The 287,407-nt window shown below is 48.3% G+C and overlaps 10 protein-coding genes and 5 pseudogenes across 24 annotated transcripts; all 15 read right to left on the reverse strand.

Annotated features, from left to right (window-relative positions):
* Positions 1-3,793: 3,793 nt before the first annotated feature.
* LOC132216459 (zinc finger protein 154-like) lies at positions 3,794-22,937 on the reverse strand. 2 transcript variants are annotated; one of them, XM_059665677.1, is made up of 3 exons: positions 22,916-22,937; positions 7,431-7,557; positions 3,794-5,799 (listed from the first exon to the last, which is right to left on the reverse strand). In XM_059665677.1, the coding sequence occupies exons 2-3, from the start codon at positions 7,462-7,464 to the stop codon at positions 4,424-4,426; spliced, it is 1,410 nt and encodes a 469-aa protein (XP_059521660.1). In that variant the 5' UTR covers positions 7,465-7,557; positions 22,916-22,937; the 3' UTR covers positions 3,794-4,423. The 2 variants fall into 2 exon arrangements, with proteins under 2 accessions (XP_059521660.1, XP_059521659.1); XM_059665676.1 differs by lacking the exon at positions 22,916-22,937 and adding an exon at positions 8,716-8,965.
* On the reverse strand, positions 16,962-31,625 carry LOC132216456 (zinc finger protein 154-like). The gene is made up of 4 exons (XM_059665666.1): positions 31,502-31,625; positions 23,835-24,192; positions 22,916-23,060; positions 16,962-19,097 (listed from the first exon to the last, which is right to left on the reverse strand). Exons 2-4 carry the CDS (start codon positions 23,865-23,867, stop codon positions 17,629-17,631), a joined length of 1,647 nt encoding a protein of 548 aa, XP_059521649.1. The 5' UTR covers positions 23,868-24,192; positions 31,502-31,625; the 3' UTR covers positions 16,962-17,628.
* On the reverse strand, positions 26,590-125,166 carry LOC132216457 (zinc finger protein 551-like). Of its 8 annotated transcripts, none has more exons than XM_059665674.1 (4): positions 82,190-82,206; positions 80,192-80,315; positions 31,131-31,416; positions 26,928-29,134 (listed from the first exon to the last, which is right to left on the reverse strand). In XM_059665674.1, exons 3-4 carry the CDS (start codon positions 31,201-31,203, stop codon positions 27,732-27,734), a joined length of 1,476 nt encoding a protein of 491 aa, XP_059521657.1. In that variant the 5' UTR covers positions 31,204-31,416; positions 80,192-80,315; positions 82,190-82,206; the 3' UTR covers positions 26,928-27,731. The 8 variants fall into 8 exon arrangements, with proteins under 8 accessions (XP_059521656.1, XP_059521657.1, XP_059521655.1 ...); XM_059665672.1 differs by lacking the exons at positions 26,928-29,134; positions 31,131-31,416; positions 80,192-80,315; positions 82,190-82,206 and adding exons at positions 42,317-47,399; positions 48,999-49,122; positions 49,324-50,631; positions 124,800-125,166; XM_059665669.1 differs by lacking the exons at positions 26,928-29,134; positions 31,131-31,416; positions 80,192-80,315; positions 82,190-82,206 and adding exons at positions 42,317-47,399; positions 48,999-49,122; positions 50,477-50,631; positions 124,800-125,165.
* On the reverse strand, positions 42,317-91,944 carry LOC132216453 (zinc finger protein OZF-like). 3 transcript variants are annotated; one of them, XM_059665658.1, is made up of 5 exons: positions 91,674-91,811; positions 89,193-90,770; positions 88,858-88,981; positions 85,734-87,343; positions 42,317-45,789 (listed from the first exon to the last, which is right to left on the reverse strand). In XM_059665658.1, exons 3-4 carry the CDS (start codon positions 88,976-88,978, stop codon positions 85,857-85,859), a joined length of 1,608 nt encoding a protein of 535 aa, XP_059521641.1. In that variant the 5' UTR covers positions 88,979-88,981; positions 89,193-90,770; positions 91,674-91,811; the 3' UTR covers positions 42,317-45,789; positions 85,734-85,856. The 3 variants fall into 3 exon arrangements, with proteins under 3 accessions (XP_059521641.1, XP_059521639.1, XP_059521640.1); XM_059665656.1 differs by lacking the exons at positions 88,858-88,981; positions 89,193-90,770 and having other exon boundaries at positions 91,674-91,944; XM_059665657.1 differs by lacking the exons at positions 88,858-88,981; positions 89,193-90,770; positions 91,674-91,811 and adding an exon at positions 87,440-87,921.
* On the reverse strand, positions 42,317-177,331 carry LOC132216454 (zinc finger protein 501-like). 5 transcript variants are annotated; one of them, XM_059665663.1, is made up of 5 exons: positions 177,064-177,331; positions 174,224-174,836; positions 134,022-134,145; positions 130,669-132,514; positions 42,317-45,544 (listed from the first exon to the last, which is right to left on the reverse strand). In XM_059665663.1, exons 3-4 carry the CDS (start codon positions 134,140-134,142, stop codon positions 131,028-131,030), a joined length of 1,608 nt encoding a protein of 535 aa, XP_059521646.1. In that variant the 5' UTR covers positions 134,143-134,145; positions 174,224-174,836; positions 177,064-177,331; the 3' UTR covers positions 42,317-45,544; positions 130,669-131,027. The 5 variants fall into 5 exon arrangements, with proteins under 5 accessions (XP_059521646.1, XP_059521645.1, XP_059521643.1 ...); XM_059665662.1 differs by lacking the exons at positions 134,022-134,145; positions 174,224-174,836; positions 177,064-177,331 and adding exons at positions 150,214-150,529; positions 151,787-151,910; positions 152,106-153,943 and having other exon boundaries at positions 130,669-132,198; XM_059665660.1 differs by lacking the exons at positions 42,317-45,544; positions 130,669-132,514; positions 134,022-134,145; positions 174,224-174,836 and adding exons at positions 148,612-150,529; positions 151,787-151,910; positions 154,680-154,756 and having other exon boundaries at positions 177,140-177,331.
* On the reverse strand, positions 112,921-119,632 carry LOC132216439 (zinc finger protein 345-like). Its single transcript, XM_059665620.1, has 3 exons — positions 119,226-119,632; positions 116,954-117,077; positions 112,921-116,031 (listed from the first exon to the last, which is right to left on the reverse strand). Exons 1-3 carry the CDS (start codon positions 119,283-119,285, stop codon positions 113,975-113,977), a joined length of 2,241 nt encoding a protein of 746 aa, XP_059521603.1. The 5' UTR covers positions 119,286-119,632; the 3' UTR covers positions 112,921-113,974.
* On the reverse strand, positions 128,570-199,040 carry LOC132217212 (zinc finger protein 551-like). Its single transcript, XM_059667289.1, is given in 8 exon segments — positions 128,570-130,527; positions 166,883-167,410; positions 167,491-167,558; positions 174,074-174,078; positions 181,861-182,695; positions 195,502-195,515; positions 196,192-197,628; positions 198,905-199,040. Coding segments are annotated over 7 exon segments (2,724 nt in total). The 5' UTR covers positions 199,026-199,040; the 3' UTR covers positions 128,570-130,527; positions 166,883-167,166.
* On the reverse strand, positions 147,468-147,544 carry LOC132217721 (U4 spliceosomal RNA; annotated as a pseudogene).
* Positions 199,041-209,126: 10,086 nt separating the features above from the next.
* LOC132216469 (zinc finger protein 547-like) lies at positions 209,127-211,240 on the reverse strand. Its single transcript, XM_059665684.1, has one exon. It carries the CDS (start codon positions 210,834-210,836, stop codon positions 210,276-210,278), a length of 561 nt encoding a protein of 186 aa, XP_059521667.1. The 5' UTR covers positions 210,837-211,240; the 3' UTR covers positions 209,127-210,275.
* Positions 211,241-222,121: 10,881 nt separating this feature from the next.
* On the reverse strand, positions 222,122-246,223 carry LOC132217213 (zinc finger protein 850-like; annotated as a pseudogene).
* A 6,859-nt stretch (positions 246,224-253,082) lies between these two features.
* On the reverse strand, positions 253,083-253,959 carry LOC132216462 (phosphoethanolamine/phosphocholine phosphatase-like; annotated as a pseudogene).
* A 5,577-nt stretch (positions 253,960-259,536) lies between these two features.
* Positions 259,537-261,152, reverse strand: LOC132217214 (gastrula zinc finger protein XlCGF64.1-like; the record flags this gene model as incomplete). Its single annotated transcript, XM_059667290.1, has 3 exons — positions 261,103-261,152; positions 260,196-260,941; positions 259,537-259,859 (listed from the first exon to the last, which is right to left on the reverse strand). Coding segments are annotated over exons 1-3 (1,119 nt in total), but the record flags the coding sequence as incomplete, so codon positions are not given.
* A 7,313-nt stretch (positions 261,153-268,465) lies between these two features.
* On the reverse strand, positions 268,466-270,901 carry LOC132217218 (phosphoethanolamine/phosphocholine phosphatase-like; annotated as a pseudogene).
* A 3,772-nt stretch (positions 270,902-274,673) lies between these two features.
* Positions 274,674-277,427, reverse strand: LOC132217219 (zinc finger protein OZF-like). The gene is made up of 2 exons (XM_059667301.1): positions 277,398-277,427; positions 274,674-276,203 (listed from the first exon to the last, which is right to left on the reverse strand). The coding sequence occupies exons 1-2, from the start codon at positions 277,425-277,427 to the stop codon at positions 274,716-274,718; spliced, it is 1,518 nt and encodes a 505-aa protein (XP_059523284.1). The 3' UTR covers positions 274,674-274,715.
* Positions 277,428-285,015: 7,588 nt separating this feature from the next.
* On the reverse strand, positions 285,016-285,888 carry LOC132216465 (phosphoethanolamine/phosphocholine phosphatase-like; annotated as a pseudogene).
* Between the last annotated feature and the right edge of the window lie 1,519 nt (positions 285,889-287,407).

Below are 287,407 nucleotides of genomic sequence, written 5' to 3' on the forward strand. Positions count from 1 at the left end.
GGCACATCCCCAGTGGGGGGTGTGCAGGAGGCAGCTGGTCAATGTTTCTCTCTCATCGATGTTTCTGACTCTCTATCCCTCTCCCTTCATCTCTGTAAAAAATCAATAAAATATATATTTTTTTAAAAATAAAAGGGTCAAAATCTTAAAAGACTAGCCCTATGCATTATTAGTAAGTACACCAGAGAACTGGAACCCACATACACTGCTGGTAGGAATACAAGAGGAATAATACATACCCAGGTTGCGAGTTGGATCCCTGACTGGGGCACATGTGGGAGGCAACCAATTGATGTTTCACTCTCACACTGACATTTCTCTCTCCCTTCCGCTCTAAAATCAATTAAACTAAATAAGTGAGTCCTGGACGGTTTGGCTCAGTGGATAGAGCATCGGCCTGCGGACTAAAGGGTCCCGGGTTCAATTCTGGCTCAAGGGCACATGCCTGGGTTATGGGTTCAATCCCCAGTGAGGGGTGTGCAGGAGGCAGCCCATCAATGATTCTCTCATCATTGAGCCAAACTGGTTAGGGCAAGAAATATATTTTTTTAAAAAAATAGGTGAGCAATGAAGGAACAGTCATTATAGATGGCAGCTTGGTGTTTCTTAAATTGTACATTCACTTACACTCTGACTCAGGTAATGCACTTCAAGGTATTAACACACATAAGGGAACATATCAATATGAACTAAGTCCAGTTTCTTCAAATGCCAAAATTGTAAACAATTGAAACATCTACAAGTAGCTGAATAGTGGTACATCACTGTAGCATGCTTCTGAATAATATAAAAATAATCAACTATGCAGATAAGCAACCCTGATGAATCTCAAAATAAATGCGTCATATGAGGGCACCCAAGGAAAAGACTAAACACTTTATGATTTCAATCATATGAAATGCTAGAAAATGCAAACCAATCTATTATAATGAAAAGCAACTCTATGGATGCCTGGAGGCCACAGTGATTAAAAGATACAAGGAAAATATGAGGGCGATGGAAAGGTTTATTATTATATTTGACTAGAGGCCCAGTGCACAGATTTGTGCACCGGTGGGGTCCCTCAGCCTGGCCTGCACACTCTCACAATCTGGAACCCCTCAGTTGTTGTATTGGCGGTTTCGGGTGGATCCCTGCAGGCTGCTGGTAGCGCCGCAGCTGCACTTGCCAGCCATGAGCTCGGCGTCTGGTGCCCAAAGGTCAGCTGAGCAGCGTGGTGCTACTGCTGTGGGAGCACACTGACCACCAGGGGGCAGCTCCTGAGCGTCTGCTGCCTGGTTGGGCGTGATAGCTACCAGCCAGTCATCTGGTCGCTTAGGCTTTCATATAGTTTCATGGGTTTATATGAATGTCAAAACTTAAATATGTTCAGATTATTGCATGTCATTTATACCTTATTAAAACTTTAAATATAGGTTTAAGCCTTACCTGGTTTGATTCAGTGGATACAGCTTCAGTCTGTGCAAACAGAAGGGTGCCAGGTTTGATTTGGCCAAGGTCACAAAATCGGGTTCGGGTTGCGGGCTTGATCCCCAGTTGGGGGCATACAGGAGGCAGCCAATCAATGATTCTATCTCATCATTGATATTTCTAACTCTCCCTCTCCCTTCCTCTCTGATATCAGTAAAAATGTATCCTATATAATAACGGCTAATATGCAAATCACTCAACGGCAGAACGACCGGTCACTATGATGTGCATTGACCACCAGAGGGCAGGCACTCAAGGCAGAAGCTGCCCCCTGATGGTCAGTGTGCTCTCACAGGGGAGCACCACTCAGCCAGAAACCGGGCTCATGGCTGGCGAGCGCAGTGGCGGTGGCAGCTGGACATTCCCTGAGGGGTCCTAGACTGTGAGAGGTTGCACACCAGGCTGAGGGACGCCCCGCCCCGCCCCCCGCCCCAACAGTGCACCAATGTTGTGCAGCACGCCTCTACTTTTAAAATAAATAACAACAGGTTCAAATTAAGTCTGGATTTCTTAGAAAATCAGGTTTGGCAACTGTACTGAGTCTATATTCCCTCACCTAATGAGAGGGACACATGCTTCTGTGGCAGCAAAAACGTGAGCAATGCCCTGACTGGTGTGGCTCAGTGGGTTGGAGAACTGTCCCACACACCAGAAAACTGTGGGTTAGACTCCCAGTCAGGGCACTTACCCAGGTTGCGGGGTTCAGTCTGCAGTTTGGGCACATGTGGGAGGCAACCAATCAATGTGTCACTCTCACATCAATGGCTCTCTCTCCCTCTTTCTCAAATCAATAATAATAAAAAAAAGTGAACAGTGAAGGCTGTTTCCACTTGCATCACAGGAACACTGACTGGACCACAAAGGCCACATGTCTCATCCTTCACAGCCATTGGGACCTTTCTGAAGATGTGCCTTCTGGAAAATAAAATAAACCAATAAATAAAAAGAGCATGCTAACCACTTGTGGCAGTCTCCTCCACTCTCTGAATCCAGTGTTTCTGCAACAATGATCCTTCGACTGGCCCCTGTCATCTTAAAACCAGTGATGGTGCCTACAGAAGTCAGGACTTCAGGGCCCACAGCTCCACTGCAGGACCTGCGGGGACAGACGGTCCCTCACCAGTGCTGAGCATGAGACAAGAGGCCCTGTGAACGAGAACGAGTTCATGTTGCTCTCAGAAGCATGAAGGCTGTCACAAGGACCCCCTTTCTCAGGTTGAACTCAGAACCCCCAAGACATGGCTTCCAAGCTACAATCTAGGCCCACAAAGCTCCGCTGTCTTTCCTAAAGGCTATGAGCAGCAACGCAAACTGGGCCAAACTGAAGACGTATATTCTGCCATCACACTATACCTTGAGGCACACAAGGTTTGGGATCCCAACCAATGCTGTTCACACCTTCATGCTAGCAAACCCAGTTAATTTCAAAGCACCCGAAACAGTGACTAGAACCCCAAGATGAACAGTGGCTTGAACAATAAGACCATAAGACCTTTATTTCATACAAACAAGAGCAATGATAGGTGCAGTTCCCGGGTTGGTGAGTTGGAGGCTGGAAAATGCCTTCACAGGAGTCATGTGAGATCAACAATCCCTGAAAAATGTCCATTTTTTAAAATGCCCAACTGAGTCCTCTAGGTCAAAACTGGGAAAGTCCCATGACCTAACTCAATAGAGAGGAAAAAATAAGGGGAAGAGAAAGTGCTCACAAAACTCATGAATTGCCCCCCAACTGGGGGCTTACATCCCTGAATGTTCTAGAATAGATAAATGTTGCACACTGTAGACTTCCACCAGGAGGTAGAGTTGAAATGGGTTCTGCTCCAGAATTGCCAGTGATGTAAGTCTGGCTATGACCCTGGGCAAGTTAAAAAGTGCAATGAAGCCCTAACTGGTACGGGTAAGTGGATAGAGTGTTGGCCTGCAGACTGAAGGGTCCCAGGTTAAATTCCAGTCAAAGGCATGTACCTTGGTTGCTGGCACATCCCCAGTAGGGGGTGCGCAGGAGGCAGCTGGTCGATGTTTCTCTCTCATCGATGTTTCTAACTCTCTATCCCTCTCTCTTCCTCTCTGTAAAATATCAATAAAATATATATTTTTAAAAAAGTGCAATGCGCCCTAGCTGGTTTGGCTTTGTGGATAGAGCATCGGCCTGTAGACTGAGGTCCTGGGCTCGATTCCGGTCAAGGGCACATGCCCAGGTTGACGGCTTGATTCCCCTTAGGGGCGTGTAGGAGACAGCAGATCTATGATACTCTCTCATCACTGATGTTGGTATCTCTCCCTTTCCCCTCCTTTCTGAACTCAATAAAAATACATTAAAAAAAAAAGTGCAATGCAGTTGCTGCATACATGGAATTCATATAGATGTTCAGATGTATGAGGCTCAACACAGGCAAATGGCAGCTTCATGTTGGGTCTACTCCAGTGCTGGTGCACTGAACAAATAGTATATACCTGCCCAATTAAGGCAGTTCTCCCATTTTAAATCTGTGGTATCCATAAGGTATGTTCTGCACCTGAAAGGCCTTCTCACATTCACTGCACTTATAAGGTCTGCCCCTACTGTGAATTCTCTGGATGTAATGAGGCTAGACTTTGGTAATGATTTCCTACATTTACCACAATCATAAGGCCTTCATCCAATGTGACGTGGTGTTTTCGGACCAGGAGTTAAGGGTAAATATATCCCACATTCTGCCCTAGCCAGTTTAACTCAGTGGATAGACCATCAGCCTGCAGTCTTAAGGCTCTCGGGTTCGATTCTGTTCAAGGGTACATGCCCGGGTTGCAGCCTCAATCCCCAGTAGGAAGCATGTACAAGGCAGCCAATCAATGATTCTCTGTCAGCATTGAGGTTTCTCTCTCCCTCTCTCCCTCTCCGTTCCTCTCTGTAATAAAAAATATATTTTAAAAAAAGTAAGTTTCCCACATTCTAATACTCACAAGTCCGTTATCCAGTGTGAACTCTTCGGTGTTTAATGAGGCTTGAGCTATGGCTAAAAGATTTCCCACACTGGCTACACTCATAAGGCCTTTCTCCTGTGTGAATTCTCTTGTGTTTGATGAGACTAGAATTTTGAGTAAAGGACTTTCCACATTCACTACACTCATAAGGCCTTGAACCAGAGTGAACTCTCTGGTGTTTTAAGAGACTGGAGCTGTAAGTAAAGAATTTCCCACATTCACTGCACTCATAAGGCCTTTCTCCAGTGTGAACTCTCCGATGCTGAAGAAGCGCAGAGCTTTGGCTGAAAGATTTCTCGCATTCGCTGCACTTATATGGCCTTTCCCCACTATGGACTCTGCGGTGTTCAATGAGGCTGGACTTTTGAGTAAAGGATTTTCCACATTCACTGCAGGCATAGGGCCGGGACCCAGAGTGAACTCTCTGGTGTTTTATGAGACTGGAGTGGTAGGTAAAGAACTTTCCACATTCACTGCACTCATAAGGCCTCTCCCCTGTGTGAACACTCCGGTGTTGAAGGAGTGCAGAGCTTTCGCTAAAGGACTTCCCACATTCACTGCACTCATAAGGCCTTTCTCCAGTGTGGATTCTTCGATGTTTAATGAGGTTGGACTTGTTGCTAAATAATTTTCCACATAACTCACACTTGTGAGGCCGTGCTCCAGTGTGAACTCTCCGGTGTTGAATGAGGCTAGAGCTTTGCCTAAAGGACTTCCCACATTCCCCGCACTCATAAGGCTTTTCCCCAGTGTGAACTCTCCAATGGTCATTCAGACTATAGCTTTTGCTGTAAGATTTTCCACATTCACTGCACTTGTAGCCTCTTTCGTTAGAGAGGACTCTCTGGTGCTGAACAAGCTTGCGTTTGCAATTAAAATCTTTAGTGTATTCTGAGTCAGACAGAGTTCTTTCCTTATGAGAGGCTGTTCCGCACTCAGTTCCCTGGTTTGACTTCTCCCTGGTGTGTGCGGCCTGATGCTGGAGGAATCTTGAGCTGGCCAGGAAGTCCCTCACAACGGCCTCACAGGAATCGGGCTGCCCTGACACACAGAATCTGCAGTCCTTTCCAAAGGAGGCTCTATCCATGCAGTCTCCGAAGCACATCTCTCCCGTGGGCTGCTTCTGATGCTCGAGTTCCGCGCTAACATCCAACTGTTTCTCACAGGCCCCCGTCTTGTACAGGGTCTGCCCACGGTGCCCAGTGAAGTGCAAAATGTCTCTCACGTCCACACCACACAGCTCACAAGGATGGGCCTCCGGGGGAGACACACCTGCCTTGCAGGTCCTGACCTGGGACCCTCCTTGTGAAGAACTGCTGAGCTCAGATGGGGCCTCCTCATTCTGGGCTCCATGCCAACAACCTGGAAACGAACAGTGCTGGTTAAGTGCATGTTGACTCTGGTGGGAAGGGGCAGTCAACACACGTGTCAGACAAACCCAGGAACAAGTCCTTGGCATTGTGTGCAGGACTAGGGAATTGGTTCAGGTTGAGGATGGGCTGCTCCGCAGTACTGGGCTATGAAGAGCACAGACGGGGAGAGGCCTCACGTGGTGAAGGACACAACCATGGAGTGTACACAGAGAGCACACACAGGTCCACAATTCACTTCAACAACGACTTCCCAAGAGAACTTTGCTACTGGCGACACACGAAAGCTGTGCAGACAGGTGTGTTAAAGTGCAAGAAAATACAACTGTAACAGGGCAGCTAGTATTCAGGGACTTTTAGAAATATGCACACACCTCAGGACACAATGCATAGAGGCCCAACGAGTCAGAGATGGAGTAGAGAGGAAACCAGGTGAGACACACAGTGTAGAGATGTGAGGCTGGAGGTGAGAGTAGAAGTGACAAGTGATAGAGCTGAGAAATCGGCAAAGAGTCCAAAAAGGGGAAGGACAGACAGAAGCGAAGTGTGGCCCCAGGCATGGGATCAAAACACTAGTTCAGCCCTAACCGGTTTGGCTCAGTGGATAGAGCTTTGGCCTGCAGACTGAAAGGTCCCAGGTTCAATTCTGGTGAACGGAATGTACCTTGGTTGTGGGCACATCTCCAGTGGGGGGTGTGCAGGAGGCAGCTGATTGATGTTTCTCTCTCATTGATGTTTCTGACTATCACCCTCTCTTCCTCTCTGTAAAAAAATCAATAAAATATTTATATATATAAAAAAAAACCACACTAGTTCAACACAGTAGGCGTCTGGTATGAGTTGAACACAGCACTGGCATCACACCCCCCTCCAGGTGCGATTCCTAACATTTTGCTGAGCCTAGATTCATATACATCCTGTGAACCACCTCTTTCTAACCCAACCCAACTCCCTCAGTGAGCACAGGCATGGCAACGTATACAGGTACTGAGGGAGGGACAGCACCATGAGTACCCAGCACTAGCCCAGAACAACTCAGCACATCACAGCCAACGGAAAAGAAAACCAACTACACAGAGAACTTCGAAGGAGGGCCTTGCAAGAACAGCCACAGTCCATGGGAGGAGGAACCATGTCAGTCATGGGGATCCCTGGCCCAGGCAGGCCTGAGACAATGTCAGCTGGAAGGAGGCAGCAGAACCTAGGTACACACGGGCCTGGGAGCTGAACAAAGTCATGGGGTCAGGGAGAAGCAAGTCAGGTGTAGCCAGTGGGTTCACTGGAAGACGCCTGCCCTGATTGCTTCCCTGCAGGTCTGGGGCTCCTGAAGGAAGGAGAGGACCATGCACAAACCTCAAACCAACTAAGCACAGCACCCATGCAGGGGTGTAAGCACAGCACTCATGCAGGGGTGTAAGCACAGCACCCATGCAGGGGTGTAAGCACAGCACCCATGCAGGGGTGTAAGCACAGCACCCATCCAGCGATCTAAGCACAGCACCCATCCAGGGTCCTGGGGAAGAAAGCCGTGCCTGGGTCCTGGTGTGAGGACAGACCGGCTCCGGGGGAAAGGGAAGGGCAGACACTACTGCCCAGGGTTCGGGGGGAGTTTGAAAGCCTTACCCAGGGAGGCCATCAGGGCCAAGTTCTCCAGCATCACATCGTGGTACAGGCGTCTCTGAGCCTCATGAAGGAGCTCCCACTCCTCCGAGGAGAAGTACACGGCCACGTCCTCAAAGGTCACCCAGGCCTGTATGAGAAGAAACAAATCATCTCTTCTGTCAAAGAACAGTTGAGAAGGCCGCCATGTTGGACTGTGTGGCTTGGCAGCTGCCATGTTGGCTGCATGACTTACAGCTCCCCTGGGGGCCCCCACCTTGAAACAGCAGAGCCCCACCCCTCCCTTTGTATTAGCCAATCGTGAAAGACTGTGCGCCTGAGCTCCAATCAAGAGTAAGGGACAGGTCACGGGTGTCAGAGGTTAGAAATCTGAGCAGACCACCTGCTGGGTGTACACCTGCATCCAGACCACGTGTCCCCACCCTTCTCCGTGGAGGTAAAAGTCTGCCTGCCGCCTGGCTCCCGGGTGTGATTTGTGTTCCACCTGGACCCCTGACTTGGGTATCGCCTTTTTCTAACACCCGGTGGCAGGACGGGGGCAGCTGAAACCAGAAAAAGCTCCTGTACTGAGAACCCACAATCCCCCCCCCCCCATGCACCCTGTGCCTGTCCTCCTCCCAATCGCCCAACTCAAAGGACCATCCACCTCCTGGTGCCATTGTGGCCTCAGGGGCTCAGGGAGGACAATGTCCCGCTTGTGTTCTTGGTCCCCAGGAAGAGAGACAGAAGCTTCCCGAACACTCAGCTCAGCTCTGCCCGAGGCCCGCGAGCAGCTCCCGGCACAGCCTCCCCGCGGGTGTTTCTGGGCTGAAGGCAATGCAGGCGCCTGCATGCGGCCCTGGCGTGGGAGGAGGGTCCTGTGCCTGGGGTTCCTCCAGGCTCCCGGGGACCCCAGTTTGGGGACCTGCTCTCCAAGTCCGAAAGAGGGCGCTCCAGAGAAGGTGAGGGTGGGGGTCGGGGACAGTGAGGGTCGGGGTCACGCCCCCCCCTTCCATGTGGTCGCACCAGCACTTCCGCAGCCGTGGGACCGGGGAGGGAGATGGCCCCGGATACACAGGGCCTCCCTGGACGCGGCTGGCGCCGAGGGCCGGGACGCGCGCCGCCTGACCGCCCGCAGTCGGGGCAGCTGGTCTTCCGGGCGCCCCTCCCCTCCCCTCCCCGTCACACCGGGGGTCACCGCCGAGCGCCTCGCGGTCCTGGCGCGGGGCCGGGGCTGCAGGAGGACGGGCGCCCGCCCCCGGGCTGCGGGGCTGGGTCGGGAGGCGGGGAGGCCGAGGGACGGGCTCACCTCAGCCGGGCGCCTGGGCGCGGCCGCCGCCATTGGGCTCATCGGGCGGCGGCGGCGGGCGAGGGGGCGGTTCCCTCCCGCCCTGAAGCGGGTCCCTCGCGGGGTCGCCGAGCGTCACACCCGCGTTTGTGCGGCGCGGAGAACGACTCCCGGAAATTTAGACCCGGCACCGCGGTCCTGACTGAGCGGGGCTCCGGAAAGTCCTACAAACCAGTCCCAGAGAATCTAACGCGGCCGCCAAGGCAGTAGCCGGAAGTACCGCCCTCCCGTAATGCGTCAACCGCGGGAGCCCCTCACCCCTACCTTCTTATTGGATAGCGATGCTGCCGCTCCACTCTACGCATTCTGGGAAATGTAGTCCCTTCCCATAGCGCGGGAAAGGCAGGGGGAAAAGGGCTTATTGTGCAAAAGCACTCAAGCTCAGCTGGGAGGTGGGTGGGAAGTGGAATTGGTGGGCTTTGCCTCCTCTTTATTTTTATTTTAAATATATTTTTACTGAAAAAAAATAAAAAAATAAATATATTTTTACTGATTTCAGAGCGGAAGGGAGAGGGAGCGAGAGAGAGAAACATCAATGATGAGAGAGAATCATTGATCAGCTGCCTCCTGTACCCCCCCACTGGGGATCCAGCCGCAGCGCCCGCAGGTGCCCTATTGAAATCAAACCGGGATGTCCAGGTTCATAGTTTGATACTCAACCACTGAACCACACGGGCCAAGCTTTCCTAAACTTTTTTAAAAATATTTTTTACTGACTTTTTACAGAGAGGAAGGGAGACGGGCAGAGAGTCAGAAACATGGGATGAGAGGGAAACATCGATCAGCTGCCTCCTGCACGCCCCCCACTGGGGATGTGCCCACAACCAAGGTACATGACCTTGACTGGAATCGAACCCGGGACCCTTCAGTCCACAGGCCGACGCTCTATCCACTGAGCCACACCGGTCAAGGCCCCTTGTCTTTGTTTTTATTGTTGATTTTCCTCCTCCTCCTCCTCCTCCTCCTCCTCCTCCTCCTCTTTCTTCTTCAAGGGCCCCTTCCTGGTCCTGCTTCCATGAGCGGCCGTGACGAGGTGGAAATGGGAGGGCAACCAGGCAGCGTGGGGAGGGGTTACCTTCACAACATCCCATTTATACACAGAACGAACCAGACAAGCACAGAGTCCCTATTGTGGTTAGAAGTTGGCAGCTTGGGAAAGGGGCGCTTGCGGGCGGGGCGGGACAGGTTGCAAGTCGGTGTGTCAATAAAAACAATACAGCCCCTCTCCGAACCTGGGGTGCCTGGGGTGGGGGACTTGGTCTGTTTCCACCCAAGAGGAATCCGAGATCAGACGCGGGTTGGGGGTCCAGAACTGTCAGGCATGGAGGGAGGAGGAAGGCCCAGGGGTGGGGGCCTGTTTGGCAGCTGGGTGAAGGGACTGCCCTCGTCCTGCTGGGATCCCCCCAGCCCTCAGTCTGTTAGGAGGGGGGCAGCCTGCCACTCCAACAGGCAGGTGTGGGGCTGCCAGATGCTCCAGGCAGGGGCGGGAGGGGCTCACAAAGACTCTACCTCCAGGGAGAGGCCAGCTCAGCCCCCGCTTCCCTGCCAGAGGGCAGGTCCTCGACCTCCTGGGAGAAGTTTGCTTGTCATTCATGCTCGATCCCCATAAGCCTCTTCTTCCTGGCAGCCTGAGGGCTGGCATGGGTCACCTTGCTCATAAGGGGTGCAGACTTGGAGCCCAGAAGATAAGCCCCAGGTCCCCGTGCTCTCCTCAGTTTTCTAGGCTGCCTCACACAGGGCCCAGCGGTAGCATCTTGACGAAGGTGGCGGAGGGGTCGTCTCCTGTCTGGCCCACAGCACCCACCAGGACCTCCTCGCCCTCCACCAGGGTGAGGGTTGTTGGAGACCGGGTGTCAGCTGACAGGGTCCTTGCACCTGAAGGGCTAGCAAGGATGGGACCCTTACCCACACAGCTTCCCCAGACTTGTTTGGATGGCGGTTATCAGTAGAACAAGAGCAACCTTTGTAGAATGAGAATAGCCTTTCATAGCTTACCAAGGTGTCTGTAACTATTTACTGAGATTTGCTGTACCGAAAATTTGTCCTTCCACTCTGTCTCTCCCTTAGAGATTAAGAGGAACAAAGAATAGATTCCTCTTGACAGATCTCCTATTCAGTGTCTTGTGTATAAAAGGCATCGCGTGGTTAATAAACTTGCTGCAGTTCCTCGATTGAGCTGTAGTCCTCCCGATCCCGCTCTCCTGTTTTTCTTTCTTTTCTCAATTCCCACCTCCCTACCTCAGCCCGCTCAACCTGTCAGGCTGGCCCTGACAGATGGTCTTCTCGACTTCGCCTCTGCGGGTGTGGAGGTCTGACGCACCTTCATGTCCCTCAACACTGTAATGACTCCATCACAGATGGCCACACCAGAGGCCATGCTTCCGAAAGGCGGAAATAACACCAAGAGCCTGGAAAGATGAGAGATGAGAGCCGCTGCAGCTGCTGCCAGGACGACTCTCTCCTCACCTTGTAAGGGTCCCCACCTGACCTGCAACCAGGGCAGCACCGAGCAGCAGCAGCTCGTCCCAGGCTGAGCCCCTGAACCTGCGCTCGAGGCTCCCTTTCCTCTGATTGTCCAGAGAGCTAACCGCAGCCCCCCTTGGCTCCCTCGTTTCCCACAGTGTTCCTAGAGCCCTGGGAGCCCTGCTCTGCTGCTGCTTGCTCTATCCTGATCCCTTCCTTTTATCACTATCCCCAGCTTCAATAAACGTTCCCTCAAAATCTCCTGAATTCACGTTGGGAAATCTTTTCCGCAGGAAGTCAAGAATCAAACACTACAGGCCAACCTGAGGCCGACCCGCTCCAGGCTGCCACCTGTCCCCGAACACAGTTATGCCTGGGGAGCCCTCTATAAACACCGGCCAAGGCATGGTGTTCCTTATAAAAACGGAAAGAAAGTGAGAGGGCCCACACTCACATGGATGCTGTTGAGTCAATTCAATCTTAACACTATTCTTTTCCTTTAAATGTTTTTATTGACTTTTAGAGAGATGGGGAGAGTGAGAAACATCCCTGACGAGAGAACCATTGATCATCTGCCTCCTTTACGCCCCCTACTGGGATCTAGTCCCCAACCTGGGCAGGTGCCCTGACCAGGAATTGCCCTCAGGACCCTTCAGTCAGCAGGCTGACACTCCATACACGGAGCCAAACCAGCCAGGGCAAGGGAGCTGTCTTCAATGAGAAACTGTTGTTGCCGGAAGGAGAGTACATGAGCCCATTTTACATGTTTGTAGGAGCCTGGCCCGCATGGCTCAGTGGTTGAGCGTCCACCTATGAACCAAGAGGTCTCGGTTGGATTCCCGGTCAGGGCACAGGCCTGCGTTTAAGGCTCCATCTCCAGTGGGAGGCATATAGGAGGCAGCCAATCAATGAATGATTCTCTCATCATTGATGTTTCTCCCCCTCCCCTCTCTCTGGCTGTCTACCGCTCCCTCTCTGAAGTTTGTAGGAGACTCCCTTATGACCGAACCTGACCAGAGTGTCCCTGAGATGGTGCTCACCTTCGCATCCCCCTTAGTGAGAAGGTGCAATGCCCCCGCAGGCAAGGAGTGTGTGTGGAGATGGTCCCTCGCTCCTGCCCAGGGGGTATAGGCCTGGTGTTAGAGCTGGAGCCAGAGGGCAAGGATGCCACCAGACACTCCTCACAGGCTGAGTTTATCCGATCACAGGCTTGAATCTCATCTCGGAACCTGGGCCTATAAAAGGCAGGAGCCTTGGGAAGCACATCAGAGGCACCAGCGCTGACAGCCAAGCCCCACAGCAGCTCAGCGTTGGGCCAGCATCACCCAGCGTGAACGTCTGTGTCCGTGAGGAGGTGAGTTTCGGGAAGGGAAGGCAACGTTTGTGTGTGTGTGTGTGTGTGTGTGTGTGTGTGTGCGCGCGCGCGCACACACACAGGCATGTGCATGTGGGCTGGGCTGTGAGGACAGGGTCGCCAGGGACACAGAGAGGGGGTTTCTCAGGCACTGGAAGGTCTGGGCTGGCTGTGGCTCTAGCTGGGCAGGAGCTGGCTGGACTGCAGGAGGCCTCACCTGGGCAAGTCTGTGTGTGTGGCTGTTGTCCTGTTCATTGTATGTTTCTAGGAACTCATTTTCATGGCACCTTGGGAAAGTGTTGGTCCCTAGCATTCGGGTTGAGGATTGGGGTGAGGGTAGAAGCTGACACATAAAGAGTGACCGTCAGCCCTGACCGGTTTGGCTCAGTGGAGAGAGATTCAGGACACAGCTGTGTGCCAGGACTGGAGAGGAACCCTAGGAGCTAAGGTCAGTCCTGGTTCAGCCAGAACTCTTCAGAGTTCAAACAAAATGAAGAAAGTGACTGTGACTTTGCAGCTCAGAGATACTGCGTCCCATAAGGACATGGAACTACATTCTGCCAACAACCCAAACGAGCAGGAATCTGATCTCCCCAGAGGCTCTGGAAAGGAACACAACCCACCATCATTCAAGAACGAGGAGTCCCAGGGACAGGGAGAGCTGGGCGGGGTGGGGCGGGGCTGCCTACGGAGGCTCTGGTTGGAGGTAAAGGAAGGCAGAGCTCTGATATATGGCTTAAGGGGTCGGGTGACAAGTAGATGGATGCCCAGGCACAGAGACAGGAAAGAGCTCTGGTCTGCCTGGCTTATCCTACCCCTCACCACTCCCAACTCTGGGCTTTCTGGCCTTCAGGTAACAGGTTCTGCTGCCGTCGACCCCTGCATCCCCAACAGCCTGTTTTGGGGTCCCCACTGCCTGGGGAATCCTCCTTATCCAGTGTCCCTGGCAGCGGTGTCGACCCCCTGGCCCTGCCATGTGCTCCAGATGTACCTACTGTGTCCTGGCAGCCAGCTCTCTCCACAGCCCAACATCCTCTCACTGTCCTTCCACATCTTCCCGTGTCTCCAAGGCTGCAAACTGCACCATTCCTGCACAGACGCTCACAGCGCCTCTGGCCCCAGCGACCCACCTAGCACCTCCTGTTGCCTGGTCTCCAGCTCAAAGTGGTGTCTAGACCCTCTGCCCTAGTCCCTGACACCTCAAAGTTTAGCTCTTCTCTGCCTCGCAGCCCTGCCGCAAAGTCACTTCTCGCCCCAACATCGAACCCGGGTCTGGAGTGAGAGAACGTGGTCCAAATGGAGCGGGACATGTGAATGTTATCTAGGTGGGTGTTTTGTGGGCAATCCTGGGGTGTGTACTACCAATGTGAAGAAGAGGGCTACTTAGCATTTAAGGGTTGTAGTTTTTCCAGCAAAGGTTCACCTAGTTCATTCAGAGTAAGCTCTAGGGGAAGTATTTTACTGGATACTATATATATATAATATATAAATATATAAAAACCAATGAACAGTTACTATTATGCCCACTGTGGCCAGCAAACCGCCTGATCAGGGGGTGGTGCTGGGGTTGGCCCATCAACCTCCTGCGGCCCCTCCCCCCACTGGCCCACCCCTGTTGGGACTATCCCATTCCGATCAAAGGTGGGCAGGCTGGCCAAATGCACCCCCTCCAGCCTTCCTCCTGGCCAGCTCCGCCTCTTCCACCCACCTCACCATGATAGGCCTGCAACCCCTCCCCCCAGATGGCCCCACCCCTGATTGCCACCCCACCCCAATCAGGGGCAGGGCCAGCTGGCCAACCACCCATGGCCCGTACCCCAGGCTGCTGGCTCCCAATCAGCACCCGCACCTCCACGCATTCAGGGGCAGGACCGGCTGGCCCACTGCCCACACTTCCTCCCCATGGCCGACCTGCCTCCCACAGGCCTCTATACCCCAATCAGGGGTGGGGCCCTCCAGCCAATCACCTGTGGCCCCTTCTCCCAGCCGGCCCAGCCCCGATCGGCCCCCAATTGGGGCTCGGTCAGCCAGAACGCACCCATGCACGAATTCGTGCACTGGGCCTCTAGTTAAAAAATATTCTTATTGATTTTGGAGAGGGAGATAGAAACCTCAATGATGAGAGAAAATTATTTATCGGCTGCCTTCTACACACCCCCTACTGGAGTTCAAGCCTACAACCTGGGCATGTGCCCTCCTGACCAGGAATAAACTGTGACCTCTGGTTCATAGGTCAACTCTCACCCACTGAGCCACACCAGCTAGGCATTTTACTGGGAACTTTGAATGGTCCCCGAGGAAAAAGTAGAGGCCCCCCCTGGGCAGACGCCAAGGCCTTTCCGTCCGCAGAAAAGACTGCTCTCAGCCTGTGAACTTCACGGTCTGGCGATCAGTGTTGTTTCTTTCTCTCTGGCAGAGATCCTAAAAACTATTTCCTCTAGGTAGTGGGGCTTGCTTATACTTCAACTTGCGGAGCTGATTTAACTTGTTCTGTACCCACACTGAAAATAATTAAAAGCAAGCATCCAGCACAGCTGGCATGGTCAGTGGTTGAGCATTGACCTTTGAACCAGGAGACTGAAATTTGCATTCCTGGTCGGGGCATATGCCTTCGTTGCTGGCTCCATTCCCAGTAGGGGCCATGCAGGAGGCTGATCAACGATTCTCAACATTGATGTTTCTCTCCTTCTCCCTTCCTCTCTGAAAGAAAACCAACAGAAAACATATTTGAAAAATCTACACTAATAAAAGAGAAAAATGGTAATTGGCGTAAGACGATACCATTTCATTGGCTAATCAGGGCTATATGCAAATTAACTGCCAACTATGATTGGCAGTTAACTGCCAACTAAGATTGGCAGTTAACTGCCAACAAGATGGCGGTTAATTTGCATATGTAGGCACAATGCAGGGAGGCGAAAGGGAAAGCAGGAAGAAGCCCCCTGCCACTGACAGTGATCGGAAACCCAGGGGGGAGCTAAGAGCTGGGGGGCAGGGCAAAGGCGGCCCCATGATCTGAGAATCAGGCGCCTTTGCTGCCCGGGCCAGTGATAGCAGGAAGTAGGGATGGAGCCAGTGATGGGAGCTGGGCACGGTTGAAGCTGGCAGTCCCGGGAGCTAGGGGTCCCTTGCCTGGGCCTAAAGCGAAGCCCACGATCGCGGGGCCGCTGCAGCTGCGGGTCCCCGCTGCCCGAGCCAGACGCCTCAGCCAGAGGCATTAGGCCTGGGCACGGGCGAAGCCTGTAACCGCGGGGAGCTGGGGGTCCCTGCACAGGACTGACACCTCTGCCGGAGGCCTCAGGCCTGGTCAAGGGGCCGATCCGGTGATTGGTGATCGGAGGGTGATGAGGGTCAACTCCTCTGGCCGAGGCATCAGGCCTGGGCGGGGGGCTGAGCCGGGGATTGGGGGGATATGAAGGTCCCCTTGCCCAGGCATGATTCCTGGGTCAGAGGCCTCAGGCCTGGGCGGGGGCCAGAGCCAGTGATCGGGGGGAGATGGGGGTCCCCTGTCCAAGCCTGACACTTCTGGCGGAGGCGCCAGGCCTGGGCAAGGGGCTGATCAGGTGATCAGAGGGTGATGGGGGTCTATGCCTCTGGCTGAGGCATCAGGCCTGGGCAAGGGGCAGAGCCAGCAATCGGAGGGGTCTGGGGGTCCCCTGCCCAGGCCTGAATCCTGGGCCAGAGGCATCAGGCCTGGGCTGGGGGCAGAACCAGTGATGGGGGGAAATGAGGGTCCCCTGTCCAGGCCTGACGCCTCTGTCAGAGGCGTCAGGCCTGGGCAAGGGGCAGATCCTGCGATTGGAGGGTGATGGGGGTCAACGCCTGAGGGCTGCCAGTATGTGAGAGGGGGCAGGCTGGGCTGAGGGACACTCCCCCTCCCCGACACCCAGTGCACAAATTTCGTGCACCGGGTCCCTAGTAAAATAAATAAATAAATAAAAATAGAGCATGCGAACCACTTGTGGCAGTCTCCTCCACTCTCTCTGAATCCAGTGTTTCTGCAACAATGATCCTTCTACTGGCCCCCTGTCATCTTAAAACCAGTGATGGTATTTACAGAAGTCAGGACCTCAGGGCCCACAGCTCCACTGCAGGACCTGCAGGGACAGACGGTCCCTCACCAGTGCTGAGCATGAGACAAAAGGCCCAGTGAACGAGAGCAAGTTCATGTTGCTCTCAGAAGCATGAAGGCTGTCACAAGGACCCCCTTCTCAGGTTGAACTCAGAACCCCCAAGTCATGGCTTCGAAGCTACAATCTAGGACCACAAAGCTCCGCTGTCTTTCCTAAAGGTTGCGAGCAGCAACGCAAACTGGGCCAAACTGAAGACGTATATTCTGCCATCACACTATGCCCTCTGAGGCACACAAAGTTTAGGATCCCAACCAATGCTGTTCACCTCTTCATACTAGCAAACAGGTCAACTTCAAAGGACCCCAAACAGTGACTAGAACCTCAATATTAACAGTAGCTTGAGCAATAAGACCTGGAGGTGCCTGGAGTTGAACATAAAATGATTTTCCACATGCAATATTCACAAGGCCTTTATGCAGTGTGAAATCTTTATTTTTTTTTTAAATTGATTCCAGAGAGGAACAGAGAGAAACATCAATGATGAGAATTATTTATTGGCTGCCTCCTGCAACCCCCTAGTAGGGATCAAGCCTGCAACCCAGACATGTGCCCCTGACCAGAATTAACCTGGGACGCTTCAGTCCACTGGCCGAAGCTCTATCCACTGAGCCAAACCAGCTAGGGCAAATCTTTGATGTTTAATGAGGTTCAAACTATGCCTAAAAGATATCCCACATTCGCCGAAACCGGTTTGGCTCAGTGGATAGAGCGTTGGCCTGCGGACTGAAGGGTCCCAGGTTCGATTCCGGTCAAGGGCATGTACCTGGGTTGTGGGCACATCCCCAGTGGGAGATGTGCAGGAGGCAGCTGATCGATGTTTCTCTCTCATCGATGTTTCTAACTCTCTATCTCTCTCCCTTCCTCTCTGTAAAAAATCAATAAAATATATTAAAAAAAAAAAAAGATATCCCACATTCACCACACTCATAAGGCCTTTCTCTGGTGTGAACTCTGGTGTTTAAAGAGACTAGAGCTGTAAGTAAAGCATTTTCCACATTCACTGCACTCATAAGGCATTTCTCCCGTGTGAATTCTCTGATGCTGAAAAAGTGCAGAGCTTTGGCTAAAAGATTTCCCACATTGGCTACACTCATAAGGCCTTTCTCCTGTGTGAATTCTTATGTGTTTGATGAGACTAGAATTTTGAGTAAAGGACTTTCCACATTCACTACACTCATAAGGCCTTGAACCAGAGTGAACTCTCTGGTGTTTTAAGAGACTGGAGCTGTAAGTAAAGAATTTCCCACATTCTCTGCACTCATAAGGCCTTTCTCCAGTGTGAACTCTCCGATGCTGAAGAAGCGCAGAGCTTTGGCTGAAAGATTTCTCGCATTCGCTGCACTTATATGGCCTTTCCCCACTATGGACTCTGCGGTGTTCAATGAGGCTGGACTTTTGAGTAAAGGATTTTCCACATTCACTGCAGGCATAGGGCCGGGACCCAGAGTGAACTCTCTGGTGTTTTATGAGACTGGAGTGGTAGGTAAAGAACTTTCCACATTCACTGCACTCATGAGGCCTCTCCCCTGTGTGAACACTCCGGTGTTGAAGGAGTGCAGAGCTTTCACTAAAGGACTTCCCACATTCACTACACCCATAAGGCCTTTCTCCAGTGTGGATTCTTCGATGTTTAATGAGGTTGGACTTGTTGCTACATAATTTTCCACATAACTCACACTTGTGAGGCCGCGCTCCAGTGTGAACTCTCTGGTGTTGAATGAGTCTAGAGCTTTGCCTAAAGGACTTCCCACATTCCCCGCACTCATAAGGCTTTTCCCCAGTGTGAACTCTCCAATGGTCATTCAGACTATAGCTTTTGCTGTAAGATTTTCCACATTCATTGCTCACGTGGCATATTTCTTGGGTGAGGACTCTCTGGTCTTGAACAAGCTTGCGTTTGCAATTAAAATCTTTAGTGTATTCTGGGTCAGACAGAGTTCTTTCCTTATGAGAGGCTGTTCCGCACTCAGTTCCCTGGTTTGACTTCTCCCTGGTGTGTGCGGCCTGATGCTGGAGGAATCTTGAGCTGGCCAGGAAGTCCCTCACAACCGCCTCACAGGAATCAGGCTGCCCTGACACACAGAATCTGCAGTCCTTTCCAAAGGAGGCTCTATCCACGCGGCCTCCGAAGCACATCTCTCCCGTGTGCTGCTTCTGATGCTCAAGTTCCGCGCTAACATCCAACTGTTTCTCACAGGCCCCCGTCTTGTACAGGGTCTGCCCATGGTGCCCAGTGAAGTGCAAAATGTCTCTCACGTCCACACCACACAGCTCACAGGGATGGGCCTCCGGGGGAGACACACCTGCCTTGCAGGTCCTGACCTGGGACCCTCCTTGTGAAGAACTGCTGAGCTCAGACGGGGCCTCCTCATTCTGGGCTCCATGCCAACAACCTGGAAACGAAAAGTGCCGGTTAAGTGCATGTTGACTCTGGTGGGAAGGGGCAGTCCACACACGTGTCAGACAAACCCAGGAACAAGTCCTTGGCATTGTGTGCAGGACCAGGGAATTGGTTCAGGTTGAGGATGGGCTGCTCCGCAGTACTGGGCTATGAAGAGCACAGACGGGGAGAGGCCTCACGTGGTGACGGACACAACCATGCAGTGTACACAGAGAGCACACACAGGTCCACAATTCACTTCAACAACGACTTCCCAAGAGAACTTCATTACTGGCGACACACGAAAGCTGTGCAGACTGGTGTGTTAAGGTGCAAGAAAATACAACTGTAACAGGGCAGCTAGTATTCAGGGACTTTTAGAAATATGCACACACCTCAGGACACAATGCATAGGGGCCCAACGAGTCAGAGATGGAGTAGAGAGGAAACCAGGTGAGACACACAGTGCAGAGATGTGAGGCTGGAGGTGAGAGTAGAAGTGACAAGTGATAGAGCTGAGAAATCGGCAAAGAGTCCAGAAAGGGGAAGGACAGACAGAAGTGAAGTGTTGCCCTAGGATTAGGAGCAAAACAGTAATCCATCCCCAACCAGTTTGGCTCAGTGGATAGAGCCTTGGCCTGTAGACTGAAAGGTCCCAGGTTTGATTCTGGTGAAGGGACTGTACCTTGGTTGCGGACACATCCCCAGTGGGGGGTTTGCAGGAGGTAGCTGATCGGTGTTTCTCTCTCATCGATGTTTCTAACTCTCTATCTCTCTCCCTTCCTCTCTGTAAAAAATCAATAAAAAATATATATTTTTTGCCCTGACCGGTTTGGCTCAGTGGATGGAGTGTCGGCCTGCGGACTCAAGGGTCCCAGGTTCGATTCCGGTCAAGGGCATGTACCTTAGTTGCGGGCACATCCCCAGTGGGGAGCGTGCAGGAGGCAGCTGATCGATGTTTCTCTCTCATCGATGTTTCTAACTCTCTCTCCCTCTCCCTTCCTCTCTGTATAAAAAGTCAATAAAATATTAAAAAATATATATTTATATATATATATTTAAAACACGCAGTAATCCAACAGAATAGGCCTCTGGTATGAGTTGAACACAGCACTCACATCACACCCTTCTCCAGATGCCATTCTCAACATTTTGCTGAGCCGGGATTCATGTACATCCTGTGAACCACCTCTTTCTAACCCAACCCAACTCCCTCAGTGAGCACAGGCATGGCAACGTATACAGGTACTGAGGGAGGGACAGCACCATGAGTACCCAGCCAGCCCAGAACAACTCAGCACATCACAGCCAACGGGAAAGAAAAGAAAACCAAATACTACACAGAGAACTTCGAAGGAGGGTCCATGTGAGGAGGAACCATGTCAGTCATGGGGATCCCTGTCCCAGGCAGGCCTGAGGCAATGTCAACTGGAAGGAGGAAGCAGCACCTAGATACACACAGGCCTGGGGTCTGAACTGAAGCATAGTCATCTCTATTTTGTAAAACTGCTGTTTGAAATTCTCTGCTATTTAACTCTGATATTTTTATTTATTTACTTTTTTTTCTTTCTTTTTTTTTTGCGGCTACCCACCTCCCCCAACCCCAGCCTTCCCTGGGGATTATTTATTTACTTTTTAAAATATATTTTATTGATTTTTACAGAGAGAAAGGGAGAGAGAGAGAGAGAGAGAGTTAGAAACATCGATCAGCTGCCTCCAGCACACCTCCTACTGGGGATGTGCCTCCAACCCAGGTACATGCCCCTGACCGGAATCAAACCTGGGACCCTTCAGTCCGCAGGCCGACGCTCTATCCACCGAGCCAAACCGGTCAGGGCAACTCTGCTATTTTTAGATGGTCCCTTGTTCTGTGAATTAACTCTGCTTTTTACTTCTGTAAACACACGCTTCACGCTTGCTTGAATAACAGAGAGAGAAGCTTAGCTGTCTGACCTTGCAGGCTAGTCATCTAAGGTAAGGGGCTGATACTCCCATGCTCTCTCTCATACCAGGTGTCCTTTAGTTACCTATACTCAAGGCTACTGAACTGTGTTGTACTCAAGGTTACAGGCTGTGAGATACCTGCGAAGCACACTTAGGGATCTTTTTAAAACTTGAAAAAGGGACCGGAAGTCCCATATTTAGGAGAACAAAAACATCAGAAAATATAAAGGAAACACTTCCTCCTTATTTCAGAGCTCAGACTTTGGAAGGAACATTCCTCTGAGCACGCTATTGTAATAAAAGACTCCAAACTAATGCGGCTTCCAGGCGTCTTATATTCAGCTCACTGATGTGCGACCAGAACAAAGTCACTGGGTCAAAAGTCAAGGAGAAGCAAGTCCGGCGTATCCGGAAGGCTTCTGACCCTGATTCCTTCCCTCCAAGTCTGCGGCTCTTCCAGGAAGGAGAGGGCAATGCACAGACCTCAACCCAACTAAGCACAGGACCCATCCAGGGTGTAAGCACAGCACCCATCCAGGGGTGTAAGCACAGCACCCATCCAGGGATGTAAGCACAGCACCCATCCAGGGATGTAAGCACAGCACCCATCCAGGGTGTAAGCACAGCACCCATCCAGGGTGTAAGCACAGCACCCATCCAGGGGTGTAAGCACAGCACCCATCCAGGGGTGTAAGCACAGCACCCATCCAGGGGTGTAAGCACAGCACCCATCCAGGGGTGTAAGCACAGCACCCATCCAGGGGTGTAAGCACAGCACCCACCCAGGGGTGTAAGCACAGCACCCACCCAGGGGTGTAAGCACAGCACCCACCCAGGGTGTAAGCACAGCACCCATCCAGGGGTGTAAGCACAGCACGCATCCAGGGTGTAAGCACAGCACCCATCCAGGGGTGTAAGCAGAGCACCCATACAGGGGTGTAAGCACAGCACCCATCCTGGGGTGTAAGCACAGCACCCATGCAGGGTGTAAGCACAGCACCCATCCAGGGATGTAAGCACAGCACCCATCCTGGGGTGTAAGCACAGCACCCATCCAGGGATGTAAGCACAGCACCCATCCTGGGGTGTAAGCACAGCACCCATCCAAGGATGTAAGCACAGCACCCATCCAGGGGTGTAAGCACAGCACCCATCCAGGGGTGTAAGCACAGCACCCATCCAGGGGTGTAAGCACAGCACCCATCCAGGGATGTAAGCACAGCACCCATCCTGGGGTGTAAGCACAGCACCCATCCAGGGGTGTAAGCACAGCACCCATCCAGGGATGTAAGCACAGCACCCATCCTGGGGTGTAAGCACAGCACCCATCCAGGGTGTAAGCACAGCACCCATCCTGGGGTGTAAGCACAGCACCCATCCAGGGATGTAAGCACAGCACCCATCCAGGGGTGTAAGCACAGCACCCATCCAGGTCTAAGCACAGCACCCATCCAGGGGTGTAAGCACAGCACCCACCCAGTGTGTAAGCACAGCACCCATCCACGGGTGTAAGCACAGCACCCATCCAGGGTGTAAGCACAGCACCCATTCAGGGGTGTAAGCATAGCACACATCCAGGGTGTAAGCACAGCATCCATCCAGGGTGTAAGCAGAGCACCCATCCAGGGGTGTAAGCACAGCACCCATCCACGGGTGTAAGCACAGCACCCATCCAGGGGTGTAAGCACAGCACCCATCCAGGGTGTAAGCACAGCACCCATCCAGGGTGTAAGCACAGCACCCATCCATGGGTGTAAGCACAGCACCCATCCAGGGACCTGGGGAAGAAAGCCGGGCCTCGGTCCTGGTGTGAGGACAGACCTGCTTCAGGGGAAAGGGAACGGCAGACACTCCTGCCAGGGGCACAGGGGAGCTGGAAAGCCTTACCCAGGGAGGCCATCAGGGCCAAGTTCTCCAGCATCACATCGTGGTACAGGCGCCTCTGAGCCTCATCAAGGAGCTCCCACTCCTCCGAGGAGAAGTACACTGCCACGTCCTCAAAGGTCACCCTTCCCTGGCGGGACGGGGGCAGCTGAAACCAGAAAAAACTCCTCTATTGAGAACCCACTGTCCCCCCTACACCCCGCAGAGCCCCCCACATGCACCCTGTGCCGTCCTCCTCCCAATCGCCCCAACTCAAAGGACCATCCAGGTCCTGGTGCCATTGTGGCCTCAGGGGCTCAGGCAGGGCAGGCTCCCGCCTGTGCCCTTTGTTCCCCGGAAGAGACCGAAGTTTCCCAAACACTCAGCTCAGCTCTGCCCGAGGCCCGCGAGCAGCACCCAGCACAGCCTCCCCGCGGGTGTTTATGGGCTGAAGGCAATGCCAGCGCCTGCATGTGGCCGTTGCGTGGGAGGAGGGGGGTCCTGTGCCTGGGGTTCCTCCAGGCTCCCGGACACCCCAGTTTGGGGACCTGCTCTCCGAGTCCGAAAGAAGACGCTCCAGAGACGGTGAGGGTGGAGGATCGGGGACAGTGAGGGTCGGGGTCACGCCCCCCCTCCCCCCCGCCTTCCCTGTGGTCGCACCAGCACTTCCGCAGCCGCGGGACCGGGGAGGGGGCTGGCCCCGGAGACAGGAGGCCTCCCTGGACGCGGCGTGCCCGGAGGTCCGGGACGCGCGCCGCCTGACCGCCCGCAGTCGGGGCAGCTGGTCTTCCGGGCGCCCCTCCCCTCCCCTCCCAGTCACACCGGGGGTCACCCCCGAGCGCCTCGCGGTCCCGGCGCGGGGCCGGGGCTGCAGGTGGACTGGCGCCCGCCCCCGGGCTGCGGGGCTGGGTCGGGAGGCGGGGAGGCCGGGGGACGCGCTCACCTCAGCCAGGCGCCTGGGCGCGGCCGCCGCCATCGGGCGGAGCGGGCGGCGGCGGCGGGCGAGGGGGCGGTTCCCTCCCGCCCTGAAGCGGGTGCCTCGCGGGGTCGCCGAGCCTCACACCCGCCTCTGTGGGGCGCGGAGAACGACTCCCGCCCCTTTAGTACCCGGCACCTGGGTCCGGACTGAGCGACTTGGAACCTCTGACAGACAAAACCCACAGCAACTAACAGGGGAGTCGCACGAAGTACCGCCCTCTCGTAGTGCGTCACACACGGTAGCCTCCTCCTAAGTTCTCATTGGTTCGCGGCGCTGCCGATCCACTCGAGGCATTCTGGGAAATGTAGTTCCTTCCCCACAGCTGCAGGCAAAGCAGGGGAAAAGGGCTTTCTGTGCAAAAGGACTCAGGCTCAGTGGCTAGGGGCGCGGGAAGTGGACTATCCAGGTGGGCTTTGCCTCCTCTTTGTTTTTTTTTTTATTATAGAGAGGTTTTTGTTTCTTTAAAAAATATATTTTATTGATTTTTTACAGAGAGGGAGATAGAATCAGAAACATTGGATGAGAGAAACATTGATCCGCTGCCTCCTGCACACCTCCTACTGGGGATGTGCCCACAACCAAGGTACATGCCCTTGACTGGAATCGAACCTGGGACCCTGATTCCGCAGGCAGATGCTTTATCCACTGAGCCAAACCGGTCAGGGTGCCTCCACTTTAAAGGGATCGCTGTCATTTTCTTGGAAGTGCTCTCTGCAGCTGATCACCCAAGGTTTGTTGACACGTTATTTCAGGCTTTGAAGGTGAGCATGCTCCCAGGGGGTATTTCCGATTCTCACAAAGGCTACAGACCCAAATAAAAATATGGCATAGAGAATCATTCAGACACAAATATGTGCACTGGTAGCCGAAGCCAGCACACAGGGTCTTATTGCAAGTCAAATGCATGCACTCCCTCCCCATTATCATGCCAGCTTCTCAGTCGATGTAAGCGTGGTCAGGACAACAGAGAACACACTCCAGATTTGCTCCTCACGATCTCAAACATTATTTCTTCTATTGCATATCCTGCCCCATCATGGTCACCACTGACCAGATTTTTTTGAAAATCTGTGCAAGTTTACCATCATTGTCTCCTTGTAAATTGCTGTATCTGTCCTTTTCCTCTGGAGAACTATGCTTGTGGTGAGTATACGAACGTACCTTATAAATACTCTTTAATCATAAACTAGAGGCCCGGTGCATGAAATTCGTGCATGGGGCGGGAGGGTTCCCTGGGCCCAGCCTGCACCCTCTCTAATCTGGGACCCCTCGGGGGATGTCCGACTGCCAGTTTAGGCCCAATCCTGGGTCTAAACCAGCAGTCAAAACAACTCACAATTTGGGACCACTGGCTCCTAACTGCTCACCTGTCTGCCTGATCACCCCTAACTGCCCCCCCTGCTGGCCTGGTCACCCCTAACTGCCCCCCCTCTTCCCCCCCGATGGCCTGGTTGCCCCACACAGTCTGCTGCTCAGTCATTTGGTCACCCCTCACTAACCCCCCCTGCTGGCCTGGTCACCCCACATAGCCTGTTCGGTTGTCTGTTCAGTTGCAATGGTCACTTAGGCTTTTATATATACATATAGATAAGCAAAGAGTTTTAAACCATTGGACTCTGTATTTGCATTTAGTACTGTAAATGTCCCTCAGGCATTGATTTTTTTTTTTTCTGGTCAATGATTTTGCTGAAGGAACCACACACCAGCCCTTCACTGACCACCCCAGGCTTCTCCTCCTCCCTGAGCTCCTGTCACCTGCCCTCGCTATCCTGGCCCCGTCGTTGTGGGCTGCCCTCCACTAGAACACCAGTTCCCACGGGCAGGGGACTCTGTACCTCCAGACTCTGGAACAGTCCAGCCCAACAGTGTCCACACCCTTGGTCTTTACAGGTCTCAGCTGTGCCCGCCCTTGGCTGTGGCCCCCCCATCCAGCCTGGTTCAAGTTCTCATCACTAGTGCCTCCCCTCAGCCCTCCCACTCACGGACCTGCCCCATGTGCTGACAGATAACGCCCTCACCAGCCCTGTCCAAGGCCCCCACCCTTGTTGCCCACTCCACCACACACCCTAGCAGCACACTAATACCCCAAGTCCAGGGTCCCTCACCTCACTACAGGGGGAGGGGTCTACCTGCACAGGCCCAATTTAGGGAGAGAGACGACAACAATGTACCCCCTCAGTGTGATATCATATTGAGTCCAAGACTCTCCTCCTGGAAGCACTTGTACTGCACAATGTTCTTGGCATTGCAAATACGCAACACCATTTCCTGGAGAATCCAAGCTACCTCCAGGACTGCCTGGGAGGTGATGGTGCTGAGGGGGGATTTGTTTTTAATAAAATCAAAGTGAAAAAACAGAGACTCAACACCAGTGGGCCTCATGTGTGTATGTGGGCTGGTCGAAGGCAGGACTTTCCAAAGGTGAACTGATCTGAGGGCTCAAAGCACTGGGGGGCTCCTCCCGGATACAGAAGTTGCAGCGGGCCAGGGGCCTGGGGATGGGGAACGGCAGGCTGGAGAGACCTCTGCATGGAGACAGCCCTGGTCAGCTCCTCCCAGGGGCCTGCGTCGGGATCCTTGCTGCCATACCTTTGAGAAAGACACAGTGTTCCCCAGCTGCAGGGGGAACACGCCAGGCAAAGGCGGGAGAGAGTGAGGAAAGGTGGTTGTGCAGGCAGAGGCCGCATCTCCGTGAACTAGAGTGAATGGTCTTAAAAAAAAAAAAAATTGTTCATATACGTTTTTATTGGTTTCAGAGAAGGAAGAGGGAGAGAGAAACATCAACGATGAGAGAGAATCACCTATCGGCTGCCTTCTGCACGCCCCCACTGGGGACTGAGCCCACGACCCGGGCATGTGCCCTTGACCGCAATCGAAACCGGGACCCTCCAGTCCACAGGCTCTATCCACTGAGCCAAACCAGCCAGAGCTCTTTTAATTGTTAAGGGAGAGTGTAAGGGAGGGGGCAGAAAAATAGAGAGGGGGGGGGGGGAGAGAGAAAGAAAGAAACACAATGACTGGATGTCTCCTAAACTAGTCACAATTGGGAGCCAAGGATCAAACCTGCAAAACAGAACCACAGAGTCACGCGGTCTTTATTTCCAGGCCTTGGGCAGTAATGCAAACTAAGTCAGTATTAGACAAACAGTGATTTTCCGCCATTCTGCTGGTTTTCCGCCCTGCCGAAGCACAGACAGTTTGGGATCCCCACCGTATCTGTTAACTCTACATGCCGACAGGTCACCACCGTGCTTGCAAATCACCCCAGGCAGTGAAAAGAACCCACAAAACTAAAGGTGCAAAAGCAAAAACACTGTGACCATAACATCACAAACCAGAGCCGTGTTCAGCAAGCGGTGTGCAGGTGGGTGAATTAAAAGCTGAAACGATTCGTGACAGCAAAAGGTGAGACCCACCATGTCCCTGAGAGAAGTGGCTCTTCTTAGCTGAGGACGGGGGCTCTGGATGAACCCTGGGTTGGGTCCATTCCCTCGTCAGAGAGTAAGGAATGAAGATCCTGCCAAGAACTTGGAGCAATCATAATTTCCTCAAGCAGAAATGAGGACCCAGAACACCTTTCCCCTGAGCACCAGGGGTGGCGACCGATGCACACTGTCCGGGTGAGCCGGGGGGCAGAGGCGGTCATTTCAGCCACGACTACTCGCAGTGACATCCATCAGGTATGAGATCTTGGCACATTGGCAAGTGCAATGCAGCTCCTTCAGGCCTCACTTGTACCTCAAATTTGTGAGGAATCGAGAAGAGTGTATGTTCCAATGAAAGGAGTTTATACCCAGGCTAATGGGTCTGAGTCTCCTTCGGTGTTGTAGTGTGAGAAAGATTAAAACATCCCCTGTACATTTAAGGCTTTTCTCCAGTGTGGGCTCTTAGATGTCTATCCAGGCTAGGCTTCCATCGAAAACATTCCCCACACTCGCTGCACTCGTACGGCTTTTCTCCAGTGTGAATCCTGAGGTGGCCCATGAGCTTGGATCTCCGGCTGAAGGACTTCCTACAGTTGCCGCACTGGTATGGCTTTTCCCCGGAGTGGATTCTCTGGTGCTCCGTCAGAGTGGAGATAAGCATGAAGGACTTCCCACACTCACTACACTTATATGGCTTTTCTCCGGTGTGAGCTCTCTTGTGGTAATAGAGGTGACTATTGCTCCTGAAAGATTTCCCACATTCATGGCACTCATAAGGCTTCTCCCCAGTGTGAATTCGGTGGTGCTGAATGAGCGTACACTTTTGACTGAAGGACTTCCCACAACAGCTGCACACGAAAGGCTTCTCACCGGTGTGCGTTCTCTTGTGTAGACTGAGGTAAGAGCTTTGACTGAAGGACTTTCCGCAAACAGTACACTTATACGGCTTCTCTCCCGTATGAATTCGGTAGTGCTGGATGAGGGTAAACTTTTGTCGAAAGGCCATCCCACAATCACTACATTCAAAAGGTTTCTCCCCAGTGTGAATTCTGTGGTGCTGAATGAGGGCACACTTTTGACTGAAGGCCTTCCCACAATCACTGCACACGAAAGGCTTCTCCCCAGTGTGAATCCTCTTGCGTTGACTGCGGTCAGAGCTCTGACTGAAGGCCTTCCCACAATCACTGTCCTCATATGGGCTTTCCTCAGCGTAAATGCTTTTATGTCGATTGAGGTTCAAGATACGGCTAAAAATTTTCTCACGTTTGTTACACCCATACGTATTTTCTCCTGAAAAGACAGCCTGATGCTGAACAACCTTCTGGTCGTGGCTGGCAGATTTTTCACATTTATCCCAATAGTGATAACTTTCTCCACTGAGAAATTCCAGCGAAATCTCACTGCCACCGAGCGGCTCCTCAGTGTCAAGAGGGGCCTGGTGCCGGAGAAGCTCTGAGATGGCTAGGAAGTCTTCCCCGACCTCCCTACTAGTTGAAGGCACCTCTGATAAGTAGAAGCTGCACCTGGTCACAGACAAGGCCCTGTCCACAGCTCCTTTCCACGGCTTCTCTCCACTGGCTTCCCTCTGCTGCTGGTGAGGGTTTGCATTAAAAGAGAAGTATCTTCCACATGCATCAATGAAGAGGGCTTTCTGCTCAAAGTCTGCTGCCTGTGACTCAGTCACGTGCAGAATGTCTTTTAAGACAGACAAACACCGCTTACATGCATGGGTCCTCTGGGTTGCTGGCTCTGTCTCAGAAGCCCTGACCTGTGACTCGCCTTGTTCAGATACGCTCTGCTCAGAACAGGCCTCCTCCTCATCCGTTTTATGCCAACAACCTGCAAAGAGAGAAATGCTGTGGAACTGGATGTTGACTGTGGTGACGGGGGAAGTGCCTTTGCTCAAGTGTTTTGCACATAATCCATGGGTTCCATGCACCTGGCTGAAAATAAGAGAGGTGCGGGAAGGGTTAAGAAGAGGCCGCTGTGAAGTCTGAGCCTTTGAAGATACAATACAGGGAAGGCCTCCCCAGAAATATGACCCATACATGGCAAGGACCACGTGGAAGAGAAGCCTGACCTCCAGCTCAGCCTTCTGCTAACAGCGCTCAGCAGGCTTGTCTGCCGGTGAAGGGGGTAAGCTGTGCATGGGGTGGGTAAGGTCGTATTCCAAGCAAAATTCAATAAACCAGTACCTGGTGTCAAACACTGCCTGAGCATGAACGTGCACCTCATAACACATGTGTTGGTCAGTCTTACAGAATACCAGGGGCACTGGTTAATAATGCGGATTTTTTTCAATAGATGGAGTTACATATCTGTTGATATATGTGTGGTTTGATATGTATGCTATTTTGTTGTATTGGCAACAAGCTTCAAAACTTGGTATGTCTAATTTTCTGAAGGTGTTACTATCATAGATATTTTTACGCTTAACAATGTCGGATTGCGCCCTAACAGTTTGGCTCAGTGGATAGAGCGTTGGCCTACAGACTGAACGGTCTCAAGTTCCATTTCTAGTCAAGGGCATGTACCTTGGTTGTGGGCACATCCCCAGTAGGGGGTGTGCAGGAGGCAGCTGATCATTGTTTCTAACTCTCTATCCCGCTCCCTTACTCTCTGTAAAAAAATCAATAAAATATATATTTTTTAAAAAAGAAGAAAAAATGTTGAATTGCATGCCAAAAAAAGAGCATCTGCAGGAAGTTTTAATTCATTACTTTATTCTGAAGGAAAGTCCTGCTGAAAGTTATCGTATACTTCGGGAAGCTTACAGTGAACATGCTCCATCTCAAAATCCTTGTGAACGCTGGTTTAAATGCTTTAAAAGTGATGATTTCGATGTGAAAGACAAAAAACATCCAGGTCCATTTGAACCACGTTTTGATCATAAAGTAACCAGAATGGGCCAGAAGACACGGCAAAGTAATTTTGCTTCATGATAACGCACCATCACACTCTTCAAACCAGTTAAAGACACGTTAAAAGATCTTGCCTGGGAAGATTAACCCATGTGCCGTATTCACCAGAACTTGCTCCTTCACATCACCACTTGTTCCAATCGATGGCACATGCACTTCCTGAGCAGCACTTCAAAATGTACAAAGAAAAAAAAACACAAAACTAAAAAAAAAAGTACAAAGAACTGGAAAATTGGGTCTCTGAATGGTTTGCCTGCAAACAAGAAAAGTTCTATTGGGACGATATCAACAAATTACCTGAAAGATGGGGAAATGTGTAGCTAGCGATGGGCATTACTCTGAATAAAGCACTTTTGATGTTTCTCTTGAAATTATCCTGTTTTCTTTGATTACGAAATCCGCTATTATTAACCAGTACCCCTGGTAATGCAGAGGCAGCAGTGCAGAGGAACAGGTGACACAAAAAGTCCAAAAGGTGAAGATAGACAAAAGCCAGGAAGTCGCAGATTAAACGACAAGTCCGCAAAGTGTCAGGTAGGAAAAGGAAAGGAAGAAATGAGACATGGCCAGTGGCACTTGCATCTAAACACTGCTGGACACCAGGATGTCCCTGGTATGATCTGAACTCAGCCCATGTGGCATACCTTCCCCCAGTGACCACTAAGCAAGGCCCGGCCTCCTGAGATCATGTTACATGTTCACCCCGTGAAAAAACAGGGTTCTCCCTGCACCTTCTACTGCACAAGAACGTCAAACCTAAATATTCTGAGTATTAGTGGAGGACAACTGAGGTGAGCAGCCAGCACTGGCCCTGACCAACACAGCTTGCATGGTATTCAGGGAACAGATATTACAAACAATTGAAGGAGGGTTTTACAAGAACCGCCCATGGATCATGTAAGCAGAGACCATACCCTGGCACAGGCCGTCACAAAGAGCCTTTAGCTGAGGAAGGGGCAGAAGTGGAAGCCATTGGGTGGACACCATCACGGCACCGTGAAGAGGTAGTGCGAGGTGGCACCCAGGAAGCTCTCTGCAAGACTCCTGACTCCCGGGCACTTCCTGCACTTTTGGAAGCAACTTGTGTTATGGATGTTCGTGGGGTCCATTGGACGGGCTCTCCACACAGCTCACCACTGGCAGCCACAGCACATTTAACAAGAACGTGGGGGAATTAGCAGAGCCCCTCCTGTGGTCTGGCTGTGGGAGGGAGAAAGCTACATCTGGAGAATAAAGAGAAAAGTGGGCATCAACTCAGGACCCTGGGACAATGTGAAGGTCTTACCTACAGATGAGACCAGTGCAAACACTTCCAGCATCACATCGCAGTACAGCAGTCTCTGAGGCTCATCAAGGAGCCCCCACTCCTCCTGGGAGAAGGCAACGGCCACGCCCTCAAAGTCCATATCCTGTCACAATGGAGAGTTCATTCCATGATCAGCTTCTCTCCCAAGATTCCAAGTCTGTCATCGTCCCCACCCACCACACCCACTGCTCCCTCTGCTCCCCACACCAGAGAAGATACAGGCCTTTGGCCATCCAAGTCCTCTCTCCTTATATTCCTCGTGACACTGAGTCTTCCCACAGCAATAGGGCAGATGGGCATATAGATGACAGCTGTGCTCTGGGACTCGCAGGGAGGCCACACTGCCCCTCGTCAGGAACAGTGATTCCATCAGCGTAGTTTAGGGAGAGATGTTGGCCACAGGGAGAGTGTGAGTGATTTGACAATGGCCTTGTCAGGCAATACTCTTGGAGTCCCCCAGGCTGTACCTCAAAGACAGCAGAATCATGGCATCACCCCGCAGCCTTTCAACCCGAATTCCAGTTTGCTGAGGCCATCGCTGTGCCCTGCCTGCTGCACATGATTCTTTGAACCACACGCCTGCCACACAGCTTCACTCTCAGAGGCTAACTTCAAAGGTAACACCCATATGGGGTGACAGGGATGGTTTATTTCCTAATCTTCTTCTTTTCCAAAATTGTAACTCATCACCTCTGTAATGTATTTCCCTCTCACCTTCTCCCTTCCCCGTGCCAGCAGAGACATTCAAGCCCAGGTGACACTGTTGTACGCTAGCTCATTCCTGTGTCATCCCTCAACAGCGACAGGCATGTCTGCACATACATGACATCTGAGCTCTGGAACTGGCACACAGCACCACAGCACCCCTCTTTTCAGGAAATTAACCTAAAACCCCCCTTATTGTATGATCCAGACACCACCAGAAATAGACTCACCCTTACGTCATTATCAGGACCCTGCGGTCATGAATTGACACTCCCTCTCCACCTGCACATGACTCCCTCTACCCCACCTCTCTCACACCTGCACTCCCACAGCCTCCACAGGCATCTCCTTGGCCTCGTACTCATTACTCAGCAGCTGTGGTCCAGAGAATGCTTGCCAAATTCAAACAGGATCAAGCCCTGCCCAGACCCTGGGAGTCCTCACTCATAGAGGCAGCCTGGAGTACTGCTCTGAAGGCCTCTGTCTATGACCATTTTTTCCTTCAACCCCAATTGTTGAGAACCACATCAGATCTCAGATTCCCAAGCCCACCTCCCCTGGTGCTGCACTTGATGTCCCTTCAGGAGTCACAGCCAACATCTCTCCCCTTACCCGTCACTCAAGTCCCAGCCCTGATGGTCCTCTGCACCAAGCCCAGTGAGTCTCACAGATGACCACTCAAGCCTCTAAGCTAATCCACCAGTCTGACTGCAACAGCCCAGGCCACACCAAGGGTCACAGCAAAAATCCCAGTGAGTGTTTAGAGAAGTAACTATGTACCAGCCCTAGCCTCATCCTGTGTGAATTACTCCTTGGTCTCCAATTCATCTCACGCCCACTCATCCTTTAAAGCCCTTGGCAACTGGGAAACCATTCTCTCCCCCAACACCCTACCTGACCACTCTGTCCCTTTGCTGTGCTGTGACACCCACCTCCCACATACACGGGCCCGGCAGGAAACCAGTCCTCAGGCCCACACTGTCCCTGTGAGCTACCACTACCATTACCATCCTGACCATGGATCCCATATTAAAGTGATCTACGGTCCTGGCTGATGTGGCTGCGTCGGTTGAGCATCAGTCCAGGCGCTGAGAGGTGGCAGGTTCCAGTCCTGGTCAGTCACAGGCCTGGGTCGTGGGCTGGACCCACAGAACGGGTTGTGCACCAGCAACAGATCCTTGTTTCCTGCTCATCACTGTTTGTCTGCCTCCCTCTTCCTTCCTTTCTATATTTAAAATCAATTAAAAATATACGTGTATATAAATGAAAATAGACGAAATATATATATATATATATGTATGTGTGTGTGTGTGTGTATGTATATATATACACACATATACATACACATACACATACACATACACACACACAATACCTGCCCGTTCCTGACCCAGCTCACTCCTCACTCTGAGCCTTCGCACACTCTGCTCCCTGTGTCTGGGAGGAACCCCCACCTCTCATTCCACTCGTTGCCAAAACCAGGGTCCACGTCACAAAGCCCCAGCCGTGGCCTCAGGGCTCTGGGCTGAGTGTCCCCGGGGCCCAGGGCGGGAAGAGGGGCCGGGAGCCCCAGGACCCCACGACCTCAGAGGCCACCGGAGAGTGAGGCCCTGACAGGAGCCCCCCAGCCCCGTCCCCCCGCGGCTCTGCCCCCGCAGGAACCGGTGGGAACTCAAGGGCTGAGGGCCGGGCACCCACCCCAGGACCCAGGGGCTCCGGCTGCTCAGGGCCCTGGCCCCGCCCCGGGCGGGAGAGGCCCGCCTCCCTCGGGGCTCACGGTCCCCCTTTATTCACAGCCACCCCGGCCCCGGCGCCCTGAGCAGGAAGTGAACCTCCTCCCGGACCCGCCGCTCGGCCTCTCTGTCGCCTTTAGACACAAACCAGGCCTGGGTGCCCCCTCCCGGCTCAGCCCCCCACGGCCTCCCCCGGCGGCCCCGCAGCCCGTCGCCCTCCTCCCCTCACACCCCGGGGCCCCACGGGGACTCACTGCGCTGGACGCTGCGCCCTGGGCGGCGGGACCCGAGCGGCGCCGGCCCCGAGGCTGGAGGGTCCGATGGGGTGAGGCCGAGCGGACTCTGTCGGCGGAGAGGAATCGGGGAGCCTCGGACGCCCCGAAATCGAATGTGGCGGCTCAAGAGGCTCAGACACACCCTCTCCCGCGGGGCGCTGCCTCCCTTGTCCCCTCCTCGTCCCGATGGGCGCGCTGAAACCCCGGAGCCGGCGAACAGCTTGAAGAAGTCAAAATGTCCGCCAGGAAGAAGACTCCGGAAGTCCCGCCCTAACCGGATCCGTTCCACAAAAATGCCTTGTGTTGACGCATTGCTTTCTGGGTAATGTAGTTTTCCTAATCGCCCAGCAGAGGGCTGGCTTTCCAGCCCAGGAACTTGGGGAACAAGATGATGAGGAGCTGCCAGGGGCGCTGGGGGAGGAGATGGGAGCAGAGGCCGGGTTCACGGGGACAGACTGACAGGCCTCCCAGGGGAGGGGGGAAGAGGACAGGAATAGATCCCCCAAAGAACATATACACAGGGGAAATGGGAAACATCTGTAATAGTATTAACAATAAAAAATACATATTTAGGGGGGCGGGGGGACAATGGGGGGATAAGGACACAGACGTAATACCTTAATCAATGAAGAAATTTAAAATAATAATAATAATTTAAAAACCATATTTTAAAAAATTATTTCAATAGAAGGTAGCCCAATTGGTGTGTCTCAGTGGTTGAGCGTCAACCTATGATCCAGGAGGTCACAGTTGTATTCTTGGTCATGGCACATATGTGGGTTGCGGGTTCAATTCCCAGTGTGGGCAGGGACTTGCAGGAGGCAGCTAATCAATGACTCTCTCTCATTATTGATGTTTCTATCTCTATCTCTCTCCATTCCTCTCTCTAAAATCAATATATATATATATAGATGTGTGTGTGTGTGTGTGTGTGTGTGTGTGTGTGTGTGTGTGTGTGTATATATAAGCGTAAGCGGCAGTTATGACCAGTTGACCAAATGACTGGTAGCCTGGTTGCTATGTTGCACACTAACCATCAGGGAGCAGCTCCTACATTTATCATCTGCCCCCTGGTGGTCAGTATGCTTCCACAGCCAACCTCACAAGGTCACTATCCCAGGACTGGGTGAGATGGCCCTGATCAGCCCTGATCTCCGGTCAGGCAGACAGACCCCACCCATGCACAAATTCGTGCACTGGGCCCCTCTAGTATATACATGTAATACATATAAGTCCTGGCTGGTTTGGCTCCGTTTGGATAGAGCATCGGCCAACAGTCAGAAGGGTTCTGGGTTCGATTCTGGTTGGAGGCACATGCCTGAGTTGCAGTCTTAATCTCCAGTAGGAGGCATGCAGGAGGCGGCCAATCAGTGATTCTCTCTCATCAGTGATGTTTCTCTCTTTCTTCCTTACTCTCTGAAATCAATAAGTAGCACTTTCAGAAACCGCTATGTCCCAGGGCTGCCACATACCGTCGTTGGCCAAACTCAAAGGAGTGAATTTTGGAAAAAGGAGTTTGGACAGATGTCATTGGCAGCAAACTGACACCCACTTCTGAGTGGGACCATGTTTCAATCCCTGGCCAATTCGGTTCCCCACTGTGGTGGGGGTGAAGCCTCACGTTGACTGTGTTGATTGGGATGGTACCGGACTGCAAACAACCAGCATCCCTGTGCTTTTACATGAACATCAGTCGCTACCCTGTCTCCAAGACTCTGTATCTTTTGCGGTGCCCAGGTGAGGTCCCCAGCAGGTGGGGCTGATGGTTAACATGCTGCCAGTAACATCAATGGTGACCCTGCGCTTTCCTTTTGTTCTGTGCATGAACATGTGCTAAATGCGGTCCCTCCATAGTTCTCTCCATTCCTATTGCAGAGAGCCTTAGGCCTAACTCTCCCTCCTGTCCCTGGTGTTGGACCAGGAGTCCCACAGGATTGCCCAGTGCCTCATTACTGGGAGCACTTAAGATCCTAGGAGTCTTCCCCCTCAGTTTTCTCCCATATGCACTCCTCCACTCATTCCTTGCTCAGGATGCAGGATCCTACAGCTCCTCCCTGAAGGACCAGAGTCCTACCCAAACATGCCTCCCTCCACATTCTCTAGCCCCAGTCTGTCCTCAGGGTCATCCCCAAGTTCCCACCTTCTCACAGCCTGGGGAACTGACCCTTCACTTCACCCATCCATGGGGCCTGAGGTGGACCCCCAGGGGGCAGCAGAAGCTGGAAGAGCCGGGGCAGAAAGGGGGTCATCCAGGGGCTGTAAAGAACATATTTTCCTCTCCATCACCCCTCAGTACATTGCCTATGCATTTGCTTGTAGCTGGGGTGCACAGACACACACATTCACAGGGAAATGTACAGACACACAAACACTGGGAAACATAGACACCACAAGCACAGAATCACACGGGCACAGAACCCTCACAGCCGATGGTGGGCACTCAGGTGCAGAGCTTATGCCCAGGCTTACAGAGACGCATATTGTAGACATGGGCAACACCTTGAGGGGAACACACACACACACACACACACACACACACACACACACACACAATAGGTACTCCCATGCACACACCAGAACAGACAGACAGACAGGGACACAGAACAGACACACACACACACACACACACACACACACACACACACACACACACAGGAACATCCAAAGAGGCAGCAAACTCACACATACAACCAATTCACAAACATGCAAAACAAACACTCCTGAAAATTCTGGGTCGTGCTAATAGAATGTGTTGAAGGAAACATTAAGAACTAAGGGGCTCCCCTGGCCAGGTGGCTCAGAGAAGAGTGTGGGTTTGATTCCTGGTAAGAGCACTTACGTATGTTGCTGATTCCATGGACTGGCCAGGGGGTAGCTTCAGCTTTAGTTAAATCGTAGTGGGAAATGACAAAAAAAGGCAAAAAGAGACCCAAACCATGGCAGTGGGGGCTCAGGAGCGTGTGGGGGCTGGAGGCAGGACTTTCCAAAGGTGAACTCATTTGGGGCCCAAAGCATTAGGGGGCATCTCCCAGAGAAAGTAGATTCAGATACAGTGGGCCAGGTGCCTGGGGATGGGGAGAGCAGGGTGGAAAGGCCTCTGGATGAAGACAGCAGAGCCCTGATCAGCTCCTCTCAGGCGGACACAGAACCCCAATCCCTCCCAGGGACCTGCCTTGAGCTCCTCTCTGCCAGCTCCTGGGCAGGTCACAGCGTGCCCAGCTGCAGGGGGAACATCCTGGGCAAAGGCAGGAGAGTGAGGAAAGGTGGGCTGTGTAGCATAGTAGATGGTACTTTTGTTTGTTTTATAGTCCTCATGTGTGGCTATTTTTCCATTGATATTTAGTCAGAGTGGAAGGGTGGGGCTGCGGGGGAGGGGGGGTGGAAGACAGAGAGAGAGACAGAGACAGAGAGAGAGAGAGAGAGAGAGAGAGAGAGAGAGAGAGAGAGAGAGAGAGAGAGAAACATCAATGTGAGAGTGACACATTGACTGGATACCTTCTGCATGTGCCCCAATAGGACCTGAGGATTGAACCGTCAACCCAGATACATGCTGTTGACTGACAATCTAATTTGCCACCCTTCAGATATGGGAGGTGAAACTCTTACTACTTTTTTTAAAATTTTTTTATTGATTAAGTTATTACATATGTGTCCTTATCCCCCTGTTACCTCTGACCCTCCTGTTGTCTGTGTCCATTGGTTAGGCCTATATGCTTGCATATAAGTCCTTTGGTTGGTCTCTCCCAGCCTCCCCCACATTCCCTCTGAGGTTTGATGGTCTGATCAATGCTTCTCTGTCTCTGGATTTGTTTTTCTTCATCAGTTTATGTTATTATATTCCACAAATGAGTGAGATCATGTGATATTTATCTTTCTCCGACTGGCTTATTTCACTTAGCATAATGCTCTCCAGTTCCATCCATGCTGTTGCAAACAGTAAGAACACCTTTTTTTTTTTTTTTTTTTTTTTTTTTTTACCACAGCGTAGTATTCCATTGTGTAGGTGTACCACCACCGTTTTCTAATCCGCTCATCTGCTGATGGGCACTTAGGCTGTTTCCAAATCTTAGCTATGGTGAATTGTGTTGCTGTGAACATAGGGGTGCATATATCCTTTCTAATTGGTGTTTCTAGTTTCTTGGGATACATTCCTAGAAGTGGGATCACTGGGTCAAATGGGAGTTCCATTTTTAGTTTTTGGAGGAAACGCCATACTATTTTCCCCAGTGGCTACACCAGTCTGCATTCCCACCAGCAGTGCAGGAAGGTTCTTTTTTCTCCACATCCTCGCCAGCACTTGTCGTTTGTTGATTTTTTGATGACAGCCATTCTGACAGGTGTGAGATGGTGAAACACTTACTATTGAGGCACACTGGCCAAACCAGGGTGCATGTTCACCCATTAAAGAAAGTTCAGGGCCATTTTCTCTCCCTAGATTGATAGGCATCTACCATCTCCTTTAGTTTCTTCTCAAGACACTTCCAACCCAGCGGAGGACCACGTGGCTCAGCAGCCAGCATCACCACCTGCTAGGAAGACAGGGAATCAGCCTCTTCAGAGACAGCTCCTCTCCCTCCCAGGCAGGTCAATGGCTGGAGATCCTCATTACCTTGGACTAGCTTGCACCTGCCTGGGTCACAAGTTTTCTTGGAGCGCATGCTCACTCCCAGGTCACGCCACCCCAGGAACTCCTGTAGCAGAGCTTGCTCCATCTCCCACTAACCATGGCCCCAAAAAACAGAGCAGCCACAGCCTGGACTGGGACAAGAGAGGACCTCAGAGCCACACACGTGGCCCAGCACCAACTCCCCGTGGTAACTGCCCTGAGTTTTCCTGCCCACACCTAGCTGCCCAGCTGCCACCGCTGCTCCCAGCCCTGACTCCTGAGAGGAATCTGAGCTCCTCAACCCCCTCAAGGTGCAATAGCCCAGGCTCAACCCCTGGCTGGAAGGTGCAGAGACCACAAGGGGCACATCCCGGCCCAGAGCTTCTCCCGGCTGCTTTGGTTTTAGTCCCAGGAAGCACACTGATGTCATCATCCCCTGTGGGTTCTGGCGAAGCTCAGCCCGGGCCCCCACCTGCTACACTGACAGCCCTGGCATCACCCATCCTGCTGTCTGTGTCATTGCCTGCCCTGCCCCCATGAGAACCCTGGCTGCTGGTCTCCACGGTGCCCTGGGTGGTTCTGGTGTTCACAAGTGTGTGGGCTGACTGGGCGGTTAAAGCATATACACTGAGTGGCCAGGTTATTAAGACCAGCCAGATTATTATGACCACCCCATCAATACAATGAAGTGGATTAGTTATGCAAATAACAATAATAAAACCTTGAGGGTATTTGCTTAGGAAGTTTTCAATATTCACTCTTTTTGGAAGTGTCAATGAAGTACTGATGGGGTGGTCATAATAATCTGGCCACTCAGTGTATATTGTTTGTGAGAGAGATAAAAATAGGGATCTAGAGAGAAATAACCATTTTTCGTTCCATTACTTTCATACCTTCTTTGGCTGATGCTTGGAATTGTCCTGACCAGGGATGGAACTTGCAGCCTTCACATTATTGAGATGATTCTCTGACCCACTGAGCTATTTGGTGACAGCTGGACATATGTGCCTGTTTAGGTAAAATAACCCAACAATGTACCTGAGAATAGATGCAAAAACCATCATGATGACATTCTGGTGGGAGGCCAGAATGGGATTCATGGGTTTCATAGTCTTTTTTTTTTTTTTTTTAAATACACTTTACTGATTTTTTTTACAGAGGAAGGGAGAGGAATAGAGTTAGAAACAGCTGCCTCCTGTACAACCCCTACTGGGGATGTGCCCGCAACCAAGGTACATGCCCTTGACTGGAATTGAACCTGGGACCCTTTAGTCCACAGGCCAATGCTCTATTCACTGAGCCAAACTGGTTAGGGCCATAAGTCTTTTTACATGGATGCATTTCATAGGCCACTTCAAAGGCAGACTGTATTTTTCTTCGGTTATTTTAAAGGCCATGATTGAAGCATTGATAAGTGCAGGAGGAACTTGGTTTCAGTGATGCAGGAATACATGGAAACAGCAAAAGCATATGTTTAAATATATATACACTGAGTGGCCAGATTATTATGACCACCCCATCAGTACTTCATTGACACTTCCAAAAATACTGAATATTGAAAACTTCCTCAGCAAATACTCTCAAGGTTTTATTATTATTTGCATAACTAATTCACTTCATTGTACTGATGGAGTGGTCATAATAATCTGGCTGGTTTTAATAATCTGGCCACTGTGTGTGTGTGTGTGTGTGTGTCTCTGTGTATCTACACTAATAAAAGACAAAGATGCTAATTGACTGTCTTTTGCTACACCCAAGCCACGCCCACCAACCAATCAGAGCGGCTATATGCAAATTAACCCAACCAAGATGGTGGCCAGCAGCCAGGGAGCTGGAGCAAGCAGGAGGCTTGGTTGACCAGGTGATGGAGGAAGCCAAGCTTCCCACCTGCCCTGCGCTGGCTGTGGCCTCTGCTCATGGCAACAAAGTTTCAATTAGGGAAGACAAATCAATCCCAGATACCTGCTTCCAGCCAGCCTCAACTGGGATCTTGGGTGGCTTGGGGCCATGGCCAGCCTGCAAACAGCCACCAGCCCCTCATCCAGAATGGCCACGCCCTCATGGGGTGAGGGTCCCCACTGGGGGGCTTGGCCAGCCTGCAAACAGCCATCAGCCACTCACCCAGGCTGGCCTGGCACCCCAGCAGGACCCCCCCTCCCTGAAGGGGGTGTGGCCAGTCTGAAAACGGCCTTCAGTCCCTCACCTAGGCTGGCCAGGCACCCCAGCAGGACCCCGACCCTGATCCGGGACATCCTTCAGGGCAAACCAGCTGGCCCCCACCTGTGCACCAGGCCTCTATCCTATATAATAAAAGGGTAATATCAAATTGACTGTAACAGCAGAAGACTGGGAATGACTGGTAAATATGACACACACAATGACCACCAGGAGGCAGATGCTCAATGCAGGAGATGCCCCCTGGTGGTCAGTGCGCTCCCAGCTCAGCCACAAGCCAGGCTGACTTCTGGCTGCCAGTACAGCGGTAAGCCTCTCCCGCCTCCTCAGCAGTGCTAAGGATGTTCAACTGCACCTTAGGCCTGCTCCCCACTGGCAAGTGGACATCCCCTGAGGGCTCCCGAGCTGCCAGAGGGATGTCTGACTGCCAACTTAGTCCCAATCCCCCGGGGAACGGGCCTAAGCTAGCAGGTAGTCATCCCTCGAGGGTTCCCAGACTGCGAGAGGGCACAGGCCGGGCTGAGAGATGCTCCGGAGTGCACAAATTTTTGTGCACCATGTCTCTAGTATATGTGTGTGTGTGTGTGTGTGTGTGTGTGTGTGTGTGTGTGTGTGTATATATATATATATATATATATATATATATATATATATATATATAAAATATTGTGGATGAAAGGGGCCACATGCTGACCTGACAAGCTCAGGGGAGGCCTGCATGGCAGTTTTGCAGACTTGGAGACCTAAAGTAACCACAAAGGATGGTTTGAAATTAAACCTTAACTAAAAGCAGTTATTGTGGGCAGTTACGTCCTAAGCCGGTATCTTCACTGGTAAGGTCAACCTTTACTGTAACTGAGCCTATCTGTCTTTTTGCATCTATGATAACATATCCTTGGGATGTCTGGGTAACTTGTGACTTCCCTTCTTATGGAGCCCCTGGGGCACAGCCAGGTGTGCTGGGCCCAGGACAGATGCCACAGATTACTTGTTAATTGTTCCTGCACCCACCTAAGTATGTGTCCATCATTTTACTTTTTAGCCTATCACAGAGGTTTCCCCGCTTTGCTTAATCCCACCTCCTTAAATCTGTCACCAATGAATTTCATGTATAAATACGGATGTAACCCTGCCATTCTCTGGAGCACCATCTCAATTCGTTGAGGTTCTGCTTTCCGGCATATGTTGACAGTTTGGCTCAAATAAACTCACAAAAATCCTTTACAGGTTTCAATGGTTTTTTTACGTTAAAAAATAAAATAAATAAATATATTCAATTAGACAAAAACTTTAAAAATGGTTTAAAACGTGAGGATCCCAATAATTTTACTGTGTTATTAGGAAAGTGTTGGAGCACATTTGTTGCTACTGTATCAGTGTATGGGAAATACAATACCATGATATGCTATTGAAAGATCTTATCACATCCATGTTCAATGCCATGTGGGCAGTTTAAAACCATGATGAGAGTATTTACACCAGAGAAATGACAAATGCTACAACCCTAAATTTCGCTTAATGTATTATTGAATGCTTAGACTTAAATCAGAATGGCTCCAAATGTTAACAATGAAAATTAAACATACAAGTATATGATATAAGTTGGCTGAATTTGTACATAGCATAATAATTGAGAAAAACAATTTTGTTTTCAGTATTCCAAACCTATGGTTTCATGTGGCAAAGAAGTCAGTTGAGTCACTGAGGAATGAGGGAAATTTAAGCATATGTCTTAGATGCTGCACAGTCCACCTTCAGTTAAAATAATACATTTATTTAAACAATTTGAAAAAGGCCCCAAGCTGACATTGTAACATAGCAGATGGAGACAGTGCAAATAAATGTATGAAAAAATATTCACTATAAAAAATTTTTAGGTAGATGGAATTAAGATGAAAGCGAGTTAACATTATATGCATTTCCGGGGTTACTATTTGAAAAGGTTAACCATTGTATGTCGTTGCACGTTAGCAGAAAAACTGGAATTTTTATATACCGTGGATGAGTGGGGAGGCAAAGGGAATGACCATTTCGGGTCACAGTCCCACATATCTTAAATGTAAAACATTCATATACACAAAGTTTGGTAAGTAAAACATATGTCTATATAGAGAACTGAACACAAATATTCCCAAAGATTTATAATACCCCAGAGCTGGAAATAACAAAAAACATAGACAGATCAACACAAAAGGTGGTTATTCACAGAACCCAGTACTACTCAGAAAAAAAAGAAAATCAACGCCTTACATAAGCATTTGTGTTGAATCTCAAATAGATTGCATAGCATGGAAGAAACCAGTATCTGTTAAAGAGTACACATCAAATAGTGCCAATAAAATTTTGAACAGTATAAACTCTGCTACTGTGAAGAAAGGAAAAATCCATGACCACTTGGAGAGCCAAGAAAGACAGAAGAGAGAGTATAACAGGGCAGTAGGAAAATATAGGATGTGGCAAAAGCAGGTTTAGAGTTGCCAGTATGGAAAATGATACAATCTGTACTAATAAAAGGGTAATGTGCTAATTAGACCAAACATCTTCCGGACGTCCTTCCAGACCAGTGATGGCGAACCTATGCCACGCGTGTCAGAGGTGACATGCAAACTCATTTTTTTGGTTGATTTTTCTTTGTTAAATGGCATTTAAATATATAAAATAAATATCACAAATATAAATCTTTGTTTTACTATGGTTGCAAATATCAAAAAATTTCTATATGTGACATGGCACCAGAGCTAAGTTAGGGTTTTTCAAAATGCTGACACGCTGAGCTCAAAAGGTTCGCCATCACTGTTCTAGACAAAGCCACGGTGGCATGGCAGAGGCAGAGGCAGTCGGTCAGTGGTGATCAGGCTGGCAGGGGAGAGCAGTTAGGAGGAACAAGCAGGCAGGCAGAATAGTTAGGGCAGGCAGGCAGGTGAACGGTTAGGAGCCAGCAGTCCTGGATTGCGAGAGGGATATCCAACTATTCCTGCATGATTGGGCCTAACCTGGCAGTTGGGCATCCCTCAAGGGGTCCCAAATTACAAACGGTGCAGGCCAGACTAAGGGGTTACCCCCACCCCCCACAGAGGAGGAATTTCTTGCACCAGACCTTTAGTAATTAATAATAATAATACAGGAATAAACTCTGCCCTGGCCAGTGTCCTCAGCTGCTTGGGTGTCATCCCATTCACTGAAAAGTCTCTGGTTTGATTCCAGGTCAGTGCAAATCCCCAAATGGATCCCCAGTAGGGGACATGTAGGAGGCTGCAGATCAGTCTTTCACTCCCTTCCCCTCAGTTCATCTCTCTCCCCTCCAAAAAAGAATAAAAGTATTTTCTAAAATATTTTTTAAAAAGAATAATCTGTGTTTTCTGAATTTACAACTGTGAGCCTATTATTGCCCCACCCTGTGTATGAGTTACAGGTGAGTTTATGTCACATGTGACAGTTTCACAGCTTTATCTCTAGGTCAGGGCTCACCAAACAGCACACATGAGAAAGGTGCACTTTGTTGCATGTCAGTTCTCATTTCCTGGGAGGATGAGCATTGCCTCAGTGGCAGCAAATGTCAAAAAGTGAAGACTATTGCCATTGGAATCAATAGGAATGCTGACTGGTTACAAAAGACACATCCTGGGACTGATTACAGCATTATCCTTCCTCTAGCTTTGAGGTCTTGCCAGTTGAGCAACAACCTTGAGGTCAACACCCTAGAGGGACCAGAGGAATCCAAAAAAAACCCCAGTAGATTATTTTGCTGCCAGTGACTTCCACTACAGGAAATAGTGATGCAGGTCCTCAGAAAGTAATCAAAGATCATACAAGACGCAGGCCCTGGAATAATGTGGACTTATGTCCAGAAGAGGCACTTTTCATCTAGTTTAACCGCAGTGTCTGCTATGACTACGAAAACAGTGTTTATGTCCCAATACTAATTCCACCTCAGAGTTTTACAACAAATGACACCAGCCTATGAAATCTCATACATTGTGACACATGGCCTCTTTGGGGCATGTGGAGAGGAGTTCCCCTAAACACTGCTGACACTTGTGTAATACATACTGTGAACAGAGAATATACTTCATATCGTTCACAGAAGCATAATAAAGGCCGTCTGTTCAGGGTGACCACTGACCTCTACAAGAGGCATCAGAAACAGATTAGAACCACAAAGTCATGCATAGTCTCTCTCAAGGCCTTGCTCAGCAATACAAACTCAGTCAATATTAGACAAAGAGTGATTTTCTGCCATCAAACTGTGCCTTCCAAAGCACAGAAAGTTTGGGACCTACTGTATATGTTCACTTGTCCATGCTGACACATCACAACTTTACTTTCAATTATCCCAGGGAGAGAACAGAACCAACAAAATTAAAGAAAAAACACCTTTACATAACGATGATAAACCAGAGCAGAGGACAGTAAGAAGTTTGCAGATTGATGAATTGGAACTTGAAACACTTCCTCACAGCACAATGTGAGTCCCACAATGTCCCTGAAAGAGGAAGCACTTAGCTGAGGAGGGTGCTCTGGACAAAACCTGGGTCAGGTCAATTCTCTGGTCAGAAATAAAGGAATGAGATCCACCCAGGAGCTTCGAATATTCATAATTTTCTCAAGCACAACCCCAGAGTATGCATGGGGTTGTCACGGATGCACTCTTCAGGTGAGCCAGGTGGGAGAGGTGAAATAGCTCCCACACAAACACGTGCAGTGACATCAATCAGGTTGTAGGCCTGAGTAGGTTAGCAAGTGGGATGCAGTTTCTGAAAGCGTCACTTATACCTGAAACTTAGGCATCTAGCAGAGTGTATGTTCTGATAACGGGGTTTGCATTCAGGTAAATGGGGATAAAAGCTTCTCCTCTGGTGTTATTCTGAGAGAGAAAGTAAAACATTCCCTGCACATTTAAAGCTTTTCTCCAGCGTGTACTTTCAAGTGTTGAACGAGGACATATTTGAAGCGAAAAGATTCCCCACATTCACTGCACTCATGAGGTTTTTCTGCAGTGTGAACTCTGAGGTGCTGAATGAGGTTAGATCTTTGCCGGAAGCACTTCCCACAATCACTACATTGATGGGGCTTTTCTCCGGTGTGAACTCTCTTGTGGATAAGGAGATGAGTATTTTCCTTAAAACATTTACCACATTCACTACACTTATATGGTTTTTGTCCAGTGTGAACTTTGTTGTGTTTACTGAGGGAATACCTGTGACGGAAGGACTTTCCACAATCACTGCACTTATGAGGTTTTTCTCCGGTGTGAATTTTGTGGTGGTTAAAGAGGTTAGAGTATTGACTGAAGGACTTCCCACAATCACTACATTGATAGGGCTTTTCCCTAGTGTGAACTCTCTGGTGGATCAAGAGGACATAACTGCGGCTAAATGATTTTCCACATTCACTACATTTGTAAGGCTTTTCTCCAGTGTGAATTCTCTTGTGGGCAGAGAGGTCATAACTGCACCTAAATGATTTTCCACATTCACTACATTTGTAAGGCTTTTCTCCAGTGTGAACTCTGTGGTGTTTAGTGAGGTGAGACCTTTCATTGAAGGACTTCCCACATTCACTGCACTCATATGGTTTTTCTCCAGTGTGAAGTCTGCGGTGTTTTTTGAGGGAAGACCTGTCATTGTACAGCTTCCCACATTCACTGCACTCATATGGTTTTTCTCCAGTGTGAACTCGGCGGTGTTTAGTGAGGGAAGACCTGTGATTGAAAAGCTTCCGACAGTCAGTGCACTCATAAGACTTTTCTTCAGTGTGAACTCCCCTATGTCTATTGAGGTTAAAGATACATGTAAAAACGTTCCCACATGTATTACACTCATATTTCTCTTCCCCAGAGCAGATGCCTTGATGTTGAACAAGGTTCTGGTCGTGGCTGGCTGCTTTTTCACAATCATCCCACTGGTGATGCCTTTTTCTTTTGAGAAATTCCTGTGAAATCTCACTACGACTGTGTGGCTCTTCAGTGTTGAGAGGGGCCTGGTGCAGGAGAAGCTCTGAGATGCCTGGGAAGTCTTCCCCAACCTCCTTATTGGTTGAAGGCAGCCCTGATAAGTAGAAGCTACACCTGGTCACAAATGAGGCCCCGTCCACAGCTCCTTTCCAGGGCTTCTCTCCACTGGCTTCCCTCTGTGGTCGGTGAGGGTTTGCACTGAAACAGAAGTCTCTCACACATGCGTCACTGAAGAAGGCTTTCTGCTCAAAGTCTGACGCTTGTGACTCACTCAGGTGCAGAATATCTTTGAACACAGAGAAACACCTCCCACAGTGCAGGGTTCTCTGGGTTGCTGGAGCTGTCTTAGAAGCACTAACCTTTGACTCCCCTTGTACAGATATACACTGCTCAGAACAGGCCTCCGCATCACCTGTTTTATGCCAACAACCTGCAAAGAGAGAAATGGTGATGAAATGAATGTGGACTGTGGTGACAGGATAAGTCTCATTACAAACGTGTGTCACACATAACAATTACATTGGTTACATGCAATTGTCTGACAGTAAAATATCTGAAGGAAATATTGATAAGATGCTGCTGAATGAGAACAACAAGGGAAGATCTGGGCCACTGAAGATAACCATACAACGAAGATCTCAAACAAAATATGAAATGAACATGGCAAGCACCACATAGAACAGAAGTGGGACTGTCCGCTCATGCATCTGCGAACAGTGTTCAACAGGACTTGTCTGCTGGTAACATGGGCAAGCTGTGCAGAAGGTCGGCTACATTTTATTCCAAGTAAAATTCAAGAAACGAAAAGCTTGTGTCGGGGTCTAGTGAGCACGTCTGTGCACCTCATAACACATGCGCAGGTCAATATGTGAGAATACCTCAGATAGAGCAGTTCAGAGGAACAGGTGCTGGAAAAAGTGCAAAAAGGTGAAGGAAGCCAGAGACCAGGAAGTCACAGATTAAAAGATAAGTCAGGGAAGTGTCAAGCTCAGGAATGAAAAGGTAGAAACATGAGCTGCTGGCAGTGGCACCTCATCCTAAACTCTGTTGGACAAGAGCAGGTTCCTGGTATGATGTAAACACCACCCTTATGTCATGCCTCCCTCCAGTTCCAATCAAGAGGGTCAGGCAGCCCTGACCAGTTGGGCTCAGTGAATAGATCATCAGCCTGCAGCCCGAAGGGTAACAGGTTGATTCCAGTCAAGGGTATATACCCTGGTTGCAGGCACATCCCCAGTTAGGGGGGTGTGCAGGAGGGAGCTGATCGTTGTTTCTCTCTCCTTGATGTTTCTAACTCTATATCCCTCTCCCTACCTCTCTGTAAAAAAATCAATTCTATATCTATATCTATATCTATATCTATACACACACACACACACACACACACACACACACACATATAAAGTGGGCAAGGCAACCCTTTAGATCATCCTGCATGTTCACCCTGTAAAAAAACAACACAGAATGCTCCTTGAAACTTCTACTGTACAAGCACAGAAAACACAAATATTCTGAGTTTTATTGAAAGACAACAGAGGTGAGTAGGCAGCACTAAACCCAGAGCAAGACAGCCTGAAATAGTATTCAGGGAACAGAATATGACAAACAGTGGAAGGAGGTCTTTCAAGAACCAGCCATGGTTTATATAAGTGTAGACCATAACCTGGCACCGACAGTCACAAAGAGCCATTAGCTGAAGGAATGGTGCAGAATGGAAGCCATGGATGTGGACACAGACACCCTCCCAGAAAGAGAAAGTGCAAGTTGGGCCCATTGACCTATTTGCAACAATCCTGACCCCCAGACACGGCCTGTCCTATCTGAGGCTGTGGGTGTGAGGGACATTCATGGAGTCCTTTGCTCTGGGCTCTCCACACACTCAGCACTCTCAGCCACAGCACATTTGACAGGATAATGGGATAAAATGGAAGAGCCTGTGGTCTGGCTGTGGGAGAGAGAAACCTACATTTGGAGAATAAAAGAGTAGAAGACATCACCTCAGGACACTGGGACAATGTGAAGCTCTTACCTGCAGATGACACAAGAGCAAACACTTCCAGCATCACGTCGCAGTACAGCAGTCTCTGAGCCTCATCAAGGAGCCCCCACTCCTCCTGGGAGAAGGCAATGGCGACGTCCTCAAAGTCCATATCCTGTCGTGATGGGGACAGTTCAGTCCATGATCAGCTTCTCTCCTAGGCTTTTGCTTTAGTCATACTTCCCATTCCCCATATCCACTCCCACATCACAGAAAACAGCAGGCCTTGCATCCATCAGAGTCACTCTCTCCTCATGTTCCTACTGATACTGTGTCTTCCCACAGCAATGGAGCAGGATGCCCACATTGATTATACCTGACCTCAGGGCCTCACATTTAGGGTCAACACAATGGGTGTCACCAACACAGGGCACAGATAAATGTTGGCCATAAGGAGAGATGTGAGTGATTTGACACTGGTCCTGTGGGGCAATATCCTTGTTGTTCAACAGATTCTCCCTCCAAGACCCCGAAGAACATGGCATCGCTTGTCACCCTTTCCATTCCAGTCCTAGTGTACTGAGGTCAATACTTGGCGCTACCTGTTCCACATAATTCTTCCTATCCCACTTCTCTCCTACAGCTTCATTCCCAGAGTCACTACTTCCAAGACAACACATATATGTCATGAAGAGGAGGGGATATTTTCTAATCACCCTCATTTCAACATTCTAACTCACCCCCTCTGTATGTGTTTATCTCTTACCCTTCTCCACTCCCCAAGTCAGTAGAGATTTTCAAGCCCAGGTGACACTGATGTCTGCTATCCCATTCCCATTGATCACTGTATCAGCCCAACAACAACAGGCAGGTGTGCACCTATATGACACCTAAATTCTGGACCTGGCATGTAGCGCCACAACATCCATCTTTTCTGGAATTACCCTAAAATTAACCACGTTGTATCATCCAGTTATCACCAGAAATGGGCTCAACCTTCATCCCCTTTATGTCAATATCAGGAATCTATGGCCATAAATTCACATTCCCTCTCCAAGAGCACATCACTCCTCCCACACCTCTCTCACACCTACACTCCCATAGCCCCAGCTCCCATAGACATCTCCTTAGTCTTGGTCATTACTCAGTATGTGTGTTCCAGAGATTGCAAGGCAAGTTCTAAAAATATGAAGTACTAACCTGACCCTCATTGCCCACACCCAAGACCCAGCCTTCAGTTCTGCCATGAAGGCATCGCTCCCAACTTGTTTTTTCCTTCCACCTCACCTATAAAGAACCACATCAGATCTCAGTTACCCAGAGCCCACCTCAACTGCTGCTGCATTTGATGTCCCTGCTACACTCACAGCCTATGGCCCTCTAACCCACGCCCAGTGTGTCTCACAAATGCCCACTCATGCCCATAAACAAATCAACCAAACTAGATGCAACAAGCCAGGCCACACAAGGGGTCACAAGAAATCCGGGTGAGTGTGTAAGAAGTAAATATGCACCAGCCACAGTCTAGCCTTTTTTGAATTACTCTTCCACCTCCAAAAAAAATAGGTGACCTTCAACTCCTCCCTGGTCCAGATGGTTATTTTTTTAAGTAGGCGTCATCGTGAACCACTCCTCAGAGTTCCAGATGGTCATGAACTGGTCTCTGAAATATATCATTTTTAACCTAAGAGGAAAAAATAAAATATTTTATATTCCCCATGAACATTACTTTTCCCACTATGAATTTCTCCATCTCAGTGATGGTGCTTTCATACCTTCAGCTGCTAAATCCAAACCTTTACATCATCTGATTCTTATCTCTCTACAATCCTCAAAATTAGGAAATCCAGGTGGCCACAGCTATAACCCTGATCAATATACAACTGTTTCTTCCACACCACAACCACCACTGTGCTCCCGGTACCCTCACACTCACCAGCACTGTCACAGCAGCCTCTGTCCTGGGCCTCCTACCTCCGCCCTCACACCCATCCTGTGCATCAGGCTGCAGCCACAGGGAGTCTAATGAGACCTGGGACAGCTCCCCTGCTCTACTGCTCCCCTGACCCCAATGACCCCATCACCAGCAGAACAGAAACCCACGTGGTCACAAAGCCCCTCTGCACTTGGTTTCTGTCCCACTGGTTCCAGTTCCTATTTTCACAAAATGGACCCCTGCTCGTCCCTGAATCAGCTGAGTCTTCGCTCCCAGCCTTTGCACATTCTGGAGCCCGTGCACGGAAGGGCCTGTCACTCAGAATTCCACTGGCTGCCAAGACCAGCTGCCACTCATCTGACCCTTGACCTGGACTGAGGACTCTGGGCTGAGGGTCCCCGGGGCCGGGGCGGGAAGAGGGGCCGACGGCCCCACGGGCACCACGACCTCAGAGGCCACCAGAGAGTGAGGCCCTGACAGGAGCCCCCCAGCCCCGTCCCCCCGCGGCTCTGCCCCCGCAGGAACCGGTGGGAACTCAAGGGCTGAGGGCCGGGCACCCACCCCAGGACCCAGGGGCTCCGGCTGCTCAGGGCCCTGGCCCAGCCCCGGGCGGGAGATGCCCGCCTCCCTCGGGGCTCACGGTCCCCCTTTATTCACAGCCACCCCGGCCCCGGCGCCCTGAGCAGGAAGTGAACCTCCTCCCGGACCCGCCGCTCGGCCTCTCTGTCGCCTTTAGACACAAACCAGGCCTGGGTGCCCCCTCCCGACTCAGCCCCCCACGGCCTCCCCCGGCGACCCCGCAGCCCGTCGCCCTCCCTCCCCTCACACCCCGGGGCCCCACGGGGACTCACTGCGCTGGACGCTGCGCCCTGGGCGGCGGGACCCGCGCGGCGCCGGCCCCGAGGCTGGAGGGTCCGATGGGGTGAGGCCGAGCGGACACTGTCGGCGGAGAGGAGTCGGGGAGCCTCGGACGCCCCAAAATCGAAGGTGGCGGCGCCACAGGCTCAGACACACCCTGCCCCGCGGGGCGGTGCCTCCCCGTCCCCTCCTCCTCCCGATGAACCCGCTGAAACACGGAGCGGATGAACAGCTTGAAAAAGTCAAAATGTCCGCCAGGAAGAAGACACCGGAAGTCCCGCCCTAACCGTAGGCACTGGCACCAAAACGACCTGCGTGTTCGCATTGCTTTCTGGGTAATGTAGTTTTCTCAACCGCCCAGCAGAGGGCTGGCTTTCCAGCCCAGGGACTTGGGGACCAAGGTGATGTGGCGCTGCCAGGGGCGCTGGGGGAGGAGAGGGGAGCAGAGGCCGGGTTCACGGGGACACACTGACAGGCCCGCCCCCCGCCCCCCGGGGAGGGAGGGGGAGGAGAATTCCTGATCTGGGCTCTCTAGGGGAGACTCCACAAAATAAAATGAATGTGTTGGACCTGAAAGGAATGGACCACATTTCTGTAACTAAGCCGATGGGAACAAGATACTTTTCAGAAATGTGGATCGGCAATAATAGAAACAAGTGGTCCATTTTCATTTGTCATCATATAGGAGCTGTGTGTTGAACAAAAGCTCACCCCAACAGCCATTTATTTCCAGGGGCCACATCATTGCAGCGACTGTGGAACCCAGAGGCCCAGACTCAGCTCTCACACCCGGTACAGGCTCTCAGCCCCACCCCTTCCTTGTTAAGGAATCGGGCTCAGCCAAGTCCCACCCCTGTCAGCAGGTGCACTCCTCCCTCCAGGGGGGCCTGTACCGTCAGTCACTCTCCCACCACGTGTACAACACATGGGGGCAGCTTTAGGTTTATGTGGTGTTCTTCTCTGATTTTCCCTGACTGGGTTGGTGCTGCTGCCAATCCAGTGACCTGCTGATGGCAAAGAGTCGCTTGCTTAGCTCAGCGGCTTGAGTGGGCTCCAGTTAAAGCCCTCCAGACAGACAGTCTTGCCTGGGCAGTGCTGATGCCCAGGTTGTGGGCTCCATCCCCAGAGGTGGCCTGTGGGAGGCAGCCACTCCATGATTCTCTCTCATTGATGTTTCTCTCTCTCCCTCTCCTTCCACCCTGAGTGGCCAGACTATTATGACCAGCCAGATTATTATGACCATCCCATTAGTACTTCATTGACACTTCCAAAAATACTGAATATTGAAAACTTCCTAAGCAAATACTGTCAAGGTTTTATTGTTATAAATATTACTTCTGTGAAAAATAACCTGGTTTTATTTCTCCCCCAAAATAACAAATTGCAAGAAAAAAACCCCCAAAACAGAAAAAGAACTTCGAATTTTAAGATATATTACCCAAATTGTGTGGCTCTCATCTGGATACCAATTCAAACTTAAATCAGTACCTCAAATGAATGTTCTTTATTATCTTCTACTCTGTAGTCCAAAAGTACACTCAGAGACATGATGCTACACTCAAACTTGCCACTTTTTGCAGCCCAATCTGGATGTACAATAATGGCTGGTTCATCAGGGAAAATATATCTTCTTTCCCGACGCTGGCATTCCATTTCCTCTTGATGTTTTCTTTCTTCTTCCTCTTTATCATCTTCAGATTTCCTATCATCCTCCTCTTCATCTTCTTTTTCAGATTTCTCTAATTCCTTTTGTTCTTCTTTTTGCCCTTCGACTTTACGTTGCTTTTTCAATCGGGCTATTAAGTGGGATTTTAACCCTTTGGAGCAAAGGGTTCGACTTTCTAATTCTTTTCAAAGATCATTTACCTTCATTGTCTTTGGGTCAAGTTTAGACCAATGGGTAGGAGTAGAAATTTCTTTAGCTTCACCATCATCAAGGTTTTATTATTGCTAGAGGCCCAGTGCACAAAAATTTGTGCACTCAAGTGGGTTTCGCTCAGCCTGGACTGTGCCCTCTCACAGTCTGGGACCCTTCAAGGGATAACCACCTGCTGGCTTAGGCCCCCTCCCCAGCGGATTGGGCCTAAGCTGGCAATCAGACATCCCTGTTTTCAGGCTGGCCAAGACTCCCAGCGGGGACCCTCACCACATCAGGGTGTGCTAGCCTGGGTGAGGGGCTAATGGCTGTTTGAAGGTTGGCCACAGCCTCTTCAGGGTGGGGGTCCCCGCTGGGGTGTCTGGCCAGCATGGGTGTGGGGCTAACCGCTGTTTGCAGGCTGGCCACAGCCCCTTAAGGATGGGGGGTCCCCACTGGGGTGCCTGGCCAGTTGGATATCCCTCCCACAATCCAGGACCGCTGGCTCCTAAATGCTCACCTGTCTGCCTGCCTGATCGCCCCTACTGGCGCCCCTGCCAGCCTGATCTCCCCAAACCGCCTCTGGCTGCTGGCCTGGTCACCCCTAATGCCCCTCACCTGCAAGCATGGTTGCCCCCAACAGCTCCCTTCTGCCAGCCTGGTTGCCCCTAGCTGCCCCCACCAGCTTGATCTCCCCTTATTGCCCAACCTGCAGGCCTAGTTATCCCCAACTACCCCCCACCAGCCTGGCTGCCCCCAACTGTCCCTCCTGCCAGCCTGGTCACCCCTCACTGTCCCCTTCTGCTGGCCTGGTCTCCCTCATTTGCTCCCCTCCTGCTACCCTGGTCACCCCCAACTGCCCCTCTGACAGCTTGGCCACCCTTCATGGCCTCCCCTGTCAGCCTGCTCACCCCTAAGTGACCACCTCTGCCGACCTGGTCACCACTCACTGCCCCCGCCCTCCCGCTGGCCTGGTCACCCCACACAGCCTTCTGTTCAGTCGTTTGGTCATAACTCACTAACCCCCCTGCTGGCCTTGTAACCCTACTCAGCCTGTTCAGTCGTCTGTTCGGTTGTGATAGCCCTTTGCTCTTTATATATAGATTATTTGCATAACTAATTCACTTCATTGTACTGATGGGGTGATCATAATAATCTCCCACTCAGTATATACATGTGTGTGTTAGAAAAATAGGCCTGACAACTTGTTCCTTTTCTCTAAGGATGGATGTAAGTGGGTGACTGTTGCAAAAAGGGTCTCTGCTGGTGTTCAGGATGTGAGTTGAGCTGTGATTTGGGAGTCCCTATGGCCTTTCCAAGACATGTTAAACCTGCTCAGGGGCCACAGATCTGCCCAGGATCCTATCACTTGCTTTACAGCCCTGTGCTGTGTGTCACTTTGCTCAGACTCCACTCAGAGTCCTCGGGTGTCTTCATCACGTCCTAGGCCACTGGGTCAGCCTGTCTTTTAGTGGCTGTAGGTCTCCCAGCTGGGCCCTGTGTTGGAGTCACTTCAGTGCAGCTGTGCTCTAGGAAGTGAGCAGGTGCATGGGGGCCCTTCATCCTGGGGAATGAGGTTAGATGCATGGGGATGGGGCCTGCCCAGAGGGTGCCCCGGGGTGTATTCCCCCCGCCCCCCGCTTCCTGCACTAGGACCCCGGACACCTCCCAGAATTGCCTCGAGGAGCTGCTGGGGGACAACATGGCCCTTGAGGCTTCACAGGTCCAGAGGATGAACCAGCCCGCCCACCTGAGCTGGGAGTTGGAGCAGCTGTCAGATGGGTCCTCACACGGGGCACCACCTGTTGGGGGTGACCAGAAGACCCTGAGTGACGGGCGACTGATTACTCTGATACATCTTTCTGTGAAAGAGAGGGCTAAGGGACACACTGGCTATTGCAACAAACAGCCGCATTAGCACACCTCCTTGGGCTTTTATTGCAACAACAGCTTGCACTAAAATTAACTATTAGATACTATCAGTAGGGTAAGCATCCTTGAGAAGACACATGGTTCTGCAGTGTCCTTTAAGAAAGGACGTGTAGGCCTAAACCGGTTTGGCTCAGTGGATAGAGCGTCAGCCTGCGGACTGAAAGGTCCCAGGTTCGATTCCGGTCAAGGGCATGTACTGGGTTGCAGGCACATCCCCAGTAGGAGATGTGCAGGAGGCAGCTGATCGATGTTTCTCTCTCATCGATGTTTCTAACTCTCTATCCCTCACTTCCTCTCTGTAAAAAATCAATAAAATATATTTAAAAAAAATATATATATATATAAAGAAAGGATGTGTAAGACTAAGCATACAGGTTCTAGTAAACACCCAGGAGCTTGCACGTACACAGACTTGCTTCCCAACAAAACAAGTGGCAGATATAAGAGGCTGGATTGCAACCCAGTATTGTGCCTTGGATTGCCAGTGGGTAAAAGGGCCTAGCTGTGGGCTAGATCCCCAGAGCAGGGTGTGAACAAGGCTGCTGGCCGAGGTTGCACCCTCATGTCGATGTTTCTCTCCCACTCTGTGTAAAAATCAGTAAACTATTATTTAAAAACTAGAGGCCCATTGCAGGAAGAGATCCGTGCAATATGCCTTCCTTCCCCTAACTGCCGGCACCGGTTTTCCTCCGGCACCTGGGACCCAGGCCTTTGCTCCGGCTGCAGCGGAGAAGTGAAGCCTCTTCAGCCTCAGTCTTTGATCGAACCTGCGCATGCAAATTAACCACCATCTTTGTTGGGTTAATTTGCATAGTCACTCTGATTGGCTGGTGGGCATAGCAGAGTGACAACAATTTGCATGTTGCTATTTTATTAGTGTAGATAAATATTAAATATAAATTGATTGATTGTACATTAATGCATTATTGCAGCAGTGAGTGAGAGTTTCATATTCTCTGCATCCTAGAGAATATTTAGTGGTGGGTTCCCGAGTTAAAAAGGCTCAGCTTCCAGTTCTGCTTCCTCCACCTGCTGGCCAGCGGCCTATTTTAAACCTCAGTTTTCTTATCTGCAAAATGGGGGCAATGGAGCTGCCTTACAGGACTGCTATGCACCCCTCGTGAGAGGAGACAGTGAAGTTCTATGCCAGCCTGGCCCACAGGGTGCCAGCATAGGACGGCTGTCCTGGCGCCCTGGTCTATTAGAGACATTCATTGTTCTGGCTCTGGTAGTTATGGTGAGCGTAGCACACAAGAGAGAACCACTGTTCTTTTCCCCATAAACGGCTGTGTCATCATGAGAGCCTGAAGGGCACTGGCCTTGAGAGCACAGAGGTTGGTCATCTGCTCCCTGCTGCCCTGGGGGGTCCCTCACCCTTACTTCCCAGGCGTGCAGCGCCTTGGCCAGAGGTACTGAGAGTCAGGAGGTGGCGGGGTGAGGGCAGGTCAGCAAGAACAGATCAGATGCCACAGAACTCTGTTGTATATATTTCACCCCAATTTTCTTCAAATATATGTATTTATTGATTCAGAGAGGAAGAGGGAGGGACAGAGAAGCACCAGGGATGAGAGTCATTCCTCAGCTGCCTCCTGCACGACCCCTATTAGGGATGGAGCCAGCAACCCAGGCCTGTGCCCTGACCTGGAATTGCACCGTGAGCTCCTGATTCATAGGTCAACACCCAATTACTGTGCCTCGCTCATCAGGGTCACCCCAATTTTTAAAAGTGTTACTTTTAAGGCGAAAGCTCCATAGTTGCTGTTTGAATGAGCACAGGTTGTGACTTCGTGGAGTTTTAGGCGGTTAGTGTCCTTTGCAGCCTTGTCAGAACACAGCCTTTGCCATGTTTTCGTGTGTTGAGAGCATGCGTGTTGGTGTGCAGTGAGCGTTGAGCTGCAGTTGGGGCCACGATGGTGCATTTGCTCCCCTGCTGAGCTCCCTGATTCTCGGGGTCTTCAGTCTGTTCTGGCTTCAGGGTCTGTGCCGATTCCTTGCTGGGCGATGAGGAGGTCCCCTGTGATGTGTAGCCATGAAAGCCCGCGTCCTCTCTAGTTCCTTCCAGCCCAGGAATGGGGGTGGGGGGAAGGGAAGCAGGTGGGGTGCAGCCCTAGCAGCAGTGCAGTGTGAGGAGGCTCCCCGGGCTGACAATGTGGCCCTGGAGGGACAGGTGAGGGAGCGCCTGGCCCCTCACACATTCCTTTACGTACAGTCACGCCCCTGCTGGGGCAGGAAGGGGCTGGGAACTCCCGATTTTCTCGAGTCTGTGCTCCCCTTTCTGTTCTGCATTCCCGCTGTTTGGAACCAACAGAGGAAATTTGCCTTTTTCTGTGTCTTCCTTAGGTTTTCATCTTGTTTGGACTTCTTCAAGCCATTTATCTCTCCTGTCTCATTATTTCTTCCGTTCCATCGTGAAATCGCACAATGAACTCTCCACCTGAAGGACCTGGCCCGGGGCTGGCAGTACTGGGCACATGGGCCCAGAGCCTCTCTACCCGCAGACATGCTGGTCAATGACCGAGCCTGCCAGCCCCCCCCCCCCCCCCCCCCCGGAGCTGAGCCCCCACTCTGAAGGCTGGCACAGACCACACATCACTCTGCTTCTGTGAGTCTCTGAAATCCTTGAATAGACAGTCAGGTTAGAATTAGTAAGAAGCGGTTCCACTGTCTTGAAGTTTTGCATTGGCACCTCCACGGAAACCTTTCTTCTTAAGCTCTGGGGGCTCCCCTAACGGACCCAGCGGAGCCAGCAGAGGGGCCACAACGGCCTGAGGAACCCTCAGGTGCTCACAGCAAGAGCACCCTGGGAAAAAGGTAGGGCACCCTCCTGCCCAGCCTCAGCCCCTCAGACCTAGGGCTCAGGGGGAGGGCCATCTCCAGAGAGGGGAAGTGCAGCTTCTGGAATCTGAGCTCTGACTCCATTTTGCTCTTCAGCCTCCATCCGAATCCTGGCGTTGGAGGAAGAAAACCATATCCTCCAGGGCAGAGTCCAGGAGCTCGGGGCGCCTCCCTGGCCCTGCAGAAGAGCAGCGTCAAGTGCACGGAGCTGCAGGAGGAGAACTGGCAGCTCTGGAAGGAGGTAATGCTGGGTGGTGTCCCGAACACATGGGTGAGCCGGGGGCCACGTGACCCGTGGGGTGACAGGTATGGGGTTTGCTTTAAAGCCAAGTTCACTGTGTGACCTGACTGTGGGCTGGGTCTTTGGCTCCGCAGGCGGAAGAGTTGGGGATGCAACTCCAGAAGGAAAAGGCCAGTAGCCAGCACTTGGAGACCCTCAATGAAGAGCTGGAGGGAGACCTTGAGCAATGGTTCAACATCATACACACCCTGAGGGCACACAGGGCTACGCAGGTAGGCCCTCCAGAGTGCAAGCCCCCTGGCGCCCTGCCTGCCAGAGGGAGCATCCAGGGCCACAGCCGTGTCCTGGTCATTGATCAGTGATTCCTGGGTGACCAGTTCGCTCGCTTAACTGCAGCTCAGACCAGCCATTCTCAGGCAGGGCAGGGAGATGGGGCAGGTATGGCCTCCCAGGGACACTGGCTACTTGTTGACTGACAGGAGTGGGGGGAGGAGAAGAGCCAGGCGGACAGGATGAGGTCAGTGCTGGCCACTGGAGGGCTCCCTAGGGCTCCTGTCCCCCCATTACCTGTGGCCCCTCGTGTTTCTCTTGGACTCCCTGCTTCACAGGGACTGGAAGGGACCCTGGAGACACATTGGGGAGAGGGAAGGTGGGCGTCTATGGCTGGAGGAGACCCCGCCTTTCCCTGCCTCCCTCAGCTCTGCAGAGAAGCCACTCACAGAGGCTGTGCAGGCTCCTGTGACCCTGTGCCTAGCCCTAGTGGGTGGGTTCCCACCTCAGGCAGCAGCACCAGCTCCAACAGGAGGCGGCTCTGCAGGAGCTGAGGAGGCTCCTGAGCACCAAGCAGGAGCCCTGCAGCAGGAGCAGGAGGCCAAGGCCCTGGCCGCACAGGAGAACGAGAGGCTGCGGCAGGAGGTACACAGGTAACCGCCTCCGCCCCCGCAGGGCAGCTGATGAGCGGGAGAGTTTACCTTGTTAAATCCTCAGAACCTGCTGCATGTGTTGCAGTGCAGGCGCCTCTCAGCTCAGACTGGCTGCGTGTTCAGTGCTCAGTGGCCACACGTGGCAGCGGCTGCCTGATTGGAAAGTGCACTTGGCCATCCCCGTGTCGTGGGCCGTGTTGGCCCGTCCGACGGTGTGATCACACGAAATGGCATCTCTGTGACGTGGTCTTTTCTTCTTTTGGGAGCAGATCCCAGCCGTGGAGTCACAGGGGCGTGTGGTGTGGGAGACATTGCTGATCTGGGTGTTAGTGCTCACGTGCATGAGGCAGACTTGGAGGAAGAGAAACGTCACTTCAGGAGCCAGGTCAAGATGTGGGCCGAGCAGAAGCGGAGCCTTCTAGGAGACAGAGCGGAGAACCAGGCTCAGTGCATGTAAGGGGCGGGGCTCACCCACGCCTGTCCACAAGGGCTCCTGGAGTCCAGCTACACGCCCAGGCCTCCAGTCTGGTCATAGAGCCCGCTGGGGCTCAGCTGTTCCAAGGGCAAGGGACAGACCATCTTCCCAGCACCTCCTCCTGTTTCCTGGAATGGGTCTAACTTTATGCAAGGGGGGGTGTTTGGCTTTTGTTGGGTTTTCAAAGAAATTGCCCTTTGCCAGACAATTCTCCATCTGCTTTTAGAATTAAGTTCAATTTAAAAATATGACAGGGGCACCAAGGGAAGTAATGCAGCTCCCAGGCTGAGCACTTTCTGTGCCTGGTTTCCCCTTGATGGGCTGGAGGAGGTTTGTGGGTGCACCGTGGTTGTCCTCCCTCTGCCCACAGGACACGGACCTGGCTGTGGTGTAGGCCCTGTGAGGCCCGCAGAGCCAGTGACCCGATGGCCAGGAACCAGGAGGCATGAAGGGCTGTGAGCAGAGCTGTGTGCACACCACATAGGTGTGCAGAGCTCCTTGGAGGAGGAGAAGGCAGCAGGTGGTGGGAGTTGGAATTGTGCTGCTGACCTGGATGGGGACAAGGATGTCCAGTGGGGCAGGAGGTGGGGGAGCGTGGTGTGGTCTGTGTGCAGGGAAGTGCAGACGGTGTGACAGAAGGGAAGGCTGGGGCAGGCGGCGCTCAGATGTGGAAGGCATCCATGCCTCACTAATGATTGGGATTCACTGGGAGTGAGTGTTTAAGAGATGCTGGCCAGCAAGTCTGAGGGAGCTGCCAGAGATGAGGCAGGAGGAAGAGGCTGGGAGCTGGAAACCTAGTGGTATGGACGTCAAGTAATCCGAGATGCATCTGGTGGGTCCAGGGTGGTCTTCCCCCCTCGGTGCTGTGCTGCTGGAGTGTCCTAGCTTGTGGTCAGGAATGGCTGGCCATGAGGGACAGAGACATGGTCACAGTGACCACAGGGGCACGGATCCAGCCCCCAAGGTCATGGTGATGTTTCACTGTTCTCCGACGTTGTGTACAAAGGGCACACCACCTACCAAGGATGGTTTACATGGAAAACCACACTCTAGTTTTAGAGTAGAAAAAACTGTGGCCGGAAATGGGCTCTCTATAATGCAGCTGGTAAAAATGACCAACAGAGGTCAGGCAGTGCTAACTAGAAGAGCAGGGCCTGGAACCCAGGAGGATGATCTGCTGATGGTTCTGCATTAGACAGTGTCTGCAGGAGGCCAGGGAGTTGGCACGCTTCCTGAGTCTGCTCTGAGCGGAGTCTTCCGCAGCCCGGGGAAGGTTGCAGGGCCTGCCCTCCGTGAGTTTGTGTGCCTAGGGGAGGAGGGTCGGTCAGAGTCAGACAGGAAAGCGCTTTAGCATAAGGCCCAGCAGCAGGGCTGTGGGAAGAGGAGAACACAGACTAGAAGAACAGATGCCGAGCCACAGATGCTGGGAGCAGAGCAAGGTCAGTGGTCAGGGGCCCAGCGGTCTGTGAGCCATAACTGTTCACCGGCCGCTCACGTCATGGTGACTCTCAGAAGAGCCCTCGAATTAGGAGGGACCTCATCAGCTTCATGGCCGAAGGAGCCTGAGCAGCTGCCCCAATCCAGCAGAATCATTTTCAAGCAAGAAAACCAGGGTCTGACCTGTCAAGGCCCAGGAATTTCTGAGCTGAGGTTCAGATGGTTCAAGGATTGCTCTCCTGAGATGATGTACAGCCTGACCCTCGATGCTTCAGCAGATGTTGACATTTGGGGTTCCAAGACCCACGTCACGTGCTTCCATCTCCATATTCCCAGCTCCATGTTCATGACGGTCATGAGGACCGTGATGTCTGAGTCCCAGAAAAATGCCGGCATTTACCCGCCAGGTCGCAGCCTGGGCCAGTGAGTCAATTTACGTGTTTTATTTTAAAAACAAGACTGTATTTTTCTTTCACCTGTTTATAGCGACAAGTCCAATGCCTTACATACAATAAAAGAAGAAGAGGAGTTCACAATTACAGATCCACAGAAATCCCAGGATCCTGTTCCCAAGAAGGGAGTTGATTCAAGCAGCAGTAACTTAAACACAGAACAGGAAGCTTGCATCTTCACGAGTGGGGAGAGCTGTAGCATCTAGAGCAGTGAGCAGTTTGTGGGGCCTGCATCTTCTACGCGATGGCAGGTCCCTCCCAGCACTGAGCCAATTCAGAGTTTCTTTCTGTCCTGCCCTCAGGGTTATCCTGTGAGGGATGGTGAATTCCAGCTGGCCATGAGCCTGTGTAAGGGGACAGAGAGTCTCTGGTTTAGAGCCACTAAAGCAGGAGTATCAGGTTTTGTCTCAAGTTTTCAGGACCTAGAAAACCATGTGTGTTTGGGAAGGAAGCCTGAGCCAGACACCTGGACCAGCACGCATGGTCTTCAGTCACAGGAACCTTGGTCTTCCCAACATTCTTCTGGAGTCACTGGACCCCACAGTGGTTCACAAACACATTCCCTTCTCCAGAGATCAGCAGCCCCGGTGGTGGGTCGTCTGGGACCCCGCCTTCCGGCCTCTGTCCTGCAGGGCTTCCCCTAGGCTGGGGCCTGAGCCCCAGGTGCTGGGCCTTCACATTGTCCTGTCCAAGCCCAGCCCTGAGGTCAAATCCCCGTGAGTCCTGCAAGGCCTCCCTGTCGAAATCACAGAAGCACAGAATGTCTGACCCCCACCTGTCCCTTCTGTTGACAGGGACATTGAGGCATCGATGAGGAAAGGAAGCAAGTTGAGTAAGCACAGTGCGACTGCCCAGGAGAGCCAGGATTAGAACCCAGATGAGGTCCTTCTTGTGACATTGGAAAGCCTCCATTTCCGGTTAGCTGCAATTTATTACTCTTTACATTCACTGTTTTCATTTACTTATTTTTACGTTCTTTAAAGTTCACACGAGGATATTTTTGTGACATATAGAATTCTCCTCACGTGCTAAGTAAAGCACTGGCACAAGGTGCCACTACATTCATTAAATGGAGTCAGGGCATAAATGACTCACTGAGTCCTGATTCTGGTTTTCCCTGTGCAATGTTTCCATCACTCCTGAGCTAGAGAGGACTCACATTTTCCAAGTACATTTAGGAAATCTGGTTTCATTTGTTGTCGTGTGGGTTTTTTTCCTTCCTCTCTGGGGTCATCCAGGAATAACAATTTAGCAATCGGGTGCAAAGAGAGTCACTTTTGGAGAAGGAAGAGGAAGGACAAGTCTCCTGTAGGCTGTAGAGCTCTGTCTAAACGTCTAGGATTCTGGACTTCTGCTGACATGCCACCCTCTCCTAACTGGCCTCTCAGTTTTTTCGACCCTACGGATCTCCGAACCTTTCCATTTATTAGTATCTTCACTGTGTACCCTCCTTCATTTCTGAAATTAAAAAAAAAAAGCAAGCACAAAAAAAACAGTACGTTAGAAACCCCACAAATAACAAAATACTCCCGTACCTAAAGGCCAGATGACACAGAGTGGATGCCTCCTGCTGACCCCAAGCTGAAGTAGCCAATGTGGGTTCTTATTTTAGAAGAGATGAGTGGTCACAGCCTTTGGGCCGTACTCCAGCACAGCACAGTTTTACAGGAGCCTCAGGACACACACACAGGTCCTTGGGCCAAAATGTCTGTGCTCAGCAAGTCCCCAGGCTGACTGCTACCCCCTCTCGAGAACCTGCAGCTTGAAGGTCATGCCCGTGTGCAGTGCAGAGCTCCTCAGCAGTCACTGTGCTTTATCACATTTGCGGCCTCCATTGGAAGATTTTTTCTTAAGAGCTATTTTTGAGAGGCTAAATCACAAACTGCTACCCTTTATTCCAAGTTCATTGTCAGAGCAGGAAATCTTTGGCTTTTACAGGTAAGTCCCCTTTCGGATATGTTTTATGTTTTGAAGTATTTATTGCTCCACCCAAGCATTTTGAACAACTCGATCGAGGTTGCCGAGCCAGGATTCAGCCCAGAGTGACAATAGGGCTGTGCTAAGGGCGTGCGACATCTTGGATGCTGCAGTGAGAGCAGCAGTGGACAGACAGAACGTCAGCTCACAGTCACTGACAGAGCTGGGAGTGCTGGTCCAGAGGCCTTGAGCTACTGCCTTTTTTTGTCTCCAGTCATCCTTGTACCATCTCTCTGACGTTGCCCTGCTTATATCACCTCTGTGATTACTTACATCTTTCCCCTCAAATCGACTCACCATTTCCACTTGCCTTTATTTTAAAAGGAAAGGTTATTATCGGTCCTGTCAATGGCAAAGCAGTGTGAGAATATAAAAAGGTCGCCATAAAAGTAAATGCGTGACCGTCACACTGTCCCATTCGGTGGATGTGGCACTGACTCGATCTCATGCACCTGCTCTGATTCCTGAGCTGCCAAGTGCTGGGCTGCCCTTCGCCTTCTCCCGAGTGAGCTGCTGGGAAGTCGACTTCTCTCTGCCTTTGCTGCTGTCTGCACATCTCCTCCTCTCTGCTCCACATGCTGACTTCATACAGTGGATGCTTGTCTGGTCCATTGCACCAGGCTTAAAGCCAAATTTCCCCTTCATTTCAAGTGGTAATAGGAGGGTGCTTCAAACTTCACTATGAGTGCAGAGAGTGAATAGATGGGGGACAAGGGGGCAGCTCCCAGGAGAGTGCAGAAGGGGTAGGAATCCCAACAGTGGGCGTGTCTCTGGGCACAGAGTCCTCAGGCGGCCTGGAGCCAGACTCTGGGCAAAATAGCCTTGTCCTAATGCTGCTAGAACTCCAACTGCATGCATATTTCACGTGTATTTGGAGAGCCCATCCCCTGACTTACTATGACTGAGTTGAAGGTCTTTTAGGGTTTTTTCCCTACTTCTTTTTTCTTCAATTACCTTTGACAAGAGTATACGTTCATGGTAGAAAATTCAGAGATTGGAGAAAAGCACAAAATACAAGGTAAAACTGATTTTGCGGTCAAAATCACCATGCAGAGATGAGGATTTTCTCCCAGCTGCTCAGGACTCAGCTTCTGAACCATGGATAGAGCAGAGCTGGCCACCCAGGGCCTCCAGCTCAGGTCTGCAGCCAGGGGCTCCCATTCAGACCACAGCCCATGAGGAACGCGGCCCCACTTTTAACCCATGGCTCCGTGTTCCCTGCTGCCTCTGCTTCTAGGCCTTGGTGTGATCGTCCCACCTTGGCATGGGATGTTGCAGCCCCATTTGTCACTGTCCTTCTCTGCCCCAGGCCCTGGGGACCTAATACCAAAGAGAGGGGCCCCACACTAGGCAGCCTTGACTGCACAGGTGCCTCCACTGGCCCAGCCACCAAGCCCCAGCCATCCTGACCAAGGGCGCTGTGTGTTGGGGTGATGCTAGGCTGTGAACAGGCCGAGTAGGAGTGGAAATTTTGGTCTTGGCATTGTGGCCTGCACAGGGGACATCTGGGGGAGTCGGGTGGGGGAAGGGAGGGCCTCTGAGGACACTCCTGCCCTCACGCCTGCCTTTCAGTTCTTCCTCTCTTCTCTGGAGGACACACCCCCAGTTGCCGGGATGACGTGCTAAGTGACCTCTTCGGAAAGACCACCATCTCCCGATAATCAGAGGCCAGCCAGGCCGACCTGCCAGGAGAGAAGGGGCAGGATGCCTGCCAGCTTGGTGCACCCTCAGGATGACTGTCCATACCTCAGAGGGGAAGCTGTCTGTAACACTCTTGACTCCAGACACTTTCTGCACTTTGGGAAACAATGGGTGTTAGGGATGCTCGAGGAGTTCATTGCTCACGACTCTCCACACAGCTCAGCACTGGCAGCCGCAGCACAGCGGACAAGAAAGGGGGTGAACCAGCAGAGTCCATGGACTGGCTGTGGGAGAGAGAAAGTTACACTGGAGAATACAGGAAGTGAGGACATCACTTTAGGACATGAAGCCAGATGTGAAAGTCTTACCTACAGATGCTACAAGTGCAAACACTTCTAGCATCACATCACAGAAGACTCTGAGCCTCATCAAGGAGCCCCCCTCCTGATAGCAGGCAATCATCACGTCCTCAAAGTTCATATCCTGTCATAACGGGGACACTTAAGTTCTTGATCAGCTTCTCTCCTAAAATTTTATTTGCGTCATACTCCCCACCCACCACATCCAGTGGGTTCCTCTACTCCCCACATCAGAAAAGACACGAGAATTTGGTCTCATCAAAGTCACTTTCTTCTTTCAGTTCACCCTTTCGCCCCACCCCAGAGTGCAAAGGCCACCACTTTGCAGTACCTGCTCCACATAATTCTTTGAAACACACTTCTCTTACACGGCTTCATTCTCAGAGGCATGACTTCAGAGATAACACAAACCTGCTGTTGTGAGGCTGAGAACCGGTTGTTTCCTAATCACCTTATTTTTCAAAATTATATTTCACCACCTCCATAATCTATTTCTGTCTTACCCTTCTCCCTTTCCCATGCAAGTGGAGATTTGCAAGCCTGAGTCACACTGATGTATGCTACCTCGTTCCTATGGATCACTCTCACAGCCCTAAACAATAGGCAGGTGGGTAGATAAATGACCTGGCATGTAGCACCATCTATGCTCTGTACCTGGAATGCAGCACCACCTTACACAAGAATAAACTCAAAATAGAGAAAAGACTTAAACCTAAGACAGGAAACCATAAAAATCTTAGACTCTTAGAAGAATCCATAGGCAGCAAAAACTCAGACAATTTTCGCAGCAATATGTTTACGGATACATCTCCCAGGACAATGGAAACTAAGGAGAAAATAAACAAATGGGACTACATCAAAATAAAAAGCTTCTGTACAGCAAACGAAACCATCAACAAAACAACAAGAGAGCCCACTGCATGGGAGAACATATTTGCCAATGTTACCTCCAATAAGGATTTAATCTCCAAAATATAGGGAACTCATACAACTTAACAAAAGGAAGAGAATCCCAGCAAGAACACAGAGTGGTGCCTGGTACGCGGTGCCTTGTTGTGTTGTATTTTGTGCCTTTAAATGAACGCAGCAGATCCAAACAGCAGCCTCCTGAGCACCACACCCTCTGTCTGAGGAACAGCAGCTGTACGTGAAACCTCCCCCTACCAGCCAGAAGAGCTACCACAGCTGTGAACAGCACCCACCAGAAGAGCTGCTGCCAACTGAGAAGCAGCTGCTACCGCAACCGCCCGAAGAGCAACCACAGCCCAAAGAGTCACTGCCACCCAGGGAGCAGCCACTGAATGACTCAACATCTAGATATGTCAGTGAGATCAAACATGGGTAGACAAAGAAACCCCCAAAGGAAAGAAAAAGAGGACTCGCCAGAAAAGCAGCTAAGTGATACAGAGGCATGCAACATGACCAAAAAAGAATTCAGAATAAGGGTCCTAGAGTTCATAAACTGGACGGAGGAAAAAATCAATAACATATGCAAGAAGCTAGAAGAAACAGTTGGAAAAAATCAACAACTTAAGACCCAAGAAGAAATGAAGAGTGATATAGCTGCAATAAAAAACACCATTGAAAGTATCAACAGTAGACTAGGAGAAGCAGAGGACCGAATTAGTGAATTAGAAGACAAGGAAGCAAAACACACCCAAACTGTACTTCAGTTGGAGAAAAAAATTGAAAGACAGGAGGAGAGCCTAAGGGAGCTTTGGGACAACATGAAACGAAACAACATACGAATGATAGGGCTGCCAGAACAACAGAAAGAGGAACAAGGATTAGAAAACCTACTCGAAGAAATAATATCAGAAAACTTCCCTGAGGTGGGGTAGAAAAAACTCACACAAGCCCAGAGAGTCCCAAACAAGGTGAACCCAAAAAGACCCACACCAAGACACATCATAATTACCATGGCAAATGTTCAGGACAAACAGAGAATCTTACAAGCTGCAAGAGAGACGGAAAGTTACATACAAGGGATCTCCCATTAGATTATCAAATGATTTCTCAACAGAAACACATAAGGCCAGAAAAGAATGGACGGAAATTTACAAAGTGATGCAAAGCAAAGGACTGAATCCAAGAACACTCTATCCAGCAAGGCTATCATTCAAAATTAAAGGGGAAATAAGAAACTTCACAGACAAAAAAAGACTAAGGGAGTTTATTACTTCCAAGCCAGCAATGCAAGAAATGTTAAAGGGACTGGTGTAAAAAGAAGAAATAAAAAGCTCAGAAAGAAAACAGCCACACAAAAAAAGAAATGGCTACAAACAAGTACCTTTCAATAATAACTTTAAACGTAAATGGACTAAATGCTCCAAACAAAATACATCGAGTGGCTGAATGGATAAAAAAACATGACCCATACATCTGCTGTCTACAAGAGGCCCACCTCATTAGAAGGGACTCACACAGACTGAAAGTGAAGGGATGGAAAAATATCTTTCAGGCAAATGGAAAGGAAAAGAAAGCTGGGGTAGCAATACTTATATCGGACAAAATAGACCTCAAAGTGAAGGCCATAACAAGAGATAAGGAAGGCCACTTCATAATACTAAAGGGATCAATACAGCAAGAAGATATAACTCTGGTAAACATATATGCACCCAATGCAGGAGCACCCAAATTCATAAAAAAACTCCTGGAAAATATCAAAGGAGAGATCGACAATAATACAATCACAGTAGGGGACTTAAATACACCACTGACATCACTGGATAACTCAGCAAAGATACAGCAATCCTAAATGACTCAATAGATCAGATGGACTTAATAGACATCTTCAGAACACTTCACCCCAAAGCCAGGGAATATACATTCTACTCAAATGCTCATAAGACATATTCAAAAATAGACCATATATTGGGACACAAACAAAGTATCCCCAAATTCAAGAAGATTGAAATCATAAAAAGCATCTTCGCAGACCACGATGGCATAATATTAGAAATAAACTACAATAAAAACAACCCAAAATACTCAAACACCTGGAAGCTGAATAGCATGCTATTAAATATTGATTGGGTTACCAATGAAATCAAAGAAGAAATTCAAAACATCCTGGAAACTAATGACAACGAAAACACAACAATCCAAAACCTATGGGACACAATGAAAGCAGTCCTGAGAGGGAAGTTTATAGCTCTACAGGCCTATCTCAAAAAACAAGAAAAAATGGTAGTAAATCATCTAACTCTACAACTCAAAGAATTAGAAAGACAGCAACAAGAAAACCCCAGAGTGAGCAGAAGGAAGGAGATAATAAAGATTAGAGCAGAAATAAATGACATAGAGACCAAAAAAACAATACAGAAAATCAATGAAACCAAGAGCTGGTTCTTTGAAAGGATAAACAAGATTGACAAACCTCTAGCCAGACTCACCAAGAAGCAAAGAGAGAGGACCCAAATAAACAAAATCAGAAACGATAGAGGCGAAATAACAACAGACCCCACAGAAATACAAATGATTGTTAAAAAATACTATGGACATCTCTACTCCAACAAACTAGACAACCTGGAGGAAATGGACAAATTCCTAGAAAAATACAACATTCCAAAACTCAATCAGGAAGAATCTAAAAATCTCAACAGGCCAATAACTATGGAATAAATTGAAGCAGTCATCAAAAAGCTTCCATCAAACAAAAGCCCAGGACCGGACGGCTTCACAGGGGAGTTTTACCAAACATTCAAGGAAGAACTAAAACCTATCCTCCTCAGACTACTACAAAAAATTCAAGAGGAAGGAACACTTCCAAGCTCATTCTATGAAGCCAGCATCACCCTAATACCAAAACCAGGTAAAGACAACACAATGAAAGAGAATTACAGGCCAATATCCCTCATGAACATAGATGCCAAAATCCTCAACAAAAGCTTAGCAAATCGGATCCAGCAGTACATCAGAAAGATCATACACCATGACCAAGTAGGATTTATCCCAGGGATGCATGGATGGTACAATATCCGCAAATCAATAAATGTGATACATCACATAAACAAATTGAAAGAAAAAACCACATGGTCATATCAATTGATGCAGAAAAAGCATTTGACAAAATTCAACACCCATTTTTGATAAAAACTCTCAGTAAGGTGGGAGTAGAAGTATCATACCTCAACATAATTAAAGCCATATATGACAGGCCCACAGCCAGCATCATACTCAATGGACAAAAACTAACACCATTTCCCCTAAGAACAGGAACAAGACAGGGATGCCCCCTCTCACCACTCCTGTTCAACATAGTACTGGAAGTGTTAGCCATCGCAATTAGGCAAGAAGAAGAAATAAAAGGCATCCAAATTGGAAAAGAGGAAGTAAAACTGTCCTTATTTGCAGATGACATGATATTATACATACAAAACCCTAGAGACTCCATCAAAAAGCTACTAGACTTAATACATGAATTTGGCAATGTAGCAGGATACAAAATTAACCCCAAGAAACCTGAGGCATTTCTATACACCAATAGTGAACTTTCAGACAGAGAGATTATAAAAACAATCCCGTTTACCATTGCACCAAAAAAATTAAGCTACCTAGGAATAAACTTAACTAAAGAGGTAAAAGACCTCTACTCAGAAAACTACAGGACGTTGAAAAAACATATAGAGGAAGACATAAACAGATGGAAGAACATACCGTGTTCATGGATTGGTAGAATCAACATCATCAAAATGTCCATACTACCCAAAGCAATCTATAAATTCAACGCACTTCCCATTAAAATACCAACGGCATACTTCATAGATCTAGAACGAACTCTCCAAAAATTCATCTGGAATAAAAAAAGACCCTGAATAGCTGCAGCAATCCTGAAAAAGAACAAAGTAGGTGGGATCTCAATACCAGATATCAAGTTGTATTACAAAGCCACTGTTCTCAAAACTGCCTGGTACTGGCACAAGAATAGGCATATAGATCAAGGAATAGAATAGAGAGCCCAGAAATCAGCCCAAACCAATATGCTCAATTAATATTTGACAAAGGAGGCAAGAACATACAATGGAGCCAAGATAGTCTCTTCAATAAATGGTGTTGGGAAAATTGGACGGATATATGCAAGAAAATGAAACTAGACCACCAACTTACACCATACACAAAAATAAACTCAAAGTGGATAAAGGACTTAAATGTACGACAGGAAACCATAAAAATTCTAGAAGAATCCAAAGGCAACAAAATCTCAGACATATGCCGAAGCAATTTCTTCACTGATACAGCTCCTAGGGCACTTGAAACTAAAGAGAAAATGAACAAATGGGACTACATCAAAATAAAAAGCTTCTGCACAGCAAAAGAAACCATCAACAAAACAACGAGAAAACCCACTGTGTGGGAAAACATATTTGCCAATGTCATATCTGATAAGGGCCTAATCTCCAAAATTTATAGGGAACTCATACAACTTAACAAAAGGAAGATGAACAATCCAATCAAAAAATGGGCAAAGGACCTAATTAGACACCTTTCAAAAGAGGACATTCAGAAAGCCAAGAGACATATGAAAACATGCTCAAAGTCACTAATCATCCCAGAGATGCAAATCAAAACAACAATGAGGTACCATCTCACACCTGTCAGACTGGCTATCATCAACAAATCAACAAACGACAAGTGCTGGAGAGGATGTGGAGAAAAAGGAACACTTGTGCACTGCTGGTGGGAATGCAGACTGGTGCAGCCACTATGGAAGACAGTATGGAGTTTCCTCAAAAAACTGAAAATGGAACTCCCATTTGACCCTGTGATCCCACTTCTAGGAATATATCCCAATAAACCAGAAACACCAATCAGAAAGGATATATGCACCCCTATGTTCATAGCAGCACAATTCACCATAGCTAAGATCTGGAAACAGCCTAAGTGCCCATCAGTAGATGAATGGATTAGAAAACTGTGGTACATCTACCCAATGCAATACTATGCTGCTCTAAAAAGGAAGGAACTCTTACCATTTGCAACAGCATGGATGGAACTGGAGAGCATTATGCTAAGTGAAATAAGCCAGTCAATGAAGGAAAAATACCACATGATCTCACTCATTCGTGGATAATAGAGACCATTATAAACTTTTGAACAATAATAGATACAGAGGCAGAGCTGCCTCAAACAGATTGTCAAACTGCAGCGGGAAGGCTGGGGAGGGTTGCGGGGCAGGAGGTAGGGGGTAAGAGATCAACCAAAGGACTTGTATGCATGCATATAAGCATAACCAATGGACATAGGACACTGGGGGATAGGGGAGGCTAGAGGACTGTCTAGGGCGGGGGGGGGCAGGGGGAATGGACACATATGTAATATCCTTTGTAATACTTTAGGCAATAAAAAATAAATAAAAGAAAAAAAAATAAATCCAAAAGCCGATGTCCCCGCCCAAAGGCTGTCATAGCAGCCTGAACAGATAAGACACGGCCCTTTACAGAAAAAAAAAACAACAAAAACCAAACAAACAAACAAACAAAAAAGGAAGATACACAATGGAGTAAAAAATGGGCAAAGGACCTAAATAAGATACTTTTTGAAAGAGGACATACAGAAGAGGCCAAGAGACATGAAAAAATGCTCAAAGTCACTAATCATCCAAGAGATGCAAATCAAAATGACAAGGAGGGATCATTTCATACCTGTCAGAATGGCTATCATCAACAAATCAACAAAAAACAAGTGCTGGCGAGGATGTGGAGAAAAAGGAACCCTCATGCACTGCTGGTGGGAATCCAGACTTGCACAGCCACGGGGGGAAAACAGTATGGAGTTTCCTCAAAGAATTTAAAATGGAAATTGCATTAAACCCAGTAGTCCCACTTCTAGGAATACATTCCAAAAAATCAGAAACATCAACGAGAAAGAATACAGTAGGTCCTTGGGTTACGTCTGAGATCTGTTCCTATGGTGTGATGTAATGAGACTTTCGCCATAAGTCAAAACCCACCTACATAAGCACCTACGTAACTCACATGCAGCTCATACACAGCAGTAATGAAGTGAAACAGTAAAAAAAAAAAATATTAAAAGAAATAATTCCTGACCTTTACTTGTGGTAAATAAATAATAAAAAACATAAAGCACATATGTACATATGTCGAGATGACGGAAATTTTTGTTTTATAAATAAACGGGAGATGGTGACGTAACCATGAAACGACCTATGTCAGACTCGACGTAACCTGAGGACTGTCTGTATACGCACCCCTATGTTCACAGCAGCACAATTTAAAATAGCTAAGATTTGGGCCCTGAGTGGTCTGGCTCAGTGGAGAGAGTGTCAGCCTGTGGATTGAAGGTTCCCAGGTTCGAATCCGGTCAAAGGCATGTACCTTGGTTGCGGGCGCATCCCCAGTGGGGGGTGTGCGGGGGGCAGCTGAATCGATGTTTCTTACTCTCTATCCCTCTCCCTTCCTCTCTGTAAAAAAACAATAAAATATCTTTAAAAATAAAACCAGCTAGGGCCCATGATTCCCTATACTGAGGTCATCTACAGCCCTGGCTGATGGGTCTCAATTGCTTGAGCATCAAGCAACTGAGAGGTTGCAGGCCTTGGTCCAGGTCAGGTCTCATGCCTGCAACCGATTGATCATCATTTCTCCCTCATGGATGTTTCTCTCTCTCTCTGTTTATATCTAAAATCAATAAAAGAGTATATTTTTAAAAGGACGCCTGCCCATTCCTGAACCACCTCACTCCTCACTCTGAGCCTTCACACATTCTGGTCCCTGTGTCTGGGAGGAACCCCCACCTCTCATTCCACTCGTTGCCAAAACCAGGGTCCACGTCATAAAGCCCCAGCCGTGGCCTCAGGACTCTGGGCTGAGTGTCCCCGGGGCCCAGGGCGGGAAGTGGGGCCGACGGCCCAGGACCCCACGACCTCAGAGGCCACCAGAGAGTGAGGCCCTGACAGGAGCCCCCCAGCCCCGTCCCCCAGCGGCTCTGCCCCCGCAGGAACCGGTGGGAACTCAAGGGCTGAGGGCCGGGCACCCACCGCAGGACCCAGGGGTTCCGGCTGCTCAGGGCCCTGGCCCCGCCCCGGGCGGGTGATGCCCGCCTCCCTCGGGGCTCACGGTCCCCCTTTATTCACAACCACCCCGGCCCCGGCGCCCTGAGCAGGAAGTGAACCTCCTCCCGGACCCGCCGCTCGGCCTCTCTGTCGCCTTTAGACACAAACCAGGCCTGGGTGCCCCCTCCCGGCTCTGCCCCCCACGGCCTCCCCCGGCGGCCCCGCAGCCCGTCGCCCTCCCACCCCTCACACCCCGGGTCCCCACGGGGACTCACTGCGCTGGACGCTACGCCCTGGGCTGCGAGACCCGCGCGGCGCCGGCCCCGAGGCTGGAGGGTCCGATGGGGTGAGGCCGAAGGGACTCTGCCGGCGGAGAGGAGTCGGGGAGGCTCGGGGACCCGAGTCTCGGGTGTTGGGGCTCAACCAGCCTCAGGCCCGCCCTGCGCAGCGGGGACCCTGCCTCCCCCGCCTCCTCCTTTGCGCCACCAACGCTCAGGAGCGCGCTGAGACCGGCAGGTCCGTTACCGGAAGCCACAACGTCTGCCCGGAAGACGATATCGGAAGACCCGCCCTAACGGAAACTGCAGGAACCCAAACGCGCCTACCTCAGCGGAAGCGGACGCAGTGCTTTCTGGGTGATGTAGTTTTCCCTCGCAGCCCTGGCTGTGACCTTGGGGAGTGAAGGTGACTTGGCGCTGCCAGTGGCGCTGGGGGGGAAGGAGTTGAGACCAGAGGCCGGGTTCACGGGGACAGACCGACAGGCCCCCCCAGGGGAGGGGGGATCGGGAGAGACCCCCAAAGAACATATGCACAGGGGAATGGGAGACATCTCAACACCATGGACTATAAAAATACACATTACATTTTATTAAAAATATACAATAGGGCTCAGCTGGGGCCTTCTCCCTGGGCCTGTCCTTCCTCCTCCTGCAGCTCAGGAGACCTGCCGCCCTCCACCTGCCCCTGCCGTTTGGACTGGGAGGCTGCTGCGTCTTCCGGGGTGAAGGCACCTGGCTTTCGCCACGCAGGGCACCTGCGCCCCCCACCTCCTCTTCCTTCCTTCCCTGTTGCTCGCCCACCTGCTGCTGGTCCGGGCACTTGCAGGAGGGTAGCTGGCGCCCCCTAGTGTCCTCACCCACATGACTCAGAATTCAGGGCTGAGTGTTTCTCCAAGGTCCCAGGTCCCAAGGTAAGAAGGGGCTGCACAGCCCCAGGACCCCAGGACCTCAGAGGCCACAGAGAGTGAGGCCCTGAAATCAGCCCCACAGCCCAGTCCCCTCAGCGGCTCTGCACCACCAGGAACCTTTGGGAACTAAAGGGCTGTTGAGGGCCTGGCACCCACCCCAGGACCCAGGGGCTCAGGCTGCTCAGGTCCCTGGCCCAGCCCCGGGTCCGGGTGTTGCCCACCTGCCTCGGGGCTCAGTCCAGTGCGCACCTGCCAGTGACCTCATCACCTACAGGGTCCTCCTTACCGCCCTCCTGCTGTCCTCTCCCTTCTAGACTGTTCTTCCTCTGAGCAGTTTTGGGCAAATGTCAGAACCCTGCCTCACACAATGTCCATCTACTAATCACAGCAAACGATGACCCCAGCTTCCTGTTAATGAAAGTAAAACTCCCCATGCACAACTTCACCTCTTGATGTCGCCTTCAGACACAAAAACAGGCCTGGGTTTTGCTGAACAATCCTGGCTCAGCCGCACCACCATGTCCTCACAGTGGCATTGTGTGTGACCCACAGCCCCTTTCGCCCACCAAAGGGCACATCACCCACGGACTGTTCTTCACACTGTGACCTGGGCTGCAGAACCAGACACGCGCCAGCACCGTCGGATGGAGGGTAAATGGGATGAGGCTGAGTTGAACCCTTTGAGGAGAGAGGAGTCTGGGAGGCACAGAGGCCTTCATCCCACCAGTGGGGGCTCCACAAGCCTGACACACCCTTCACAGCCGGGCTGCTGCCCATGAAGCCCCTTTCTGGTTGTACCCCAGTCCTGGACCCTCTGCCTCTATAAACACAATAAAAGGTCAAAATAACCACCACGTGGAAGATAACGCAAGTCCCGCCCAAACCAATAAGCACTGGGACCATGTGCCCCTGGGTTTTCATTGGCTAAACCCAGCCATCATTAGGCACATTGCCCTTTGGGGAATGTAATTTTCCAGGACCTTCACATGGCATGATGATACCAGGCACTGACCTTTGTAAATACTGTTGCTGCCGGCGGTGGCTGGGGGGGAACTGTGGCATTGGGAAATGAAAAAGTGAGGATTTCGGGTCTTGACTCAGGAATCTGGAGAGTATTGTCTGCAACTGTTCTCATGTTTAGAAATATTTCAGATTAAATGAAGCTCAGAATGCTCCTCAGGGTGAAATGCGTTCTATTATTCCTGAAGGCTACAGACCTAAATGGAGATATATATATATATATATATATATATATATATATATATTTAAATTGACTTTTAGAGAGGAAATGAGATGGAAACACTGATTGCCTGCCTCCTGCACCCCCGGCCCCCCCATGGCATCTAGCCAAGAAACTGGCTTCTGCCCTCAACAGGATACGAACAGGCAACCTTTCTGTGCATGAGATGACACTCACACAACAGCCCCACTCCAGTTGTCAGAGCTTTTATTTCTAACGTACAAATTTCACATTTTTACTAGAAACAGCCGGCTATGAGACAACATACACAATCCTATCCTATTCATTTAACAACAAAATTTGAGAAGATACAAAGACCAACAAGTCAACATTTCGTACAATATCTGCATATCTGCAGTCAGCACACATTGTGAAGCTATGGAGCTAAGTTACTCAATGTTACTACACCTGTCAGGCCCTGTATTCAATGCTTCACAAGAATTATATCATTTAATCCTCTCCACAACCTGACACGGCTTACCCATCTGTTTCCTGGAGAGGAAACCAGGCTCAGAGACTCCAGGTGAACTGCCTGATTATAGAGAAAATAAAAGGCAGGGCTGGAAGACAAACAGACAGGTATCTAATAACAGGGTTCTGTTGTGGCCCCTGAGCATAGAACTTTGGCTGAAGGAGTTCCCACAATCACCACCCTCAGATGGCATTTCTCCAGTGTGAACCCTCTGATGATGTGGGAGAGCAGCAGTTTGCCTGTATGATTTCCCAGCTCATTAGGCTTCTCTCCAAAGTGATCTCTGCGGTGTCGGATGAGGTTACAGCGTTTCCTGAATGACTTCCCACAATCAGGACACTGATAATGGCTTTAGTCCAGTGTGAATTCTCTTATGGTTAAAGTGATGGTGACTGGAGCAAAGTGATTCCCCACATTCACTACACTCATATGGCTTTGCACCAGTGTGCACTCTCCGGTGACTGTTGAGGTCACCCTTATGACTGAATGACTTCCCACAATCACCACACACTAGGGCTTTTCACCAGTGTGCACTCTCTGGTGACTGTTGAGGCCACCCTTTTGACTGAATGACTTCCCGCAATCACCACACACATAGGGATTTTAACCAGTGTGAGTTCTCCTGTGAATGTTGAGGTTATCCTTTTGACTGAATGACTTCCCACAATCAGCACACACATAGGGCTTTCCACCAGTGTGCACTCTCTGATGACTGTTGAGGCTACTCTTGTCACTGAATGACTTCCCACAATCACCACACACAAAGGGCATTCCACCAGTGTGAGTTCTCCTGTGACTGTTGAGGTTACACTTTTGACTGAATGACTTCCCACAATCAACACACACATAGGGCTTTTCACCAGTGTGCACTCTCTGGTGAATGTTGAGGCCACCCTTTTGACTGAATGACTTCCCACAATCACCACACACATAGGGCTTTTCACCAGTGTGCACTCTCTGGTGACTGTTGAGGCTACACTTTTCATTGAATGACTTCCCACAATCACCACATACATAGGACTTTTCAGCAGTGTGAGTTCTCCTATGATTGTTGAGATGACGCTTATAACTGAATGACTTCCCACAATCACCACACACATAGGGCTTTTCACCAGTGTGCACTCTCTGGTGACTGTTAAGGTTACACCTTTGGCTGAATGACTTCCCACAATCACCACACACATAGGGCTTTTCACAAGTGTGAATTCTTTGGTGACCGATGAGGCTACCCTTTTGTCTGAATGACTTCCCACAATCACCACACACATAGGGCTTTTCACCAGTGTGAATTCTCTGGTGATTGTTGAGTGCACACTTATACCTGAATGACTTCCCACAATCACCACACACATAGGGCATTTCACCAGTGTGAGTTCTCTGGTGAACGTTGAGGCCACACTTATGCCCGAATGATTTCCCACAATCACCACACAAATAGGGCTTTTCACCAGTGTGAACTCTCTTGTGTTGATTGAGGTTAAACCATCGCCTGAAGAACTTCCCACAATCAGTGCACTCATAGGGCTTTTCTCCAGTGTGAACACTTGTACGTTGATTGAGGTTAAATGTACGTGTGGAAACTTTCCCACTTTTGTTACCCTCATTATTGACTTCAGAGCAGATACGCTCATGTTGATCGACTTTCTCGCTGTTGCTATCAGTTTTTTTATGTCCACACCAATTGTGATGACTTTTTCCACCAACAAACTCCTGTGAAATCTCACTTTCACTGTGTAGCTCCCCAGTGTTGAGAGGGGCCTGCTGCTGGAGAAGCGCTGAGATGCCTGGGGAGACTTTCCCAACCTTTGTATTGGTTGAAGGCACCCAAGATTGGAAGCTACCCCTGGTCACAAACGAGGCCCTGTCCACAGTTTCTTTCCAGAGCTTCTCTCCACTGGGTTCCCCTTGCTGCTGGTGAGGGTTTGCACCGAAACAGAAGTCTCTCACACATGCGTCACTGAAGGCTTTCTGCTCAATGTCTGCTGCTTGTGACTCAGTCAGGTGCAGAAAAGCTTTGAACACAGAGAAACACCGCTTACACAGATGGGTCCTCTGGGTTGCTGGCTCTGTCTTAGAAGCCCTGACCTGTGACTCTCCTTGTTCAGATACGCTCTGCTCAGAACAGGCCTCCTCATCTGGTTCATGCCAACAACCTGCAAAGACAGGAATGCTGAGGTACTGAGTGTTGACTGGCATGAGAGGGGAAATCAAATTGCTAAAGTGTTTTGCACATAATCCATGGGTTCTGTGCAATGGTCTGAAAATAAGAGAGGTGCAGGAAGGATTAATGAGAGGCTGCTGTGAAGGTGTCATCCACCGAATATCACAACAAAGGGAAGTCCTCACCAGAAATATGACACAACACATGGCAAGCAGCTCATGGAAGAGAAACCAGATCTCCAGCTCAGTCTTCTGCTAACAGCACTCAGCAGGACTTGTTTGATGGTGACAGGGGCAAGCTGTGCAGGAGGTTGATTAGGTCTTATTCCAAGTAAATTCAATAAAGGGGTAGCTGCCGTCGAGGACTATTTAAGCACATACGTGCACCTCATAAGACATGTGCAGATTAATGTAGGAGATACTGGAGAGGCGAGCAGCTAGTACTGGCCCGGAGCATCACAGCTTGAACAGTGTTCAGGGAAGAGAATATTGGGAACAGTTGAAGGAGGGTCTTACAAGAATTGCTCATGATTCATGTCAGTAAAGACCATAATGTGGCACTGGCCGTCACAAAGTACCCTTAGCTAGAGGAAGGAGGGAGAAGCGGAAGCCATGCAGGTGGATCCAGTCACCCTCCCAGGAAGAGAAACTAAAAGCTGGGACCCAGTAAGCTCACTGCAAGGCTCCTGACTCCCAGACACTTGCTGCACCTTTCGAGGCAGTGGGTGTTAGCGAGGTTCCTAGAGACCTTATCTCAGGGGTCTCCCCAGAGCTCACCCCTGGCAGCCAAAACAGGAGAGTGGGAGAAATTAGCAGAGCCATTGTCTGGCTATGAGAGAGACAAAGCTACCTCTGGGTAGTATGTCTCAGCACTGCAGCTGATGCAATGGTATGAGCACACTCCACCATGACACGCTTCTTCAGCACACGAGGAAGTAGCAACGCCCGCCTGAATGAACTCCAAGAGCCACGTGCACAGTACCCCAGCATTTCAACTATTGGTCGTCTGTAGCAACGTGTCTCCCTCTAATTGGTCCCCTCATGCTATATATACCCCTGTAGGTCCACAATAAAATGGATCTGCGTCACTGAACCTGGTCTCCGGAGTCATGCATGCAGCCGCCCTAGTGTGTTGGGGCTCCGTCGTCCTCACCCCTGAGGGACCCCCTGCTTCAAAAGAAAGCTACCTTTGGAGAATAAAGGAAGAGAGGACATCACCTCAGCACACCAGGAGTGATTTGAAGGACTTACCTACAGATGAAACAAGTGCAAACACTTCCAGCATCACATCGCAGTACAGAAGTCTCTGAGCCTCATCAAGGAGCCCCCACTCCTCCTCAGAGAAGGCAACGGCCACGTCCTCAAAGTCCATATCCTGTCGTGATGGGGACAGTTCAGTCCATGATAAGGTTTTCTCCAAGGCTTTTATAGTCATCATGCCCCCCCGCCCCCCAACTATTTGCTCCCTCAACTCCACACACGAGGGACAGCAAGCCTTGGTCCCATGCAAGTCGCTGTCTTCTTATATTCCTACGGGTGCTGTGCCTTCCCACAGCAATAAAGGCAGTTGAGCAGAGGGAAGATACCTGAGCTCTGGGCCTCACATGTAGGCCACACTGTCCCTTGCCAATAAAGTGGGTGTCAAGAACATAGGACAGGGAGAGATGTGAGTGATTTCATGCTGCTCTTGTCAGGCAGTTTCCTTGTAGTCCCCCAGATGGTTCCTCAAAGACACCGAATACATGACATCACACTTCCCCCTTACACCCTCATTCCAGGGTGCTGAGGCCATCAGTTCTCACTACCTGTTGCACATAGTTCTTTAAAAATACTTCTCTCACACAGCTTACTTCCCAGGCATACAAATTCGAAGGTAACACAGATTTGCCTTGATGAGTATGAGTGGTTTCCTAATCACCTCCATTTCCAAAATTATTCACCATCTCCAAAACCTATTTCTCTCTCACCCTTCTGCTTTACCCATGCCAGAGGAGAGTTTCAAGCCCAGGTAACATGGCTGTATTGGTATGCTTCTCATTCCTATGGATCAGTGTGTCAGCCCTCAACAACAAAAGGCAGCTGCGTAGGTAAATGTCATCTAATTTCTGAACCAGGCATGTAGCAAAACAACACCCCTCTTTTCAGGCAATTACCCTAAAATTACCCATATTATATCACCAAGATGCCAGCAGACATGGGTTCACTCTTCATTTATTCTTTTCTTTACATATATTTTATTGATTTTTTACAGAGAGGAAGGGAGAGGGATAGAGAGTTAGAAACACTGATGAGAGAGAAACATCAATCAGCTGCCTCCTGCACATCTCTCACTGGGCATGCACCCGCAACCCAGGTACATGCCCCCGACCAGAATTGAACCTGGGACCCCTGAGTCTGCAGGCCGACGCTCTGTCCACTGAGCCAAACCGGTTTCGGCGACCATTTATTCTAAGGTCAATGTCAGGGCCGTGTGGCCATGAATTCACAATTCACACTCCCTCACCAGGGGCACATGACTCTTTCTGCCACACCTTGTTCACACTTGCACTCCTACAGCTCCAACCCCATAGGCATCTCCTTGGCCTCTTACTCATTACTCAGCAGCTGTGGTCCAGAGAATGCTTGCCAAATTCAAACAGGATCAAGTCCTGCCGAGACGCTGAGAGTCCTCACTCATAGAGGCAGTCTTGAGACCTTCTACGAAGGCCTCTCTCCATGACTCTATTTTCCTTCAACCTCAATTATTGAGAAACACAATCAGATCTCAGATTCCCAGAGCCCACCTCGCCTGGTGCTGCACTTGATGTCCCTTCAGCAGTCACAGCCAACATCTCTCCACTTACCCCTCACTCAACTCCAAGCCCCGATGGCTCTCTGCTCCAAGCCCAGTGAGTCTCACAGATGACCATTCAAGCCTCTAAGCTAATCCACAAGTCTGACTGCAACAGCCCAGGCCACACCAAGGGTCACAGCAAAAATCCCGGTGAGTGTTTAGAGAAGTAACTATGTACCGGCCTTAGTCTCATCCTGTGTGAATTACTCTTCAGCCTCCAATTCATCTCATGTCCACTCATCTTTTAAAGGCCTTGACCACTGCAAAGCCATTATCTCTCCTCAACACTTTACATGACCACTCTGTCCCTTCGTTGTGTTATGACACCCACCTCCCACATACACGGGCCCCAGCAGGAAACCAGTCCTCAGGCCCACACTGTCCCTGTGAGCTACCACTACCATTACCATCCTGACCATGATTCTCTGTATTAATGTGATCTATGGTCCTGGCTGGTTGTGTCAGTTGCTTGGGCATCAACCCACCACTGAGAGGTCACAGTTTCCAGCCCTGGGTCAGACACATGCTGGGGTTGAGTCCTGGATGCCCAATATGGGTTGTATATAAGCAAGCGAGCATTCTTTCTTGCTCATTGATGTTCGCTGTCTCTCTCCCCGCTTTCCTTTCTAAGCCAAATCAGTAAAAATACATACATATATATACACATACACACACATCCTCACCCCAGGGTATTTCTCCATTGATTGTAGAGAACGTGGGAGCCGGAATACAGAGTAAACATGGACGTGAGGGAAAGAGCAGATAGGTTGCCTCCTGCAGGACACCCCAGCAGGGCAGAAGCAGGGGAGGAGCCAGCACCCGTGGTTTGTGCCCTTGGCTGCAATCAAACCCGGGACAGGAGACAGTCAGGCTGATGCTCCCACATCTCACTGCACCGGTTCCTAAAACCAGGGTCCACATCCTGAAGCCCTTGTCCTGGCCTTAGGATTCTGGGCCGATTGTCTGTTCAAAGTCCCCGGTTCCGGGCCAGGAAGAGGGGCCGGAAGCCCCAGGACCCCACGACCTCAGAGGCCACCAGAGTGTGAGGCCCTGACATCAGCCCCACAGCCCTGTCCCCTCAGCGGCTCTGCCCCCGCAGGAACCGGAGGGAAACAAAGGGCTGAGGGCCGGACACCCACCCCAGGACCCAGGGGCTCAGGCCCGAGGTCACGTGACGCGAAGATGCCCCTCCCTCAGGGCTGGTCCTCAGGGCGCCCCCTGCTGGGCTGCTGTGCTCACAGCCCCTCCTCCGCCCTCACCGCTGTCCTCTCTCCTGGAGGCGGCTCATCCTCGGGGCGGTTGTGGGGACGTTCAGACCCGCATCTCAGGCCTCACCCTCCGCTGCTCACAACCACCCCGGCCCCGGCGCCCTGAGCAGGAAGTGAACCTCCTCCCGGACCCGCCGCTCGGCCTCTCCGTCGCCTTTAGACACAAACCAAGGCCGGGGTGCCCCCTCCCGGCTCAGCCCCCCACGGCCTCCCCCGGCGGCCCCGCAGCCCGTCGCCCTCCCTCCCCTCACACCCCGGGGCCCCACGAGGACTCACTGCGCTGGACGCTGCGCCCTGGGCGGCGGGACCCGCGCGGCGCCTGCCCCGAGGCTGGAGGGTCCGATGGGGTGACGCCGAAGGGACTCTGTCGGGGGAGAGGAGTCGGGGAGGCTCGGGGATCCCCGTCCCGGGTGTTGGGGGTCAATCGGCTTCAGAGTATCCTGCCCAGCGGGGACGCTGCCTCCACCGCCTCCTCCTACTCGCCACCAGAGCGAGGAAGCTTGTTAGTCTGTGAACCCACGTGAGTCGTCAAAATGGCTGACGGAAGCAGGACGCAGGAAGTTCCTCCCAAACCGGACGTGCAGCACCAAAACGCTCCTAAAAGCCTGAGGCATCTGTGCAATGCTTTCTGGGTAATGTAGTTTTAGCAACGACCCAGAGGAAGGCTCATCCCAGCCAACGACCTTGGTGAGTATTGGTGTTGAGGCCCCACACTGGGAGCTGGAGGACAAGATGGGCCTGGAGGTCGGCTTAACTGGTGACACTGACAGATCTCTGAGGGGAGGGAGGAGGCCTGGAATAGATCCATCAAAGAATATACATATTCAGGGGGAAATGGGAGACATCTGTAACACTATCAACAATAAAAAATATATATTTAAAAATATTTTTAAATACTATAGCCCAACTGGCGGGGCTCAGTGTTGGAGCATCGACCTATGAACCAGAGAGTCATGTTTCTATTCCTGGTCGGGGCACAGACATGGGTTGCAGGATCAATTCCCAGGGAGGGGAGGTCCAGGAAGCAGCCTACCAGTGATTCTTTCTCATCATTGATGTTTCTCTCTCTTTTTCTTCCTTCCTCTCTGAAATCAATTGAAAATATTTTTTGAATGTATGACTGACACAAATGGTACTTAAATCAAACTTTAAAATAGGTTTAAAATTTAAGGATCCCAATAATTTTACTGTGTTACTATGAAAGTTCTGGAGCATACTTGTTGCTACTGGATCCGTTTGTTGGAAATACAATACAATGATGTGCTACTGAAGTATCTTCTCATTTCGATGTTCAATGCTATCATTTTGGCAGTTTAAAACTGACCATGAAGAGAGTATTTATGCCAGGGAAATTGATAGATACTGCAAAGCTAGATTTCATTTAATGTATAATACATACTTAGACTTAAATAAGAGTGGTTCCGAATGCTGTCAATGCACATTAAATGTATAAGTATATAAGTGGGCTTCAGTTGTACATAGCATTAAAAATGAGTAAAACAGCCGAAACCGGTTTGGCTCAGTGGATAGAGCGTCGGCCTGCGGACTGAAAGGTCCCAGGTTCGATTCCGGTCAAGGGCATGTACCTGGGTTGCGGGCACATCCCCAGTGGGGGATGTGCAGGAGGCGGCTGGTCGATGTTTCTCTCTCATCGATGTTTCTGACTTTCTATCTCTCTTCCTTCCTCTCTGTAAAAAATCAATAAAATATATTAAAAAAAGAAAAAGAAAATATTTAAAAAAAAAACACTGAGTAAAACAATTTTCCTTCCAGGATTCAAAACCAATGCTTCCATATGGCAGGGGAGTCACTTGAGTGACTGGGGAATGAGGGAAATTTGAGCAGATGTCTTAGATGCTGCACGGTTCTCCTTCAGTTAAAATAATAAATTTATTTAAACAACTTTAAAAAGATTCTCAGCAGGCATTTTAACAAATGAGATAAAGACAGTGCAAATAAATGTATGAAAAAAGGTTCACCATAAACAATTCTTAGGTAGATGGAATTAAAATGAGAGCTAGTTAACGTTATGTGCATTTCCATGGTTACTATTGGAAAAGGTTAACCATTGTATGTCCTTGCAGAGTAGCAGAAAAATTGGAATTTTTATATACTGTGGGTTAGGGGGAAGGCACAGGGAATGACCATATTGGCTCACAGATTCACATATCTTAAATATAAAACATTCACCTACACAACAGTTTGAAAGTAGGACATATGTCTATATAAGAACTGAATGCAAATATTCCCAGAAGATTTATTTATAATACCCCCAAACCTGGAAATTACAAAACATATATACATATCAATAGATATAGTGATTATTCAACGAACACAGTACTAATCAGAAATAAGTAAATTATCTTTTCACATAAGCATTTGTGTTGAAAGTTACTATGTACGTGGAAACGAGTATTTGTTACAGAGTACACACCAAGTAGTGCCTATAAAAGTATGAACAATATGAACTATTCTATTGTAAAGAAAAGAAAATCCATGAATGCATAGAAGGCCGAGAAAGGCAGAAAGAGAGATTATAACAGGGTATTAGGAAAATATAGGGTGTGGCACAAAGTAGGTTCAGGTGAGCCAAGTGTTAGGGTGAAATAGCTTCCACACAGTGACATCAATCAGGTTGTAGGCCTGAGTAGGTTAGCCAGTTGGATGCGTTTTCTGAAAGCGTCACTTATACCTGAAACTTAGGAGGCATCTAGCAGAGAGTATGTTCTGATAAAGGGGTTTGCATTCAGGTAAATGGGGGTAAAAGCATCTCCTCTGGTGTTATTCTGAGAAAAGTAAAACATTCCCTGCACATTTAAAGCTTTTCTCCAGCGTGTACTTTCAAGTGTTGAACGAGGACATATTTGAAGCGAAAAGATTCCCCACATTCACTGCACTCATGAGGTTTTTCAGCAGTGTGAACTCTGAGGTGTTGAATGAGGTTAGATCTTCGCAGGAAGCACTTCCCACAAACACTACATTCATGCGGCTTTTCTCCAGTGTGAACTCTTTTGTGGATAAGGAGGGAAGAATTTTCCTTAAAACATTTACCACATTCACTACACTTATATGGTTTTTGTCCAGTGTGAACTTTGTTGTGTTTAGTGAGTGAATACCCGTGACGGAAGGACTTCCCACATTCACTGCACTCATAAGGTTTTTCTCCAGTGTGAATTCTGTTGTGTTTAAACAGGTTAGAGTAGTGACTGAAGGACATCCCACAATCACTACATTCAAATGGCTTTTCTCCAGTGTGAACTCTCTGGTGGGTCAAGAGGACATAGCTGCGGCTAAATGATTTTCCACATTCATTACATTTGTAAGGCTTTTCTCCAGTGTGAACTCTCTTATGGACAGAGAGTTCATAACTGCACCTAAATGTTTTTCCACATTCACTACATTTGTAAGGTTTTTCTGCAGTGTGAACTCTGTGGTGTTTAGTGAGGTGAAACCTTCGACTGAAGGACTTCCCACATTCACTGCATTCATGCGGTTTTTCTCCAGTGTGAACTCTCTGGTGATTTTTGATGGATGTCCTGTCATTGAAAAGCTTGCCACAGTCACTGCACTCATACGGTTTTTCTCCCGTGTGAACTCTGTGGTGTCTTGTGAGGGAAGACCTGTGACTGAACAGCTTCCCACACGCAGTGCACTCATAGGACTTTTCTCCAGTGTGAATTCTCCTATGTCTATTGAGGTTAAAGATACATGTAAAAAGTTTCCCACATGCATTACACTCATATTTCTCTTCCCCAGAGCAGACGTCCTGATGTTGAACAAGGTTGTGGTTGTGGCTGGCTGCTTTTTCACAATCATCCCATTGGTGATTCCTTTTTCTTTTGAGAAATTCTTCTGAAATCTCACTGCCACTGTGTGGCTCCTCAGTGTCGAGAGGGGTCTGGTGCTGGAGAAGCTCTGAGATGGCTGGGGAGTCTTCCCCACCCTCCCTACTGGATGAAGGCAGCCCTGATAAGTAGAAGCTGCACCTGGTCACAGATGAGGCCCGTTTCACAGCTTCTTTCCAGGGCTTCTCTCCACCTGCTTCCCTCTGTCGCAGGTGAGGGTTCGCACTGAAACAGAAGTCTCTCACACGTGTGTCACTGAAGAAGGCTTTCTGCTCAAAGTGTGCCGCTTGTGACTCAGTCAGGTGCAGAATGTCTTTTAACACAGAGAAACACCTTCCACACCGATGGCTCTTCTGGGTTCCTGGAGCTGACTTAGAAACACTAACCTGTGACTCCACTTGTACAGATACACTCTGCTCAGAACAGGCCTCCGCATCATCCGTTTTATGCCAACAACCTGAAAACAGAAAAATGGTGATGAAATGAATGTCCACTGTGGTGCCAGGGAGAAGTCTCATTGCAAAAGTGTGTCGCACATTAACATGTTGGTTACATGCAATTGTCTGACAGCAAAATATCCGAAGGAAATGTTGATAAGATGCTGCTGTCAAGATCTGGGCCACTGAGGATAACCATACAAGGAAGATCTCAAACAAAATATGAAACAAACATGGCAAGCACCACATGGAACAGAAGCTGGATAGTCTGCTCATGCTTCTGCTAACAGTGTTCAACAGAGCTTGTCTGCTGGCGACATGGGCAAGCTGTACATCTTATTCCAAGTAAAATTCAAGATATGAAAAGTGGGGTCTAGTGAAGCACGTCTGTGCATCTCATAACACATGTGCAGGTCAATATTTGAGAATACCTCAGATAAAGCAGTTCAGAGGAACAGGTGCTGGGAAAAGGGCAAAAAGGTGAAGGTAGCCAGAAACCAGGAAGTCACAGATTAAAAGATAAGTCAGCGAAGTGTCAAGCATGGGAGTGAAAAGGTAGAAATATGAGCTGCTGGCAGTGGCACCTCAACCTAAACTCTGTTGGACAAGAGCAGGTTCCTGGTATGATCTAAGCACCACCCTTATGTCATACGTCCCGCCAGTTGCAACTCACAAGGGCCAGGCAACCGTTTAGATCATGGTGCATGTTCCCCCTGGGGGGAAAAAAAACAAAACAGGGTTCTCCTTGCATCTTCTACTGTACAAGCTCATAAAACAGAAATATTCTGAGTTCTATAGAAAGACAGCCCTAGCCGGTTTGGCTCAATGGATAGAGCCTCGGCATGCGGACTGAAAGGTCCCAAGTTCGATTCCAACCAAGGGCTCATGCCCCTCTGTTAGGGAGCGTGCAGGAGGCAGCCAGTCAATGATTCTCTCTCATCATTGATATTTCTATCTCTCTGTCCCTCTCCCTTCCTCTCTGAAATCAATAAAATATATTTAAAAAATGGAAAGAAAAAAAAGAAAGAATGAAAATAGAGGTGAGTAGGCAAGGCAGCACTGGGCCAGAGCAAGACAGCCTGCAATGGTATTCAGGAAACAGAATATAACAAACAATGGAAGGAGGTCTTTCAAGAACCAGCCATGGTTCCTGCAAGTGAAGACCATAACCTGGCACCAACAGTCACAAAGAGCCTTGACCTGAAGGAATCGTGCAGAAGTGGAAGCCATGGATGTGGACACAGACACCCTCCCAGAAAGAGAAAGTGCAAGTTGGGCCCATTGACGTATTTGCAACAATCCTGACCCCCAGACACGGCCTGTCCTATCTGAGGCTGTGGGTGTGAGGGACATTCATGGAGTCCTTTGCTCTGGGCTCTCCACACACTCAGCACTCTCAGCCACAGCGCATTTGACAGGATAATGGGATAAAATGGAAGAGCCCGTGGTCTGGCTGTGGGAGAGAGAAACCTACATTTGGAGAATAAAGGAGAAGACATCACCTCAGGACACTGTGACCATGTGAAGCTCTTACCTGCAGATGACACAAGAGCAAACACTTCCAGCATCACATTGCAGTACAGCAGTCTCTGAGCCTCATCAAGGAGCCCCCACTCCTCCTGAGAGAAGGCAATGGCCACGTCCTCAAAGTCCATATCCTGTCGTGATGGGGACAGTTCAGTCCATGATCAGCTTCTCTCCTAGGCTTTACTTCCATCATACCTCCCACTCTCCATACCCATCTGCTCCCTCTCCCATCATCTCAGAGAACAGCAGGCCTTGCATCCATTAGAGTCACTCTCTCCTCATGTTCCTACTGATACTGGGTCTTCCCACAGCAATAGAGCAGGATGCCCAGATTGATGACACCTGACCTCAGGGCCTCACATTTAGGGTCAACACAATGGGTGTCACCAACACAGGGGACAGATAAATGTTGGCCATAAAGAGTAATGTGAGTGATCTGACACTGGTCCTGTGGGGCGATATACTTGTTGTCCAACAAATTCTCCTTCCCAAACCCCAATAAACAAACATCACTGGTCACCATTTCGATTACAATCTTGGTTGCTGAGACCAACACTTTGCGCTACCTGTTCCACATAATTCTTCCTATCCCACTTTTCTCATACACCTTTATTCCCAGAGTCACCACTTCAAAGACAACACATACAGGCCAGGAAGAGGACGGGTTGTTTTCTCATTACCTTTTTTCAAAATTCTAACTCACCTTCTTGAAACCAGTAGACATATTTAAGCCCAGGTGACACTGATGTGTGCTATCCCATTCCTATTGATCACTGTATCAGCCCAACAACACCAGGCAGGTGTGCACCTATATGACTCCTAAATTCTGGACCTGGCATGTAGCGGCACAACACCCGTCTTTTCAGGAGTTACCCTAAAATTCCCCAGTTAACAGCAGAAATGGACTCAACCTTCATTCCCCCTATGTCAATATCAAGGATCTGTGGCCATGAATTCACACTCCCTCTCCAACAGCACATCACTCCTTCTGCCACACCTCTCTCACACCTGCACTCCCGTAGCCCCAGCTCCCATAGACATCTCCCTGGTCTTAGTCATTACTCAGCATGTGTGTTCCAGAGACTGCATGGCAAGTTCAAACAGTATCATGTAATAACCTCACTCTCATTGCCCACACCCAAGACCCTGCCTTCAGTTCTGCTATGAAGGCCTCCTTCCCAACTTCTTTTTTCCTTCCACCTCACCGATTGAGAACCACATCAGATCTCAGTTACCCAGGGCCCACCTCTACTGCTGCTGTACATGATGTCCCTTCTCCACTCACAGCCTATGGTCCTCTACCTCATGCTCAGTGAGTCTCACAGATGTCCCCCCCTGTCCATAAGCAAATCAACCAAACTGGATGCAACACACAAGGCCACACAAAGGGTCACAAGAAATCTGGGTGAGTGTTTAAGAAAGAAATATTAACTAGCCACAGTCTAACCTTTGAATTACTCTTCTACCTCCAATAAAAATAGGTGACCTTCAATTCCTCCCTGGTGCAGATGGTTATTTTTTTAAGTAGTCTTCATCTTGAACTACTCCTCAGAGTTCCAGATGGTCATGAACTAGTCCCTGAAATATCTCATATCTTAATAGGCAAAAATAAAAGATTTTGTATTCCTCATGAACATAACTTTTCCCACTATGAATTTCTCCATCTCAGTTGATGCTTTCATTCCTTCAGTTGCTAAATCCAAACCTTTACATCATCTCTGATTCTTACCTCTCTCCCCAATCCTCAAAATTAGGAAATGCAGGTGGCCACAGCTAAAACCCTGATCCATAATGCAACTGCTTCTTCCACACCCACAGCCACCACTGTGCTCCCGGTACCCTCACACTCACCAGCGCTATCACAGCAGCTTCGGTCCTGGGCTGCCTACCTCCGTCCTCACACCCATCCTGTGCATCAGGCTGCAGCCACAGGGAGTCTAATGAGACCTGGGCCAGGTCACCTGCTCTACTGCTCCCCTGACCCCAATGACCCCATCACCAGCAGAACAGAAACCCACGTGGTCACAAAGCCCCTCTGCACTTGGTTCCTGTCCCACTGGTTCCACTTCCTATTTTCACAAAATGGACCCCTGCTCGTCCCTGAATCAGCTGAGTCTTCGCTCCCAGCCTTTGCACATTCTGGAGCCCGTGCACGGAAGGACCTGTCACCCAGAATTCCACTGGCTGCCAAGACCAGCTGCCACTCATCTGACCCTTGACCTGGGCTGAGGACTCTGGGCTTGGTGTCACTACAAGGTCCCCAGGTCCAAGGTCCCCTGAGAAGAGGGGCCGACAGCCCCAGGACCTCAGAGGCCAAGATGGTTTGAGGCCCTGACATCAGCCCCAAAGCCCCGTCCCCCCGCGGCTCTGCCCCCGCAGGAACCGGTGGGAACTCAAGGGCTGAGGGCCGGGCACCCACCCCAGGACCCAGGGGCTCTGTCCGTGGTCACGTGACGCGGAGCTGCCCCTCCTCAGGGCTGGTCCTCAGGGCGCCCCCTGCTGGGCTGCTGTGCTCACAGCCCCTCCTCCGCCCTCACCGCTGTCCTCTCTCCTGGAGGCGGCTCCTCCTCGGGGCGGTTGTGCGGACGTTCAGACCCGCATCTCAGGCCTCACCCTCCGCTGCTCACAACCACCCCCGGCCCCGGCGCCCGGAGCAGGAAGTGAACCTCCTCCCGGACCCGCCGCTCGGCCTCTCTGTCGCCTTTAGACACAAACCAGGCCTGGGTGCCCCCCTCCCGGCTCTGCCCCCCACGGCCTCCCCCGGCGGCCCCGCAGCCCGTCGCCCTCCCTCCCCTCACACCCCGGGGCCCCACGGGGACTCACTGCGCTGGACGCTGCGCCCTGGGCGGCGGGACCCGAGCGGCGCCGGCCCCGAGGCTGGAGGGTCCGATGGGGTGAGGCCGAGCGGACTCTGTCCGCGGAGAGGAGTCGGGGAGCCTCGGACGCCCCAAAATCGAAGGTGGCGGCGCCACAAGCTCAGACACACCCTGCCCCGCGGGGCGCTGCCTCCCCGTCCCCTCCTCCTACCGATGGGCGCGCTGAATAAAGGAGCGGGCGAACAGCTTGAAAAAATCAAAATGTCCGCCATGAAGAAGACTCCGGAAGTCCCGCCCTAACCGTAAGCACTGGCACCAAAACGACCTGCGTGTTCGCATTGCTTTCTGGGTAATGTAGTTTTCTCAACCGCCCAGCAGAGGGCTGGCTTTCCAGGCCAGGAACTTGGGGAACAAGGTGATGTGGCGCTGCCAGGGGCGCTGGGGGAGGAGAGGGGAGCAGAGGCCGGGTTCACGGGGACAGACTGACAGGCCCGCCCCCCCACCCCAGGGGAGGGAGGGGGAGGAGAATTCCTGATCTGGGCTCTCTAGGGGAGACTCCACAAAATAAAATGAATGTGTTGTTACCTGAAAGGAACGGACCACATTTCTGTAACTAGGCTGATGGGAATAAGATACTTTTTAGAAATGTGGATCGGCAATAATAGAAATAAGTGGTTCATTTTCATTTGTCATCATATAGGAGCTGCGTGTTGAACAAAAGCTCTTCCCAACAGCCATTTATTTCCAGGGGCCACATCAGTGCAGCAACTGTGGAACCGAGAGGCCCCGACTCAGCTCTCACACCCGGTACAGGCTCTCAGCCCCACCCCTTCCTTGTTAAGGAATCGGGCTCAGCCAAGTCCCACCCCTGTCAGCAGGTGCACTCCTCCCTCCAGGGGGGCCTGTACCGTCAGTCACTCTCCCACCACGTGTACAACACATGGGGGCAGCTTTAGGTTTATGTTGTGTTCTTCTCTGATTTTCCATGACCTGGTTGGTGCTGCTTCCAATACAGTGACCTGCTGATGGCAAAGAGTCGCTTGTCTAGCTCAGCGGCTTGAGTGGGCTCCAGTTAAAGCCCTCCAGACAGACAGTCTTGCCTGGGCAGTGCTGATGCCCAGGTTGTGGGCTCCATCCCCAGGGGTGGCCTGTGGGAGGCAGCCACTCCATGATTCTCTCTCATTGATGTTTCTCTCTCTCCCTCTCCTTCCACCCTGAGTGGCCAGACTATTATGACCAGCCAGATTATTATGACCATCCCATCAGTACTTCATTGACACTTCCAAAAATAGTGAATACTGAAAACTTCCTAAGCAAATACTGTCAAGGTTTTATTATTATTAGAGGCCCAGTGCACAAAAATTTGTGCACTCAAGTGGGTTTCTCTCAGTCTGGCCTGTGCCCTCTCACAGTCTGGGACCCTTCAGGGGATAACCAACTGCTGGCTTAGGCCCGCCCCTGGGGGGAGTGGGCCTAAGCTGGCAATCAGACATCCCTGTTTTCAGGCTGGTCAAGACTCCCAGCAGGGACCCTCACCACATTAGGGTGTGGCTAGCCTGGGTGAGGGGCTGATGGCTGTTTACAGGCTGGCCACAGCCTCTTCAGGGTGGGGGTCCCCGCTGGGGTGTCTCGCCAGCATGGGTGTGGGGCTAATGGCTGTTTGCCGGCTGGCGCAGCCCCTTAAGGATGGGAGTCCCCACTGGGGTGCCTGGCCAGTTGGATATCCCTCTCACAATCTGGGACCGCTGGCTCCTAAATGCTCACATGTCTGCCTGCCTGATCGCCCCTAGTGGCCCCCCTGCCAGCCTGATCACCCCAAACCACCTCTGGCTGCTGGCCTGGTCACCGCTAACGCCCCTCACCTGCAAGCATGGTCACCCCCAACAGCTCCCTTCTGCCAGCCAGGTTGCCCCTAGCTGCCTCCACCAGCTTGGTAACCCCTTATTGCCCACCCTGCAGGCCTAGTTACCCCCAACTACCCCCCACCGGCCTGGTTGCCCCCAACTGTCCCTCCTGCCAGCCTGGTCACCTCTCACTTCCCCCCTCTGCCAGCCTGGTCGCCTCCAACTGCTCCGCCCACCAGCCTGGTCACCCCTCACTGTCCCCTTCTGCTGGCCTGGTCACCCCCATTTGCTCCCCTCCTGCTAGCCTGGTCACCCCAACTGCCCCTCTGCCAGCTTGGCCACCCTTCACGGCCCCCCCATCAGCCTGCTCACCCCTAACTGACCACCTCTGCTGACCTGGTCACCCCTCACTGCCCCCACCCCTCCCGTCGATGGCCGGGTCGCCCCACACAGCCTTCTGTTCAGTTGGTCATCACTCACTAACCCCCCTGCTGGCCTTGTCACCCCACTCAGCCTGTTCAGTCGTCCGTTTGCTTGTTCGGTTGTGATAGCCCTTGGCTCTTTATATATGTAGATTATTTGCATAACTAATTCACTTCATTGTACTGATGGGGTGGTCATAATAATCTCCCACTCAGTATATAAATGTGTTTGTTAGAAAAATAGGCCTGACAACTTGTTCCTTTTCTCTAAGGATGGATGTAAGTGGGTGACTGTTGCAAAAAGGGTCTCTGCTGGTGTTCAGGATGTGAGTTGAGCTGTGATTTGGGAGTCCCTATGGCCTTTCCAAGACATGTTAAACCTGCTCAGGGGCCACAGATCTGCCCAGCATCCTGTCACTTGCTTTACAGCCCTGTGCTGTGTGTCACTTTGCTCAGACTCCACTCAGAGTCCTTGGGTGTCTTCATCACGTCCTAGGCCACTGGGTCAGCCTGTCTTTTAGTGGCTGTAGGTCTCCCAGCTGGCCCTGTGTTGGAGTCACTTCTGTGCAGCTGTGCTCTAGGAAGTGAGCAGGTGCATGGGGGCCCTTCATCCTGGGGGAATGAGGTTAGATGCATGGGGATGGGGCCTGCCCAGAGGGTGCCCCGGGATGCATCCCCCCCCCCTTCCTGCATTAGGACCCCAGACACCTCCCAGAATTGCCTTGAGGAGCTGCTGGGGGACAACATGGCCCTTGAGGCTTCCCAGGTCCAGAGGATGGACCAGCCCGCCCACCTGAGCTGGGAGCTGGAGCAGCTGTCAGATGGCAGGCAGCAGCCCCTGGCGCCAGGGAGCCATCCTGGCTGTGGCTTCTCCCTCACCCAGGGAGCTTAGCCCTGGGCTCTGAATATCCCAGGTCAGCCCATCCTCAGCCAAGTCAATAGGGTGTTATGCAGGGGCCATTTAGACTGTTCCACTGCTATTCTCCCCACAGAGAATGTGAAGGGTCAGGCAGCCTGGATGTCAGGACATGAACCACAAAGTAAGTGTTGTCAGATTTCTCAGCGCCTGTGTGGACAGTCTCAGGAGCTTCCAGATGACAGCACGCTGACCCCAGAGGCTGCCTTAGATCTGTCCATGGGGGATTGAAAGCTCTGCATGGCAGGAGCCTTTCCCAGTGCTCACTGACCCCCATTATAACAGCAGCCTGGGCTAATTCCCTCCCTTCATGTCATAATCGGGCGGATGGGTGCGGTCTGCTGTCTCCCTGGGCAGGGGTAGGTGACTGTCTGCTTCTCAGGCCTCTCCCTCTCATGTGTGGACCCCTCCTAGCACCCAGATGAGGTGGGAAGTTGGCCAGGGAAAGGTGGGTGGGGTGGCAGGCGGTGCAGCAGGGAGCCTGGGCCCCCAGCAAACAGGAAGCAGGTCCTGTGCTCAGCACCAGCACCCGTGCACCTGAGAGCGCAGGGAAGGGGCGCTTAGAGCTCAGCAGGCCAGGAGGGCCTTGGGCTGGGTGGGGAGGGGCGGCTTTTCCAATTCTCATCCACATCCCTCAGCGTCATGGAGAGGCTGCTGAGAGCAGGTGGCTGTTCCTTCTCTTCAAGGGGTCCCATCAGCTCCAAACTGAAGTCAGTTCATTGAACTGGGAATCTGGGTGAGAAGGTAGTTCTGTGATTGGGTGTCCTGGCTCTCCTGGGGCCAGGGGTGGGCGAAACGGGAATCCCTGCTCAGGGAGTTCAGGGTCATGGGGAGCACACTGCCCCCTGGTGGAGCACAGGAGTGGTGACGGGGGCAGGGACCCTCTCAGACCAAATGCTTGTCAGAGACCAGGGTGGCTGCTGGGGTTGGAGAGGACCCTGAAGGGGACACTGTGTGTAGTGTGTGAGCCCCTGCAGGCCAGTGCCCGGGACTTGTCGGTGTTGCCACGCCTGCTGCTTAGCTGGCAGCCCAGGAAGAAAGTGTGGAAGAACTTTTGCGTGGATGGTGGTGGGTTCCTGAGTTACAAAGGCTCGGCTTTCCAGTCCTGGCTCCTCCACCTGCTGGCCAGGCGGCCTCTTTAAACCTCAGTTTTCTTATCTGCAAAATGGGGGCAATGGAGCTGCCTCAAAGGATTGCTATGCGCCCGTCGTGAGAGGAGACAGTGAAGTTCTATGCCGGCCTGGCCCACAGGGTGCCAGCATAGGACGGCTGTCCTGGCGCCCTGGTCTATTAGAGACATTCATTGTTCTGGCTCTGGTAGTTATGGTGAGCGTAGCACACAAGAGAGAACCACTGTTCTTTTCCCCATAAACGGCTGTGTCATCATGAGAGCCTGAAGGGCACTGGCCTTGAGAGCACAGAGGCTGGTCATCAGCTCCCTGCTGCCCTGGGGGGTCCCTCACCCTTACTTCCCAGGCGTGCAGCGCCTTGGCCAGAGGTACTGAGAGTCAGGAGGTGGCGGGGTGAGGGCAGGTCAGCAAGAACAGAGCAGATGCCACAGAACTGTGTTGTATATATTTCACCCCAATTTTCTTCAAATATATGTATTTATTGATTCAGAGAGGAAGAGGGAGGGACAGAGAAGCACCAGGGATGAGAGTCATTTCTCGGCTGCCTCCTGCACGACCCCTATTAGGGATGGAGCCAGCAACCCAGGCCTGTGCCCTGACCTGGAATTGCACCGTGAGCTCCTGATTCATAGGTCAACACCCAATTACTGTGCCTCGCTCATCAGGGTCACCCCAATTTTTAAAAGTGTTATTTTTAAGGCGAAGGCTCCATAGTTGCTGTTTGAATGAGCACAGGTTGTGACTTCGTGGAGTTTTAGGCGGTTAGTGTCCTTTGCAGCCTCGTCAGGACACAGCCTTTGCCATGTTTTCGTGTGTTGAGAGCATGCGTGTTGGTGTGCGGTGAGCGTTGAGCTGGAGTTGGGGCCACGATGGTGCGTTTGCTCCCCTGCTGAGCTCCCTGCTAATCGGGGTCTTCAGTCTGTTCCGGCTTCAGGGTCTGTGCCGCATCCTTGCTGGGTGATGAGAAGGTCCCCTGTGATTTGTCGCCATGAAAGCCCGCTTCCCCTCTAGTTCCTTCCTGCCCCAGGAATGGGGGTGGGGGGATGGGAAGCAGGTGGGGTGCAGCCCTAGCAGCAGTGCAGTGTGAGGAGGCTCCCCGGGCTGACAATGTGGCCCTGGAGGGACAGGTGAGGGAGTGCCTGGCCCCTCACACATTCCTTTACCTACAGTCACGCCCCTGCTGGGGCAGGAAGGGGTTGGGAACCCCCGTTCTTCTCGAGTCTGTGCTCCCCTTTCTGTTCTGCATTCCAGCTGATTAGAACCAACAGAGGAAATCTGCCCTTTTCTGTGTCTTCCTTAGGTTTTCATCTTGTTTGGACTTCTTCAAGCCATTTATCTCTCCTGTCTCATTATTTCTTCCGTGCCATCGTGAAATCGCACAAGGAACTCTCCAGGAAGGACCTGGCCCGGGACTGGCAGTACTGGGCCCACGCACCCAGAGCCTCTCCACCCGCACACATGATGGTCAATGACCGAGCCTGCCACCCCACCAGCTGAGCCCTCACTCTGAGGGCTGGCACAGACCACACATCACTCTGCCATCTCTGTGGGTCTCTGAAATCCTTGAATAGACAGTCAGGTTAGAATTAGTAAGAAGCGGTTCCACTGTCTTGAAGTTTTGCATTGGCACCTCCACGGAAACCTTTCTTCTTAAGCTCTGGGGGCTCCCCTAACGCACCCAGCTGAGCCAGCGGAGGGGCCACAACGGCCTGAGGAACCCTCAGGTGCTGACAGCAACAGCACCCTGGGAAAAAGGGAGGGCACCCAGCTGCCCAGCCTCAGCTGCTGAGACCTAGGGCTCGGGGGAGGGCCGTCTCAAGGCCGGGGGCAGAGGGGGGAAGCGGACCTTCTGGAATCTGAGCTCTGACTCCACTTTGCTCTTCAGCCTCCATCCGAATCCTGGCATTGCCGGAAGAAAACAAGATCCCCTAGGACACAGTCCAGGAGCTCGGGGCGCCTCCCTGGCCCTGCAGGAGAGCAGCGTCAAGTGCACGGAGCTGCAGGAGGAGAACTGGCAGCTCTGGAAGCAGGTAACGCTGGGTGGTGTCCGGGACACATGGGCAAACCGGGGGCCAGGTGACCCGTGGGGTGACAGGTGTGGGTGTGGGGTTTGCTTTAAAGCCAAGTTCACTGTGTGACCTGACTGTGGGCTGGGTCTTTGGCTCCGCAGGCGGAAGAGTTGGGGATGCAACTCCAGAAGGAAAAGGCCAGCAGCCAGCACTTGGAGACCCTCAATGAAGAGCTGGAGGGAGACCTTGAGCAATGGTTCAACATCATACACACCCTGAGGGCGCACAGGGCCGCGCAGGTAGGCCCTCCAGAGCACAAGCCCCCTGGCGTCCTGCCTGCCAGAGGGAGCGTCCAGGGCCACAGCCGTGTCCTGGTCATTGATCAGTGATTCCTGGGTGACCAGTTCGCTCGCTTAACTGCAGATCAGACCAGCCATTCTCAGGCAGGGCAGGGAGATGGGGCAGGTATGGCCTCCCAGGGACACTGGCTACTTGTTGACTGACAGGACTGGGGGGAGGAGAAGAACCAGGCGGTCAGGCTGAGGTGAGTGCTGACCACTGGTGGGATGACTGGTGGGCTCCCTAGGGCTCCTGTCCCCCCTTACCTGTGGCCCCTCGTGTTTCTCTTGGACCCTCTGCTTCACAGGGACTGGAAGGGACCCTGGAGACACATTGGGGAGAGGGAAGGTGGGCGTCTATGGCTGGAGGAGACCCCGCCTTTCCCTGCCTCCCTCAGCTCTGCAGAGAAGCCACTCACAGAGGCTGTGCAGGCTCCTGTGACCCTGTGCCTAGCCCTAGCGGGTGGGTTTCCCTCTTCAGGCAGCAGGACCAGCTCCAACAGGAGGCGGCTCTGCAGGAGCTGAGGAGGCTCCTGAGCACCAAGCAGGAGCCCTGCAGCAGGAGCCGGAGGCCAAGGCCCTGGCCGCACAGGAGAACGAGAGGCTGCGGCAGGAGGTACACAGGTAACCGCCTCCGCCCCCGCAGGGCAGCTGATGAGCGGGAGAGTTTACCTTGTTAAATCCTCAGAACCTGCTGCATGTGTTGCAGTGCAGGCGCGCCTCAGCTCAGACTGGCTGCGTGTTCAGTGCTCAGTGGCCACACGTGGCAGCGGCTGCCTGATTGGAAAGTGCACTTGGCCATCCCCGTGTCGTGGGCCGTGTTGGCCCGTCCGACGGGTGTGATCACACGAAATGGCATCTCTGTGACGTGGTCTTTTCTTCTTTTGGGAGCAGATCCCAGCCGTGGAGTCACAGGGGCGTGTGGTGTGGGAGACGTTGCTGATCTGGGTGTTAGTGCTCACGTGCATGAGGCAGACTTGGAGGAAGAGAAACGTCACTTCAGGAGCCAGGTCAAGATGTGGGCCGAGCAGAAGCGGAGCCTTCTAGGAGACAGAGCGGAGAACCAGGCTCAGTGCATGTAAGGGGCGGGGCTCACCCACGCCTGTCCACAAGGGCTCCTGGCGTCCAGCTCCACGCCCAGGCCTCAACAGTCTGGGCAGAGCGTCCCTGGGGGTTGTGGGTGCGCTGTGGTTGTCCTCCCTCTGCCAACAGGACACACACCTGGCTGTGGTGTAGGCCTGTGAGGCCCGCAGAACCGGTGACCCGATGGCCAGGATCCAGGAGGCGTGATGGGCTGTGAGCAGAGCTGTGTGCACATCACATAGGTGTTGAGGAGCTTCATGGAGGCGGAGAAGGCAGCAGGTGGTGGGAGTTGGAATTGTGCTGCTGACCTGGATGGGGACAAGGCTGTCCAGTGGGGCAGGAGGTGGGGGAGCGTGGTGTGGTCTGTGTGCAGGGAAGTGCAGACGGTGTGACAGAAGGGAAGGCTGGAGCAGGCAGTGCTCAGATGTGGAAGGCATCTGTGCCCCACTAATGATTGGGATTCACTGGGAGTGAGTGTTTACGAGATGCTGGCCAGCAAGTCTGAGGGAGCTGCCAGAGATGAGGCAGGAGGAAGAGGCTGGGTGCTGGACACCTTGTGGTTTGGACGTCAAGTAATCCGAGATGCATCTGGTGGGTCCAAGGTGGTCTTCCCCCCTTGGTGCTGTGCTGCTGGAGTGTCCTAGCTTGTGGTCAGGAATGGCTGGCCATGAGGGACAGAGACATGGTCACAGTGACCACAGGGGCATTGATCCAGCCCCCAAGGTCATGGTGCTGCTTCACTGTTCTCCGACGTTGTGTACAAAGGGCACACCACCTACCAAGGATGGTTTACATGGAAAACCACACTATCGTTTTAGAGTATAAATGACTGTGGCCTGAAATGGGCTCTCTATAATGCAGCTGGTAAAAATGACCAAGAGGGCAGGCAGGTGCTAACTAGAAGAGCAGGGCCCGGTACCCAGGAGAATGATCTGATGATGGTTCTGCATTACACCGTGTCTACAGGAGGCCAGGGAGTTGGCAGGCTTCCTGGGTCTGCTACAAGCGGAATCTTCTGCAGCCTGGGGAAGGTTGCAGGGCCTGCCCTCCGTGAGTTTGTGTGCCTAGGGGTGGGGGCTCGGTCCGAGCCAGACAGGAAAGCGCTTTAGCATAAGGCCCAGCAGCAGGGCTGTGGGAAGAGGAGAACACAGACTAGAAGAACAGATGCTGAGCCACAGATGCTGGGAGCAGAGCAAGGTCAGTGGTCAGGGGCCCAGCGGTCTGTGAGCCATCACTGTTCACGGGCTGCTCACTTCATGGTGACTTTCAGAAGAGCCCTCGAATTAGGAGGGACCTCATCAGCTTCATGGCCGAAGGAGCCTGAGCAGCTGCCCTAATCCAGCAGAATCATTTTCAAGTAAGTAAACCAGGGTTGGACCTGTCAAGGCCCAGTCATTTCTGAGCTGAGGTTCAGATGATTGAAAGTTTGCTCTCCTGAGATGATGTACAGCCTGACCCTTGATGCGTCAGCAGATGTTGACGACTTTTAGGGTTCCCAGACCCACATCACGTGCTTCCATCTCCATATTCCCAGCTCCATGTTCATGACGGTCATGAGGACCGTGATGTCTGAGTCCCAGAAAAATGCCGGCATTTACCCGCCAGGTTGCAGCCTGGGCCAGTGAGTCAATTTACGTGTTTTATTTTAAAAACAAGACTGTATTTTTTTCTTTCACCTATTTATAGCGACAAGTCCAATGCCTTACATACAATAAAGGAAGAAGAGGAGTTCACAATTACAGATCCACAGAAATCCCAGGATCCTGTTCCCAAGAATTGAGTTGATTCAAGCAGCAGTAACTTACACACAGAACAGGAAGCTTGCATCTTCACGAGTGGGGAGAGCTGTAGCATCTAGAGCAGTGAGCAGTTTGTGGGGCCTGCATCTTCTACGCGATGCCAGGTCCCTCCCAGCACTGAGCCAATTCAGAGTTTCCTTCTGTGCTGCCCTCAGGAGTCTCCTGTGCGGGATGGTGAATGCCAGCTGGCCATGAGCCTGTTTAAGGGGACAGAGAGTCTGTGGTTTAGAGCCACTAAAGCAGGAGTATCGGGTTTTGTCTCAAGTTTTCAGGACCTAGAAAACCATGTGTGTTTGGGAAGGAAGCCTGAGCCAGACACCTGGACCAGCACGCATGGTCTTCAGTCACAGGAACCTTGGTCTTCCCAACATTCTTCTGGAGTCACTGGACCCCCCAGTGGTTCACAAACACATTCCCTTCTCCAGAGATCAGCAGCCCCGGTGGTGGGTCGTCTGGGACCCCGCCTTCCGGCCTCTGTCCTGCAGAGCTTCCCCTAGGCTGGGGCCTGAGCCCCAGGTGCTGGGCCTTCACATTGTCCTGTCCAAGCCCAGCCCTGAGGTCAAATCCCCGTGAGTCCTGCAAGGCCTCCCTGTCGAAATCACAGAAGCACAGAATTTCTGACCCCCCACCTGTCCCTTCTGTTGACAGGGACATTGAGGCATCGATGAGGAAAGGAAGCAAGTTGAGTAAGCACAGCGCGACTGCCCAGGAGAGCCAGGATTAGAACCCAGATGAGGTCCTTCTTGTGACATTGGAAAGCCTCCATTTCCGGTTAGCTGCAATTTATTACTCTTTACATCCACTGTTTTCATTTACTTATTTTTACTTTCTTTAAAGTTCACACGAGGATATTTTTGTGATATATAGAATTCTCCTCACGTGCTAAGTAAAGCACTGGCACAAGGTGCCACTACATTCATTAAATGGAGTCAGGGCATAAATGACTCACTGAGTCCCGATTCTGGTTTCCCCTGTGCAATGTTTCCATCACTCCTGAGCTAGAGAGGACTCACATTTTCCAAGTACATTTAGGAACTGTGGTTTCATTTGTTGTCGTGTGGGTTTTTTTCCTTCCTCTCTGGGGTCATCCAGGAATAACAATTTAGCAATCGGGTGCAAAGAGAGTCACTTTTGGAGAAGGAAGAGGAAGGACAAGTCTCCTGTAGGCTGTAGAGTTCTGTCTAAACGTCTAAGATTCTGGACTTCTGCTGACATGCCACCCTCTCCTAACTGGCCTCTCAGTTTTTTCGACACTACGGATCTCCGAACCTTTCCATTTATTAGTATCTTCACTGTATACCCTCCTTCATTTCTGAAATTAAAAAAAACACAAGCACAAAAAAAATAGTACGTTAGAAACCCCACAAATAACAAAATACTCCCGTACCTAAAGGCCAGATGACACAGAGTGGATGCCTCCTGCTGACCCCAAGCTGAAGTAGCCAATGTGGGTTCTTATTTTGGAAGAGATGAGTGGTCACAGCCTTTGGGGCGTACTCCAGCACAGCACAGTTTTACAGGAGCCTCGGGACACACACACAGGTCCTTGGGCCAAAATGTCCGTGCTCAGCAAGTCCCCAGGCTGATTGCTATCCCCTCTCAAGAACCTGCAGCTTGAAGGTCATGCCCGTGTGCAGTGCAGAGCTCCTCAGCAGTCACTGTGCTTTATCACATTTGAGGCCTCCATTGGAAGATTTTTTCTTAAGAGCTATTTTTGAGCTGCTAAATCACAAACTGCTGCTTGTTATTCCAAGTTCATTGTCGGAGCAGGAAATCTATGGCTTTTACAGGTAAGTCCCTTTTTTGATATGTTTTATGTTTTGAAGTATTAATTGCTCCACCCAAGCATTTTGAACAACTCGATCGAGGTTGCCGAGCCAGGATTCAGCCCAGAGTGACATTAGGGCTGTGCTAAGGGTGTACGACATCTTGGATGCTGCAGTGAGAGCAGCAGTGGACAGACAGAACATCAGCTCACAGTCACTGACAGAGCTGGGAGTGCTGGTCCAGAGGCCTTGAGCTACTGCCTTGTTTTGTCTCCAGTCATCCTTGTACCATCTCTCTGACGTTGCCCTGCTTATATCACCTCTGTGATTACTTACATCTTTCCCCTCAAATCGACTCACCATTTCCACTTGCCTTTATTTTAAAAGGAAAGGTTATTATCGGTCCTGTCAATGGCAAAGCAGTGTGAGAATATAAAAAGGTCCCCATAAAAGTAAATGCGTGACGGTCACACTGTCCCATTCGGTGGATGCGGCACTGACTCGATCTCATGCACCTGCTCTGATTCCTGAGCTGCCAAGTGCTGGGCTGCCCTTCGCCTTCTCCCGAGTGAGCTGCTGGGAAGTCGACTTCTCTCTGCCTTTGCTGCTGTCTGCACATCTCCTCCTCTCTGCTCCACATGCTGACTTCATACAGTGGATGCTTGTCTGGTCCATTGCACCAGTCTTAAAGCCAAATTTCCCCTTCATTTCAAGTGGTAATAGGTAGGTGTTTCAAACTTCACAGTGAGTGCAGACACTGAGTGCTGGGGGGCAAGGGGGCAGGTCCTAGGAGAGTGTGGAAGGGCAGGAATCCAAACAGTGGGCGTGTCTCTGGGCACAGAGTCCTCAGGCGGCCTGGAGCTAGACTCTGGGCAAAACAGCCTTGTCCTAACGCTCCTAGAACTCCAACCGCATGCATATTTCACGTGTATTTGGAGAGCCCATCCCCTGACTTACTATGAGTGAGTTGAAGGTCTTTTAGGGGTTTTTCCCTAATTCTTTTTTCTTCAATTACCTTTGACAAGAGTATACGTTCATGGTAGAAAATTCAGAGATTGGAGAAAAGCACAAAATACAAGGTAAAACTGATTTTGCGGTCAAAATCACCATGCAGAGTTGAGGATTTTCTCCCAGCTGCTCAGGACTCAGCTTCTGAGCCATGGGTAGAGAAAGGGCTGGCCTCCAAGGGCCTCAGCTCAGGTCTGCAGCCAGGGGCTCCCATTCAGACCACAGCCCGTGAGGAACCAGGCCCCACTTTTGACCCATGGCTCCGTGTTCCCTGCTGCCTCTGCTTCTAGGCCTTGGTGTGATCGTCCCACCTTGGCATGGGATGTTGCAGCCCCATATGTCACTGTCCTTCTCTGCCCCAGGCCCTGGGGACCTAATACCAAAGAGATGGGCCACCCACAGAGGCAGCCTTGACCGCACAGGTGCCTCCACTGACCCAGCCACCAAGCCCCAGCCATCCTGACCAAGAGCGCTGTGTGTTGGGGTGATGCTACGCTGTGAACAGGCCGAGTAGGAGTGGAAATTTTGGTCCTGGACATGTGGCCTGCACAGGGGACATCTGGGGGAGTCGGTTAGGGGAAGGGAGGGCCTCTGAGGACACTCCTGCCCTCACCCCTGCCTTTCACCTCTTCCTCTCTTCTCTGGAGGACACACCCCCAGTTGCCGGGATGACGTGCTAAGTGACCTCTTCGGAAAGATCACCATCTCCCGATAATCAGAGGCCAGCCAGGCCTACCTGCCAGGAGAGAAGGGGCAGGATGCCTGCCAGCTTGGTGCGCCCTCAGGATGACTGTCCATACCTCTGAGGGGAAGGTGTCCGTAAAACTCGTAACTCCAGACACTTTCTGCACTTTGGGAAACAATGGGTGTTAGGGATGCTCAAGGAGTTCATTGCTCACGACTCTCCACACAGCTCAGCACTGGCAGCCGCAGCACAGCGGACAAGAAAGGGGGTGAACCAGCAGAGTCCATGGACTGGCTGTGGGAGAGAGAAAGTTACACTGGAGAATACAGGAAGTGAGGACATCACTTTAGGACATGAAGCCAGATGTGAAAGTCTTACCTACAGATGCTACAAGTGCAAACACTTCTAGCATCACATCACAGAAGACTCTGAGCCTCATCAAGGAGCCCCCCTCCTGATAGCAGGCAATCATCACGTCCTCAAAGTTCATATCCTGTCATAACGGGGACACTTCAGTTCTTGATCAGCTTCTCTCCTAAAATTTTGTGTCATACTCCCCACCCTCCACATCCAGTGGCTCCCTCTACTCCCCACATCAGAAAAGACACAAGGATTTGGTCTCATCAAAAGCACTTTCTTCTTTCATTTCACCCTTTAGCCCCACCCCAGAGTGCAAAAAACACCACTTTGCAGTACCTGCTCCACATAATTCTTTGAAACACACGTCTCTTACACGGCTTCATTCTCAGAGGCATGACTTCAGAGATAACACAAATCTGCTGTTGTGAGGCTGAGAACCGGTTGTTTCCTAATCACCTTCTTTTCCAAAATTATATTTCACCACCTCCATAATCTATTTCTGTCTTACCCTTCTCCCTTTCCCATGCAAGTGGAGATTTGCAAGCCTGAGTCACACTGATGTATGCTACCTCGTTCCTATGGATCACTCTGACAGCCCTAAACAACAGGCAGGTGGGTAGATAAATGGCATCTATGCTGTGAACCTGGCATGTAGCACCATCTATGCTCTGTACTTGGAATGTAGCACCACCTTACACCAGAATAAACTCAAAATGGATAAGAGACTTAAACCTAAGACAGGAAACCATAAAAATCTCAGAATCTTAGAAGAATCCATAGGCAGCAAAAACTCAGACAATTTTCGTAGCAATATGTTTACGGATACATCTCCCAGGACAATGGAAACTAAGGAGAAAATAAACAAATGGGACTACATCAAAATAAAAAGCTTCTGTACAGCAAACGAAACCATCAACAAAACAACAAGAGAGCCCACTGCATGGGAGAACATATTTGCCAATGTTACCTCCAATAAGGATTTAATCTCCAAAATATAGGGAACTCATACAACTTAACAAAAGGAAGATACACAATGGGGTCAAAAATGGGCAAAGCACCTAAACAGATACTTTTTGAAAGAGGACATACAGAAGAGGCCAAAAGACATATGAAAAAATGCTCAAAGTCACCAATCATCCAAGAGATGCAAATCAAAATGACAAGGAGGGATCATTTCATACCTGTCAAAATGGCTATCATCAACAAATCAACAAAAAACAAGTGCTGGCGAGGATGTGGAGAAAAAGGAACCCTCATGCACTGCTGGTGGGAATCAAGACTTACACAGCCACGGGGGGGGGGGGGGGAAACAGTATGGAGTTTCCTCAAAGAATTTAAAATGGAAATTGCATTAAACCCTGTAATCCCACTTCTAGGAATATATTCCAAAAAATCAGAAACATCAATGAGAAAGAATACAGTAGGTCCTTGGGTTACGTCTGAGATTTGTCCTATGGTGTGATGTAACGAGACTTTCGCCATAAGTCAAAACCCACCTACATAAGCACCTATGTCACTCACATGCAGCTCATACACAGCAGTAATGAAGTGAAACAGTAAAAAAAAAAAAAAAAAATTAAAAGAAAGATAATTCCTGACCTTTACTTGTGGTAAATAAATAATAAAAAACATAAAGCACATATGTACATATTTAGAAATGAGGGAAATTTTTGTTTTATAAATAAATGGTAGATGGTGACGTAACCATGAAATGACGTATGTCAGACTCGATGTAACCCGAGGACTGTCTGTATATGCACCCCTATGTTCACAGCAGCACAATGTAGAATAGCTAAGATTTGGAAACAGCCTAAGTGCCCATCAGCAGATGAGTGGATTAAAAAACTGTGGTACATCTACACAATGGAACACTACGCTGCCATAAAAAAGAACTCTTACCATTTGCCACTGCACGGATGGACCTAAACTAAATAAGCCAATCAGAGAAAGATAAATATTACATGATCTCACTCATTTGTAGAACATAAGGAACAACAAACAAATGGAACAAAAATAAATCCAGAGACATGGAAGCATTGAACTGTCAACCTCAGACGTAAGACAAGGGAGGAGGAGGAGGGGTAGGTAAGCTGTAAACCAAAGTACTTGTATAGAGGCATATAAGCATAACGAATGAGAACAGACAGTAGGGGGTTGAGGCCTGTGCTGGAGGGTGAGAGTCGGCAGGAGAGGTCAATATGGAAAAAGGAGACATATATACTCTCCACAATAAAGAATTTTTATAAACACACAAAAGACCACAATCAGACCTCAAATATCCAGAGCCCACTTCCACTGCTGCTGCACTTGATGTCCTCTCAGCAGTCACAGCAAACATCTCTCCACGTACCCGTCACTCATGTCCCAGCACCGATGGCCCTCTGCACCAAGCTAAGTGAGTCTCACACATGACCACTCAAGCCCCTAAGCTAACCCACAAGATTGACTGCAACACCCCAGACCACACCAAGAGTCACAGGAAAACCCTGGTAAGAGTATAGGTACATACCAACTCTCATCTCCTCTTGTTGGAATTACTCGTCAGCCTCCAATTCATCTCACGTCCACTCATTTTTAAAGGCCTTAGTCACTGAGAAACCATTCTCTCCCCAACACTCTACATGACCACTCTGTCCCTATGCTGTGCTGTGACACCCACCTCCCACAAACAGGGGCCCCGGCAGGAAAGCCAGTCCTTAGGCCCACACTGTACCATCTGAGCAACTATTACCATTATCATCCTGAGCATGATTCCCTATATATTGTAGTTTTTTTGATTTCAGAGAGGAAGAGACAGGGAGAGAGACACATAGAATCATCAATGATGAGAGAGAAACATTGATTGGCTGCCTCCTGCACAGCCCCTACAGGGGATCGATTCCACAACCTGGGCATGTGCCCTTAACTTGAATCAAACCTGGCATCTTTCAGTCCACAGGCCTAGCTCTATCCACTGAGCAAAACCAGCTAGGGCCCCTAACCAGTTTGGTTCAGTGGATAGAGCGTTGGCCTGCCGACTGATGTGTCCCAGGTTCGATTCTGGCCAGAGGCATGTACCTTGAATGCGGGCGCATCCCTGGTGAGAGGTGTGCGGGGGGCAGCTGAATTCATTTTTCTCTCTCGTCGATGTCTTTTTGTTTGTTTGTTTGTTTTTAAAAAATATATTTTATTGATTTTTTACAGAGAGGAAGGGAGAGAGATAGTTAGAAACATCGATGAGAGAAAAACATCCATCAGCTGCCTAGTGCACATCCCCCACTGGGGAAGTGCCCGCAACCCAGGTATACATGCCCTTGACGGGAATCGAACCCGGGACCCTTCAGTCTGCAAGCCGACGCTCTATCCACTGAGCCAAACCGGTTTCGACATGGATGTTTCTTACTCTCTATCCCTCTCCCTTCCTCTCTGTAAAAAAACAATAAAATATATTTAAAAATAAGACCAGCTAGGGATTAGGATTCCCTATACTGAGGTCATCTACAGCCCTGGCTGATGGGTCTCAGTTGCTTGAGCATCAACTCATGATGCACTGAGAGGTTGCAGGCCTCGGTCCGGGTCAGATCACATGCCTGCACCCGATTGATCATCATTTCTCCCTCATGGATGTTTCTCTCTCCCTCTCGCTGTCTATGTCTAAAATCAATAAAAGTGTATATTTTTAAAAGGACACCTGCCCATTCCTGAACCACCTCTGTCTTCACTCTGAGCCTTCGCACATTCTGGTCCCTGTGTCGGGGAGGAACCCCCACCTCTCATTCCACTCGTTGCCAAAACCAGGGTCCACGTCACAAAGCCCCAGCCGTGGCCTCAGGACTCTGGGCTGAGGGTCCCCGGGGCCGGGGCGGGAAGAGGGGCCGACGGCCCAGGACCCCACGACCTCAGAGGCCACCAGAGAGTGAGGCCCTGACAGGAGCCCCCCAGCCCCGTCCCCCGGCGGCTCTGCCCCCGCAGGAACCCGTGGGAACTCAAGGGCTGAGGGCCGGGCACCCACCCCAGGACCCAGGGGCTCCGGCTGCTCAGGGCCCTGGCCCAGCCCCGGGCGGGAGAGGCCCGCCTCCCTCGGGGCTCAAGGTCCCCCTTTGTTCACAACCACCCCGGCCCCGGCGCCCTGAGCAGGAAGTGAACCTCCTCCCGGACCCGCCGCTCGGCCTCTCTGTCGCCTTTAGACACAAACCAGGCCTGGGTGCCCCCTCCCGGCTCAGCCCCCCACGGCCTCCCCCGGCGGCCCCGCAGCCCGTCGCCCTCCTCCCCTCACACCCCGGGGCCCCACGGGGACTCACTGCGCTGGACGCTGCGCCCTCGGCGGCGGGACCCGAGCGGCGCCGGCCCCGAGGCTGGAGGGTCAGATGGGGTGAGGCCGAGAGGCCTCTGTCGGCGGAGAGGAGTCGGGGAGCCTCGGGGACCCGAGTCTCTGGTGTTGGGGCTCAACCAGCCTCAGGCCCGCCCTCCGCAGCGGGGACCCTGCCTGCCCTGCCTCCTCCTTTGCGCCACCAAACGCTCAGGTGCGCAGTGAGCTCCGCAGGTCCGTTACCGGAAGTTACAACGTCTGCGCAGAGGACGATACCGGAAGTCCCGCCCTAACCGAAAGTGCAGGAACCAAAACGCGACTACCTCAGGGTACGCGGGAGCAGTGCTTTCTGGGTGATGTAGTTTTCTCCTGCAGCCCTGGCTGTGACCTTGGGGAGTGAAGGTGACTTGGCGCTGCAGGTGGCGCTGGGGGTTGAGGAGATGAGACCAGAGGCTGGGTTCACAGGGACAGACCGACAGGCCCCCCCCCAGGGGACGGGGGATCGGGAGAGACCCCCAAAGAACATATGCACAGGGGAATGGGAGACATCTCAACACCATCGACAATAAAAATACACATTACATTTTATTAAAAACTAGGGGCCCGGTGCACGAAATTCGTGCACTGGGTGTATGTTTGTGTGTGTGGGGGGGAGTGTCCCTCAGCCCAGCCTGCCCCCTCTCACATACTGGGAGCCCTCAGGCGTTGACCCCCATCACCCTCCAATCACAGGATCGGCCCCTTGCCCAGGCCTGACACCTCTGACAGAGGCGTCAGGCCTGGGCAGGGGACCCTCATTTACCCCCCATCACTGGTTCTGCCCCCAGCCCAGGCCTGATGCCTCTGGCCCAGGCGTCAGGCCTGGGCAGGGGACACCCAGACCCCTCCGATTGCTGGCTCTGCCCCTTGCCCAGGCCTGATGCCTCGGCCAGAGGCGTAGACCCCCATCACCCTCCGATCGCCTGATCGACCCCTTGCCCAGGCCTGACGCCTCCGCCAGAGGTGTCAGGCTTGGACAGGGGACCCCCACCTCCCCCCGATCACTGGCTCTGGCCCCCGCCCAGGCCTGAGGCCTCTGGCCCAGGAATCATGCCTGGGCAGGGGACCCCCATCTCCCTCTGATCACTTGCTCAACCCCCCGCCCAAGCCTGACGACTCTGACCCAGGCTTCAGGCCTGGGCAGGGGGCCATCATATCCCCCCAATCCCCGGCTCAGCCCCCCGCCCAGGCCTGATGCCTTGGCCAGAGGAGTTGACCCTCATCACCCTCCGATCACCAATCACCGGATCGGCCCCTTGACTAGGCCTGAGGCCTCCGGCAGAGGTGTCAGGCCTGGGAAGGGACTCCCAGCTCCCCGTGGTTGCAGGCTCCGCCCCTGCCCAGGCCTAACGCCTCTGGCCTAGGCGTCCAGCCCGGGCAGCGGGGACCCGCAGCTGCAGCGGCCCCGCGATTGTGGGCTTCGCTTTAGGCCCAGGCAAGGGACCCCTAACTCCCGGGACTGCCAGCTTCAACCGTGCCCAGCTCCCATGCTGGCTCCACCCCTACTTCCTGCTATCACTGGCCAGGGTGGCAAAGGCGCCTGATTCTCTGATCATGGCTGCGGGGCAGGGCAAAGATGGCCCCAGGGCCGCCTTTGCCCTGCCCCCCAGCTCGTAGCTCCCCCCTGGGATTCCGATCACTGTCAGTGGCAGGGGGCTTCTTCCTGCTTTCCCTTTCGCCTCCCTGCATTGTGCCTACATATGCAAATTAACCGCCATCTTGTTGGCAGTTAACTGCCAATCATAGTTGGCAGTTAATTTGCATATAGCCCTGATTAGCCAATGAAAAGGGTATCGTCGTACGCCAATTACCACTTTTCTCTTTTATTAGTGTAGATATATAATACAGCTAAGCTGGGGCCTTCTCTCTAGGCCTGTCCTTCCTACTCCTGCAGCTCAGGAGACCTGCCGCCCTCCACCTGCCCCTGCCCTTCGGACTGGGAGACTGCTGTGTCTTGCGGGGTGAAGGCACCTGGCTTTCACAACGCAGGGCACCTGCGGCCCCCACCTCCTCTTCCTTCCTTCCCTGTTGCTCGCCCACCTGTTCCTGGTCCTCGGCACTTGCAGGAGGGGAGCTGGAGCCCCCTAGTGTCCTCACCCACATGACTCAGGATTCAGGGCTGAGTGTTTCTCCAAGGTCCCAGGTCCCAAGGTAAGAAGGGGCTGCACAGCCCCAGGACCGCAGGACCACAGAGGCTACAGAGAGTGAGGCCCTGAAATCAGCTCCACAGCCCAGTCCCCTCAGTGGCTCTGCACCACCAGGAACCTTTGGGAACTAAAGGGCTGTTGAGGGCCTGGCACCCACCCCAGGACCCAGAGGCTCAGGCTGCTCAGGGCCCTAGCCCAGCCCCTGGGCCGGGTGTTGCCCACCTTCCTCGGGGCCCAGTCCAGTGCGCACCTGCCAGTGAACTCAACACCTACACGGTCCTCCTTACCACCCTCCTGCTGTCCTTTCCCTTCTAGACTGTTCTTCCTCTGGGCAGTTTTGGGCAAATGTCAGAACCCTGCCTCACACAATGTCCATCTACTGATCACAGGAAACGATGACCCCCGCTTCCTGAGAATGAAAGTAAAGCTTCTCTTCGCCTCTTGATGTCGCCTTTAGACACAAAAACAGGCTTGGGTTTTGCTGAACAATCCTGGCTCAGCCGCACCACCATGTCCTCACAGTGGCGTTGTGTGTGGCCCACAGCCCCTTTCGCCCACCAAAGGGCACATCACCCACGGACTGTTCTTGACACTGTGACCTGGGCTGCAGAACCAGACACGCGCCAGCACCGTCGGATGGAGGGTAAATGGGATGAGGCTGAGTTGAACCCTTTGAGGAGAGAGGAGTCTGGGAGGCACAGAGGCCTTAATCCCACCAGTGGGGGCTCCACAAGGCTGACACACCCTGCACAGCCGGGCCGCTGCCCATGAAGCCCCTTCCTGGTTGTACCCCAGTCCTGAACCCTCTGCCTCTATAAACACAATAAAATGTCAAAATGACCACCACGTGGAAGATAACGCAAGTCCCGCTCAAACCAATAAGCACTGGGACCATGTGCCCCTGGGTTTTCATTGGCTAAACCCAGCCATCATTAGGCACATTGCCCTTTGGGGAATGTAATTTTCCAGGACCTTCTCATGGCATGATGATACCAGGCACTGACTTTTGTAAATACTGTTGCTGCCGGCGATGGCTGGGGGGGAACTGTGGCATTGGGAAATGAAAAAGTGAGGATTTCGGGTCTTGACTGAGGAATCTGGAGAGTATTGTCTGCAACTGTTCTCATGTTTAGAAATATTTCAGATTAAATGAAGCTCAGAATGCTCCTCAGGGTGAAATGCGTTCTTTCTATTATTCCTGAAGGCTACAATCCTAAATGGAGATATATATATATATATATATATAATATATATATTTAAAGTGACTTTTAGAGAGAAAATGGATGGAAACACTGATTGCCTGCCTCCTGCGCCCCCGGCCTCCCCATGGCATCTAGCTAAGAAACTGGCTTCTGAACTCAACAGGATACGAACAGGCAACCTTTCTGTGCATGAGATGACACTCACACAACAGCCCCACTCCAGCTGTCAGAGCTTTTATTTCTAACGTACAAATTTCACATTTTTACAAGAAACAGCAGGCTATGAGACAACATACACAATCCTATCGTATTCATTTAACAACAAAATTTGAGAAGATACAAAGACCAACAAGTCAACATTTCGTACAATGTCTGCATATCTGCAGTCAGCACACATTGTGAAGCTATGGAGCTAAGTCACTCAATGTTCACTACACCCGTCAGGCCCTGGATTCAATGCTTCACAAGAATTATATCATTTAATCCTCTCCGCAACCCGACATGGCTTAACCATCTATTTCCTGAGGAGGAAACCAGGCTCAGAGACTCCAGGTGAACTGCCTGATTGTAGAGAAAATAAAAGGCAGGGCTGGAAGACAAACACACAGGTATCTAATAACAGGGTTCTGTTGTGGCCCGTGAGCATAGAACTTTGGCTGAAGGAGTTCCCACAATCACCACCCTCAGATGGCGTTTCTCCAGTGTGAACCCTCTGATGATGTGGGAGAGCAGCGGTTTGCCTGTATGATTTCCCAGCTCATTAGGCTTCTCTCCAAAGTGATCTCTGCGGTGTCGGATGAGGTTACAGCGTTTCCTGAATGACTTACCACAATCAGTACATTAATACGGCTTTAGTCCAGTGTGAATTCTCTTATGGTTAAGGAGATGGTGACTGGAGCAAAATGATTTCCCACATTCACCACACACACAGGGCTTTTCACCAGTGTGCACTCTCTGGTGACTGTTGAGGCCACCCTTTGGACTGAATGACTTCCCACAATCACCACACACATAGGGCTTTTAAACAGTGCGAGTTCTCCTGTGACTGCTGAGGTTACACTTTTGATTGAATGACTTCCCACAATCACCACACACATAGGGCTTTTCACCAGTGTGCACTCTCTGGTGAGTGTTGAGGCTACACTTTTCACTGAATGACTTCCTACAATCACCACACACATAGGGCTTTTCACCAGTGTGCACTCTCTGGTGAGTGTTGAGGCTACACTTTTCACCGAGTGACTTCCCCCAATCAAAACACACATATGGCTTTTATCCAGTGTGAATTCTCCTGTGACTTTTGAGGTTACACTTTTGGCTGAATGACTTCCCACAATCACCACACACATAGGGCTTTTCACCAGTGTGAGTTCTCTGGTGACAGTTGAGGCTATACTTTTCACTGAATGCCTTCCCACAATCACCACACACATAGGGCTTTTCACCAGTGTGAGTTCTCCGGTGAATTTTGAGGTGACACTTTTCCCTGAATGACTTTCCACAATCACCACATACATAGGGCTTTTCCCCAGTGTGCACTCTCTGGTGACTGTTGAGGGTATACTTAATACTGAATGACTTCCCACAATCACCACACACATAGGGCTTTTCACCAGTGTGCACTCTCTGGTGACTGTTGAGGCCACCCTTTTGACTGAATGACTTCCCACAATCACCACACACATAGGGCTTTTCACCAGTGTGCACTCCTTGGTGACTGTTGAGGCCACCCTTATGACTGAATGTCTCCCCACAATCACCGCACACATAGGGCTTTTCACCGGTGTGCACTCTCTGGTGACTGTTGAGGCCACCCTTTTGACTGAATGACTTCCCACAATCACCACACACATAGGGCTTTTCACCAGTGTGCACTCTCTGGTGACTGTTGAGGTCACCCTTTTGACTGAATGACTTCCCACAATCACCACACACATAGGGCTTTTCACCAGTGTGCACTCTCTGGTGACTGTTAAGGCTACTCTTGTCACTGAATGACTTCCCACAATCACCACACACATAGGGCTTTTCGCCAGTGTGCACTCTCTGGTGACTGTTAAGGTTACTCTTTTTGCTGAATGACTTCCCACAATCACCACACACATAGGGCTTTTCACAAGTGTGCACTCTCTGGTGACTGTTGAGGCTATACTTTTCACTGAATGACTTCCCACAATCACCACACACATAGGGCTTTTCACCAGTGTGAGTTCTCCAGTGATTGTTGAGACCACGCTTATAACTGAATGACTTCCCACAATCACCACACACATAGGGCTTTTCACCAGTGTGCACTCTCTGGTGACTGTCAAGGTTACTCTTTTTGCTGAATGACTTCCCACAATCACCACACACATAGGGCTTTTCACAAGTGTGAGTTCTTTGGTGACTGATGAGGCTACCCTTTTGCCTGAATGACTTCCCACAATCCGCACACACATAGGGCTTTTCACCAGTGTGAATTCTCTGGTGATTGTTGAATGCACACTTATACCTGAATGACTTCCCACAATCACCACACTCATAGGGCTTTTCACCAGTGTGAGTTCTCTGATGAACACTGAGGCCACACTTATGCCTGAATGACTTCCCACAATCACCACACACATAGGGCTTTTCACCATTGTGAACTCTCTTGTGTTGATTGAGGTTAAACCATCGCCTGAAGAACTTCCCACAATCAGTGCACTCACAGGGCTTTTCTCCAGTGTGAACACTTGTACGTTGATTGAGGTTAAATGTACGTGTAGAAACTTTCCCACTTTTGTTACCCTCATTATTGACTTCTTCAGAGCAGATACGCTCATGTTGATCGACTTTCCCGCTGTTGCTATCAGTTTTTTTATGTCCACACCAATTGTGATGACTTTTTCGACCAACAAACTCCTGTGAAATCTCACTTTCACTGTGTAGCTCCCCAGTGTTGAGAGGGGCCTGCTGCTGGAGAAGCGCTGAGATGCCTGGGGAGACTTTCCCAACCTTTGCATTGGTTGAAGGCACCCAAGATTGGAAGCTGCACCTGGTCACGAACGAGGCCCTGTCCACAGTTTCTTTCCAGAGCTTCTCTCCACTGGCTTCCCCTTGCTGCTGGTGAGGGTTTGCACCGAAACAGAAGTCTCTCACACATGCGTCACTGAAGGCTTTCTGCTCAATGTCTGCTGCTTGTGACTCAGTCAGGTGCAGAAAAGCTTTGAACACAGAGAAACACCGCTTACACAGACGGATCCTCTGGGTTGCTAGCTCTGTCTTAGAAGCCCTGACCTGTGACTCTCCTTGTACAGGTACTCTCTGCTCAGAACAGGCCTCCTCATCTGGTTCATGCCAACAACCTGCAAAGACAGAAATGCTGAGGTACTGAGTGTTGACTGGCATGCCAGGGGGAAATCCAATTGCTAAAGTGTTTTGCACATAATCCATGGGTTCTGTGCAATGGTCTGAAAATTGGAGAGGTGCAGGAAGGATTAAAAAGAGGCTGCTGTGAAGGTCTCATCCACCGAACATCACAAACCAGGGAAGGCCTCACCAGAAATATGACACAACACATGGCAAGCAGCTCATGGGAGAGAAGCCAGATCTCCAGCTCAGTCTTCTGCTAACAGCGCTCAGCAGGACTTGTTTGATGGTGACAGGGGCAAGCTGTGCAGGAGGTTGATTAGGTCTTATTCCAAGTAAAATTCAAAAAAGGAGTAGCTGCTGTCGAGGACTACTTAAGCACGTATGTGCATCTCATAAAACATGTGCAGATTAATGTGGGAGATCTGGAGAGGCGAGCAGCCAGCACTGGCCCAGAGCATCATAGCTTGAACAGTGTTCAGAGAAGAGAATATTGCGGGCAGTTGAAGGAGGGTCTCACAAGAATTGCTCATGGTTCATGACAGTAAAGATCATAACATAGCACTGGCTGTCACAAAGTACCCTTTGCTAGAGGAAGGAGGGAGAAGCGGAAGCCATGCAGGTGGAGCCAGTCACCCTCCCAGGAAGAGAAACTAAAAGCTGGGACCCAGGAAGCTCACTGCAAGGCTCCTGACTCCCAGACACTTGCTGCACTTTTTGAGGCAGTGTGTGTTAGAGAGGTTCCTAGAGACCCTATCTCAGGGGTCTCCCCAGAGCTCACCCCTGGCAGCCAAAACAGGAGAGTGGGGGAAATCAGAAGAGCCATTGTCTGGCTATGAGAGAGAGAAAGCTACCTTTGGAGAATAAAGCAAGAGAGGACATCACCTCAGCACACCAGCTGTGATTTCAAGGACTTACCTACAGATGAAACAAGTGCAAACACTTCCAGCATCACATCGCAGTACAGAAGTCTCTGAGCCTCATCAAGGAGCCCCCACTCCTCCTCAGAGAAGGCAACGGCCACGTCCTCAAAGTCCATATCCTGTCGTGATGGGGACAGTTCAGTCCATGATAAGGTTTTCTCCAAAGCTTTTATAGTCATCATGCCCCCCCGCCCCCCAACTATTTGCCCCCTCAACTCCACACATGAGGGACAGCAAGCCTTGGTCCCATGCAAGTCGCTCTCTTCTTATATTCCTACGGGTGCTGTGCCTTCCCACAGCAATAAAGGCAGTTGAGCAGAGAGAAGATACCTGAGCTCTGAGCCTCACATGTAGGCCACACTGTCCCTTGCCAATAAAGTGGGTGTCAAGAACATAGGACAGGGAGAGATGTGAGTGATTTCATGCTGCTCTTGTCAGGCAGTCTCCTTGTAGTCCCCCAGATGGTTCCTCAAAGACACCAAATACATGGCATCACACCTCCCCCTTATACCCTCATTCCAGGGTGCTGAGGCCATCAGTTCTCACTACCTGCTGCACATAGTTCTTTGAAAACACTTCTCTCACACAGCTACGTTCCCAGGCATACAAATACGAAGGTAACACAGATTTGCCTTGATGAGCATGAGTGGTTTCCTAACCACCTTCATTTCCAAAATTATTCACCATCTCTATAACCTATTTCTCTCTCACCCTTCTGCTTTACCCATGCCAGAGGAGAGTTTCAAGCCCAGGTAACATGGCTGTATTGGTATGATTCTCATTCCTATGGATCGGTGTGTCAGCCCTCAACAACAAAAGGCAGCTGGGTAGGTAAATGTCATCTAATTTCTGAACCTGGCATGTAGCAACACAACACCCCTCTTTTCAGCCAATTACTCTAAAATTCCCCATATTATATAACCCAGACACCAGCAGACATGGGCTCACCCTTCATTTATCTAAGGTCAATGTCAGGGCCCTGTGGCCATGAATTCACAACTCACACTCCCTCACCAAGGGCACACGACTCTTTGTTTCTTTCTTTTTTAAAAAAAATATATTTTATTGATTTTTTACAGAGAGGAAGGGAGAGGGATAGAGAATTAGAAACACTGATGGGAGAGAAACATCGATCAGCTGCCTCCTGCACACCTCCTACTGGGGATGTGCCCGCAATCAAGGTACATCCTCTTGTCTGGAATCGAACCTGGGACCCTTCAGTCTGCAGGCCAACGCTCTATCCACTGAGCCAAACTGGTTAGGGCCACATGATTCTGTCTGCCACACCTTGTTCACACTTGCACTCCTACAGCTCCAACCCCATAGGCATCTCCTTGGCCTCTTACTCATTACTCAGCAGCTGTGGTCCAGAGAATGCTTGCCAAATTCAAACAGGATCAAGTCCTGCCCAGACGCTGAGAGTCCTCACTCATAGAGGCAGTCTTGAGACCTTCTACGAAGTCCTCTCTCCATGACTCTATTTTCCTTCAACCTCAATTATTGAGAAACACAATCAGATCTAAGATTCGCAGAGCCCACCTCGCCTGGTGCTGCACTTGATGTCCCTTCAGGAGTCACAGCCAACATCTCTCCACTTACCACTCACTCAACTCCAAGCCCCGATGGCTCTCTGGCCCAAGCCCAGTGAGTCTCACAGATGACCACTCAAGCCTCTAAGCTAATCCACAAGTCTGACTGCAACAGCCCAGGCCACACCAAGGGTCACAGCAAAAATCCCAGTGAGTGTTTAGAGAAGTAACTATGTACCGGCCTTAGTCTCATCCTGTGTGAATTACTCTTCAGCCTCCAATTCATCTCATGTCCACTCATCTTTTAAAGGCCTTGACCACTGCAAAGCCATTATCTCTCCTCAACAATCTACATGACCACTCTGTCCCTTTGTTGTGTTATGACACCCACCTCCCACATACACGGGCCCCGGCAGGAAACCCGTCCACAGAGTCACACTGTCCCTGTGAGCTACAACTACCATTACCATCCTGACCATGATTCCCTGTGTTAATGTGATCTACAGTCCTGGCTGGTTGTGTCAGTTGCTTGGGCATCAACCCACCACTGAGAGGTCACAGGTCCCAGCCCTGGTCAGTCACATCCTGGGGTTGAGGCCTGGATGCCCAATATGGGTTGTACATAAGCACAGGAGCCCTCCATCTTGCTCATTGATGTTCTGTCTCCCCCCCCCCCCTTTCCTTTCTAAGCCAAATCAGTAAAAGTACATACGTGTACATATACACACACATCCTCACCCCAGGGTATTTCTCCATTGATTGTAGGGAGTGTGGGAGCCGGAATACCGAGGAAAACATGGACGTGAGGGAAAGAGCAGATAGGTTGCCTCCTGCCGGACCCCCAGCAGGGCAGAAGCAGGGGAGGAGTCCGCACCCGTGGTTTGTGCCCTTGGCTGCAATCAAACCCGGGACAGGAGACAGTCAGGCTGACGCTCCCACATGTCACTGCACCGGTTCCTAAAACCAGGGTCCACATCCTGAAGCCCTTGTCCTGGCCTTAGGATTCTGGACCGATTGTCTGTCCAACCTCCCAGGACCTCACTGTCTCAGAGGCCACCAGAGAGTGAGGCCCTGACAGGAGCCCCCCAGCCCCGTCCCCCAGCGGCTCTGCCCCCGCAGGAACCCGTGGGAACTCAAGGGCTGAGGGCCGGGCACCCACCCCAGGACCCAGGGGCTCCGGCTGCTCAGGGCTCTGGCCCCGCCCCGGGCGGGAGAGGCCCGCCTCCCTCGGGCTCACCGTCCCCCTTTATTCACAACCACCCCGGCCCCGGCGCCCTGAGCAGGAAGTGAACCTCCTCCCGGACCCGCCGCTCGGCCTCTCTGTCGCCTTTAGACACAAACCAGGCCTGGGTGCCCCCTCCCGGCTCAGCCCCCCACGGCCTCCCCCGGCGGCCCCGCAGCCCGTCGCCCTCCCTCCCCTCACACCCCGGGGCCCCACGGGGACTCACTGCGCTGGACGCTGCGCCCTGGGCGGCGGGACCCGAGCGGCGCCGAGGCTGGAGGGTCCGATGGGGTGAGACTGAGGGACTCTGTCGGCGGAGAGGAGTGTTGGAGGCTCGGGGACCCAATCCCGCTGGTTGGGGGTCAACCAGCCTCAGCGATACCCTGCCCGGCGGGGACGCTGCCTCCACTACCTCCACCTACTCGTCACTAGAGCGCTGAAGCTTGAGACTCTCTGAACCCAGGTGAGTTTCCAAAATGGCTGCCGGGAGGAGGACTCCGGATGTCCCGCCCTAACAGGATGTGCAGGCACCAAAAAGCTGCTAACAGCCTGAGGCATGCGCGCAGTGCTTTCTGGGTAATGTAGTTTTCGAAACGACCCAGAGGCGAGCTCGTCCCAGCCAATGACCTTGGTGAGTATTGGTGTTGAGGCCCCACAGGTGGTGCTGGAGGACAAGATGGGACTGGAGGTCGGCTTAACTGGTGATACTGACAGATCTCTGAGGGGAGGGAGGAGGCCTGGAATAGAGCCACGGAAATATACATATACAGGGGGAAATGGGAGACATCTGTAATACTATCGATAATAAAAAAATACAAATATTTTTAAAACAATTTTTAAAATCCTATAGCCCAGCTGGTGTGGTTAAGAAGTGGAGCATCGACCTATGAACCAGAAAGTCATGGTTCAATTCCTGGTCAGGGCACATACATGAATTGTAGGCTCAATTTCCAGGGAGAGGGGAGGTACAGGAAGCAGCCTGTCAGGGATTCTCTCTCATCATTGATGTTTCTATCTCTCTCTTTCTTTTCCTTCCTCTCTGAAATCAATTGAAATATTTTTTGAATGTATGAATTAAATAAATTGTACGTAAATAACAATTTAAAATAGGTTTAAAATTTGAGGATCCGAATAACTTTACTGTGTTATTATAAAAGTTCTGGGACATATTTGTTGCTACTGGATCAGTTTGTTGGAAATAAAATACAATGATGTGCTACTGAAATATCTGATCACGTCCATCTTCAATGATATCATTTTGGCAATTTAAAACTGACCATGAAGAGAGTATTTATGCCAGGGAAATTGATAGATACTGCAAAGCTAGATTTCATTTAATGTACTAAAAAATGCTTAGACTTAAGAGTGGTTCCGAATGCTGTCAATGCACATTAAATGTATAAGTATATAAGTGGGCTTCAGTTGTACATAGCATTAAAACTGAGTAAAATAATTTTCCATCCAGGATTCAAATCCAATGCTTCCATATGGCTGGGGAGTCACTTGAGTGACTGGGGAATGAGGGAAATTTGAGCAGATGTCTTAGATGCTACACGGTCCTCCTTCAGTTAAAATAACAAATTTATTTAAACAACTTTAAAAAGATTCTCAGCAGACATTTTAACAAATGAGATAAAGACAGTGCAAATAAATGTGTGAATAAAGGTTCACTATAAAAAAAACTCTTAGGTAGATGGAATTAAAATGAAAGCGAGTTAACATTATATGCATTTCCAGGGTTACTATTTGAAAAGGTTAACCATTGTATGTCCTTGCAGAGTAGCAGAAAAATTGGAATTTTGATATACTGTGGGTTAGGGGAAAGGCAAAGGGAATGACCAGGTTGGCTCATAGGTTCATACATCTACACTAATAAAAGACAAAACTGGTAATTGGCGTATGACGCTACCCTTTTCATTGGCTAATCAGGGCTATATGCAAATTAAATGCCAACTAAGATTGGCAGTTAACTGCCAACTAAGAATAGCAGTTAACTGCCAACAAGATGGTGGTTAATTTGCATATGTAGACACAATGCAGGGAGGCAAAAGGGAAAGCAGGAAGAAGCCCCCTGCCACTGACAGTGATCGGAAACCCAGGGAGGAGCCATGATCGGAGAATCAGGTGCCTTTTCCACCCTGGCCAGTGATAGCAGGAATTAGGAGTGGAGCCAGCGATGGGAGCTGGGCACGGTCGAAACTGGCAGTCCCAGGAGCTAGGGGTCCCTTGCCTGGGCCTAAAGCGAAGCCCACGATCGCGGGGCCGCTGCAGCTGTGGGTCCCCGCTGCCTGGGCTGGACGCCTCAGGCACAGGCGTCCTGCAGGGGCAGGGGCGGAGCCTGCGCCATCGCGGCACCCCCCGCTGCCACTGCAGGTCCCTGCTGCCTGGGCCGGACGCCTAGGCCAGAGGCGTCAGGCCTGGGCAAGGGGCCGATCCTGCGATTGGAGGGTGATTGGGGTCAACACCTGAGGGCTCCCAGTATGTGAGAGGGGGCAGGCTGGGCTGAGGGACACTACCCCCCCACACACACACCCAGTGCACGAATTTCATGCACCAGGCCTCTAGTCTTAAATATAAAGCATTCACGTACACAGCAATTTGATAAGTAAAACATATGTCTATATAGAGAACTGAATGCAAATGTTTTTAGAATATTTATTTATATTACCCCAAACCTGGAAATAACAAAACACATATAAAGATCAATAGATATAGTGATTATTCACCGAACACAGTGCTACTCAGAAATAAGTAATTTATCTTTTCACATAAGCATTTGTGTTGAATCTCAAATTTCTATGTACATGGAGGAAACGAGTATTTGTTACAGAATACACACCAAGGAGTGCCTATAAAATTATGAACAATATGAACTATTCTCTTGTAAAGAAAAGGAAAACCATGACTCCATTGATGGCCAAGAAAGGCAGAAAGAGAGATTATAACAGGGTTTTAAGGAAATATTGAATGTGGCAAAAAGTAGGTTTCGAGTTGCTGGTATGGAAAATAATACATTAATTAATAATAATAATAATAATAATAATAATAATAATAATACAGGAATAAACTCTGCCCAGACCAGTGTCCTCAGTTGATTGGGTGGGACTCCATTCACTGAAAGCTCTCTGGTTTGATTCCAGGTCAGTGAACATTCCCAAGTGGATCCCCAGTAGGGGGCATGCAGGATGCAGCAGATCTTTGTTTACCTTTCTCTTCATTCTCGTACTCTCACTCCCCCAAAAATATTTTTAAAAAGAATAATCTCTGTGTTTTCTGAACTTTCAACTATGAGCCTATTGTTGCCCCACCCTGTGTATGAGTTACAGGTGAGTTTACGTCACATGTGACAGTTTCACAGCTTTATCTCTAGGTCAGGGCTCACCAAAGAGCACATGTGAGAAAGGTGCACTTTGTTGCATGTCAGTTCTCATTTCCTGGGAGGACGAGCCTGGCCTCAGTGGCAGCAAATGTTGTCAAGTACGGAAGACTATTGCTATTGGAATCAACAGGAATGCTGACTGGTTACAAAAGACACATCCAGGGACTGACTACAGCATTATCCTTCCTCTAGCTGTGAGTTCCTGCCTGTTGAGCAACCACCTTGATGTGAATACCCTAGGGGCAGGGGAATCCACACAACCATGAGATTCTTTTGTCTGCCAGGGACACCAGCCACAGGAAATAGTGATGGAGGTCCTCAGAATGGTCTCAAAGATCATACAAGCCACAGGACCTGAAATAATTTGGATTTATGTCCAGAAGAGGCACTTTTTATCCAGTTTAACTGCAGTGTCTGCCATGAATATCAAAACAGGGTTTATCTCCCTAACTAATTCCCTCTCAGAGTCTTACAACAAATGACACCAGCCTATGAAATCTCATACATTGTGACACATGGCCTCTTTGGAGCACGTGGAGAGTACGTCCCCTGAACATTGCTGACACTTGTGTAATACATACTGTGAACAGAGAATATACTTCAAATCATTCACAGAAGCACAATAAAGGCTGCCTGTTCAGGGCGACCATTGGCTCTACTAAATAAGAGGCACCAGACAGGAAATTACAACCACAAAGTTATGGACACTCTCTCTCAAGGCCTTGGTCAGCAATACAAAATCAGCCAATATTGGACAAAGTGATTTTCTGCCATCAAGCTGCCTTCCAAAGCACAGAAAGTGTGGGACCCACCATATCTGTTCACCTGTCCATGCTGACAGAACACAACCACCACTGTGCTCCCGGTACCCTCACACTCACCAGCACTGTCACAGCAGCCTCCGTCCTGGGCCTCCTACCTCCGCCCTCACACCCATCCTGTGCATCAGGCTGCAGCCACAGGAGTCTAATGAGACCTGGGCCAGGTCACCTGCTCTACTGCTCCCCTGACCCCAATGACCCCATCACCAGCAGAACAGAAACCTCTGCACTTGGTTCCTGTCCCACTGTTTCCAGTTCCTGTTTTCACAAAATGGACCCCTGCTCGAACCTGAATCACCTGAGTCTTCGCTCCCAGCCTTTGCACATTCTGGAGCCCGTGCACGGAAGGACCTGTCACCCCGAATTCCACTGGCTGCCAGGACCAGCTGCCACTCATCTGACCCTTGACCTGGGCTGAGGACTCTGGGCTGAGGGTCCCCGGGGCCAGGGCGGGAAGAGGGGCGACGGTCCCACGGGCACCACGATCCCAGAGGCCACCAGAGAGTGAGGCCCTGACAGGAGCCCCCCAGCCCCGTCCCCCAGCGGCTCTGCCCCCGCAGGAACCGGTGGGAACTCAAGGGCTGAGGGCCGGGCACCCACCCCAGGACCCAGGGCTCCGGCTGCTCAGGGCCCTGGCCCCGCCCCGGGCGGGAGAGGCCCGCCTCCCTCGGGGCTCACGGTCCCCCTTTATTCACAGCCACCCCGGCCCCGGCGCCCTGAGCAGGAAGTGAACCTCCTCCCGGCCCCGCCGCTCGGCCTCTCTGTCGCCTTTAGACACAAACCAGGCCTGGGTGCCCCCCTCCCGGCTCAGCCCCCCACGGCCTCCCCCGGCGGCCCCGCAGCCCGTCGCCCTCCCTCCCCTCACACCCCGGGGCCCCACGAGGACTCACTGCGCTGGACGCTGCGCCCTGGGCGGCGGGACCCGCGCGGCGCCGGCCCCGAGGCTGGAGGGTCCGATGGGGTGAGGCCGAGGGGCCTCTGTCGGCGGAGAGGAGTCGGGGAGCCTCGGACGCCCCAAAATCGAAGGTGGCGGCGCCACAGGATCAGACACACCCTGCCCTGCTGGGCGCTGCCTCCCCGTCACCTCCTCGTCCCGATGGGCGCGCTGAATAAAGGAGCGGGCGAACAGCTTGAAAAAATCAAAATGTCCGCCATGAAGAAGACTCCGGAAGTCCCGCCCTAACCGTAAGCACTGGCACCAAAACGCCCTACGTGGGCGCATTGCTTTCTGGGTAATGTAGTTTTCTCAACCGCCCAGCAGAGGGCTGGCTTTCCAGCCCAGGAACTTGGGAACAAGGTGATGTGGTGCTGCCAGGGGCGCTGGGGGAGGAGATGGGAGCAGAGGCCGGGTTCACGGGGACACACTGACAGGCCCGCCCCCCGCCCCCAGGGGAGGGAGGGGGAGGAGAATTCCTGATCTGGGCTCTCTAGGGGAGACTCCACAAAATAAAATGAATGTGTTGTTACCTGAAAGGAACGGACCACATTTCTGTAACTAGGCCGATGGGAACAAGATACTTTTTAGAAATGTGGATCGGCAATAATAGAATTAAGTGGTTCATTTTCATTTGTCATCATATAGGAGCTGCGTGTTGAACAAAAGCTCGCCCCAACAGCCATTTATTTCCAGGGGCCACATCAGGGCAGCAACTGTGGAACCGAGAGGCCCAGACTCAGCTCTCACACCCGGTACAGGCTCTCAGCCCCACCCCTTCCTTGTTAAGGAATCGGGCTCAGCCAAGTCCCACCCCTGTCAGCAGGTGCACTCCTCCCTCCAGGGGGGCCTGTACCGTCAGTCACTCTGGCACCACGTGTACAACAGATGGGGGCGGCTTTAGGTTTATTATGTGTTCATCTCTGATTTTCCGTGACTGGGTTGGTGCTGCTGCCAATACAGTGACCTCCTGATGGCAAAGAGTCGCTTGCTTAGCTCAGCGGCTTGAGTGGGCACCAGTTAAAGCCCTTCAGACAGACAGTCTTGCCAGGGCAGTGCTGATGCCCTGGTTGTGGGCTCCATCCCCAGGGGTGGCCAGTGGGAGGCAGCCAATCCATGATTCTCTCTCATTGATGTTTCTATCTCTCCCTCTCCCTTCCACCCTGAGATCAATATACACTGTGTGGACACATTACTATGACCACCCCATCAGTACATCATTGACACTTCCAAAAATACTGAATATTGAAAACTTCCTAAGCAAATGCTGTCAACGTTTTATTATTATTATTTTGTGAAAAATCACCTGGTTTTATTTCTCCCTCAATATAACAAATTGCAAGGAAAAACCCCCAAAAACAGAATAAAAAAGGACCTTGAATTTTAAGATATATTACCCAATCAAATTGTGTGGCTCTCATTTGGATACGAATTCAAACTTAAATCAGTACCTCAAATGAATGTTCTTTATTATCTTCTACTCTGTAGTCCAAAAGTACGCTCAGAGACATGATGCTACAATCAAACTTGCCACTTTTTGCAGCCCAATCTGGATGTACAATAATGGCTGGTTCATCAGGCAAAATATATCTTCTTTCCCGACGCTGGCATTCCATTTCCTCTTGACGTTTTCTTTCTTCTTCCTCTTTATCATCTTCAGATTTCCTATCATCCTCCTCTTCATCTTCTTTTTCAGATTTCTCTAATTCCTTTTGTTCTTCTTTTTGCTCTTCTACTTTAAGTTGCTTTGTCAATCAGCTATTAACTGGGATTTTAACCCTTTGGAGCTAAGGGTTCGACTTTCTAATTCTTTTCAAAGATCATTTACCTTCATTGTCTTTGGGTCAAGTTTAGACCAATGGGTAGGAGTAGAAATATCTTTAGCTTGACCATCATCAAGGTTTTATTATTGCTAGAGGCCCAGTGCACAAAAATTTGTGCACTCCAGTGGGTTTACCTCAGACCTCCTGAGAGTCAGGAGGTGGCGGGGTGAGGTCAGGTCAGCAAGAACAGAGCAGATGCCACAGAACTGTACGCTGCAAAATGGTGAAAACGGTGAACTGTGTTGTATATATTTCACCCCAATTTTCTTCAAATATATGTATTTATTGATTCAGAGAGGAAGAGGGACAGAGAGAGAAGCACCAGGGATGAGAGTCATTCCTCAGCTTCCTCCTGCAGGACCCCTATTAGGGATGGAGCCAGCAACCCAGGCCTGTGCCCTGACCTGGAATTGCACCGTGAGTTCCTGATTCATAGGTCAACACCCAATTACTGTGCCTCGCTCATCAGGGTCACCCCAATTTTTTAAAGAGTTATTTTTAAGGCGAAAGCTCCATAGTTGCTGTTTGAATGTGCACAGGTTGTGACTTAGTGGAGTATTAGGCAGTTAGTGTCCTTTGCAGCCTTGTCAGGACATAGCCTTTGGCATGTTTTCGTGTGTTGAGAGCATGTGTGTTGGTGTGTGGATGGGACTGGAGGTCTGCTTAACTGGTGATACTGACAGATCTCTGAGGGGAGGGGAAGGGAGGCCTGCAATAGATCCATCTATTCCAGGGGGAAATGGGAGACATCTCTAACACTATCAACAATAAAAAATATATATTTAAAGATATTTTTAAATACTATAGCCCAACTGGTGGGGCTCAGTGTTGGAGCATCGACCTATGAACCAGAAAGTCATGTTTCTATTCCTGGTCGGGGCACAGACATGGGTTGCAGGATCAATTCCCAGGGAGGGGAGGTCCAGGAAGCAGCCTACCAGTGATTCTTTCTCATCATTGATGTTTCTCTCTCTTTTTCTTCCTTCCTTTCTGAAATCAATTGAAAATATTTTTTGAATGTATGATTTACACAAATGGTACTTAAATCACACTTTAAAATAGGTTTAAAATTTGAGGATCCCAATAATTTTAGTGTGTTACTATGAAAGTCCCTGAGCATATTTGTTGCTAATATATCAGTTTGTTGGAAATACAATACAATGATGTGCTACTGAAATATCTTCTCATTTCAATGTTCAATGCTATCATTTTGGCAGTTTAAAACTCACCATGATGAGAGTATTTCTGCCAGGGAAATTGATAGATACTGCAAAGCTAGATATCATTTAATGTCTAATACATGCTTAGACTTAAATAAGAGTGGTTCCGAATGCTGTCAATGCACATTAAATGTATAAGTATATAAGTGGGCTTCAGATGTACATAGCATTAAAACTGAGTAAAACAATTTTCCTTCCAGGATTCAAAACCAATGCTTCCATATGGCAGGGGAGTCACTTGAGTGACTGGGGAATGAGGGAAATTTGAGCAGATGTCTTAGATGGTGCACGGTCCTCCTTCAGTTAAAATAACAAATTTATTTAAACAACTTTAAAAAGATTCTCAGCAGACATTTTAACAAATGAGATAAAGATAGTGCAAATAAATGTATGAAAAAAGGTTCACCATAAACAATTCTTAGGTAGATGGAATTAAAATGAAAGCTAGTTAACGTTATTTGCATTTCCATGGTTACTATTGGAAAACGTTAACCATTGTATGTCCTTGCAGAGTAGCAGAAAAATTGGAATTTTGATATACTGTGGGTTAGGGGGAAGGCACAGGGAATGATCATATTGGCTCACAGATTCACATATCTTAAATATAAAACATTCACCTACACAACAGTTTGAAAGTAGGACATATGTCTATATAAGAACTGAATGCAAATATTCCCAGAAGATTTATTTATAATACCCCCAAACCTGGAAATAACAAAACACATATAAATATCAATAGATACAATGATTATTCACCGAACACAGTACTACTCAGAAATCAGTAAATTATCTTTTCACATAAGCATTTGTGTTGAAAGTTACTATGTACGTGGAAACGAGTATTTGTTACAGAGTACACACCAAGTAGTGCCTATAAAAGTATGAACAATATGAACTATTCTATTGTAAAGAAAAGAAAATCCATGAATGCATAGAAGGCCGAGAAAGGCAGAAAGAGAGATTATAACAGGGTATTAGGAAAATATAGGGTGTGGCACAAAGTAGGTTTAGAGTTGCTGGTATGGAAAATGATACATTAATTAATATAATAATAATAATAGGAATACAGGAATAAACTCTGCCCCGACCAGTTGAGTGGGTGTGACCCCATTCACTGAAAGGTCTCTGGTTTGATTCCAGGTCAGTGCACATCTCCCAATGGATCCCCAGTAGGGTGCGTGTAGGAGGCAACAGATCTATATTTACCTTTCCCTTCAGTCTCTTACTCTCTCTCCCCCCAAAAAAGAATAAAATTATTTTCTAAAATATTTTTTAAAAGAATAATTTCTGTTTTTCTCCAAACATACAACTATGAGCCTATTGTTGCCCCACCCTGTGTATGAGTTACAGGTGAGTTTATATCACATGTGACAGTTTCACAGCTTTATCTCTAGGTCAGGGCTCACCAAAGAGCACATGTGAGAAAGGTGCACTTTGTTGCATGTCAGTTCTCATTTCCTGGGGGAACAGCCTTGCCTCAGTGGCAGCAAATGTTTTCAAGCAGTGAAGACTATGGCCACTGGAATCAAGAGGAGTGCTGACTGGTTACAAAAGACACATCCTGGGACTGACTACAGCATTATCCTTCCTCAAGCTTTGAGTTCTTGCCTGTTGAGCAACAACCTTCAGGTCAACACCCTAGAGCAGTGGTTCTCAACTGTCCTAATGCCGCGACCCTTTAATACAGTTTAATACATGTTGTGGTGACTCCCAAACATAAAATTATTTTCGTTGCTACTTCATAACTATAATTTTGCTACTGTTATGAATCGTAATGTAAATATCTGATATGCAGGATGTATTTTCATTGTTACAAACAACATAATTAAAGCATAGTGATTAATCACAAAAACAATATGTAATTATATATGTGTTTTCCGATTGTCGTTTGACCCCCAAAGTGGTCCCGACCCATAGGGTAGTGACCCACAGGTTGAGAACTGCTGCCCTAGAGGGACCGGGAGAATCCAAAGAAACTCTGAGGTGTTGAATGAGGTTAGATTATCTTCTCTGCCAGTGACTCCAGCTGCAGGAAATAGTGATGGAGGTCCTCACAAAGTAATCAAACATTATACAAGCCACAGGCCCAGGAATAATGTGGACTTATGTCCAGAAGAGGCACTTTTCATCTACTTTAACTGCAGTGTCTGCTATGACTATGAAAACAGTGTCTATGTCCGAATAATAATTAAACCTCAGAGGCTTACAACAAATGACACCAACCTATGAAATCTCACACATCATGTCGCATGGTCTCTTTGGAGCACGTAGAGAGTTCCCCTAAACATTGCTGACACTTGTGTAATACATACTGTGAACAGAGAATATACTTCATATTGTTCACAGGAGCACAATAAAGGCAGCCTGCTCAGGGCGACCACTGGCTCTACAATGTAAGAGGCACCAGAGAGCAAATTAGAACCACAAAGTCATGCAAACTCTCTCTCAAGGCCTTGGTCGGCAACACAAAATCAGCCATTATTGGAGAAAGAGTGATTTGCTGCCATCAAGCTGTGCCTTCCAACACACACAAAGTTTGGGACCCACCATATCTGTTCACCTGTCCATGCTGACACATCACATCTTTCCTTTCAATCGTCCCAGGGAGAGAATAGAACCAACAAAATTAAAGGAAAAACAGCTTTACATAAACCAGAGCAGAGGGCAGCAAGAGGTTTGCAGGTTGATGAATTAGAACCTGAAACACTTCATCACACACAATGAGAATCACAATGCCCTGAAGGAGGTAGCACTTAGCTGAGGAGGGTGCTCTGGATGAAACCTGGATCAGGTCAATTCTCCGGTCAGAAATAAAGGAAGGAAGGTTCGCACAGGAGCTCGGAATATTCATAATTTTCTCAAGCACAGCCCCAGAGTATGCAGGGGTTGTGACGGATGCACACTCTTCAGGAGAGCCAAGTGTTAGGGTAAAATAGCTTCCACACAGTGACATCAATCAGGTTGTAGGCCTGAGTAGGTTAGCCAGTCGGATGCGTTTTCTGAAAGCGTCACTTATACCTGAAACTTAGGAGGCATCTAGCAGAGAGTATGTTCTGATAAAGGGGTTTGCATTCAGGTAAATGGGGGTAAAAGCATCTCCTCTGGTGTTATTCTGAGAAAAGTAAAACATTCCCTGCACATTTAAAGCTTTTCTCCAGCGTGTACTTTCAAGTGTTGAACGAGGACATATTTGAAGCGAAAAGATTCCCCACATTCACTGCACTCATGAGGTTTTTCAGCAGTGTGAACTCTGAGGTGCTGAATGAGGTTAGATCTTTGCCTGAAGCACTTCCCGCAATCAGTACATTGATGGGGCTTTTCTCCGGTGTGAACTCTCTTGTGGATAAGGAGATGAGTATTTTCCTTAAAACATTTACCACATTCACTACACTTATATGGTTTTTGTCCAGTGTGAACTTTGTTGTGTTTAGTGAGTGAGTACCCGTGACGGAAGGACTTCCCACATTCACTGCACTCATAAGGTTTTTCTCCAGTGTGAATTCTGTTGTGTTTAAAGAGGTTAGAGTATTGACTGAAGGACATCCCACAATCACTACATTCAAATGGCTTTTCTCCAGTGTGAACTCTCTGGTGGGTCAAGAGGACATAGCTGCGGCTAAATGATTTTCCACATTCATTACATTTGTAAGGCTTTTCTCCAGTGTGAACTCTCTTGTGGACAGAGAGGCCATAACTGCACCTAAAGGATTTTCCACATTCACTACATTTGTAAGGTTTTTCTGCAGTGTGAACTCTGTGGTGTTTAGTGAGATGAGACCTTTCATTGAAGGACTTCCCACATTCACTGCACTCATATGGTTTTTCTCCAGTGTGAAGTCTGCGGTGTTTTCTGAGGGAAGACCTGTCATTGTACAGCTTCCCACATTCACTGCACTCATAAGGTTTTTCTCCAGTGTGAACTCTGTGGTGTCTTGTGAGGGAAGAGCTGTGATTGAACAGCTTCCCACAGTCAGTGCACTCATAGGACATTTCTCCAGCGTGAATTCTCCTATGTCTATTGAGGTTAAAGGTACATGTAAAAATTTTCCCACATGTATTACACTCATCTCTCTCTTCCCCAGAGCAGACTTCCTGATGTTGAACAAGGTTGTGGTTGTGGCTGGCTGCTTTTTCACAATCATCCCATTGGTGATTCCTTTTCCTTTTGAGAAATTCTTCTGAAATCTCACTGCCACTGTGTGGCTCCTCAGTATTGAGAGGGGTCTGGTGCTGGAGAAGCTCTGAGATGGCTGGGAAGTCTTCCCCACCCTCCCTACTGGATGAAGGCAGCCCTGATAAGTAGAAGCTGCACCTGGCCACAGATGAGGCCCGTTTCACAGCTTCTTTCCAGGGCTTCTCTCCACCTGCTTCCCTCTGTTGCAGGTGAGGGTTCGCACTGAAACAGAAGTCTCTCACACGTGTGTCACTGAAGAAGGCTTTCTGCTCAAAGTCTGCCGCTTGTGACTCAGTCAGGTGCAGAATGTCTTTTAACACAGAGAAACACCTTCCACACCGATGGCTCTTCTGGGTTCCTGGAGCTGACTTAGAAACACTAACCTGTGACTCCACTTGTACAGATGCACTCTGCTCAGAACAGGCCTCCGCATCATCCGTTTTATGCCAACAACCTGCAAACAGAAAAATGGTGATGAAATGAATGTCCACTGTGGTGCCAGGGAGAAGTCTCATTGCAAAAGTGTGTCGCACATTAACATGTTGGTTACATGCAATTGTCTGACAGCAAAATATCCGAGGGAAATGTTGATAAGATGCTGCTGTCAAGATCTGGGCCACTGAGGATAACCATACAAGGAAGATCTCAAACAAAATATGAAACAAACATGGCAAGCACTACATGGAACAGAAGCTGGATAGTCTGCTCATGCTTCTGCTAACAGTGTTCAACAGAGCTTGTCTGCTGGCGACATGGGCAAGCTGTACATGTTATTCCAAGTAAAATTCAAGATATGAAAAGTGGGGTCTAGTGAAGCACATCTGTGCATCTCATAACACATGTGCAGATCAATATTTGAGAATACCTCAGATAGAGCAATTCAGAGGAAAAGGTGCTGGGAAAAGGGCAAAAAGGTGAAGGTAGCCAGAAACCAGGAAGTCACAGATTAAAAGATAAGTCAGCGAAGTGTCAAGCATGGGAGTGAAAAGGTAGAAATATGAGCTGCTGGCAGTGGCACCTCAACCTAAACTCTGTTGGACAAGAGCAGGATCCTGGTATGATCTAAGCACCACCCTTATCTCATACCTCCCACCAGTTGCAACTCATAAGGGCCAAGCAACCCTTTAGATCATGCTGCATGTTCCCCCTGGGGAAAAAAAAAAAAACAGGGTTCTCCTTGCATCTTCTACTGTACAAGCTCATAAAACACAAATATTCTGAGTTCTATAGAAAGACAGCCCTAGCCGGTTTGGCTCAATGGATAGAGCCTTGGCATGCGGACTGAAAGGTCCCAAGTTCGATTCCAATCAAGGGCTCATGCCCCTCAGTTAGGGAGCGTGCAGGAGGCAGCCAGTCAATGATTCTCTCTCATCATTGATATTTCTATCTCTCTGTCCCTCTCCCTCCCTCTCTGAAATCAATAAAATATATTTAAAAAATGGAAAGAAAAAAAAGAAAGAATGAAAACAGAGGTGAGTAGGCAGCACTGGGCCAGAGCAAGACAGTCTGCAATGGTATTCAGGAAACAGAATATTACAAACAATGGAAGGAGGTCTTCCAAGACCCCGCCATGGTTCATGCAAGTGAAGACCATAACCTGGCACAGTCACTCACAAAGAGCCTTGAGCTGAAGGAATGGTGCGGAAGTGGAAGCCATGGATGTGGACACAGACACCCTCCCAGAAAGAGAAAGTGCAAGCTGGGCCCATTAACCTATTTGCAACAATCCTGACCCCCAGACAACGCCTGTCCTATCTGAGGCTGTGGGTGTGAGGGACGTTCATGGAGTCCTTTGCTCTGGGCTCTCCACACACTCAGCACTCTCAGCCACAGCACATTTGACAGGATAATGGGATAAAATGGAAGAGCCCGTGGTCTGGCTGTGGGAGAGAGAAACCTACATTTGGAGAATAAAGGAGAAGACATCACCTCAGGACACTGTGACCATGTGAAGCTCTTACCTGCAGATGACACAAGAGCAAACACTTCCAGCATCACATCGCAGTACAGCAGTCTCTGAGCCTCATCAAGGAGCCCCCACTCCTCCTGAGAGAAGGCAATGGCCACGTCCTCAAAGTCCATATCCTGTCGTGATGGGGACAGTTCAGTCCATGATCAGCTTCTCTCCTAGGCTTTTACTTTAGTCATACTTCCCATTCCCCATATCCACTCCCACATCACAGAAAACAGCAGGCCTTGCATCCATCAGAGTCACTCTCTCCTCATATTCCTACTGATACTGCGTCTTCCCCCAGCAATAGAGCAGGATGCCCAGATTGATGATACCTGACCTCAGGGCCTCACATTTAGGGTCAACACAATGGGTGTCACCAACACGGGGGACAGATAAATGTTGGCCATAAAGAGTAATGTGAGTGATTTGACATTGGTCCTGTGGGGCGATATACTTGTTGTCCAACAAATTCTCCTTCCAAAACCCTGATAAACAAACATCACTGGTCACCTTTCGATTACAATCTTGGTTGCTGAGACCAACACTTTGCGCTACCTGTTCCACATAATTCTTCCTATCCCACTTTTCTCATACACCTTTATTCCCAGAGTCACCACTTCAAAGACAACACATACAGGCCAGGAAGAGGACGGGTTGTTTTCTCATCACCGTTTTTCAAAATTCTAACTCACCTTCTCGAAACCAGTAGACATATTTAAGCCCAGGTGACACTGATGTGTGCTATCCCATTCCTATTGATCACTGTATCAGCCCAACAACACCAGGCAGGTGTGTACCTATATGACACCTGAATTCTGGACCTGGCATGTAGCGGCACAACACCCGTCTTTTCAGGAGTTACCCTAAAATTCCCCAGTTAACAGCAGAAATGGACTCAACCTTCATTCCCTCTATGGCAATATCGGGGACCTGTGGCCATGAATTCACACTCCCTCTCCAACAGCACATCACTCCTTCTGCCACACCTCTCTCACACCTGCACTCCCGTAGCCCCAGCTCCCATAGACATCTCCCTGGTCTTAGTCATTACTCAGCATGTGTGTTCCAGAGACTGCATGGCAAGTTCAAACAGTATCATGTAATAACCTCACTCTCATTGCCCACACCCAAGACCCTGGCTTCAGTTCTGCTATGAAGGCCTCCTTCCCAACTTCTTTTTTCCTTCAACCTCACCGATTGAGAACCACATCAGATCTCAGTTACCCAGGGCCCACCTCTACGGCTGCTGCACTTGATGTCCCTTCTCCACTCACAGCCTATGGACCTCTACCTCATGCTCAGTGAGTCTCACAGATGTTCCCCCCCCCCCGTCCATAAGCAAATCAACCAAACTGGATGCAACACACAAAGCCACACAAAGGGTCACAAGAAATCTGGGTGAGTGTTTAAGAAAGAAATATAAACTAGCCACAGTCTAACCTTTTGAATTACTCTTCTACGTCCAATAAAAATAGGTGACCTTCAATTCCTCCCTGGTGCAGATGGTTATTTTTTTAAGTAGTCTTCATCTTGAACTACTCTCAGAGTTCCAGATGGTCATGAACTGGTCTCTGAAATATCTCATAACTTAATAGGCAAAAATAAAAGATTTTATATTCCTCATGAACATTCCTTTTCCCACTATGAATTTCTCCATCTCAGTTGATGCTTTCATTCCTTCAGGTGCAAAATCCAAACCTTTACATCATCTCTGATTCTTACCTCTCTCTCCAATCCTCAAAATTAGGAAATGCAGGTGGCCACAGCTACAACCCTGATCCATAATGCAACTGCTTCTTCCACACCCACAACCACCACTGTGCTCCCGGTACCCTCACACTCACCAGCGCTATCACAGCAGCCTCCGTCCTGGGCCTCCTACCACCGCCCTCAAACCCATCCTGTGCATCAGGCTGCAGCCCCAGGAGTCTAATGGGACAGGTCACCTGCTCTACTGCTCCCATGACCCCAATGACCACATCACCAGCAGAACAGAAACCCACGTGGTCACAAAGCCCCTCTGCACGTGGTTCCTGTCCCACTGTTTCCAGTTCCTATTTTCACAAAATGGACCCCTGCTCGGCCCTGAATCAGCTGAGTCTTCGCTCCCAGCCTTTGCACATTCTGGAGCCCGTGCACGGAAGGACCTGTCACTCAGAATTCCACTGGCTCCCAAGACCAGCTGCCACTCATCTGACCCTTGACCTGGACTGAGGACTCTGGGCTTGGTGTCACTACAAGGTCCCCAGGTCCAAGGTCCCCCGAGAAGAGGGGCCGACAGCCCCAGGACCTCAGAGGCCAAGATGGTTTGAGGCCCTGACAGGAGCCCCCCAGCCCCGTCCCCCATCGGCTCTGCCCCCGCAGGAACCGGTGGGAACTCAAGGGCTGAGGGCCGGGCACCCACCCCAGGACCCAGGGGCTCAGGCCCGCGGTCACCTGACGCGGAGATGCCCCTCCTCAGGGCTGGTCCTCAGGGCGCCCCTGCTGGGCTGCTGTGCTCACAGCCCCTCCTCCGCCCTCACCTCTGTCCTCTCGTGGAGGAGGCTCCTCCTCGGGGCGGTTGTGGGGACGTTCAGACCCGCATCTCTGGCCTCACCCTCCGCTGCTCACAGCCACCCCGGCCCCGGCGCCCGGAGCAGGAAGTGAACCTCCTCCCGGACCCGCCGCTCGGCCCCTCTGTCGCCTTTAGACACAAACCAGGCCGGGGTGCCCCCCTCCCGGCTCAGCCCCCCACGGCCTCCCCCGGCGGCCCCGCAGCCCGTCGCCCTCCTCCCCTCACACCCCGGGTCCCCCACGAGAACTCACTGCGCTGGACGCTGCGCCCTGGGCGGCGGGACCCGCGCGGCGCCGGCCCCGAGGCTGGAGGGTCCGATGGGGTGAGGCCGAGGGGCCTCTGTCTGCGGAGAGGAGTCGGGGAGCCTCGGACGCCCCAACACCACGGGGCTCAACAACCCTCTGACCCCCCTGAAAGGCAGGGCCGCTGCCTCCCACGCCTCCTCCTACTCGCCACCAGAGCGTTAGAGCTTGGAAGTCTGCGAACCCGCGGGAGCCTTAAAAATGGCCACGGGGGGAGCACGCCGGAAGTCCCGCCCTAACCGGATGTGCAGGTCACAAAATGCTCCGTACCCGGCTGACTCTGGCGCAGTGCTTTCTGGGTAATGTAGTTTTAGCAACGACCCATAGGAGGCCTCATCCCAGCCAATGACCTTGGTGAGTGAGTATCTGTGTTGAGGCCCCACACTGGGAGCTTGAGGACAATATAAAAAATACACATTTAAAAAAAATATTTTTTGATTGTCAAGGGCGGGGGAAAAAAGGAGACATATGTAATACCCCTTGTAATACTTAAAGCAATAAAACTAAAAAAATATATATTTTTTAAAATACTATAGCCTAGCTGGTGGGACTCAGTGGTTGGGCATCGACCTATGAACCAGGATGTCATGGTTCTATTCCTGGTCAGGGCACATACATGGGCTGCAGTCTCAATTCCCAGGGAGAGGGGAGGTACAGGCAGCAGCCTACCAGTGATTCTCTCTCATCATTGATATTTCTCTCTCTCTCTTCCTCTCCCTTCCTCCCTGAAATCAATTAAAAATATTGTTTGAATGTATGATTTAAATCAATTGTACTTAAATCAAACTTTAGAAAAAGGTTTAAAACTTGAGGCTTCCCAATAATTTTACTGTGTTATTATGAAATTTCTGGAGCATATTTGTTGCAACTGTATCATTTTGTTGGAAATAAATTACAATGATGTGCTACTGAAATATCTTATCATGTGCATATTCAATGCTTTCACTTTGGCAGTTTAACACTGACCATGATGAGAGTATGGGAAATTGACAAATTCTACAAACCTAGACTTCATTTTTTTAAAAATATATTTTATTGATTTTTTACAGAGAGGAAGGGAGAGAGAAAGAGAGTAGGAAACATCGATGAGAGAGAAACATCGATCAGCCGCCTCCTGCACATCACCCACTGGGGATGTGCCCGCAACCCAGGTACATGCCCTTGACCGGAATCGAACCTGGGACCCTTCAGTCCGCAGGCTGACGCTCTATCCACTGAGCCAAACCAGTTTCGGCAACCTAGACTTCATTTAATGTATTAGTAAAGGGTGTCCCAAAATTCACGCAAGAAGTAATTTTGATAGAAAACACAGGTTTATAATTAAAAATTGTAAATTTTTTATTGATTCATAAAGTATGGGGTTATGTAAGGAATAGCACATCAGGTAAATGGATTATCATGTCTAGATAGCGAGCACCATTAACTGTTATTGCCTGAGCAGCTGCATTTTTGAAGAATAGTCCTCTAGCCCCAAATCCGCACCAAACAGTGAGACATTGTGGATGCATTTGTTTCTCAACAATCACTCGTGGATTTTCTGAACCCCAAATGCAACAATTTTGTCGATTAAACAAGCCAGCAAGATGAAAATGAGCCTCGTCGCTGAAGATGCTTTTTTTTTGGAAAAATCACCATCCACTTGTTCTTGTTCCATAATCCATTCAACGAACTCTCTTCGCTGTGTGTGGTCAGCAGGCTTCAGTTCCTGAGTCAGTTGAACTTTGTAAGCATGAAGATGCAGATCTTTCGTGAGAATACGCTGTAGAGAGCTTCTCGAAATGTCCAATTCTTGACCACAATGCCGAATTGATGTCCTTGGACTCTCAACAACACTCTCACGAACTGCTTCGATGTTTTGTGTTGAACGACTTGTTGAAGGACGGCCAGAGTGTTCAAGATCACTAATTGATCCAGTCTCCCTAAATTTTTTAATTAATCTCTTCACAGTTGATGAAGTTAAATCACTATTCCGACCATATTTTGCATGAAAATTGCAAACTGTAGCTGCCAAACCTTCATTATTTTTAAAATATTGCTCAACAATGAAAACATATTGTTTTTTCGTGTAGCGCTCCATTTTTAATAACCCTGAACTGTCAGCTATCACGTTTTTTGTTTTTTGTTTTTGTTTTTGTTTTTACCGTTGGCAACACTTTATGGCACAAATGGCGTAAAATTAAAATCTTGTGTGAATTTTGGGACACCCTTCAGGGGTCCTCAAACTTTTTAAACAGGGGGCCAGTTCACTGTCCCCCAGATCGTTGGAGGGCCGGACTATAGTTTAAAAAAAAACTATGAACAAATTCCTATGCACACTGCACATATCTTATTTTGAAGTAATAAAACAAAACGGGAACAAATACAATATTTGTATTTGCATGTGGCCTGCGGGCCGTAGTTTGAGGACCCCTGCTAGATGCTTAGACTTAAATAAGAGTGGCTCTGAATGTTAGCAATGCCGATTAAATATGTAAGTATATGGTATAATTTGGCTTCAGTTGTACATAGATTTAAAACTGAGTAAAACATATGTAATACCTTAATCAATAAAAAAATTATTTAAAAAACTGAGTAAAACAATTTTTCTTCCAAGAATCAAAACCTATGGCTCCATATGGCAAAGGAGTCACTTGAATCACTGAGGAATGAGGGAAATTCAAGCATTTGTCTTAGATGCCGCACAGTCCTCCTTCAGTTAAAATAACAAATTTATTTAGACAATTTGAAAAGATTCTGCCCTAGCTGGTTTGGCTCAGCGGATAGAGCATCAGACTGTGGACCGAAGGGTCCCAGGTTCGATTCCAGTCAAGGGCACATGCCTGGGTTGTGGGCTCGATCCCCAGTTGGGGATGTGCAGGAGGCAGCCAATCAATAATTCTCTGTCATCATTGATGTTTCTATCTCTCTCTACCTCTCCCTTCCTCTCTGAAATCAATAACAATATTTAAAAAAGATTCTTAGCAGATATTTTAACAAAGCAGATAAAAACAGTGCAATTAAATGTATGAAAAAATGTTCACCATTAAAAATTCTTAGGTAGATGGAATTAAAACAAAAGTGCGTTAACATTATATGCATTTCCAGGGTTAAATTTGAGAGGTTAACCATTGTGTGTTCTTGCAGAGTAGCAGAAAAATTGGAATTATTATATACTATGGGTTAGGGGGAAAGCAAAGGGTATGACCATATTGGCTAACAGGTTCACATACCTTAAATATAAAACATTCACCTACATAACAGTTTAATAGTAAAACATGTCTATATAAGAACTGAATGCAAATATTCCCAAAAGATTTATTTATAATACCCCCAAACCCAGAAGTAACAAAAAAAATAGATCAATAGATAAAGTGGTTATTCACCGAACACAGTACTACTCAGAAATAGGTAAATTATCTTTTCACATGAGCATTTGTGTTGAACTCAAAATGACTGTGTACATGGAGGAAACAAGTATTTGTTACAGAGTACACACCAAGCAGTGCCTCTAAAATTATGAACAACATGAACTATTCTATTGTAAAAAAGGAGAATCCATGAGTGCATGGAGGGCTGAGAAAGGCAGAAAGAGATTACAACAGGGTATTAGGAAAATATAGGGTGTGGCAAAAGTAGGTTTTGAGTTGCTGGTATGGAAAATAATACTTTAATCTACACTAATAAAAGAGAAACATGGTAATTGGCATACGACCGCTACCCTTCCCATTGGCTAATCCCCCTGTCACTCACAGAGTAGGGCCAAGATATGCAAATTAACTGGCAGCCAAGATGGCGGCCGGCAGCCAGGCAGCTGATGCGAACAGGGAGGCTTGCTTGCTTCAGTGACGGAGAACTCCAATGTTCCTGCCTGACTTGCCGGCCTCTCAGCTGCAACTCTAAGCAACTATGTTGCGAATAAAGAAGCTAAACAAAACCCCAGAAACCTGCTTTACTCAGCAGCGGGGCTTCAGCCAGCCGGACCACAACATTGTATCAAATACAGACGGTAAACAAAGGCCAGAAACCTGTTTTCAGCAGCCGAGGCCTCAGAGCTAAAGCTGGCCCAGAATAAAAAAAAGAAGAAGAAAAGGAGCGGTTGGGAGCTTCAGTCCCAGCCTGAAAACAGCCCTCAGCCCCTCACCCAGACTGGCCAGGCACCCCAGTGGGGACCCCCACCCTGAAGGGTGTGTGACCAGCTGCAAACAGCCATCATCCCCTCAGCCAGACTGGCCAGGCACCCCAGTGGGGACCCCCACCCTGAAGGGTGTGTGACCAGCTGCAAACAGCCATCATCCCCTCACCCAGACTGGCCAGGCACCCCAGTGGGGACCCCCACCATGCAGGGTGTGTGACCAGCTGCAAACAGCCATCATCCCCTCACCCAGACTGGCCAGGCACCCCAGTGGGGACCCCCACCCTGAAGGGTGTGTGACCAGCTGCAAACAGCCACCATCCCCTCATCCAGGCTGGCCAGGCACCCCAGTGGAGATCCCCACCCTGATCCAGGACACCCTTCAGGGCAAACCAGCCAGCCCCACCCATGCACCAGGCCTCTATTCTATATAGTAAAAGGGTAATATGTCTCCCAGCACCGGGATCAGCGGAGCCGTGAGGCCTCCCGGCACCGGGATCAGCGTGACAGGGGGCAGCGCCCAAACCCCCTGATCACCCTGCAGCTCTGTGTGTGAGAGGGGGCGGGGCCACAACCTCCCTATCGGCCCTGCTCTGTTCGTGACAGGGGAAGGCGCCCCAACCCCCCGCCCCCCACGGGCCCTGCTCTGTGTGTGACGGGGTAGAGCCATAACCTCTCCATTGGCCCTGCCCTGAGTGTGAGAGTGGCGGCGCCCCAACCACCTGATTGGCCCTGCTCTGTGGGTGATAGAGGACGGTGCCCCAACACCCCCCCCCCACGGGCCCTGCTGTGTGTGTGATGGGGTAGAGTCATAACCTCCCCATCTGCCCTGCCCTGAGTGTGACAGTGGCGGTGCCCCAACCCCCTGGTCGGCCCTGCTCTGTGGGTGATAGAGGGCGGCGCCCCCAACCCCCTGATCCGCCCTGCCCTGAGTGTGACAGGGGGCGGTGCCCCAACTCCCCTATTGGCCCTACTCTGTGAGTGACAGGTGGGGGGGAAGCTCCTCAATCCCCTGATCGGCCCTGCTCTGTGCATGACAGGGGGGAGCTCCCCAACCCCCTGATTGACCCTGCTCTGTGCGTGACAGGGTATGGAGCCCCAACCCCCCTGATGGGCCCTGCTCTGTGCATGACAGGGGGTGGTGCCGCAACCTCCCCATCGACCCTGCCTTGAGTGTGACAGGGGGCAGTGCCCCAACCCCCCAATTGGCCCTACACTGAGCGTGACTGAGGGTGGCATCGCAACCTCCCAATCTGCCCTGCTCTGTGCATGACAGGGGAAGGCGCCCCAACTCCCCAATTGGCCCTGCTGTGAGCCCGACCAGGGGCTGCACCTAGGGATTGGGCCTGCCCTCTGCCACCCGGGAGCAGGCCTAAGCCAGCAGGCAGTTATCTCCCGGGGGGTCCCAGACTGCAAGAGGGCACAGGCCAGTCTGAGGGACACCCCCTTCCCCCGAGTGCACAAATTTTTGTGCACCGGGCCTCTAGTTAATAATAATAATAATAGAAGAAGAAGAAGAAGAAGAAGAAAGAAGAAGAAGAAGAAGAAGAAGGAAGAAGAAGAAGAAGAAGAAGGAAGAAGAAGAAGAAGAAGAAGAAGAAGAAGAAGGAAGAAGAAGAAGAAGAAGAAGAAGAAGAAGAAGAAGAAGAAGAAGAAGAAGAAGAAGAAGAAGAAGAAGGAAGAAGAAGAAGAAGAAGAAGAAGGAAGAAGAAGGAAGAAGAAGAAGAAGAAGAAGGAAGAAGAAGGAAGAAGAAGAAGGAAGAAGAAGGAAGAAGAAGGAAGAAGAAGAAGGAAGAAGGAAGAAGAAGAAGAAAGAAGAAAGAAGAAAGAAGAAAGAAGAAAGAAGAAAGAAGAAAGAAGAAAGAAGAAAGAAGAAAGAAGAAAGAAGAAAGAAGAAAGAAGAAAGAAGAAAGAAGAAGAAGAAGAAGAAGAAGAAACTCTGCCCAGGCCAGTGTCCTCAGTTGATTGGGTGTGACCCCATTCACTGAAAGCTCTCTGGTTTGATTTCAGGTCAGTGAAGATCCCCAAATGGATCCCCAGTAGGGGGCGTGCAGGAGGCAGCAGATCTATGTTTATCTCTCCCAGCCTCTTACTCTCCTTCCCCTCAAAAAAAGAATAAAATTATTTTCTAAAATATGTTTTAAAAGAATAATCTCTGTGTTCTGTGAACTTACAACTGTGAGCCTATTGTTGCCCCACCCTGTGTATGAGTTACAGGTGAGTTTATGTCACATGTGACAGTTTCACAGCTTTATCGCTAGGTCAGGGCTCACCAAATAGCACACGTGAGAAAGGTGCACTTTGTTGCATGTCAGTTCTCATTTGCTGGGGGGAACAGCCTTGCCACTGTTGTCAAGCAGTGAAGACTATGGCCATTGGAATCCATAGGAATGCTGACTGGTTACAAAAGACACATCCTGGGACTGACCATAGGTTTATCCTTCCTCTAGCTTTGAGGTCATGCCTGCTGAGCAACAACCTTGAGGTCAACACCCTAGAGGAGTCAGGGGAATAAAAAAAACAAAAAAACAAAACAGATTATTTTCTCTGCCAGTGATTCCAGCTACAGGAAACAGTGATGGAGGTCCTCACAAAGTAATCAAAGATCATACAAGCCACCGGCCCTGGAATCATGTGGTCCTATGTCCAGAAGAGGCACTTTTCATCTACTTTCACTACAGTGTCTGCTCTATGAAAACAGTGTTCCTGTCCCAATACTAATTCCCCCTCAGAGTCTTACAACAAGTGACACCAGCCTATAAAATCTCATACATCGTGATGCCTGGTCTCTTTGGAACATGTGGCCAGTAGTTCCCCTAAACATTTCTGACACTTGTGTAATACATACTGCGAACAGGTCCCTCGATAGTTCTCATCCACAAGTGCAGCGATCACTGGGCCTAATTCTCCCTCCTGGCCCCTGTGTCCCGGGTGGCCATGCACCCTCAGTTGACTAGGACCCAGGGGTCCAGAAGTGATGCACCGAGTAGACTCAGGCACCTTCCTCCCGTAGGGGTCAGCCTCGCTTTCACATGGGCAAGGGACACCCCTCTCCAGGGACATCCACTTGCTCATTCCTAGTGGGGGGTTAGGAGCCTAGAAGTCTTTCCGCTCAGCTCCCCCCACATACACCCACCCACTCATTCCTTCCCAAGGCACGTGGATGCCCAGCTCCTCCACGAAGCATAGTGTCCTTCACAAACATTCCCCATGCACACTCTCTAACTCCAGTCTGCCATCAGAGTCTACCCTAATTCCTCCCCTTCCCACAGCCTGGGGTTCTATGAACTGACCCTTTTCTTCATCCATCCCTGGCACCTGTGACGGGACCTCCAGGGGGAAACCAGAGGCCTGGAAGAGCAGCAGCAGAAGGGGCTCACCTGGAGTTGCAGAAGCAGCACCTGTGGCCCTCTACATAGCCTCTCTGGAGATTGCCTGTTGTTGGGGTGCACAGACTCAGAAACATACAGAAAACACAAGCACAGAAACACACAGGTACAGAACACCCCCAGCCTCAGCGGGGCGCACACACACACACACACACACACACACACACACACACACACACACTCCCCCATTTGCAGGAAACCCTCTCACCAATCCTGTTCCAGGTCCCAATCTCTCTGATCCCTCCACCTCACATCCCATAGTATATTGTCCCAGAGTCTGCAGTCCATCACCTCACTTGAGGAGCAAGGGTTTTCTCTGCACAGGCCAAACTCGAGGGGGGAGACCACCCGCAATTCATCCCCCCAAGGTGGTATCATGTGGAGACCAAGCCTTCTGGAAAGGCTTGTATTGTTGAAGATTCTCCCCATTTAAAACACAGCACCATTTCCTGGGGAATCCATGTGACCTCCAGGATGGGCTGGGGGTGGAATTTTTTTAAAAAAATATATATTTTATTGATTTTTTATAGAGAGGAAGGGAGAGGGATAAAGTGTTGGAAAGATCCACGAGAGAGAAGCATTGATCAGCCGCCTCCTGCACAGCCCCCTGTCAGGGCCAGCCTGACAGGTTGAACCGGGCTGAGGTAGGGAGGTGGGAATTGAGAAAAGAAAGAAAGACAGGAGAGTGGGATCGGGAGGACTACAGCTCAATTGAGGAACTGCAGCAAGTTTATTAACCACACAATGCCTTTTATACACAAGACACCGAATAGGAGGTCTGTCAAGAGGAATGTATTCTTTGTTCCTCTTAAACTCTAAGGGAGAGACAGAGCGGAAGGACAAATTCTCGGTACAGCACATCTCAGTAAATAGTTACAGACTTCCTGGTAAGCCATGAAAGGCTGCTCTCATTCTACTGATAACCGCCATCCAAACAAGTCTGGGGAAACTGTGTGGGTAAGGGTCCCAGCCTTGCTAGCCCTTCAGGTGCAAGGACCGTGTCAGCTGACACCTGGTCTCCAACACCCCCCACTGGGGATGTGCCCGCAACCAAGGTACATGCCCTTGACCAGAATCGAACCTGGGACTTTTCAGTCCACAGGCCGACGCTCTATCCACTGAGCCAGACTGGTCAGGGCGGGGGTGGAAACTTACCCAGATGTGCATAAACAGAGATGCAAACAAAGCCTGTGGGGCGCAAGGGTGTGGGTGTGTTGGTGGGAGGTAGGACTTCCCAAAGGCGAACAGATTTGGGGGCAGAGCCGTAGGGGCTGCTCCCAAATACTTGCGGGGGGGGGGGGGGGGGAGAATCTGGGCTCCTCAACCACCTGAGTCCAAAACAGCCCAGTCTCAACCCCTGGCCGGAGGGTGAAGCGGCCACAAGGGCCACATCCAGGCCCAGAGCTTTTCCAGGCCCCTTGGGTTTTAGTCTCAGGGAGCACAGGTGTCATCGTCCCCCGAGAGGACTGTGCAGCTCAGGCCCCGTCCCCACCCTCCACACTGACAGCAGGGGCACCTCCCCTCCTGTTCTCTCCCTCACTGTGTGCTCTGCCCTCATGAGAACCCTGCTGGCTGGTTCACCACAGGGTCCCCAGCTGTGTGGGTGGTCACATGTGTGGACACATTTGGTGAAAAACAGACATCAACATATTGATTGGAGAAGGGACACTGGGAAGAGAGGGAAACACCCATTTGTTGTTTCACTAAGTATATATATTCCTGGTTTGATTCTTCTATAGGCCCTGACTGGGAATGGAACAGGCAACCTTGGCATTATTGACATGCTGTGTTAACAAGCTGAGCTACTCGGCCAAGGCAAAATATATCATGGATTTTTTAAAAAATATATTTTTATTGATTTCAGAGAGGAAGAGGGAGAGACTGAAACATCCATGATGAGAGAGGATCATGGACCGGCTGCCTCCTGCACGCCCCATACTGGGTATCGAGCCCAAATCCCAGGCATGTGCCCTTGACCGGAATCGAACCTGGGACTTTTTGGTCCGCAGGCTGAAGCTCTACCCATCGAGCCAAACTGGCTAGGGTTATATTGTGGATTTTAAGTAAAATAACCCATTAATGTACCTGAGAATAGATAGATACAAGAACTACCATGACAGATAGTGATGGAAGGCTAGAATAGGACTCATGGGGTTTCATAAGTGTTTTCTTTATATGGATATAATATGAAATAAGCTATTACAAAGGTAGACCAGGTCCTTGCATCGGTAATTCCATGTGCCAATTAGAAAGCACTGAAGCCGAAACCGGTTTGGCTCAGTGGATAGAGCGTCAGCCTGCGGACTGAGAGGTCCCGGGTTTGATTCCGGTCAAGGGCATGTACCTGGGTTGTGGGCACATCCCCGGTGGGGGATGTGCAAGAGGCAGCTGATCTATGTTTCTCTCCCATCGATGTTTCTAACTCTCTCTCTCCCTTCCTCTCTGTGAAAAATCAATAAACTATATTAAAAAAAAAAGCAGCAATTTAGTAAAATTATTTTTTTTTAAAAAAAGCACTGAAAAGGGGAGGAATTTGGTTTCAGGGATGCAGGCCTGTACAGAAACATCAAAAGTGTAAGTTAAAAATTGTGTTTTAACCCGACCAGTGTTGCTCGGTGGTTGGGCATCAACCTATGAACCAGGAGGTCAGGGTACAATTTCTGGTCATGGAACACGATCAGCTTTTGGGCTCCATCCCAGCAGGAAGTGTGCAGGAGGCAGCTGATCAATGATACTCTCTCATCATTGATGTTTCTCTCTCTCTTTCTTCCTCTTTGATATCAATAAAAATAGATATTGTTGCCTAACCTCCTGGCTCAGTGGTTGAATGTCGACCTATAAACCAGGAGCTCATGGTTCAATTCTTGGTCGGGGCACATTCCCGGGATGTGGGCTTGATAACCCAGTGTGCAGTGTGCCACAAGCAATGGATCAATGATTCTCTCTCTCTCTCCCCCTCTCCTTTCTTCTCTGAAACCAATTTAAAAAAATATATATGTAGTTAAAGTTTTAAATCAATTATACTTATTCCAAACTTTAAAAAACATTTAAAACTTGCCACTTCAGTATAATTTTATCATTTTATATATTTTTTTACCTTTTTTTTTTTTCAATTAGCAATAATCTTGCCTCGGATAAATCTCCTTGGCTATGATACTGCCACTGCACAAAGCTAATTTTACCATTTTATTATCAACTAGAGGCCTAGTGTACGAATTTGTGCACAGGTGGGGGGGGTCTGGCCGCCCGCCTGATTGGGGCTGATCACTCAGCTGGCCAGAAGGAGGGGCTGCAAGTAGTTGGCTGGCCTGCCCTGCCCCGATGGGGGGAAGGGGGCAGTCAAGAGCAGGGCTGGCTGTGGGGAGGGCCAAGGGCAGATGGCCTGCTGGCCAGCCCTAACCCCTGATCAAACTCCTGGTTGAAGAGACAATTTGCGTATTAGCCTTTTATTATATGGGATGTTCTTGAGCACATTCATTGCTACTTTATTAGCATGTTGGAAATAAACTAGAATGATATGCTACTGAAATATTTTCCCATGTCCATGTTCAAGGACATCGTTTTGGCAGTTTGAACATGGTGACAATGAATGTATTTGCACCAGGAAAATTGACAAATACTAGAAACCTATACTTCAATTAATGTACTATTGAATGCTTATACTTAAAAAGGAGTGGTGGAGAAAGTTAACAATGCAGATTAAACTTATTAAATATATGGTACAAGTGGGCTATGAATTGTAAATAAACTAAAAATTGAGAGAGAGAAATTTCTATAATTTAAACCTAATAGTTCCATACAGCAAAGAAGTCTCTCAAGTCATTAAGGAATGAGTGAATTTCAAACATGTGTCTTAGACACTCTCCTCCTATTGGTTAGAATAATAAATTCATTGTAAACATGGGCAAAAGATCTTGGGCAGACATTATAACAAAGGAGATAAAGATAGTGTAAATAAATGTGTGAAGAAATGCTCACCATCAAAAATTCTTAGGAAAGCATTATTAAAACCAAAATGGGTTCACAGTGTACACATTGTGCACCTGCTAGTTGAAAAAATTAACCATCAGATGTGCTGGCAGGCTTACGGAAAAACTGGAATTTTCATTACTGTGGGTGGGTGGGAGGCAAAGGGAATAACCATTCCCACAGTTCTGCATATCTTACAATGTAAAACATTCACCAACACTGCAATAGTTTGATGAGTAAAACATTTACCTGTAGAAAGAACCGAACTCAAATATTCCCAGCAGATTTATTTATAAAACTCCAAATGTCGAACTAACCAAAACCACAGACAGATCAATAGACAAAGTGGTTATCCATAGAACACAATTCTACTCAGCAAAAAGAAAGATTACATATTCACATAAATGTTAGTGTTGAATCTCAAATCACCTGTGTAACATGAAGGAAACCAGTGTTTAAAATTTATAAACCTTATACTGCCTATAAAATTATGAAAAATATGAACTAATCTATTATAAAAGAAGGTACCCTGATGTAGCATTTCTCCAATATGACCTCTGTGGTGTCATACGAGGGTACACCTATGTTTGCAGGACTTCCCACAATCCTGCTGACACTCACATGCCTTTTATAGAGTATGAACTCTCTTGTGGTAAAGGAGGTGACTATTGTACCTAAAAGACTTCCCACATGCACTACACTGATAAGGTTTCTCTCCAGTATGAACTCTCCGGTGCCGTGTCAAGGTAGAACTTTGTCTGAAGGACTTACCACAGTCACTACACACATATGGCTTTTCTCCAGTGTGAACTCTCCGGTGCTCTGTGAGAATAGAGATTCGCCTGAAGGACTTCCCACAATCTCTACACTCATGTGGCTTTTCTCCAGTGTGAACTCTGTGGTGTTTACTAAGAGCAGTGCTTTCAGTGAAGAACTTTCCACATTCACTACACTCATATGGCTTTTCTCCAGTGTGAACTCTCTGATGCTCTCTGAGATGGGAGATTTGCCTGAATGTCTTGCCACAATCACTACACTCATATGGCTTTTCCCCAGTGTGAACTCTGTGGTGTGTATTGAGAGCAGAGCTCACATTGAAGAACTTTCCACAATCACTACACTCATATGGCTTTTCTCCAGTGTGAACTCTCTGATGCACACTGAGAGCCGAGATTTGCTTGAATGACTTCCCACAATCACTGCACTCATATGGCTTTTCTCCAGTGTGAATTCTGTAGTGTTTAGTGAGGATAGACCTTTGTATGAAGGACTTTCCACAAAGAGTACATTCATACGGCTTTTCTCCAGTGTGAACTCTCTGGTGTTGAATGAGAGTACTACTTTCCCTGAAGCATTTCCCGCAATCACTACACTCATAGGGCTTTTCTCCAGTGTGAATTCTGAGGTGTTTAATGAGGTGAGATCTTTTTCGGAAGGCCCTCCCACAAACAGTACACTCATAGGTTTTTTCTCCAGTGTGAACCCTCTGATGCTCAATGACGGCAGAGGTTTGCCTGAATGAATTCCCACTTTCACTACACTCATAGGGCTTTGCTCCAGTGTGCTCTCTCTTATGTTGCGTGAGGTTAAACATTCCTCTAAACACATTCCCACATTCGCTGCACACATAATTCACTTCTTCAGAGCAGTTACCCTGATGCTGAACAACTTCCTGGTTGTGGCTGGCAGCTTTGTCACATTCACCCCAATCATAATGACTATTTCCACTGAGAAATTCCTGTGAAATCTCACTGCCACTGTGTGGCTCTCCAGTGTTGAGAGGGGCCTGGTGCTGGAGAAGGTCTGAGATCGTGGGCAAGTCTTCCCCAACCTCCCTACTGGTTGAAAGCACCCAAGATAAGTAGAAGCTGCACCTGGTCACAAACGAGGCCCTGTCCACAGCTTCTTTCCAGGGCTTCTCTCCACTGGCTTCCCTCTGTGGTCGGTGAGGGTTTGCACCAAAACAGAAGTCTCTCACACATGCGTCCCTGAAGAAGGCTTTCTGCTCAAAGTCTGCTGCTTGCGACTCAGTCAGGTGCAGAATGTCTTTTAACACAAAGACACAGCGCTTACACACATGGGTCCTCTGGGTTGCTGGCTCTGTCTCAGAAGCCCTGCCCTGTGACTCTCCTTGTACAGATTCACTGTGCTCAGAACAGGCCTCCTCATTATCCATTTTATGCCAACAATCTGAAAAGAGAGAAATGCTGAGGAAGTTAATGTTGACTGTGGTGACAGGGAATCTCCCATTACAAAAGTGTGTTACACATAATATGTTGGTTCTATGCAATTGCCTGAAAATAAAAGCTCTGTGACAAGGATTAATAAGAGGCTGCTGAGAAGTTCTGGGCCACCGAAGATCACAAAACACTGAAGACCTGACCAGAAATATGACTCAATTATGACAGGTACCACCTGGAAGAGAAGCAGGATCTCCAGAGCATTCCTTTGCTAACAGCCTTCAGCAGGGCTTATTTGCTGGTAACACAGGCAAGCTGTGCAGTACACTGGTTACATCTTTTCCAAGTAAAATTCAATAAACGAGTAGCTGGTGTGGGAGGACTACTTGAGCAACTATGCACACCTTGTAACAGATGTGGAGGCACATGTTGGAGAATACTGCAGAGGGAGCAGCTCTGAGGATCAGGTGACATAAAAATGCCACAGGGGTGATAGAAGCCAAAAGGCAGGAAGTCACAGAAGAAATGACAAGTCAGCAAAGTGGGAAGCTTAGGAAAGAAAAGATAGAAATAAGGTGTGGCCTGTGGCACCTGCACCTAAATGGTGGGACAGGAGCAGGTTTCTGTGTGACCTGAAAAAAGCCCTCATGTCATACCTAGCTCCCAGTTGCCACTTAGCAGGGCGAGGCTTCCCCCGAGACCATGTTGCATGTTACCCTGTAAACAAACCAGGGTTCTCCATGCACCTTCTACAGTACAAATACATACAACATACATATTCCGACTACTGATGAAAGACAATGGAGGTGAGCAGAAAGCATGGGCCAGAGCAATCAATGTGCAATAGTATTTGGGGAGGACATACTACAAACAACAACTGAAGTAGGGTCTTACAAGAACAGTCTATGGTTCGTGATATGATCATAAGCGGGCACAAGCTGTCTTAAAGAACCTTTAGCTAGGAAAAGGGGCAGAAGCCACGGATGTGGACAGTCACCCTCATGGAGTTGAAGAGCAAAGTGGGACCCATTCAACTGCCTGCATTTTCCTGATTCTCAGACATTAACTGCACTTTTTGAGGCAACGGGTCTCAGGGATGTTTGGTGAGTCCATTGCTCAGGGCTCTCCACACAGGTCACAACTGGCAGCCACAGCACATTGGATGAGAATGTGGGGGCATTAGCAGAGCCCATGGTCTGGCTTTGAGATAGAGAAAAGGAAGAGCGGACATCACCTCAGGACACTAGAACATATGAGAAGGTCTTACCTACAGATGAGACAAGTGCAAACACTTCCAGCATCACATCGCAGTACAGAAGTCTCTGAGCCTCATCAAGGAGCCCCCACTCCTCCTGAGAGAAGGCAATGGCCACGTCCTCAAAGTTCATATCCTGTCATAAGGGGGACAGTTCAGTCCATGGTCAGCTTCACTTCTAGGATTTTATGGTCATACTCCCCACTCTCCACATCCATCCTCTCCCTCTAGTACCTACATCAGAATAATACCAGGCCTTGATCTCACTAAGGAAACCCTCTCCTTATGTGTCTTCCCCAACAATAAAGACCAATGACAAGGGAGATTATACCTCAACCTGGGCCTCATTAGGCCAAAGGCCACAATGTCTCTTGTCCATTACCTCGGGTGTGACCAACAAGGGGAGGGATAAATGTTGGCCAAAAAGGGAGGGTGAGTGATTCGACGCTGGTCGTTAGGCAATATCCTTGCAGTCCCTGAGACTGTCCCTGCACGACACCAAAAACCATAGATTCACACTTCACCCTTTCAATCCAAAACCAGGGTGCGGAGGCCATCACTTTGCACTACCTGCTGCACATAATTCTTGAACCACACTTCTCTCACACTGCTTCTCCTCAGAGGCACAACGTCACACATAACACAAATATGCCATCATGAGGACGGTGGTTTCCTAACCAACATCTTTTCCAAAATCATAGTTCACCTCCTCCGTAACGTATTTCTCTCTCACCCTCTATCTTGTCCACCTAGGGGAGATTTTCAACCCCTGGTGAGTGTTGTACGCTACCTCATTCCTACTGATCACTGTACCAGCCCTCAACAACAGCAGGCAGGTGAGCACATATATGACACCTAAGCTCTGGACCAAACATGTAGCACCAAAACACACCTCTTTTTCAGGAATTAATCTGAAATTGACCATATATTATCCAGACACCACTAGAACTGGACTCAACCCTCCTTCCCTCTTATGTCCATGTCAGGGCCCTGCAGCCATGAATCCACATGCCCACCTAAGTGCACACCACTCTTCCTACCACACCTCTCTCACTCCTGCACTCCCCCACCCTCAGCCACAGCCCCCATAGTCATCTCCTTGGCCTTTTACTTATGACTCAGCATGTGTGGTCCACAGAATGCCTGGCCAATTCAAGCTGGATGAAGTACTACCCCCGCTCTGATAGTCCACACTCAGAGAGGCAGCCTTGAGTCCTGCCTGAAGGCCTGTCTCCATGAGTGTATTTTCCTTCCACCTCAACTACTGAGAACATCATCAGATCCCAGAAATCCAGAGCCCACCTCTACAGGAGCTGCACTCACCAGTCACAGCCTTCGTCACTCAAGTCCCATCGCCCATGGCCCTCTACCACATGCTCAGTGAGTCTCACAGATGGCCGCTCGTGCTTCTAAGTTAATCCTGTCTGCAACCCCCAGGCCAAACCAAGGGTCACAGCAAAATCCTGGTAAGTTTAGAGAAGTAACTATGTACCAGCCCTAGCCTCATCCTGTGTGAATTACTCTCCAGCCTCCAATTCATCTCACGTCCACTCATCTTTTAAAGGCCTTGGCCACTGGGAAACCATTATCCATCCCCATCTCTCTACATGACCACTCTGTCCCTGTGCTGGGTTGTGACACCCAACTCCCCACAAATGGGGGTCCCAGCAGGAAACCCAGTCCTCAGACTCACACTGTCCTTTCTGAACTACTAAGACCGTTATAATCCAGCCCATGATTCCCTATATTAAAGTGAGCTACAGCCCTAACCGGGTTGGCTCAGTGGATGGAGTGTTGGCCTGCGGACTGAAGGGTCCCAGGTTCGATTCCAGTCAAGGGCATGTACCTTGGTTGCGGACTCATCCCCAGGAGGGGGTGTGCAGGAGGCAGCTGATCGATGTTTCTAACTCTCTATCCCTCTCCCTTCCTCTCTGTAAAAAACCAATAAAAATATATTAAAAAAAAAATAAAGTGAGCTACATTCCTGGTTCATGTGACCCATGTGCTGAGAGGTCACAGGTTCCATTCCTGGTCAGGTCACATGCCTGGGTGGTGGGCTAGATCCCCAGTAGGGGTTGAAGGGGGCAACTGATCCTTGTTTCTTGCTCATCAAATTTTCTCTCTCTCAATTCCTTCCTTTCTACGTCTAAAGTCAACTATATATACTAAAAGTATACCTTCTGGTTCCTGAAACAGATCACTCTTCACTCTGAGCCTTTGCACATCCCGGTCCCTGTGCCTGGGAGGACCTCCCTCAATTCATTCCACTGGTTGCCAACAACAGGTCCACTTCATGAAGCCCTAGTCGTGGCCTTAGGATGCTGGGCTGAGCGTCAGTTCAATGCCCCCAGGTCCAAGGCTGGAAGAGGGGCCGACAGCCCCAGGACCCCACGACCTCAGAGAAAATAAAAGCGAGGCCCTGAAATCAGCTCTGCAAACCACCCCCCTCAGCGGCTCTGCGCCCACTGGAACCGGTGGGAACTAAAGGGCTGTTGAGGGCCTGGCACCCACCCCAGGACCCAGGGGCTCAGGCTGCTCTGTACCTTCACCCAGACCCCTGCACCGCCTCAGGGCTCAGTCCAGTGCACCGCCTGCCAGTTACCTTACCTTTCACAGGGTCCCCCTTCCCGCCCCTCACTTCTCTCTGCTTCCTCTGAGCAGTGTTTGGTAAATTTGAGAACCCTGCCTCAGCCAAGGTCCCTCTTTTTCCACAACCACCCCGGCCCCGGCGCCCTGAGCAGGAAGTGAACCTCCTCCCGGACCCGCCGCTCGGCCTCTCTGTCGCCTTTAGACACAAACCAGGCCTGGGTGCCCCCTCCCGGCTCAGCCCCCCACGGCCTCCCCCGGCGGCCCCGCAGCCCGTCGCCCTCCTCCCCTCACACCCCGGGGCCCCACGGGGACTCACTGCGCTGGACGCTGCGCCCTGGGCGGCGGGACCTGTGAGGCGCCCCCACCTGAGGCTGGAGGGTCCGATGGGGTGACCTGGGTGAACTCAGTCGGCGGAGAGGAGTCGGGAGGCTCGGAGGCCCAACAAGCCTCTGATCCCCCCTGAAAGGCAGGGACGCTGCCTCCTGCTCCTCTCCACCAGGTGGGCTGAGCCCTGAGACTCCGTGAACGCACAACGGTCAAAATGACCGCCACGAGGAGGAAGCAGGAAGTCCCGCCTTATCGGGATTAGCGGGCGGCAGAAGTCTTTGTCTCTGACTTGTGCGCAATGCTTTCTGGGTAATGTAGTTCGCTGAAACGTCCAGGGGAGGGCTGGAGGCCAGCCAATGACCTTGGTGAATAAAGGTGGTGTGGTACCATGTGTCCCTGGGGAAGGACAAGATGGGACCAGAGGCCTGGTTATAAGTGGGACAGGCGGACAGATGTCCCAGGGGAGCGGGTGGGGGGACTGGGAGAGATCCCCCAAAGAACATACACAGAGGGGAAATGGGAGACATCTGTGACACCTTCAACAATAAAAAATACATTTAAAAGTATTTTAGAAAGAATATAGCCCAGATGGTGTGGGCGGGGGTTAAGCATCAACCTATAAACCAGGAGGTCCCTGTTCTATTCCTGGTCATGACACACAGGAATGGAAGCATTCCTTCAGCGGCTAAATCCAAACCTTCATGTCATCTCTTACCTCTCCCTCTCATCCTCACAATTAGAAAATCCAGGAGGCCACACCTAAAACACTGATCCCACATCCAACTGCTTATTCCATCTCCAGGGCCACCATCATGGGCCAGACACCATCACACTCACCAAGACTCACAGCCGCTTCCGCCCTAGTCTCCCACCACCTCCCTCTCACCCATACTGTGCATCATGCTGCAGCCACAGGGCGTCTAATGAGACCTGGGTCAGGTCACCTGCCTCCACTGCTCCAATTACCCCCATGATCCCCTCACCTGCAGAAGAGACACCCAAGTTGTCATAATGCTCTTCTAGACCCAACTCCTGTCCCGCTGTTTCCAGTTCCTATTTTATACAAATATACATCTGCTGGTTCCTGAAGCAACTCAGTCGTCACTCCAAGCCCTGGCACATTCTAGAACCTTTGCATGGAGGGGCCATTCAGATCCATTTCCCAAAGCAGGGACCACTCATATAACCCTAGACCTAGACTTCAGATTCTGGGCTTGGTGACTCTTTAAAGTCCCCCAGTCCCAGGGCTAGTGGAGTGGCTGAACAGTGACAGGACGCCACTATCTCAGAGGCCACAAGAGTGCGAGGTCCTGAGATGAGATCCACCAACCAGTCACCCCAAAGCGATTCTGCATCTGCAGGAATCTGTGGAAAGCAAAAGGCCTGTTGAGAGTTTGGCAACCACCGCCAGGATCCACGGGCTCAGGCTGCTCAGGGCCCTTGCCCAGGCCCAGGGCCAGGCGACCTGGAGATGCCTGCATTACCTCGGGGCTGAACTCGCAGTGCACACTCTTGCGAGTTACATTATTTTTCGAAGTACTTCTTCTGGTCCCCAACTGCTATCTTCTCCCTTCTAGTCTGTTCTTCCTCTGAGAGTCTTTGGGAAGTGTTTAGAACCCTACCTCAGATAATGACTTGTGGTGGGCTTTTTTCACAGCCATCAATGGCCCGAGTCCTGAGAGTGATAGTAAAAAATACTCACGCAAACGTTTGCCTCATCTTTTTGCTGCCTTCAGACACAAAAGTGGCTTGGGTTTTCCCCAAAGCTCCCAGCTCAGTCACACCATCATGTCCTTTTATGGTGGAATTGCAGCCCGTCACCGCCCCCCCCCCCCCCCCCCCCCCGTCACTCCCTGGGTCAACCATGAGAGACTCACTGTTCCGATGCTGGGAGCTGGGCTGCAGGACCTGACAGGTCCTGGCACCCGAGGCTGGAGGGTTAAACGGGGGTAAAGCTGAGTTGAGCTCTGTAAGCAGAGAGGAGTCTGGGAGGCAGGGAGGCCCCAATCCTGCCTATTATGGCTCAACAAGCCTCAGGCAGACCACTTCACAGCGGGAGGCTGCCTCTGACGCCTGGTCCCACTGGGGACCTGGCTCTTTGGTGAACACACCAGAGGTTAAAATGACCAGGTCAAGACCATGAGAGTGCCACCCTAAACCATGTACACCTGGACTATGCGCCTGTGTATAACCCAGCCATCATTAGGCGCATAGCCCTTTGGGTAAGGATCCCAGCCACTCCCTGCCCTTTGTAAATATTGGTGGTTGTGAACCCAAGTGGCACTGGGTAATGACAACTTTAGGTTTTGGAGGCTGGTTTCTGGGGAGTGTTGTCTGCAACGGATCTGTTCTTTGCACACATTTCAGATTCCGTGAAGCTCAGAGTGCTCCTTGAGGTGAAAAGTATTATTTAACTTATTCCTGACGACTACAATCCTAAACTTCTTCTAATGTGACTTTCAGAGAGAGAGAGAGAGAGAGGAAATGACAGGGAGAGAGAGAAACACTGATCGACTGCCTCCTGCTTGCCTCCCACCCACCCCTGGACATTCAGCCAGGAAACCAGGCTTGGGCCCTCACCAATAATGAACTGGCAACCTTCCCATGCTCAACCGAGTCCCTCCAGCTCTCAGAGGTTTTATTTTTAACATACAAATATCACATTATTAAGAGAAAAAGCAGGCAATGAGAGAATATACACAATCCTATCCTATTGGTTTTATTTTTTAATAATTAACTTTTATTGATTTCAGAGAGGGAGAGATATAAACATCAATGATGAGAATTATTGATCAGTTGCCTTCTGCACGACCCCTACTGGGGTTCAAGCGTGCAACCCAGGCATGTACCCTTGACTGGAACTGAACCTGGGACCCTCCAGTCCACAGGCCAACACTCAATCTACTGAGCCAGACCAGCTAGGGCCCTATTGGTCTTAAAATTTGAAAGTATACAAAGGACAAAATGTTGACATTTCCTATGTTGTCTGAATGTCTGCAGTCAGCACACATTGTGAAGCTAAGGAGCTAACAGTTACTGAATGTTCACTACAGGTACCAGGCCCTGGTCTCAGTGCTTTATCTGCGTTATTATTTCATTTGATCCTCTCCTCGATCTGAGATGGTTTCACCATCCATTTTATGGAGAGAAAATTCAGGCTCAGAGACTCAACATAAATTGCCAGATTGTAGAGTTAATAAAGGCAGGGCTGGAAGCCAAACCCATGTGTCTAACAACAGAGCTCTGGCTTCTAATGTTAGGCTCTGCTGCCTCCTAGAGCAGAGGTCACCAACCGGTGGTCCGAGGACCAGGTGGTCCATGAGGTCTGAAAGGTTGGCAACCGCTGTCCTAGAGGATAGAATAGGGGCTGTGCTCACAGGCTGGATGTTACTGTGGGTAATGAGCAGCCCCAAAGCTTTGATGGCTTAGAGCAGCGGTTCTCAACCTGTGAGTCACGACCCCTTTGGCGGTTGAACGACCCTTTCACAGGGGTCGCCTAAGACCATCCTGCATATCAGATATTTACATGACGATTCGTAACAGTAGCAACATGACAGTGATGAAGTAGCAACGAAAATAATTTTATGGTTGGGTCACCACATGAGGAACTGTATTTAAAGGGCCAGAGGTTGCGAACCACTGGCTTAGAGTAAAGAAGGGATATTTCTTGTTCATAGCACATGAACACCCTGGTTCTCCTGGGACCGGGATAGAAGAGAGGCCACCATGTAGGTACCTCCTAGGGGTTATCAAAGAAGGACTGAGAGGGTGGCTGGTCTCAGTGCTTCCAGACTCTTCTGTCAGAGGTGACAGGCTTCCCTCCCAGCACATTTCAATGGTCAAATCACATCAAAGCGCTGCAGCCAACTTCATGGGGTCCGCAGGAGAACCGGGCATCCTTGAGGGGCCCCATTAAGGCCACCACAAAGTGACAATATCTTATCAGGGAGGGACTGACCAGGGGCAAGGAGAGGAGTGGGGATGGGTAGGAAATGCCAGTGGAAGTCAGTCAGGATGGGTCGCCTTCTCCTCATCCAGGTGGACTTTGTCCCAGAGCTGCCCAAACCATCACTGGCAGCAAACTCCTGCTTGCCTCCCACACCCCCCTGGGCATTCAGCCAGGAAACCAGGCTTGTGCCCTCACCAATCATCGAACAGGCAACCTTTCTGTGCACGGGATGATGCTCAACCAACGGAAGCTAAGAGTTACTGACTGTGAGTGTGACCCAGGGAAATCCCTGGCTGCCTCAGTCCCCCACTGTGATGGGGGTGAAGACCCACATGTTAGGAGAGTTAACAGGGAAAGGGCAGGACTGCAAGCATCCAGCACCTAACTAATTTTTTTTTTTAATATATTTTATTGATTTTTTACAGAGAGGAAGGGAGAGAGAGATAGAGAGTTAGAAACATCGATGAGAGAGAAACATCGAACAGCTGCCTCCTGCACTCCCCCCACTGGGGATGTGCCCACAATCCAGGTACATGCCCTTGACCGGAATCGAACCCAAGACCCTTCAGTCCGCAGGCGGACGCTCTATCCACTGAGCGAAACCGGTCTCGGCAGCACCTAAGCAATTTTACGTTAACATCGGTCACGACCCTGCCTTCAGGTCTCTGTATCTTTTGCGTTGCCCTGGTGAGTGCTCCATCAGGTGGGGCTGATGGTAAACATGCCTCCATGAACATGGACGGCGATCCTGTGGTTTCCATTCACATTGTGTATGAACCTGTGCTAAATGCAGACCCTCCATCTACGTCCTCCTTGCCACTGGAGAGAGAACTGGGCATAATTCTGCTTCCTGGCCCAGTGTTCCCCGTGGGCCACGCAAGCCCAGATCCTGGAGTGACGCTCTGAGCAGCCCCAGGCACCTTCTTGAATGAGGTGTCAGCCTCGCTCTCACATGGGCAGCGGAGTGACCTGCTCTCCAGGGGCCAGGGGTCCCACAGGATTGCCCAAGCCCTCTCCAGGGGTATCCAGTCCCTCATTCCTAAGGGAGGCTTAGGGGCCTAGGATTCTTCCCCCTCAGCTCTCCTCCATAAGCACCCATCCTCTCATTCCTTTCCAGAGTCCTCCCATTTCCCCACCTTCGCTCAAACTGGGGTTCTGTGAACCGTCCCTTCACTTCACCCATCCCTGGGATGACCCCCCCCCCCCCCATGGGGATCACCTCGGTTTGGAAGAGCTGGGGCAGAAGGGACTCAGCCTGGGGGATGGGGACGAGCAGGCTGACGAGACCTCTGGATGGAGACAGAAGTGCCCTGGGCAGCTCCTCTCAGGCAGACACAGGGCCTTGCCTCGGGCTCCCATCTGTCAACTCCTGGGAAAGACAGAGCGTCCCCAGCTGCAGGGGGAGCATCCCAGGCAGCGGCAGGACGGTGCTAGGAGGGTGGGCTGCGCAGAGGGCGGGTCCATCTCAGCGCAGCAGGGCGGATGGTTCTTTTTGCTGTTGTTGTTCCTCACCCCAGGATATTTCCCCATCCATGGTTTTTGGAGAGACTGTAATGGGTGGGGGAATGAGAGAGGGACGAAGAAACACGGACGTGAGAGAGACAGACTGACTAGTTGCCTCCCCCACATGAGTTGGTGGGTGCCGGGTATTGAACTGGCAACCCAGGTACGTGCCCGTGATCTGGAATCTCATTCACCACCCTTCAGGTGTGTGGGCTGACGCTTACCACTGAGACACACTGGCCAAGACCAGGGTGGATGTTTGCCCACTAAGGAAGGATCTGGGCCGTGTTCTCTCCCTAGATTGATACATATCTACAAACTTCTTTAGTCGCTAAACTTCACCAGACTTGCGATCCCCAACAGGACCACGTGGCTCAGCACCCAGTGACCCCTCCTGCTGGGCAAGAAGAGATTCCGCAGAGGGAGCTCCTCTCGCTCCCGGGCAGGTCAGTGGCTGGAGCACCTCATTACAGTGGACCACCCTGCCCCTGCCTGAGTCACTAGTTTTCTTGGAGCGCATGCTCCAGGACATGACCTATCCGGGAACTCGTGCTGCAGAGCTTGGGCCATGTCCCACTAACCATGGCCCCAAAGAACGGAGCGGCCACAGCCTGGACTGGGACTAGAGAGGGCCTCAGAGCCACACACATGGCCCAGCACCAACTCTCCCTGGCAACTGCCCCGGGCACTTTCCTGCCCACACCCCCCTGCCCAGCTGCCACCGGTGCTCAGCCCTGACCCCTGAGAGGAATCAGAGCTCCTCGACCCCCTGAAGGTGCAATAGTCCAGGCTCAACCCCCGGCTGGAAGGTGCAGAGACCACAGGGGCATGAGCAGGCCCCGCGCCTTTCCTTAGGGAGCCTTTAGTCTCAGGGAGCACAGATGCCATCATCCCCTGTGGGTGATTGTGCAGCTCAGCCCCAGTTCCTCACCCTCCTCACTGACAGCACCAGCACCTCCCCTCCTGTTCTCGCCATCATTGCCTGCTCTGCCCGCATGAGAACCCTGGCTGCTGGTTCACCACAGGCCTCCAGTGGGCACTGGTGTCTACATGTGTGTGGACTGAGTGGGTGAATAAAACAAATATATTGATTTTAAAGAGAGAAAAAAATAGGGAGGGAGAGAGAAACATCAATTTTTTGCTCCACTATTTTTATGTATGATTTGCTTGATTCTTGTATATACCCTGACCAGGTATTGAATCTGCAATCGTGATGTTACTGAGATGATGCTCTGACCAACTGAGCTATCCAGGAATGACCAGATACACCTGGGATTGTAAGTAAAATAATCCTCGAACGTACCTGGGGATAGAGAAATTAAAAAAAAAAAAAGACAAAAAACACGATGAGAGTGAATGAGGGAAAGCTAGAATAAGACTCATGGGTCTCAAGTATTTTGTTCATATAGATATATATATTTTTTAAAATATATTTTATTGATTTTTTACAGAGAGGAAGGGAGAGAGATAGTTAGAAACATCGATGAGAGAGAAACATCGATCAGCTGTCTCCTGCACATCTCCCACTGGGGATGTGCCCACAACCCAGGTACATGCCCTTGACCGGAATCAAACCCGGGACCTTTCAGTCCCCAGGCCGACGCTCTATCCACTGAGCCAAACCGGTTTCGGCCATATAGATATTTTTCATATAAGCTATTATAAAGGTTGTATACGTCCTTGCATCAGCTATTTTATAAGCCAAGAAAGAACTAAAGGGGCAGGAGGAACTTGGTTTCAGGAAGGCATTCATGTATAGAAACATCTAATTGCATGTTCAGAAAATGTACATTTTAGCCCTAGCTGGTTTGGCTCAGTGGATAGAGCATCACTCCAAGGACTCAAGGGTCAGGGGGCTGATTGTAGTCAAGGGCATGTACCTCAGCTGCAGGCTCAATCTGGTTGCCTGTTAGGGTGTGTGCAGGAGGCAACCAATCAATGTATCTCGTCACATCTATATTTCTCTGTGTATCTCTCCCCTTCCCTTCCATTCTCTCTAAAGAAAATCAATGGAAAAATACCTTTGGGTGATGATTAACAACAGAAAAAGTACATTTAAAATGATTTATACTTAAACTAAAAAAACAAAAGTTTAGCCCTAACCGGTTTGGCTCAGTGGATAGAGTGTTGTGTTGGCCTGCGGACTCAAGGGTCCCAGGTTCGATTCTGGTCAGGGGCATGTGCCTTGGTTGCAGGCACATCCCCAGTGGGGAGTGTGCAGGAGGCAGCTGATCGGTGTTTCTCTCATCAATGTTTCTAGCTCTCTGTCCCTCTCCCTTCCTCTCTGTAAAACATCAATAAAATATATTTAAAAAAACAAAAAACCCCCCAAAAACCCAAAAGTTTAAAACTTCCCACTTCCCATTATTTTACTGTTTTATGTCTTGAGCCCTGACTGGTTTGGCTCAGTGGATAGAGCATTGGCCTGCAGACTAAAAGGTCCCAAGCTCAATTCCGGTCAAGGGCATGTACCTTGGTTGCGGGCACATCCCCGGTAGGAGGTGTGCAGGAAGCAGCTGATCGATGTTTCTCTCTCATCGATGTTTCTAACGCTCTATCCCTCTCCCTTCCTCTCTGAAAATCAATAAAATATATATTAAAAAAAAAAATGTTCTTGAGCAAATTTGTTGCTCCTGTATCAGGATGTTGGAAATTGTCTGTATGTTGGAAATGATGCACTGCTGACATGTCTTGGCACGTCCACGTTCATTGCCATCATTTTGGCAGCTTGTACCTCCTGACGATGACCATGTTTACACGGGATATTAAAAATATTACAAGCCTAAAAGACCATTATAAACTGATGAACAAAAATAGATACAGAGGCACAGCAGCATCGAACAGACTGTCAAACTACAGCGGGAAGGCTGGGGAGGGTTGGGGGGCAGGAGGGGTTGGCAAGAGATCAACCGAAGGACTTGTACGCATGCTTATGAGCATAACTGATGGACACAAGACACTGGGGGGGTAGGGGAAGCCGGGGGAATGTCAAGGGGGGAAAAAAGGAGACATATGTAATCCTCTTTGTAATACTTTAAGCAATAAAACGAAATTAAAAAAATATATTACAAGCCTAGACTTCTCTTAATGTTACTGAATGCTTAGACTTAAAAAAGTGAAAAATGTAAACAACTCAGATTAAATGTTTAAGTATATGATACAAGTTGACTTAAATTGAAAAGAGGATGAAAATTGAGAAAAACAATGTTCCTTCCAGTATTCAAATGTTCCATATAGCAAAGAATCATGGAGTCACTGAGGAATAAGTGAAATTCTAACATATGTCCTAGATGCTGCACTGCCCTCTAACTCAGTAATAATAAATTCAGTTTAAAAATTGGCAAAAGAGCCCTTGGCCTGCGGACTGAAAGGTCCCAGGTTCGATTCCGGTCAAGGGCATGTACTTGGTTGTGGGCACATCCCCAGTAGGAGGTGTGCAGGGGGCGGCTGATTCACGTTTCTCTCTTATTGATGTTTCTGACTCTCTGTCCCTCTCCCATCCTCACTGTAAAAAATCAATAAAATATATATATTTTTAAAAATTGGCAAAAGATTCTGAACGGACATTTTAACAAAGGAGATAAACACAGTGTAAAAATGTATGAAAAACTGTTCACCATCAAAAATTCTTAGGTAAATAGAATTAAAACAAAAGCAAGTTAAAACTATACTCATTTTCAAGGTACTCATTAAAAAGATGAACAATTGCATGTGCTGGCAGGGCTGCAGAAAAACTGGATTTTTAAAAATACTGTGGGTTTGTTGGAAGGCAAAAACAATGACCATTTTGGGTCACATTTCCATATATCTTAAAGTGTAAAACATTCAGCCACACAACAACAGTTTGGTAAGTAAAACATATATGTAGAGAGAGAAAACTGAACACAAATATTCACAGATTTATGGTACCCTAAACCTGGAGATAACCAAAATCATACACAGGTCAACAGATAAATTCATTATCCAGAGAACACAATACTACTAACCAGTAAAAAATTAGCTATTTAGCCCTACCCGGTTTGGCTCAGTGGATAGAGCATCGGCCTGTGGACTGAAGAAGGGTCCCAGGTTCGATTCCAGTCAAGGGCACATGCCTGGGTTGCAGGCTCGATTCCCAGTGGGGGTCATGCAGGAGGCAGCCAATCAATGATTCTCTCTCATCGTTGATGTCTCCATCTCTCTCTCCCTCTTCCTTCCTCTCTGAAATCAATAAAAATATATATTTTTAGCCTAAACCGGTTTGGCTCAGTGGATAGAGCGTCGGCCTGTGGACTGAGGGGTCCCATGTTCGATTCCGGTCAAGGGCATGTACCTGGGTTGCGGGCACATCCCCAGTAGGGGATGTGCAGGAGGCAACTGATCGATGTTTCTCTCTCATCGATGTTTCTAACTATCTCTCTCCCTTCCTCTCTGTAAAAGTTCAATAAAATATATTTAAAAAGATATATATATATATATATATTTTTAAAAATTACTTATTTATATGAGCATACGTGTTGAATCTCAAAATAACTATAGCATGAAGAAAATCAGTTTCTCCTTAAAGGACACACCTCATAGTGACTAGAAAAATATAAACTAATGTACTGTAAAGGAAAGAAAATCAATGAGTGCATTGAGGGCTAGGGAAATCAAATTCTAAAAGGGTAGGAGGTAAACATAGGGTGTACCAAAAGTAGGTTTAGATTTGTTGGTATGGGGAAAATATAATCAACACTAATAAAAGAGAAAAATGGTAATTGGCGTACGAGCTACCCTTTTCATTGGCTAATTAGGGCTATATGCAAATTAACTGCCAACTAAGATTGGCAGTTAACTGCCAACAAGATGGCGGTTAATTTGCATATGTAGGCACAATGCAGGGAGGCAAAAGGGAAAGCAGGAAGAAGCCCCCTGCCACTGACAGTGATCGGAAACCCAGGGGGGAGCCATGATCGGAGAATCAGGTGCCTTTTCCACCCTGGCCAGTGATAGCAGGAAGTAGGGGTGGAGCCAGCGATGGGAGCTGGGCACGGTCGAAGCTGGCAGTCCCAGGAGCTAGGGGTCCCTTGCCTGGGCCTAAAGCGAAGCCCACGACCGTGGGGCCGCTGCCACTGCGGGTCCCCGCTGCCCAGGCCGGACGCCTAGGCCAGAGGCGTCAGGCCCCTGGGCAAGGGGTCGATCCTGCGATTGGAGGGTGATGGGGGTCAACGCCTGAGGGCTCCCAGTATGTGAGAGGGGGCAGGCTGGGCTGAGGGACACTCCCCCCGACACACACCCAGTGCACGAATTTCGTGCACCGGGCCCCTAGTAATTAATAAATAATAAAACAAGAATGTACTCTGCCCTGGCAGGAATGGCTCAGTTGATTGGGCACTGTCACCTTCACTGAAAGGTCATTGGTTCCATTCCAGGTCAAGGTACATGCCCATCTCCAGGCCCAGTAGCGTGTAGGGAGGAGTCAAGAAAACAATGCATTTCTCTGTCTCCCTTTCCCTGCCCAATCCCTAAAAAAAAAAAAAAAAAAAAAAAAAATCCAGAAAAGTATTTTTAAAATATTTTTATAAGAGTAAGTACTGCGTTTAGTGTATTCACAACTCTAAGTGAACTTTTGCCTACCCGGTATATTGGTGACAGATAAGTGTATCTCACATGTGACATATCCTCCTATCAGGGCTCACCAAACAGCACACATGAGAAAAGTGCACTTTGCTGCATACTAGTTGCCACTTCCTGGGGGGAATGGCAGCAAATATTGGCAAGCAGGGAAGACTATTGCCATTAGAATCAACAGGAATGCTGACTGGTCACAAAAGACACATCCTGGGACTGATTACAGGCTTATCCTGCCTCTAGCTTTGCTGTCTTGCCTATTGAGCAACAACCTTGAGGTGAACTCCCTAGATGAGCCAGGGGCATTGAAAAAAACTAATAGATTATTTTTTTCTGCCAATGACGTCAGCCACAGGAAGCAGTGATGGAGGTCCTGAGCATATCTGTACACAAAGATCACACAAGCCACAGGCGCTGGATCATTTGTGGATAACGTTCAGAAGAGATGCTTTGCATCGAACTTACGGCAGCCTTTCCCACTATGAACACAGGGTTTCTGTCCTAACTGTGGTTCCATCTAAACATCAGAGTCCAGAACAAATGCACCAGCCTAAGAAATCTCATACATGATGACTCATGGCTCCTTTACAGAATGTGGGGAGGATTTCTCCAAATCATTGCTGAGAATTATGTAATACACTAGAGCCCCAGTGCAAGAAATTCATACATGGGTAGGGTCCCTAGCAGGTGCCGGCTGGGTACTCCCTTCCTTCACCCGGCCGGCCCCACCCCCTGGTCAAACTCCCGGACAACTCCCAGTTGAGGGAACAATTTGCATACAGTACTATGCTTTCATTATATAGGGTACTATGAACAGAGAATATAATTCATATTGTTCACAGAAGGATAGCAAAGGCCTACTCTTCAGAGACCACTGACCTCAATAAAAGAGGCACCAGACTGCAAATTAGCACCACAGAGTCATGCAGTCTCTCTTTCATGCCTTGGTCAGCAATGCAAAATCAGTCACTATTAGACAAAGAGTGATTTTCTGCCATCAAGATGTGCCTTCCAAAGCACAGAAAGTTTAGGACCCACCACATCTGTTCACCTCTCCTTGCTGACAGATCACAATTTTCCTTTCATCCCAGGGAGTAAACAGAACCAAAAAATTTAAGGTACAGATGAAAAAAACAAAAACAAAAAACCTTTACAAAAAGATCATGAACGAGAGCAGAGGACAGCAAGTGGTTTGCAGGTTGATGAACTGGACCCTAAAACACTTCATCACAGAACAATATGAGACCTACAATGTCCCTGAAAGAGGTAGCACTTAGCTGAGGGTGCTCTGGACAAAACCTGCATCAGGTCAATTCTCTGGTCAGAGAGAAAGGAATGAAGACCCAGCAAGAGAGCTTGGAATATTCATAATTTTCTCATAGGGCTTTTCTCTAGTGTGAACTTTGAGGTGTTGAATGAGGTGTAATCTTTGTCAGAAGGCCTTACCACAATGAGTACACACACAGGGGTTTTCACCAGTGTGAACCCTCTGATGTTCAATGAGACTAGAGGTTTTCCTGAATGACTTCCCACATTCACTAGACTCAGACAGCTTTTCTCCAGTGTGAACTCTGTGGTGTTTAATGAGGTGAGATCTTTGTCAGGACTTTCCACAATCACTACATTCATATGGTTTTTCTCCAGTGTGAACTTGCTGGTGTTGAATGAGAGCAGAGCTTTCACAAAAGGCCTTCCCAAAATCAGTATACTCGTAGGGCTTTTCTCGTGTCAACTCTGGTGATGAATGAGGGTACACCTTTGTCTGAATGAATTCCCACATTCACTACACTCGTAAGACTTTTCTCCAATGTGAACTCTGTGATGCTCAGTGAGGTTAGACCTTTGACTGAAGGATTTCTAATAATCAATACACTCATAGAGTTTTTCTCCAGTGTGAACTCTCTTATACTGAATGAGGTTAAATATTCCTCTAAGAACGTTCCCCATTTGCTACACACATAACTCACTTCTTCAGAGCAGACACCCTGACATGAACAACTCTCTCCGTGTGGCTGGCAGCTCTGTCACATTCACCCCAATCATAATGACTGTTTCCACTGAGAAATTCCTGTGGAATCTCACAGTCACCGTGCGGCTCCTCAGTGTCGAGAGGGGCCTGGTGCTGGAGAAGGTCTGAGGCGGCGGGCAAGTCTTTCCCAACCTCCCTGCTGGTTGAAGAAACCCAAGATAAGTAGAAGCTGCACCTGGTCACAAACAAGGCCCTGTTCATGCCTTCTTTCCAGGGCTTCTCTCCACTGGCTTCCCTCTGTTGCTGGTGAGGGTTTGCACTGAAACAGAAGTCTCTCACACATGCGTCACTGAAGACGGCTTTCTGCTCAAAGTCTGCTGCCTGTGACTCATTCAGGTGCAGAATGTCTTTGAACACTGAGAAACACCGCTTACACAGATGGGTCCTCTGGGTTGCTGGAGCTATGTCAGAAGCCCTGACCTGTGACTCTCCTACAGATACAATCTGCTCAGAACAGGCCTCCCCATCATCCTTTTTATGCCAACAACATGAAGACAGAAAAATGATGAGGAAATTAATGTTCACTTTGGTGACAGGAATGTCCCATTACAAGTGTTACAAATAATCCTAGGTGTACCCGTTAATAATGGCAGATTTTGTAATCAAAGAAAACACGGTAATTTCAAGAGAAACATCAAAAGTGCTTTTTTATTCAAAGTAATGTCCACCGCTAGCTACACATTTTCCCCATCTTTCAGGTAATTTGTGGAGACTGTCCCAATAGAACTTTCCTTGTTTTGAGGCAAACCATTCAGAGATCCAATTTTCCACTTCTTCATTATGTTTTGAAATACTGCTCAGAAAGTGTGTGTGTCATCCATTAGAACACGTGGTAATCTGAAGGAGCAAGGTCTGGTGAATATGGCAGGTGGGTTAATCTTCCCAGGCAAGATCTTTTAACGTGTCTTTAACTGGTTTTGAAGTGTGTGATGGTGCGTTATCATGAAGCAAAATTACTTTGCCGTGTCTTCTGGAACATTCTGGTCATTTCACGATCAAAGTGTGGTTCAAATTGATTATTTGTTGTCAGTAGCAATCAGTATTAACAGTTTCATCTGGTTTTGGAAGCTCACAGACACCACACCTTCCTGATCCCACCAAATGCAGAGCATTGCCTTCTTTCTGAAGCCATTTGACCTTGCAGTCGATGTTGATGGTTGACTTGGATCAACCCATGATTTTGTGTTTGGGATTCTCAAAAATAAATCCACTTTTCATCACCAGTCACAATTCGATGCAAAACAGACTTTCTTTCGTGCCGTTGAAGCAACATTTTACTGATGACTTTTCGGTTTTCCATTTGTCTTTCATTCAGTTGATGTTGCACCATTTTCCTTCAAAATCTTTCCCATTGCTTTTAAACAATCAGAAATTGTTTGCTGAGTAACGTTTAATCTTTCTGCAAGTTTTTGTTGAGTTTGACACACATCTACATCCAATAATGCTTGTAATTGTTGGTCTTCAAACTTTTTTGGTTGACCTGGATGTTCTTTGTCTTTCACATCAAAATCATCACTTATAAAGCATTGAAACCAGCGTTCACAAGTATCTTGAGATGGAGCATGTTCACCATAAGCTTCCCAAAGTATACAATAATTTTTCTTCAAAATAAAGTAATGAATTAAAACTTAGCACAAATGCTTTTTTGCCATGAAATACATTTTTTAAGCGTAAAAATATCTATAATGTTAACACCTTGAGAAAATTTGACATATGAAGTTTTGAAGCTTGCTGTCACTACAACAAAATAGCATACATATCAAATCGCATATATACCAACATATGTGTAATTCCATCTATTGAAAAAAATCTGCATTATTAATTGGCACACCTAGTATATTGGATTCATGCAATTGCCTGAAAATAAAAGATCTGCAACAAGGATTAATAAGAGACAGATGACAAGTTCTGGGCCACTGAAGATCACAAAACACTGAAGACCTGACCAGAAATATGTCTCAATTATGACAAGTACCACATGGAAGGGAAGCAGGATCTCCAGCTCATTTTTCTGCTAACAGCCTTCAGCAGGGCTCGTTTGCTGGTGATATAGGCAAGCTGTGCAGTAGCCTGTTTACATCTTTTCCAAGTAAGATTCAATGAATGAGGAGCTGGTGTGGGAGGACTACTTCAGCAACTATGCACACCTCATAACAGATGTGGAGGCACATGTTGGAGAATACTGCAGAGGGAGCAGCTCTGAGGATCAGGTGACATAAAAATGCCACAAGGGTGATAGAAGCCAGAAGGCAGGAAGTCACAGAAGAATTGACAAGTCAGCAAAGTGTCAAATATGGGAAAGAAAAGTTAGAAATGAGGTGTGGCCAGTGGCACCTGCACCTAACTGGTCGGACAGGAGCAGGTTCCTGGTGTGACCTGAAAAAAAGCCCTCATGTCACACCTAGCTCCCAGTTGTCACTTAGCAGGGTGAGGCTTCCCCCGAGACTATGTTGCATTTTACCCTGTGAACAAACCAGGGTTCTCCATGCACCTTCTACTGTACAAATACAAACAACCTAAATATCCGAGTACTGATGAAACATTGGAGGTGAGCAGCCAGTACAGGCCATAGCAACTCAGCGTGCAATAGTATTTAGAGAGGAAATATTACAAACAATTGAAGTAGGGTCTTACAAGAACAGACTGTGGTTCGTGATACGATCATAAGCAGGCACAAGCTGTCATAAAGAACCTGCAGCTAGGAAAGGGGGCAGAAGCAGAAGCCACGGATGTGGACAGTCACCCTCATGGAGTTGAAGAGCAAAGTGGGACCCATTCAGCTGCCTGCATTTTCCTGATTCTCAGACATTAACTGCACTTTTTGAGGCAACGGGTCTTAGGGATGTTTGGTGAGTCCATTGCCCAGGGCTCTCCACACAGGTCACAACTGGCAGCCACAGCACATTGGACGAGAATGTGCGGGCATTAGCAGAGCCCATGGTCTGGCTTTGAGAAAGAGAAAGCTGCATTGGGAGAATAAAGGAAGAGTGGACATCACCTCAGGACACTTGAACATATGAGAAGGTCTTACCTACAGATGATACAAGGGCAAAAACTTCCAGCATCACATCACAATACAGAAGCCTCTGAGCCTCATCAAGGAGCCCCCACTCCTCCTGAGAGAAGGCAATGGCACGTCCTCAAAGTCCATATCCTGTCATAATAGAGACAGTTCAGTCCATCATCAGCTTCTCTCCTAGGATTTTACCTTCATCATATCCCCCACCATCCACATCCGTCCTCTTCCTCTACTGCCTACAATACAGTAGGGACCAGGCCTTGGTGTCACCAAGGAAACCCTCTGCTTATATTCCTACCGATACTGTGTCGTCCCCAACAATAAAGACCAATGACAAGGGAGATTATACCTCAACCTGGGCCTCACTAGGCCAAAGGCCACAATGTTTCTTGTCCATTACCTCGGGTGTGACCAACAAGGGGAGGGATAAATGTTGGCCAAAAAGGGAGGGTGAGTGATTCGACGCTGGTCTTGTTAGGCAATATCCTTGCAGTCCCCCAGACTGTCCCTGCAAGACACCAGAAACCATAGATTCACACTTCACCCTTTCAATCCAAAACCAGGGTGCGGAGGCCATCACTTTGCACTACCTGCTGCACATAATTCTTGAACCACACTTCTCTCACACAGCTTCTTCTCAGAGGCACAACGTCACACATAACACAAATATGCCATCATGAGGACGGTGGTTTCCTAACCAACATCTTTTCCAAAATCATAGTTCACCTCCTCTGTAACGTATTCCTCTCTTACCCTCTATCTTGTCCATCTAGGGGAGACCTGATGTATGCTACCTCATTCCTATTGATCACTGTAACAGCCCTCAAAAACAGGCAGGTGTGCACACACACTGAGTGGCCAGATTATTATGACCATCTGATGTTTGTATGCAAATTAGCTGTACACTCCATCGTATGGGATACGGAAGCAGAAGGCCTGTCGAACGCCTTTGCTGTCTGCAGTTACCAAGATAAAAACCTCTCCAATTCGCACAGGAACACAAGGACTGGACAGTCAAGCATTGGAAAAAAGTCATGTGGTCGAGGAATCACGTTTCCAGTTGCATCATGCAGATGGCAGAGTGAGAATTTGGCGGAAACAGTATGAAAGCATGCACCCCACATGCATGAGCACACCCGTCAAGCTGGTGGGAGCAGTGTTATGGTTTGGAGCAAGTTTTCCTGGCATGATTTGGGCCCTTTAATTCATGTGGAACAACGTCTGAATAGCACAACATACCTAAGTATCATTGCTGATCAAGTTCATCCTATCATGTTGATGGCGTATCCCAATAGAAATGGCTTCTTCCAACAAGACAATGCACCATGCCACGGTGCTCTTATTGTGCAGGAGTGGTTTCAAGAACATGAGGGAGACTTTACCTTGCTGAAGTGGCCCCCACAATCACCAGATCTCAATCCAATGGAGCATTTGTGGGACGAAGTTAAAAGAGCCATCAGGCAGCTGGTTCCACAACCATCAAATTGCACAGAACTGGACAGTGCTATTCATCAGGCATGGTGTCAGATTCCTCACATCACCTTTAAACATCTCGTGGAGTCAATGCCAAGAAGAATCGCCACAGTATTGAGGGCAAAAGGTGGCCTAACGAAGAACTGATGGGGTGGTCATAACAATCTGGCCACTCAGTGTATATGACACCCAAGCTCTGGACCAGGAAAGTAGTACCACAACATACGTCTTTTCTGGAATTATGCTAAAATTCACCATATCATATTATCCAGACACTGCCAGAAATGGACTCAACCTTCCTTCCCTCTTATGTCCACGTCAGGGCCCTGCAGCCATGAATCCACATGCCCTCCTAAGTGCACACCACTCTTCCTACCACACCTCTCTCACTCCTGCACTCCCCATAGTCATCTCCTTGGCCTTTTGCTTATGACTCAGCATGTGTGGTCCAGAGACTGCCTGGCCAATTCAAGACGGATGAAGTACTACCCCCACTCTAATAGTTCACACTCAGAGAGGCAGCCTTGAGTCCTGCGTGAAGGCCTCCCTCCCTGAAAGTTTATCCTTCAACCTCACCTATTGAGAACCACATCAGATCTCTGATATCCAGAACCCACCTCAACCAGTGCTGCACTCACCAGTCACGGACTTCCTCACTCAAGTTCCATCGCCTACTGCCCTCTACCACATACTCCATGATTCTCAGATAACCACTCATGCCTATAAGCAAGTCCACCAGGCTGACTACAACACCCCAGGCCACACCCAGGCTCACAATAAAATCCTGGTGAGTGTTTAAGAAATAAGTATGTATCAGCAACAATCCCAGCTTGTTTGAATTACCTTTACATTCCTAATTTTAAAAAGTTGAACTCCTCCCTGGTCCATACAAGCTTCACTATTTTTAAAGTGGTCATCTTGAAGTACTCCTCAGAACTCCAGACGCTCTGGAACCACTCTAAGAAATATGTCATACCCTAACAGGCCAAAAATAAAAGGTTTTGTATTCCCAATGGACATTAACTCTCCTATGAATTTCTCCATCTCAGTAGATGGTGCTTCCATTCCTTCAGCTGCTAATCCGAACCTTCATATCATCTGTGACTCTTACCTCTCCCTCTCATCCTCAAAATTAGAAAATCCAGGTGGCCACACCTAAAACACCGATCCCAAATCCAACTGCTTATCCCAGCGGTTCTCAACCTGTGGGTTGCGACCCCTTTGGCAGTCGCACGACCCTTCCACAGGGGTCCCCTAAGACCATCCTGCATATCAGATATTTACATTACAATTCATAACAGTGGCAACATTACAGTTATGAAGTAGCAACGAAAATAATTTTATGGTTGGGTCACAACATGAGGAACTGAATTTAAAGGGCTAGAAGGTTGAGAACCACTGGCTTATTCCATCTCCAGGGCCACCATCATAGGCCAGATACCATCACACTCACCAAGACTCACAGCAGCTTCTGTCCTAGTCTCCCACCACCTCCCTCGCACCCATATTGTGCATCGTGCTGCAGCCACAGGGCGTCTAATGAGACCTAGGTCAGGTCACCTGCCTCCACTGCTCCAATTACCCCAATGACCCCCTCACCTGCAGAAGACACACCCAAATTGTCATAATGCTCTCCTAGACCCAACTACTGTCCCATTGTTACCAGTTCCTACTTTTAAAAAATGGACACCTGCTGCTCCCGGAATCAGCTCAGCCTTCACTCCAAGCCCTTGCACATTCTGGAACCCGTGTGGAGGGGCCGTTCACATCCAATTCCACTGGCTGCCAAAATCAGAGACCACTCATCTAACCCTAGACCTGGACTTAGGGTTCTGGGCTTGGTGTCTCAAGATCCTCAGGTCCAAGGTCCCCCGAGAAGAGTGGCTGGACAGCCCCAGGACACCACTATCTCAGGACTCATGGGCTCAGGCCGCTGAGTACTATCGCCCAGCCTCCAGGCCAGGTAACCTGGAGTTAGCTGCGTTCCCTCAAGGCCTCAGTCCTCAGTGCAAATTCTTGCCAGGTTCATTATCTTTTACAGGATTTCTCCTCTCTGTCCCGAACTGCTGTCCTCTCTCCTAGTCTGTTCTTCCTCCGAGCAGCTTTGAGAAACGTTTTTAGAACCTACATCAGACAATGAACTTTTTCTTTTTTCACAGCCATTGATGGCCCCAGTGTCCTGAGAATGACAGTAAAAACCTCAAGCAAAACTTCCCCTCATCTTCTTTGTTGCCTTTAGACACAAAACACGACCAGGTTTCTCAAATCCTCCCACCACCAAGTCCTTACACAATGGCACTGCACCTGTCACACTCTTTCCCCCATCACACCTTCTGTCACCCACAGCGACTCACTGTTCTGGACACAGCTACCTGTGCTGCTGGACCGGACCGGTGCCTGCACCTGAGGCTGGAAGGTAAGTGGGGGTAACACTGAGTTGAGCTCTGTAAGCAGAGGAGTCTGGGAGGCCCCAATCCCGCCTATTGTGGCTCAACAAGCCTCAGACAAACCACTTCACAGTGGGGATGCTGCCTCTGACGCCTGGTCCCACTGGAGACCTGGCTCCAGGAACCCTCTGTCTCTGTGAACAGAGCAAAAAGGTTAAAATGATCACCAGGTTCAGACCCTGAAAGCCCCGCCCTACACCATGCACACCTGGATAATGCACCATCTGTTCTGGGCTTTCATTGGCTAAACCCAGCCACTGTTAGGTGCATGACCCTGAAGGTAACATAATGTTTGAGGCCTCACAGGTGGAATTAGGTTCCCAGTTACTGCCTGACCTTCACAGATATTGGTGGTTGCAAACCCAAGTGGCACTGGGAAATGGTTTTGCAGGCTGGTTAGGTACTGTCTGCAACGGATCTGTTATTTGTACACATATCAGATTCTGTGGCACTCAGAATGCTCCTTGAGGTGCAAAGTATTATTTAAATTATTCCTGAAGACTACAATTCTAAACTTTTTAATGTGACTTTTAGAGAGAGGAAAAGACAAGGAGAGAGAAACAATGATCAGAAGCCTCCTGCTTGCCTCCCACCTACCCCTGGTCATTCAGCCAGGAAACCAGGCTTGTGCAATGTGCTGTGTATGGGGCGATGCTCAACCAACTTTGTCACTCCAGGTGTCAGAGTTTTTATTTTTAACAAACAAATATCACATTATTCAGAGAAAAAGTAGGCTATGAGAGAATATACATAATTCTATCCTATTGGATTTATCTATTTTAAAAAATTAATACTTATTTTTATTAATTTCAGAGAGGAAGGGAGAGGAAGAGAGAGACAGAAACATCAATGATGAGAAGGAATAAATATCAGCTGCCTTCTGCATGCCCCCTACTTGGGATTGAGTGCACAATCCGGCATGTGCCCTTGACTGGACTAGAACCTGGGACCCTTCAGCCCGCAGGCCAACACTCTATCCGCTGACTGACTGCAACACTCCAGGCAACACCAAGGGTCACAACAAAATCGTGGTGTTCTCTTGTTGGAATTACTCTTCAGCCTCCAATATATCTCACCCCCACTCATCTTTAAAGGCCTTGGCCACTGGGAAACCATTCTCTCTCCCCAACACTCTACATGACCACTGTGTCCCTATGCTGTGCTATGACACCCACCTCCCACAAACAGGGGCCCCGGCAGGAAAGCCAGTCCTCAGGCTCACACTGCCCCTGTGAGCTACTATTACCATTACCACCCTGACCATGGGTCCCTATATTAAAGTGATCTACGGTCCTGGCTCATGTGACTCAATTGGTGGTGCATCTTCCCATGCACTGAGAGGTGGCAGGTATCAGTCCCGGCCAGGTCACAGGCCTGGGGTGAAGGCTGGATCTCCATCAGGTGTTGTGCAGGAGGCGACTGATCTTTGTTTCTTGCACACTGATGTTTCTCTATCTTTCTCCTTCTCCCTTCCTTTCTAAAATCAATAAAATTATTTTTTAAAATAAGAGCCCTAATCAGTTTGGCTCAGTGGATAGAGCGTTGGCCTGAAGGGTCCCAGGTTCAATTCCGGTCAAGGGCATGTACCTTGGTTGCGGGCACATCCCCAGTAGGAGGTGTGCAGGAGGCGGCTGATGGATGTTTCTCTCTTATTGATGTTTGTAACTATCCCTCTCCCTTCCTCTCTGTAAAAAAAAAATAAATCAATAAAAAAATATATATATATTTTAAAGAGTGAGAGATATATACCTGCTGATTCCTGAACAAGCTCACTCCTCACTCTGAGCCTTCGCACATTCTGGTCCCTGTGTCTGGGAGGAACCCCCACCTCTCATTCCTCTCGTTGCCAAAACCAGGATCCACGTCACAAAGCCCCAGCCGTGGCCTCAGGACTCTGGGCGGAGTGTCCCCGGGGCCCAGGGCGGGAAGAGGGGCGACGGCCCAGGACCCCACGACCTCAGAGGCCACCAGAGAGTGAGGCCCTGACAGGAGCCCCCCAGCCCCGTCCCCCGGCGGCTCTGCCCCCGCAGGAACCGGTGGGAACTCAAGGGCTGAGGGCCGGGCACCCACCCCAGGACCCAGGGGCTCCGGCTGCTCAGGGCCCTGGCCCCGCCCCGGGCCGGGTGATGCCCGCCTCCCTCGGGGCTCACCGTCCCCCTTTATTCACAACCACCCCGGCCCCGGCGCCCTGAGCAGGAAGTGAAGCTCCCCCCGGACCCGCCGCTCGGCCTCTCTGTCGCCTTTAGACACAAACCAGGCCTGGGTGCCCCCCTCCCGGCTCAGCCCCCCACGGCCTCCCCGGCGGCCCCGCAGCCCGTCGCCCTCCCTCCCCTCACACCCCGGGGCCCCACGGGGACTCACTGCGCTGGACGCTGCGCCCTGGGCGGCGGGACCCGAGCGGCGCCGGCCCCGAGGCTGGAGGGTTCAATGGGGTGACGCTGAGTCCAACTCTCTAAGCCGAGGAGGCACCGGCGCCCCAATCGCAGCTTGTTGGGGTTCAACGAGCCTCAGACACACCCTGCCGAGCGGGGACGCTGCCTCCCACGCCTCCTCCCACTCAAGAACCGGGAGCTGAAGCCCACGAGTCCGTGAACGGAAGACAAAATGTCCGCCAGCCGGAGGACGCCGGAAGTCCCGCCCTAACCGGATGCTCAGGAATCAAAAGGCCCTTTAGCGCCTCAGAAGCGGGCGCATGGCTTTCTGGGTAATGTAGTTTTCGCAGCCGCCCGAAGAAGCTGGCTTTCCAGCCCCTGATCTTGGTGCATAGAGGTGATGTAGCCCCGCGTGTGGCGCTGGGGGAGGACGAGATGGGACCAGAGGATGGAGTTAACGGGGACAGACAGACGGACCTCCCAGGGGAGGGGGGAGAGGACTGGGAGAGACCCCCAACGACTATCTACACAGGGGAAATGGGAGACATCTGTAATACCATCAACAATAAAAAATACACACTTAAAAAAATGTTTTAATACTATAGCTCAACCCTGTCGGGTTTGGCTTAGTGCAGCGGTTCTCAACCTGTGGGTCGCGACCGCTTTGGCGGTGGAACCACCCTTTCACAGGGGTCGCCTAAGACCATCCTGCATATCAGATATTTACATGAGGATGCATAACATTAGCAACATGACAGTGATGAAGTAGCAACGAAAATAATTTTATGGTTGGGTCACAACATGAGGAACTGTATTTAAAGGGCCAGAATGTTGAGGACCACTGGCTTAGTGGATAGAGCGTTGGCCTGTGGGATGAACGGGTTGGGGGGGGCGGGTTCCCAGGTTCGATTCTGGTCATGGGCACGTCCCTGGGTTGTTGGCTCCATCCCCATCAGGGGCCGTGCAGGAGGCAGCCAGTCAATGATTCTCTCTCATTAGTGATGTTTCTATCCCTCTCTCCCTCTCCCTTTCTCTCTGAAATCAATTCAAATATTTTTAATGTTTCCAATCAACTATACTTAAAGTTTTTAAAAATGTTAAAAACTTGCTACTTCCCAATTATTTTACTTTTTTATTATGAGTGTTCTTGAGCATAATTGCTACTACTGTATCAGTATGTTCAAAATAAAATATAATGATTTGCTACTGAAATATCTTAGCAGGCCCCATGTTCAATGCCATCATTTTGGCGGTTTGAAACTGTCAATGATGAGAGTATTTACACAAGGGAAATTAACAAATACTACAAAACTTGACTTCACTTAATGTACTATTGAATGCTTAGACTTAGAAAACAATGGAGATGAATGCAGCAATACAGATTAACTTATAAGTGTATCATATAAGTGGGATTTTAATTTCACTTAGGATTAAGTTTCTGAAAAACAATTTTGTTTGCAGTATTCAAAACATATACACTGAGTGGCCAGATTATTATGATCCGCCCGATTATTATGACCACACCATGAGTACAATGAAGTGAATTAGTTATGCAAATAATCCTAGGTAATAAAAGGCTAATATGCACATTGTCCCCTTGACCGGGAGTTCGACCATGGGGTGGGGCCGGCTGGCCAAATACCCGCAGCCCTTACCCCAGCCTGCCCAGCCTAATCGCCAACCCCATGCCCCTGCATCAGGGTGGTCCGGCTGGACCCCACCCGTGCATGAATTCATGCACTGGGCCTCTAGTAATAATAATAATAAAACCTTGAGAGTATTTGCTTAGGAAGTTTTCAATATTCAGTATTTTAGGAAGTGTCAATGAAGTACTGATGGGGTGGTCATAATAATCTGGCCAGTGATAATAATCTTGCCACTCAGTGTGGTTCAAAATTGCAAAGAAGTCAGTTGAGTCCTTGAATAATGAGTGAAATGAAAACATATGTCTTAGTTGCTACACGAAACTCCTATTGGTTAAAATAATAAATTAAATTTAAAAAACTAGCAACAGATTCTGACCAGAGTTTTTCACAACAAAAGAGATAAAGACAGTGTAAATAATTGCTTGAAAAAACGTTCACCATATAAATTTATTAGGGAAATGGAATTAAAACAAAACAAGTTAACACTATATCATTTCTCAGCCTAAAATTAAAAAGATTAAATATCACATGTGCTAGCCGGGTTGTGGAAAAACTAGATTTTTCATTACTGTGGGTGGTTGGAAAGCCAAAGGGAATGACCATTTAGAACACAGTTCTGCATATACTAACAGGTAAAACATTCGCCTACAATACATCAGTTTGATAAGTAAAACATACCTCTATATAAAGAAGTGAAGGCAATATTCCCAGATTTATTTTTAATATCCCAAACCTGGAAACAACTAAATCCATAGACAGATCTATAATAGGTAAACTGGATATTCACAGAACACAGTATGACTCAGCCATAAAAAATAATTGACTATTCACATAAGCATTCGTGTCGAATCTCAAAATAACTGTGTAGCATGAAGGAAACCAATATTTGTATTCACCTTATAGTGCTTCTGAAATTATGAAAAATATTAACTAATCTTAAAAAAATATTAACTAATCTTGTAAAGGACGGAAAATCAATGACTGCATTTACAGCTGGGGAATGCAGTAAGAGAGATTACAAGAGGGCAGGAGGTAACTACAGGGTGTGGAACAAGTAGATGTAGAGCTGTTGGCATGAAAATTACTACAATAATTTAAAAATAATAAAAAACAAGAATAAACTCTTCCCTGGCCAGTGAGCGTCAGGTGTTTGAGCACCATCCCTTGCCCTAAAAGGTCACTGGTTCCATTCCAGCTCAAGGCACGTGCCTGCCTGGATGCCCTGTAGGTGACGTGCAGGAGGCAGCTGTTTGATGTTTCTTTCTAATATCACCATTTCTCTCTCTCTCTCTCTCTCTCTCTCTCTCTCTCTCTCTCTCTCTCTCTCTTTCTCTACCTTCCCCTCTTTGTGAAAAGTCATTAAAAATATTTTTAAATATGTAAAATACTTATTTAGAAAAATCGAGAGTCAACTCTGTGTTTGCATATTCACATCTGTACCCTGGTTTTGCCCGAACCTGTATATAGATGAGAGATAAGTTTATGTCATAAGTGACCATTTTAGAGCTGGACCCCTATGTCCCCGCTCACCAAAGAGTACACATTAGACAGTGCATTTTGTTGCATGTCAGTTGCAAATATACCTAAATAAAACCTTAAAATGTGCTTCAAAATAAAGGCCTAGATATCCCTGTCTTCTTAGAAAATTAAAACGACAACCCTATATGGGCTCTACCATCTCTCTCCTAATTCCGTGGGAGGACTAGCCTTGCCTCAGTGGCAGCAAATGTTGGCAGCAGTGACAACTACGGCCATCAGAATCAAAGGAATGTTGACTGAGTCACAAATGCCACATCTGGGGACTGACTACAGGATTACCCTTCCTCTAGACTTGAGGTCTTGCCTGTAGAGCAAAACTTGAAGTGAACACCTTAGAGAGGCCAGAAGAGGAAACAGACCCTTTAGATTATTTTCTCTAAAAATTACTTTAGCCACAGGAAACAGTGATGGAGGAACTGAGGACGCCTGTGTACAATGACCACACAAGTCACACGTCCTTAGTCATTTGTGGGTAACGTTCAGAAGAGGCGCGATTCACTTAATTCACTGCACTCTTTCCCACTCACTATGAATACAGGGTTTCTGACCCAACTGTAGTTCAACCTAACCCTCAGAGTCTCAACACAAGCGACACCAGCCTATGAAATGTCATTCATAACGGCACAGGGCACCTTGACAGTATGTAATACACACTGTGAACAGAGAATATGATTCACATTGTTCACAGAAGCACAACAAAGCCCTCCACCCCCATCTTTAGGATGACCTCAGACTGCAATCATACGAGGCACCAGGCTGCAAATGAGAACCACCAAGTCATGCCGGCTTTCTTTCCAGGTCTTGGGCAGCACAGCATTACAAGTGAATACTGGACAACATGATTTTCTGAGTTCACGCCTTGACTTTCGGAGCACAGCAGGTTGGAGATTCCCAGAATGTCTGTTCCTCTGCACATGCGGACAGATCCAAGGGTGCTTTCAAATCAATCCAGGCAATGAATAGGACCAACAAAATGAAAGGTACTAGTACATGAGTAAAAGCACCTGGACAAAAAGATCATAAACCAGAGACGTGTTAGAAAATTCCATGGGTTTGCAGGTTGGTGAATTGGAACCTGAAGCAATTCATCACAGCATAAGGTGAGAGCCACTATGTCTCTGAGAGAGGTAGCTCTTCTTAGCTGAGGATGGGTGCACTGGACGAACCTTCAATCAACTCCATTTCCTAGTCAGAAAGGAATGAAGATCCTGCCACAAGCTTGGAGTAATCACAGTTTGCTCAGGCAGAGGTGAAAACACAGAATTCCTTTTCCCTGACCGTGCAGGGGTTGTGACTGAGGCACCCTGTTCAGGTGAGCCAGGTGGTGGAGGTGAAGTTTCCTCAGCCAGAAATACTCCCAGTGATTTCAATCAGGTAGTAGGCCCAAGCAGCTTAGCAAGTGCCACGCAGTTATTTAAAGCATCACTTCTACTTGAAATTTTATGAGGACTCTAGCGGAGTGCATGTTGTGATAAAAGGGGTTTATGTTCCATTAACTGTGTATCAAGGAGACCCCTTCAGTGTTGTTATTGTAAAAGAGAAAAAAAAGTATTCGGTGCACGTATAAAGCTTTTCTCAATTGTGAACATTCCGGTGTCTACGGAGGTGATATTTTTGACTAAAAGATTTCCCACATTCACTACACTCATGAGGTCTTTCTCCTGTATGAACTCTCTTGTGATTAAAAAGGTTACCATGGCATCTAAAAGATTTCCCACATTCACTGCATTCATAAGGTTTTTCTCCAGTGTGAACTCTCTGGTGTTCGGTGAGGGTACACCTTTGTCTAAAGGACTTCCCACATTCACTGCACTCATAAGGTTTTTCTCCAGTGTGAACTCTCTGGTGCTTAGTAAAGGTACACCTTTCTCTGAAGGACTGCCCACATTCACTACACTCATGAGGCCTTTCTCCTGTGTGAACTCTCTTGTGGTTCAAAAGGGAACTATAGCATCTAAAAGATTTCCCACATTCACTGCATTCATAAGGTTTTTCTCCAGTGTGAATTCTCTGGTGTTCAGTGAGGGCACGCCTTCGTTTGAAGGACTGCCCACATTCACTACACTCATAAGGTTTTTCTCCATTGTGCACTCTTTGGTGTTCGGTGAGGTTACACCTTCGTCTAAAGGACTTCCCACATTCACAGCACTCATAAGGTTTTTCTCCAGTGTGAACTCTCTGGTGCTTCGTAAGGGTACACCTTTCTCTGAAGGACTTCCCACATTCACTACACTCATAAGGTTTTTCTCCGGTGTGAATTCTCCTGTGCTTAAAAAGGTGACTATGGCATCTAAAAGATTTCCCACATTCACGGCACTCATAAGGTTTTTCTCCAGTGTGAACTCTCTGGTGTTCTGGGAGGTTGTACCTATGACTGAAAGTCTTGCCACAATCAGTACACTCATATGGCTTCTCCCCACTGTGAACTCTCTGGTGCTGATTAAGAACAGAGACATACCTGAATGACTTCCCACAATCACTACACACATAGGGCTTTTCTCCAGTGTTAACTTTCCTATGTTGAATGAGTCTAGAGTTTCCTCTAAAAATATTTCCATATTTGTTACATTCATAATTCACTTCTCTGGAGCAGACGCTCTGTTGAACAACTTTCTGGTTGTGGCTGGCAGCATTTCTACATTGACGCCACTGGTTATGACATTTTCCACTGGGAATTTTCTGGGAATTCTCACTGCCACTGTGTGGCTCTTCAGTGTTGAGAGGGGCCGGGTTCTGTAAAAGCTCTGAGATGGCTGGCAAGTCTTCCCCAACCTCCCTCCTGGAAGAAGGCAGACCTGATAAGTAGAAGCTGCAGCTGGTCACAAACGAGTCCCTGTCCACAGCTTCCTTCCAGGGCTTCTCTCCACTGGCTTCCCTCTGATGCTGGCGAGGGACTGCAATGAAACAGAAGTCTCTCACACGTGTGTCATTGCAGAAGGATTTCTGCTCAAGGTATGCTGCCTGTGACTCAGTCAGGTGCAGAATGTCTTTGAACACAGAGAAACACTGCTTACATACATGGGTCCTCTGGGTTGCTGGCTCTGTCTTAGAGGCCCTGACCTGTGATTCTCCTTGTACACATACACTCTGTTCAGTACAGGCCTCCTCATCATCAGTTTTATGACAACAACCTGAAAAAAGAGAAATGAGGAGGAAATGGATGTTGATTTTGGTGATGAGGGAAGTTCCATTTCAAAAATACGTGGCACATCATACATGCGTTCCACGCAATTGTCTGAAATTAAGAGATGTGCTGGCAGGATTTGGAAAAGGCTCCTGTGAAGTTCTGGAACTCTGACTATCACAAAACAAGGAAAGCCTCACCAGAAATAAGAAGACAAAGATGGCAAGCACCACATGGAATTGAACCGGGATCATCAGCTCCTTCTTCTGCTAACAGTGTTCAGCAGGGCTTGTCTGCTTGTGAAATGGGCGAGCTGTGCAGAAGGTTGCTTATGTCTTATTTGTAGTAAAATTAAAGAGCAGCGGTTCTAGGACTACAGAAGCATGTAATTGCACCTCATAACCCATGTACAGGTCCAAGTAGGAGAATACTGCACAGGGTGCAGTGCCCAGAATATGAACAGGTGATGCAAAAAGGTGACAAAGGTGAAGATAGCCAAAAGACATGACGATACAGATGAAATGATCAATCATCAAAATGTCAATAACAGTAAAGAAAATGTAGAAATAAGGTGTGGACAAACACATCTGCACCTAAAGATGGTTGGACACGAGCGGGTTCCTGGTATGATCTGAAAAAAGCCCTCATGTGAAACCTTCCCCCAGTTTCCACTCAGTAGGATCAGGCCTCATCAGAGACAATCTTGCCAGTTCACCCTGAGACAAAATACAGGTTTCTCCATGCACCCTCTACTCTATAAATACATACAACCTAAATATTCAGAGTATTAATGAAATACAAGGGAGGTGAGCAGTCAGCACTAACCCAGAGCAATTCGGAATGCCATAGTATTCAGGGAAGGAAATATTACAAACAACAATTGATGTAGGATGTTACAAGTACAGCTACGGTTCATGTAAGTAAAGATGATAACCTGGCACAGGCAGTCACAGAGCCTTACCTGGATGAATGGTGTAGAAGTGGAAGCCATGAGGACATAGTCACCTTCCCAGGAAGAGAAAGTTCAAAGTGGGTCCCATTAAGCTCATTGCAAGACTCCTGACTGCCAGAAACTAATTGCATTTTCTGAGGCAGTGGGTGTAAGGGATGCTTGGGGAGTCCAGAGCTCAGGACTCCCCACACAGCTCGCCCCTGGCAGCCACAGCCCATTTGAAAGGACAGTGGGCGATATTAGTAGAGGCCATGGTGTGGCTGTGAGAGCTATGCTTGGAGAATAAAGGAAGAGTAGACATCACCTCAGGACATTGGGAGAAACATGAAGGTCTTACCTGCAGATGAGACGAGTGCAAACACTTCCAGCATCACATTGCAGTAGAGAAGTCTCTGAGCCTCATCAAGGATCCCCCACTCCTCCTCAGAGAAGACAACGGCCACGTCCTCAAAGTTCATACTCTGTGATAATGGGGACAGTTCAATCCACGATTAGCTTTTCTCCTAGGATTTCAAGTTCTTAATAATTCCCACCCTCCACATCCGTATCTTCCCTCTACACTTCATCAGACAAGACACCAGGCGTTTGGCCCATCAAAATCACTCCCTCCTTACATTCCTACTGTTACTGTGTCGTCCCGCAACAATAAAGGCGGTTGAGCAGAGAGAAGATACCTGAGCTCTGGGCCTCACATGTAGGCCACACTGCCTCTTGTTAATACAGTGGGTGTCACCAACATAGGGAAGAGAGAAATGTTGGACATAAAGAAAATGTGAATGATTTATCACTTATTTTCTCAGGCAATAATCTTGTTATCGCCCAGATCTCCCTCAGAGACATGAAAAAACGTGGCCTTGTGCTTCACCCATCTGGCTCTGATACCATGGTGTTGAGGCCATCACCTTGCACTACCTGCTCAACATAATTCTTTGAACCACACTTCTCTCACACAGCTTCATTTCCAGGGGCACATCTTCAAAGGCAACACAAATTTGCCCTCGTGAGAACACTGTATTTCCTACTCATCTTCTCCTCCAAATGTCTAATTCACAGCCTGTGTAATGTGTTTCTCTCTCTCTTTCCATTTTCCTTCCCCATTCCACTGCAAACATGCAAGCCCAGCTGTCAGCAATATATGCTATCTCGTTCCCATTGATCAATGTGTCAGCCCTCGACAACCATAGGAGGTGTGCATATATGTGACACCTCAGCTCTGCACCTGGCAGGTCTCACCACAACACCCCTATTTTCAGACAATTACAGTAAAATCCCTCATATCATCTTATATCATATCAGCCAGTAAGCACCAAGAATGGACTCACTCCTCATTCACCCTTATTGCAACATCCAGGGTCCTGTGCCCATGAATTCACACTCCCTCTCCAAGGGAACATCACTCCTTCTCCCACACCTCTCCCACCTGCACTCCCACACCCACAGCCCCCATAGTCATCTCCTTGACTCCCTACTCATTACTCAGCAGGTATTGTTTAGTGACTGCTTGGCAAATACAAACAGGATTAAGTTCTACACCAGTGATGGCGAAGCTATGACACGCAGTCAGAGGTGACTCACAAACTCATTCTTTTGTTTGATTTTTCTGTCTTAAATGGCATTTAAATATATAAAATAAATATCCAAAATATAAATCTTTCTTACTAAGGTTGCAAAGATCAAAATATCTGTATATGTGACACGGCACCAGAGTTAAGTTAGGGTTTTTCAAAATGCTGACACGCCGAGCTCAAAAGGTTCGCGATCACTGCTCTACACCAACTCTGACAGTCCACACTCATTGAAGGAGCCTTGAGTCTTGTTATGAAGACCTCCCCCACCACCCGAATGTGTTTTTCTTCAACCTCACCTATTAAGAACCACATCAAGTCTTAGATATCCAGAGCCCACCTCCACCAGTGCTGCACATGATCTCCCATCCCCAGTCACAGCCCTCACCACTCAACACTCATGGCCGATAGCCCTCTACCCCTGTTGTATCAAAAATCAGCAAGCTGCACAAGACGCCTTAATGAGTCCATTAATTTGGAGTCATCTTTATTGCGTGCAGGTTCCAAGCAGATTACCTCTGTCAAGTTCTGAACACCCAAAGGAGGAATAATTTTCTTTCCATATCTTTCTTAGGCCCTTGTGTCAGTTATTTTTGTAGACGGCTTGTAACCTTGAGTACATATGTAGGAAACACCTGTCATATCTATACAGACACCTGTAACCTTGAGTGTCATATCTATACAGACACCTGGCATCAATATCAGCGTATCAGTTAGATTGTTAGCTTTCAAGGTCAGGCAATTAAGTTTATCTTTTCTACTCAAGCAAAAGACAAAGTTATTCTATAGTCTGAAAATAAAAGTTCTGACCTACAGAGTAAGAGACGGTCTTAGAATATCAGAGTAGTTCCAACAGCAGTTTTTTAAAGGAGGGATTCCTAAGCTTCACCCCATACCCAGTGAGTCTCACAGACGGCCACTCATGTCCTTCACCAGTGGATCTCAACCTTCCTAATGCCACAACCCTTTCATACAGTTCCTCATGTTGTGGTGACCCCCAAGCATAAAATTATTGTGGTTGCTACTTCATAAGTGTAATTTTGCTACTGTTATTAATCATAATGTAAATATCTGATATGAGGGATGTATTTTCATTTGATTTTAATTGGAGGCCCTAGGTCAGTGGTCGGCAAACCATGGCTCTTGAGCCACATGCGGCTCTTTGGCTCCTTGAGTGTGGCTCTTCCACAAAATACCACGTGCGGGCCCACACATACAGTGCGATTGAAACTTCGTGGCCCATTCGCAGAAGTCAGTGTTTGGCCTGGGTGGGTCTATTTTGAAGAAGTACTGTTGATATTTGGCTCTGTTGACTAATGAGTTTGCCGATCATTGCCCTCTGTCGATGGAAACAAGGTGAGAATGGGGCTGGTGCATATTTACTTATTAAACACTCACCCGGAATATTGTGAGCCTTCGAGTATCCTGGGGTGTTGCACTCAGTGTGGCCACACCAAGGCTCACAGAATATTCCTGGTGTGTGTTTACTAAGTAAATATGCACCAGACCCAAACTCACCTTCTTTCCATGGACGTAGGGCCTCGAATTAAAATAAAATGAGGATCTACAACTCCTCTCTGGTCCAGCGGTCTTCACTCCTTTTGAGTCGTCTTCACCTTGAACAACTCCTCCGAGTCCCAGATGCTCTTTAACTGCTCTCTGAAATATCTCATACCCTAACAGGCACAAACAAGTGTTTGTTCATGTTTATCTGCAATGAATATGAACCTTCCCACTATGAATGTCTTCATGCCAGATGATGGTGCTTCCAAATCCCCAGATGCTAAATACAAACCTTCATGAAAATCCAGGTGGCCACACCTAAAATACTAATCCCAGATCCAAGTGTCTTCCATCTCCAGGGCTACCATAAGGGGCCAGTTACCATCCCACTCTCCCAGACGATCTCACCACCTCCCTATCACCCATATTGCTCTCCATGCTGCAGCCTCTGGGCGTCTAATGAGACCTGAGTCAGATCACCTGCCTCCGCTGCTCCAAATCTCCCATTGCCCCATCACCTGCAGAACAGACAACCGTGTTGTCACAAAGCTCCTCTACACCTGACTCCTCTCCCCTTCTTACCTGTTCCCATCAAAGAGAAATGCATTCCTGCAGGTTCCTGAACCAGCTGCCTTCACTCTGAGCCTCGACCACATGTGAAACCTATGTGCGGAAGGACCTCGCACATCTCATTCCACTGTTTGCCAGAAAAACATGGACCACTTCATACAATCTTAGTCATGGACTTAGGATTCTGGACTGAGTATCTGTTGGTCCCAGGGCAGGAGGAGGGCGGACAGCCCCAGGACACCACGACCTCAGAGGCCACGAGAGTGTAAGGTCCTGAAATCAGCTCCACAACCCAGACCCTTAAGTGGCTCTGCAACTGAAGGAACCTGTGGGTACTATAGGTCTGTTGAGGGCCTGGCACCCACCCCAGGACCCGGGGGCTCAGACTGCTCAGGGCCCTGGCCCAGCTCTGGTGCTGAGTGACGCCTGCATTCCTCCAGGGCTGGGTGCTCAGTGCACACTCTCGTCAAGTTCCTTATCTTTCACAGGACTCCTCCATCCCACCCCTAACTCCTCTCCTCCCCCTTTTAAGGTGTGATTCTTATCAGCAGTTTGTGGAAATGTTTAGAACCCTACCTCAGACAACGTCCCTCTGCTGTTCACAACCACCCAGGGCCCCAGCGTCCTGAGGATGAAAGTAAGACTCCTCACACAAAACTTTGTCTCATCTTCTTTGTTGCCTTTATTTTTTTTAAAAAAAATATATTTTATTGATTTTTCACAGAGAGGAAGGGAGAGAGATAGAGAGTTAGAAACATCGATCAGCTGCCTCCTGCACATCTCCCACTGGGGATGTGCCCACAACCAAGGTACATGCCCCTGACCGGAATCGAACGCGGGACCTTTCAGTCCCCAGGCCAACGATCTATCCACTGAGCCAAACCGGTTTCGGCCTTTGTTGCCTTAAAACACAAAACAGGCCTGGGTTTCCTGAGTCCTCACAGGTCAGCCATACCCGAATGGCCTGACTGAGTGGCATTGCAGCCCGTCACCCTCTTTCACGCCATCATATGCTGTGTCACCTACAAGCTACTCACTGTTCTGGGTGCTGAGACGCGAGCTGCAGGGCCTGACAGCGTGGTAGGTGGAGGGTAAGTGGGGTGAGGCTGAGTTGACCTCAGTAAGCGGAGAGGAGTCCGGGAAGCATGGAGACCTCAATCCTGCCTGCTGCAGGTCAACAAACCTCAGACACCCCCTGCACAGCGGGGACGCTGCCTCTGTCGGCTTGTCCTAGTCCTGATGCCTCCCACTGGGAGCTCTAACTAAGGCGATAGAACGAGGAGGTGAAACTGACCACCTGGAGGTTTAATCTGGGAGTCACACCCAAACCAATGAGCGCCAGGCTCAGGGGCCTCTCCTGGGCGTTCATTGGCTAAACGCAGCCATCATTAGGCGCATTGCCCTTTGGGTAAGGAACTTTCCAGGCCGCGCAGGTGGCATTAGGATCGCAGTCACTGCCAGGCCATTGGGAATATTGGTGTTGGGGCGCCCGAATGGCTGCGGGAAAAGACAACCTTCGGTTTTGGTGGCTGGTGGCGGGTTATGGGGAGTGTTGTCTGCAACTGAGCCCTGATTTGGAGATATTATTTCAGAGTCCATGGAGCTCAGAATGCTCCCTTAGGTAAAAATTATGTCAATTATTCCTGAAGACCACAAACCAAGGTGGATATGTAGATAGTTACTTTTAAAAATTTTATTCTTAGAGAAAATGAGAGGGAGAGGGAGAAACACAGGTGAGGTGCCTCCTCCCCTCTCTTACCCACCATCTGGGCATCCAGCCAGGAACCTGTCTTGTGGCCTCAACAGGAATTGCAACCTTCCTGTCCGTGGGAGGACAATCAAACAACGGAACCACTCCAGCCCTCAGAGTTGTTATTTTATTATTTTTGCAACATATTTTATTGATTTTTTTACAGAGAGGAAGGGAGTGTGATTGAGAGTTAGAAACATTGATCACCTGCCTCCTACACACCCCCTACCAGAGATGCGCCAGCAACCAAGGTACATGCCCTTGACCGGATTCAAACCTGGGATCTTTCAGTACGGAGGCTGACACTCTATCCACTGAGCCAATCCGTTTAGGGCCAGTGTTTTTATTTTTAACACAGAAATACCACATTATTAAGATAAAAATACGGCTATGAAAGAATATACATAATCCTATCCTATTCACTTAAAAGCAATATTTGAGAGGACACAGAGGCCAAAAAGTCGACATTCCCTACATTGTCTGCATGTCTGCAGTCACACACATTGGGCAGCTTTCGAGCTAACATTTACTGAATGTTCACTACAGGTGCCAGGCCCTGGATTCAATGCTTTACCTGCATTACTATTATTTCAATCAATCCTCTCCACAACTTGAGATCGTTTTATCATCTATTTTATCAAGTTAAAATTAGACTCACAGCTTCGAGGTAAATTACCTGGTTGTGGAGTTAATAAAGGCAGGGCTTGAAGTCAAACCCATGTGTCTCTAATAACACAGCTCTGGCTAGTCATGTTGAGCTCTGCTGCCTCCTAGAGGGCAGACTAGGAGATGCATTCCCATTCGGACAGGCTAGATGTTATGGGTAACAAACAGCCCCAAAGTTTTAGTGGCTTTTATTAAAGGAGGTATCTTTCTTGTTCATACCCCATGTGCACCCTTGTTCCCCTGAGACCAGGATGAAGGAGAGAACACCCATGTAGGTACTGCTGGGTGTTATCAGAATGGACATAGGGGGTGGCCAGTCTCCATGTGTCCAGACTCTTCTGTTAGAGGTGACAGGCTTCACTCCCAGCACATTTCATTGGTCAGAGCACATCACAGGCTGAAGTCACACTCAGGTGGTCAGGAGGACAACCTGACATACTTACTCGATGGGCCGGATTAACATGACCACATGGTGCCAGCCTCTTTTCGGGGATTGTGCAGGCCAAGGAGAGGAGTGAGGATGGGTAGGAAATGACAGCAGAAGTCCGTCAGGATGGGTCCCTTTCTCCTCATCCTGGTGGACTTTGTCCACAGGTTGCCCTAAACCACTGGTTCCCAACCTTCTGGCCCTTTAAATACAGTTCCTCATGTTGTGGTGACTCCAACCATAAAATTATTTTCGTTGCTACTTCATAACTGTCATGTTGCTACTGTTATGAATCGTCATGTAAATATCTGTTATGCAGGATGGTCTTAGGCGACCCCGGTGAAAGGGTCGTTCGACCGCCAAAGGGGTCACGACCCAGAGGTTGAGAACCGCTGCCCTAAACCATCCTGGCAAGTTCCGAAGCAGTGAAACTCAGAAAAGGAGTTTGGGCAGATGGCATTGGCAGCGAACTCTGAACCCACTTCTGAGTGTGACCCTGGGTAAACCCCTGGCTGCCCCGGGTCCCACACTCGGGTGGAGGTGAAGACTCACAAGTTCAGAGCGTCGACTGGGAAGGGCACAGGCTGCAAGCCTCCAGCATCCACGTGCTTTTACATGAACCTCAATCCCAGCCCTGCCTTCAAAGCTCTGTAGCATTTGCGTTGCCCAGGTGAGAACCCCAGCAGGTGGGGCTGATGGTGAAAATGCTGCCGGTGACATCAATGGTGACCCTGCGGTTTCTGTGCAGGAATCTGTGCTAAATGTGATCCCTCCACAGTTTTCCCCATCCACAGTGAAGAGATCTCTGGGCCCAGTTCTCCCTCCTGGTACCAGTGTCCTGTGTGGCCACCCACTCCCTGGAGATGACTCGAGCCCAGAAGTCCCGGAATGATGCTTCCTGGAGCCTGGACACCTTCTTCCCCTAAGGGGCAGCCTCGCTTTCACATGGGAAAGGGACACCCCTCTCCCGGGACGTCCACTTTCTCATTCCTAGTGTGGGTTAGGAGCCTCCAAATCTTTCCCTCAGATCCCCCCATAAACACTCACCCACTCATTCCTTCCCAAGGCACCAGGATCCCCAGCTCCTCCACGAAGCCTACTGTCCTTTACAAACATTCCCCATGCACACTCTCTACCTCCAGTCTGCCATCAGAGACTTCCCTAATTCCTCACCTTCTCACAGCCTGGGGTTCTATGAACTGACCTTTCACTTCATCCATCCCTGAGGCCTGAGAGGGGACCCCCTGAGGGACAGCAGAGGCTGGGTGAGCAGTGGCAAATGGGGCCCCTTCCTGACCCCTCCAGAGACTGCCTAGGCAGCTGCCTATAACTGGGGTGCACAGACTCAAGGGAAACATACCGACACCACAAGCGCAGAAACACGCAGGTACTGGACACCCCCAGCCACAGCTGGGCACTCAGGCGCAGGGCTTATGGCCAGGCTCACACAGACATACATTGCAGATACAGGGAACACCTTGAGGGGAACACACACACACACACACACACAATGGACACGCGCGCGTACACACCAGAGTCAACATACACAGACATAGAACAGAGACACAACGAAAACACAATACACACATCAGGAACACCCAAGGGGACAGCCAATTCACACATACAACCAACAGTCAACATGCAAAACAAACACTCCCCCAAATGAAGAGTCATACTAACTCACGGTCTTGAAGGAAACATGAAGATTCCAGGTGCTGCCCTGGCCAGGCGGCTCAGTCTCTTGCAGCTTCATTTCATTCGCCCACTTAAATCCAAGGGTTTGTTGGATTCCTGGTGAAAGTGCAGACCAGGTTGTGGGTTTGATCTGCTGCCCGGCATTTATGGAAGGCAACCAGTCCATGTTTCCTCTCACATGGATGTTCCTTTTTTCTCTTTGTGCCCCTCCCTTCCTCTCTCTATCAAAGCAATAAACATATTCTCAGATGAGGATTACAACTTTAAAAAAGAATTAAGGGGCCCTAGCTGGTTTGGCTCAGTGGAAAGAGCATCAGCCTGTGGTCAGAAGGTCCCAGGTTTGATTCTGAACAAGGGCACATGCCCAGGTTGTGGGCTCGATTCCCAGTAGGGGATGTGCAAGAGGCAGCTGATAGATGTCTCTGTCATCATTGATGTTCCTCTCTCTCTCTCTCTCTCTCTCTCTCTTCCTCTCTGAAATCAATAAAAATATTTTTTTAAAAAAATAATTAAGGGGTTGAGCCATAGCCAGATTAGCTCAGTGGATAGAGCGTCGGCCTGGGGACTGAAGGGTCCTGGGTTCCATTCCAAGCAAGGGCACATGCCTGGGTTGCGGGTTTGCTCCCCAGAAGGGGGCGTGCATGAGGCAGGCAATCAATGATTCTCTCTCACCACTGTTGTTTCTATCTCTCTATCCCTCTTTCTTCCTTTCTAAAATGAATAAATAAAATATTTTTCAAAAAGTATGTATAGTTTCACATTGCAAAGAATTCAGTTGAGTAATTGAGGATTGAGTGAAATAAATAAATATATCTTAGATGCTGCACTAAACTATAGCTAAAATAATTTCATTTTATAAATTGGCAAAAGATTCTGACCAGACATTTCAACAAAGGAGACAAAGACAGTGTAAAGAGTTGCTTGAGAAAACGTTCACCATAAAAATTTATTGGGGGAAAAAATTTTTATAAATTTTATTAGGAAAATGAAATTAAAACAAAGCAAGTTAACACTATACTCATTTCTCTGCCTATTATTAAAAAGATTAAACATCACATGTGCTGGCAGGGTTGTGGAAAAACTAGAAATTTCATGACTGTGGGTGGGTGGAAAGCCAAAGGGAATGAGACCATTTTAGAACACAGTTCTGCATATACTAACAGGTAAAACAGTCACCTACACTGCATCAGTTTGATATGTAAAACATACTTCTATGTAAAGAACTGAAGGCAATATTCCCAGCAGACTTATTTTTAATATCCCAAACCTGGAAACAACTAAAACCATAGACAGATCTATAATAGGTAAACTGGATATTCACAGAACACAGTATGACTCAGCCATAAAAAATAATTGACTATTCACATAAGCATGCGTGTCGAATCTCAAAATAACTGTGTAGCATGAAGGAAACCAATATTTGTATATCCCTTATAGTGCTTCTGAAATTATGAAAAATATTAACTAATATTAAAAAAATATTAACTAATCTTGTTAAGCAAGGAAAATCAATGACTGCATTTAGGGCTGGGGAAGGCAGTAAGAGGGATTACAAGAGGGGAGGAGGTAACTACAGGGTGTGGAACAAGTAGATGTAGAGCTGTTGGCATGGAAATTACTAAAATAATTTAAAATAATAAAAAACAAGATTAAACTCTTCCCTGGCCACTGAGCGTCAGGTGTTTGAGCACCATCCCTTGCCCTAAAAGGTCACTGGTTCCATTCCAGCTCAAAACACGTGCCTGCCTGGATGCCCTGTAGGTGACGTGCAGGAGGCAACTGTTTGATGTTTCTTTCTAATATCACCATTTCTCTCTCGCTCTCTCTCTCTCTCTCTCTCTCTCTCTCACTCTTTCTCTACCTTCCCCTCTTCGTGAAAAGTCGTTAAAAATATTTTTAAATATGTAAAATACTTATTTAGAAAAATAGAGAGTCAACTCTGTGTTTTGCATATTCACATCTGTACCCTGGTTTTGCCCGAACCTGTATATAGATGAGAGATAAGTTTATGTCATAAGTGACCATTTTAGAGCTGGACCCCTATGTCCCCGCTCACCAAAGAGTACACATTAGACAGTGCATTTTGTTGCATGTCAGTTGCAAATATACCTAAATAAAACCTTAAAATATGCTTCAAAATAAAGGCCTAGATATCCCTGTCTTCTTAGAAAATTAAAAGGACAACCCTATATGGGCTCTACCATCTCTCTCCTAATTCCCTGGGAGGAACAGCCTTGCCTCAGTGGCAGCAAATGTTGGCAAGCAGTGAAGACTACGGCCATCGGAATCAACAGGAATGCCGACTGCGTCACAAATGCCACATCCGGGGAATGACTACAGGATTACCCTTCCTCTAGACTTGAGGTCTTGCCTGTAGAGCAAACCTTGAAGTGAACACCTTAGAGAGGACAGAAGAGGACACAGACCCTTTAGATTATTTTCTCTAAAAATGACTTTAGCCACAAAAAACAGTGATGGAGGAACTGAGAACGCATGTCCATGATGACCACACAAGTCACACGTCCTTAGTCCTTTGTGGGTAACGTTCAGAAGAGGCGCGATTCACCTAATTCACTGCACTCTTTCCCACTCACTATGAACACAGGGTTTCTGACCCAATTGTAGTTCAACCTAACCCTCAGAGTCTCAACACAAGCGACACCAGCCTATGAAATGTCATACATAACGGCACAGGGCACCTTGACAGTATGTAATACACACTGTGAACAGAGAATATGATTCACATTGTTCACAGAAGCACAACAAATCCCCCTCACCTCCATCTTCAGGATGACTTCATACCGCAATCATAGGAGGCACCAGGCTGCAAATGAGAACCACCAAGTCATGCCAGCTTCCTTTCCAGGTCTAGGGCAGCATTACATTACAAGTGAATACTGGACAATGTGATTTTCTGAGTCCACGCCTTGACTTTCGGAGCACAGCAGGTTGGGGATTCCCACAATGTCTGTTCCCCTGCACATGTGGACAGATCCCAAGTGTGCTTTCAAATCAATCCAGGCAATGAATAGGACCAACAAAATGAAAGGTACTAGTACATGAGTAAAAGCACCTGGACAAAAAGATCATAAACCAGAGACGTGTTGGAAAATTCCATGGGTTTTCAGGTTGGTGAATTGGAACCTGAAGCAATTCATCACAGCATAAGGTGAGAGCCACTATATCTCTGAGAGAGGCAGCTCTTCTTAGCTGAGGATGGGTGCACTGGATGAACCCTCAATCAACTCCATTTCCTATTCAGAAAAGAATGAAGATCCTGCCACAAGCTTGGAGTAATCACAGTTTGTTCAGGCAGAGGTGAGAACACAGAATTCCTTTTTCCTGAACATGCAGGGGTTGTGACTGAGGAACCCTGTTCAGGTGAGCCAGGAGGTGGAGGTGAAATCACCTCAGCCCAGAATACTCCCAGTGATTTCAATCAGGTAGTAGGCCCAAGCAGCTTAGCAAGTGCCATGCAGTTATCTAAAGCATCACTTCCACTTGAAATTTAATGAGGACTCTAGCGGAGTGCATGTTGTGATAAAAGGAGCTTATGTTCTGTTAAATGTGTATCAAAGAGATCCCTTCAGTGTTGTCATTGTCAAAGAGAAAAAGAAAGTATTCGGTGCACATTTAAAGCTTTTCTCCATTGTGAACATTCAGGTGTCTAAGGAGGTGACATTTTCGGCTAAAAGATTTCCCACATTCACTACACTCATGAGGTCTTTCTCCTGTATGAACTCTCTTGTGGGTAAAAAGGGTACTATGGCATCGAAAAGATTTCCCACATTCACTGCATTCATACGGTTTTTCTCCAGTGTGAATTCTCTGGTGTTCAGTGAGGGCATGCCTTTGTCTGAAGGACTGCCCACATTCACTACACTCATACGGTTTTTCTTCAGTGTGAACTCTCTGGTGTTCAGTGAGGGTAAATCTTTGTCTAAAGGACTTCCCACATTCACAGCACTTATAAGGTTTTTCTCCAGTGTGAATTCTCTGGTGTTCAGTGAGGGCATGCCTTTGTCTGAAGGACTGCCCACATTCACTACACTCATAAGGTTTTTCTTCAGTGTGAACTCTCTGGTGTTCAGTGAGGGTAAATCTTTGTCTAAAGGACTTCCCACATTCACAGCACTCATAAGGTTTTTCTCCAGTGTGAACTCTCTGGTGCTTCGTAAGGGTACACCTTTCTCTGAAGGACTTCCCACATTCACTACACTCATAAGGTTTTTCTCCGGTGTGAATTCTCCTGTGCTTAAAAAGGTGACTATGGCATCTAAAAGATTTCCCACATTCACGGCACTCATAAGGTTTTTCTCCAGTGTGAACTCTCTGGTGTTCTGGGAGGTTGTACCTATGACTGAAAGTCTTGCCACAATCAGTACACTCATATGGCTTCTCCCCACTGTGAACTCTCTGGTGCTGATTAAGAACAGAGACATACCTGAATGACTTCCCACAATCACTACACACATAGGGCTTTTCTCCAGTGTTAACTTTCCTATGTTGAATGAGTCTAGAGTTTCCTCTAAAAATATTTCCATATTTGTTACATTCAGAATTCACTTCTCCGGAGCAGACGCTCTGTTGAACAACTTTCTGGTTGTGGCTGGCAGCATTTCTACATTGACGCCACTGGTTATGACATTTTCCACTGGGAATTTTCTGGGAATTCTCACTGCCACTGTGTGGCTCTTCAGTGTTGAGAGGGGCCGGGTTCTGTAAAAGCTCTGAGATGGCTGGCAAGTCTTCCCCAACCTCCCTCCTGGATGAAGGCAGAACTGATAAGTAGAAGCTGCAGCTGGTCACAGGCGAGTCCCTGTCCACAGCTTCCTTCCACGGCTTCTCTCCACTGGCTTCCCTCTGATGCTGGCGAGGGACTGCAATGAAACAGAAGTCTCTCACACGTGTGTCATTGCAGAAGGATTTCTGCTCAAGGTATGCTGCCTGTGACTCAGTCAGGTGCAGAATGTCTTTGAACACAGAGAAACACCGCTTACACACATGGGTCCTCTGGGTTGCTGGCTCTGTCTTAGAGGCCCTGACCTGTGACGCTCCTTCTACAGATACACTTTGATCAGAACAGGCCTCTTCATCATCCGTTTTATGACAACAACCTGAAAACAGAGAAATGAGGAGGAAATGGATGTGGACTACGGTGATGAGGAAAGTTCCATTACAAAAATACGTTACACATCATACATGCGTTCCATGCAATTGTCTTAAAATAACAGATGTGCTGGAAGGATTTATCAAAGGCTCCAGTAAAGTTTGGAACTCTGAATATCATAAAACAAGGAAAGGCTCACCAAGACTATGACACAAAAATGGCGAGCACCACCTAGAATTGAAGCATGATCATCAGCTCCTTCTTCTCCTAACAGTGTTCAGCAGGGCTTGTCTGCTGGTGACATGGGCAAGCTGTGCAGAAGGTTGCTTATGTCTTATTCCTAATAAAATTCAAGAGCAGAGGTTCTAGGACTACTTAAGCATGTATGTGCACCTCATAACACATGTGCAGGTCCATGTAGGAGAATATTGCACAGGGAGCAGTGCCCAGGGACAGGTGATGTAAAAAAGTGACAAAGGTGAAGATACCCAAAAGACATGACGATACAGATGAAATGATCAGTCATCAAAATGTCAATAACGGTAAAGAAAATGTAGAAATAAGGTGTGGACAAATGCATCTGCACCTAAAGATGGTCAAACACAAGCGGGTTCCTGGTGTGATCTGAAAGAAGCCCTCATGTGATACCTTCCCCCAGTTTCCACTCAGTAGGATCAGGCCTCATCAGAGACCATCTTGCCAGTTCACCCTGAGACAAAATACAGGTTTCTCCATGCACCTTCTACTCTATAAATACATACAACCAAAATATTCAGAGTATTAATGAAAGACAAGGGAGGTGAGTAGCCAGCACTCACCCAGAGCAATTCGGAATGCAATAGTATTCAGGGAAGGAAATATTACAAACAACAATTGATGTAGGATGTTACAAGTACAGCTACGGTTCATGTAAGTAGAGATGATAACCTGGCACAGGCAGTCACAGAGAGCCTTACCTGGATGAATGGTGCAGAAGTGGAAGCCATGAGGACATAGTCACCCTCCCAGGAAGAGAAAGTTCAAAGTGGGTCCCTTAAGCTCATTGCAAGACTCCTGACTGCCAGACACTAATTGCATTTTCTGAGGCCATGGGTGTAAGGGATGCTTGGGGAGTCCAGAGCTCAGGACTCCCCACACAGCTCGCCCCTGGCAGCCACAGCCCATTTGAAAGGGCAGTGGGCGATATTAGTAGAGGCCATGGTGTGGCTGTGAGAGCTATGCTTGGAGAATAAAGGAAGAGTAGACATTACCTCAGGACATTGGGACAAATGTGACGGTCTTACCTGCAGATGAGATGAGTGCAAACACTTCCAGCATCACATTGCAGTAGAGAAGTCTCTGAGCCTCATCAAGGAGCCCCCACTCCTCCTCAGAGAAGACAACGGCCACGTCCTCAAAGTTCATATTCTGTCATAATGGGGACAGTTCAATCCACGATTAGCTTTTCTCCTAGGATTTCAAGGTCTTAATAATTCCCACCCTCCACATCCATAATCTCCCTCTACACTTCATCAGACGAGACACCAGGCATTCGGCCCATCAAAGTCACTCTCTCCTTACATTCCTACTGTTACTGTGTCTTCCCGCAACAATAAAGGCAGTTGAGCAGAGAGAAGATACCTGAGCTCTGGGCCTCACATGTAGGCCACACTGCCTCCTGTTAATACAGCGGGTGTCACCAACATAGGGAAGAGAGATTTGTTGGCCATAAAGAAAATGTGAATGATTTATCACTTATTTTCTCAGGCAATACTCTTGTTATCACCCAGATGTGCCTCAGAGACATGAAAAAACGTGACCTTGTGCTTCACCCATCTGGCTCTGATACCATGGTGTTGAGGCCATCACCTTGCACTACCTGCTCAACATAATTCTTTGAACCACACTTCTCTCACACGGCTTCATTTCCAGGGGCACATCTTCAAAGGCAACATAAATTTGCCATGACGAAAACACTGTATTTCCTACTCATCTTCTCCTCCAAATGTCTAATTCACAGCCTGTGTAATGTGTTTCTCTCTCTCTTTCCATTTTCCTTCCCCATTCCACTGCAAACATGCAAGCCCAGCTGTCAGCAATATATGTTATCTCATTCCCATTGATCAATGTGTCAGCCCTCGACAACCATAGGAGGTGTGCATATATGTGACACCTCAGCTCTGCACCTGGCAGGTCTCACCACAACACCCCTATTTTCATACAATTACAGTAAAATCCCTCATATCATCTTATATCAGCCAGTAAGCACCAAAAATGGACTCACTCCTCATTCACCCTTATTGCAACATCCAGTGTCCTGTGGCCATGAATTCACACTCCCTCTCCAAGGGAACATCACTCCTTCTCCCACACCTCTCCCACCTGCACTCCCACACCCACAGCCCCCATAGTCATCTCCTTGACTCCCTACTCATTACTCAGCATGTGTGGTGTAGTGACTGCTTGGCAAATACAAACAGGATTAAGTTCTACACCAGTGATGGCGAACCTATGACACGCAGTCAGAGGTGACTCACAAACTCATTCTTTTGTTTGATTTTTCTGTCTTAAATGGCATTTAAATATATAAAATAAATATCCAAAATATAAATCTTTCTTACTAAGGTTGCAAAGATCAAAATATCTGTATATGTGACACGGCACCAGAGTTAAGTTAGGGTTTTTCAAAATGCTGACACGCCGAGCTCAAAAAGTTCGCGATCACTGCTCTGCACCAACTCTGAGAGTCCACACTCATTGAAGGAGCCTTGAGTCTTGTTATGAAGACCTCCCCCACCACCCGAATGTGTTTTTCTTCAACCTCACCAATTGAGAACCACATCAAGTCTTAGATATCCAGAGCCCACCTCCACCAGTGCTGCACATAATCTCCCATCCCCAGTCACAGCCCTCACCACTCAACACTCATGGCCGATAGCCCTCTACCCCTGTTGTATCAAAAATCAGCAAGCTGGACAAGACGCCTTAATGAGTCCATTAATTTGGAGTCATCTTTATTGCATGCAGGTTCCAAGAAGATTACCTCTGTCAAGTTCTGAACACCCAAAGGAGGAATAATCCTCTTTATATATCTTTCTTAGGCCCTTGTGTCAGTTATTTTTGTAGACAGCTTGTAACCTTGAGTACATATGTAGGAAATACCTGTCATATCTATACAGACACCTGTAACCTTGAGTGTCATATCTATACAGACACCTGGCATCAATATCAGTGTATCAGTTAGATTGTTAGCTTTCAAGGTCAGGCAATTAAGTTTATCTTTTCTACTCAAGCAAAAGACAAAGTTATTCTATAGTCTGAAAATAAAAGTTCTGACCTACAGAGTAAGAGATGGTCTTAGAATATCAGAGTAGTTCCAACAGCAGTTTTTTAAAGGAGGGATTCCTAAGCTTCACCCCATACCCAGTGAGTCTCACAGACGGCCACTCATGCCCTTCACCAGTGGATCTCAACCTTCCTAATGCCACCACCCTTTCATACAGTTCCTCATGTTGTGGTGACCCCCAAGCATAAAATTATTGTGGTTGCTACTTCATAAGTGTAATTTTGCTACTGTTATTAATCATAATGTAAATATCTGATATGAGGGATGTATTTTCATTTGATTTTAATTGGAGGCCCTAGGTCAGTGGTCGGCAAACCATGGCTCTTGAGCCACATGCGGCTCTTTGGCTCCTTGAGTGTGGCTCTTCCACAAAATACCACGTGCGGGCCCACACATACAGTGCGATTGAAACTTCGTGGCCCATTCGCAGAAGTCAGTGTTTGGCCTGGGTGAGTCTATTTTGAAGAAGTACTGTTGATATTTGGCTCTGTTGACTAATGAGTTTGCCGATCATTGCCCTCTGTCGATGGAAACAAGGTGAGAATGGGGCTGGTGCATATTTACTTATTAAACACTCACCCGGAATATTGTGAGCCTTCGAGTATCCTGGGGTGTTGCACTCAGTGTGGCCACACCAAGGCTCACAGAATATTCCTGGTGAGTGTTTAATAAGTAAATATGCACCAGACCCAAACTCACCTTCTTTCCATGGACGTAGGGCCTCGAATTAAAATAAAATGAGGATCTACAACTCCTCTCTGGTCCAGTGGTCTTCACTCCTTTTGAGTAGTCTTCACCTTGAACAACTCCTCCGAGTCCCAGATGCTCTTTAACTGCTCTCTCAAATACCTCATACCCTAACAGGCACAAACAAGTGTTTGTTCGTGTTTATCTGCAATGAATATGAACCTTCCCACTATGAATGTCTTCATGCCAGATGATGGTGCTTCCAAATCCCCAGATGCTAAATACAAACCTTCATCTCATCTCTGACTCTTACCCCACCCCGCCCCTCTTTCAAACTCAAAATTAGAAAATACAGGTGGCCACACCTAAAATACTAATCCCAGATCCAACTGTGTCTTCCATCTCCAGGGCTACCATAAGGGGCCAGTTACCATCCCACTCTCCCAGACGATCTCACCACCTCCCTATCACCCATATTGCTCTCCACACTGCAGCCACAGGGCATCTAATGAGACCTGAGTCAGATCACCTGCCTCCGCTGCTCCAAATCTCCCATTGCCCCATCACCTGCAGAACAGACAACCGTGTGGTCACAATGCTGCTCTAGACCTGACTCATCTCCCATTCTTACATGTTCCCATCAAAGAGCAAAGCATTCCTGCAGGTTCCTGAACCAGCTGTCTTCACTCTGAGCCTCGACCACATGTGAAACCTGTGCCTGGAAGGACCTCCTACATCTCATTCCACTGTTTGCCTGAAAAACATGGACCACTTCATACAACCTTATTCATGGACTTAGAATTCTGGACTGAGTATCTGTAGGTCCCAGGGCAGGAGGAGGGCGGACAGCCCCAGGACACCACGACCTCAGAGGACACGAGAGTGTAAGGTCCTGAAATCACCTCCACAACCCAGACTCTTAAGTGGCTCTGCAACTGAAGGAACCTGTGGGAACTATAGGTCTGGTGAGGGCCTGGCACCCACCCCAGGACCCGGGGGCTCAGACTGCTCAGGGCCCTGGCCCAGCCCTGGTGCTGTGTGATGCCTGCATTCCTCCAGGGCTGGGTGCTCAGTGCACACTCTCGTCAAGTTCCTTATCTTTCAAAGGACTCCTCCATCCCACCCCTAACTCCTCTCCTCCCCCTTTTAAGGTGTGATTCTTATCAGCAGTTTGGGGAAATGTTTAGAACCCTACCTCAGACAAAGTCCTTCTGCTGTTCACAACCACCCATGGCCCCAGCGTCCTGAGGATGAACGTAAAACTCCTCACACAAAACTTTGTCTCATCTTCTTTGTTGCCTTTATTTTTTTAAAAAATATATATTTTATTGATTTTTCACAGAGAGGAAGGGAGAGAGAGAGTTAGAAACATCGATCAGCTGCCTCCTGCACATCTCCCACTGGGGATGTGCCCACAACCAAGGTAGATGCCCCTGACCGGAATCGAACGAGGGACCTTTCAGTCCCCAGGCGGATGATCTATCCACTGAGCCAAACCGGTTTCGGCCTTTGTTGCCTTAAAACACAAAACAGGCCTGGGTTTCCTGAGTCCTCACAGGTCAGCCATACCCGCATGGCATGACTGAGTGGCATTGCAGCCCGTCACCCTCTTTCACCCCATCATATGCTGTGTCACCTACAAGCTACTGACTGTTCTGGGTGCTGGGAAGGCAGCTGCAGGGCCTGACAGCGTGGTTCGTCAGAGGGTAAATGGGGTGAGGCTGAGTTGACCTCAGGAAGCAGAGAGGAGTCTGGGAAGCATGGAGACCTCAAGCCCACCTGCTGCAGGTCTACAAGTCTCAGACACTCCCTGCACAGCGGGGACGCTGCCTCTGATGGCTTGTCCTAGTCCTGATGCCGCCCACTGGGCCCCCTAAGTAGATAGAACAACGAGGTGAAACTGACCACCTGGAGGTTTAATCTGGGAGTCACGCCCAAACCAATGAGCGCCAGGCTCAGGGGCCTCTCCTGGGCTTTCATTGGCTAAAGGCACCCACCATTAGGCGCATTGCCCTTTGGGTGAGATACTTTCCAGGCCGCACAGGTGGCATTAGGATCCCAGTCACTGGCTGGCCATTGAGAATATTGGTGTTGGGGCGCCCAAAAGGCTGTGGGAAATGACAACCTTCGGTTTTGGTGGCTGGTGGCAGGGTTATGGGGAGTGTTGTCTGCAGCGGAGCCCTTATTTGGAGATATTATTTCAGATTCCATGAAGCTCAGAATGCCCCCTGAGGTGAAAATTATGTCAATTATTCCTGTAGACCACAAATCTAAATGGATATGTAGATAGTTACTTTTTTAAATTTCATTTTTAGAGAGAGAGAAAATGATAGGGAGAGAGAGAAACACAGGTCGGGTGCCTCCTCCCCTCCCTTACCCACCGTCTTGGCATCCAGCCAGGAACCTGTCTTGTGTCCTCACCAGGAATTGCAACCTTTGCCTACGTGGGAGGACAATCAAACAACGGAACCACTCCAGCCATTAGAGTTTTTATTTTATTATTTTTTCAACCTATTTTATTTATTTTTTTACAGAGAGGAAGGGAGAGGGATTGAGAGTTAGAAACATTGATGACCTGCCTCCTACACACTCCCTACTGGGGATGTGCCACCAACCAAGGTACATGCCCTTGACCAGAATCAAACCTGGGATCTTTCAGTACACAGGCCGACACTCTATCCACTGAGCCAATCCAGGTAGGGCCAGTGTTTTTATTTTTAACACAGAAATACCACATTATTAAGAGGAAAATACGGCTATGAAAGAAAATACATAATCCTATCCTATTCACTTAAAAGCAATATTTGAGAGGACACAGAGGCCAAAAAGTTGACATTTCCTACGTTGTCTGCATGTCTGCAGTCAGCACACATTGGGCAGCTTTCGAGCTAACATTTACTGAATGTTCACAACAGGTGCCAGGCCCTGGATTCAATGCTTTACCTGCATTATTATTATTTCAATCAATCCTCTCCACAACTTGAGATCGTTTTAGCATCTATTTTATCAGGTTGAAATCCAGACTCACAGATTCGAGGTAAATTGCCTGATTGTAGAGTTAATAAAGGCAGGGCTGGAAGTCAAACCCCTGTGTCTCTAATAACACAGCACTGGCTAGTCATGTTGAGCTCTGCTGCCTCCTAGAGGGCAGACTAGGAGATGCATTCCCATTCGGACAGGTTAGATGTTATGGGTAACAAACAGCCCCAAAGTTTTGGTGGCTCCTAAAAAGAAGGTATCTTTCTTGTTCATACCCCATGTGCACCCTTGTTCTCCTGAGACCAGGATGAAGGAGAGACCACCCATGTAGGTTCCTGCTGGGTTTTATCAGAGATCGACATAGGGGGTGGCCAGTCTCCGTGTTTCCAGACTCTTCTGTTATGGGCCACAGGCTTCACTCCCAGCACATTTCATTGGTCAGAGCACATCACAGGCTGAAGTCACACTCAGGTGGTCAGGAGGAGACCCTGACATACTTACTCGATGGGCCGCATGAACATGACTACGTGCTGCCAGCCTCTTGTCGGGGACTGTGCAGGGCCAAGGAGAGGGGTGGGGATGGGTAGGAAATGACAGTGGGAGTCCTCAAGAAGGGTCCCTGTCTCCTCATCCAGGTGGACTTTGTCCCTTAGTTGCCCTAAACCACTAGTTCTCAACCTTCTGGCCCTTTAAATACAGTTCCTCATGTTGTGACCCAACCATAACATTATTTTTGTTGCTACTTCATAACTGTAATGTTGCTACTGTTATGAATTGTCATGTAAATATCTGATATGCAGGATGGTCTTAGGCGACCCCTGTGAAAGGGTCGTTCGACTGTCAAAGGGTCGCGACCAACAGGTTTTGAACCGCTGCCCTAAACTATCCTGACAAGTTCCAAAGCAGTGAACCTCAAAAAGGAGTTTGGGCAGATGGCATTGGCAGCAAACTCAGAACCACTTCTGAGTGTGACTCTGGGTAAACCCCTGGCTGCCTCCAGTCACAGACTCGGGTGGAGGTGAAGACTCACAAGTTAAGAGGGTTGATTGGGAAGGGCACAGGCTGCAAGCCTCCAGCATCCACGTGCTTTTACATGAACATCAATCCCAACCCTGCCTCCAAGGCCCTGGATCTTTTGCGTTGCCCAGGTGAGGGCTCCATCAGGTGGGGCTGATGGTCAAAATGCTGCAGGTAACATCAGTGGTGACCCTGTGGCTTCTGTGCAGGAACCTGTGCTAAATGCGGTTCCTCCATATTTCCCTCCATCCACAATGAAGAGATCTGTGGCCCTAATTCCCCTCGTGGCCCCAGGGTCCTGGTTGGCCACGCACTCCCAGGAGATGATCAAAGCCCAGAAGCCCCGGAATGATGCTCACACACACACACACACACACACACACACACACACACACACACACGCCAGAGCAGTCATACATACACGGACATAGAACACAGACACAAAGAGAACACAATACACACATCAGGAACACCCAAGGGGACAGCCAATTCACACATACAACCAACAGGCAACATGCAAAACAAACACTCCCCCAAATGCGGAGTCATACTAACTCATGGTCTTGAAGGAAACGGGAAGATTTCAGGTGCTGCCCTGGCCAGGCGACTCAATCTCTTGAAGCTTCATTTCATTCGCCCACTTAAATCAAAGAGCATGTTCAGTTCCTGGTGAGGGCGCAGATCTAGGTTGCAGATTTGATCTGCTGTCCGGCATTTATGGAAGGCAACCAGACCATGTTTCCTCTCACGTGGATATTCCTTTTTTTGTCTGTGCCTTCCCTTCCTCTCTCTCTAAAGCAATATCCTCAGATGAGGATTACAATTTTCAAAAAGAATTAAGGGGCCCTAGCTGGTTTGGCTCACTGGATAGAGCATCAGCTTGTGGACTGAGGGGTCCCAGGTTTGATTGCGGTCAAGGGCACATGCACAGGTTGTGGGCTCAATACCCAGTAGGGGACGTGCAAGAGGCAGCTGAACAATGATTCTCTCTCATCATTGATGTTTTTCTCTCTGTGTCTCTCTGTCCCTCTTCCTTCCTCTCTGAAATCAATAAAAATATATTTAGCCCTAACCAGTTTGTCTCAGTGGATAGAGCGTCGGCCTGCGGACTGAAAGGTCCCAGGTTCATTTCCGGTCAAGGGTATGTACCTTGGTTGTGGGCACATCCCCATGAGGAGGTGTGCAGGAAGTAGTTAATCGATGTTTCTCTCTCATTGATGTATCTTCCTCTCTGTAAAAAGTTAATAAAATATATTTTAAAAGAATATATATATATATATATATATATATATATATATATATAGGCATTAAGGGGTTGAGGCCTAGCTGGTTTGGCTCAGTGGACAGAGTGTTGACCTGGGAACTGAAGGGTCCTGGGTTCAATTCCAAGCAAGGGCACATTCCTGGCTTGTGGGTTTAATCCCAAGTAGGGGGTGTGCAGGAGGTAGCCGGTCAATGATTCTCTCTCATCATTGATATTTCTATCTTTCTATCCATCTCCCTTATTCTCTAAAATCAATAAAAAATATATTTTAAAATATATATATATAGTTTTACATTGCAATGATTTCAGTTGAGTCATTGAGGATTGAGTGAAATGAATAAATATATCTTAGATGCTGCACTAACCTACTAGTTAAAATAATAAGTTCATTTAAAAAATTGGCAAAAGAGCCGAAACCGGTTTGGCTCAGTGGATAGAGCGTCGGCCTGCGGACTGAGGGTCCCAGGTTCGATTCCGGTCAAGGGCATGTACCTGGGTTGCGGGCACATCCCCAGTGGGAGATGTGCAGGAGGCAGCTGATCGATGTTTCTCTCTCATCGATGTTTCTAACTCTCTATCTCTCTCCCTTCCTCTCTGTAAAAAATCAATAAAATATATATTTAAAAAAAATAAAAAAAAAAAAAAAAAAAAAATTGGCAAAAGATTCTGACCAGACATTTCCACAAAGGAGACAAAGACAGTATAAATAAAGCTTGAAAAAACGTTCACCATAAAAATTTATTAGGGAAATGGAATTAAAACAAAGCAAGTTAACATTATACTCATTTCTTGGCTTAATATTAAAAAGATTAAATATCGCATGTGCTGGCAGGTCCGTGGAAAAACTAGAAATTTCATTACTGTGGGTGGGTGGAAAGGCAAAGGGAATGACCATTTTAGAACACAGTTCTGCATATACTAACAGGTAAAACATTCGCCTACACTGCATCAGTTTGATAAGTAAAACATACTTCTATATAAATAACTGAAGGCAATATTCCCAGCAGATTTATTTTTAATATCCCAAACCTGGATAACTAAAACCATTGACAGATCAATAGATCAAGTGGTTATTCGCAGAACACAATAGGACTCAGCAATAAAAAATAATCAACTATCCATATAAGCATTCATGTTGAATCTCAAGATAACTGTGTAGCATGAAGGAAAGCAATATTTGTGTACCCCTTATAGTGCTTATGGAATTATGAAACATATGAACTAATCTTGTAAAGGAAGGAAAATCAATGACTGCATTTAGGGCTGGGGAAGGCAGAGGAGAGATTACAAAAGGGCAGGAGGTAAGTACACGGTGTGGCACAAGAAAGTGTAGAGCTGCTGGCATGGAAATTACTACAATAATTTAAAAATAATAAAAACAAGAATAATTTCCTCCCTGCCAGTGAGGGTCAGGTGTTTGAGCACCATCCCTTGCCCTAAAAGGTCACTAGTTCCATTCCAACTCAAAAGACGTGCCTGCCTGGATGCCATTTAGGTTACGTGTAGGAGGCAGCTGTCTATGTGTCTTTCTAATATCACCATTTCTTTCTCTCTTTCTTTCTCTCTCTCTCTCTCTCTCTCTCTCTCTCTCTCTCTCTCTCTCTCTCTCCCCCTTCCTCTCTTTGCGAATAGTCAATAAAAATGTTTTTAAATATGTAAAATACTTATTTAGAAAAATAGAGAGTCAACTCTGTGTTTTGCATGTTCACATCTGTATGCCTGGTTTTGCCCGAACCTGTATATAGATGAGAGATAAGTTTATGTCATAAGTGACCATTTTAGAGCTGGACCCCTATGTCCCCGCTCACCAAAGAGTACACATTAGACAGTGCATTTTGTTGCATGTCAGTGGCAAATATACCTAAAAAAGTCCTGAAATTGTGCTTCAAAATAAAGGCCTAGATATCCCTGTCTTGTTAGAAAATTAAAATGACAACCCTATATGGGCTCTACCATCTCTCTCCTAATTTCCTGGGAGCACCAGCCTTGCCTCAGTGGCAGCAAATGTTGGCAGCACTGAAGACTACGGCCATCGGAATCACAGCAATGCCGACTGCGTCACAAATGCCACATCCGGGGAATGACTACAGGATTACCTTTCCTCTAGATTTGAGGTCTTGCCTATAGAGCAAACCTTGAAGTGAACACCTTAGAGAGGACAGAAGAGGACACAGACCTTTTGGATTATTTTCTCTAAAAATTACTTTAGCCACAAAAAACAGTGATGGAGGAACTGAGAACGCATGTCCACGATGACCACACAAGTCACATGTCCTTAGTCCTTTGTGGGTAACGTTCAGAAGAGGCGCGATTCACCTAATTCACTGCACTCTTTCCCACTCACTATGAACACAGGGTTTCTGACCCAATTGTAGTTCAACCTAACCCTCAGAGTCTCAATACAAGCGACACCAGCCTATGAAATGTCATTCATAACGGCACAGGGCACCTTGAGAGTATGTAATACACACTGTGAACAGAGAATATGATTCACATTGTTCACAGAAGCACAACAAAGCCCCCCACCCCCATCTTCAGGATGGCCTCAGACCGCAATCATAGGAGGCACCAGGCTGCAAATGAGAACCACCAAGTCATGCCGGCTTTCTTTCCAGGTCTAGGGCAGCATTGCATTACAAGTGAATACTGGACAACGTGATTTTCTGAGTCCACGCCTTGACTTTCGGAGCACAGTAGGTTGGGGATTCCCACAATGTCTGTTCCCCTGCACATGCGGACAGATCCCAAGTGTGCTTTCAAATCAATCCAGGCGATGAATAGGACCAACAAAATGAAAGGTACTAGTACATGAGTAAAAGCACCTGGACAAAAAGATCAGAAACCAGAGACGTGTTAGAAAATTCCATGGGTTTGCAGGTTGGTGAATTGGAACCTGAAGCAATTCATCGCAGCATAAGGTGAGAGCCACTATGTCTCTGAGAGAGGTAGCTCTTCTTAGCTGAGGATGGGTGCGCTGGATGAACCCTCAATCAACTCCATTTCCTATTCAGAAAAGAATGAAGATCCTCCCACAAGCTTGGAGTAATCACAGTTTGCTCAGGCCGAGGTGAGAACACAGAATTCCTTTTCCCTGACCGTGCAGGGGTTGTGACTGAGGCACCCTGTTCAGGTGAGCCAGGTGGTGGAGGTGAAATCGCCTCAGCCTGGAATACTCCCAGTGATTTCAATCGGGTAGTAGGCCCAAGCAGCTTAGCAAGTGCCATGCAGTTATTTAAAGCATCGCTTGTACTTGAAATTTTATGAGGATTCCAACGGAGTAAATGTTGTGATAAAAGGGGTTCATGTTCTGTTAAATGTGTATCAAAAAGACCCTTTCAATGTTGTTATTGTCAATGAGCAAAAGAAAGTATTTGGTGCACATTTAAAGCTTTTCTCCATTGTGAACAATCAGGTGTCTAAGGAGGTGAGATTTTTGGCTAAAAGATTTCCCACATTCAATACACTCATGAGGCCTTTCTCCTGTGTGAACTCTCTTGTGTGCAAAAAGGTTACTATGGCATCTAAAAAATTTCCCACATTCACTGCATTCATAAGGTTTTTCTCCAGTGTGAATTCTCTGGTGTTCAGTGAGGGAATGCCTTCGTCTGAAGGACTGCCCACATTCACTACACTCATAAGGTTTTTCTCCAGTGTGAACTCTCTGGTGCTTAGTAAGGGTATTTCTATGCCTGAAGAACTGCCCACATTCACTACACTCATGAGGCCTTTCTCCTGTGTGAATTCTCCTGTGGGTAAAAAGGGTACTATGGCATCTAAAAGATTTCCCACATTCACTGCACTCATAAGGTTTTTCTCCAGTGTGAACTCTCTGATGTTCAGTGAGGTTGTACCTATGACTGAAAGTCTTGCCACAATCATTACACTCATATGGCTTTTCTCCAGTGTGAACTCTCTGGTGCCGATTAAGAACAGAGATATACATGAATAACTTCCCACAGTCACTACACACATAGGGCTTTTCTCCAATGTGAAGTCTGTGGTGTTGATTGAGGTTAGTCTTATATCTGAAGGCCTTCCCACAATCACTACACTCATATGGCTTTTCTCCAGTGTGAACTTTCCTATGTCGAATGAGGCTAGAGATTCCTCTAAAAATTTTTTTGGATTTGTTACTTGCATAATTCACTGCTCCCTTGCAAACGCTCTGTTGAACAACTTTCTGGTTGTGGCTGGCAGCATTTCCACATTGACCCCACTGGTTATGAACTTTTCCACTGAGACGTTTCTGGGAAATCTCACTGCCACTGTGTGGCTCGTCAGTGTTGACAGGGGCCTGGGGCTGGAGAAGGTCTGAGATGGCTGGCAAGTCTTCCCCAACCTCTCTCCTGGATGAAGGCAGCCCTGATAAATAGAAGCTGCACCTGGCCACAGATGATGCCCGTTTCACAGCTTCTTTCCAGGGTTTCTCTCCACTGGCTTCCCGCTGTTGCTGGCGAGGGTTTGCACTGAAACAGAAGTCTCTCACACGGGTGTCATTGCAGAAGGATTTCTGCTCAAGGTATGCTGCCTGTGACTCAGTCAGGTGCAGAATGTCTTTGAACACAGAGAAACACCGCTTACACACATGGGTCCTCTGGGTTGCTGGCTCTGTCTTAGACGCCCTGACCTGTGACTCTCCTTGTACAGATACACTCTGCTCAGAACAGGCCTCCTCATCATCCGTTTTATGACAACAACCTGAAAACAGAGAAATCGGGAGGAATTGGATATTGACTACGGTGATGAGGGAAGTTCCATTACAAAAATATGTTGCACATCATACATGCGTTCCATGCAATTGTCTGAAAATAACAGATGTGCTGGACGGATTTGGAAAGGGCTCCTGTGAAATTCTGGGACTCTGAATATCACAAAACAGTGAAAGCCTCACCAGAAATATGACACAAAGATGGCAAGCACCACATGGAATCAAAGCAAGATCGTCAGTTCATTCTTCTGCTAACAGTGCTCAGCAGAGCTTGACTGCTGGTGACATGGGAAAGCTGTTCAGAAGGTTGCTTATGTCTTATATCAAGTAAAATTCAGTAGCAGGGATTCAAAGACTACTTAAGCCTGTATGTGCACCTCACAACACACCATGCAGGAGAATACAGCACAGGGAGCAGTGCCCAGGGACAGGTGATGCAAAAAGGTGACAACATGAAGGTAGCCAAAAGCCATGAAGTCACACATGAAATGATCAGTCATCAAAATGTCAATAATAGTAAAGAAAATGTAGAAATAAGGTGGTGACAAACGCACTTGCACCTAAAGATGGTTGGACACAAGCAGGTTCCTGGTGTGATCTGAAAAGCCCTCATGTGACACCTTCCCCCAGTTTCCAATCAGCAGGATCAGGCCTCATCAGAGACCATCTTACCAGTTCACCCTGAGATAGAATACAGGGTTCTCTATGAACCTTCTACTCTATAAATACATACAAATTAAATATTAAGAGTATTAATGAAATATGAGGGAAATGAGCAGCCAGCACTAACCCTGAGAAATTTAGATTCCAATAGTATTCAGGGAAGGAAATATTACAAACAACAATTCAGGTAGGACGTTACAAGTACAGCTACAGTTCATGTAAGTAAACACGATAACCGGGCACAGGCGTCACAAAGAGCCTTACCTGGATGAATGGTGCAGAAGTGGAAGCCATGAGGACGTAGTCACCCTCCCAGGAAGAGAAAGTTCAAAGTGGGTCCCATTAAGCTCATTGCAAGACTCCTGACTCCCAGACACTTTTTGCATTTTCTGAGGCAGTGGGTGTAAGGGATGCTTGGGGAGTCCAGAGCTCAAGACTTCACACACAGCTCGCCCCTGGCAGCCACAGCCCATTTGAAAGGACAGTGGGGGATATTAGTAGAGCCCATGGTCTGGTTGTGAGAGCTACGTTTGGAAAATAAACGAACAGTAGACATCACCTCAGGACATTGGGACAAACGTGAAGGTGTTACCTGCAGATGAGACGAGTGCAAACACTTCCAGCATCACATTGCAGTACAGAAGTCTCTGAGCCTCATCAAGGATCCCCCACTCCTCCTCAGAGAAGACAATGGCCACGTCCTCAAAGTTCATATTCTATAAAAATGGGTACAGTTCAATCCACGATTAGCTTTTCTCCAAGAATTTCAAGTTCTTCATAATTCCCACCCTCCACATCCATTTGCTCCCTCCACACTTCATCAGACAAGACACCAGGTGTTTCGCCCATCAAAATCACTCTCTCCTTACATTCCTACTGTTACTGTGTCTTCCCGCAACAATAAAGGCAGTTGAGCAGAGAGCAGATACCTGAGCTCTGGGCCTCACATGTAGGCCACACTGCCTCTTGTCGATACAGTGGGTGTCACCAACATAGGGAATAGAGAGTTGTTGGCCATAAAGAAAATGTGAACGATTTATCACTTATTTTCTCAGGCAATACTCTTGTTATCACCCAGATCTCCCTCAGAGACATGAAAAAAACATGGCCTCATGCTTCACCCTCCTGGCTCTGATACCTTTGTGTGGTCTGGAGTGTTGCACTCAGTCTGGTCACACCAAAGCTCACAGAATATTCCTGGTGAGTATTTAATAAGGAAATATGCACCAGCCCCAATCTCACCTTCTTTCCATTGACCTAGGGCAGTGATGGCAAACCGTTGACACGCGTGTCAGAGGTGATACGCAAACTCATGTTTTTGGTTGATTTTTCTTTGTTAAATGGCATTTAAATATATAAAATAAATATCAAAAATATAAATCTTTGTTTTACTCTGGTTGCAAATATCAATAAATTTCTATATGTGACATGGCACCAGAGTTAAATTAGGGTTTTTTAAAATGCTGACATACCGTGCTCAAAAGGTTTGCCATCACTAACCTAGGGCCTCAAAATTAAAATAAAATGATGAAAAATAAATAAATAAAATAAAATTATGATCTTCAATTGCCCTCTGGTCCAAGTGGTGTTCACTCCTTTTGAGTCATCTTCAACACCTCCAAGTTCCAGATACTCTTTAACAGCTCTCTGAAATATCTTATACCCTAAGAGGCCAAAATAAGTGTTTGTTCATGTTTATTTGCAATGAACATGAACCTTTGCACTATGAGGGTCTTCATGCCAGATAATGGTGCTTCCATATACCGGGATGCGAAATACAAACTTTCATCTCATCTCTGACTCTTACCTCTCTCTCTCTGTCAACTTCAAAATTAGAAAATCCAGGTAGCCACACATAAAATACCAATCCCGGTTCCAACTGTGTCTTCCATCTCCATGGCCACCATCAGGGGCCAGGTATCATCACATTCTGCCAGATGATCACACCACCTCCCTCTCACCCATATTGCTCTCCATGCTGCAGCCACAGGGCCTCTAATGAGACCTGAGTCAGATCACCTGCCTCCACTGCTCCAAATCTCCCTTTTCCCCCATCACCTGCAAAACAGACAACCATGTCATCACAAAGCTCCTCAAGACCTGACTCCTCTCCCATTCTCACCGGTTCCCATTCAAGAGAAAAGCATTCCTGCAGGTTCCAGAACCAGCTGTCTTCACTCTGAGCCTCTACCACATGGGGAACCTGTCCCTGGAAGGACCTCACACATCTCATTCCACTGTTTGCCAGAAAAACATGGACCCCTTCACAACCTTAGTCATGGACTTAGGATTCTGGGCTGAGTGTCTGCAGGTCCCAGGGCAGGAAGAGAGGCTGCACAGACCCAGGACCCCACTAACTCAGAGGCCACAAGAGTGTGAGGCCCTGAAATCACCTCCACAAACCAGGTCCCCTAAGTGACTCTGCCTTTGCAGGAACCAGAGGGAACTAAAGGTCTGTTGAGGGCCTGGCACCCACTGCCAGGATCCAGGGGCTCATGCCACTCACGGCCCTGACCCAGCTCCTGGGCAGGGTGAGGCCCGCATCCCTCAGGGCTCAGTCCTCTGTGCCCATTCTTGCCAAGTTCTTTATCTTTCAAAGGACTTCTTAATCCGGTCCATCACTACTATCCTCTCCCTCTAATGTGTTCTCATCAGCAGTTTGTGGAAATGTTTAGACCCCTACCTGAGACACGTCCCTCTGCTGTTCACAACCACCCATGGCCCCAGTGTCCTGAGGATGAAAGTAAAACTCTTCACACAAAACGTTGCCTCATCTTCTGGGATTCCCGAGTCCTCACACCTCAGCCACAGCCCCACGGCCTGACTGAGCGGCATTGCAGCCCGTCACCCGCTTTCACCCCATCACATGCTGTGTCACCTACAAGCTACTCACTGTTCTGGGTGCTGGGAGGCGAGCTGCAGGGCCTGAGGGACGCCAGCACCGTAGGATGGAGGGTAAGTGGGGTGAGGCTGAGTTGACCTCAGGAAGCAGAGAGGAGTCCGGGAAGCATGGAGACCACAATCCCGCCTGCTGCAGGTCAACAAGCCTCAGATACCCCCTGCACAGCGGGGACGCTGCCTCTGTCGGCTTGTCCTAGTCCTGATGCTGCCCACTGGGAGCTCTAACTAAGTCGATAGAACGTTGAGGTGAAACTGATCACCAGGAGGTTTAATCTGGGAGTCAGGCCCAAACCAATGAGCGCCAGGCTCAGGCGCCTCCCCTGGGCTTTCATTGGCTAAACGCAGCCATCATTAGGCGCATTGCCCTTTGGGTAAGGAACTTTCCAGGCCGCGCAGGTGGCATTAGGATCGCAGTCACTGCCAGGCCATTGAGAAGATTGGTGTTGGGGCGCCCGAATGGCTGTGGGAAAAGACAACCTGAGGTTTTGGTGGCTGGTGGCGGGTTATGGGGAGTGTTGTCTGCAACGGAGCCCTTATTTGGAGATATTATTTCAGATTCCATGAAGCTGTAAATGCTTTCTGAGGTAAAAATTATGTCAATTATTCCTGTAGACCAAAAATCTAAATGGATATGTAGATAGTTACTTTTAAAAAATTTTATTTTAAGAGAGAAAATGAGAGAGAGAGAGAGAAAGAGAGAGAGAGAGAGAAAGAAACACAGGTGGGGAGCCTCCTCCCCTCTCTTACCCACCGTCTGGTCATCCAACAAGGAACTTGTCTTGTGGCTTCACCAGGAATTGCAACCTTTGTGTACATAGGAGGACACTCAAACAACGGAACCACTCCAGCCCTCAGAGTTCTTTTTTTTATTATTATCATTTTATAAAATATGTTTTATTGATTTTTTACAGAGAGGAAGGGAGATGGGTAGAGAGTTAGAAACATCAATGAGAGAGAAACATCTATCAGCTGCCACCTGCACACCCCCTACTGCGTATGTGCCTGCAACCAAGGTGCATGCCCTTGACCGGAATTGAACTCGGGACCTTTCAGTCTGCAGGCCAATGCTCTATCCACTGAGCCAAACTGGATAGGGCCAGAGTTTTTACTTTTAACACAGAAATAGCACATTATTAAGAGAAAAATAAGGCTATGATAATATATACATAATTCCATCCTATTCGCTTAAAAGCAATATTTGAAAGGACACAGAGGCCAACGAGTCGACATTTCCTACATTGTCTGCATGTCTGCAGTCAGCACACAGTGTGCAGCTATGGAGCTAACAGTTACTGAATGTTCACTACATGTGCCAGGCCCTGGATTCAATGCTTTACCTGCATTATTATTATTTCACTCAATCCTCTCCACGACTTGAGATCATTTCAGGATCTATTTTATCAAGATGAAATCCAGACTCAGAGACTCGAGGTAAGTTGCCTGATTGTAGTGTTAATAAAGGCAGGGTTGGAAGTCAAGCCCATGTGTCTCTAATAACACAGCTCTGGCTTCTAATGTTAGGCTCTGCTCTCTTCTATAGAGTAGAATAGTTGATGCATTCCCATTAGGTCCAGCTAGATCTTATTATGGGTAATAAACATTCCCAAAGTTTTAGTGGCTTTTATTAAAGAAGGCATCTTTCTTGTTCATACCCCATGTGCACCCATGTTCTCCTGAGACCAGGATAAAGGAGAGACCACCCATGTAGGTACTGTTGGGTGTTATCAGAGATGGACATAGCGGGTGGCCAGTTTCCGTGTTTCCAGACTCTTCTGTTAGAGGTGACAGGCTTCACTCCCAGCACATTTCATTGGTCAGAGCACCTCACAGGCTGAAGTCACACTCAGGTGGTCAGGAGGAGACCCTGACATACTTACTCGATGGGCCCCATTATCATGCCCACGTGGTGCCCGTCTCTTGCCGGGGACTGTGCAGGGCCAAGGAGAGGGGTGGGGATGGGTAGGAAATGACAGGGGAAGTCCGTCTGGATGGGTCCCTGTCTCCCCATCCCGGTGGACTTTGTCCACAGGTTGCCTTAATCCACTGGTTCTTAACCTTCTGGCCCTTTAAATACAGTTCCTCATGTTGTGACCCAACCATTACATTATTTTTGTTGCTACTTCATCACTGTAATGTTGCTACTGTTATGAATCATCATGTAAATATCTGATATGCAGGATGGTATTAGGCGACCCCTGTGAAAGGGTCGTTTGACCGCCAAAGAGGTCAGGAGCAACAGGTTGACAACCTCTTCCCTAAACCATCCTGACAAGTTCCAAAGCAGTGAAACTCAGAAAAGAAGTTTGGGCAGATGGCATTGGCAGTGAACTCAGATCCCACTTCTGTGTGTGACCCTGGGTTAACCCCTAGATGCCTCCGGTCACACACTTGGTGCAGGTGAAGACTCACAAGGTAACAATGTCGACTGGGAAGGGCACAGGCTGGAAGCCTCCAGCATCCACGTGCTTTTACCTGAACATCAGTCCCTACCCTGCCTCCAAGGCCCTGGATCTTTTGCGTTGCCCAGGTGAGGGCTCCATCAGGTGGGGCTGATGGTGAAAATGCTGCCAGTAACCTCAGTGGTGACCCTACGGTTTCTGTGCAGGAACCTCTGCTAAATGCGGTCCCTCCACAGTTCCCCCCATCCACAGTGAAGAGATCTCAGGGCCCAACTCTCTCTCCTGGCCCCAGGGTCCTGGTTGGCCACGCACTCCCAGATGTCCAGAGCCCAGATGTCCCGGAATGAGGCTCCATGGAGCCCCGGAGACCTTCCTCCCCTCGTGGTCAGCCTAGCTTTCACATGGGCAAGGGACACCCCTCTCCAGGGACGTCCACTTCCTCATTCCTAGTGGGGGTTTAGGAGACTGGAAGTCTTACCCCTCAGCTCCCCACAAGTGCACCCAGGGACTCATTCCTTCCCAAGGCACCTGGGTCCACAGCTCCTCCACGAAGCATAGTGTCCTTCACAAACATTCCCCATGCACACTTTCTAACTCCAGTCTGCCATCAGAGTCTTCCCTAATTCCTCCCCTTCCCACAGGCTGGGGATCTATAAACTGCTTCCATCTCTGAGGCCTGAGAGGGGACCCCCTGGGGGACAGCAGAGGCTGGAAGAGCAGGGACAGAAGGGGACCAGTCCTGACCCCTCCAGAGACTGCCTAGGCAGCTGCCTGTGTCTGGGGATAACAGACTCACAGGGAAACAATCCGACACCACAAGCACAGAAACACACAGACACTGGGCACCCCCAGCCACAGCTGGGCACTCAGGTGCACGGCTTACGGCCAGGCTCACACAGACACACACTGCAGACACAGGGAACACCTTGAGGGGAACACACACGCACACACACACACACACACACACACACACACACACGGGACACACATTGGCACACACCAGAGCAGACATACACAGACATAGAACACAGACACAAAGAGAACACAATACACCCATCAGGAACACCCCAAGGGACAGCCAATTCACACATACAACCAACAGGCAACATGCAAAACAAACACTACCCAAATGCGGAGTCATACTAACTCACAGTCCTGAAGGAAACATGAAGATTTCAGGTGCTGCCCTGCCCAAGTGGCTCAATCTCTTGCAGGTTCATTTTATTCGCCCTCTTCAATCAAAAGCCATGTTCGGTTCCTGTTGAGGGCTCAGACCAGGTTGTGGGTTTGATCTGCTGCCCAGCATTTATGGAAGCCAACCGGACCATGTTTCCTCTCACATGGATGTTCCTTTTTTTTTTTTTTTTTTTTTGTCTCTGCCCCTCCCTTCCTCTCTCTCTCAAAGCAATAAACACATCCTCAGTTGAGGATTACAATTCTAAAAAAGAATTAAGGGGCCCTAGTTGGTTTGGCTCAGTGGATAGAGCATCAGCATGTGGTCAGAATGGTCCCAGTTTCGATTCTGGACAAGGGCACATGCCCACGTTGTGGGCTCGATTCACAGTAGGAGATGTGCAAGAGGCTGCTGATAGATGTTTCCCTCTCATCATGAATGTTTCTATCCCTCTCTTTCTCTCCCTCTCCCTTCCTCTCTGAAATCAATAAAAATACTTTAAAAAAAAAAAAAGAATTAAAGGGTTGAGCCCTAGCCGGTTTGGATCAGTGGATAGAGCATCGGCCTGAGGACTGAAGGGTCCTGGGTTCGATTCTAAGCAGGGCACATGCCTGGGTTGCGGGTTAGATCCTGAGAAGGGGGCGAGCATGAGGCAGGCAATCAATGATTCTCTCTCATCATTGATGTTTCTGTCTATCCCTCCCCCTTCCTCTCTAAAATCAATGAAAAAATATTTTTTAAAAAATATTTAGAGTTTCACATTGCAAAGAATTCAGTTGAGTCATTGAGGATTGAGTGAAATAAATAAATATATATTAGATGCTGCACTAACCTATACTTAAAATTATAATTTCATTTTAAAATTTGGCAAAAGATTCTGACCAGACATTTCTGCAAAGGAGACAAAGACAGTGTAAAGAATTGCTTGAAAAAACATTCACCATAAAATTTATTGGGGAAAATTTTTTTATAATTTATTGAGGAAATGGAATTAAAACATTGCAAGTAAACACTATAATCATTTCTCGGCCTATTATTAAAAAGATTAAACATCACAAGTCCTGGCAGGGTTGTGGAAAAACTGGAATTTTCATGACGGTGGGTGGGTGGCAAGGCAAAGGGAATGACCATTTTAGACCACAGTTCTGCATTTACTAACAGGTAAAACATTTACCTACACTGCATCAGTTTGATAAGTAAAACATACATTTTATAAAGAACTAAAGTTAATATTCCCAGCAGACTTACTTTTAATATCCCAAACGTGGAAATAACTAAAACCATTGACAGATCAATAGATAAAGTGGTTATTCGCAGAACACAATATGACTCAGCAATAAAAATAATCAACTATTCACATCAGCATTCATGTTGAATCTCAAGATAACTGTGTAGTATGAAGGAAAGCAATATTTGTGTACCCCTTATAGTGCTTCTGAAATTATGAAAAATATGAACTAATCTTGTAAAGGAAGGAAAAATCAATGACTGCATTTAGGGCTGGGGAAGGCAGAGGAGAGATTACAAAAGGGCAGGAGGTAAGTACACGGTGTGGCACAAGAAAGTGCAGAGCTGTTGGCATGGAAATTACTACAATAATTTAAAAATAATAAAAACAAGAATAATTTCCTCCCTGCCAGGGAGCGTCAGGTGTTTGAGTACCATCCCTTGCCCTAAAAGGTCACTGGTTCCATTCCAGCTCAAGGCACGTGCCTGCCTGGATGCCCTGTAGCTGACATGAAGGAGGCAGCTGTCTGATGTGTCTTTCTAATATCACCATTTCTCTCTCTCTCTCTCTCTCTCTCTCTCTCTCTCTCTCTCTCTCTCTCTCTCTCTCTCCTTCCCTCCCTCCCTTCCTCGCTTTGTGAAAAGTCAATAAAATATTTTTAAATATGTAAAATACTTATTTAGAAAAATAGAGAGTCAACTCTGTGCTTTGCATAATCTCATCTGTATGCCTGGTTTGCCTTAACCTGTATATGGTGAGAGATAAGTTTATGTCACATGAGACCATTTCAGAGCTTGATCCCTATGTCCCAGCTCACAAAACAGTACACATTAGACAGTGCATTTTGTTACATGTCAGTTGCAAATATACCTAAAAAAACCCTGAAACTGTGCTTCAAAATAAAGGCCTAGCTATCCCTGTCTTGTAAGAAAATTAAAATGACAACCCTATATGGGCTCTACCATCTCTCTCCTAATTTCCTGGGAGCACCAGCCTTGCCTCAGTGGGAGCAAATACTGGCAAGCAGAGAACACTATGGCCATCAGAATCTCAGGAGTGCTGACTGGGTCACAAATGCCACATCCGGGGAATGACTACAGGATTACCCTTCCTCTAGATCTGAGGTCTGGCCTGTTGAGCAAACCTTGAGGTGAACACCTTAGAGAGGCCAGAAGAGGAAACAGACCCTTTGGATTATTTTCTCTAAAAATGACTTTAGCCACAGGAAACAGTGATGGAGGAACTGAGGACGTCTGTCCACAATGACCACCCAAGTCAAATGTCCTTGGTCATTTGTGGGTAACGTTCAGAAGAGGCGCGATTCACTTAATTCACTGCACTCTTTCCCAATCACTATGAACACAGGGATTCTGGCCCAGTTGTAATTTAACCTAATCGTCAGAGTCTTAACACAAGCGACACCAGCCTATGAAATGTCATTCATAACGGCACAGGGCACCTTGACAGCATGTAATACACACTGTGAACAGAGAATATGATTCACATGGTTCACAGAAGCACAACAAAGCCCCCCACCCCCGTCTTCAGGATGGCCTCAGACCGCAATCACAGGAGGCACCAGGCTGCAAATGAGAACCACAAAGTCATGCCGGCTTTCTTTCCAGGTCTTGGGCAGAACTGCATTACAAGTGAATACGGGACAAAGTGATTTTCTGACTCTATCCTTGCCATCGGAAGCAAAGCATGCTGGGGATTGCCACAATGTCTGTTCTCCTGGACAAGCTGACAGATCCCAAGAGTGCTTTCAAATGAATCCAGGCAATGAATAGGACCAACAAAATGGAAGGTATTAGTACATGAGCAAAAGCACCTGGACAAAAATATCAGAAACCAGAGACGTGTTAGAAAATTCAATGGGTTTGCAGGTTGGTGAACTGGAAACTGAAACAATTCATCACAGCATAAGGTGATGTCGTGAGAGAGGTAGCACTTAGCTGAGGATGGGAGCGCTGGATGAACCCTCAATAACTCCATTTCCTAGTCAGAGGAATGAAGATCCTGCCAAAGTCTAGGAGTAATCACAGTTTGCTCAGGCCGAGGTGTGAACACAGAATTTCTTTTCCCTGACCACGCAGGGGTTGTGACTGATGCACGCTGTTCAGGTGAGCCAGGTGGTGGAGGTGAAATAGCCTCAGCCAGAAATACTCCCACTGATTTCAATCAGGTAGTAGGCCCGAGCAGCTTAGCAAGTGCCATGCAGTTATCTAAAGCATCACTTCTACTTGAAATTTAATGAGGAATCTAGCCGAGTGCATGTTGTGATTAAAGGGGTTTCTGTTCTGTTCAATGGGTATCAAAGGGTCCCCTTCAGCGTTGTTATTGTCAAAGAGAAAAAGCAAGTATTCGGTGCACATTCAAAGCTTTTCTCCATTGTGAACAATCAGGTGTCTAAGGAGGTGAGATTTTTGGCTAAAAGATTTCCCACATTCAATACACTCATGAGGTCTTTCTCCTGTGTGAACTCTCTTGTGTGCAAAAAGGTTACCATGGCTTCTAAAAGATTTCCCACATTCACTGCATTCATAAGGTTTTTCTCCAGTGTGAATTCTCTGGTGCTTAGTAAGGACACACCTTTCCCTGAAGGACTTCCCACATTCACTACACTCATAAGGTTTTTCTCCTGTGTGAATTCTCCTGTGGGTAGAAAGGTGACCATGGCATCTAAAAGATTTCCCACATTCACTGCACTCATAAGGTTTTTCTCCAGTGTGAAGTCTCTGGTGCTTACTACGGGCACACCTTTGTCTAAAGGACTTCCCACATTCACTGCACTCATAAGGTTTTTCTCCAGTGTGAACTCTCTGGTGTTCATTGAGGTTACACCTTCGTCTAAAGGACTTCCCACATTCACTGCACTCATAAGGTTTTTCTCCAGAGTGAACTCTCTGGTGTTGAGTGAGGTTGTACCTATGACTGAAAGTCTTGCCACAATCAGTACACTCATGTGGCTTTTCATCAGTGTGAACTCTCTGGTGCTGATTAAAAACAGAGATATACCTGAATGACTTCCCACACTCACTACACACATAGGGCTTTTCTCCAGTGTGAAGTCTGTGGTGTGGATTGAGGTTAGTCTTATTTCCGAAGGCCTTCCCACTATCACTACACTCATACGACTTTTCTCCACTGTGACCTTTCCTATGTTGAATGAGGCTAGAGATTCCTCTAAAAATTTTTCCAGATTTGTTCCATGCATAATTCACTTGTCCCTTGCAGATGCTCTGTTGAACAACTTTCTGGTTGTGGCTGGCAGCATTTTCACATTGACCCCACTGGTTATGAACTTTTCCACTGAGAAATTTCTGGGAAATCTCACTGCCACTGTGTGGCTCCTCAGTGTCGAGAGGGGCCTGAGGATGGAGAAGCTCTGAGATGGCTGGCAAGTCTTCCCCAACCTCCCTCCTGGATGAAGGCAGCCCTGATAAGTAGAAGCTGCACCTGGTCCCAAACGAGCCCCTGTCCACAGCTTCTTTCCAGGGCTTCTCTCCACTGGCTTCCCTCTTTTGCTGGCGAGGGTTTGCACTGAAACAGAAGCATCTCATACGTGTGTCATTGAAGAAAGCTTTCTGCTCAAGGTATGCTGCCTGTGACTCAGTCAAGTGCAGAATGTCTTTGAACACAGAGAAACACCGCTTACACACATGGGTCCTCTGGGTTGCTGGCTCTGTCTTAGACACCCTGACCTGTGACTCTCCTTCTGCAGATACACTTTGCTCAGAACAGGCCTCCTCATCATCCGTTTTATGACAACAACCTGAAAACAGAGAAATGAGGAGGAAATGGATGTGGACTACGTTGATGAGGGAAGTTCCATTACAAAAATATGTTGCACATCATACATGCGTTCCATGCAATTGCCTTAAAATAACAGATGTGCTGGCCGGATTTGTAAAAGATTCCTGTGAAGTTCTGGAACTCTGAATATCACAAAACAAGGAAAGCCTCACCAGAAATATGACACAAAGATGGCAACCACCACATGGAATCGAAGCATGATCATCACCTCCTTTTTCGTCTAACAGTGTTCAGCAGGGCTTGTCTGCTGGTGACATGTGCAGCTCTGCGGAAAGTTGCTTATGTCTTAATCCAAGTAAAATCAACAGCAGAGGTTCTAGGATCACTTAAGCATGTATATGCACCTCATAACTCATGTGCAGGTCCATGTAAGGGAATACAGCACAGGGAGCAGTGCCCAGGGACAGGTGATGTAAAAAAGTGACAAAGCTGAAGGTAGCCAAAAGACATGACGATACAGATGAACTGATCAATCATCAAAATGTCAATAACGGTAAAGAAAATGTAGAAATAAGGTGTGGACAAACGCATCTGCACCTAAATATGGTTGGACAAAAGCGGGTTCCTGCTGTGATCTGAAAAAAGCCCTCATGTGACACATTCTCCCATTTTCAACTCAGTAGGATCAGGCCTCATCAGAGACCATCTTCCCAGTTCACCCTGAGAGAGAACACAAGTTTCTCCATGAACCTTCTACTCTATCAAAACATACAACCTAAATATTCAGAATATTAATTAAAGACAAGGGAGGTGAGCAGCCAGAACAAAGCCAGTGCAATTCGGAATACAATAGTATTCAGGAAAGGAAATATTACAAACAACAATTGAGGTAGGACATTACAAGTAAAGCTATGGTTCATGTAAGTAAAGACGATAACCTGGCGCAGGCTGTCACAAAGAGCCTTACCTGGATGAATGGTGTAGAAGTGGAAGCCATGAGGACATAGTCACCTTCCCAGGGAGAGAAAGTTAAAGAGGGTCCCATTAAGCTCATTGCAAGACTCCTGACTCCCAGACTCTTCTTACATTTTCTGAGGCAGTGGGTGTAAGGGATGCTCGGTGAGTCCAGAGCTCAGGGCGCCCCACACAGGTCGTCCCGGGCCGCCACAGCCCATTTGAAAGGACAGTTGGGGATATTAGTAGAGCCCATGGTCTGGCTGTGAGAGCTACGTTTGGAGAATAAAGGAAGAGTAGACATCACCTCAGGACACTGGAACAAACGTGAAGGTCTTACCTGCAGATGAGACAAGTGCAAACACTTCCAGCATCACATTGCAGTACAGAAGTCTCTGAGCCTCATCAAGGATCCCCCACTCCTCCTCAGAGAAGACAATGGCCACGTCTTCAAAGTTCATATCCTGTCATAATGGGGACAGTTCAAGCCATGATTAACTTCTCTCTTAGGATTTCAAGTTCTTCATACTTCCCACCCTACACATCCATTTGCTCCCTGTACCCTTCATCAGATAAGACACCAGGCCTTGGGCCCATCAAAATCACTCTCTCCTTATATTCCTACTGATTCTGTGTCTTCCCACAACAATAAAGGCAGTTGAGCAGAGAGCAGATACCTGGCCTCTGGGCCTCACAGGTAGGCCACACTGCCTCTTGTCAGAGTCGGTGTTACCAACATAGCAAAGAGAGATTTGTTGGCCATAAAGAAAATGTGAATGATTTATCAATTATTTTCTCAGGCAATACTTATGTTATCACCCAGATCTCCCTCAGAGACATGAAAAAACATGGCCTCATGCTTCACCCTCCTGGCTCTGATACCTTTGTGTGGCCTGGGGTGTTGCACTCAGTCTGGTCACACCAAGGCTCACAGAATATTCTTGATGAGTATTTAATAAGTAAATATGCACCAGCCCCAATCTCACCTTGTTTCCATTGACCTAGGGCAGTGATGGCAAACCTTTGACACACGTGTCAGAGGTGATACGCAAACTCATGTTTTTGGTTGATTTTTCTTTGTTAAATGGCATTTAAATATATAAAATAAATATCAAAAATATAAATCTTTGTTTTACTCGGGTTGCAAATATCAATAAATTTCTATATGTGACATGGCACCAGAGTTAAATTAGGGTTTTTTTAAAATGCTGACATACCGAGCTCAAAAGGTTCGCCATCACTGACCTAGGGCCTCCAATTAAAATAAAATGATAAAAAAATAAATAAATAAATAAAATAAAATGATGATCTTCAACTGCCCTCTGGTCCAAGTGGTGTTCACTCCTTTTGAGTCATTTTCAACACCTCCAAGTTCCAGATACTCTTTAACAGCTCTCTGAAATATCTTATACCCTAAGAGGCCAAAATAAGTGTTTGTTCATGTTTATTTGCAATGAACGTGAACCTTTGCACTATGAAGGTCTTCAGGCCAGATAATGGTGCTTCCATATATCCAGATGCGAAATACAAACTTTCATCACATCTCTGACTCTTACCTCTCTCTCTCTCTCTCTCAACTTCAAAATTAGAAAATCCAGGTGGCCACACCTAAAATACCAATCCCGGATCCAACTGTGTCTTCCATCTCCATGGCCACCATCAGGGGCCAGGTATCATCACATTCTGCCAGATGATCACACCACCTCCCTCTCACCCATATTGCTCTCCATGCTGCAGCCACAGGGCCTCTAATGGGACCTGAGTCAGATCACCTGCCTCCACTGCTCCAAATCTCCCTTTTCCCCATCACCTGCAGAACAGACAACCGTGTTGTCACAAAGCTCCTCAAGACCTGACTCCTCTCCCATTCTCACCGGTTCCCATTCAAGAGAAAAGCATTCCTGCAGGTTCCAGAACCAGCTGTCTTCACTCTGAGCCTCAACCACATGTGAAACCTGTGCATGGAAGGACCTCCCACATCTCATTCCACTGTTTGCCAGAAAAACATGGACCCCTTCACACAACCTTAGTCATGGACTTAGGATTCTGGGCTGAGTGTCTGCAGGTCCCAGGGCAGGAAGAGAGGCTGCACAGACCCAGGACCCCACTAACTCAGAGGCCACAAGAGTGTGTGGCCCTGAAATCACCTCCACAAACCAGGTCCCCTAAGTGGCTCTGCATTTGCAGGAACCAGAGGGAACTAAAGGTCTGTTGAGGGCCTGGCACCCACTGCCAGGATCCAGGGGCTCATGCCGCTCACCGTCATGACCCAGCCTTCGGGCGGGGTGAGGCCCGCATCCCTCAGGGCTCAGTCCTCTGTGCCCATTCTTGCCAAGTTCCTTATCTTCCAAAGGACTTCTTCATCCAGTCCGTCACTACTATCCTCTCCCTCTAATGTGTTCTCATCAGCAGTTTGTGGAAATGTTTAGACCCCTACCTCAGACAACGTCCCTCTGCTGTTCACAACCACCCATGGCCCCAGCGTCCTGAGGATGAAAGTAAAACTCCTCACAGAAAACGTTGCCTCATCTTCTGGGTTTCCGGAGTCCTCACACCTCAGCCACAGCCCCACGGCCTGACTGAGTGGCATTGCAAGCCCATCACTCTCCTACACCCCGTCACATGCTGTGTCACCTACAAGCTACTCACTGTTCTGGGTGCTGGGACGCGAGCTGCAGGGCCTGAGGGACGCCAGCACCGTAGGATGGATAGTAAATGGGGGTAACGCTGAGTTGACCTCAGTAAGCAGAGAGGAGTCCGGGAAGCATGGAGACCTCAATCCTGCCTGCTGCAGGTCAGCAATCCTCAGACACCCCCTGCACAGCGGGGACGCTGCCTCTGATGGCTTGTCCTAGGCCTGATGCCTCCCACTGGGAGCTCTAACTAAGTCGATAGAACAAAGAGTTGAAACTGATCACCAGGAGGTTTAATCTGGGAGTCAGGCCCAAACCAATGAGCGCCAGGCTCAGGCGCCTCTCCTGGGCTTTCATTGGCTAAACGCAGCCATCATTAGGCGCATTGCCTTTTGGGTAAGGAACTTTCCAGGCCGCGCAGGTGGCATCAGGATCGCAGTCACTGGCTGGCCATTGAGTAAATTGGTGTTGGGGCGCCCGAAAGGCTGTGGGAAATGACAACCTTAGGTTTCGGTGGCTGGTGGCAGGGTTATGGGGAGTGTTGTCTGCAACTGAGCCCTTATTTGCAGATATTATTTCAGACTCCATTACTTCAAGCTCCCTCAGGTGAAAATTATGTCAATTATTCCTGAAGACCACAAATCTAAGTGGATATGTAGATAGTTACTGTTTTTTAAATTTTATTTTAAGAGAGAAAAGGAGAGGGAGAGAGAGAAAAACACAGGTGGGGTGTCTCCTCCCCACACCCTACTGGGTATGTGCCCGCAACCAAGGTGCATGCCCTTGACCAGAATCGAACCCGGGACCTTTCAGTCTGCATGCCAATGCGCTAACCATGAGCAAAACTGGATAGTGCCAGAGTTTTTATTTTTAACACAGAAATAGCACATTATTAAGATGAAAATAAGGCTATGAGAATATATACATAATTCTATCCTATTCGCTAAAAAGCAATATTTGAAAGGACACAGAGGTCAACAAGTCGACATTTCCTACATTGTCTGCATGTCTGCAGTCAGCACACTCGTGCAGCTTCATTTTATTCACCCACTTAAATCAAAGGGCACGTTCGGTTCCTGGTGAGGGCACAGACCTGGTTGTGGGTTTGATCTGCTGTCCAGCATTTATGGAAGGCAACCCGTCCATGTTTCCTCTCACATGGATGTTCCTTTTTTTCCCTCTGTGCCCCTCTCTTCCTTTCTCTCTCAAAGCAATAAACATATTCTCAGATGAGGATTACAATTTTAAAAAAGCATTAAGGGTCCTAGCTGGTTCGGCTCAGTGGAAAGAGCATCAGCGTGTGGACAGAAGGGTCCAGGTTCGATTCTGAACAGGGACACATGCCCAGGTTGGGGCTCAATTCCCAGTAGGGGATGTGCAAGAGGCAGCTGATAGATGTTTCTCTCTGATAGTTTATATTTCTCTCTCTCTCTCTCTCTCTCTCTCTCTCTCTCTCTCTCTCTCTCTCCCTTACTCTCTGAATTCAATAAAAATATTATTTTTTAAAAAGAATTAAGGGTTGAGCCATAGCCAGTTTAGCTGAGTGGATAGAGCTTTGGCCCGGGGACTGAAGGGTCCTGGGTTCGATTCCAAGCAAGGGCACATGCCTGGGTTGCAGGTTCGATCCCCAGAAGTGGGCGTGCATGAGGCAGGCAATCAATGATTCTCTCCCAACATTGCTGTTTCTATCACTCTATCCCTCTTCCTTCCTTTCTAAAATCAATAAATAAAACCTTTTTTAAAAATAATGTTTATAGTTTCACATTGCAAAGAATTCAGGTGAGTCATTGAGGATTGAGTGAAATAAATAAATATATCTTAGATGCTGCACTAACCTATAGTTAAAATAATTTCATTTTAAAAATTGGCAAAAGATTCTGCCAAGACATTTCAACAAAGGAGACAAAGACAGTGTAAATAATTGCTTGAGTAAACGTTCACCATAAAAATTTATTAGGGAAAAAATTTTTATAAATTTTATTAGGAAAATGGAATTAAAACAAAGCAACTTAACACTATACTCATTTCTCGGCCTATTATTAAAAAGATTAAACATCACATGTGCGGGCAGGGTTGTGGAAAAAACTAGAAATTTCATGACTGTGGGTGGGTGGAAAACCAAAGGGAATGACCATTTTAGACCACAGTTCTGCATATACTAACAGGTAAAACACTTGCCTACACTGCATCAGTTTGATATGTAAAACATACTTCTATGTAAAGAACTGAAGGCAATATGCCCAGAAGACTTATTTTTAATATCACAAACCTGGAAATAACTAAAACCATAGACAGATCAATAATAGGTAAACTGGTTATTCAGAGAACACAGTATGACAGGCATAAAAAATAATTTACTATTCACATAAGCATTCGAGTCGAATCTCAAAATAACTGTGTAGCATGAAGGAAAGCAATGTTTGTGTACCCCTTATAGTGCTTCTGAAATTATGAAAAATATTAACTAATCTTAAAAAAATATTAACTAATCTGGTAAAGGATGGAAAATCATTGACTGCATTTAGGGCTGGGGAAGGCAGAAGGAGAGATTACAAAAGGGCAGGAGGTAACTACAGGGTGTGGAACAAGTAGATGTAGAGCTGTTGGCATGAAAATTACTCGAATAATTTAAAAATAATAAAAAACAAGAATAAACTCTTCCCTGGCCAGTGAGCGTCAGGTGTTTGAGCACCATCCCTTGCCCTAAAAGGTCACTGGTTCCATTCCAGCTCAAGGCACGTGCCTGTCGGGATGCCCTGTAGCTGATGTGAAGGAGGCAGCTGTTTGATGTTTACTTATAATATCACTATTTCTCTCTCTCTCTCTCTCTCTCTCTCTCTCTCTCTCTCTCTCTCTCTCTCTCTCTCTCTCTCTCCCTCCCTCCCTCCCTTCCTATCTTTGTGAAAAGTCAATGAAAATATTTTAAAATATGTAAAATACTTTTTTAGAAAAATAGAGAATCAACTCTGTGTTTTGCATATTCACATCTGTATGCCTGGTTTTGCCCGAACCTGTACATGGGTGAGAGATAAGTTTATGTCACATGTGACCGTTTTAGAGCTTGTTCCCTATGTCCAAGCTCACCAAATAGTACAAATATACCTAAATAAAACCTCAAAATGTGCTTCCAAATAAAGGCCCCGATATCCCTGTCTTGTTAGAAAATTAAAATGACAACCCTATATGGGCTCTAGCATCTCTCTCCTAATTTCCAGGGAGCACCAGCCTTGCCTCAGCGGCAGCAAATATTGGCAAGAAGTGAAGACTATGGCCATCAGAATCAACAGGAAGACTGACTGAGTCACAAATGCCACATCCTGGGAATGACTACAAGATTGCCCTTCCTCTAGCTTTGAGGTCTTGCCTGTTGAGCAAACCTTGAGGTGAACACCTTAGAGAGGCCAGAAGAGGAAACAGGCCGTTTAGATTATTTTCTCTAAAAATGACTTTAGCCACAGCAAACAGTGATGGAGGAACTGAGGACACCTGTCCACAATGAACACACTGGTCACACGTCCTCGGTCATTTCTGGGTAACGTTCAGAAGAGGCGGGATTCACTTAATTCACTGCACTCTTTCCCACTCACCATGAATACAGGGATTCTGGCCAAGTTGTAGTTCAACCTAACCCTCAGAGTCTCAACACAAGCGACACCAGCCTATGAAGTGTCATTCATAACGGCACAGGGCACCTTGACAGCATGTAATACACACTGTGAACAGAGAATATGATTCACATGGTTCACAGAAGCACAACAAAGCCCCCCACCCCCATCTTCAGGATGGCCTCAGACCGCAATCATAGGAGGCACCAGGCTGCAAATGTGAACCACAAAGTCATGCCGGCTTTCTTTCCAGGTCTAGGGCAGCACTGCATTACAAGTGAATATGGGACAAAGTGATTTTCTGACTCCACGCTTTGCCTTCAGAAGCAAAGCATGCTGGGGATTCCCACAATATCTGTTCTCCTGGACAAGCTGACAGATCCCAAGTGTGCTTTCAAAACAAGCCAGGCAATGAATTGGACCAACAAAAGGAATTAGGACATGAGCAAAAGCACCTGGACAAAAATATCAGAAACCAGAGATGTGTTAGAAAATTCAATGGGTTTGCAGGTTGGTGAACTGGAAACTGAAACAATTCATCACAGCATAAGGTGATGTCCTGAGAGAGGTAGCACTTAGCTGAGGACGGGTGCACTGGATGAACCCTCAATAACGCCATTTCCTAGTCAGAAAGGAATGAAGATCCTTCCACAAGCTTGGAGTAATCACAGTGTGCTCAGGCCGAGGTGAGAACACAGAATTCCTTTTCCCTGACCACACAGGGGTTGTCACTGAGGCACCCTATTCAGGTGAGCCAGGTGGTGGAGGTGAAATAGCCTCAGCCAGAAATACTCCCAGTGATTTCAATCGGGTAGTAGGCCCGAGTATATTAGCAAGTGCCATGCAGTTATCTAAAGCATCACTTCTACTTGAAATTTAATGAGGAATCTAGCAAAGTGCATGTTGTGATAAAAGGGGTTTATGTTCTGTTAAATGTGTACCAAAGAGTCCCATTCAGTGTTGTTATTGTCAAAGAGAAAAAAAAGTATTTGGTGCACATTTAAAGCTTTTCTCCATTGTGAACAATCAGGTGTCTAAGGAGGTGACATTTTTGGCTAAAAGATTTCCCACATTCAATACACTCATGAGGCCTTTCTCCTGTATGAACTCTCTTGTGGATTAAAAGGGTACTATGGCATCTAAAATATTTCCCACATTCACTGCATTCATAAGGTTTTTCTCCAGTGTGAATTCTCTGGTGTTCAGTGATGGCACGCCTTTGTCTGAAGGACTGCCCACATTCACTACACTCATACGGTTTTTCTTCAGTGTGAACTCTCTGGTGTTCGGTGAGGGTAAACTTTTGTCTAAAGGACTTCCCACATTCACTGCACTCATAAGGTTTTTCACCAGTGTGAATTCTCTGGTGCTTAATAAGGGTAAACCTTTCTCTGAAGGACTTCCCACATTCACTACACTCATAAGGTTTTTCTCCAGTGTGAATTCTCCTGTGCTTAAAAAGGTGACCATGGCATCTAAAAGATTTCCCACATTCACTGCACTCATAAGGTTTTTCTCCAGTGTGAACTCTCTGGTGTTCAGTGAGGATACGCCTTGCTCTAAAGGACTGCCTACATTCACTGCACTCATAAGGTTTTTCTCCAGTGTGAACTCTCTGGTGTACAGTGAGGTTGGACCTATGACTGAAAGTCTTGCCACAATCAGTACACTCATATGGCTTCTCCCCAGTGTGAACTCTCTGGTGCTGATTAAGAACAGAGACATACCTGAATGACTTCCCACAATCACTACACACATAGGGCTTTTCTCCAGTGTTAACTTTCCTATGTCAAATGAGGCTAGAGATTCCTCTAAAAATATTTCCATATTTGTTACATTCAGAATTCACTTCTCCAGAGCAGACGCTCTGTTGAACAACTTTCTGGTTGTGGCTGGCAGCATTTCTACATTGACCCCACTGGTTATGATGTTTTCCACTGGGAATTTTCTGGGAAGTTTCACTGCCACTGTGAGGCATCTCAGTGTGGAGAGGGGCCTGGGGCTGGAGAAGCTCTGAGATGGCTGGCAAGTCTTCACCAACCTCCTTCTTGGATGAAGGCAGCCCTGATAAGTAGAAGCTGCACCTGGTCACAAACGTGGCCCTGTCCACAGCTCCTTCCCACGGCTTCTCTCCACTGGTTTCCCACTGTGGTCGGTGAGGGTTTGCACTGAAACAGAAGTCTCTCACACGGGTGTCACTGAAGAAGGCTTTCTGCTCAAGGTATGCTGCCTGTGACTCAGTCAGGTGCAGAATGTCTTTGAACACAGAGAAACACCGCTTACACACATGGGTCCTCTGGGTTGCTGGCTCTGTCTTAGACGCTCTGACCTGTGACTCTCCTTGTGCAGATACACTCTGCTCAGAACAGGCCTCCTCGTCATCCGTTTTATGCCAACAACCTGAAAACAGAGAAATGAGGAGGAAATGGATGGTGATTATGGTGATGAGGGAAGTTCAATTCAAAAATATGTGGCACATCATACATGCGTTCCACGCAATTGTCTGAAATTAAGAGATGTGTTGGCAGGATTTGGAAAAGGCTCCTGTGAAGTTCTGGAACTCTGACTATCACAAAATAAGTAAAGCCTCAACAGAAATAACAAGACAAAGATGGCAAGCACCACATGGAATCAAATCAGGATCATCAGCTCCTTCTTCTGCTAACAGTGTTCAGCAGGGCTTGTCTGCTTGTGAAATGGGTGAGCTGTGCAGAAGGTTGCTTATGTCTTATTCCTAGTAAAATTCAAGAGCAGCGGTTCTAGGACTACTGAAGCATGTAATTGCACCTCATAACACATGTACAGGTCCAAGTAGGAGAATACCGCACAGGGAGCAGTGCCCAGGGACAGGTGATGCAAAAAAGTGACAAAGGTGAAGATAGCCAAAAGACATGACGATACAGATGAAATGATCAATCATCAAAATGTCCATAACGGTAAAGAAAATGTAGAAATAAGGTGTGGACAAATGCGTCTGCACCGAAAGATGGTTGGACACAACAGGGTTCCTGGTGTGATCTGAGAAAAGCCCTCATGTGATACCTTAATTAGTTTCCATTCACTAGGATCAGGCCTCATCATAGACCATCTTCCCAGTTCACCCTGAGAGAGAACACAAGGTTCTCTATGCACCTTCTACTCTATAAATAAATACAACCTAAATATTCAGAGTATTAATTAAAGACAAGAGAGGTGAGCAGCCAGCACTCACCCAAAGCAATTCGGATAGCAACAGTATTCAGGGAAGGAAATATTACAAACAACAACTGAGGTACGACGTTACAAGTACAGCTACGGTTCATGTAAGTAAAGACGATAACCTGGCACAGGCTGTCACAAAGAGCCTTACCTGGATGAATGGTGCAGAAGTGGAAGCCATGAGGACATAGTCACCTTCCCAGGAAGGGAAAGTTGAAAGAGGGTCCCATTAAGCTCATTGCAAGACTCCTGACTCCCAGACACTTCTTGCATTTTCTGACGCAGTGGGTGTAAGAGATCCTTGGGGAGTCTAGAGCTCAAGACTTCACACACAGCTCGCCCCTGGCAGCCACAGCTCATTTGAAAGGACAGTGAGGGATATTAGTAGAGGCCATGGTCTGGCTGTGAGAGCTACGTTTGGGGAATAAAGGAAGAGTAGATATCACCTCAGGACACTGGAACAAACGTGAAGGTCTTACCTGCAGATGAGACAAGTGCAAACACTTCCAGCATCACATTGCAGTACAGAAGTCTCTGAGCCTCATCAAGGATCCCCCACTCCTCCTCAGAGAAGACAATGGCCACGTCTTCAAAGTTCATATCCTGTCATAATGGGGACAGTTCAAGCCATGATTAACTTCTCTCTTAGGATTTCAAGTTCTTCATACTTCCCACCCTCCACATCCATTTGCTCCCGCTATCCTTCATCAGACAAGAACCAGGCGTTTGGCCCATCAGAATCACTCTCTCCTTACATTCCTACTGTTACTGTGTCTTCCCACAACAATAAAGGCAGTTGAGCAGAGAGCAGATACCTGACTCTGGGCCTCACATGTAGGCCACACTGCCTCTTGTCGATAAAGTGGGTGTCACCAACATAGGGAAGAGAGATTTGTTGGCCATAAAGAAAATGTGAACGATTTATCACTTATTTTCTCAGGCAATACTCTTGTTATCAACCAGATCTCCCTCAGAGACATGAAAAAGCATGGCCTCATGCTTCACCCTCCTGGCTCTGATACCTTTCCGTGGTCTGGAGTGTTGCACTCAGTCTGGTCACACCAAGGTTCACAGAATATCCCTGGTGAGTATTTAATAAGGAAATATGCACCAGCCCCAATCTCACCTTGTTTCCATTGACCTAGGGCAGTGATGGCAAACGGTTGACACACGTGTCAGAGGTGATACGCAAACTCATGTTTTTGGTTGATTTATCTTTGTTAAATGGCATTTAAATATATAAACTAAATATCAAAAATATAAATCTTTGTTTTACTCGGGTTGCAAATATCAATAAATTTCTATATGTGACATGGCACCAGAGTTAAATTAGGGTTTTTTAAAATGCTGACATACCGTGCTCAAAAGCTTCGCCATCACTGACCTAGGGCCTCAAAATTAAAATAAAATGATGAAAAATAAATAAAATAAAATAAAATGATGATTTCCAACTGCCCTCCAGTCCAAGCGGTGTTCACTCCTTTTGAGTCATCTTCAACACCTCCGAGTTCCAGATACTCTTTAACAGCTCTCTGAAATATCTTATACCCTAAGAGGCCAAAAAAGTGTTTGTTCATGTTTATTTCCAATGAACATGAACCTTTGCACTATGAAGGTCTTCATGCCAGATAATGGTGCTTCCATATACCCAGATGCGAAATACAAACTTCCATCTCATCTCTGACTCTTACCTCTCTCTCTCTCTCTCTCTCAACTTCAAAATTAGAAAATCCAGGTAGCCACACCTAAAATACCAATCCCGGTTCCAACTGTGTCTTCCATCTCCATGGCCACCATCAGGGGCCAGGTATCACCACATTCTGCCAGATGATCACACCACCTCCCTCTCACCCATATTGCTCTCCATGCTGCAGCCACAGGGCCTCTAATGGGACCTGAGTCAGATCACCTGCCTCCACTGCTCCAAATCTCCCATTTCCCCATTACCTGCAGAACAGAAAACCATGTCATCACAAAGCTCCTCTAGACCTGACTCGTCTCTCATTCTCACCGGTTCCCATTAAAGAGAAAAGAATTCGTACAGGTTCCAGAACCAGCTGTCTTCACTCTGAGCCTCTACCACATCGGGAACCTGTGCCTGGAAGGGCCTCGCACATCTCATTCCACTGTTTGCCAGAAAAACATGGACCACTTCACACAACCTTAGTCATGGACTTAGGATTCTGGGCTGAGTGTCTGCAGGTCACAGGGATGGAAGAGAGGCTGCACAGACCCAGGACTCCACTAACTCAGAGGCCACAAGAGTGTGAGGCCCTGAAATCACCTCCACAAACCAGTTCCCCTAAGTGGCTCTGCATTTGCAGGAACCAGAGGGAACTAAAGGTCTGTTGAGGGCCTGGCACCCACTGCCAGGATCCAGGGGCTCATGCCGCTCACGGCCCTGGCCCACCTCCAGGGCCGGGAGATGCCTGCATCCCTCAGGGCTCAGTCCTCAGTGCCCATTCTTGCCAAGTTCCTTATCTGTCAAAGGACTTCTTCATCCGGTCCGTCAGTACTATCCTCTCCCTCTAAAGTGTTCTCATCAGTAGTTTGTAGAAATGTTTAGACCCCTACCTGAGACACGTCCCTCTGCTGTTCACAACCACCCATGGCCCCAGCATCCTGAGGATGAAAGTAAAACGCCTCACAGAAAACATTGCCTCATCTTCTTTTTTGCCTTGAGACACCGAACAGGCCTGGGTTTCCCGAGTCCTCACAGCTCAGCCACACGCCAAGGCCTGACTGAGTGGCATTGCAGACCGTCACCCTCTTTCACCCGGTCACATGCTGTGTCTCCTAAAAGCTACTCACTGTTCTGGGTGCAGGAACGCGAACTACAGGGCCTGACAGCCTGGTAGGATGGAGGGTAAATGGGGTGAGGCTGAGTTGACCTCAGTAAGCAGAGAGGAGCCTGGGAAGCATGCAGACCTCAATTCCGCCTGCTGCAAGTCAACAAGCCTCAGACACCCCCTGCACAGCTGGACGCTACCTCTGACGGCTTGTCCTAGTCCTGATGCTGCCCACGGAGCCCTCTAAGTTGATAGAAGGAGGAGGTAAAAATGTCCACCTGGAGGACTAATCTGGGAGTCACGCCCAAACCAATGAGCGCCAGGCTCAGGCGCCTCTCCTGGGATTTCATTGGCTAAACGCAGCCATCATTAGGTGCATTGCTCTTTGGGTAAGGAACTTTCCAGGCCACGCAGGTGACATTAGGATCGTAGTCACTGGCTGGCCATTGAGAATATTGGGGTTGGGGCGCCCGAATGGCTGTGGGCAATGACAGCCTTCGGTTTTGGTGGCTGGTGGTGGGTTATGGGGAGTGTTGTCTGCAACTGAGCCCTTATTTGGAGATATTATTTCAGACTCCAAGAAGCTCAGAATGCTCCCTGAGGTGAAAATTATGTCAATTATTCCTGCAGACCACAAATCTAAATGAATATGTAGATAGTTACTTTTTTTAAATTTTATTTTGAGAGAGAAAATGAGAGGGAGAGAGAAAAACACAGGTGGGGAGCCTCCTCTCCTCCCTTACCCACCTTCTGGGCATCCAGCCAGGAACCTGTCTTGTGGCTTCACCAGAAATGGCAACCTTTGTGTACGTGGGAGGACACTCAAACAACGGAACCACTCCAGGCCTCAGAGTTCTTTTTTTTTTCATTATCATTTTATAAAATGTATTTTATTGATTTTTTACAGAGAGCAAGGAAGATGGATAGAGAGTTAGAAACATCAATGAGAGAGAAACATCCATCAGCTGCCACCTGCACACCCCCTACTGGCGATGTGCCCGCAAGCAAGGTGCATGCCCTTGACCGGAATCGAACTCGGGACCTGTCAGACTGCAGGCCAATGCTCTATCCACTGAGCCAAACAGGATAGGGCCAGAGTTTTTATTTTTAACACAGAAATAGCACATTATTAAGAGAAAAATAAGGCTATGAGAATATATATATCACTCTATCCGATTCGCTTAAAAGCAATATTTGAAAGGACACAGAGGCCAACAGGTCGACATTCCCTACATTGTCTGCATGTCTGCAGTCAGCAGACACTGTGCAGCTATGGAGCTAACAGTTACTGAATGTTCACTACATGTGCCTGGCCCTGGATTCAATGCTTTACCTGCATTACTATTATTTCCCTCAATCCTCTCCACGACTTGAGATCGTTTCAGGATCTATTTTATCAAGATGAAATCAGGACTCAGAGACCCGAGGTAAATTGCCTGATTGTAGAGTTATAAAGGCAGGACTGGAAGTCAAGCCCATGTGTCTCTAATAACACAGCTCTGGCTTCTAATGTTAGGCTCTGCTCCCTTCTAGAGAGTAGAATAGTCGATGCATTCCCATTAGGACCAGCTAGATCTCATTATGGGTAATAAGCAGTCCCAAAATTTTAGTGGCTATTATTAAAGAAGGTATCTTTCTTGTTCATACCCCATGTGCACCCGTGTTATCCTGAGACCAGGATAAAGGAGGGACCACCCATGTAGGTTCCTGCTGGGTGTTATCAGAATGGACTTAGGGGGTGGCCAGTCTCCGTGTGTCCAGACTCTTCTGTTAGAGGTGAAAGCCTTCACTCCCAGCACATTTCATTGGTCAGAGCACATCACAGGCTGAAGTCACACTCAGGTGGTCAGGAGGAGACCCTGACATACTTACTCGATGGGCCCCATTATCATGCCCACGTGGTGCCCGCCTCTTGTGGGGGACTGTGCAGGGCCAAGGAGAGGGGTGGGGATGGGTAGGAAATGACAGGGGAAGTCCGTCTGGATGGGTCCCTGTCTCCCCATCCCGGTGGACTTTGTCCACAGGTTGCCTTAATCCACTGGTTCTCAACCTTCTGGCCCTTTAAATACAGTTCTTCATGTTGTGACCCAACCATTACATTATTTTCGTTGCTACTTCATAACTGTAATGTTGCTACTGTTATGAATCATCATGTAAATATCTGATATGCAGGATGGTATCAGGTGACCCCTGTGAAAGAGTCGTTTGACCGCCAAAGGGGTCGGGACCAACAGGTTGACAACCTCTTCCGTAATCCATCCTGACAAGTTCCAAAGCAGTGAAACTCAGAAAAGGCGTTTGGGCAGATGGCATTGGCAGTGAACTCTGAACCCACTTCTGTGTGTGACCCTGGGTAAACCCCTGGCTGCCTCCGGTCACACACTCGGGTGGAGGTGAAGACTCACAAGTTCAGAGCGTCGACTGGGAAGGGCACAGGCTGGAAGCCTCCAGCATCCACGTGCTTTTACATGAACCTCAATCCCAGCCCTGCCTCCAAGGCCCTGGATCTTTCGCGTTGCCCAGGTGAGGGCTCCATCAGGTGGGGCTGATGGTGAAAATGTTGCCAGTAACCTCAGTGGTGACCCTACGGTTTCTGTGCTAAATGCGGTCCCTCCACAGTTCCCCCCATCCACAGTGAAGAGATCTCAGGGCCCAATTCTCTCTCCTGGCCCCAGAGTCCTGGTTGGCCACGCACTCCCAGATGTCCAGAGCCCAGATGTCCCGGAATGAGGCTCCATGGAGCCCCGGAGACCTTCCTCCCCTAGTGGTCAGCCTCGCTTTCACACGGGCAAGGGACACCCCTCTCCAGGGACGTCCACTTCCTCATTCCTAGTGGGGGTTAGGAGCCTGGAAGTCTTACCCCTCAGCTCCCCACAAGTGCACCCAGGGACTTATTCCTTCCCAAGAGACCTGGGTCCCCAGCTCCTCCACGAAGCCTAGTGTCCTTCACAAACATTCCCCATGCACACTCTCTACCTCCAGTCTGCCATCAGAGTGTTCCCTAATTCCTCCCCTTCCCACAGGCTGGGGTTCTATATTCTTCATCCATCTCTGAGGCCAGAGAGGGGACCCCCTGGGGGACAGCAGAGGCTGGAAGAGCAGGGACAGAAGGGGCCCAGTCCTGACCCCTTCAGAGACTGCCTAGGCAGCTGCCTGTGTCTGGGGTGCAGTCACACAGGGAAAAATACCGACACCACAAGCACAGAAACACACAGACACTGGGCACCCCCAGCCACAGCTGGGCACTCAGGTGCAGGGCTTACGGCCAGGCTCACACAGACACACACTGCAGACACAGGGAACACCTTGAGGGGAACACACACGCACGCACACACACACACACACACGGGACACACGTGCGCACACACCAGAGCAGACATACACAGACATAGAACACAGACACAAAGAGAACACAATACACCCATCAGGAACACCCAAAGGGACAGCCAATTCACACATACAACCATACAACCAACAGGCAACATGCAAAACAAACACTACCCAAATGCGGAGTCATACTAACTCACAGTCCTGAAGGAAACATGAAGATTTCAGGGGCTGCCCTGCCCAAGTGGCTCAGTCTCTTGCAGGTTCATTTTATTCGCCCTCTTCAATCAAAAGGCATGTTCGGTTCCTGTTGAGGGCGCAGACCAGGTTGTGGGTTTGATCTGCTGCCCGGCATTTATGGAAGCCAACCGGACCATGTTTCCTCTCACATGAATGTTCCTTTTTTTTGGTCTCTGCCCCTCCCTTCCTCTCTTTCTCAAAGCAATAAACATATCCTCAGTTGAGGATTACAATTCTAAAAAAGAATAAAGGGGCCCTAGCTGGTTTGGCTCAGTGGATAGAGCATCAGCATGTGGTCAGAAGGGTCCCAGTTTCGATTCTGGACAAGGGCACATGCCCAGGTTGTGGGCTCGATTCCTAGTAGGAGATGTGCAAGAGGCAGCTGATAGATGTTTCCTCTCATCGTGTATGTTTCTATCCCTCTCTTTCTCTCCCTCTCCCTTTCTCTCTGAAATCAATAAAAATACTTTTTTAAAAAAAAGAATTAAAGGGTTGAGCCCTAGACGGTTTGGATCAGTGGATAGAGCATCGGCCTGAGGACTGAAGGGTCCTGGGTTCGATTCTAAGCAGGGCACATGCCTGGGTTGCGGGTTTGATCCTGAGAAGGGTGGGAGCATGAGGCAGGCAATCAATGATTCTCTCTCATCATTGATGTTTCTGTCTATCCCTCCCCCTTCCTCTCTAAAATCAATGAAAAAATATTTTAAAAAAATATTTAGAGTTTCACATTGCAAAGAATTCAGTTGAGTCACTGAGGATTGAGTGAAATAAATAAATATATCTTAGATGCTGCACTAACCTATAGTTAAAATAATTTCATTTTAAAATTTGGCAAAAGATTCTGACCAGACATTTCTGCAAAGGAGACAAAGACAGTGTAAAGAATTGCTTGAAAAAACATTCACCATAAAATTTATTGGGGAAAATTTTTTGTAATTTATTGAGGAAATGGAATTAAAACAATGCAAGTTAACACTATAATCATTTCTCGGCCTATTATTAAAAAGATTAAACATCACAAGTCCTGGCAGGGTTGTGGAAAAACTGGAATTTTCATTACTGTGGGTGGGTAGCAATGCAAAGGGAATGACCATTTTAGACCACAGTTCTGCATTTACTAACAGATAAAACATTTACCTACACTGCATCAGTTTGATAAGTAAAACATACATTTTATAAAGAACTAAAGTTAATATTCCCAGCAGACTTACTTTTAATATCCCAAACGTGGAAATAACTAAAACCATTGACAGATCAATAGATCAAGTGGTAATTCTCAGAACACAATATGACTCAGCAATAAAAATAATCAACTATTCACATCAGCATTCATGTTGAATCTCAAGATAACTGTGTAGCATGAAGGAAAGCAATATTTGTGTACCCCTTATAGTGCTTATGGAATTATTAAAAATATGAACTAATCTTGTAAAGGAAGGAAAAATCAATGACTGCATTTAGGGCTGGGGAAGGCAGAGGAGAGATTACAAAAGGGCAGGAGGTAAATACACGGTGTGGCACAAGAAAGTGTAGAGCTGTTGGCATGGAAATTACTACAATAATTTAAAAATAATAAAAACAAGAATAATTTCCTCCCTGCCAGTGAGCGTCAGGTGTTTGAGCACCATCCCTTGCCCTAACAGGTCACTGGTTCCATTCCAGCTCAAGGCACATGCCTGCCTGGATGCCCTGTAGCTGACATGAAGGAGGCAGCTGTCTGATGTGTCTTTCTAATATCACCATTTCTCTCTCTCTCTCTCTCCCTCTCTCTCTCTCCCTCCCTCCCTCCCTCCCTCCCTTCCTCTCTTTGTGAAAAGTCAATAAAATATTTTTAAATATGTAAAATACTTATTTAGAAAAATAGACAGTCAACTCTGTGCTTTGCATAATCTCATCTGTATGCCTGGTTTGCCTTAACCTGTATATGGTGAGAGATAAGTTTATGTCACATGAGACCATTTCAGAGCTTGATCCCTATGTCCCAGCTCACAAAACAGTACACATTAGACAAGTGCATTTTGTTACATGTCAGTTGCAAATATACCTAAAAAAAACCTGAAATTGTGCTTCAAAATAAAGGCCTAGATATCCCTATCTTGTTAGAAAATTAAAATGACCACCCTATATGGGCTCTACCATCTCTCTCCTAATTTCCTGGGAGCACCAGCCTTGCCTCAGTGGAGCAAATACTGGCAAGCAGAGAAGACTATGGCCATCAGAATCACAGGAATGCTGACTGGGTCACAAATGCCACATCCTGGGACTGACTACAGGATTACCCTTCCTCTAGCTTTGAGGTCTTGGATGTTGAGCAAACCTTGAGGTGAACACCTTAGAGAGGCCAGAAGAGGAGACATACCCTTTGGATTATTTTCTCTAAAAATGACTTTAGCCACAGGAAACAGTGATGGAGGAACTGAGGACGTCTGTCCACAATGACCACCCAAGTCACACGTCCTTGGTCATTTGTGGGTAATGTTCAGAAGAGGCGCGATTCACTTAATTCACTGCACTCTTTCCCACTCACTATGAACACAGGGTTTCTGACCCAATTGTAGTTCAACCTAACCCTCAGAGTCTCAAACAAGCGACACCAGCCTATGAAATGTCATTCATAACGGCACAGGGCACCTTGACAGTATGTAATACACACTGTGAACAGAGAATATGATTCACATTGTTCACAGAAGGACAACAAAGCCCCCCACCCCCATCTTCAGGATGACCTCAGACCGCAATCATAGGAGGCACCAGGCTGAAAATGAGAACCACCAAGTCATGCCAGCTTCCTTTCCAGGTCTTGGGCAGCATTGCATTACAAGTGAATACTGGACAACGTGATTTTCTGAGTCCACGCCTTGACTTTCGGAGCACAGCAGGTTGGGGATTCCCACAATGTCTGTTCCCCTGCACATGCGGACAGATCACAAGTGTGCTTTCAAATCAATCCAGGCGATGAATAGGACCAACAAAATGAAAGGTACTAGTACATGAGTAAAAGCACCTGGACAAAAATATCAGAAACCAGAGATGTGTTAGAAAATTCAATGGGTATGCAGGTTGGTGAACTGGAAACTGAAACAATTCATCACAGCATAAGGTGATGTCGTGAGATAGGTAGCACTTAGCTGAGGATGGGTGCGCTGGATGAACACTCAATAACTCCATTTCCTAGTCAGAGGAATGAAAATCCTGCCAAAGGCTAGGAGTAATCACAGTTTGCTCAGGCCGAGGTGAGAACACAGAATTCCTTTTCCCTGACCACGCAGGGGTGTGACTGAGGCACCCTGTTCAGGTGAGCCAGGTGGTGGAGGTGAAGTCGCCTCAGCCAGAAATACTCTCAGTGATTTCAATCGGGTAGTAGGCCTGAGCAGCTTAGCAAGTGCCATGCAGTTATCTAAAGAATCACTTCTACTTGAAATTTAATGAGGAATCTAGCTGAGTGCATGTTGTGATTAAAGGGGTTTATGTTCTGTTCAATGGGTATCAAAGGGTCCCCTTAAGTGTTGTTATTGTCAATGAGAAAAAGAAAGTATTCGGTGCACATTTAAAGCTTTTCTCCATTGTGACCAATCAGGTGTCTAAGGAGGAGATTTTTGGCTAAAAGATTTCCCACATTCACAACACTCATGAGGCCTTTCTCCTGTATGAACTCTCTTGTGTTTCAAAAGGGTACTATGGCATCGAAAAGATTTCCCACATTCACAGCACTCATAAGGGTTTTCTCCAGTGTGAACTCTCTGGTGCTTAGTAAAGGTATACCTTTCTTTGAAGGACTGCCCACATTCACTGCACTCATAAGGTTTTTCTCCTGTGTGAACTCTCCTGTGGTTCAAAAGATTATTATGGAATCTAAAACATTTCCAGCATTCACTGCACTCATAAGGTTTTTCTCCAGTGTGAATTCTCTGGTGTTCAGTGAGGGCACGCCTTCTTGTGAACGACTGCCCACATTCACCACACAAATACGGTTTTTCTTAGGTGTGAACTCTCTAGTGTTCAGTGATGTTACACCTTTGTCTAAAGGACTTCCCACATTCATTGCACTTATAAGGTTTTTCTTCAGTGTGGACTCTCTGGTGTTCGGTGAGGTGACCCCTTTGTCTAAAGGACTTCCCACATTCACTGCACTCATAAGGTTTTTCTCCAGTGTGAACTCTCTGGTGGTTAGTGAGGGTAGAACTGAATCTAAAGGATTTCCCACATTCACGGCACTCATAAGGTTTTTCTCCAGTGTGAACTCTCTGGTGTACAGTGAGGTTACACCTTCGTCTAAAGGACTTCCCACATTCACGGCACTCATAAGGTTTTTCTCCAGTGTGAGTTCTCCTTTGTTCAGTGAGGGCTTGCCTTCTTGTGAAGGACTGCCCACATTCAGCACACAAATACGTTTTTTCTTCGGTGTGAACTCTCTGGTGTTCAGTGATGTTACACCTTTGTCTAAAGGACTTCCCACATTCATTGCACTTATAAGGTTTTTCTTCAATGTGGACTCTCTGGTGTTCGGTGAGGTGACCCCTTTGTCTAAAGGACTTCCCACATTCACTGCACTCATAAGGTTTTTCTCCAGTGTGAACTCTCTGGTGGTTAGTGAGGGTAGAACTGAATCTAAAGGATTTCCCACATTCACGGCACTCATAAGGTTTTTCTCCAGTGTGAACTCTCTGGTGTACAGTGAGGTTACACCTTCGTCTAAAGGACTTCCCACATTCACGGCACTCATAAGGTTTTTCTCCAGTGTGAGTTCTCCTTTGTTCAGTGAGGGCTTGCCTTCTTGTGAAGGACTGCCCACATTCAGCACACAAATATGTTTTTTCTTCGGTGTGAACTCTCTGGTGTTCAGTGATGTTACACCTTTGTCTAAAGGACTTCCCACATTCATTGCACTTATAAGGTTTTTCTTCAATGTGGACTCTCTGGTGTTCGGTGAGGTGACCCCTTTGTCTAAAGGACTTCCCACATTCACTGCACTCATAAGGTTTTTCTCCAGTGTGAACTCTCTGGTGGTTAGTGAGAGTACAACTGAATCTAAAGGACTGCCCACATTCACGGCACTCATAAGGTTTTTCTCCAGTGTGAATTCTCTGGTGTACAGTGAGGTTGAACCTCTGACTGAAAGTCTTGCCACAATCAGTACACTCATATGGCTTTTCCCCAGTGTGAACTCTCTGGTGCCGATTAAGAACAGAGATATACCTAAAGGACTTCCCACACTCACTACACACATAGGGCTTTTCTCCAGTGTGACGTCTGTGGTGTTGATTCAGGTTAATCTTATTATCGAAGGCCTTCCCACTATCACTACACTCGTACGGCTTTTCTCCACTGTGAACTTTCTTATGTCGAATGAAGCTAGAGATGCCTCTAAAAATTTTTCCAGATTTGTTACATGCATAAATCACTTCTCTCTTGCAGACACTCTGTTGTATAACTTTCTGGTTGTGGCTGGCAGCATTTTCACATTGACCCCACTGTTTGTGACGTTTTCCAGTGAGAAGGTTCTGGGAAATCTCACTGCCACTGTGCAGCTCCTCAGTGTCGAGAGGGGCCTGGGGCTGGAGAAGCTCTGAGGTGGCTCGCAAGTCTTCCCCAACCTCCCGACTGGATAAGGGAGGCTCTGATAAGTAGAAGCTGCACCTGGTCACGAACGAGACCCTGTCCACAGCTTCTTTCCAGTGCTTCTTCTTTTCACTGGCTTCCCTCTGTTGATGGCGAGGGATTGCACTGAAACAGAAGTCTCTCACATGGGTGTCATTGAAGAAGGCTTTCTCCTCAAGGTATGCTGCCTGTGACTCAGTCAGGTGCAGAATGTCTTTGAACACAGAGAAACACCGCTTACACACATGGGTCCTCTGGGTTGCTGGCTCTGTCTTAGACGCCCTGACCTGTGACTCTCCTTGTGCAGATACACTCTGCCCAGAACAGGCCTCCTCATCATCCGTTTTATGACAACAACCTGAAAACAGAGAAATGAGGAGGAAATGGATGTGGACTACGGTGATGAGGAAAGTTCCATTACAAAAATAGGTTACACATCATATATGCGTTCCATGCAATTGCCTTAAAATAACAGATGTGCTGGCAGGATTTATCAAAGGCTCCAGTAAAGTTTGGAACTCTGAATATCATAAAACAAGGAAAGCCTCACCAAGACTATGACACAAAAATGGCAAGCACCACATAGAATTGAAGCATGATCATCAGCTCCTTCTCTCCTAACAGTGTTCAGCAGGGCTTGTCTGCTGGTGACATGGGCAAGCTGTGCAGAAGGTTGCTTATGTCTTATTCCTAATAAAATTCAAGAGCAGAGGTTCTAGGAGTACTTAAGCATGTATGTGCACCTCATAACACATGTGCAGGTCCATGTAGGAGAATATTGCACAGGGAGCAGTGCCCAGGGACAGGTGATGTAAAAAAGTGACAAAGGTAAAGATAGCCAAAAGACATGACGATACAGATGAAATGATCAGTCATCAAAATGTCAATAACGGTAAAGAAAATGTAGAAATAACGTGTGGACAAACGCATCTGCACCTAAAGATGGTCAAACACAAGCGGGTTCCTGGTGTGATCTGAAAGAATCCCTCATGTGATACCTTCCCCAACTTTCCACTCAGTAGGATCAGGCCTCATCAGAGACAATCTTGCCAGTTCACCCTGAGACAAAATACAGGTTTCTCCATGCACCTTCTACTCTATAAATACATACAACCTAAATATTCAGAGTATTAGTGAAAGACAAGGCAGGTAAGCAGTCAGCACTATACCCAGAGCAATTCGGAATGCCATAGTATTCAGAGAAGGAAATATTACAAACAACAATTGATGTAGGATGTTACAAGTACAGCTATGGTTCATGTAAGTAGAGATGATAACCTGGCACAGGCTGTCACAAAGCGCCTTACCTGGATGAATGGTGTAGAAGTGGAAGCCATGAGGACATAGTCACCTTCCCAGGAAGAGAAAGTTCAAAGTGGGTCCCATTAAGCTCATTGCAAGACTCCTGACTGCCAGACACTAATTGCATTTTCTGAGGCAGTGGGTGTAACGAATCTTGGGGAGTCCAGAGCTCAGGACTCCCCACACAGCTCGCCCCTGGCAGCCACAGCACATTTGAAAGGACAGTGGGCGATATTAGTAGAGGCCATGGTGTGGCTGTGAGAGCTATGCTTTGAGAATAAAGGAAGAGTAGACATCACCTCAGGACATTGGGAGAAACATGAAGGTCTTACCTGCAGATGAGACGAGTGCAAACACTTCCAGCATCACATTGCAGTAGAGAAGTCTCTGAGCCTCATCAAGGAGCCCCCACTCCTCCTCAGAGAAGACAACAGCCACGTCCTCAAAGTTCATATTCTGTCAAAATGGGGACAGTTCAATCCACGATTAGCTTTTCTCCTAGGATTTCAAGTTCTTCATAATTCCCACCCTCCACATCCGTAATCTCCCTCTACACTTCATCAGACGAGACACCAGGCATTCGGCCCATCAAAGTCACTCTCTCCTTACATTCCTACTGTTACTGTGTCTTCCCACAACAATAAAGACAGTTGAGCAGAGAGAAGATACCTGAGCTCTGGGCCATCACATGTAGGCCACACTGCCTCTTGTCATTACAGAGGGTGTCACCCACGTAGGGAAGAGAGAGATGTTGGCCATAAAGAAAATGTGAATGATTCATCACTTCAGGCAATACTCTTGTTATCGTCCGTAATCTCCCTCAGAGACATGAAAAAACATGGCATCCTGCTTCACCCATCTGGCTCTGATACCATTGTTTTGAGGCCATCACCTTGCTCTACCTGCTCAACATAATTCTTTGAACCACACTTCTCTCACACAGCTTCATTTCCAGGGGCACATCCTCAAAGGCAACACAAATTTGCCCTCCCGAGAACACTTTATTGCCTCCTCACCTTCTCTTCCAAATGTCTAATTCACAGCCTGTGTAATGTGTTTCTCTCTCTTTCTATTTCCCTTCCCCTTTCCACTGCAAACATGCAAGCCCAGCTGACAACAATATATGCTATCTCCTTCCCATTGATCAATGTGTCAGCCCTCAACAGCCATAGGAGGTATGCATATATGTGACAGCTCAGCTCTGCACCTGTCAGGTCTCACCACAACACCCCTATTTTCAGACAATTACACTAAAATTCCTCATATCATCTCATATCATCTCAGTCAGTAAGCACCAAAAATGGACTCACTCCTCATTCACCCTTATTGCAACATCCAGTGTCCTGTGGCCATGAATTCACACTCCCTCTCCAAGGACACATCACTCCTTCTCCCACACCCCTCTCACACTTGCACTCCCACAACCACAGCCCCCACAGTCATCTCCTTGACTCCCTACTCATTACTCAGCATGTGTGGTTTAGTGACTGCTTGGAAAGTTCAAACAGGATTAAGTTCTACACCAGTGATGGCGAACCTATGACACGCATGTCAGAGGTGACACGCAAACTCATTTTTTTGTTTGATTTTTCTGTCTTAAATGGCATTTAAATATATAAAATAAATATCAAAAATGTAAATCTTTTTTACTAAGGTTGCAAAGATCAAAATATCTGTATATGTGACACGGCACCAGAGTTAAGTTAGGGTTTTTCAAAATGCTGACACGCCGAGCTCAAAAGGTTCGCGATCACTGCTCTACACCAACTCTGAGAGTCCACACTCATTGAAGGAGCCTTGAGTCTTGTTATGAAGACCTCCCCCACCACCCGAATGTGTTTTTCTTCAACCTCACCTATTGAGAACCACATCAAGTCTTAGATATCCAGAGCCGACCTCCACCAGTGCTGCACATGATCTCCCATCCCCAGTCACAGCCCTCACCACTCAACACTCATGGCCGATAGCCCTCTACCCCTGTTGTATCAAAAATCAGCAAGCTGGACAAGACGCCTTAATGAGTCCATTAATTTGGAGTCATCTTTATTGCGTGCAGGTTCCAAGCAGATTACCTCTGTCAAGTTCTGAACACCCAAAAGAGGAATGATTCTCTTTTTATATCTTTCTTAGGCCCTTTTGTCAGTTATTTTTGTAGATGGCTTGTAACCTTGAGTACATATCATATGTAAGAAACACCTGTCATATCTATACAGACACCTGTAACCTTGAGTGTCATATCTATACAGACACCTGGCATCGATATCAGTGTATCAGTTAGATTGTTAGCTTTCAAGGTCAGGCAATTAAGTTTATCTTTTCTACTCAAGCAAAAAACAAAGTTATTCTACAGTCTGAAAATAAAAGTTTTGACCTACAGAATAAGAGACGGTCTTAGAATATCAGAGTAGTTCCAACAGCAGTTTTTTAAAGGAGGGATTCCTAAGCTTCACCCCATACCCAGTGAGTCTCACAGACGGCCACTCATGCCCTTCACCAGTGGATCTCAACCTTCCTAATGCCAGGACCCTTTCATACAGTTCCTCATGTTGTGGTGACCCCCAAGCATAAAATTACTGTGGTTGCTACTTCATACCTGTAATTTTGCTACTGTATTAATCATAATGTAAATATCTGATATGAGGGATGTATTTTCATTTGATTTTAATTGGAGGCCCTAGGTCAGTGGTCGGCAAACCATGGCTCTTGAGCCACATGCGGCTCTTTGGCTCCTTGAGTGTGGCTCTTCCACAAAATACCACGTGCGGGCCCACACATACAGTGCGATTGAAACTTCGTGGCCCATTCGCAGAAGTCAGTGTTTGGCCTGGGTGGGTCTATTTTGAAGAAGTACTGTTGATATTTGGCTCTGTTGACTAATGAGTTTGCCGATCATTGCCCTATGTCAATGGAAACAAGGTGAGATTGGGGCTGGTGCATATTTACTTATTAAACACTCACCCGGAATATTGTGAGCCTTCGAGTATCCTGGGGTGTTGCACTCAGTCTGGCCACACCAAGGCTCAAAGAATATTCCTGGTGAGTGTTTAATAAGTAAATATGCACCAGACCCAAACTCACCTTCTTTCCATGGACCTCGGGCCTCGAATTAAAATAAAATGAGGATCTACAACTCCTCTCTGGTCCAGGCGGTCTTCACTCCTTTTTAGTCGTCTTCATCTTGAACAACTCCTCTGAGTTCCAGATGCTCTTTAACTGCTCTCTGAAATATCTCATACCCTAACAGGCCAAAATAAGTGTTTGTTTGTGTTTATCTGCAATGAATATGAACTTTCCCACTATGAATGTCTTCATGCCAGATGATGGTGCTTCCAAATCCCCAGATGCTAAATACAAACCTTCATCTCATCTCTGACTCTTACCCCACCCTGCCTCTCTTTCAAACTCAAAATTAGAAAATCCAGGTGGCCACACCTAAAATACTAATCCCAGATCCAAGTGTCTTCCATCTCCAGGGCTACCATAAGGGGCCAGTTACCATCCCACTCCCCCAGACGAACTCACCACCTCCCTCTCACCCATATTGCTCTCCATGCTGCAGCCACAGGGCGTCTAATGAGACCTGAGTCAGATCACCTGCCTCCGCTGCTCCAAATCTCCCATTGCCCCCATCCCCTGCAGAACAGACAACCGTGTTGTCACAAAGCTGCTCTAGACCTGACTCCACTCCCATTCTTAACTGTTCCCATCAAAGAGAAATGCATTCCTGCAGGTTCCTGAACCAGCTGTCTTCACTCTGAGCCTCGACCACATGTGAAACCTGTGCCTGGAAGGACCTCCACATCTCATTCCACTGTTTGCCAGAAAAACATGGACCACTTCATCCAACCCGAGTCATGGACTTAGGATTCGGGGATTTGTGTCTGTTTTTATGTCCCCAGGTCCCAGGGCAGGAACAGAGGCTGGACAGCCCCAGGACCCCATGACCTCGAGGCCACAAGAGTGTGACGCCCTGACATCATCCCCACAGCCCAGTCCCCTCAGCGGCTCTGCATCTGCAGGAATCTGTAGGAACTAAAGGTCTGTTGTCGGCCTGGCACCCACCCGAAGACACAGGGGCTCAGGCTGCTCAGGGCCCTGGCCCAGCCCAGGTACTGGGTGATGCCTGAATTTCCCCAGGGTCGGTCCTCAGTGCACACTGTTGCCAAGTTCCTTATCTTTCAAAATACTCCTCCTTCTGGTCCCATATTTCTATCCTCTCCCTTTTAAGGTGTGATTCTTATCAGCAGTTTGGGGAAATGTTTAGAACCCTACCTCAGACAACATCCCTCTGCTGTTCACAACCACCCATGGCCCCAGCGTCCTGAGGATGAAAGTAAAACTCCTCACACAAAACTTTGCCTCATCTTCTTTGTTGCCTTTAAACACAAAACAGACCTGGGATTCCCGAGTCCTCACAGCTCAGCCACACCCCCACGGACTGACTGAGTGGCACTGCAGCCCATCACCCTCTTTCGCCCCAACACATGCTGTGTCACCTACAAGCTACTCACTGTTCTGGGTGCTGGGACGTGAGCTGCAGTGCCTGACAGCGTGGTAGGATTGAGGGTAAATGGGGTGAGGCTGAGTTGAGCTCAGAAAGCAGAGAGGAGCTTGGGAAGCATGGAGACTTCAATCCCGCCTGCTGCAGGTCAACAAGCCTCAGACACCCCCTGCACAGCGGGGACGCTGCCTCTGACTGCCTGTCCTAGTCCTGATGCTGCCCACTGGGCCCTCTAAGTCGATAGAACGAGGAGGTAAAAATGTCCACCTGGAGGATTAATCTGGGAGTCACGCCCAAACCAATGAGCGCCAGGCTCAGGGGCCTCTCCTGGGCTTTCATTGGCTAAACGAAGACATCATTAGGCGCATTGCCCTTTGGGTAAAGAACTTTCCAGGCCGCACAGGTGGCATTAGGATCCCAGTCACTGCCAGGCCATTGGGAATATTGGGGTTGGGGCCCCCGAATGGCTGCGGAAAAGACAACCTTCGGTTTTGGTGGCTGCTGGAAGGGTTATGGGGAGTGTTGTCTGCAACGGAGCCCTGATTTGGAGATATTATTTCAGACTCCATGGAGCTCAGAATGCTCCCTGAGGTGAAAATTATATTAATTATTCCTGAAGACCACAAATCTAAATGGATATGTAGATAGTTACTCTTTTTAAATTTTATTTTAAGAGAGAAAATGAGAGGGAGAGAGAGAAAAACACAGGTGGGGTGCCTCCTCCCCACCCTTACCCACCGTCTGGGCATCCAGCCAGGAACCTGTCTTGTGGCTTCACCAGAAATGGCAACCTTTGTGTACGTGGGAGGACAATCAAACAACGGAACCACTTCAGGCCTCAGAGTTCTTTTTTTTTATTATCATTTTATAAAATGTATTTTATTGATTTTTTACAGAGAGGAAGGAAGATGGATAGAGGGTTCGAAACATCAATGAGAGATAAACATCTATCAGCTGCCACCTGCACACCGCCTACTGGGGATGTGCCCGCAAGCAAGGTGCATGCCCTTGACCGGAAATGAACTCGTACCTTTCAGTCCGCAGGCCATACTCTAGCCACTGAGCCAAACTGGGTAGGGCCAGAGTTTCTATTTTATTTTTTTAAAAAATCTGAACACTAAAGATTTAATTTTTAAAAAAGAACAACAAAGACTAGATTGTCTTTCCGGATCTTCCTTCCTCACTCCTGGTCGGGGCAGCCCCTGCAGGCCGCTGTCTCAGCACACCCTCAGCACCTGCTGCAGATGGAGGCGCACCTCCTGGGCGGTGTCCCAGGGCACCACGGTGGCAGGGAAGGAGCTGGGCTCGGCCTTCTGTGCTTCCTGGATCAGGCGGTGCATGGGGTAGCCGCGGCGCGGGAAGGCCACGTCGCCGCCGGCCAGCAGCCCCAGGGGGCAGAAGTCATTGGCGCCGTCGCCCACGTAGAAGAGGCGCTGGAAGTGCACGCCGTCCTGGGCGCGCTCGCGCAGGTAGTCGCTGAGCACCTTGTGCTTGCACATGTTGCTGGGGCACCGCGCGCAGCTGTGGGAGTGGAAGGGCCGCAGCGCCAGCAGCCCCCGCGCGTCGGGCCCGGACGGGTTGCTGAGGATGCGGCGGAACAGGCCCAGGTGGCCGGCGGCGCGCAGCGCGCTCTCCACGCCGAAGGTGTTGGCATCCGAGATGACGATCACCTCGAAGCAGGCTCCCTGGTTGGCCACAAACTGCAGCAGGTCGCCCATGCCCGGGGACAGGGGGATGGCCTCGTAGACAGCACGCAGGTCCCGCGGCTGCACACCCTGCTCGCCCAGGTACTGGAACACCCTTTGCATGTACTCGTTGTAGCAGCCCTCGCGGTAGGTGGCGCGCAGGCTCTCTGGCAGCCGCTGGCCTGGCGCGGTGCGCAGGATGGAGTCGTCGCTGTCTTGGTCCACGATGGTCTCGTCAAAATCGAAGGTCAGGAGGAAGCGCGGGGTGCCCTGCACAGCCATCCTGCGGTCCTGGGAGCAGGGGGAGGAAGAGCAGTCGGAGGAGGGAGCAAGCGAGAGCAGGCCCTGCAGGCGAAGACCTGGGAGAGGCTGGTTAGCAGGCCTCAGCCAGAGGCGCTAGCACATCCAAGACCCGAGGAGGACCCAAGGCTGGTTAAGCCGGGGAGCACCCAACGCCGCAGCGGCTCCTACCCCGGCTCCTACCCCAGCTCCCTGCCCGCACCCTGAGCACCTCTGAGTTAACAGTGCTGGGATTTATCCTCAGAGCACCAGCAGCCTAGCCAGGTTCTGTAGCCAGGATCTCCAGACAAGTTCTGTGTTTCTTGTCTTGTTACATCTGTTTTTATACCAGTTGATTTTAATCCTGTCAATTCTATTCCAAAGGTTAGGGCGTTTCTTATCTCCATTCCAAGGTTACCCTATTGTTTTATTAAGCTACAAGGAAGTAACTGAAGGAGATTATCACAAGTAAAGATTATGTAGCTTAAGGGTGATTTTTCATATTTAAAGCGATTCATTACCCCCCTGGCACTTAGTTAAGGGGTTTTATTCCCTCCCTAACTCCAGGGAAAAATCCTCACCTGGGGAAACAACCTTTCTCTGGGAGGTGGTCCAGTTTAAAACACATAGTGTTAAGAGGGGGAGCAAACATGCCATATACGCCAGGTCCCTCGAAACATAAGCTGTGCAGATGTTTCTTCCCTGCAGCGACTGTGTCAAGCAGCAAGGGTGGATTGGCTTCTGGCACAGAGGAAATCATTGTTAAGCAAAAACTCTTGAGATCTCATGGAGACCAGTATGAGCAGCATGTAGGCAGTTTTGACGTCAGTGTTCCTTAGAAAAAAGAAGAGACCATACAATAACCCTAAAATGTGTTTCACTTTTAACAAAGAAATGTGGAAGTTAGGTACAAGGCTAGCAATGCCCATGGGGTGACTAACATGAATGAGGAACAGTGCACTTGTTTCCTATTTTGGTGTAACCAGCTAGACATACATGGCAGCTTAGGACACACACCTTTACTATATGAGTTTCATAGTGAAGTAGTTCAGCTATAGGCTCTTTGGGACTTTTGCCCAGGGTCATACTGATTGAATTCAAAGTGTTGGCAGAGACCACCATCTCATGGAAAATTCAGGGTTCATTTCTAAGTTCATGTGTTTTTTGTGTGTATGTGTTTGTTTGACAGAACTGTTTCTTTTTTTAAATGCTTTTATTGATTTCAGAGAGGAAGGGAGAGGGAAAGAGAGTGAGGAACATCAATGATGAGAGAGAATCATTGATTGGCTGTTTCCTGCACTCCTCTTACTGGGGATGGAGCCCACAACGGGCATGTGCCCTGGATCAGGATCAAACCCAGGACCCTTCAGTCCACAAGTTGATGCTCCATCCACTGATCCAAACCAGATAGGGCAGAATTCCATTTCTTTTGGGTGTAGAACCAAGCCCCTGTTTTCCGGTGGTTGTTGGCCAGCAGCTATTCTCAGCCCTTGGAATGTATCCTTCAGGTCCAAGCCATGCTCCCCTCTCACCACATGGAAACTTGCTTCTCCAAATTCAGCAGAGAATCTCCCTTAGGCTGCTATGACGGATGGAGTCTTGTACAACAGGACCACAGGGGTGCGTATCTCATCATTGATAGAGATCCTACCTGTAAGGACAGCAAAAGGGCCTTTCTTTTTCCTTGCTGTAGCCATCCATAATCAATGAGATGCAGCTGGTAATTAAACTGCAAGATTGTTAGCTCCTCTGATTCAAAGCCCTTCTTTTCAAATTGCAAGATAAGATAAGCTACTCTCAACACTATGTTCTTGTGTCCACCTCTTTCCTCATGTTTTTTTTAAATTAAATCTTTATTGTTCAGATTATTACATTTGTTCCTCTTTCTGCCCGCCATAACTCCCCTCCTTCCAGTTCCTGCCCCACCCTCCTCCCTCACTCCCCACCCATTGTCCTCATCCATAGGTGCACGAGTTTTGTCCAGTCTCTTCCCGCATCTCTCACACCCCTCTCCCCACCAAGAATAGTCAGTCCATTCCCTTTCTATGTCCCTCATTCTATTATGATCACCAGATTATTTGTTCACTTGATTCTTAGATTCACTTGTTGATAGATGCATGTTTGTTGTTCATAATTTGTATCTTTACCTTTTTCTTCTTCTTCCTCTTCTTAAAGGATACCTTTCAGCATTTCATATAATCCTGGTTTGGTGGTGATGAACTCCTTTAGCTTTTCCTTATCTGTGAAGCTCTGTATCTGACCTTCCGTTCTGAATGATAGCTTTGCTGGATAAAGTAATCTTGGTTGTAGGTTCTTGGTATTCATCACTTTGAATATTTCTTGCCATTCCCTTCTGGCCTGCAAAGTTTCTGTTGAGAAATCAGCTGACAGTCATATGGGTATTCCCTTGTAGGTAACTGAGTTTCTTTCTCTTGCTGCTTTTAGGATTTTCTCTTTGTCTTTTGCTCTTGGCATTTTAATGATGATGTGTCTTGGTGTGGTCCTCTTTGGATTCCTTTTGTTTGGGGTTCTCTGCGCTTCCTGGACCTGTAAGTCTATTTCTTTCACCAGGTGGGGGAAGTTTTCTGTCATTTTTTCTTCAAATAGGATTTCAATATCTTGCTCTCTCTCATCTTCTGGCACCCCTATAATTCTGATGTTGGTACGCTTGAAGCTGTCCCAGAGGCTCCTTACACTATCTTCGTATTTTCGGATTCTTTTTTCATTTTGATTTTCCGGTTGGGTGTTTTTTGCTTCTTCGCATTTCAAATCTTTGACTTGATTCTTGCGCTCCTCTGCTGACCAGCCATTTCAACAAAGAAGACAAATACAGTGTAAATAATTGCATGAAAAAACGTTCACCATAAATATTTATTGGGGGGAAAAAATTTTTAAAAAATTTGTTAGGAAAATGGAATTAAAACAAAGCAAGTTAACACTACACTCATTTCTCGGCCTATTATTAAAAAGATTAAACATCACATGTGCTGGCAGGTTTGTGGAAAAAGGAGAAATTTCATGACTGTGGGTGGGTGGAAAGCCAAAGGGAATGAGACCATTTTAGAACACAGTTCTGCATATACTAACAGGTAAAACATTCACCTACACTGCATCAGTTTGATAAGTAAAACATACCTCTATATAAAGAACTGAAGGGATTATTCCCAGCAGATTTATTTTTAATATCCCAAACCTGGAAAGAACTAAAACCATAGACAGATCAATAGGTAAACTGGTTATTCACAGAACACAGTATGACTCAGCCATAAAAAATAATTAACTATTCACATAAGCATTCGTGTCGAATCTCAAAATAACTGTGTAGCATGAAGGAAAGCAATATTTGTGTACCCCTTATAGTGCTTCTGAAATTATGAAAAATATTAACTAATCTTAAAAAAATAATAACTAATCTGGTAAAGGAAGGATAATCAATGACTGCATTTAGGGCTGGGGAAGGCAGAAGGAGAGATTACAAAAGGGCAGGAGGTAACTACAGGGTGTGGCACAAGTAGGTGTAGAGCTGTTGGCATGAAAATTACTACAATAATTTAAAAATAATAAAAAACAAGAATAAACTCTTCCCTGGCCAGTGAAGCTCAGATATTTGAGCACCATCCCTTGCCCTAAAAGGTCACTGTTTCCATTCCAGCTCAAGGCACGTGCCTGCCTGGATGCCCTGTAGGTGACGTGCGGGAGGCAGCTGCTTGATGTTTCTTTCTAATATCACCATTTCTCTCTCTCTCCCCCCCCTCTCTCTGTCTCTCTCTCTCTCTCTCTGTCTCTCTCTCTCTCCCTTACTCGCTTTGTGAAAAGTCATTAAAAATATTTTAAAATATGTAAAATACTTATTTAGAAAAATGGAGAGTCAACTCTGTGATTTGCATATTCACATCTGTATGCCTGGTTTTGCCCGAACCTGTACATGGGTGAGAGATAAGTTTATGTCACATGTGACCATTTTAGAGCTTGATCCCTATGTCCAAGCTCACCAAATAGTACAAACATACCTAAATAAAACCTCAAAATGTGCTTCCAAATGAAGGCCCCGATATCTCTGTCTTGTTAGAAAATTAAAATGACAACCCTATATGGGCTCTACCATCTCTCTCCTAATTTCCTGGGAGCACCAGCCTTGCCTCAGTGGCAGCAAATATTGGCAAGAAGTGAAGACTATGGCCATCAGAATCAACAGGAATGCTGACTGGGTCACAAATGCCACATCCTGGGAATGACTACAAGATTGCCCTTCCTCTAGCTTTGAGGTCTGGCCTGTTGAGCAAACCTTGAGGTGAACACCTTAGAGAGGCCAGAAGAGGAAACAGACCCTTTAGATTATTTTCTCTAAAAATGACTTTAGCCACAGCAAACAGTGATGGAAGAACTGAGGACGCCTGTGTACAATGACCACACAAGTCACACGTCCTTGGTCATTTGTGGGTAACGTTCAGAAGAGGCGCGATTCACTTAATTCACTGCACTCTTTCCCACTCACCATGAATACAGGGATTCTGGCCCAGTTGTAGTTTAACCTAACCCTCAGAGTCTCAATACAAGCGACACCAGCCTATGAAATGACATTCATAACGGCGCAGGGCACCTTGACAGTATGTAATACACACTGTAAACAGAGAATAGCATTCACATTGTTCACAGAAGGACAACAAAGCCCCCCACCCCCATCTTCAGGATGACCTCAGACCTCAATCACAGGAGGCATCAGGCTGCAAATGAGAACCACCAAGTCATGCCGCCTTTCTTTCCAGGTCTAGGGCAGCACTGCATTACAAGTGAATACGGGACAAAGTGATTTTCTGACTCCACGCTTTGCCTTCGGGAGCACAGCAGGTTGGGGATTCCCACAATGTCTGTTCCCCTGTACAAGCTGACGGATGCCAAGAGTGCTTTCAAATCAAGCCAGGCAATGAATAGGACCAACAAAATGAAAGGTACTAGTACATGAGTAAAAGCACCTGGATAAAAAGATCAGAAACCAGAGATGTGTTAGAAAATAAAATGGGTTTGCAGGTTGGTGAACTGGAAACTGAAACAATTCATCACAGCATAAGGTGATCTCGTGAGAGAGGTGGCACTTAGCTGAGGATGGGTGCGCTGGATGAACCCTCAATAACTCCATTTCCTAGTCAGAGGAATGAAGATCCTGCCAAACGCTAGGAGTAATCACAGTTTGCTCAGGCCGAGGTGAGAACACAGAATTCCTTTTCCCTGACCACGCAGGGGTTGTGACTGAGGCACCCTGTTCAGGTGAGCCAGGCGGTGGAGGTGAAATAGCCTCAGCCAGAAATACTCCCACTGATCTCAATCGGGTAGTAGGCCCGAGCAGCTTAGCAAGTGCCATGCAGTTATCTAAAGCATCACTTCTACTTGAAATTTAATGAGGAATCTAGCCGAGTGCATGTTGTGATAAAAGGGGTTTATGTTCTGTTCAATGGGTATCAAAGGGTCCCCTTCAGCGTTGTTATTGTCAAAGAGAAAAAGCAAGTATTCGGTGCACATTCAAAGCTTTTCTCCATTGTGAACATTCAGGTGTCTAAGGAGGTGAGATTTTCGACTAAAAGTTTTCCCACATTCACTACACTCATGAGCCCTTTCTCCTGTGTGAATGCTCTTGTGGTTAAAAAGGGTACCATGGCATCTAAAAGATTTCCCACATTCACTGCATTCATAAGGTTTTTCTCCAGTGTGAATTCTCTGATGTTCGGTGAGGGCACGCCTTCGTCTGAAGGACTGCCCACATTCACTGCACTCATAAGGTTTTTCTCCAGTGTGAACTCTCTGGTGTTCAGTAAGGGTAAATCTTTGTCTAAAGGACTTCCCACATTCATAGCACTTAAAAGGTTTTTCTCCAGTGTGAACTTTCTGGTGGTTAGTAAGGTTACACCTTAATATAAAGGATTGCCCACATTCATGGCACTCATAAGGCTTTTCTCCAGTGTGAACTCTCTGGTGTTCAGTGAGGGCACGCCTTTGTCTGAAGGACTTCCCACATTCACCACACACATACGGTTTTTTTTCAGTGTGAACTCTCTTGTGTTCAGTGAGGGTACATCTTTGTCTAAAGGACTTACGACATTCATGGCACTTAAAAGGTTTTTCTCCAGTGTGAACTCTCTGGTGGTTAGTGAGGGTACACCTTAATCTAAAGGACTGCCCACATTCACGGCACTCATAAGGCTTTTCTCCAGTGTGAACTCTCTGGTGTTCAGTGAGGGCACGCCTTCGTCTGAAGGACTGCCCACATTCACCACACACATACGGTTTTTCTTCAGTGTGAACTCTCTGGTGTTCAGTGAGGGTACATCTTTGTCTAAAGGACTTCCCACATTCACTGCACTCATAATGTTTTTCTCCAGTGTGAACTCTCTGGTGCTTAGTAAGGGTACAACTTTGTCTAAAGGACTGCCCACATTCATGGCACTCTTTTGGTTTTTCTCCAGTGTGACCTCTCTGGTGTACAGTGAGGTTGGACCTATGACTGAAAGTCTTGCCACAATCAGTACACTCATATGGCTTTTCCCCAGTGTGAACTCTCTGGTGCCGATTAAGAACAGAGATATACCTAAAGGACTTCCCACACTCACTACACACATAGGGCTTTTCTCCAGTGTGAAGTCTCTGGTGTTGATTCAGGTTAAACTTATATCCGAAGGCCTTCGCACTATCACTACACTCATACGGCTTTTCCCCACTGTGAACTTTCTTATGTCGAATGAACCTAGAGATTCCTCTAAAATTTTTTTCAGATTTGTTACTTGCATAATTCACTTCTCCCTTGCAGACGCTCTGTTGAACAACTTTCTGGTTGTGGCTGGCAGCATTTCCACATTGACCCCACTGTTTGTGACGTTTTCCAGTAAGAAGGTTCTGGGAAATCTCACTGCCACTGTGTGGCTCCTCAGTGTTGAGAGGGGCCTGGGGCTGGAGAAGCTCTGAGGTGGCTGGCAAGTCTTCCCCAACCTCCCGACTGGATAAGGGCAGCTCTGATAAGTAGAAGCTGCACCTGGTCCCAAACGAGGCCCTGTCCACAGCTTCTTTCCAGTGCTTCTTCTTTTTACTGTCTTCCCTCTGTTGATGGCGAGGGATTGCACTGAAACAGAAGTCTCTCACACGGGTGTCATTGAAGAAGGCTTTCTGCTCAAGGTATGCTGCCTGTGACTCAGTCAGGTGCAGAATGTCTTTGAACACAGAGAAACACCGCTTACACACATGGGTCCTCTGGGTTGCTGGCTCTGTCTTAGACGCCCTGACCTGTGACTCTCCTTGTGCAGAAACACTTTGCTCAGAACAGGCCTCTTCATCATCCGTTTTATGACAACAACCTGAAAACAGAGAAATGAGGAGGAAATGGATGTGGACTACGGTGATGAGGAAAGTTCCATTACAAAAATAGGTTACACATCATACATGTGTTCCATGAAATTGTCTGAAAATAACAGATGTGCTGGAAGGATTTATCAAAGGCTCCAGTAAAGTTCTGGAACTCTGAATATCATAAAACAAGGAAAGCCTCACCAAGAATATGACACAAAAATGGCAAGCACCACATAGAATTGAAGCATGATCATCAGCTCCTTCTTCTGCTAACAGTGTTCAGCAGGGCTTGTGTGCTGGTGACATGGGCAATTTGTACAGAAGGTTGCTTATGTCTTATTCCTAATAAAATTCAAGAGCAGAGGTTCTAGGACTACTTAAGCATGTATGTGCACCTCATACCACATGTGCAGGTCCATGTAGGAGAATATAGCACAGGGAGCAGTGCCCAGGGACAGGTGATGTAAAAAGTGACAAGGGTGAAGATAGCCAAAAGACATGATGATACAGATGAAATGATCAGTCATCAAAATGTGAATAATGGTAAAGAAAATGTAGAAATAAGGTGTGGACAAACGCATCTGCACCTAAAGATGGTCAAACACAAGCGGGTTCCTGGTGTGATCTGAACAAAGCCCTCATGTGAAACTTTCCCCCAGTTTCCACTCAGTAGGATCAGGCCTCATCAGAGACCATCTTGCCAGTTCACCCTGAGACAAAATACAGGTTTCTCCATGCACCTTCTACTCTATAAATACATACAACCTAAATATTCAGAGTATTAATGAAATACAAGGGAGGTAAGCAGCCAGCACTAACCCAGAGCAATTCGGAATGCCATAGTATTCAGGGAAGGAAATATTACAAACAACAATTGATGTAGGATGTTACAAGTACAGCTACGGTTCATGTAAGTAGAGATGATAACCTGGCACAGGCTGTCACAAAGCGCCTTACCTGGATGAATGGTATAGAAGTGGAAGACATGAGGACAGAGTCACCTTCCCAGGAAGAGAAAGTTCAAAGTGGGTCCCATTAAGCTCATTGCAAGACTCCTGACTGCCAGAAACTAATTGCATTTTCTGAGGCAGTGGGTGTAACGAATCTTGGGGAGTCCAGAGCTCAGGACTCCCCACACAGCTCGCCCCTGGCAGCCACAGCACATTTGAAAGGACAGTGGGCGATGTTAGTAGAGGCCATGGTGTGGCTGTGAGAGCTATGCTTTGAGAATAAAGGAAGAGTAGACATCACCTCAGGACATTGGGACAAACATGAAGGTCTTACCTGCAGATGAGACGAGTGCAAACACTTCCAGCATCACATTGCAGTAGAGAAGTCTCTGAGCCTCATCAAGGATCCCCCACTCCTCCTCAGAGAAGACAACAGCCACGTCCTCAAAGTTCATATTCTGTCATAATGGGGACAGTTCAATCCACGATTAGCTTTTCTCCTAGGATTTCAAGTTCTTCATACTTCCCACCCTCCACATCCGTAATCTCCCTCTACACTTCATCAGACAAGAACCAGGCGTTTGGCCCATCAAAATCACTCTCTCCTTACATTCCTACTGTTACTGTGTCTTCCCGCAACAATAAAGGCAGTTGAGCAGAGAGTAGATACCTGAGCTCGGGGCCTCACATGTAGGCCACATTGCCTCTTGTCGATACAGTGGGTGTCACCAACATAGGGAAGAGAGAGATGTTGGCCATAAAGAAAATGTGAATGCTTTATCACTTATTTTCTCAGGCAATAATCTTGTTATCACCCAGATCTCCCTCAGAGACATGAAAAAACGTGGCCTTGTGCTTCACCCATCTGGCTCTGATACCATGCAGTTGAGGCCATCACCTTGCACTACCTGCTCAACATAATTCTTTGAACCACACTTCTCTCACACGGCTTCATTTCCAGGGGCACATCTTCAAAGGCAACATAAATTTGCCCTCGTGAGAACACTGTATTTCCTACTCATCTTCTCCTCCAAATGTCTAATTCACAGCCTGTGTAATGTGTTTCTCTCTCTCTCTTTCTATTTCCCTTCCACATTCCACTGCAAACATGCAAGCCCAGCTGACAGCAATATATGCTATCTCGTTCCCATTGATCAATGTGTCAGCCCTCAAAAACCATAGGAGGTGTACATATATGTGACACCTCAGCTCTGCACCTGTCAGGTCTCACCACAACACCCCTATTTTCAGACAATTACAGTAAAATTCCTCATATCATCTTATATCATATCAGCCAGTAAGCACCAAAAATGGACTCATTCCTCATTCACCCTTATTGCAACATCCAGTGTCCTGTGGCCATGAATTCACACTCCCTCTCCAAGGACACATCACTCCTTCTCCCACACCCCTCTCACACTTGCACTCCCACAACCACAGCCCCCATAGTCATCTCCTTGACTCCCTACTCATTACTCAGCATGTGTGGTTTAGTGACTGCTTGGAAAGTTCAAACAGGATTAAGTTCTACACCATTGATGGCGAACCTATGACACGCATATCAGAGGTGACACGCAAACTCATTTTTTTGTTTGATTTTTCTGTCTTAAATGGCATTTAAATATATAAAATAAATATCAAAAATGTAAATCTTTTTTACTAAGGTTGCAAAGATCAAAATATCTGTATATGTGACACGGCACCAGAGTTAAGTTAGGGTTTTTCAAAATGCTGACACGCCGAGCTCAAAAGGTTCCCGATCACTGCTCTACACCAACTCTGACAGTCCACACTCATTGAAGGAGCCTTGAGTCTTGTTATGAAGACCTCCCCCACCACCCAAATGTGTTTTTCTTCAACCTCACCTATTGAGAACCACATCAAGTCTTAGATATCCAGAGCCCACCTCCACCAGTGCTGCACATGATCTCCCATCCCCAGTCATAGCCCTCACCACTCAACACTCATGGCCGATAGCCCTCTACCCCTGTTGTATCGAAAATCAGCAAGCTGGACAAGACGCCTTAATGAGTCCATTAATTTGGAGTCATCTTTATTGCGTGCAGGTTCCAATAAGATTACCTCTGTCAAGTTCTGAACACCCAAAAGAGGAATGATTCTCTTTTTATATCTTTCTTAGGCCCTTTTGTCAGTTATTTTTGTAGACGGCTTGTAACCTTGAGTACATATCATATGTAGGAAACATCTGTCATATCTATACAGACACCTGTAACCTTGAGTGTCATATCTATACAGACACCTGGCATCAATATCAGTGTATCAGTTAGATTGTTAGCTTTCAAGGTCAGGCAATTAAGTTTATCTTTTCTACTCAAGCAAAAAACAAAGTTATTCTACAGTCTGAAAATAAAAGTTTTGACCTACAGAATAAGAGACGGTCTTAGAATATCAGAGTAGTTCCAACAGCAGTTTTTTAAAGGAGGGATTCCTAAGCTTCACCCCATACCCAGTGAGTCTCACAGACGGCCACTCATGTCCTTCACCAGTGGATCTCAACCTTCCTAATTCCAGGACCCTTTCATACAGTTCCTCATGTTGTGGTGACCCCCAAGCATAAAATTACTGTGGTTGCTACTTCATACCTGTAATTTTGCTACTGTATTAATCATAATGTAAATATCTGATATGAGGGATGTATTTTCATTTGATTTTAATTGGAGGCCCTAGGTCAGTGGTCGGCAAACCATGGCTCTTGAGCCACATGCGGCTCTTTGGCTCCTTGAGTGTGGCTCTTCCACAAAATACCACGTGCGGGCCCACACATACAGTGCGATTGAAACTTCATGGCCCATTCGCAGAAGTCAGTTTTTGGCCTGGGTGGGTCTATTTTGAAGAAGTACTGTTGATATTTGGCTCTATTGACTAATGAGTTTGCCGATCATTGCCCTCTGTCGATGGAAACAAGGTGAGAATGGGGCTGGTGCATATTTACTTATTAAACACTCACCCGGGACAGAACTCAGAACACAGAACTAAGGACACAGGGCTTGGAAGACAGGACCAAGAGAGACAGAGCCTAGGCACGGAACCTACGGGAGCGTTCTCTAGAGACGGAGGAGCTTCGCTGGAGAGAGCATGGCAGGGGATCCTGGACAGAGGCTGGCCTCAGAGCCTGGAGATGGGGCCTAGCGAGAGAACATGGCAAAAGATCCTGGACTGAACCTGACTACAGAAATATGGCAAGACAGAACCTGGCTGGAGAACCTAGCAAGACAACATGGACACAGAACCTGGCTGGAGATCCTAAGCAGAACCTCTCTGGAGATCCAGACCAGAACTTGGCTGGAGATCCTGGCTAGAGATCCTGGCTAGGCTGCTGATCAACTGAACGCTGTCTCCGTATCATTTCTTCTTCGCCGACTCCGTCCACACCTTTGGGGACCCCTGGACCTGCTGGGGTTGGACCCCGGCAATATGCGTCTCTTTACCCACAACATTATTTCATTAGATGTTATAACAATTGCATAAGATATGTGTTTTTGTCATGTTTTTCCAATGAGGAAATTGAGTCTCAAAGAAATTAAACAATTTTACAGAAGGTCAGTCTGATAAAAAAAAAAAAAAACTCACCCGGAATATTGTGAGCCTTCGAGTATCCTGGGGTGTTGCACTCAGTGTGGCCACACCAAGGCTCAAAGAATATTCCTGGTGAGTGTTTAATAAGTAAATATGCACCAGACCAAAACTCACCTTCTTTCCATGGACCTACGGCCTCGAATTAAAATAAAATGAGGATCTACAACACCTCTCTGGTCCAGGCGGTCTTCACTCCTTTTGAGTCGTCTTCATCTTGAACAACACCTCTGAGTTCCAGATGCTCTTTAACTGCTCTCTGAAATATCTCATACCCTAACAGGCCAAAATAAGTGTTTGTTTGTGTTTATCTGCAATGAATATGAACCTTCCCACTATGAATGTCTTCATGCCAGATGATGGTGCTTCCAAATCCCCAGATGCTAAATACAAACCTTCATCTCATCTCTGACTCTTACCCCACCCTGCCTCTCTTTCAAACTCAAAATTAGAAAATGCAGGTGGCCACACCTAAAATACTAATCCCAGATCCAAGTGTCTTCCATCTCCAGGGCTACCATAAGGGGCCAGTTACCATCCCACTCCCCCAGACGAACTCACCACCTCCCTGTCTCCCATATTGTTCTCCTTGCTGCAGCCACAGGGCTTCTAATGAGACCTGAGTCAGATCACCTGCCTCCACTGCTCCAAATCTCCCATTGCCCCCATCCCCTGCAGAACAGGCAACCGTGTGGTCACAATGCTCCTCTACACCTGACTCCTCTCCCCTTCTTACCTGTTCCCATCAAAGAGAAATGCATTCCTGCAGGTTCCTGAACCAGCTGTCTTCACTCTGAACCTCTGCCACATGTGAAACCTGTGCCTGGAAGGACCTCCCATTTCTCATTCCACTGTTTGCCAGAAAAACATGGACCACTTCATCCAACCCGAGTCATGGACTTAGGATTCGGGGATTTGTGTCTGTTTTTATGTCCCCAGGTCCCAGGGCAGGAACAGAGGCTGGACAGCCCCAGGACCCCACGACCTCGAGGCCACAAGAGTGTGACGCCCTGACATCAGCCCCACAGCCCAGTCCCCTCAGCGGCCCTGCACCTGCAGGAACCTGTAGGAACTAAAGGTCTGTTGTCGGCCTGGCACCCACCCCAAGACACAGGGGCTCAGGCTGCTCAGGGCCCTGGCCCAGCCCAGGTACTGGGTGATGCCTGAATTTCCCCAGGGTCGGTCCTCAGTGCACACTGTTGCCAAGTTCCTTATCTTTCGAAAGACTCCTCCTTCTGGTCCCATATTTCTATCCTCTCCCTTTTAAGGTGTGATTCTTATCAGCAGTATGGGGAAATGTTTAGAACCCTACCTCAGACAAAGTCCTTCTGCTGTTCACAACCACCCAGGGCCCCAGCGTCCTGAGGATGAAAGTAAAACTCCTCACAGAAAACGGTGCCTCATCTTCTTTGTTGCCTTTAAACACAAAACAGACCTGGGTTTCCAGAGTCCTCACAGCTCAGCCACACCCCCACGGCCTGACTGAGTGGCACTGCAGCCCATCACCCGCTTTCGCCCCATCACATGCTGTGTCCCCTACAAGCTACTCACTCTTCTGGGTGCTAGGATGCCAGCTGCAGGGCCTGACAGCGTGGTAGGATGGAGGGTAAGTGGGGTGAGGCTGAGTTGACCTCAGTAAGCAGAGAGGAGTCCGGGAAGCATGGAGACCTCAATCCCACCTGCTGCAGGTCAACAAGCCTCAGACACCGCCTGCACAGCGGGAACGCTGCCTCTGATGGCTTGTCCTAGTCCTGATGCTGCCCACTGGGCCCTCTAAGTCGATAGAACGAGGAGGTAAAAATGTCCACCTGGAGGATTAATCTGGGAGTCACGCCCAAACCAATGAGCGCCAGGCTCAGGGGCCTCTCCTGGGCTTTCATTGGCTAAACACAGCCATCATTAGGCTCATTGCACTTTGGGTAAGGAACTTTCCAGGCCGCGCAGGTGGCATTAGGATCCCAGTCACTGCCAGGCTATTGAGCATATTGGGGTTGGGGCCCCCGAATGGCTGCGGAAAAAGACAACCTTCGGTTTTGGTGGCTGGTGGCAGGGTTATGGGGAGTGTTGTCTGCAACGGAGCCCTGATTTGGAGATATTACTTCAGTCTCCATGAAGCTCAGAATGCTCCCTAAGGTAAAAATTATGTCAATTATTCCTGAAGACCACAAATCTAAGTGGATATGTCGATAATTCCTTTTTTTAAATTTTACTTTGAGGGAGAAAATGAAAGGGAGAGAGAAAAATACAGATGGGGAGCCTCCTCCACAACCTTACCCACCGTCTGGGCATCCAGCCAGGAACCTGTCTTGTGGCTTCACCAGGAATTGCAACCTTTGTGTACGTGGGAGGACAGTCAAACAATGGAACCACTCCAGGCCTCAGAGGGTTTTTTTATTATGATGATGATTTTATAAAATATATTTCATTGATATTTTACAGAGAGGAAGAGAGATAGAGAGTTGGAAACATCAATGAGAGAGAAACATCTATCAGCTGCCACCTGCACACCGCCTACTGGGGATGTGCCCGCAAGCAAGGTGCATGCCCTTGCCCGGAAATGAACTCGGGACCTTTCAGTCCGCAGGCCATACTCGAGCCACTGAGCCAAACTGGGTAGGGCCAGAGTTTCTATTTTATTTTTTTTTTAATCTGAACACTAAAGATTTAATTTTTAAAAAAGAACAACAAAGACTAGATTGTCTTTCCGGATCTTCCTTCGTCACTCCTGGTCGGGGCACCCCCTGCAGGCCGCTGTCTCAGCACACCCTCAGCACCTGCTGCAGATGGAGGCGCACCTCCTGGGCGGTGTCCCAGGGCACCACGGTGGCAGGGAAGGAGCTGGGCTCGGCCTTCTGTGCTTCCTGGATCAGGCGGTGCATGGGGTAGCCGCGGCGCGGGAAGGCCACGTCGCCGCCGGCCAGCAGCCCCAGGGGGCAGAAGTCATTGGCGCCGTCGCCCACGTAGAAGAGGCGCTGGAAGTGCACGCCGTCCTGGGCGCGCTCGCGCAGGTAGTCGCTGAGCACCTTGTGCTTGCACATGTTGCTGGGGCACCGCGCGCAGCTGTGGGAGTGGAAGGGCCGCAGCGCCAGCAGCCCCCGCGCGTCGGGCCCGGACGGGTTGCTGAGGATGCGGCGGAACAGGCCCAGGTGGCCGGCGGCGCGCAGCGCGCTCTCCACGCCGAAGGTGTTGGCATCGGAGATGACGATCACCTCGAAGCAGGCTCCCTGGTTGGCCACAAACTGCAGCAGGTCGCCCATGCCCGGGGACAGGGGGATGGCCTCGTAGACAGCACGCAGGTCCCGGGGCTGCACACCCTGCTCGCCCAGGTACCTGAAGACCCTTTGCATGTACTCGTTGTAGCAGCCCTCGCGGTAGGTGGCGCGCAGGCTCTCTGGCAGCCGCTGGCCTGGCGCGGTGCGCAGGATGGAGTCGTCGCTGTCTTGGTCCACGATGGTCTCGTCAAAATCGAAGGTCAGGAGGAAGCGCGGGGTGCCCTGCACAGCCATCCTGCCGTCCTGGGAGCAGGGGGAGGAAAAGCAGTCGGAGGAGGGAGCAAGCGAGAGCAGGCCCTGCAGGCGAAGACCTGGGAGAGGCTGGTTAGCAGGCCTCAGCCAGAGGCGCTAGCACAGCCAAGACCTGAGGAAGACCCAAGGCTGGTTAAGCCGGGGGAGCACCCAACGCCACAGCGGCCCCTACCCCAGCTCCCTGCCCGCACCCTGGGCACCTCTGAGTTAACAGTGCTGGGATTTATCCTCAGAGGACCAGCAGCCTAGCCAGGTTCTGTAGCCAGGATCTCCAGGCAAGTTCTGTGTTTCTTGTCTTGTTGCATCTGTATTTATACCAGTTGATTTTAATCCTATCAATTCTATTCCAAAGGTTAGGGCGTTTCTTATCTCCATTCCGAGGTTACCTATTGTTTTATTAAGCTACAAGGAAGTAACTGAAGGAGATTATCACAAGTAAAGATTATGTAGCTTAAGGGTGATTTTTCATATTTAAAGCGATTCATTACCCGCCTGGCACTTAGTTAAGGGGTTTTATTCCCTCCCTAACTCCAGGGAAAAATCCTCACCTGGGGAAACAACCTTTCTCTGGGAGGTGGTCCAGTTTAAAACACATAGTGTTAAGAGGGGGAGCAAACATGCCATATACGCCAGGTCCCTCGAAACATAAGCTGTGCAGATGTTTCTTCCCTGCAGCGACTGTGTCAAGCAGCAAGGGTGGATCGGCTTCTGGCACAGAGGAAATCATTGTTAAGCAAAAACTCTTGAGATCTCATGGAGACCAGTATGAGCAGCATGTAGGCAGTTTTGACGTCAGTGTTCCTTAGAAAAAAGAAGAGACCATACAATAACTCTAAAATGTGTTTCACTTTTAACAAAGAAATGTGGAAGTTAGGTACAAGGCTAGCAATGCCCATGGGGTGACTAACATGAATGAGGAACAGGGCATTTGTTTCCTATTTTGGTGTAACCAGCTGGACATACATGGCAGCTTAGGACACACACCTTTACTATATGAGTTTCATAGTGAAGTAGTTCAGCTATAGGCTCTTTGGGACTTTTGCCCAGGGTCATACTGATTGAATTCAAAGTGTTGGCAGAGACCACCATCTCATGGAAAATTCAGGGTTCATTTCTAAGTTCATGTGTTTTTTGTGTGTATGTGTTTGTTTGACAGAACTGTTTCTTTCTTTAAATGCTTTTGTTGATTTCAGGGAGGAAGGGAGAGGGAAAGAGAATGAGAAACATCAATGATGAGAGAGAATCATTGATTGGCTGTTTCCTGCACTCCTCTTACTGGGGATGGAGCACACAACGGGCATGTGCCCTTGCTCAGGATCAAACCCAGGACCCTTCAGTCCACAAGTTGATGCTCCATCCACTGATCCAAACCAGATAGGGCAGAATTCCATTTCTTTTGGGTGTAGAACCAAGCCCCTGTTTTCCGGTGGTTGTTGGCCAGCAGCTATTCTCAGCCCTTGGAATGTATCCTTCAGGTCCAAGCCATGCTCCCCTCTCACAACATGGAAACTTGCTTCTCCAAATTCAGCAGAGAATCTCCCTTAGGCTGCTATGACGGATGGAGTCTTGTACAGCACAACCACAGGGGTGCGTATCTCATCATTGATAGAGTTCCTACCTGTAAGGACAGCAAAAGGGCCTTTCTTTTTCCTTGCTGTAGCCGTCCATAATCAATGAGATGCAGCTGGTAATTAAACTGCAAGATTGTTAGCTCCTCTGATTCAAAGCCCTTCTTTTCAAATTGCAAGATAAGATAAGCTACTCTCAACACTATGTTCTTGTGTCCACCTCTTTCCTCATGTTTTTTTTAATTAAATCTTTATTGTTCAGATTATTACATTTGTTCCTCTTTCTGCCCGCCATAACTCCCCTCCTTCCAGTTCCTGCCCCACCCTCCTCCCTCACTCCCCACCCATTGTCCTCATCCATAGGTGCACGAGTTTTGTCCAGTCTCTTCCCGCATCTCTCACACCCCTCTCCCCACCAAGAATAGTCAGTCCATTCCCTTTCTATGTCCCTCATTCTATTATGATCACCAGATTATTTGTTCACTTGATTCTTAGATTCACTTGTTGATAGATGCATGTTTGTTGTTCATAATTTGTATCTTTACCTTTTTCTTCTTCTTCCTCTTCTTAAAGGATACCTTTCAGCATTTCATATAATCCTGGTTTGGTGGTGATGAACTCCTTTAGCTTTTCCTTATCTGTGAAGCTCTGTATCTGACCTTCAGTTCTGAATGATAGCTTTGCTGGATAAAGTAATCTTGGTTGTAGGTTCTTGGTATTCATCACTTTGAATATTTCTTGCCATTCCCTTCTGGCCTGCAAAGTTTCTGTTGAGAAATCAGCTGACAGTCATATGGGTATTCCCTTGTAGGTAACTGAGTTTCTTTCTCTTGCTGCTTTTAGGATTTTCTCTTTGTCTTTTGCTCTTGGCATTTTAAAGATGCTGTGTCTTGGTGTGGTCCTCTTTGGATTCCTTTTGTTTGGGGTTCTCTGCGCTTCCTGGACCTGTAAGTCCATTTCTTTCACCAGGTGGGGGAAGTTTTCTGTCATTTTTTCTTCAAATAGGATTTCAATATCTTGCTCTCTCTCATCTTCTGGCACCCCTATAATTCTGATGTTGGTATGCTTGAAGCTGTCCCAGAGGCTCCTTACACTATCTTCGTATTTTCGGATTCTTTTTTCATTTTTGCTTTTCCGGTTGTGTGTTTTTTGCTTCTTCGCATTTCAAATCTTTGACTTGATTCTTGCACTCCTCTGCTGACCAGCCATTTCAACAAAGAAGACAAATACAGTGTAAATAATTGCATGAAAAAACGTTCACCATAAATATTTATTGGGGGGAAAAATTTTTAAAAAATTTGTTAGGAAAATGGAATTAAAACAAAGCAAGTTAACACTACACTCATTTCTCGGCCTATTATTAAAAAGATTAAATATCACATGTGCTGGCAGGTTTGTGGAAAAATGAGAAATTTCATGACTGTGGGTGGGTGGAAAGCCAAAGGGAATGAGACCATTTTAGAACACAGTTCTGCATATACTAACAGGTAAAACATTCACCTACACTGCATCAGTTTGATAAGTAAAACATACCTCTATATAAAGAACTGAAGGGATTATTCCCAGCAGATTTATTTTTAATATCCCAAACCTGGAAAGAACTAAAACCATAGACAGATCAATAGGTAAACTGGTTATTCACAGAACACAGTATGACTCAGCCATAAAAAATAATTAACTATTCACATAAGCATTCGTGTCGAATCTCAAAATAACTGTGTAGCATGAAGGAAAGCAATATTTGTGTACCCCTTATAGTGCTTCTGAAATTATGAAAAAATTAACTAATCTTAAAAAAATAATAACTAATCTGGTAAAGGAAGGATAATCAATGACTGCATTTAGGGCTTGGGAAGGCAGAAGGAGAGATTACAAAAGGGCAGGAGGTAACTACAGGGTGTGGCACAAGTAGGTGTAGAGCTGTTGGCATGAAAATTACTACAATAATTTAAAAATAATAAAAAACAAGAATAAACTCTTTCCTGGCCAGTGAACCTCAGATGTTTGAGCACCAACCCTTGCCCTAAAAGGTCACTGTTTCCATTCCAGCTCAAGGCACGTGCCTGCCTGGATGCCCTGTAGGTGACGTGCAGGAGGCAGCTGCTTGATGTTTCTTTCTAATATCACCATTTCTCTCTCTCTCTCTCTCTCTCTCTCTCTCTCTCTCTCTCTCTCTCCCTCCCTTACTCGCTTTGTGAAAAGTAATTAAAAATATTTTAAAATATGTAAAATACTTATTAAGAAAAATAGAGAGTCAACTCTGTGTTTTGCATATTCACATCTGTATGCCTGGTTTTGCCTGACCTGTATACGGGTGAGAGATAAGTGTATGTCACATGTGACCATTTAAGAGCTTGATCCCTATGTCCAAGCTCACCAAATAGTACAAACATACCTAAATAAAACCTCAAAATGTGGTTCCAAATAAAGGCCCCGATATCCCTGTCTTGTTAGAAAATTAAAATGACAACCCTATATGGGCTCTACCATCTCTCTCCTAATTTCCTGGGAGCACCAGCCTTGCCTCAGCAGCAGCAAATATTGGCAAGCAGTGAAGACTATGGCCATCAGAATCAACAGGAAGGCTGACTGGGTCACAAATGCCACATCCTGGGAATGACTACAAGATTGCCCTTCCTCTAGCTTTGAGGTCTTGCCTGTTGAGCAAACCTTGAGGTGAACACCTTAGAGAGGCCAGAAGAGGAAACAGGCCGTTTAGATTATTTTCTCTAAAAATGACTTTAGCCACAGCAAACAGTAATGGAGGAACTGAGGACGCCTGTGTACAATGACCACCCAAGTCAAATGTCCTTGGTCATTTGTGGGTAACGTTCAGAAGAGGCGCGATTCACTTAATTCACTGCACTCTTTCCCACTCACCATGAATACAGGGATTCTGGCCCAGTTGTAGTTTAACCTAACCCTCAGAGTCTCAACACAAGCGACACCAGCCTATGAAGTGTCATTCATAACGGCACAGGGCACCTTGACAGTATGTAATACACACTGTGAACAGAGAATATGATTCACATTGTTCACAGAAGCACAACAAAGCCCCCCACCCCCATCTTCAGGATGGCCTCAGACCTCAATCACAGGAGGCCCCAGGCTGCAAATGAGAACCACCAAGTCATGCCGCCTTTCTTTCCAGGTCTAGGGCAGCACTGCATTACAAGTGAATACGGGACAAATTGATTTTCTGAAGCCACGCTTTGCCTTCGGGAGCACAGCAGGTTGGGGATTCCCAATATGTCTGTTCCCCTGTACAAGCTGACGGATGCCAAGTGTGCTTTCAAATCAATCCAGGCAATGAATAGGACCAACAAAATGAAAGGTACTAGTACATGAGTAAAAGCACCTGGACAAAAAGATCATAAACCAGAGACGTGTTGGAAAATTCCATGGGTTTGCAGGTTGGTGAATTGGAACCTGAAGCAATTCATCACAGCATAAGGTGAGAGCCACTATGTCTCTGAGAGAGGTAGCTCTTCTTAGCTGAGGATGGGTGCGTGGATGAACCTTCAATAACTCCATTTCCTAGTGAGAGGAATGAAAATCCTGCCAAAGGCTAGGAGTAATCACAGTTTGCTCAGGCCGAGGTGAGAACACAGAATTCCTTTTCCCTGACCACGCAGGGGTTGTGACTGAGGCACCCTGTTCAGGTGAGCCAGGTGGTGGAGGTGAAATCGCCTCAGCCAGAAATACTCCCAGTGATTTCAATCGGGTAGTAGGCCCAAGCAGCTTAGCAGGTGCCATGCAGTTATTTAAAGCATCGCTTCTACTTGAAATTTTATGAGGATTCCAGCGGAGTAAATGTTGTGATAAAAGGGGTTCATGTTCTGTTCAATGGGTATCAAAAAGACCCTTTCAATGTTGTTATTGTCAATGAGCAAAAGAAAGTATTTGGTGCACATTTAAAGCTTTTCTCCATTGTGAACAATCAGGTGTCTAAGGAGGTGAGATTTTTGGCTAAAAGATTTCCCACATTCAATACACTCATGAGGCCTTTCTCCTGTGTGAACTCTCTTGTGTGCAAAAAGGTTACTATGGCATCTAAAAAATTTCCCACATTCACTGCATTCATAAGGTTTTTCTCCAGTGTGAATTCTCTGGTGTTCAGTGAGGGAATGCCTTCGTCTGAAGGACTTCCCACATTCACTACACTCATAAGGTTTTTCTCCAGTGTGAACTCTCTGGTGCTTAGTAAGGGTATTTCTATGTCTGAAGGACTGCGCACATTCAGTACACTCATAAGGTTTTTCTCCAGTGTGAACTCCCTGGTGCTTAGTAAGGGTATTTCTATGTCTGAAGGACTGTCCACATTCACTACACTCATAAGGTTTTTCTCCAGTGTGAATTCTCCTGTGGGCAAATAGGTTACCATGGCATCTAAAAGATTTCCCACATTCACTGCATTCATAAGGTTTTTCTCCAGTGTGAACTCTCTGGTGTTCAGTGAGGTTGGACCTATGACTGAAAGTCTTGCCACAATTAGTACACTCATATGGCTTTTCCCCAGTGTGAACTCTCTGGTGCTGATTAAGAACAGAGATATACCTAAATGACTTCCCACACTCACGACACACATAGGGCTTTTCTCCAGTGTGAATACTCCTATGGGTATACAGGTGACTATGGCACCTGAAAGATTTCCCACATTCACTGCACTCATAAGGTTTTTCTCCTGTGTGAATTCTCCTGTGCTTAAAAAGGTGACCATGGCATTTAAAAGATTTCCCACATTCACTGCACTCATACGGTTTTTCTCCAGTGTGAACTCTCTGATGTTCAGTGAGGTTGGACCTATGACTGAAAGTCTTGCCACAATCATTACACTCATATGGCTTTTCCCCAGTGTGAACTCTATGGTGCTGATTAAGTACAGAGGTATACCTAAATGACTTCCCACACTCACTACACACATAGGGCTTTTCACCAATGTGAAGTCTGTGGTATTGATTGAGGTTAGTCTTATATCCGAAGGCCTTCCCACTATCACTACACTCATATGGCTTTTCTCCACTGTGAACTTTCGTATGTCGAATGAGGTGAGAGATTCCTCTAAAAATTTTTCTGGATTTGTTCCATTCATCGTTCACTTCTCCAGAACAGACGCTCTGTTGAACAACTTTCTGGTTATGGCTGGCTGCATTTTCACATTGATCCCACTGGTTATGACCTTTTCCACTGAGAAATTTCTGGGAAATCTCACTGCCACTGTGTGGCTCCTCAGTGTCGAGAGGGGCCTGGAGCTGGAGAAGCTCTGAGGTGGCTGGCAAGTCTTCCCCAACCTCATTACTGGATGAAGGCAGCCCTGATAAGTAGAAGCTGCAGCTGGTCACAAACGAGGCCCTGTCCACAGCTTCCTTCCAGGGCTTCTCTCCACTGGCTTCCCTCTGTTGCTGACGAGGGATTGCACTGAAACAAAAGTCTCTCACACATGCGTCCCTGAAGATTTTCTGCTCAAGGTACGCTGCTTGTGACTCAGTCAGGTGCAGAATGTCTTTGAACACAGAGAAACACCGCTTACACACATGGGTCCTCTGGGTTGCTGGCTCTGTCTTAGACACCCTGACCTGTGACGCTCCTTCTGCAGATACACTGTGCTCAGAACAGGCCTCCTCATCATCCGTTTTATGACAACAACCTAAAAGCAGAGAAATGAGGAGGAAATGGATGTTGACTACGGTGATAAGGGAAGTTCCATTACAAAAATATGTTACACATCATACATGCGTTCCATGCAATTGTCTGGAAATAACAGATGTGCTGGAAGGATTTATCAAAGGCTCCAGTAAAGTTCTGGAACTCTGAATATCATAAAACAAGGAAAGCCTCACTAAGAATATGACACAAAAATGGCAAGCACCACATAGAATTGAAGCATGATCATCAGCTCCTTCTTCTGCTAACAGTGTTCAGCAGGGCTTGTGTGCTGGTGACATGGGCAAGCTGTGCAGAAGGTTGCTTATGTCTTATTCCTAATAAAATTCAAGAGCAGAGGTTCTAGGAGTACTTAAGCATGTATGTGCACCTCATAACACATGTGCAGGTCCATGTAGGAGAATATAGCACAGGGAGCAGTGCCCAGGGACAGGTGATGTAAAAAGTGACAAAGGTGAAGATAGCCAAAAGACATGACGATACAGATGAAATGATCAATCATCAAAATGTCAATAACGGTAAAGAAAATGTAGAAATAAGGTGTGGACAAATGCATCTGCACCTAAAGATGGTCAAACACAAGTGGGTTCCTGGTGTGATCTGAAAGAATCCCTCATGTGATACTTACCCCCAGTTTCCACTCAGTAGTATCAGGCCTCATCAGAGACCATCTTGCCAGTTCACCCTGACACAAAATACAGGTTTCTCCATGCACCTTCTACTCCATAAATACATACAACCTAAATATTCAGAGTATTAATGAAAGACAAGGGAGGTAGGCAGCCAGCACTAACCCAGAGTAATTCGGAATGCCATAGTATTCAGGAAAGGAAATATTACAAACAACAATTGATGTAGGATGTTACAAGTACAGCTACGGTTCATGTAAGTAGAGATGATAACCTGGCACAGGCTGTCACAAAGCGCCTTACCTGGATGAATGGTGTAGAAGTGGAAGCCATGAGGACATTGTCACCTTCCCAGGAAGAGAAAGTTCAAAGTGGGTCCCATTAAGCTCATTGCAAGACTCCTGACTGCCAGACACTAATTGCATTTTCTGAGGCAGTGGGTGTAACGAATCTTGGGGAGTCCAGAGCTCAGGACTCCCCACACAGCTCGCCCCTGGCAGCCACAGCCCATTTGAAAGGACAGTGGGCGATATTAGTAGAGGCCATGGTGTGGCTGTGAGAGCTGTGCTTGGAGAATAAAGGAAGAGTAGACATTACCTCAGGACATTGGGACAAATGTGACGGTCTTACCTGCAGATGAGACGAGTGCAAACACTTCCAGCATCACATTGCAGTAGAGAAGTCTCTGAGCCTCATCAAGGATCCCCCACTCCTCCTCAGAGAAGACAACGGCCACGTCCTCAAAGTTCATATTCTGTCATAATGGGGACAGTTCAATCCACGATTAGCTTTTCTCCTAGGATTTCAAGGTCTTAATAATTCCCACCCTCCACATCCGTAATCTCCCTCTACACTTCATCAGACGAGACACCAGGCATTCGGCCGATCAAAGTCACTCTCTCCTTACATTCCTACTGTTACTGTGTCTTCCCACAACAATAAAGGCAGTTGAGCAGAGAGAAGATACCTGAGCTCTGGGCCTCACATGTAGGCCACACTGCCTCTTGTTAATACAGCGGTGTCACCAACATAGGGAAGAGAGATTTGTTGGCCATAAAGAAAATGTGAATGATTTATCACTTATTTTCTCAGGCAGTACTCTTGTTATCACCCAGATGTGCCTCAGAGACATGAAAAAACGTGACCTTGTGCTTCACCCATCTGGCTCTGATACCATGGTGTTGAGGCCATCACCTTGCACTACCTGCTCAACATAATTCTTTGAACCACACTTCTCTCACACAGCTTCATTTCCAGGGGCACATCTTCAAAGGCAACATAAATTTGCCATGACGAAAACACTGTATTTCCTACTCATCTTCTCCTCCAAATGTCTAATTCACAGCCTGTGTAATGTGTTTCTCTCTCTCTTTCCATTTTCCTTCCCAATTCCACTGCAAACATGCAAGCCCAGCTGTCAGCAATATATGTTATCTCGTTCCCATTGATCAATGTGTCAGCCCTCGACAACCATAGGAGGTGTGCATATATGTGACAGCTCAGCTCTGCACCTGGCAGGTCTCACCACAACACCCCTATTTTCATACAATTACAGTAAAATCCCTCATATCATCTTATATCAGCCAGTAAGCACCAAAAATGGACTCACTCCTCATTCACCCTTATTGCAACATCCAGTGTCCTGTGGCCATGAATTCACACTCCCTCTCCAAGGGAACATCACTCCTTCTCCCACACCTCTCCCACCTGCACTCCCACACCCACAGCCCCCATAGTCATCTCCTTGACTCCCTACTCATTACTCAGCATGTGTGGTGTAGTGACTGCTTGGCAAATACAAACAGGATTAAGTTCTACACCAGTGATGGCGAACCTATGACACGCAGTCAGAGGTGACTCACAAACTCATTCTTTTGTTTGATTTTTCCGTCTTTTTTTTTTAATTAAATCTTTATTGTTCAGATTATTACATTTGTTCCTTTTTTTCCCCCCCCATAACTCCCCTCCTCCCAGTTACCACCCCACCCTCCGCCCTCACTCCCCACCCACTGTCCTCATCCATAGGTGCACGATTTTTGTCCAGTCTCTTCCCACATCTCCCACACCCCTTTCCCCCCCAAGAATAGTCAGTCCATTCCCTTTCTATGTCCCTGATTCTATTATAATCACCAGTTCATTCTGTTCATCAGATTATTTATTCACTTGATTCTTAGATTCACTGGTTGATAGATGCATATTTGTTGTTCATAATTTGTATCTTTACCTTTTTCTTCCTCTTCCTCTTCTTAAAGGATACCTTTCAGCATTTCATATAATCCTGGTTTGGTGGTGATGAACTCCTTTAGCTTTTCCTTATCTGTGAAGCTCTTTATCTGACCTTCAATTCTGAATGATAGCTTTGCTGGATAAAGTAATCTTGGTTGTAGGTTCTTGGTATTCATCACTTTGAATATTTCTTGCCACTCCCTTCTGGCCTGCAAAGTTTCTGTTGAGAAATCAGCTGACAGTCGTATGGGTATTCCCTTGTAGGTAACTGAGTTTCTTTCTCTTGCTGTTTTTAAGATTCTCTCTTTATCTTTTGCTCTTGGCATTTTAATGATGATGTGTCTTGGTGTGGTCCTCTTTGGATTCCTTTTGTTTGGGGTTCTCCGAGCTTCTTGGACCTGTAAGTCCATTTCTTTCACCAGGTGGGGGAAGTTTTCTGTCATTATTTCTTCAAATAGGTTTTCAATATCTTGCTCTCTCTCATCTTCTGGCACCCCTATAATTCTGATGTTGGTACGCTTGAAGCTGTCCCAGAGGCTCCTTACACTATCCTCGCATTTTTGGATTCTTTTTTCATTTTGCTTTTCCGGTTGGATGTTTTTTGCTTCCTCACATTTCAAATCGTTGACTTGATTCTTGCACTCCTCTGGTCTGCTGTCGGGCGTCTGTATAATATTCGTTATTTCAGTCTGTGTGTGCTTAATTTCTAGTTGGTTCCCCAATATAAGATCGAGGGTCTTATTAGTTTTCGTGTAGATCTCATTAAGTTTATCGGCAGCTTCTAAACAGTTCTTGAGAGACCTTAAAAGTGTGGTTCTGAACTCTATTTCTTCCATTGACAATTTTGTCCTGTTTCTTTGTCTCCGCATTTTGTTATGCTTCCTTGGTGCACCCCCTAGTGGTCTTTGTTCGCAGTCTTATAGATAAATCTTGATTGTTGTAGCTAATTCCAGGGAGGGTTTGACCTCCAGGCCAAGTGGCTATGAGAATCAGCTGTGTCAGCAGTGAGAGAACTTCTGTCCTCTAGGGAGGTGCTAATCTAGCCTTTGCCTGAGGCTATCCGGCAAATGCCTCTGTGCAGGGCTTGGGCGGGGCGGGTTGCACAGGATCAACAGGGTGGGCCGGAGAGAGCAGTTATGGCGGCTCTCAGTCCTGTCCCAAGGGGCTCTGCCTCTCTGAGTCCCAGCACCCGCTGCAAAGCTCGGAGAGAAAGCTGCACTCGCTCTGACCGAAGCCAGACAGTCCCACTTCTCCCGTTTGAGTCTGGGTCCCTAAAGACTCGCCCGGATCTGGTGCTCAGAGTCTGCGACTCCCTCCCGATTGAAAACAACAACCCCGCCCTCCGCCCCCAGCCCGCTCCGCGCATACTCCGCACCTCAGAATTTGACTTCAGCACTGCGCCTCCTCTGAGTGTCCGTGTGCGTTTCTCTTTCCTCCTAGTTGTAGGACTTCGACTCAGCCAGCGTTCCTGTGGTTCTGGGTGATGTCCCTTCCGTTTTTTGGTTTCACTTTTGAAGTAGTTGTTCAAAGCAGCAAACTCCGGCGTTAACCTATGCCGCCATCTTGGTTCTCTGATTTTTCCGTCTTAAATGGCATTTAAATATATAAAATAAATATCCAAAATATAAATCTTTCTTACTAAGGTTGCAAAGATCAAAATATCTGTATATGTGACACGGCACCAGAGTTAAGTTAGGGTTTTTCAAAATGCTGACACGCCAAGCTCAAAAAGTTCGCGATCACTGCTCTGCACCAACTCTGAGAGTCCACACTCATTGAAGGAGCCTTGAGTCTTGTTATGAAGACCTCCCCCACCACCCGAATGTGTTTTTCTTCAACCTCACCAATTGAGAACCACAACAAGTCTTAGATATCTAGAGCCCACCTCCACCAGTGCTGCACATGATCTCCCATCCCCAGTCACAGCCCTCACCACTCAACACTCATGGCCGATAGCCCTCTACCCCTGTTGTATCAAAAATCAGCAAGCTGGACAAGACGCGTTAATGAGCCCATTAATTTGGAGTCATCTTTATTGCGTGCAGGTTCCAAGAAGATTACCTCTGTCAAGTTCTGAACACCCAAAGGAGGAATAATCCTCTTTATATATCTTTCTTAGGCCCTTGTGTCAGTTTTTTTTTGTAGACAGCTTGTAACCTTGAGTACATATGTAGGAAACACCTGTCATATCTATACAGACACCTGTAACCTTGAGTGTCATATCTATACAGACACCTGGCATCAATATCAGCGTATCAGTTAGATTGTTAGCTTTCAAGGTCAGGCAATTAAGTTTATCTTTTCTACTCAAGCAAAAGACAAAGTTATTCTATAGTCTGAAAATAAAAGTTCTGACCTACAGAGTAAGAGACGGTCTTAGAATATCAGAGTAGTTCCAACAGCAGTTTTTTAAAGGAGGGATTCCTAAGCTTCACCCCATACCCAGTGAGTCTCACAGACGGCCACTCATGTCCTTCACCAGTGGATCTCAACCTTCCTAATGCCACGTCCCTTTCATACAGTTCCTCATGTTGTGGTGACCCCCAAGCATAAAATTATTGTGGTTGCTACTTCATAAGTGTAATTTTGCTACTGTTATTAATCATAATGTAAATATCTGATATGAGGGATGTATTTTCATTTGATTTTAATTGGAGGCCCTAGGTCAGTGGTCGGCAAACCATGGCTCTTGAGCCACATGCGGCTCTTTGGCTCCTTGAGTGTGGCTCTTCCACAAAATACCACGTGCGGGCCCACACATACAGTGCGATTGAAACTTCGTGGCCCATTCGCAGAAGTCAGTGTTTGGCCTGGGTGGGTCTATTTTGAAGAAGTACTGTTGATATTTGGCTCTGTTGACTAATGAGTTTGCCGATCATTGCCCTCTGTCGACGGAAACAAGGTGAGAATGGGGCTGGTGCATATTTACTTATTAAACACTCACCCGGAATATTGTGAGCCTTCGAGTATTCTGGGGTGTTGCACTCAGTCTGGCCACACCAAGGCTCACAGAATATTCCTGGTGAGTGTTTAATAAGTAAATATGCACCAGACCCAAACTCACCTTCTTTCCATGGACCTCGGGCCTCGAATTAAAATAAAATGAGGATCTACAACTCCTCTCTGGTCCAGGCGGTCTTCACTCCTTTTGAGTCGTCTTCATCTTGAACAAGTCCTCCGAGTCCTAGATGCTCTTTAACTGCTCTCTCAAATACCTCATACCCTAACAGGCACAAACAAGTGTTTGTTCATGTTTATCTGCAATGAATATGAACCTTCCCACTATGAATGTCTTCATGCCAGATGATGGTGCTTCCAAATCCCCAGATGCTAAATACAAACCTTCATCTCATCTCTGACTCTTACCCCACCCTGCCCCTCTTTCAAACTCAAAATTAGAAAATGCAGGTGGCCACACCTAAAATACTAATCCCAGATCCAAGTGTGTCTTCCATCTCCAGGGCTACCATAAGGGGCCAGTTACCATCCCACTCTCCCAGAGGATCTCACCACCTCCCTATCACCCATATTGCTCTCCATGCTGCAGCCACAGGGCGTCTAATGAGACCTGAGTCAGATCACCTGCCTCCGCTGCTCCAAATCTCCCATTGCCCCCATCCCCTGCAGAACAGACAACCGTGTGGTCACAATGCTCCTCTACACCTGACTCCGCTCCCATTCTTACCTGTTCCCATCAAAGAGAAATGCATTCCTGCAGGTTCCAGAACCAGCTGTCCTCACTCTGAGCCTCGACCACATGTGAAACCTGTGCCTGGAAGGACCTCCTACATCTCATTCCACTTTTTGCCAGAAAAACATGGACCACTTCATACAACCTTAGTCATGGACTTAGAATTCTGGACTGAGTATCTGCAGGTCCCAGGGCAGGAAAAGGGGCGGATAGCCCCAGGACACCTCAACCTCAGAGGCCACGAGAGTGTGAGGCCCTGAAAACAGCTCCACAACCCAGACCCTTATGTGGCTCTGCAACTGCAGGAACATGTAGGATCTAAAGGTCTGTTGAGGGCCAGGAACCCACCCCAGGACCCGGAGCCTCAGGCTGCTCAGGGCCCTGGCCCCGCCCTGGTGCTGGGTGATGCCTGCATTCCTCCAGGGCTTGGTGCTCAGTGCACACTCTTGTCAAGTTCCTTATCTTTCACAGCACTCCTCCTTCCCACCCCTAACTCCTCTCCTCTCCCATTTAAGGTGTGATTCTTATCAGCAGTTTGGGGAAATGTTTGGAATCCTACCTCAGATAACGTCCCTCTGCTGTTCACAACCACCCATGGCCCCAGCGTCCTGAGGATGAACGTAAAACTCCTCACACAAAACTTTGCCTCATCTTCTTTGTTGCCTTTAAACACAAAACAGACCTGGGTTTCCCGAGTCCTCACAGCTCAGCCACACCCCCACGGCCTGACTGAGTGGCATTGCACCCTGTCACCCTCTTTCACCCCATCACATATTGTGTCACCTACAAGCTACTCACTGTTCTGGGTGCTGGGAGGCGAGCTGCAGTGCCTGACAGCATGGTAGGATGGAGGGTAAATGGGGTGAGGCTGAGTTGACCTCAGTAAGCAGAAAGGAGTCCGGGAAGCATGGAGACCTCAATCCGGCCTGCTGCAAGTCAACAAGCCTCAGACACCGCCTGCACAGCGGGAACGCTGCCTCTGATGGCTTGTCCTAGTCCTGATGCTGCCCACTGGGCCCTCTAAGTCGATAGAACGAGGAGGTAAAAATGTCCACCTGGAGGATTAATCTGGGAGTCACGCCCAAACCAATGAGCGCCAGGCTCAGGGGCCTCTCCTGGGCTTTCATTGGCTAAATGCAGCCATCATTAGGCGCATTGCCCTTTGGGTAAGGAACTTTCCAGGCCGCGCAGGTGGCATTAGGATCCCAGTCACTGCCAGGCCATTGAGCATATTGGGGTTGGGGCCCCCGAATGGCTGCGGGAAAAGACAACCTTCGGTTTTGGTGGCTGGTGGCAGGGTTAAGGGGAGTGTTGTCTGCAACGGAGCCCTTATTTGGAGATATTACTTCAGTCTCCATGAAGGTCAGAATGCTCCCTTAGGTAAAAATTATGTCAATTATTCCTGAAGACCACAAATCTAAGTGGATATGTAGATAGTTACATTTTTAAAATTTTATTTTGAGGGCGAAAATGACAGGGAGAGAGAAAAACACAGGTGGGGAGCCTCCTCCCCACCCTTACCCACCGTCTGGGCATCCAGCCAGGAACCTGTCTTGTGGCTCCACCAGGAATTGCAACCTTTGTGTACGTGGGAGGACAGTCAAACAACGGAACCACTCCAGGCCTCAGAGGGTTTTTTTATTATGATGATGATTTTATAAAATATATTTCATTGATATTTTACAGAGAGGAAGAGAGATAGAGAGTTGGAAACATCAATGAGAGAGAAACATCTATCAGCTGCCACCTGCACACCCCCTACTGGCGATGTGCCCGCAAGCAAGGTGCATGCCCTTGCCCGGAAATGAACTCGGGACCTTTCAGTCCGCAGGCCATACTCTAGCCACTGAGCCAAACTGGGTAGGGCCAGAGTTTCTATTTTATTTTTTTAAAAAATCTGAACACTAAAGATTTAATTTTTAAAAAAGAACAACAAAGACTAGATTGTCTTTCCCGATCTTCCTTCCTCACTCCTGGTCGGGGCACCCCCTGCAGGCCGCTGTCTCAGCACACCCTCAGCACCTGCTGCAGATGGAGGCGCACCTCCTGGGCGGTGTCCCAGGGCACCACGGTGGCAGGGAAGGAGCTGGGCTCGGCCTTCTGTGCTTCCTGGATCAGGCGGTGCATGGGGTAGCCGCGGCGCGGGAAGGCCACGTCGCCGCCGGCCAGCAGCCCCAGGGGGCAGAAGTCATTGGCGCCGTCGCCCACGTAGAAGAGGCGCTGGAAGTGCACGCCGTCCTGGGCGCGCTCGCGCAGGTAGTCGCTGAGCACCTTGTGCTTGCACATGTTGCTGGGGCACCGCGCGCAGCTGTGGGAGTGGAAGGGCCGCAGCGCCAGCAGCCCCCGCGCGTCGGGCCCGGACGGGTTGCTGAGGATGCGGCGGAACAGGCCCAGGTGGCCGGCGGCGCGCAGCGCGCTCTCCACGCCGAAGGTGTTGGCATCGGAGATGACGATCACCTCGAAGCAGGCTCCCTGCTTGGCCACAAACTGCAGCAGGTCGCCCATGCCCGGGGACAGGGGCATGGCCTCATAGACAGCACGCAGGTCCCGGGGCTGCACACCCTGCTCGCCCAGGTACCTGAAGACCCTTTGCATGTACTCGTTGTAGCAGCCCTCGCGGTAGGTGGCGCGCAGGCTCTCTGGCAGCCGCTGGCCTGGCGCGGTGCGCAGGATGGAGTCGTCGCTGTCTTGGTCCACGATGGTCTCGTCAAAATCGAAGGTCAGGAGGAAGCGCAGGGTGCCCTGCACAGCCATCCTGCCGTCCTGGGAGCAGGGGGAGGGAGAGCAGCCGGAGGAGGGAGCAAGCGAGAGCAGGCCCTGCAGGCGAAGACCTGGGAGAGGCTGGTTAGCAGGCCTCAGCCAGAGGCACTAGCACATCCAAGACCTGAGGAGGACCCAAGGCTGGTTAAGCCCGGGGAGCACCCAACGCCACAGCGGCGCCTACCCCAGCTCCCTGCCCGCACCCTGGGCACCTCTGAGTTAACAGTGCTGGGATTTATCCTCAGAGGACCAGCAGCCTAGCCAGGTTCTGTAGCCAGGATCTCCAGACAAGTTCTGTGTTTCTTGTCTTGTTACATCTGTATTTATACCAGTTGATTTTAATCCTATCATTTCTATTCCAAAGGTTAGGGCGTTTCTTATCTCCATTCCAAGGTTACCCTATTGTTTTATTAAGCTACAAGGAAGTAACTGAGAGAGATTATCACAAGTAAAGATTATGTAGCTTAAGGGTGATTTTTCATATTTAAAGCGATTCATTACCCGCCTGGCTCTTAGTTAAGGGGTTTATTCCCTCCCTAACTCCAGGGAAAAATCCTCACCTGGGGAAACAACCTTTCTCTGGGAGGTGGTCCAATTTAAAACACATAGTGTTAAGAGGGGGAGCAAACATGCCATATATGCCAGGTCCCTCGAAACATAAGCTGTGCAGATGTTTCTTCCCTGCAGCGACTGTGTCAAGCAGCAAGGGTGGATCGGCTTCTGGCACAGAGGAAATCATTGCTAAGCAAAAACTCTTGAGATCTCATGGAGACCAGTACGAGCAGCATGTAGGCAGTTTTGACGTCAGTGTTCCTTAGAAAAAAGAAGAGACCATACAATAACTCTAAAATGTGTTTCACTTTTAACAAAGAAATGTGGAAGTTAGGTACAAGGCTAGCAATGTCCATGGGGTTACTAACATGAATGGGGAACAGGGCATTTGTTTCCTATTTTGGTGTAACCAGCTGGACATACATGGCAGCTTAGGACACACACCTTTACTATATGAGTTTCATAGTGAAGTACTTCAGCTATAGGCTCTTTGGGACTTTTGCCCAGGGTCATACTAATTGAATTCAAAGTGTTGGCAGAGACCACCATCTCATGGAAAATTCAGGGTTCATTTCTAAGTTCATGTGTTTTTTGTGTGTATGTGTTTGTTTGACAGAACTGTTTCTTTATTTAAATGCTTTTGTTGATTTCAGAGAGGAAGGGAGAGGGAAACAGAGTGAGGAACATCAATGATGAGAGAGAATCATTGATTGGCTGTTTCCTGCACTGCTCTTACTGGGGATGGAGCCCACAACGGGCATGTGCCCTGGATCAGGATCAAACCCAGGACCCTTCAGTCCACAAGTTGATGCTCCATCCACTGATCCAAACCAGATAGGGCAGAATTCCGTTTCTTTTGGGTGTAGAACCAAGTCCCTGTTTTCCGGTGGTTGTTGGCCGGCAGCTATTCTCAGCCCCTGTAGTGTATCCTTCAGGTCCCAGCCATGCTCCCCTCTCACAACATGGACACTTGCTTCTCCAAATTCAGCAGAGAATCTCCCTTAGGCTGCTATGACGGATGGAGTCTTGTACAACACAACCACAGGGGTGCGTATCTCATCATTGTTAGAGATCCTACCTGTAA

Source organism: Myotis daubentonii, chromosome 15, assembly GCF_963259705.1.
Source record: "Myotis daubentonii chromosome 15, mMyoDau2.1, whole genome shotgun sequence".
Taxonomy (NCBI): Eukaryota; Metazoa; Chordata; class Mammalia; order Chiroptera; family Vespertilionidae; genus Myotis; species Myotis daubentonii.

Bases quoted from the DNA above. Each gene is read 5' to 3' on its own strand.
- LOC132216453 (XM_059665656.1), bottom strand. From the start codon at position 91,938: ATGGCGGACATTTTGATTTTTTCAAGCTGTTCGCCCGCTCCTTTATTC. The intron at 87,344-91,673 runs GTGAGTCCCCGT...TTCTGTTTTCAG, and splicing joins AGGGCGCAGCGTCCAGCGCA to GTTGTTGGCATAAAACGGAT.
- LOC132216457 (XM_059665667.1), bottom strand. The intron at 47,400-80,191 runs GTAAGTCCTTCA...CTCTCTTTGCAG, and splicing joins TGCACTTGTTTCATCTGTAG to GTTGTTGGCATAAAACAGGT.
- LOC132216459 (XM_059665676.1), bottom strand. From the start codon at position 8,757: ATGAGCCCAATGGCGGCGGCCGCGCCCAGGCGCCCGGCTGAG. The intron at 7,558-8,715 runs GTGAGCCCGTCC...CTTCTCATACAG, and splicing joins CGCCCAGGCGCCCGGCTGAG to GCCTGGGTGACCTTTGAGGA. The intron at 5,800-7,430 runs GTAAGGCTTTCA...GTTCGTTTCCAG, and splicing joins GGCCCTGATGGCCTCCCTGG to GTTGTTGGCATGGAGCCCAG.
- LOC132216456 (XM_059665666.1), bottom strand. From the start codon at position 23,867: ATGGCGGCGGCCGCGCCCAGGCGCCTGGCTGAG. The intron at 23,061-23,834 runs GTGAGCGCGTCC...TTCTGGTTTCAG, and splicing joins CGCCCAGGCGCCTGGCTGAG to CTGCCCCCGTCCCGCCAGGG. The intron at 19,098-22,915 runs GTAAGGCTTTCC...TTTCGTTTCCAG, and splicing joins GGCCCTGATGGCCTCCCTGG to GTTGTTGGCATGGAGCCCAG.
- LOC132216469 (XM_059665684.1), bottom strand. From the start codon at position 210,836: ATGTATATCTCTGTTCTTAATCGGCACCAGAGAGTTCACACTGGAGAA.
- LOC132216439 (XM_059665620.1), bottom strand. From the start codon at position 119,285: ATGTTTTCCTCGGTATTCCGGCTCCCACACTCCCTACAATCAATGGAG. The intron at 117,078-119,225 runs GTGAGGATGTGT...CCATCACGACAG, and splicing joins CAATGGAGAAATACCCTGGG to GATATGGACTTTGAGGACGT. The intron at 116,032-116,953 runs GTAAGTCCTTGA...CTGTCTTTGCAG, and splicing joins TGCACTTGTTTCATCTGTAG to GTTGTTGGCATGAACCAGAT.
- LOC132217219 (XM_059667301.1), bottom strand. From the start codon at position 277,427: ATGGCTTCCACTTCTACACCATTCATCCAG. The intron at 276,204-277,397 runs GTAAGGCGCTTT...ATCCCTCGTCAG, and splicing joins CTTCTACACCATTCATCCAG to CAACAGAGGGAAGCCAGTGG.
- LOC132216454 (XM_059665659.1), bottom strand. From the start codon at position 152,153: ATGGACAAGAGACATTGTGGCCTTTGGCCTAATGAGGCCCAGGTTGAG. The intron at 151,911-152,105 runs GTATAATCTCCC...CCCTTATGACAG, and splicing joins CTAATGAGGCCCAGGTTGAG to GATATGAACTTTGAGGACGT. The intron at 150,530-151,786 runs GTAAGACCTTCT...CTCTCTTTTCAG, and splicing joins TGCACTTGTCTCATCTGTAG to ATTGTTGGCATAAAATGGAT.